Source organism: Micromys minutus (genome assembly GCF_963924665.1).
Source record: "Micromys minutus genome assembly, chromosome: 10".
Lineage (NCBI taxonomy): Eukaryota > Metazoa > Chordata > Mammalia > Rodentia > Muridae > Micromys > Micromys minutus.
The window spans coordinates 12,982,869-13,265,825 of record NC_137979.1 but is presented as its reverse complement, the minus strand read 5'-3'; the positions used below and the strand labels follow the sequence as shown (position 1 = coordinate 13,265,825).

The 282,957-nt window shown below is 47.0% G+C and overlaps 11 protein-coding genes and 1 pseudogene across 22 annotated transcripts; 6 read left to right on the top strand and 6 right to left on the bottom strand.

Moving 5' to 3' along the window:
• Positions 1 to 23,777: 23,777 nt before the first annotated feature.
• Positions 23,778 to 44,960, bottom strand: MAP2K3 (mitogen-activated protein kinase kinase 3). Of its 2 annotated transcripts, XM_080923340.1 has the most exons (14): positions 44,848 to 44,960; positions 44,511 to 44,707; positions 43,909 to 44,190; positions 34,434 to 34,500; positions 34,043 to 34,091; positions 33,202 to 33,315; positions 32,860 to 32,979; positions 31,635 to 31,751; positions 30,839 to 30,890; positions 29,832 to 29,959; positions 29,413 to 29,490; positions 26,407 to 26,546; positions 25,288 to 25,333; positions 23,778 to 24,760 (listed from the first exon to the last, which is right to left on the bottom strand). In XM_080923340.1, the coding sequence occupies exons 3-14, from the start codon at positions 44,171 to 44,173 to the stop codon at positions 24,677 to 24,679; spliced, it is 1,260 nt and encodes a 419-aa protein (XP_080779466.1). In that variant the 5' UTR covers positions 44,174 to 44,190; positions 44,511 to 44,707; positions 44,848 to 44,960; the 3' UTR covers positions 23,778 to 24,676. The 2 variants fall into 2 exon arrangements, with proteins under 2 accessions (XP_080779466.1, XP_080779465.1); XM_080923339.1 differs by lacking the exons at positions 44,511 to 44,707; positions 44,848 to 44,960 and having other exon boundaries at positions 23,778 to 23,968; positions 24,649 to 24,760; positions 43,909 to 44,159.
• A 16,680-nt stretch (positions 44,961 to 61,640) lies between these two features.
• On the top strand, positions 61,641 to 70,976 carry NATD1 (N-acetyltransferase domain containing 1). Its single transcript, XM_080923341.1, has 3 exons — positions 61,641 to 61,774; positions 67,349 to 67,467; positions 67,894 to 70,976. Exons 1-3 carry the CDS (start codon positions 61,678 to 61,680, stop codon positions 68,008 to 68,010), a joined length of 333 nt encoding a protein of 110 aa, XP_080779467.1. The 5' UTR covers positions 61,641 to 61,677; the 3' UTR covers positions 68,011 to 70,976.
• A 14,025-nt stretch (positions 70,977 to 85,001) lies between these two features.
• On the top strand, positions 85,002 to 97,558 carry TMEM11 (transmembrane protein 11). 2 transcript variants are annotated; one of them, XM_080922314.1, is made up of 3 exons: positions 85,594 to 85,742; positions 88,328 to 88,606; positions 96,662 to 97,558. In XM_080922314.1, exons 2-3 carry the CDS (start codon positions 88,593 to 88,595, stop codon positions 97,176 to 97,178), a joined length of 531 nt encoding a protein of 176 aa, XP_080778440.1. In that variant the 5' UTR covers positions 85,594 to 85,742; positions 88,328 to 88,592; the 3' UTR covers positions 97,179 to 97,558. The 2 variants fall into 2 exon arrangements, with proteins under 2 accessions (XP_080778439.1, XP_080778440.1); XM_080922313.1 differs by lacking the exon at positions 88,328 to 88,606 and having other exon boundaries at positions 85,002 to 85,742.
• Positions 97,559 to 100,382: 2,824 nt separating this feature from the next.
• DHRS7B (dehydrogenase/reductase 7B) lies at positions 100,383 to 141,554 on the bottom strand. Of its 6 annotated transcripts, none has more exons than XM_080923391.1 (7): positions 141,465 to 141,554; positions 117,691 to 117,869; positions 113,506 to 113,612; positions 108,747 to 108,963; positions 108,216 to 108,308; positions 105,069 to 105,221; positions 100,383 to 103,385 (listed from the first exon to the last, which is right to left on the bottom strand). In XM_080923391.1, the coding sequence occupies exons 2-7, from the start codon at positions 117,860 to 117,862 to the stop codon at positions 103,180 to 103,182; spliced, it is 948 nt and encodes a 315-aa protein (XP_080779517.1). In that variant the 5' UTR covers positions 117,863 to 117,869; positions 141,465 to 141,554; the 3' UTR covers positions 100,383 to 103,179. The 6 variants fall into 6 exon arrangements, with proteins under 6 accessions (XP_080779517.1, XP_080779512.1, XP_080779515.1 ...); XM_080923386.1 differs by lacking the exon at positions 141,465 to 141,554 and adding an exon at positions 136,520 to 136,619; XM_080923389.1 differs by lacking the exon at positions 141,465 to 141,554 and adding an exon at positions 135,794 to 136,113.
• LOC308426235 (armadillo repeat-containing X-linked protein 5-like) lies at positions 125,369 to 126,741 on the top strand (annotated as a pseudogene). The gene has a single exon. The product of its transcript is annotated as an armadillo repeat-containing X-linked protein 5-like (transcript).
• An 8,069-nt stretch (positions 141,555 to 149,623) lies between the features above and the next one.
• Positions 149,624 to 166,813, top strand: SHMT1 (serine hydroxymethyltransferase 1). The gene is made up of 12 exons (XM_080922626.1): positions 149,624 to 149,851; positions 153,416 to 153,512; positions 154,806 to 154,951; positions 157,253 to 157,368; positions 157,689 to 157,849; positions 159,352 to 159,433; positions 160,104 to 160,316; positions 162,475 to 162,591; positions 164,136 to 164,258; positions 165,786 to 165,902; positions 166,113 to 166,223; positions 166,460 to 166,813. Exons 2-12 carry the CDS (start codon positions 153,435 to 153,437, stop codon positions 166,630 to 166,632), a joined length of 1,437 nt encoding a protein of 478 aa, XP_080778752.1. The 5' UTR covers positions 149,624 to 149,851; positions 153,416 to 153,434; the 3' UTR covers positions 166,633 to 166,813.
• A 127-nt stretch (positions 166,814 to 166,940) lies between these two features.
• SMCR8 (SMCR8-C9orf72 complex subunit) lies at positions 166,941 to 178,700 on the bottom strand. Its single transcript, XM_080923612.1, has 3 exons — positions 178,581 to 178,700; positions 175,924 to 178,264; positions 166,941 to 171,763 (listed from the first exon to the last, which is right to left on the bottom strand). Exons 2-3 carry the CDS (start codon positions 178,257 to 178,259, stop codon positions 171,310 to 171,312), a joined length of 2,790 nt encoding a protein of 929 aa, XP_080779738.1. The 5' UTR covers positions 178,260 to 178,264; positions 178,581 to 178,700; the 3' UTR covers positions 166,941 to 171,309.
• A 339-nt stretch (positions 178,701 to 179,039) lies between these two features.
• TOP3A (DNA topoisomerase III alpha) lies at positions 179,040 to 211,352 on the top strand. The gene is made up of 19 exons (XM_080922215.1): positions 179,040 to 179,352; positions 191,022 to 191,081; positions 191,882 to 191,955; positions 192,650 to 192,725; positions 194,898 to 195,006; positions 195,839 to 195,982; positions 196,102 to 196,272; positions 196,505 to 196,605; positions 197,455 to 197,529; positions 199,115 to 199,197; positions 199,932 to 200,139; positions 201,110 to 201,295; positions 201,421 to 201,550; positions 203,020 to 203,133; positions 203,235 to 203,400; positions 205,114 to 205,257; positions 206,844 to 206,966; positions 208,355 to 209,043; positions 210,006 to 211,352. The coding sequence occupies exons 1-19, from the start codon at positions 179,173 to 179,175 to the stop codon at positions 210,182 to 210,184; spliced, it is 3,012 nt and encodes a 1,003-aa protein (XP_080778341.1). The 5' UTR covers positions 179,040 to 179,172; the 3' UTR covers positions 210,185 to 211,352.
• Positions 211,353 to 218,040: 6,688 nt separating this feature from the next.
• On the bottom strand, positions 218,041 to 222,834 carry MIEF2 (mitochondrial elongation factor 2). Of its 3 annotated transcripts, XR_013975162.1 has the most exons (5): positions 222,628 to 222,767; positions 220,863 to 221,015; positions 220,513 to 220,669; positions 218,778 to 219,980; positions 218,041 to 218,420 (listed from the first exon to the last, which is right to left on the bottom strand). XR_013975162.1 is itself a non-coding variant. In XM_080922998.1 (4 exons), exons 2-4 carry the CDS (start codon positions 221,007 to 221,009, stop codon positions 218,926 to 218,928), a joined length of 1,359 nt encoding a protein of 452 aa, XP_080779124.1. In that variant the 5' UTR covers positions 221,010 to 221,015; positions 222,695 to 222,834; the 3' UTR covers positions 218,041 to 218,925. The 3 variants fall into 3 exon arrangements, 2 of the variants coding, with proteins under 2 accessions (XP_080779124.1, XP_080779123.1); XM_080922998.1 differs by having other exon boundaries at positions 218,041 to 219,980; positions 222,695 to 222,834; XM_080922997.1 differs by having other exon boundaries at positions 218,041 to 219,980.
• A 1,139-nt stretch (positions 222,835 to 223,973) lies between these two features.
• On the top strand, positions 223,974 to 237,035 carry FLII (FLII actin remodeling protein). Of its 2 annotated transcripts, none has more exons than XM_080924342.1 (30): positions 223,974 to 224,096; positions 225,604 to 225,714; positions 225,981 to 226,052; positions 227,884 to 227,964; positions 228,072 to 228,157; positions 228,249 to 228,410; positions 228,598 to 228,701; positions 229,138 to 229,313; positions 229,391 to 229,548; positions 229,877 to 229,961; positions 230,238 to 230,385; positions 230,535 to 230,668; positions 230,771 to 230,983; positions 231,122 to 231,301; positions 231,898 to 231,980; positions 232,103 to 232,177; positions 232,367 to 232,450; positions 232,539 to 232,710; positions 233,924 to 234,028; positions 234,109 to 234,300; positions 234,602 to 234,790; positions 234,874 to 235,013; positions 235,086 to 235,326; positions 235,427 to 235,581; positions 235,653 to 235,713; positions 235,793 to 235,921; positions 235,992 to 236,098; positions 236,221 to 236,326; positions 236,525 to 236,590; positions 236,740 to 237,035. In XM_080924342.1, the coding sequence occupies exons 1-30, from the start codon at positions 224,034 to 224,036 to the stop codon at positions 236,872 to 236,874; spliced, it is 3,813 nt and encodes a 1,270-aa protein (XP_080780468.1). In that variant the 5' UTR covers positions 223,974 to 224,033; the 3' UTR covers positions 236,875 to 237,035. The 2 variants fall into 2 exon arrangements, with proteins under 2 accessions (XP_080780468.1, XP_080780467.1); XM_080924341.1 differs by having other exon boundaries at positions 230,532 to 230,668.
• Positions 237,036 to 237,145: 110 nt separating this feature from the next.
• LLGL1 (LLGL scribble cell polarity complex component 1) lies at positions 237,146 to 251,217 on the bottom strand. Its single transcript, XM_080924355.1, has 22 exons — positions 251,083 to 251,217; positions 248,082 to 248,179; positions 246,255 to 246,336; positions 246,026 to 246,156; positions 245,011 to 245,166; positions 244,767 to 244,929; positions 244,549 to 244,684; positions 244,314 to 244,368; positions 244,005 to 244,159; positions 243,708 to 243,931; positions 243,473 to 243,540; positions 242,381 to 242,534; positions 242,191 to 242,295; positions 241,410 to 241,702; positions 240,988 to 241,135; positions 240,665 to 240,818; positions 239,622 to 239,917; positions 238,927 to 239,191; positions 238,689 to 238,803; positions 238,449 to 238,561; positions 238,125 to 238,245; positions 237,146 to 238,034 (listed from the first exon to the last, which is right to left on the bottom strand). The coding sequence occupies exons 1-22, from the start codon at positions 251,161 to 251,163 to the stop codon at positions 237,953 to 237,955; spliced, it is 3,195 nt and encodes a 1,064-aa protein (XP_080780481.1). The 5' UTR covers positions 251,164 to 251,217; the 3' UTR covers positions 237,146 to 237,952.
• A 6,762-nt stretch (positions 251,218 to 257,979) lies between these two features.
• ALKBH5 (alkB homolog 5, RNA demethylase) lies at positions 257,980 to 279,176 on the bottom strand. Its single transcript, XM_080924327.1, has 4 exons — positions 277,700 to 279,176; positions 269,226 to 269,306; positions 262,132 to 262,287; positions 257,980 to 261,823 (listed from the first exon to the last, which is right to left on the bottom strand). Exons 1-4 carry the CDS (start codon positions 278,470 to 278,472, stop codon positions 261,646 to 261,648), a joined length of 1,188 nt encoding a protein of 395 aa, XP_080780453.1. The 5' UTR covers positions 278,473 to 279,176; the 3' UTR covers positions 257,980 to 261,645.
• Positions 279,177 to 282,957: the final 3,781 nt, after the last annotated feature.

Genomic DNA, 282,957 nt, shown 5'->3' with positions numbered 1-282,957 from the left:
AGCCTACATGCCCACACATTTGGTGTGGGAATCTGAGGTCTCATCTCACTTGGGAATGGCTCACACTTGGGAGTCAAGGCCAGCTGGCCCGGGACAGCTGCAAAAAGCCAAACATAGCTGAGTTCTAATCCAAAACCACCTCAGACACACAATCGTACCTACTCTGTGGCATGGCTGTTAGGAACAGAGCTGACAGACCACACTAGGGCTCACTGAGAGACAGCTCCAGTTGCCCATAGCCACTGGCATTTATAAAGGCATGATGAATTTGTTTCCCATCTACACTATACATTGTAAACTTTCTATCTGATCAAACAAACCTTCCACTGACTTCAGACACCTTGGATGGATAACCCGTGTCTGATTGTTTCTTCCATCAAACCTTTCAGGTGCAGAAACCATGGCTCCATTTTTCTCTGTGAAGCCAATAGAATGAGCAGAAGGCCTGACATGTCAGAAGAGCGCAGAGTGGGAGTATGAATGGATGAATGAATGACAGTGTTTACCATGCATAAACAGCAATGTGGCTGTTGTCTTAGTTAGGGCTTTACTGATGTGAAGAGACACCATGACCAAGGCAACTCTTATAGGACAACATTTAATTGGGATTGTCTTACAGGCTCAGAGGTTCAGACAATTATCATCAAGGTGAGAGCAACCAGGCAGATGTGTTTAAATTAGGGCAAAGCCATCTGGAATATGAAGAGAAGTATACACACCCTACCAGCACTTTAAGTTACACCATCAAAAACACTATTAAGGGGCTAGAGAGATGGCCCAGAAGTTAAGAATGCTTGCTGCTCCTCTGGAGTTCTGTTTCCAGCACCCACGGCTACCTATAACTACTGTTATAAGGGATCCTACCTGTGGCTTCCATAGGCATTTGCATACTTGTGGTGCACATCCATACATTCAGGCACACACATGCATGTACACACACATAGCATATGCACACACACACATAATCTTCCTAAAAACATAATGGAAAACATATTGGACATTGGACATACTGTTGTAAAGATGCTCAGGCCAGAAGCCCTTCTTAATGGCTCCTAGAGCTCGGCACTAGCGGCTGATGCTCAAAGTATCACCTTTTCTGTATCATAGACTACGAGGAGGGTACCTTCCACCTTGCCTGTCCAGCTGCTCAGTGAGGCAGCTGTATTCCTACCCTAAAGGTGGAAGCGGGTGGGTGAGCCAGAGGAGAAGGGACCAGATCCTCAGTTCTAGATCCCCATCCAGCTGCAGGGGACTATGCAGGGACAGAGCACTTTTCTCCAATGTGAGTTGTACGTTACTTTGTTAATGCGGCCTGTCCGGGTGTTGCTTACATAGAGCCTCAGGGGGTGTGGCTCAGTGGCCTTCTGTGGCAAGGCTCTGGGTGCCACCCCAGCACTGCAAAAGACAACACAAACAAACAAAGCCAAGAGTGAGCTGAGCTGAGAAACACTGTCCTTGGGACTCTCCCAGTAACAGCCTCGGCCTGGCTATGGTGGAACTGGCCAGGACAGTGACCAAGCATGGCCGAGGCCTACCCCACAGCCATGTGGTCACCTAGAAGGCAACTCAGTTAGTCCTGAGTTCCTAGCCCTGGTGGCAGAGAGGACCGAGTGAACTTGTGCCTAGAGCTCTTAGCCGCATTCAGCAAGTCTTGTAAGGAAGACATTTAAAAGGAATCAAGAGACCAAGTAAAGTCAGAAATCCAGGACAAAGATGGGGGTGGGAACAGGGAACATCCCTGCAGCTTCTAGCTTTCTCCCAGGGAGACAGAGTTCAGCAGTTCCAGCACTTGGAACCTTAAACCCTGCAAACCCTGCCAGTGGGTGACAGTATCTCAGGCTAAAAGTTGGATTGAGGGCGTGGCCTCCTACCTGCTTCTCCACACAGACTGCCTTTGGCATTACTGAGCAGGCATCGAGATCGAGGCAGGGTGTCGGGAGCGTGTGTGTGTGTGTGTGTGTGTGTGTGTGTGTGTGTGTGTGTGTGTGTAGGAGATTTATTTACTGCAACTAGCAACCTGAGAGGAGAGGCCTCGGGAAGTGTAGCTCCCATGCCCAGGCTTATGATGACTTGAAACTTAAAACAGGACTAAATTAGACCATCACCCTTCTAAGAAACAAGAAACCAGCTGGGGAAAGTAGAAAATTTTTCTCTCCATAGGGCAAGACAAAAATCAAAATGGAGAGAAAGAAACTCTCCTTGAACCCACAAGGAGGCAGCAGACCTCTGGGAGATTCATGGAGTGGGCAAATTGTGCCTAGAGAGGGTGTTCTAAATGGCTCAGGATTTGGAAAATCTACACAGGTTCTACCGGAAGTGATCCTGGTGCCTCTCTGGTCCTAACCCACTGTATTACTGAGCTACCTAGGAAGGATAGGGACCTGTTTTGTTAGCCCAGAAGGCTGTGGGTAGACGGGAGTCTTGTGGATTGACCACCAGTGCAAGTCACCCTGAGAGCCCACAGGCTAGGCTGTTGCTAAGGCTGGCCGGAACAGGTTTTGAGAGTGAAGGCTAGGTCCTTTGTCAGCAAAACAAGTGATTTTGAGGGAATAAGAAAAGGAAAAGCCTGCATTAGCTGTTTGTCTATCTCTCCTGCACCTCCCAGCCTTCCTGCTGTTGAGACATGGTCATGTGACTTTATTCATAGTGAACACTCCAGGTTAGGACAGTTGAGGGGCCAGACACTGCCTCCATTAATGTCTCCCTTGTTGGTGGTCACGGTAGAAACCCTCTGAGTCACAGGAGGGAAGGGAGGGTCAGCATGTGGAAACAGCCTCAGTCCGTTACAACTGGGTAACACTGGAAAACTAAACTTACTTTGGTCCGGTAATCATCAAAACTTTATTACAAAGCCTCTCTGCACCTGCACAAGTGGGCGCTAGAGCACACGCGCACGCATGCACACACACACACACACACACACACACACACACACACACAAAGAATCAAGGCCCCTCTAACTGTGTCATTTTATAACTGACTTAAAAACTGTTTAAGATGTAGCTTAGTTGGTTTTTGTTTGTTTGTTTTGGCAGTGTTAGAATTAAACTCAAGAACTCTTGCACTCGAGGTGAGTGCTCTCAATGGATCCCTAGCAAGAAGACTCTCTAGGGGGTTGAAGCCAACACTTGTAGCTGAGGGACCATCACCACAGACAGATACAGAGCACTTTCTTCAACCTAGAGACACCTTCTGCCTATTTGCAAGTGATCCCTACCCCACTTGGCGAGTGTCCTGTCTGGTTTGCCTTTTTCAAAGTGCCACGTGTGAGCGATTTCATAATGGGACCACAGTTCTCTGGGAAGAGCTTCATCCCAACTGCTAGGAGACAAGTCCAGAGACCCCTCCTTTTCAGTGCTGAGTGCTATTCCACAACATAGCATACCACAGTGTGCTCAGCACTCACTCGGCAGCTGCTGGTACTTGGGCGATTTCTTGTTTGTTTGTGTATATAGAGCTGCAGTGAACACTTAGCCACAGGTCCATTTGGTCCCATGCTTTTATTTCTATTGGGTTAGGGGCTGAGGCGAGGTTTTCTGGTTGTATAATATGTGCATATCTGCCTTGCCAAGAGACCGTCAGAATGCTTGTCAAATCGGCTACACCACGCTGCCCTCCAGCCTGCAATATCTCAGAGCATTGTCTGCTCTTTTTCATGAGACCAGACTCCAACCCCTGTTCCCTGCTCTCACAGACTGGTCTCTGGAGAACAATTCAGGCACTTTGATGCTTGGAGCTGTCCCCTGCTGCTTAACATTTGGGTCACTTTCATTTTGCTCCTGATTACAGGCATGACCGTGAAAGACGTCTTGTATACGAATTTTAGTGCACATCTCTGGTTGTTTCCTAAACCCGGGATTGCTTGGTGAAAGAAAGACTTGTTTATGAGCCTTTGTAAGTGGGCCAGCACACACTGGAGTGGAGAGAGGGGAGGTTTCCATCCATCTGATCTGTAGGACATGCATTTTCCTTTGCTTTCTTTTTGATACATTTTTATCCACGAGCACATTAAGCCGAGTTACCAACCAGTGTGTCACCCTGCGCACGGTGGCTTCTGTCCCTGGTGTTATGCTTCTCCACCCAGAGGCCATGACAACAGTCAGGATTTTCAAAGGTGTCAGTCTTTGTCATTATCACTTTACATCGTTATATTTAACTATAAAATACACGAGACAGCACAAGGCTGTGGCGTGTGCACAAGCTTAACAGATAATAACAAGAAGGAAGGGAGGGAGGGAAGAAAGAAGGAAGGGAGGAAGGAAAGAAAGAAGGAAGGGAGGGAGGGAAGAAAGAAGGAAGGGGGGAGAGAAGAAAGAAGGAAAAGGAAAAGCGCTCACAAAGTCTTCATGGAGCAAAGGAGCCACAGAGGACACAGTGGCTGCGGAATGTAGAAGAAAGTAGAAATGACCCACCCGACGTTTAAAGGGGAAACTTTTAAGGGTGGGGTGAGAAGGAAGTTGAGGGTGGATGCAGGGCTTCAACAGGACACAGTTTCTTTAGGCAAGAGGTGGACCTCTGGGGTTCATCTTGGAGTTAGGTTTTGGAAATCCATGCTGTGTTTGGCATGTAAAGGCTGAGTAAGGATAAAATTGACCTGACAGTCAGCCCTCGTCTTAACTGTTGCGAGCATGTGGCTCTGTGATAGTCACAATCCAGTGTGGCCATCCCTGCCTTCATCTCTAGAGCTCTCTCCTCATCCTAAAACTCTGGACTTATTCAACCCACCTCCCAAAAGCTCCTCCAGCCCAAGCCCCACCCTTCTCCCTTCCGTCTCCACAAGTCTGATTCCTCTGCAGGTCTCTATGAGTAGAACTTGACCGTGTTTGTTTTTATGGTTGGCGTGGGTCAGAATTTCCATTCTTTCAAAGATAAAGTAACATCTCATTGACTGTATGAGTCACATTTTATCTTTTTATTGGCCAATTAATTCCACTAGAATTTTAGAAATTTTTTAAAGAAATTAGCTTCTTGATTTCCTATATGACTCTTTAATACCAGGAAGGTATACGGTGGGTGTTAGGCAGTAGGGGTCAGCAGTCTACTTTGAACCTATCTATTTCCAAGTGTCGTGAGAACTTCACCTCATTGCACAAGTTTTTGTTCTTGTTTTTTTTTTTTTTAATTTATTTATCTTATAAAATACTATTATAGCTCACAAATTTGTTACATCATAATATATGATTTGTTTTTGTTTTAAACCTATTTTGGGTAGGGCAGGATAGGGATACTAAAATAACATAACATGTATATTATTCTCAAATATTAATTGAGCAACTGCTCCTTGCATGGCATATCCCTAGGACTTCGGTGCAGCTCTACAGAGGAGAATAAGGACCCTCCTTACTCTGCCATGTACTGGTGCCAAGGTTGGAGAGACAGGGCAAATTATGTGCCAAAGGAGGGAGTTACCACTCCAGCTTTCTGGGGGTGTTTTTAGAGGCAGATCTTCTGGAGGTCTTCTTGGTTCTGAAACCTAATGAGGATAAAACCTGGGCAAAGTGAGTGGGAGCATGGAATGGGAGCACCGAACTGGAGCACTAAATGGGAGCACTAAAATCAGAAGCATGCATTACCATGATTTAGATGGTATTTATCCCCACCCATTCACATAGCCTTCATCTGTTAGAGGCGTGGTCCTCAGTATGGTTATGTTGGGAGAGGTGGTACCTTAACAAAATAGGCTATTGATCATTGAGGGAACTGAAGGAAACCATGTAGTTCTCATGATACCTGCATGGATTTGTGAGAAGATGAGTATAAAGGGTCAGATTGACCCTTCCCACTCTGGCTTCTAGCCATCTGCCATATGGCAGCTAAGGAGCTCTCACCAGGCTCTAGCAGATCTTGATGCCATACTCTTGAACCTCTAAAGCCGTTAGCTAAATAACTTCCTATATGCATCACCCACATGTTGTATTGTAGCAGTGGAAAATAGACACATTTGCTCTGTTTGTTTCCTCATGTACCAGTCAAAAAGGGTTCATGTGCAGGTAACATACTCTCTCAACAACAGTACTATGATCATAAAGACATTTAATTGCCTCACATCAAGAAAAGTTTAGCCAGCCCTCAGGAGACAGTTCAAGGCCATCCTGACCCACACATGGAGCTAGCCAAAGCTGTATAGGGAGACCTTGTGTAGTGGGTAGTTTTATGTCAACATAATGCAAGCTAAAGTCATCTGAAAGGAAGGAACCTCAATTAAGAAAATGCCTCCATAAGGACAGGCTGAAGGCAAGCTGGTAGGACATTTTCTCAGTTAGTGATAGATGTGAGAAGACGCAGCCCATTGTGGTTGGGGTCCTCCTGTGCTGGTGCTCCTGGGTTGTTAATGTTATCTTTTATTCATCTGAAGTGATTGTGTAGTCTACAAGGTTTACTGTCGCCATATGCTAACTAAGGCCTACTTCTGGAAGCTTCTAGCCTCCATACAATGTTATCTATGCCAGAATGTTTTCAGCCTCTGAGACTTCCTGAATAAGCTCACCCTTTCCAGTTTACTGATTTCTGTCTGGCTGGTCAACTCAGCTATTCTGGACCAAACTCCTCTCCAAGCTGACTGATTCAATCTGGCTTCTCTCGGCTTCTCCTCTATGCTATGCTTGGCCTCAGACTAACTTCGGCAATCTGTTCTAATCTTCTAGCTTGCTCTCAATCTCGGGCTTGTTCTGTCTTCTCCTGTGTCTAGCTTGTTGTCTCTCAGCACCCTGTCTCTGTACAACTGTGCCAGTAAAACCGCCTCTTCTCTCTGTGTGCGCTCTCTCTTAAGGAGCTTCCCTTTCCTCTCTCTTTTCTCATGAGAGTTGGGCATATCCTATTCTGTCAAATCTTTCTCTGACTCATCCCTTTGTCTGTACCTTCATTGCTTTGGATCAAAGTTATGTACTAAGGGCATGTCTGTATTACAGCCAGAGGGATTGAAGGTGTGTGCTAAAGCTAAGCCACACCACACTAGGAACAGATTTTTCCAGTAAACAATACAATCTCAGGGTTCACAGTATGCTCAACCTACAGCCCTGGGTTCTATAAGAAAGCCATGAAGTACTGTCCAATAAGCAGCACCCCTCCATGGCCTCTTCATCAGCTCCTGCCTCCAGGCTCCTGTTTTGACTTTCTCTGATGATGGGCAGTGATATGGAAGAATGCTGAGTAAACCTTTTCCTCCCAAGTTGCTTTGATCATAGTGTTTCATCACAGCAATAGTAACCCTGAGGCACCCTGTCTCAAAAGAAGGAAGGAAGGAAGGGAAATACTGATCTAGAACTTTCCATAGAAAGGTGATAGCCAGTAAGACAATGACACCACCAAGTCAGGTAAAGGCCAATCACAGATCAGGAAAACCAGCCCAATCAGACTCACTTCCAACCCCATTCCGTACCAGAAAACCCAGGGTATGGGGGTGCGGGGCAGCGTCTTCTGTAAAGAGGTCAAGTGAGAGGCAGGGAGGCTAGAATTCAGGCAAAGTGCCAAGTGCACAGGCTGTATTCAAAGATCCTCATGGGAACTTCGAGCACCTTGATCTGTGATCCAGTCAGAGGACCCGGATTAAGTGGGTATCCTGCCTAGTGTTTATTGTCAACTCAACGATTTCTTTTCTAGACTTGATTTCAAAACAATGTAACTACAATGCATAGCTTTAGCTCTAAATAATTTTATTTTTTCTTTTAATTTTATAATTTACAGTTACATCCTTATCATAGCCTCCCCTCCCTCCACTCCTCCCAGTACTTCCACCACTACCTCCCCTCTCCCCCCAGATCCACTGTTCCTCTGCTTCCCTTCAGAAAAGTGCAGGCCTCCATAATACATATTTATAAAGTGTAAACACTGAAAAATGGGTCTGTGTGCTCCAGTTTTGCCAGAAGAAAAAAAAAAAAAAAAAAAAAAAAAAAAAAAAAAAAAAAAAAAAAAAACAACCCTTCCAAGGAACATCAGTGCTCCTTAGCCTGACATCTCTGCTGTCATACACCTAACATTAAAAAGAAGCTGAGATGCCCAACAAGATGGATCACTGAGTGAAGGAGCTTTCTGCCTAGCCTGATGACGAGGGTCCAATCCACAGTACCCAAGTGGAAGGAGAAAGCCGAGCACATAAGCAGTCCTCTGACCTCCTCACATGTGCATACTGTTCCTCCATAACTGACTAATTTAATTAATTAATGCAATAATAAAAAGAAACAGGAAAAACCATCTAGAGTTTTCCATCACATCCCCATATTTTATTTGTGTGCTCTGGACTCAAGAGGACAGTTTTCTGACTCCTGTTCCAGTGTCTCCAAGATCCCTGAGGTTAAATTTAAAACCCAGTGGTACTGAATGTGTATCCAAAGTTGACCTAATGGCGTGGAAATTGTGATCTGTGGAGTAGCTTTCTGTCCTGCTAAGGCCCAGACCATGTCTTCTAAGCATAATGTCTACCAAGGCTCTGGCTTCCACAGAGCTATGGCTGAGTCTAGCCTGAATAGGAAGGATTCTAGATAAACCTGAGACATTTTTCCAAACCAGATAGCAGGCACCTCTAAAAGAACACCAGAGTCAAAGCCAAGGGCTCAGGAATGATTAGAAAGATGGGACAATTCAAACCTTAGTAACAGAAATTATTGCAAATAAATAAAACACAGTGTGTTTGCATTCATGAGTTCGGTTATTTCTTAACCTTTTTGGGGCCATTGGGAGAGCAGTTTTATTTAAAGAACTGTTGGATGAGCCAGGGAAGCGTGAATTCTGCCTTTCCTTGATCAACCACACCATCAGGTAGCCAAGGACTGCAAATCTGATTGAGGAATGGCTGTTCTCTATAGAACTATTTCAACAATGAAGGCAAAGGGAATGATAGGGTCAGAACCAACACTATGCATCTATTCATTTATTTTTAGATTTATCTGCAAACTACTAATGAGTTAATGAGGCCAAATTCTGAGCATCAGAACCCAAAGAGTTCTAGAGAAAAAAAAGTCCAAAGTTTCTCACACACAAAAGGCTGTAACCTCTGAACAAGGCCACAGTATGCCCTTGACACCCCTGTACCCACTTACAACAGAGCCCTGGTAAAAGCAGACAATGAAGGTACACCACTTGGGACTTAGCTAAAACACTTGCACCCTGGGACCTAGAGCTCTGGTCATCACCACATATGTCCCCTAGAACTCCCATGAGCTCTGGCCACTGTACAGCCTAAAGACACACCTTGTTGCTCCAGACCCTCAGCACTACTGCTGCTGCTGGAAGCTGCTATCCCCAGTAACACTCACCATGGCAGATGCTGTGAACACATCCCTCATGTTACACACCCCTGCCACGACCACTGATCCACAACAATGGAGCTCATTCCTGGAGGACCTCCAGACATGTCCACATGCTCCAGACCTTAAAATCACAGATACCCCCTACTAAAGGCTCCGCCTACAGTGGAGCTTGTAGGAGACACAACTACAGACTCTACGGACTCAGAAAAAGTCTCTGGCAGGTCTAGATCCAATGGAGGTTAATGTCTAGAATTTACAAGTCCTCCAAAAAGCAAATAATCCCCAACTACCAAACCAATAAATGAGAAAAACTGTCCATTGACAGTGCTCAAAAGAGTAAATGCAACTGTTAATGAGCCTGCAATAAATGTTGTTCAGGGTGTGGGGAAAGAAGTCCTAGTGCACTGCTTATGGGAGTGTAAACTGGTAGGTGCTACCACTGTGGAAATCATTGTAGATACGCTATATCTACGTGCCTGAGCTATGGCATGCCTGGGTGTACACTAGAAGAAATCTAAGTCAGCATAGCACAGACACTACTCCTGAGACACAGCCTGGATGCTTACCAGTTCATGAGTGGATAAAGAAAATGTAGTGCACAGAAATGTGGGAGGTCTTTAGTGGCAAAGAGCCTTTGTCGTTCATAGGACAATAGATGGCCCTGAAAGTCATTATGTAACATGAAATAAGTCAGATGCAGAAAAACAAATACTGTGTGGTTTTGTCATATATGGGAGTCATGAGCCACGAGGGCAGAATGAGGAGAGAACCGGTCAGAGAGAGGAGGAGAGATGGAGCAGAAAGGTCTCAGTTCTGCAAGGCACCCTTTGCCTTCTGGTGTTGTCACCCCACTAATGGCTCTCTGTACTGGCAGTACAGGGCCTGAGGATATGTCCCCACTGACAGAGTGAGCCTGCCACTTCAAGTCCCATGATGGGTGCTTGCTCCACTAAATCCTAAGATCACATAGCCCTGTCAGTCCGCATCCCTTGTCTGGTCACACTGTCACCTCAAAAGACACTTGCGATCTAAGCTAATGAGATGCTCAGAGCTAAAGAACTCACAGAAACTCTGAACTTCAGTCTGGCAGGGCGACGCACACCTTTAATCCCAGCACTCAAGAGGCAGAGGCAGGTGGATTTCTATGAGGCCAGCCTGGTCTACAGAGTGAGTTCCAGGACAGCCAGGACCACACAGAGGAAAAAAAAGCAATAAACAAACAAATGAATTAACTTTATGCACTGCTCCAAGCCAAAGTCAAGTGCCACATCTAACATCAACCTGTGAGCCGCCCACAGGAATGAGCCACTCTGTAAAACCAGACAAGGTGACTGACATACGAGGTGCACAGAGAGCCACCGAGGGACAGCAAATGAACAGAGTAATTCCCAGGAACAGAGAAAATAAAACCTAAGAAACTCCTAAAGCAGAGTTGAAAATAATGTCCTAGAAAATGTGGAGGAATTCAGAAGAGTGCAGAGATCCGTACAGAGATGTGCAGATAGGGGACTCAAGAAAGTAAAGAAAGCAACTGATGATTGGGGGAAAAAAACAAACAAACTAAAAAGAGAACAACAAAAACCCCAAGAGCAGGACAGTATTGTAAAATCCAAACAAAAAATTGGAACTGAAGAATTCAGTGACATCTGAGTTCAAATCCCAGCAACCACATGGTGGCTCACAACCATCTGTAATAGGATTTGATACCTTTTTCTGGTGTGTCTGAAGACAGCTACAGTGTACTTATACATTCATACATAAAATAAATAAATCTCTTTTAAAAAATTCAATGGAGAATCTCAATAATTGAGTAAACCAAGCAGGGGGGAAAACATTACTTAACTTGAAGAGAGGTCGTTTGAAATAACTCAGATTCCACACACACCAAAAACAAAAAAAAAAAGTAAAAAAAAATGGAGAAAGCCTAAACTTGCAGAGCACCACTAAATAAATAAATATTCACTTTATGGGTATTACAGAAGAAGAAAGCATGGAGAAACTATTCCAAGAACGAAAAGCTAAAAGTTTCCCCAGCCTTTCAGAAAGTTATAAACATCCAGAGCTCAAAGGATTTCAAATAAAACTGTCCCAAAGCCCTCCTCTCCATAGTACAGTATAGCCCAAATGTCAAAACTATAAGAAAATTCAAAGCAAAATGAGGTGCTACCTGCCTGTAACCATGGCACCCAAGAGGCAGAGCCAGTGAGTTGCTGCAAGTCTAAGGCCAGGCTGGTTCAGACTTAGCCACAATGCCTTAGTTTCCTTTTCATCGCTGTGCTGAACATCAGGAGCAAACGCAGCCTGGGGAAGGAAGGGTCCACCCAGGTTACACTTTCACAGCACATTCAGGGAACTCAGAGCAGAAACCCGGAGGCAGGAGCTGATGCAGAGGCCACAGAAGGGTCCTTGTTCCTCATGGTTTCTCAGCCTGTTTTCTTATACACTCAGGACCACCAGCTCTGGGACAGCACTACCAGCAGGGGCCTGGGCCCTCCCACATCAATCGTGAATCAAGAAAATGTACCACAGGCTTGTACACATGCCAGGCCGGTTTCACTTATTACACCAACAGCATATTTCCCAGTAGAAACTGTACTGACTGAGAGGGAATTGGATGACATGTTCAAAATTATGAAAGAAAAGACTGTCTACAGAATATCCTATATCCTGCACAGATGCTCTTCAGAAGTGACAAGAGAGAAAGATTTTCTTAGACAAGTAAAGATGAAAGAGTTCATTACCATTACACTGGTTCTCTCTCTCTCTCTCTCTCTCTCTCTCTCTCTCTCTCTCTCTCTCTCTCTCATTCTCTCTCTCTCCCCCCCCTCTCTCCCTCCCTCCCTCCCTCCCTTTCTCTCTCTCTCTCTCTCTCTCTCTCTCTCTCTCTCTCTCTCTCTTGTTCTCAGACACACACACAAACACACACACATACATGGGTGCACACACACATATGCACACATGTGTGCTCAAACCCACTAAAAGAAGTTCTGGAGTCAAAGGACAATAATATGTAAGACAGTCCACACAAAATAATAAAACTCATTGGCACAATAGATTCCCATGAAGAAGAAAAACAAGTAGACTTGACCATTAGAAGAACAACAGAACACACAAAAGATGAGAAACTGGGGACCATTGAAATGGCTCAGTGAGCAAAGGCTCCTACCAGAAGAAGAAAGGCACTTGTCAGTCAGCCTGAGAACCTGAGTTTGATACCCAGGACCAGTATGGTGAAGATACTCAATTCCTTTCCTCCATGTGTGCACAGTGGCATGCATATGCACACACACACACACACAATATATAAATATAAACAACAACAACAAAAGAGAAGGAGCCTGTTGTCATCCAGTCTAGTCCCTACATATGACTTGCTTTTAGAAATCTTTGTTTTAGACTTTGAGTTTTGTGACAGAGGAAGACCATTTGATATGATTGGAGGCTGGAGACTTCAAGGGCCTTGCACACCCAAGCAATTGAGCTTCTGCTCCAGTCTGAAGAGGACACTTCTGGTCAAGCCTATCAGGATTCTGTGAGTTTCCTGTGCCTGGATGTGTGTATCTTTCCCCAAACTGTGGAATATTTTTAGATATAATCTCTTTAAACAGGTTTTCTATTTCTCGTCTAACACTCAAAACATGGCAGGAGTAGATTCATACTTACTAACAACCCTGAATATATAAGTAGCTTAAATCTCCCAAAAATACAGAGTGGCACTGGTCCAAAATACTTTCGAAGCAAAGACAAGGAGAGTCACTAAGAGTAAATAGTGGAGGAAGGGCAGAGAGAGAGAAACTGAATGAATTTAAAATTTTAAAAATTCCAAAGAGACCCAACTATGTACTACAAGACATTCATTCTACTAGTAGACACATAAGCTGAATGTGAAGTGTTGGGAAGGATATTCTATGAAAAGAGAAAACACAAGAGCAGCTGTGCTTATACTACATAAGTTAAATCTCAAGTCAAAGACTGAAAAAGGCCTGGAGAGATGGCCCAGCAGTTTACAACACTTGTTGCAATTGCGGAGGACCCAGAACCCACATGGTGTCTTCCAAACTTTTGCAACTCTACTTTCAGGGGATCTGACCTCCTGTTCTTACCTCCTCAGGCACCAAATGTGCATTTGGTGCATATACATATGTGTAGGCAAAAAAAAATCATACACCAAAATAAATAAGTGAATAAAAAAAAAAGATTTTTAAAACCTTAAGAGACAAGGAAGATCTGGTGGTTTGAATGAGAATGGTTTCCATAGGCTTGTATGTTAGAATAATTGATCACCAGTTGGTAGAACTGTTTGGGAAGGATTAGGAGGTGTGGGCTTGTTGGAGGAGGTATGACTTTGAGACTTTGAGGTTTGAAAAGACCACACTTTTTTCAGTTAGCTCTCTCTGCCTCATGCTTATGTCTCAAGATACAAGCTCTCAGTTACTGCTCCAGTGCCATGCCTGCCTGTCTGCCTGCCTGTCTGCCTGCCTGTCTGCCTGCCTGTCTGCATGCCTGTCTGCATGCCTGTCTGCCTGCCTGTCTTCCTGCCTGTCTGCCTGCCTGTCTGCCTGCCTGTCTGCCTGCCTGTCTGCATGCCTGTCTGCATGCCTGTCTGCCTGCCTGTCTGCCTGCCTGTCTGCCTGCCTGTCTGCCTGCCTGTCTGCCTGCCTGTCTGCCTACCTGCTACCATGTTGAACATGGACTCACCCTCTGAAAATGTAAGCCCCAAGTAAACTCATCTTTTTGCCTTGGTTATAGTGTCTTATCACACCAATAGAAAAGTAACTAATGCAATGGATAAGCTCAACAGGAAAAAAATGAATTACAAGCATGTTTCCATCAAGCCGCAGCAACAACACATAAGGTGAATAGCACAGTAAAGGCAACAGTGGATGCCAATATGGTTAAGAGCTGGAGGCTTTTATACCTCACTTTCATCAGATTTAAACCATACTGTAGACCAAGTGACCCCCAGAACACAGTTGGCAGAGTGGGCCATCTAACTCACATTTTTTTTTATTAACACATGAACTATTCTCCAAAACAGACAGTGTAAGCTTTGAGCCACGAAACAAAATAAGATTGCTTAGCAAGTAAAAGCACTTCACATAGAAGCTTGATAACCTGTGTTTAGAAAAGACACCTGTGCACTGTGGGACATTCGCACATACAGTCTCTCACACACAGTAATGTACGTGTAATACAGTAATGGAGGTACATACCTTTAATACCGGCTCTTGGAAGGCAGGAGCAGGTGGATCTCTGTGAATGTGACAAACAAATCTTAGTTTGTGCTAGACAGTGAATTCCAGGCCAGCCAAGGCTATATAGCGATTGTGTCTAAAAAATAAAGAATAATAAAATTTAATATTAAAGAGAGAGAACAATTTGGAACACTGAGGCAGGAGGACTGCCATGAATTTAAGACCAGCTTCATCTACAGAGTAAACACCAAGGCCAGTTTAAGCTGTAGAAGGGGACCCTGTCTCAAGGAAAAAGAAAAAAAAATTTAACCCAAATTTAGTTTAAAAAAAGAAAAAGAGCGAGATATCAATAGAGACTAAAATAAATACAAAAAAAAATCAATAGTGAGTTTTTTTAAAGGATGAATAAAATTGAATAATCATTAGCCAGGCTCACAAGAGCAGAAGGAGGAAGAAATAATCATGTCAATAAAATCAGAGATGAAAAATGAGTCAACAAATACCACAGGAATACAAAAAAAACTGATTCTTAAAGACCACCGAAAGCAGCTTTAAACTTATGGGTTTCAAAACCTAAACAAAGAGCTCACCTTTCAAACAGACACAAACAACCAAAAGCTAAGGTCAGAATACAATACAAAGCCGTAAAAAGCAAAACAGCACAGTGCTGGCCTTGGGGTGGGGTGGGGGGTGGGGGGGGGAGAGAATGCACAGACCAACGGAAAGAGTATAAAACCCAGAATTCCATCCGTGAATTTACAGTCAGCTGGTTTTCAGCAAAGAAACCACGGACACACAGTGGCCAAAGGACAGTCTCTGCCATCCACAGACGTCAGCTCAGAGCAGGCCGTGAGTCCAAACCAAGTGAGAACTGGAGCAGAAGAAGCCAGAAGGAAGCCAGATGAAACCAGAGCAGGAACACTCGAGACACTGGCAAAGGCAGTGTTTTGGAGAAAGCCTTAAATGCACAGTCAACAACAGCAAAAATAGACAGATGGGACTGTGTCATACTACGAAGCTGTGAATGGCAAAGGAAACCATCCGCAGAGTGAAGAAAGAGCCTACAGACTGACAGAAAACATCTTCAAACTATTCATCTGGAAAAGAATTAAATTAATAGCTTAAAAAAAAAAAAAAACCTACCTTAATCTGTTTGTTTGGGTTTTGTTTTTTTGGTTTTTTTTTTTTTTTTTTTTTTTTTTTTTTTTTTGAGAATAGACATTTTTCAAATGAAGATAAACAAGTAAGTCGTCAACAGCTTTAAAAAAAAAGGAAGAAGAAGAAAAGAAAAAGAAAGAAAGAAAGGAAGAAAAAGAGAAATTCTCAGCCTGGCTGACCACCAGGAAAATGTAAATTAACTGAAGTTACAGTTAAACAGGTCTTCTTACTAAAGAGATGAAAAGTGACAATACATGTTGTCAAGGATTCCCGCAGGAAACAGTAAGTGCAGCCACTGTGGAAAACAGGCTGGAGACTTTCCAAAACCCGGAAGGACAACTACCATATGGCCCAGAAGCCCACAGCTGACTACAGGACAAAGGAGATAGCTCATACTATAAGGCAAAAAGTACCAGCACGCCCATCTCTATCACAGTCTCATCCACAATGGTCAGGGGATGAAATCTACTGAGATGTCCATTGATAGGTGCATGGTTTAAAAGGTGTGGTCTTAGGTGGGGGGCTGGAGAGATAGATGGCTCAGTGGTTAAGAGCACTGGTTGCTCATCCAGAGGTCCTGAGTTCAATTCCCAGCAACCTTGTGGTGGCTCACAACCATCTGTAATGGGATTTGATGCCCTCTTCAGGTGTGTCTAAAGACAGCGGCAGCATACTCAAATAAATAAATCTTTAATAAATAAATCAAACTTAAATAAATAAGTAAATAATGTGCTCCGTGAGACATCCCACCCCAGTTAAACAGGTCTTACAGTGGAATATCAACTACTGAAGAGATGAAATTCTGTCTAATGCAGCCAACAACACGGATAGAGCTGGGTATTATTAGTTTACTAAAATAACCCAGACACAGAATGACAAACTGCACAGCCTCCTTCCTTTGCATAAGGAAGCTAAGAGAGTTGACCACATAGTAGAGAATAAAATACAAATCCCTGGAGGCTCTGCAAGATGAAATGGGGGGAATGGAATGAATAATGAACATCAAAACACTGTTGGAAGGACTGTCAGACGCTCTGACACAAGCACTACTGGAGGAGAACTTGGAAGCTCTCACGCACAGAAATCCCAGGTGGGGAGACAGAGATGCTCCCATTGCACACGGCATGCGTGCATCCAGTTAGAAACCACACACACTGATGTGTGCACAATGTGTCAAGTACTGGCATGTTTCATGAAACGGCTATTAATGATTTGCACAATCGCTTTGGGTTGGCTTTGTGTTGGATGGTGGTGGCAAACTCCTTTAATCCTAGTACTTGGGAGGCAGAGACAGGCAGATCAATTCAAGGCCAGCTATGGATGAGTTCCAGGACAGCCAGGGTTACATGGAGAAAGACTGTGTCCAAAACGTTAATTTGTTACATTTTATATGTTACTATTAGATTTTATTATTGTATGTTATAAAGTACAACCCATGTGTGGTTAAGCATCTTACTTGGTTTTGCTTTTTAAAAGCAGTCTCATATATCCCAGGCTGGTCTCAACTGCCTAGACAGCTGAGGATGACCTTGAACTCCTGATCTTCCTACATCTGTCTCCCCAGCATTGCAACTGCAGGCATTTGACACCACACCTGGCTCTGAATCTGGTCACTCTGTAGACCCTGCTAACAATTTCCAGCAAACATAGGGTGTGGGTACCTAATAACCTGGTTTCTTCAACCGAAAAATTCTAAGGGAGAACACTTGGAAACATGTCTGGAAAAATGACGAACAGATGTGCCAGCCAGCTGCACTGTGAGCCACATTAGGGGCCCTGTTTCACTTCTTTTACTAATTTTGACATTTATGAGACAATTAGAAATTTGAACAGAAACTAGGTATTTGCCAATAGTGAGAGATTGTTGTTACATGTGTGAATACTAACTAATGCTATTGTCATCTTAAAAACCCTAATCTTCCAGAAATACGCCGGAATATTTGAAAATTAAATCACCCATGTCTGAGCTGAGTCGCATGGATGTCCAGATGATTTGAGGGGAAGTGGGAAAAGGCAAAAGTGAACCAGGACAGGGTGTGACAGAGTCAGAGCTGCTGACACTAGAAGGAAGGTTTACACTCTCCCTCTCTACTGTTGGCTATATTGGACTCTTTCATAACAAAAATTTGTATGTAAACATCTGTGTGTAAATGATTACAGATAAAGTTTTTCTTTCCATGTGACTCAGTTCCTTTTGACACCCACTTGTTCCACAGGGCACAAACTTCTGTGACCCTACAAGAAGGCTGCAGAATTGGCTCAACCAGGCCCTGAAGCCATGTGCTATCACTCACTGTGGCCCTTACAGGCAGACGTGATTCTGCTCATGCGCACTTTTCCTGGAACCCATCCATTGTTGGATCATACGAACTCCGAAATGTCAACAGGCTGCCTGTGCAGGACGTCCGCGCTAGGAAACCTGGTGGCTGTGGACATCCACTACAGGTGTGATGGTGGGATGAGAAGCTACCTAAGGCAATAGTAAGTGAACAGAATGCTTCAGACTTCTGTGCCTCCTTGGCCAGTAAGGGAGGCGATGCATGTTTACTGGGCCTCCTCAGTTCTCGGAAGGCTACTGGGGAACTAAAAACATGGCTTGGTTGATTAAGGATCAATTAAGGGGAAAATGCCTGGTTTTTCACATGGGTGTTAAGGATCCAAACTCCCACGACTGGGTTTTAAAGTGAAGGTCTCTTCCTTGGAAGAGTTCCAGGAAGGAACTGGTCATACCTTGTGCCTTCCTCCTCCAGTACCTTGACTGGGACATGAGACACCAGATACCTCCCAGAATGTCCCCTGGGAGACACTTCCTACATGGCCACCCACAGTGTCCTCAGTGTGTTTCTTTAAACAAAGATACTCTCTCTGTGGGAAAAAAAATCTTCCTGCTTCAAAGTAACATTCGCCCTGGGTGTATAGCCAGCAGATAGTTACAAATAGAAAGACTATACTTCCTAGCCTCCCTTCACCAGGCGTCAAAATGATAACCAAGGGGTTGTGAGCCTTATGGTATATCCCACTTCAAAGGAAGGGGATACTGATTCCTACCTCCCCCATCCTGTCACATCCTTAATCACCTGGGGTGTGTGGACTCCGGAATCCAACGCTCAAGGAAAGGCAAAACAGCCCAACAGAAGGGAGCCAGGCAATGGCCCTGTACAACTCCCACTTTGCGACAAACCACTGATTCCTCCCACTCTTGAGACAGAATAAGAGCTTTTTCTATAAACCACCTCTCATATGAGGTTTGCCTTGTCTTCCAGTAAGCAGCCAAGCCTACACACCCAGTTTTCTGGCTCTACTGACCCACCTTGGTACCCAGGCCTAAAGGTTATCTTCGGCTGGGTTCTCCAGGAACAGAGCCTGAGGCAATCCTTCAGGTACAAAGGACCTTCACTGAGGCCCTTATCCCAGTGAGAATCGATGGAGTCAGGGCAGTTGGAGTGAGGGACACCTCCATTCTGCTGAAGCAGGACCCTAGAGGACCTTGGGACTCATCCCCTTGTAAACCAAGGGTCCAGACCTTCCATTTTCTATTCCTCTAAAGCTTGTCTGAGATTCAGGGTTTGGGATTAAGTATGGAATCCCAGAAACAAGGTCTCAACAGAGTGCTATACCCAAGGAACCCAGAAGGTACATCTCACAGTTGAGTCCTTTGTGATTCCTTGGCCCCAAAGATAAACATTTCACTGGAAACTCAGCCAGTTCCCACTTATCTTCATCACCCGCCGCCATGGGTGGGAGAACACCGTGACACCCAAGGTTCCGCTGCCAGGAAGCCCATGTTGGCAGTGTGTCCCAACACGGAATCACAGAACTACAGGGACCCCCCCCAAGTCAGCTAGCATGGAGGAGCTGGGTGTGAAGGAAGAGGAGGAACAGAGCTACAGAATGGGGTGCGCCGTGAGGCTGGTGTGTTGGCCATGGCCCCCGTGGTTACTCTACCAGTCGCACCTGGTCCCCCAGTACACTAGCACACAAAGAGGGATCAGATGCAGCGAATCCTGGAATTGGAAGAAATGCAGTATCTGGTCAGGGAGTGAGAAGCTAGCAAAGGGCTGTCTTTCCTGCCATGTGTCACCTGGCTGAGACAGGGACACGGCACAAAGCAATCTTGTCACCTGTCTCCTGCTCCAGACACTTCTTTGGAAATCAAGTCTACTCTGTGTAGCCCACCAGGACCAGTGCCACCTGTCGCTCCCGTGTCCTCATTGCCAGCAAGTGTCCTCCCACCTGGGAGCGTTTAAATTCAATTCAAATAATTCAATTAATCAAACGGAATGACTGGATTGTAACTGAGCTTCGTTAGTTATAATGGTCACATTAATTAATTGAATGCAACCAGATGTTGCTCCCTGGGGAGCGACAAGATTGGTGAAAGGCGGTCACATCTGAGATGCTAGCTGAGCTGCTGAGAGCTAGCTTGAAGCCCCACTTGGCTCTCTCTCCAGGGCTGCAATGCTGCCTGCTGCACAGTAGGTGCTCACACAACAGTGAGCATGTGTCATGCCCTGCAGAGAACACAGACAGTCCCCCTCCCTGCTGTAGAGATCTCATTTCCCGTAGGCACCATGAACTGTAGAGCACGGAACAAGGAAGGTTTGAGAAGTGAATGCACAGAGCAGCCAGGGATGGCAGCCACTCCCACCTCCCCAAGTCAAGTCCCCCAAAATGTTGGTATTCAAAAGAAACAGAGCAGTCTGTGCCCCCCACTGTACTCCAGAGAGCAACTGTGGCTAACTAAACCTGGCTTGGTAGGTAGCCCAGTTGCAATGGTGCAGAGCTTGGACATCTGGTTTCTGGATTCTGCCTGGTTCTGTTCTCTCAAGTGGCCAGAACCCTTGGGAGTCTCTGTGAGCTTCTGGAGAGCCCTACTGCCTGCTGCCCAGGGAGTGAAGCTATAGAGCATTCTACTGAATGTGCAAATGCACACCCTCCCGTGTGCTTCCAGGAGCTAGGGAAGCGATGGCTTCACACGCCAGAGTGTGCACATGGCCCTCATGCTGTGGGCTTCGGGGAAACAGAACAGGACCCTCAGGAAAGCTTGTCTTCACGGAGTGACCTCCCTGGCAAGAGTAGGGGGCAAATGCTGGGGTCTGCATGGTATGAGCGGCAAGGGAGAGTCTTAGGCATCCACTCTTACCTTCCTGCTGGGAGATGGGGCAACTTGGATCCTGCTGCCTAGGTAAAGCCCTACCCACAAAACAAAATGGGAAAACTGCTTGAGAAAGAAGAGAGGGGGCTGTTGGCAGGCCATGTGGCTCTCACGGCTGGCAAGGGGTGGTGGTAGCCAGCAGCCACATAACTAGGTGAGAAAGAGGCTTCTCCTGGCCCAGCCCTCAGCACAGAATTGGATGGTCCTGGGTTGCAGGGAGACCCCACAGAACATCAGATGGTTCCACGTAAGGGCTGCCCAGACTTCATAGTTCTGTAGGGATCTTCATCTAGGTCTTGTGTCCCCTATCCTGCCTTCCAGCCCTCGCGAATGCACTGAACCAGGCTCAGAGCAATTAGACCCTCTTGCTTCAGTCCCAGAGGCAGAGAAGGGACAAGAATGTTGTCAGATAAGCACTAAGGGGATGAGGCTAATTCTCTGGGGAGGTGGTTTCTGAGCAGACCATCTCAGGAGAAAGTACTGGCGAAGGAGAAGATGGCGCAGAAATAAAAAGCTAAGAGGCTAGGGTGGTAGTGGGGCCAGCTACAATGGGCACTGTAGGACACCCGGAAGGTAATATAGCTATTTTCCTTATTGGTGTAACAAAATGCCCGACAGGATGATTTAAAGGAGGGGAGTTTAACCTTTGGTCAGTTTGAAGGTACAGCCCATCATAGCAGGAAAGGCGTGGTGGCCAGAGCTTGAGGCAGCCCAGAGGTCGGTCTGTCTCCTGGGTGAGTCTGGAAGTCAATAGTCAATAGTGACCATTCTAGGGAAGGTTTTTTATTGTATTCACCTGGCTATTTTACTTGTGTGTTTAATACATATGAGAACGCTGTGGCTGTCTTCAGACACATCAGAAGAGAGCATTGGACCCCATTACAGATGGTTGTGAGCCACCACGTGGTTACTGGGAATTGAACTCAGGACTCTGGAAGAGCAGTCGGTGCTTTTACCGCTGAGCCATCTCTCCAGCTATAGGGAAGTTTTGAGGCAGGAGCTGCAGCACAGTTCTGAGGGAGATGACAATGCTGACGTTGAACCAGAGCCGCTCCCTGACCTCCAGTAAGTGCCACACGTCCTTCAGAAGCCATTCTAGGACAGGTCTATCCATCTGTGGTGTTTGTGCTGTTTGAGGGCTCTGAAGCAGAAAGGCCTCTGAGTCCATCAGTCCAGAGACATTAACCCCAGGCCTAGAGATACTCACTGGTCCCAGCCAGCTGCCTGATGGGAAACAGAGACAATGGGTCTCTTTAGGCCCTCATAGGTTCCTAGTCTCCGGACCCTGGCTTAAAAAGTGTTAATAGGGACAAGAGGGGCCTGCCACTAAGCAAGGAGCCTAGTGTGGGACCTTCACTGTAGCCATGGGACCATGCTTTGAAATGTCAATGTGATCTGCACACTGGATGGGGTAAGGTCTCCAAATAGTAAGAGGACCAAAACCACTATTTGTCGTACTATAGAAAGGAATATGCTAACTGTGAGATGCTAGCCAAATTTCAGCAAAGTGAATTGTTAAGTCCTCTGGAGCCCCTCGTGGTGGAGAATTGCAAATTGTTACTTACTTTACTTTACAGTTGGTCAGCCACTGGGCACTCTGTAAAGCATGCTGCACTCTAGAAGTGGAATGGTTAGCCAGCGCTAGAGCCAGCTCCCTCAGCCCTGTGTGGAGCAGCAGGGTAACCAGCAGAGCCAAGAGGCTTGAAGGCCCGGACTAGGCCGAGGTTCTGCCGCCTCCTGGCGGCCAGGGAAAGGCGATCTGGCCGCGCCCTAAAGACAGCGGCAAGGAAGAACCTGCGCATGCGCGAGCAGAAATGCCCTCCCACTTTAGCCTGTGGGCGCTCACGCCCGGGTTCTCTCTATCTATCGGCAGTCATACAACAAAAGTTAACCAAGTCCCTTTGGGGATTGGCAGTTTCCTCTCACAGGAATACAGTGGCAGGGCTCATGTGTTCTGATGACGCTGAGCCTGGTGGGCCATTCTTTTAAGTCATGGCTGTCCTGAGACCGGCCCAACTAACACACACACACCTCTGGGGTGAGAAACAACCTATGTCTAAAGGCAAGAGGCTCTGTGAAGCTATGAAAAGCCAAACCTGGGAAACTCCTGCACAGAGGTGAAGAAACAGTGGTGATGGAGGCCCCGTGGAGTTCTGTACTCTTCCAGGCCCTGCTCTCAAACTGTGTGGGTGGACTCTCCCCATGGTTCACCTATGCCCGAAGTCACACTCCAGTCTTCTGACTTGGGCATGAGCACACGAATCCTTCCTAGCCCGGTGGAACCCTCCAGAGGACTGTGGCTGGGAGCCTGTGTTTGTCAAGCTACAAGAAGCAGCCACTAGATCCCGATGACCTCAGTGTATGGACACAGGTTCTTTAGGATGCTGTGTTTTCCTGAATTCACTAGTGCCTAAGATGACACGAATTCCTTACAAGAGGACACAAATTCCTTACAAGAGGACAGGCCTGTGGAAGTCTCCTAGGCCACCTCTCAGGAGGCACCGGGCCACACTGACCCAGCAAGGGCTTTGTATCAAGCAGGGCCCTCAGAGTCTCCTTGCATTCACCACAACCTGCTCTGGGCTTCAGCTGGCTTCGGGTAAGTGTGGGATGCTCTCCAGATACATTCTCTCATGTGTAAGCTGAAATAACATAGCGCAAACAATGTGGAACCCGCTGCCTCCCACCCAGTCATCTCTACCTCTGGAATCATCACTTGGGAAGACAGTGAATCAGGTTGCCTCTACAAAGGGCTAGCCTGGGTGGGATGGAATGAAGCACCTAGGCACAGCACCTTTGGAGCACCAATGTTCTCCTATGAACCATGGCTAAGTATGAGGCCCTGGTGGGCTGGCAACCTCTGGGCCCTAGCATGGTCCTGGCATGGTCCCAAAGTAAGGATTCCGCCTAGGGCTCCACAACTCCCCAAGAAAGAGCAGGCTTGCCACAGTTGGTCTCACACATTTTTTTGGGGGGAGGGGGGTTGTTTTTTTAATTAAAACAGCAATAGGTTCCTACCCAGGAAAAGGCTGGAATAGGCAGGCTTTATTTCACAAAAATATATTTTCTTCTTTTTTTAAAAACACCACCAAAGTAAACCTATTAGCTTTCATGAGCTGGTCACACCTGGAGAATTGGTATACCTCCCTTGTGGCCTTGGCAAAGAGCTTGAGCCATCCTGCAGACTCCAGTCCAAGCACTGGGCAGCTGTGAGCCTGGTACCCAGGGTTAAGTGATCAGCTCCACACCATGCAAGAAAACCCAGCAAGACCCTCAAAGCAAAAGGCAACAAAGATAATAGTTTAAAAAGAAAGGCAGATACCACCAGAAGTGGTAACCAGGGGCTATCTGAGGGCAGGGTGCCCCTCAGAGACCATTGGCCAGGGCTGAGTGAAAGCCTTGGGCAGCTCAGCACATCTCTCAGAAAAGTCTTAGGGGAGTCACATGGCTCGTCCCCATAGTGTGTCCTCAGCACCTGAGACAGGATAGAGATGTCCCTGATCCAGACCACAGTGTACAAAGTCCATTCATTCAGCTGTGATTTAAAATATATATACAACCTGGATGGCATCCAGGACAGTACCCAGGCTATGGCCTGTCCATAGAGGTACCAGCTGCCTGCTCTTCAAGAAGCAACAGCATTTGCTGGGGTACACAGGCCCCTCCAAATTCATCCCTTGGGTACAGGCCTGAGACCCTGGGAGCAGCAACAGCAGAGGCACTGTGGGGCACACATGTCCTGGCTGGAAGCCCCTGAGGTCTGATTCTTTGGCACTTGGGACAGCTAGTTGCAGAGACAGGAACAACAACCCCCTAATTCCTCGAATGCCCGCGACCAGAATGGCAGTAGCTTATGGCTGCAGGTAGGTGCCTCCCCAGCACAGGCGTAGGATACCAGCAGGCCAGTTGGGTCCGGGCCGTCCCTAGGAATCCTCTCCCAGGATCTCCTTCACAAAGGCAGCAATGGCCGTCTTCTTGGTTTTGTGCAAGTTGAAGAACGGGTGTTCCTGGTAGGAGAGACAGGCACAATTTCTGGGGTGAAGGGGTGCAAGAGAGTATACAGGGGAGGGTCCCTCTTTTCAAGCCTGATCTGCCCAACATGCTCCTCCTAACTGGCCAACTCCTGCTGGTCCTTCTAGGACCGCTGCCCCTAGAAGCCCTCCATCAAAGCTTGTGCCTCTGCCTCACCCTCCCACCACACAAACATCCCTTTCCTCAAGGGTACCAGACCTCTGCTCTTCCTTCACCAGCAAAGAGCTCATATCCACCCTTCCAGGCTCAGTTCAAATGGCACCTCCTCTAGGAGGCCTTCCCTGATGCCACAATGACTCCTGTGCCCCACTGTCACAGCCCCACGCACCTTTCCACAAGCCCTGGGGCACACTTGTAAGCAAAGGTAGAACTACACAAGTGCATGCAGGGCACAGGCAGAAGACCTACCCCTCTACCCTGGGATGCAACCCTCTTCCAGACAGCCCCACCCAGCCACTACACAGCACAGGGGATAGGACAGGTACCTCCCGTGCACACTCACCATCAGCTCCAGGTAGCTCATGCGCTCTGCAGGGTTCTTCCTTAGGCTAGGAAAGAAGGCAGTGAAGCCAGGCTCACACAGAGAAAACGAATCTAGACAGGCTGGGCTCGCCCCCATTAAGCAGAATACTCCTGGGGCTCAGAAAAGGAGTGAACTGTCTGGGGTCTCACAAAGTGGCTTGGGGTCCATGGGTACTAACTATAGTCTTGCAGTAACTTTCCCTGCCTCTTGGAGTCCAGCTGTCCCTATAGTGATCCAGGCAATGCCCATGGTACCAACCCTGACATGTTCTGCCTAAACCACACACTGGATTATCCTTTATCAGAAGGGAGGACTCCAGTCAATGGTTCTGAAGCATGAATTCCAATCAAAGAGAGTCAAACTAATCAATGGCTTTGTTATTGGCTTCATGGGCCTGCAATTTTTCTTGTTTTTACTGAGAGTCTTTGACTTGTTCTCTGAGCATCTCTAGACTAAAACATACAAACATCGGTTTGCTCCCACTAGTTTCTTCTTAAAAATATTTTTTCTTAATCTCTTTTGTAATCCACGGGGCCTCCATCACCACTGTTTCTCCTTCCATGCGGTTATTTAATTATGGTTAGAGAGCTTGGTCTGTAGAACTGCTTCTCTTATTCTTTTGTAACTTCAAGCATCTTTTTTCTCTTGTTTTGTGAGCCAGGGTTTCTCTGTGTAGCCCTGGCGGTCCTCAAACTCACAGAGATCCTCCTTCCTCTGCCTCCCAAGTGCTGGGATTAAAGATGTGCACCACCCCTGCCTGGCTCGAAAACATGACTTTTATAAAGCTTCCATGAACATTCTGTAATTCAGTAAAAACTTCTAGACACCAAAAAAAAGCAACTTCATTATGCATTTTAATCTTCCATAATATATAGTGTTTCTTTCTTTCTTTCTTTCTTCCTCTCTCTCTCTCTCCCCCCCACACACAATCCCTCCTCCACTCTTTGGATCTACCTGATTCATCCATTTTTGCAAAAAGCTACTCCTGGGACCCAGGTTTTACTTATGCTGCAGCTAACTTTACCTCCTTCCTTCTGATACCAGGTGGCTCAAGGCTTAACTTCATGCAGGAGGAGGGGACACAGCCCAGATACTCACCACTGGCTAGTGAAGTCCACAAACTCAGGGGAGAACTGGTCCGCTGGGAGCTGTGGGGATGGCTCCTCCACCACCTGCTTCAGCTGCTGGAACGGTGTCCCCCAAGACTCATAAGGGAATCGCAGAATGGCCATCTCAATCTGAAATAGGGACAGCAGAGTAAACAGGCTCATTTGGTACCCAGAAGCATGAAGTGGAAGGGACCTTCCATCCTTCCCCAGCACCCCAGGCCAGGCCAGTGATGCTGACACTGACTGCCCTTATCCTGAGCAGCAGGCCAACTACTGGAGCCCCTCTGACTGGACTGGTAGAACAAGCTCAGACAAAGGCTGGCCCTGGGCTGGGTTTCACCATCACTGTTATTTCAAACACTCTGAAACTGGATGATTTGATCTAAGAACTTGGGTTCCAGATACTATGTCAAACATGAGGAGTGGCAGTCACATACACCTTTCCCATGAGGCAGCAGTCAGTAAAGTACCTCACTGAGTCAAGTCCTAAGCCCCTGCTGGCCCCAGCTACTCCCTCTTCAGTACCTCCTGGACTTCAGTATCCAGGGCCACCTGTCCAGCTGTTGTTTTCACTAGGCCAACAGGGGGTGGCTGACTCCTGCATGGATTCCTCCTGACTGAGGCAGGCTGTGACCACAATAAGGAATGGAGAAGACACCTCTGTAGCAAATGCAACTGGCCCCACATAGGGTGCTAGTAACTACGCTGAGAAAGGGCTTTGCTGTCAGTCTCCATGCCTTTCTAGGCAACATGGGAACAGCACAGCTAAGACAGTGTGTGTCACGTGTGTGTCCACAGGACAGGATTTCACTCAGCATTTCCAGAATCTACTGTGAGACCTTCCTGCAGACTACAAGAGAAAGGGCAGTAGTACCCATATACTTCATCAAAAAGCACCAAAGCCTGGACCTCACACATCTTGCCTATTTATTATTTGTTTGTTTGTTTTTCAAGACAGGGTTTCTCTATGTAGCTCTGGCTGTCCTGGAACTCACTCTGTAGACAAGGCTGGCTATTAACTCAGATCCACCTGCCTCTGCTTCTTGAGTTCTGGGATTAAAAGTGTACCTTACCACTGCCCAGGCAGACAATCTTTTCTGAAAAAGAGTTTAGAAAATGATAAACAGAAACTACCTCAGCATAAAGACGTATAAGACAGTTTACCTATCACAGGCCCACCCCTGGGAGCCAGCCCCTATAATGGCTGAGTGTTGGGAACAGCAGTGAGGATGGTTAATACCACTCGGGTCCTTCTTGGCTCAGAACCTTCCTAAGTGTGACCTGTGTCTGTGCCAGGTCACTCCCTTGTATTCCAAGACAGGAAATGTATGTGCCCAGAGTTCCCAAGGCCAGAGCCCATCAAGAGGGATGCACTGATCTGTGCCATTGCTCCCTGGGATGGCAGCATCTGAAGTGGAAATGGTAGGCCAAGGATAAACATGAGCAGTGGACCTAGATTCCAGAAGACAGTCCAAGCCTTGCTCCTGTTTCTGGGGCCTGAAAACCCTCCTGTAAAACCCTGGCCCCAGCCTTTAAGATAAAGCCTCTTTTAAAATAACAAAATGTCATACCCGACAGTCATGAGATCAATCATGGGAACTTGAACAGTCTCAAAACAACTGGACAGGAGGAACCAAGAAAGTGGGTAGCATATCTTGGTAACTGTGACTGCTGATGGTCAGACTGTCCCTTTCTGTTTAACAGTTTTGCAACTGAAGATAGACTATTCTTCCTACATCATTTTCTCACATGTGTGCAGGGCAGAAGCTTTCCAGTCTTCAAAGAATTCAGCTTCATTGTAACACTGTACTGGCTAGCTCTCTGACAACTCTACTTGAACAAGAGTCATTTGGGAAAAGGGAACCTCAATTAAAAACAGACTGGACTGTAGGCAAGCCTGTACCCTTTTTTTTTTTTTTTTTTTTTTTTTTTTTTTAGTCTGATTGATTGGTGTAGGATACCCCAGCTCACCATAGACATTCAACTCAACCTCTGGGCTGGTGGTCTTGGGTAATGTAACAAAGCAGGCTGAGCAAGCCCTTGGCTTCTGCTTTAGTTCCTGCCTTGGGGTTCCTGCCCAGACTTCCCTTAGTAAAGGTGGGTAACTTGAAAGTTGTAAGCCAAAATAAACCCTTTTCTCCCCACATCCCTTCTGGTTATTGTGTTTTATCATTTCAATAGGTGAATTAGAGCTCTCTGCCAGGCAGTTCTAGAAGGCAAAGGTCCATCCCCACACCTGGACTTAGATTTGTCTGACCCAACTGAATCCTAATGGTCTGGGCCCTGCTCCTCCCTCCAAACCAAGGGTCCTTTCAGCCTCCACAAGCCATGATCCAGAGCCTCATCCTACTGAACCTGGAGAAATACAAAAGGAACCTACAGCAATAGGTCCTGCTTGGGGGATGGGAATAGGGGTGGGGGGAGTAGGAGGAACCAGGTACTTTTTTTTTTTTTAAATGTTGGGAAGGATATTGAGACAGGGTCTCATGTAGGCCTCAAATTCACTATGAAGCTGAGGATACCCTTGAACACCTAGAATCACATTACAAAAGGATGTTACCATAGGAATCACATCACAGGAGGGTGTCACCATGGCCAGCTAAGAGTTTACCTTTCTGATTTACAAATTACTTGTAGGTGGGGGAGCACACTCATAGAAGCAAGGAGAGAGGGGATGGGATAGGGGGTTTATGAAGGGGAAACCAGAAATGGGAATAACACTTGAAATGTAAATAAAATGTATCCAACTTAAAAAAAAAAAAAAAAAAACAAGAAATTACTTGTTTGGCAAGAACTAAACTTAGCATTAACTGCATTCCTGATCTACACCAGTGGCTCTAGGAAAAAAGCTGACATCACAGAATACAGAGATCATCATGATATCCCAGATATCCTCTTACTCAGATAGGAATGTTTGGTGGAGCCCACGGACCCCATGCAGATACACTCCCACCCCAACGGACCAGCAAGTGCTGAGCCCAGCCCCAGACAGTACCATGGTGATGCCGAGGCTCCAGACATCAGACTTGACATTGTAGCCCTTCTGATTCAGCTCAGGGTTGATCCTCTCAGGCTGCAAGAGAGACCAGAAGGCTTGAACACCCAACAGGGCTTCCTCAATTAGACCTTTTCTCTTCTACTCCAAAACAACGTGCCATTAGGTCCCCCTGCCCTCGTGATATAAGCCAGCAAGAGCCAGAGCCAACCCCTGCCTTCCCACCAGACCATCAGCCTTAAGGATCCTTGCCTTCCTAACAATAGAGAACACAAGTTTATCCAAACAGGGACCGTGGAGTCTAGGTGAGTGGTGGCAGGGTCCCTAAGACTGGAGGTACAGCTTAGGAAAAATCCAGCCCACTGCACAAAGGCAAAATCTTGTCCAGCCCACCACCTTGTGGAGACGCCCCAACTCACGGCCATGTAAGGCTTGCAGCCAGCATCCATTGTCTTGGCCACAGAGTCCACCAGGTAGCCACTGATGCCAAAGTCGCACATCTTCACATGCCCCTCCTTGTTGATGAGGACATTGGATGGCTTCACATCTACAAGTAGAGCAGACCTTTCTCAGCCCGTGCCAAATCGGATGCTGCCTTCTCCAGTGCCCTGTGGGCCGGCAGCCGGCTACCCAACACTCCAAGGATTAGATAAGGATACAGAGGCAGAGGTACAGTGGTATCTGTAGCCACAGGCCCCATCACTCAGCTGGATGACAAATCAAAATGTACTTTGGCTTATCTCAACCAAAGAGAAACATCAGGGCTCTGGAGAATCTACCTAGAGGCTATCTAAGCATGTCACCTGCTAGGGACACAGATCCAGCAAGCAGAAGGGAGTAGGTAAACAATAGGGTGGAGTGAAGGTGTGTGGATGGATCTGCGCATGCACATGAAGAGCCACACCCCCTGCCTCACAGGGGGCAGGAACCTCCAAGCAAAGGGCCACGTGGATGTGTAAAAGACAAAGATGCCCAGAAAAAAGACAGGAAGGTCCCATGCCAAAGGGCCAACAAAGACAACCTAGGGATAGAATGGGGTGGGCGCTGGGCATCAAAGTCCACTTAGCCTCCTTCGTTTTCCTGGTACCGTGCAACCAAGTTAATGGGAGGCTGGTACTTAATAAGTGCAAACCTGAATGGGAAAATCCAGACTAGTGGTCACAGGAGCAAAAGAATCCCAGAAGAGCTCAGGATGGTTATGTGTGGGGTAAGGGATCCCTAGGGTGACATGCCACAACCCAAGTGTTTCACAGCACATGATATTACATAAGAATGAGAAGTGGGCCATGGAGCCCAGATAAAGTTTAGTTCCTCCTGTTCAGGGCACAGCAGACCCAAAGGCATACATGCAGAAAGTAACCCATGCCCCACCAGGTCTATCAGTCTGTCCCTCCCTGAGCCTCAGTGGCTGATGGAGGTCACTGACCTCTGTGGATCACAGACAGCTTGCTGTGCAGGTGCTCCAGGGCCCGCACAATCTGAATGGGGTGGGAGAGGCAAGTATTATTCCAGGTAACAGCAATGATAACCAACCAAGCAATAGAAACCCATCTCCTCTAAACACATCCCAACTCCCGCCACCCAGCTCCTGCCCACACCCCACATCTGCCCATCATCCTGGCTGTCCTAGGACAAACATATCAGCTTCCTGTCTTCCTCCTACCACACAAATCCTAAGCAGTGCCTCCTAAGAGCTAGCACCAACACCTCCAGAACCCAAAGTTTCTCTCACTCCCCCAGGAGCCACCTCTAGAGATTAGATAAAAAGAAAGAAAAAAAAAAAAAAAGAGCCTAAGACATGGGATGGTTTAACCGAATCCAGATGCAAACAGGATTAAAGAGCATCCTTGATTCTACTGCCTGCCCTCTTTCCCTTGGCTGTAGCAATGCTCAAACAAGAGTTTTGAGCTGCCCTCCTCTAGAAACAGTAGACTCAGAAAGCAAACATCTCCCCAGAGCAGCGTGGACTTCCAATAGCTGTTGTGGGGCGTCTGAGTACAAGGCAGTGGGAAGTACTGAGCTCCTTTCTTCAAAGTGAGTGGGTGCGTAAGAGCCGAACTCATGGCGTGGAACCAGCCTGAGAAGCCTCATCCCTGGAGCCTCTTCTGCAAGGTACTGCTCTCAGGCTTCAGAAGTACTGAGCCTTAGTGGAGACAGCTGCTCTGCCAAGATTCAGTCACACAGCAGGTTCTGCGCATACTGGGGAGAAGGAGGTCACTCACAGACACGGCGATCTCCCCCAGAATGTCTTCCGGAATTTTCATGTTCTTCTCCAGCACCTTCCGGTAGAACTTATCCAGGGAAGTGTCCATGAGTTCCATGCAGATCCACACATCTCCCTATGAGGACAACCAGTGCTTAGCTGGTCCACCGATGCTGCCCAGCCCTGGACAGTCTACAGGTTCCCAGTGGCTTCCCCGGCCCCAATATTAACAGCCTAGCCTTGAGCACCAGGTCCAGCCTCCACCTACGAGGAAACATGATGAACCTTCTCACCCCTCACTACCACCATCTGTCTTTCAGATCAGCCTTTCTGGCACTTCACCCTGCAGTTCATGCCCCCATCCCAAGACTCCATCTGTGCCCTAGTGCAACCGTGTTCCCACGGAAGCAGGAGTCTAGAGGGACCTGAGACTATTAAGTCAGGACATAAAAAGACAAGAGCCAAATTTCTTCACTGGCAAATGACCTCTCTTCTCCCCAGCAAACATGCATAGCCTTGGGGTGACCTCCAGAAGAGGTGGCTCGGCCCAGGACTTCCTGAGCTCAACCTTGGCTGACACCTGCACTAGGTCAGCCCAACACACGAGATGCATAGAGTGGGGTCTGAGCCACCACTGGACTTGAGAGGGACCGAAGGAAAGCCAGGGCAGGGAAGCATCACGGACCGCTCAGGAGCTCCAAGATGGCAGGCCACCATGGGAAGTCCCTGTTCCATCGGACTCTGGTGCTCAGCTCACGCTATTACTAATACTATATGCTTCCAGCTGGCTCAAATGGCAGCTCTGTGCTCCTTACACTTTGCTTCACCCTCCATTCCTCTACCCTAACAGACATCTAGAATCTAGCCCAGATCCTCACCCTCCACAGTGCTTCTCCCCTGGGGGCTTGTCCTCTATGGGGCTAGCAGAAAGCAAACGGACACGAATACAAATATCAGCTGCTGGGGCTAGCAGAAATACAAATATCAGACATGAATACAAATATCAGCTGCCACAGAGCTCCAGGACCTACAACCTGAAGAGACCTGTTCAGATACCTGCTTCATCTTCAGACAAGGAATCTGAGGAAGAGTTGGCCAGGAACGGGAAAGCCTCCCTCTCAAGATCCCCGCTGAGCTGCCTCAGGTGGCAGGGTACTCCCTATACCCAAAGTCCCAGGAACTCCACACAACGGGAGTGGAATGGCAGTTGTGATTGACAAGAAGTGGGCAGAGACAGAGCCTACCTCTCTGAAGAGGGCACCGTAGAAGGTGACCGTGTAGAAGCAGTCAACAGTGCGCATGTTGATGTCTAGGTCCATAAGCAGACGCTTCTGCTCCTGTGAATTCACAGTGGCCCGGATGCGCTGTGGGAGAGGCGAACGTCAGGGCCAGGTTCACGCTGCTTCCCCTTACCCAGTCCATGAGGGCCGGGAGCCTTGGGGAATCCATGGCCTGGCCTTGTCTGAGAAGTTCTACCTCAAAGCTGGTGGTGACGGCTAGGGCCAGAGCCACGGGGAGACAGCCCCCCTGAAGCTCAGCCAATGCCTCCTCTAGTGCTACTCCAGGTAGGGTGAAGGCCTGCTTACCTTGACAGCCATGATGGTACCACTCTGAGCATGCCGCACCTTCTCCACCACCCCATAGGCTCCACGGCCCAGCTCTGAGATGGTCACCAAGTCATCAGCCTCCACTTCAAAGTTCTTAAGAGGCAAAAGAGAGAGGTCATTGGTGATCATCAAGCCAGAGATTGACCCTTGTCCCTCACCCAGAAAAAAGCAGAGGACCCACTAGCTAGTAGCTCGAGGCTACTATACACCATGCTGTGTGACCCTGTGGAAAGAACTTAGCTAATCTGAGCCTGCCACCGATCTCTATAAAATAGGTATAAAACCAAAACCTCGGAGATCAGCAAAGGGAGCTATTAGTCAATCATCTACTGAACCTTTGTGGGAGTTCCCTCTCTGAGAGAGACATGGGATTATGCAACTGGACTAACAGAGCACCAGGCAGTGACAGGGGTTGGGGAGGGAGGATCTTCTAAGAAGCGGCTCCCAGCAAACTCTGCCCTGGTGTACGTCCCCACATCAGGCTTCCCAATGGTAGGTGGTCTTCCAAGGTACTCAGGGATATGTCCAACATGGGGTCTAGGGAGCCCAGAAGCCTGCATGTCCCACATGTTTCCAGGTGATACAGAATCCATGTGGGATTCACAGCCCACACTCTGAGCTCCCCACATGCTTATAAAGCCGGTGGAATGTACTTCTTCCAGACAGGAGGTCTAAGGGCAGGTAGCCCAGGGCCACAACCACCAGCAAGATAAAAGATAAGCTCCTACCCAGAGCCCAGCTCTGTCCACCACCCAGAGCCACCTCTCAATGGCCCTATGGGGTAAAGTAGGGAGCCTCTCAGTGTCTAGTCACCACCTACTCTGTCTCCGATGGTAATGAAGGTCCGGGAGTCCAGGTTCCGGGGGGGTCTGTGGAGAAATCAGATTCATAAGCTTCTCTGAGAGAAGGAACAAGAGGGAGCATGAGGGTGAAATATGCTGGCCGTGATTACTGAGCATCCACTAGGGAAAAGTGTAACGGCGCTGCTGTCAGGCAGCCCGGACAGAGACCCCAAGACGAGGATTGGGAAGGCCTGGAGCAAACAGCCAATGCTCCTGCGTCCCCACTGGAGCTACCCGGGACAGGATGAGAAGAGACTGCTCTCTTGCCCACCTCTGACCCCCATATGCCTGCTTCCTATTCATACTCCTAGCCTCCACCAGGAGGCCTCTCCAAGTCTCAACAGAGTGAGAAACTTAAGGCAGACTCACGTGGGGTTGGACACAGGTGGCTTGGACACACAGGATATCCGCAAGTCCCTTTTCCTTTTGGGTTTTCCTGAAGTGGAGAAAAGACGGGGATCTGGTCAATGTTTAATTCTGGACTTGGCAAAGCTAGGGACAGAGGTCACTCAGTCCCCTGGTCATCACTACCTCTCTCTCTCTCTCTCACACACACACACACACACACACAAGCCTGAGAGTCGGTGTGATCAGTACCCAGAGGAGTCTCAGGGCTTTGAGGTATAGGCAGTGCATGGTCCCACTCAGGCTGAGGACCAGGTTCAGTCCTTCTCCTCCCACAATAGCAAAGCCAAGCCCTGCCCTCCCTCCTGGGAGCTGCCCTGCAGCTGGGAGGCACCAGACAGCTGTGCCTATAGGACACACACACACACACACACACACACACACACACACACAAACACACTCAAATGTTCAGCTATGCATGAGTTTTCAGGCCTCTTACTGCCAGGAATGGAATGTCGTCTGCCCAGTACCAGTGTTCCCAACCACACAAAAGTTTGTGTCCTATGTCTCTTGTTATGGGTTGAGTTGTGTCTTTCAAAACATATATGCTGAAGTCTTGACCCAGGTACCCAAGAATGTGACCTTATTTAGAGAAATGGGTTTTTTCAATTAATTAAATAAAAATGATATTATTGGGGATGGCCTTAATCCAGTGACTGGACCGGTGAGTGTTTGCTTGTGTGCATGTGCACACACATGTGCATGTGGGAGACTAATCCCAAGTAAGTGCTCTCCCAGCACCCCTGGTATCCTTATAATAGAGGAAACAAACGGGTACAGAAAAGGAAGATAAATGAGCCACGGGAGATGCCACCTCTTAGCCAAAGAGAGGTTTGAAAGCAAGCACAGGCAGAGCCTTCCTGTGTGCCCTGTCGGAACTGCCTACCCTCCTCTCTGATTCCTGCTGCCCATCTGGAGCCATGGGACTTTATGACAATAACCTTGTGTCCTTCCACAAGGGTCGAGCTTTGTGGGGGAGCGCCTGAGACTGAGTTCTATTCTCTGCTCACTGTATCTCCACACACTGAGCCTTTGGTCCATTTTTGGGTCCTTTTGGCCCATTGGTCAAACCAGGGCATAGACACCCACTGGGGCAATGAGAACGTGGCCTGGTGCACAACTGGCATTCCTAGGATTCCCACCTCCTACTTCTAGGGCCTCGTGGCTCAGCACCCACCACTGGCAGTAAGCACAGACTCTTTAAACTCGGCTTCTCCAAGAAGCAGGAGCTCTGACCCCCACAATGGGAGAAAACTTCAGGGAGAAGCCGGATGAGAGAGGCTGATGTGATGAGTCTCCTGAGTGTCACACAGAGTAGGAAAGTAGTGACCAAATGCCTGCCCTTCCCAGAGGCTTCCACCGCATCCTGCAAACTGCCACCTGCTTACTTTGGCCACCCACCCTACAGTGAAAAACTGCCTACCATACCTACTAACCTGCCCTGGAGACCTCTGCACCTGAAGCTACATCTAACCCAGTTTCTGGCAGATCCAGCCTTAGCTATGCACAATGCAGAGCTTGGGGCGTGACTCGGGCAGTAAGGCCTGTGTGTTCAGGCCAGCCCAGAGTGACTCTAAAAGTACTGGCCAGAAGACCAAGGTAGGCAGCTGGGCTCACTGCAGACCTCTTTTGTGGGGAGTTCTCCCTGTGCTGGAGGGACAGGTTCTTAGTCTCCAAGTCTTTGTCTGGCTGCGGAAACTCTGCATGTACATAGACTGGCATGTGTGCAAGCTATTTCTCTGCACTTTGGTCTGCACTATCTAGTTTTCATTCCTGATATGAGGCTCCAGGCAACCAAAATATAAAATATTCTGTAATAAAATATACAACTCTGCTAAGAACATCTGGAGTACGGCCTGACCATAGCCCTGACAAACCTGCCTAAACCCGGGCTCATACTGCTATCCACCCACATCACCTCCACTTTCTGCTCTCCTGTGTCTCTTGAAATGGATTGGGAGATGTTTTAAGATATTGCTCTTTGTCAGGCCTCAATTGCCCCATTTGTCAAGGTCATGCCCATACCTGCCTACTAGATATGCAGTGAGGTTCTCTTATTGTCCCAGGCTAGGCAGCACACAGCCAAGCACCCTAACAGGACTACCAGCCTACGTTAGGGGTGACAGCTAAGACAGCTGTTAGAGGGAATGGACAGCCCAGAAAGAGGCCTCAGCCACCCACCTCTGCTGCCACTATCCAATGCCAGTGTCAGGGCTGGGCCCAGATGGTCAGGCAGCCTGGGGCTATCCAGGTGTGGCCCAAGGTGGTGACTGTCACCACAACAAACAGAGGCTCTTGGCCACCATGAGCAAACCACAAGCCTGCCAGGATCGCGGGGTCCTTTGTGCAAGCCAGCCTAGTACTAGGCATCAAAATAGCTCACTCCAACCTCACAGCAGCTTCTCAGGCAAAAAGCTGAAGCTGAGAGGATTCAACCACTATTCTGAGGTCCCAGTACTGATAATAAAGTACCCACAGATAGGGTAAAATTCTGGCCCCCTCTCCTGCCCTTGCGTCACTGTCCCCTCACATCTCCCTGGATGTGACGCCTTGTTCCCCATCGTATTTGCTTTGCACATGCCATTCTCTCTGCTCTTCAACCCCATCCAAGCTGGTACCTGACACTGTACTTGATGCTACAACTTCGTTCCCTTGTGGTCTCTGAGTCCTCCCGCTTCTTACAGTTACTTTCCCAGACAGGCCACTCTGGAGCAAGTGATGGGGCTCAACCCTCACGTAGCCCCTTCTTTGTTCTGCTCAGACACATGATTACACCTCTCTGGGCACCAGGGCCTCCGTGTGGTGTGCAGAAGAATGACAGACCTCCCAGGACCTGGCAGTGCCCAAAAGAGGATCAGGGGGAGTAACTGAGGCCACCACCCACGTTATACCTCCTTCGCAGTAGCTCCATGGGGGAAAAGTTTTGTACAAGTCAGTCAAAGAGGAGAGATGGCTTGACAATGGCATTGTGGGCATCTGGTGTGGTGTGGATATGACCCTGAACAGTCTCGCTTGCTCTAACATCCAACTATCAGCAGGGACAGCCTGACAGCAGCCCACGGGGAGCCATGCACCACAAGACAGTAAGTCCCAGCCCATGGTTTGCAATGACTAAAATGACTTCCGTGCCTTGTTTACAATCCCCACCCCTACCACCAGAGCTTCATATGGCTCCTGGGCCTGGGCAACCAAATTGAAAGCTAATACTGTCACTTAAGTGTCAGAAGCAGAGATGTTCCTTCTTCCCCCTCAGCTGGTCATCTACATGCAGCAGTCTCTCAGAGAACATGCGAGGCCATCCACAACCGAGAGAGATAAACTGAGGACCAAAAAGTAGGGTAAGCTTTTGGGGGAGCAGCCTCCCTGGGGTAGATAAAATGTGCCAGCTTCAAGTGCCTAGAAGTCAGGTGAGCACTTGATATGGGATGGGGAAGCCATGGAATGACTAAGCCAGGACCTCTGGGCATGGCAGCAGAGCCAAGCACAGATGAGAAGGAGAAGAGGCTGTAGCTGCCGAGGGCAGAGACCCAACCAATTCCAGGACCCAGTATTGGCCTCACAGGTCAACATGAGCAAGAGTTCTTCTCTGGTCAGACCTCACTAAGACTTCCCTGAGGGTTGTCAAAATGCTCATTTCCCTTCAGCTAAAAATGGTTCTTCTGACAGCCCACCCATCCCCATTCCCGTGGTAATTCACTGCCCTATCAATGTCAGGCCAAAGCACTGACCCTTGGGTCCCTAACACCACTACCTACATTTTTTTTACTATGCCCAAACCCTGCTGCTAATATCCAGGAGCCTTTTCAGCCCTGTACCCAAGGAGCCTGACCTGTCACTGATCACTTGCTGACTCAAGACAAACTCCTGAACTTGGTAACATCTGCAGTGATGCAGATGACCAAAGCCAAGGCTGTTCACATAGCCACACAGGTGGATACCACACAGGTTGGGGCAGCCAGAAGAACACTCACCCACATAGACTCTAAACTGTCTTAAACCAGCACCTCATCAACCAGCATACCGAACGTCCCCCTTCCACTGAGGTCCCAGCCATCTGACTCCAGCTTCTTTCCTCTTCTCATCTCAGGGATACCCTGCAGTCCACAGTGTGGAAAACCCTGGGCCTCTGTAGGACAGGGGGCTAAACACACTTGGGGCACACCAAAGTTCAATTTTATTTATCTGTATATTTTAAGGCAGTGCCATATAAGACCTCATTGTATGCTATATAGCTGAAAATGACATTGAATTTTTCACTTTGAGACAGTACCATGATGGGCTCTTCCTGCTAAGAGCTGAGATTAAAGGTATATACCACCACAGCTAGCTGCAACATTGAACTTCTGCTCCTCTTGCCTCCAGCTGATTGCCAGTAAGCACAACTTTAAAAACTGGAGATATAACTCAATTGGCAGAGTGCTTGCTTACCTAGCGTGCACTGAATCTCCAGAGACCTTGAGTTTGATCCTCAATACCACGTAAAACTGGGAGGAAGGGCACGTTTGTAGTTAAAAGATAGGAAAAGAGAGAGAAAGGGGGAGAAGAAGGAGGAGAAAGAGGAGGAGGGGAAGAAAGATGAAGAGCAGTGCTGGGGAGAAAATGGGGAGCAAAGGGGGAGGGAAGTTGGAGGGAAGGGAAAGCGGGGAAGGGGATCACAGAGCAGGCTCCACCATGGGCCCATGTATGCAAGGAGTATCCAGTTGAGCTGTTCAGTGTCAGTAGCTGAGGATGCTGCTGGAGAGCATCCCGAGAAGCCAGGGCAGCCCTGGATCCAGCTCAGCCAAGGTACTACCATAGCCCAGCAGGCAGGGAAAAGGATAGGGAGGGCTAGGGCGCTGCTGACTCTCCCATAAGCTGGTTGTCTATGTGCCCCAGTAAGACAGGGGGAGCTGCCATTGTTTCTGCAATGGGGGAAGAAAAATCTACAGGGGCTGCTGGGCACACAGACCTGACAGATATGGGGCAACATGGAAAAACAACCAAGGGGAGGTGTGAGAGAATTCACACCTGAGACCTGCTGCCCACTTTACTCACTCACTCCTCAGGCTAGCACCAGGTCTGACATGGATAAACATGTACCACCAGAGATACTAGCCCAGGAGATCCTACCCTGGGACCGGCTTTACACCTCCCAAGCATCCCTCACCTATGCCTTCAATATCAACAAAGCTGAGTGACAGGGACAGATCTGCAGAAAAGATCAACCACCTCAGTTCTGTGCTTCTCTTCTTGATCCCCTCAGAGAGTTCAGGCAGCAATGGTAACTTAAAGCTTAGGAAACAGAGAGCTGAGAGCTCAGAATTCTGAACCTGTGGGTCGAAACCCCTTTGGGGTGAAACAATCCTTTTACAGGGTTGCCTAAGACCATTGGAAAACACAGGTATTTATATTACAATTTATAACAGTAGCAAAACAGCAGTTATTTAATAACAGTGAAAATTGTATGGGGGGGGGGGTTACCACAACATAAGGAACTATATTAAAGGGTTGTAGCATTACGAAGGTTGTTCTAGAGGCTGGCAAACTCTGGCTTTCAGACCAAAGAAACCTTGTGTCACAAATCCTATGAGTACATCATCAGAGGACATTTATTCACCTTCCAATGAGAAACAGTCACAATCCCAACAATTAAATAATGACAGATGCCATTTGTTTGGGGAACACTATCTCCCATCTTTACTACCACCCTGCAGGGAAAGAGGTGCTTCCTCCACTGCCTAGAAGATGACTGAGAGTCAAAGAGGATATGCCATTCCCCCAGATGAGGAAGAGTCAGGATGGGGTCGTAGGCCCATTATAACATAGCTACAATGCCCAGAACCTGACACCTAGCCACTGGATAGACCCATCTGCATCCATACAGGCAAGACTCCCACACTCATCTTGCTGGGAAGGGTGGCACACTTCGCTTCTTCTCTAAAAGATGCCCCATACACACGGGACTGAAACCTATACAAGGTATCAAGAATGTACTGGATACCATTTGTTAAATGTTACATTGCAAAATGGGCAGAGTAGGGATCTGACCCCCAGGCAGTTCATGCTGGCTGACCCTGCAAGGCTCCTGACTTTCACCAGGTCTTGTTCCCTGGGCCAGGGGCAGTCAGCAACAGCTGCCATCTACTCTTATGTGGTGAGCAGGAGGAAGCAAGAGTCGTTTACCTAACAGAGGAAGTTCCGGGACAGTAAGATCTGCCCAGAATCCCAGCTCAACTGAAGGTCCAGAGCAGACCACCTTTGGCATCCAACCCAGGACCAAGGGCAGCCTACAGGTAGAGGTACGTAACCCCCTGCCTGGCATTGCCCCTTTAAGCTATAGGCAGTGACTGGCATGCCTGTGGTGAGTCAGCATCCAGCGCCTGCTGACTCACCCACCGGAAGCCTGGCTGCCTCTCCCCACACAGGCTGACTGGGAACTTTACTGCCTTCAGGCCCTGAGCCACAGGCTGGCTGATAGAGAGTTTCCTGTGCGTCACACCAGGACTGGGGGAAGTCCCCAAGGTGCCACCCTCTAATCTTTCCAACTCCCAGGACAAGAGGAAAGCTATAACCATAGCAGACAGGACCAGGACAAGACATTCAGTGCTCCTTAGCTTCACTGGGCTGCCAGAGACACCAGCCACCAATGAGCTCCAATGATGACACCTCCAACAGAGTGCCAAAGGCCATCCCTGACACTGTGCGCAAGGACAAATGTGACATGCAAACCCAGACCACCCTGACTACATGTGCCCCTGTACCAGCTGCCCTTGGCCTCAGATGGCAGCCAGTGACCCACTAATGAGCAAGGAGACAGGAGAAGTCAACAAAGTTGTGGGACCTACATGCCTTATACATGTGAGTAGAACTTCCTAAGCTTGGGCACAAAGAACAGGCAGGCTGCCAACCGTCCAGTGGGAAGTTCACAGATAAAGTTGCAGTCCCCACCAAAGGTCAGGTGCTACCACTCCCTACTCTGTCCAAAGTCCTCTGCAAACAACCTAGCAAGATGGCTCAGCAGGTAAGCCATCTTACTATTGAGCTTGATGCCCTAAGATCCATGTCGAGACCCACATGGTGGAAGGCCGATCCACATGGCTGAACTGAGAGAGCTGACCCCACACGTGTGCTATGTTGCAATTCATACATGTATATTTTTTTTTAAATGTAAGTCTTCTGCAAAGGTGGAAAAAGAGTTCCTTGACAGGACCCATATTGGTGTGGACTCGCCAAGGTCTCCTCCAGTTTGCATCTGTCACAGGGTCACACTGGTGCAAGCATCCACCACAAAGACTGCGTGCATAATAGGTGGTCCCCTGCTTCAGTGGGCCTCGTGGTCCAGTGAACACGGGGGTGATGGCCAGGGTACCAGTGTCTTACAGCTCCCTAAGCACCTCCCATGGAAACAGGATGGGAGGAGCACTGGGGAGCTCATCATAGAGCTGTGTACTGCCAGCACAGCAGCCTCTGTAAATGGTCAGTGTTCCTGAGCCTCTGTTTATGGGCAAATGGGGTGGTGAATAATAAAGCAGCGTATAGCATGCGGCAAAAAGGAAAAAAAAAAAAAAAAACCTCTTAGAGTTTCAGTGAATGGATATTGTCAGTCCCCCACTACAGCTATCTCCAGACCCCTAAAGGGCTACAGGGATCCTGGGCCTTGGAAAGATCCTCCACCCAAACCATCCAATATCCTAACCTACAATCTGTAAATTCACACTGGCCCTCTCAAAAGAGGGGCCCGGAGCGTCCAGTGACAGGCTGCCAAGCACGTGAGAGTCCACGGTCCCCCTATACGGTGCTTTGCAATGTGAATGTCACTCACAGTCTCTCCCCCTGTGATCTACAACTGCAACTTTTATTTTGATGAGGCATCTCTTGCCTGGAAGAGCTGAAATGCCTCCAAAACAAACACTGCTTCCAAACCCTTCCTGAGTGGAGCAGCATCTAATTTCCTGGTTCTCAAGTTCCATGAGGTCTGCACTGCATGTTCCTCCCCAGCCACCTCCCCCAATAAGTGCCTCCCTAGTTACTCACAGAAGTTGGGCAATGGTCAGGGATCTGGTCTCCCACTTATGTAAGATGCAATCACCCCGCCCACTAGGCTCCTGCACAGCCATGGAAGCCAGCTGCAGGGGACCCAAAAGGCCCCCCACCTGCTCAGGACAGCCTGCCCAGGACCAGGACTCCTGAGGTTGAAGTTCCCTAGGTCAGAAGGAAAGAAGGCCACCACTGCACAAGCACCCTCTTAAGTGCCATTCCTGTCCCCTCTGCTCTGCAGCTGCAATCCAAATCTAGGCCCAGACCCCACAGGGCTCAGCCTTCCCAGCAACTATTTTCCCCTGGGTACCTACTATGTGCTGGGTGCTATGCGGGGTTCTTGATCATCTCAGACATGCTAGCTCCAAACCACTCTATATTCAATCTCACATCGCACCCCTAATATCCGTTTCTTTAGTAAGGCGACTAGCCAGGTGAGGCAGTTCAGAATGCAGAGGGTAAACCCTTTCACATCTATTGGTCCAGCTGCGAAGTCTTTTCTGCAGTCCAACCTACTGAGTCTCTGACATGTCAAAACACCCTTCTCTCTTCCTGGAAAAAAAAAGCATTCTGATCTCCAAATCTTGTCCCCCTCACTTCCCATGACAAATGCTGCTGCTGCAGCAGCCCACGCAGCACCACTGCCACCTCACAGAAATTTCCAGGAAAGACAGTTAGTTACTTGGAGCAGACAAGTCCAAGCCTTGTACTATCAGCCCCTGGCCTGCTGGTAGCCCAAGAACCAAACAACAGGTCTAAGAGCAGCAGACCAAGAAACACTAGATGCAAAAGAGGTCAGTTCCTAAACCTCAGTGAGAAGATTGCAACTGAGTCAACAAGTAGCAGGTAGCATGGGCTGAGCTGCGAGGTGGAGATGCCAGGAAGTTCTACAGGTACAGCCTTAGGAAGGAGAGCAAGCGAGCAGTGTGCAGGCCAGCAAGGCATGGGGCAAAGGAGGACTCACAAGGATAGAAGGAGTTGGAAGAGAGGAGGAGTTCTGAATTCAAGAGTAGACAGGTTTCTGGCATTGGGAACACAGCCCTGGGGCCCAGAAGAGAGTAAATTCCAGCCTGGACTAAATCCAAGAGCTTGGCCTGAGGGGGCTAGTGCAGCCCAAAGACCCTCTAGCAGGGATCCCTGAAATCCCGGTTGAGTCCAGGATGAAGCCCAGAAGCCTAAACGAGGAGCTCACAGTGAGGCTCCAGACTTGGGAGTAAAGTAAGGAGAACAAGGTCCTGCCTGGGTGAAGTCCCACGGCCTAAGATCCGGATTCCAATGAGGTCCCGTGAGGTCCCGGGCTTGGGCTGGACCCAGTCCTGGGCTGGAGTGCGATGCCTGCGCCCAGCCCGGAAAGGAGCCCAGGGTCACCGGCGGGCTCAAATTAAATGTGGCTCGGGCCGCGCGGTAGGGCGGGAGAGCCTACCTTTGGTCTGAGGCAAGCTGGCCGGCGGGCTCGCGGCGGGCGACTCCATGCTTCGGACCGTCGCGGCGGAGAGCACTAATCTAGAGGACAGCAGACTACACCGGGGCCGGGCGCGCTCATGGCTGCTGGTGGCTGGCAGGGGCGGCAGGCGATGGGCGACAGGCGACACAGACGCGACGGTTCCAAGCGTCCTAGGCGGGCGGCGCCACAGCCACACTGGGCAGCGCCGGACGCCTGCCGACGGCGCCACGCAGGCCCCGCCCATTGTACTGATTGGCCCGCCTGAAAAGGCCCCAGCCTATCAGACGCCGCCCGAACTGTCACGCACAAACCCCACCCTCCAAGAGCCGGAATCCAACCCCACTTTCACAGTCTAGCTCGGCTCCGCCCTCTTGCCATCAAGATGACAGCCCTACCCACTCGCGGGATTGTGCTGGCGTGGTCCTGTGTGCCCCAGCATGTCTCCCTCCCCACCATGGCGCAGCGTGTGCGGGCCGTAATCTGGAAAATCCCAAAATCTCTAGGATGGCTGGGCCGATGTGCTCGGTGGGGTTTAAAGTGCTCCCTGAGTGAGACTGGACTCCTAAATGGCTGAGCCGTACCGAAGGTGAGCGTCCATGTGCTCCCCTGAAGAGAGCAGCGACCACCGGCTTGCCTGCTAGGACAGCAGGAAAAGAGCGATCCCACGGCGGGCGCGTGACAGGTGAGTGTTCACCGACTGTGGGAAAGACTTTACTGCGCCTTGCTGAGCGAACACGCGTTTAAATCCAGCCTCTGAGAGCACTTGGCACGCCAGCACCTAGGGAGCGGGGAATTCAGTGGCTAACCTTTGCCTAGTGACAAAGTAACTGTTTTGGTTGTAACATTATAGCAGCTCTATGTCCGGGGCCCAAAAGTAGTCTCAGATTAAACAAAGTGTCATTCCAAACATTGAAATACCTTTGGCCAGCCTTGACTGGGATTCCATCTCGGCCGTCGGTCGCTGAGCCTCTGTCCTCACACTAACCAGGAATCTCTGGGATCGGTTGGAAAGCCAGGTCTAGTGAGGGCAAGAAGCACAAGGTCAAGGAGTCAGTCGGAGCTCGAGTAAGTCTGAGCTCTCTGGCCAACACTCAGGCCCCGAATGCCTTGCTTGACTATTTGGTTTCTACCGAAGTCCTCCTCCCGTGCCACCTGCCCCTCCCCATTAAGAATCCTGAATGTCTCATTCCCTGCTGTATCCCAAGGCTTAGCCCTGAGCCATGCACATAGTAGGTGCCTAAAAACTATTCAAGGAATGAACAGAGGAATTAGGAAAGGCATGCCACAGACATGGGTAAAGTGACTCTAGTCCCGTGCCAGCCTCCCAGGCACCAGGGTGACTCAGACAAGGCCCTCAAACAGGAGGAGTTTAATGTGTTAGTCAGAGAACTTGACAAACAGCCCAGGGATCGCAGACTCCATGTGGGGTGCTATAAATAGATGCAAGAGTCCTAAGAAGAGGCCCTACCTCACCTGGGTGGGGTCAGGGAAGGTGACCTTCATGGACTAGTATCCAGGAAGAGAGGTAAGAGACCATCCTTGGAAGAAACAGAAAGGCCAGCCCAGGGAGTGGAGATCTGCTCAGGAAGCCAGGCTAAGCTGCACCTACGAGCCAGTCAGCTGCTAGAATGAGGGGCATGATGGGAATCCACCAACCTTTTACTCTCTGGTCACCTCTGGCAACAGCATCTGTTAACCTCCTGCCTTAAGTGGCACAGTTAGGCTGGAGGAGTACATGACCATCTAGAAACTGGCCAGATCATTAAGACTCAGATCCCAGCAGGCTGCCTCTTATCCTGACTCCCAGGAGAGCAGACCCCTTTATGGAAGACTGGAGTTTGAGATAGGAAGGGTTCAGCCTGTGTTAGCATGTGACTATGATTTGAAGAAAGGGGTGGTCCACACCTGGGGTGGGAGGAGCAACTCATTCATTGAGCACAAACATCTTGAGGGCAGTCAGGGAAAGCCTCCCTAAAGCTGCCACAGAAGCAAAGACTTGGAGAAGCAAGAGAAAGAATAAGCATTTCCAAGACAGAAGCAAAAGCCCCAAGCCAGTGTGTCACCACTGGTATAGTCAGAGGCTCTCTTAGATGCAGCCCTTTCCTTGCAGATGCCATTAGTCTTCTCCCCATGCACCCCAAGCACACATGAATTCCCATGAGATGCACAGTGCTTTGCATTCAGCATGGCTGCACAGGGGCAGGCCAGGTCACGAAGAGCTCTGATTGTGTGTGCAGTGCCATCTGCAGAGCCTCCAAGGCTTGCTGACCCAATGCGGGCACCTTCTAGTGACTAACCCTAGTGTGGCTGTGCTCTGTGGCACAGCTCAGGAGAAACTGATACCCTCTGTGCTTTGCCTGCTATCCAGCTTCCTCAGCTCTGGGGCGAGTGCCACAGTACTGCAGGGAGAGCTTTCTGAAAGGGGCTGGCCAAGCTCAGACCTTTCATGGTTCCCTAGGTAGGAATGTCCAACCCTCTGGCCCTGTTGACATATCAGACACTTCAAAACCAAGCTTTTCTTCTTGATCCTGTCTTTTCAAAGGCTGTTCCCTCAGCCTGGAATGTCCTTTCCTGCCTTCTTCTGATGACTTCCTACCCTCTTTCCTCTGCCATGTGAAAAAACACAGGGGATACTTACCTCTTAGATATATATTTTTTTCACTTGCTGCATTTAAATTAAATGGCCACCATTTTGAAATATTGCATGATAATTCATACATGTAACATGATGCTACCTGTACAATAAATAGCAAGTACCATTTTCACAACCTTACCTACTGTGTGCCAGTCCTGTATGTGGACTCCTTATGAGGCAAGCTGTAGGGAGCAGCACCACACTTGGCTGCTGGCCTCCATGGTGCATAGTAGGAACTCACTGAACACTTGGGAAACACACCATTAATCCCAGCAGTTGGGAGGCAGAGACTGGCAGATATCTGAGAGTTCAAGGCCCCCTGGAGAGAGAGAGAGAGAGAGAGAGAGAGAGAGAGAGAGAGAGAGAGAGAGAGGAGAAAGCAGAGGATGGAGACCTGAACTGCACATACACAAGACCAGTGAAGTAACAGGGCTGTTGTTCAAACTCCAGTCTGGCAGATCATCATTCCTTCACCTGCCTTTTTCAGCTCTTTACCTTTGGATCTGGACTACCCAGGTCCTTACAGGGTTGTATAGAGCTCTCTGGCCACAGCAGGCAAGAGTTCCGGGCTGAGAGGTGTCCAACACTGTCCTTTCTGTATGGCACACAGAACAAAAGCATTTATGGTCCCCTGTCACCTGCAAGGCCTTACAAGTTCATACCTTGGTGAAGCTGACATAGTTAGAAATTCTTCTTCCAGATGAAGAAACCAAGACCCAAGCATCTTCCTTGGGTCTCATGGCAGGGAGGGAGCAGACCAGATTCTAACCCAAATGACTGAGGATGGCTTAACATAGCAGGTAGGGCCTTCTACCAGAGCGCTTATCCTGCTGTCTGGAAGTACACGGGTGTTCTTATTGCCACGATTTGCTGAGAAGCAGTGCATAGAGACCAGCAACTTGCTCATGGTCACACAGCCAAGAAAAGAGGCAGACATGCATTACCTCTGCCACAACTATACCTCAGGGGCAGTTCCAGGTCCATCTGCACAGGGCTGTCCTCCAACTTAAGCCAGGAAGCAAGAAAGTCTTTGAGCTAATCATTTGTCTCTGCCACATGTGCATGTATGCTTCGTGCGTGTATGCGTGCATGCATACGTGCATGTTGGGAGATAGGATTCCAAAATGTAGACCAGGCTACCCTTGAACTCTTGATACTCATGCCTTAGCTGAACTAGTGCTTAAACAGGGCTTTCCCCACATCCTACCCCCCCCATCCCCGTCCACAAACATCAGTGCTTCTGCTCCCTCTAAGCACTCCCAAGTTTCCTGACTCCTTCCACAACTTAGCCACTGCTGGGAAGTTGTGGCACCTGACAAAGGGGGAGGCCAGAACACCTAGCAGACCTTCCTTCTCATAGAGCCACTGGGACCATCACCAGGACTACCACTGGTTTGTTTTCTGTTTTGTTGTTGTTTCCGGTGATAGCTGCCTTGTTGCCTTCACGGCTTAGCTTGCCACCTGCTCAGCTGTCACTGCCGCTGGTGTTCCAACGCCTCTCATCGCCCCTCTTCTCCAGCTCTCTCTGCTGCAATCATCACACGCTACGGTCTCCGTTTATTTCTTTAGGTATCACCAGTGCAGCCCACACAACTGAAAGTCAGAGCTGAAAGGACACCTGAGAGAAAATTTTATTGGGCCCTATTGTAACAGCGGGACCCGTAGGTAGCACTGAAAACCGTCTAGAGAGCCTGAGCAGCCTGTCAGTAGTTGAGCCAATCAGAGCCATTTGTTTGGACAAATCATAATCTTTCCCCTTAGCAGCAGCCTCGGCAGTCTCTCAGCAAAATCACTGGGGAAATTGCGCCCCTTCTGGGCAGAGTTAAAATAGTTGCAGAATCAAGTGGCGCTCAGCAAGACTTAGGCTACTAAGAGTATGTACAGGGGTCAAGTTGTACTTCGGCAGAATGCTTGCCTGTCGTGCAGAAAGCCCCAGATTCAATCACAGGCACCCGGTATAGTGCCACATGCCTGTAGTCCCAGCATTTTGGAAGTGGAGGCAAGGGAGATCAGGAATTCAAGGTTATCTTTCTCTGCCTAGGAAGTTCGAGGCTTTCCTGAGCTAGAAACCTTGTCTCAAAAAGAGGGGGGGGGGGGGCAGTTAGTACAAGCTGTCCCAAACATCCCTGTCTGAAGCTACACCGTCGGGAGCCAAGGCGGTCAGCCTGCTTTTTCCATAACTTGTTCTGCGTGTCTGAGGAGATTTTAGGATAGCTGTAGCTAACATAGGGTAGTCTGGTTGGCTGTTTGTCCTTTCATTCAGAGCAGCAAGGGAGGGTTCAACTGCTGCTACTTAGAGAGCCTCATTGCCCACCCCTGTTATTTTGCTCATTTACAGAAGGGAACATCAGAAAGAAAAAAAAGAAAAGAGAAAAAAAAAAAAAAAAAAACACTTACAATATTGTCTCAGGCAGAGTGACTATTGCTGTGGTTGAATGCCATGACCAAAGCCAAGTTAGGGATGAAAGCCCTTATTTTGCTTACACTTCCACATTACTGCTCATCACTGAAGAACATCAGGGCAGGAACCTGAAGACAGGAGTTGATGCAGAAGGCATGGATGAGTGCAGCTTACTGGCAGCCTGTTCATATAGAACCCAGGACTACCAGGCTGGGTATGGCACCACCCACAGTGGGCTGGCCCTTCTCCATCAATTACTAAAAAAGAAAAAAACAAAACAAAAAGCCCTATGGGCATAACTGCCTGCAGCCTGATTCTCTGGGAGTGTTTCCTGATGTTCTCTCTCAGATGACTCTGGCTTGTGTCAAGTTGACATAAAAGCTAGTTGTGGCAAACCTGGCCTTGAGTGTATTAACATTAAGAAGCAATTTTAATGTCTTAATGGTGCTTACAGTTGCCTGGTGTCCAGGAGGACTAGGGGGGTCTGTCCACTGGTCTAACTTGCAGGGAGTCAGACATATGGACCCCTTTGTAACAGTGAAAAGTAAAGGGCTGAGTCTTTACTCTTCATGGTGGGAAGCCACTGGATGCTGTCTAAAATGGAAACGGATGGAAGGAGAACAGAAACCGTGTACACGCAGGAAGGGAAGGAAAAGGGGAGTTCAGAGTTCAAGGGTAGGAACTTGATCAGCTTGGCTCCTGCCTCATCTCCCATGATTGAAGCGGACTCTGTAGCGGGGGTGGGGAGGTGGGGGGGGGGACAGGCTGGGGAGCCGGTGGCTGTGTTGCTGTTTTAGTGCCATCTGGCATCTATCACCATGTGTTTGCCATGCTCTAATAAAAATAAACGTTCTTGGGGGGTGGGGGGGAGGATGGAAAAGGCCACTGTGCACAAGACATGGGGCAAATGTAGAGGAAGAAAGGAGTGGAAGAAAGAGAGGCCAAGGAGTAAACAAACAAACAAACAAACAAAAACCTAGAATCTAGGGTCACTCTTAAACCCCACCCATTAACTACAGACTCACAAAAGAGCCACAGGCTTCTCAGCCGAGCTGTATGGGTAAAGATGCCATCACTACTTTGGCCTGTGTACTTGGAGCCATAGTGACCACCTGTACCCACCTAGTGATGCTTCCAGCCAGGTAGTCATTCCAACAATAGCACTGCCTCCATTCCAGTACCAAGATAGGCTAGGAGACACCCTATGCCTGGCACTCCAGGGCAGCAGCCCGCTGAAAGGAACCTGGGCCAGGCAGGCAGAAGGAGCTGGCCTAAGGGTTCCCAGTTACACCCCCTCCCACTTTGACTGAGAGCACGGCCTTGGGCCTGAATTACAAGGAGTAAACCTTTATGGCAGGCCTTGGAGGTCTGTGACCTCCCACAAGGATATCAGGCCAGAGAGCAAGCTAGCTACATCCCTCAGGCCAAGTCACAGATCTGTTCTTGGGAGTGAGTGCCTCCCCACCCAGGCAAATGGTAAAGCAGAAGTGTTATCAAATGCTGGGGTTTCTCTGAAGATCTTTCATCGCCTGTGCACAGAGGAAGCCTTAACACCTCCATCTTTTGCCACTGCACCAGCCCTGGGCCTCTCTTGCCTGGAACCCAGGTCTCGGGCAACACCCTGGGCATCCACATTGTATATCCAATGTGAAGTTACCCTTCCTTAAGTTGGGGAAGAAGAGTATTTGCACGCTTGGCTTCCAGCTGTATATGGGTCTGAGAGAACTTGTCTAGACGGGGGACTGGTGGGAGACCCTGAACAAGTAAATTTCCTCTCCTGGGACCCAGGACTTGGATGGGTTAAGACATTTGCCAGTTGAGTACATTTGTCAGGCCTTGGGTACCCTGAAAGCCGTGCCCACTTAGCCCTGAGATTTACACTGTCCTGAGTCTGAGTTTATTTGTTGTGCTTAGAGCTATTCTGAGCCTGAGTTTCTTAGTTGTACTGAGGGATTTGAGAGCTCAGAACTGGCAGGTCTTACGAACAAATGATGTTCCTACCCTGCAGGGCAGAGCCATACCTCAAGGGAGGGGCTGGCACCAGTGCAGCAGAAGGGTCACTGTGATAACAGGGAGGGGTCCCACAGAGGCTGGGAGGTAGCCGGGCTAGCCAGCTGGTCTCTCCTCCACTGAAGCCAGAGGAGAATTTACAATGGACTGTGGCAGGCAGGGCTGCCTAGTAGAAACAGAAAAGAGCTGCAGCTCAGGCATGACAGTTGTATGTGTGCACGCATATGAGGAGGCCAGAGGTCAGCACTGGGTATCTTCTTTAATACTGTTCTACCTTTTTTTATTTAGCCCCAGCTAGCTATAGCCCCAGTCCTGGTAATTCCTAGATATTGGTGGTACATTCCTATAGTCCCAGCAGATGCAGTTGAATCTCTGAGTTTGAAGCCAGCCTGGACTACAGAGTGAGTTCCAGGGAAATCCTGTATCTAAAAAAAAAAAAAAAAAAAAAAAACAAACAAAAAAAAAAAAAAGGAGAAGAACAACAAAAAGAACAAACATTTTTTTTCTATCAAATATTTCTGTAAAAGTATGTAATAGGGACTAGAGAGATAGCTCAGTGGTTAAGAGCACTGTCTGCTCTTCTAAAGGTCCTGAGTTCAAAACCCAGAAACCACATGGTGGCTCACAATCATCTGTAACAAGATCTGATGCCCTCTTCTGGTGTGTCTTAAAACAGCTACAATGTATTTATATATAATAAATAAATATATTTTTTTAAAAAAGGGGTGGTGGTGGTGGAGAGATAGCTCAGCAGTTAAGAGAAGAGACTGCTCTTCCAGAGGTTCTGAGTTCAGTTCCCAGAGACCACATGTTGGCTCACAACCATCTGTACTGGGATATGATGCTCTCTTCTGGTGTGTCTGAAGACATCTATAGTGTAATCATACACATAAGATAAATAAGTCTTTAAAAATAAAAAAAATAAAATAAAAAGTATAGAACAGGGCTGGAGAGGTTGCTCAGCGGTTAAGAGCGCTGACTGCTCTTCCAGAGGTTCTTAGTTCAAATCCCAGCAACTACATGATGGCTCACAACCATCTGTAATGGGATCCAACGCCCTCTCTTCTGGTGTGTCTGAGGACAGCTACAGTGTACAGTGTACCTACATAAATAAATAAATCTTTTTTAAAAAGTATAAAACAATAAAGGACTTAATAAAATGTGAAAAAGAAGTATATAATATTTTTAGGATACTTTAAATATTTAGGACTTAAATATCAAAAATTGACTAATATAATTAATATTAATAGCATTTTAACATAAATAGATGAAATATGAATTCTTTAAGTCTGCCTGCCCTATATGGCTTAAATCCTGCCCCTTTCATGTAGCCTTCCTGGATCAGCAGCCCAAGATCTTCAGTGGCAGGATGGATCCAAAAGGGACTCGACACCATGTAGTGACTCAAGACCCCACACTCAAGTGGCACCTGTATGGAGGCAGGATATGGGATCAAGCAAATGGTTCCTGATTCTAGTGTTCTCTCTCCTTCATTGGGCAGGGCAGACTGTAGCTAGGGTTTGACACAAACCAAGTTCTAAACTAGTGCTGCCCCAATAGCTTCAGTCTCAGGCAGGTTCCAGCAGGTGTGTCTGTTGGTTAAGAAATAATGATGAGAAGGGAGAATTTCTTATGCTCTTTCCTGATACAAAATAGCCTACATTTGATAAGAACAACAACAACAAAACAAAAACAAACAATCCGTAGAAGCCAAGCATGGTTGTGCACACTTTTAACCCAGCATTCAAGAGACAGAAACAGGAGACCTCTATGAGTTTGAGTTTGTGGCCAGCCTGGTCTACATAAAGAGACCCTGTCTCAAAGTAAACAAACAAAAACAGCTAGTATAAAAGGGTGGGTTTATTCTGTCCCCCAAGGTCCAAACTTCCACTGGGCTTGACCCTTAGGCCCCATCAGCTTAGTGTCCAGCAACTAGGCAGAAAGAACCCCAGGGCCGAGCCATTAATATTCTAATGGATGGCTTTCTGTGGTGCTGTGATGCCTTTAGCCAGCATCTGGGTGGCTCTGGTAACTTGCAGTGTTAGTGACTGCCCCTGTGCAGACAATCCCTCCTCTCCAATGTAAGTGCATCTAAAGAAGACAGTGGAAGGGACTGCTTGGGGGAAATCTCCTTTGCATCTGAATAAAGACAGTTGGGGCCAAACTACCCCCTGCACAAGCGTCTAGCAGAGCATCCTGATTCTCTCAGGAAATTTGGCTAGACAAGGGTGTCCTTCCTGTCCTCCGGGAGCAAAGGACAGCATGTGGCACTCCAAGGGATGATGAGAGCAAAAAATGAAGGTCCGGATGAACCGGAAGAGGGAGGGAAAGAGGACTCTGGGGACTGTTGTGATGATTAGCAAAGATGAATCCACAGCACACCTGGGGTCTCTGAACTTGTTCACTTTACATGAAAGGTCCTATCTGACCCATCTCTGGGTCTTTAATCCTCAGATTAAACAGAAGAATCACACAAGGACAAGAACTTCCCTGATATGTGACCATTCTGGAAGAGAATACCTGTGTGGAGCCTACTAGGTGTTCAGCAGCTGTGTTTGTCTACAGTAGGTCCCCATGCAGCTAGGCTGGAGTGGTGGGCAATGAGACTGTTACCGCCAGTACAAGTTCCTGCAGCAGCTCTTGGTCCCATACCTCTCCTCTAGAGGAATTTTTATAGTCACAATTTTGAGCCTCCGTGGTCTCCTGCAGTCAATAGGAATCAGAAATGAGACAAGACAGGGTTCCGATGAGAAGACCTGTCCACAGGCACCCAGCAAAGGCAGGCTGTGAGTGTGGGCTAGGAGTTGGAGAAGACTGTGGCTGTGTGTCTCAGGCAGGGTAGGGAGGGTGAGGTCAAAATCCCAGAACCTCCCTTCCCTTCCATGAACAACTCTAGCAATCAGCCTGGGCCAGATGACAGACAGGTTTTGATAAATAAATATCAGAAACCACCATGGCCCTAGGCTCTACTAGAGGCTGTTGGCCTCCTCAAAAAGATCTAGACTGAGGGATCTGAGTGACAGGTTTTGGGGTACCAAGAAAAACTGGTGATCAAATGCAATTGGCAGTTCTAAGCTGAGGGCTCATGTCCCTAGCCACGGTGTCATAATGGGGCAATGAACTAATTATGGCAATATTGACAGTGATTCTAGCACCCACTACTAAGTGCTAATGACCTTGTTTAATGTTCAAAGCAAGCTGAGAAAAAGATCTTTGCAAAACTTTTCAGATGCAGGACTTGTAACACAATATGTAAAAAAAAAAAAAAAAAAAAAAAAACTCTTAAGACCAGATAACAAGAAAGCATCCAGCCAATGAAAATGCATGAAGGATTTGAACAGAGAAGATGCTTGTGAGAACAGTCTCATTGCTGCTTGAGGTGCCAGCAAGCATCTCCCACCCCTCCTTCAGCTACATAAGTACAGAGAGTCCATGCCAAAGCTTGTTTTTCAGCTCCTGTTAACAGCAAACACCTGCAGTGACCAGACCTCAGGCAAGGCTGGCAGCCCCACAGGACCACAGGTCTCTTCTTGTCAGACCCCCAGATGTCTCCTCATCTGAGCACCACCCTGCGGGCCCAGGCTCTTCTATGTTCTTTTGAAGCTGTTCTCACCAGAGAACGCATGGGACAGGCCAGCAGCTGCTTGGTGTCCATGCTTGTACACAGTTTGAGGTGTCATATTTCGGACTCAGCCTCATGGTGGTCACATTCCAGTTGTCACCAAGGAGGCTGCCTTGCAAAGTCTTCAGATGCTTTCGGGCCGTGACTTTCATCTCACAGCCCCAGACTCTCGTAGGTGAGCAGAGAACACACGGGAAGCTGAGCTTGAGAAGTGCTGTCTCAATGCTGTTTCTAGTACCTTCTCCCGAGAGGATTCTTGGGAAAGAGAGGGAGAAAAAAAAACAGCAACAGTAACTCAGAGATTTGAGAGATTGGCGATGACCTAGAACCCACAGCTGAAACAAAGATATTCTAGTTATAATTTTCCAATGTATTTGAATTTTATTTGTTTATTTGTATATTGCAATGCTGGAGATTTGAACTTATGACCTCATGTATGTGATGTAAGTTTTCTATAAGTGAGCTAACTATATAGAGAGACCCTGTCTCAAAATTTAAAAAAAAAAAAGGAACAAATATAGATTGGTACTAACTTGAATTTTTGGGTATAAAATTCTAGAAGAATTCATAAGGGATGGGTTTTTTAAATGTTCCATTTCATGTGACTAGGGAGAGCTCAGCAGACAAAATGGGAGCAGGTTTTCCTCAGTTCTGAACCTGCAATAAATAAGCCTTTATAAGCACAAATTCCAGATCTGTATTTCCAGCCAACTACGGGCCAGAGACATTCAGGGACTGACTAGATATAGTTCAGTAGTAGAGCCCTGGTTAGTGTTCATAAGGCCCTGGGTTCCAATCCCAAAACACACATACCCAGCACACACACACACACACACACACACACACCACATAAATCACAAAGATACCACATCTGTGCTGAGCATGTACAGAGTTTTTTCATTGATATTATTTCCTGAAAAGACAAAGTAGCAGCTATTTCTGTAGCAGTCACGCTATGCCAGGTATGATGAGTCATCTTGAGTCTACAGAAGGATGTGACAGGTTTCATGCAACATGTGGCCTATCATAGTTAGCTTTGACTGTCAGTTTGACAAAGCCTAAAGTCATCTGCAAGGCACTGCCTCAGTCAGACTGGCTTTGTGGGCACGCTGTCTGCAAGGGAGCACTGTGCCAGTGCCTCAGAGATTAGAAATGACAAGATTTCGAGGGTGCTGTAGAGATGGCTCAGCAGTTAAGAGCACTTGCTGTTCTTCCAGACGATTCGGGTTTGATTCCCAGCACCACACGGTGGTTCACACCCATCCTAACTCTGTTATTGGGAGTACTAGAGGTGACAGGACCTAAGAGAATGGGGTCAATAAATGAGACAGACTGCAGTCTCGTGCAATAACTTTATTCAGAGCATCAGACAATGTATACTCTGAGGGCTAACAGAAGTCACAGGAGTGAAGAACAGTCACGAGGGCAAGTTGCATGTGGTGGACACAAAAGGGCAACCCAAGAATGATGCTGTTTTTGAGGAAACTGAGGTCATGAGACTCTTGTCTTGATTCCTTAGAGTTTTCTCACAGGCACTCAGAAATCTCTTCACACTGCTCTGTTATTAGATGGTGTTCCAACGGGGACCCAAAGCTTTCTTCTGCCTTCCACAAATATCAGGCATAAACATGGTATACAGACATATGTGCAGGCAAAACATTCATACACAAAAAATAATAATAAATCTTTTTTAAAATATCTGACTTTGCAACTCTGTTGGCAGTTTTCTGCCAGCCTAACACAAGACCTGAGACAATAAACACAGAGAAGAGGTTTGGTTTGGGCCACATCCTTGGAGACTCTCCTTTGGGGCCGGGGACAGTATATTGTGATGATACAAGTCACTGGCCTCGTAGCCACAAAGTAAAAGAAGGCAAGAGGGGTCCAGGGCTTCACAACCCTCTTCAAGAGTACACCCCGGTGACTTACCCTCTTTTAATCGGCCCTACCTCTTAAAGGTTCACCAACGCCAGTAATGCCAAACTATTGACTGACTTTCAACATGTGGGGTTTGAAGGGAATACCTTTGATCTAAACTATAACAATGACCTCATTAAAATGGTATTGCAAATATTTTGGACTGGGAATGGTGGTATGGAGACCTGTAACTCCCAGAACTCAGGAGAATGAGGCAGGAATTTGAAGCCAACCAGACAGAGTAAAAAACCCTGTTTCAAAAAAAAAAAAAAAAAAAAAAAAAGCTACAATAAGAAATAAAACAAACAAACAAAAATATTTTAAAGAATGAATCTGGTTTCCTGGATAGTAAAAAAAAAATATTTATATATATATATTGTTAAGTAGGAAAAAGGAAGTGTTCATGCCTATGGTCTGAACATGCAGGGGCTGAGATAGGGTTGCAAGTTTAAAGCTGGCCTGGGTTTTATAGATGACAGTTTTTGAAAAAAATTACTGTATTTGTGACAAGTCTCTGTGCGAATTCTTGTGGGCACCTCTCCTGATGGAACTCCAGCTCCCTTATAGGAGTGAGTGAGGGAACCCACATCAAGCCAAGTGACCTGTACAAGGTGAGTGGTGTCTCCAGCTTGTTTGGTTTCCAAGGTCAGGTCTGTCTGTCTCCCTGGGGTTGTGTTCTCTGGTACTATTATCAAACTTGATGGGGGAGGACTCAAACCTGTGTCCGAAGTCAGATCTGGCCACTCACCCTCAATAACACAACTAAAAGAGCCAGATTAAAAGTAGAAATCAGGGGCTGCAGAGGTGGCTCAGAGGTTAAGAGCACCAACTGCTCTTCCAGAGGTCCTGAGTTCAATTCCCAGCAACCACATGGTGGCTCACAACCATATGTAATGAGATCCAATGCCCTCTTCTGGTGTGCCTAAAGACAGCCACAGTGTACTCATATACATAAAATAAATAAATCTTTAAAAAAATAAAGGAGAAACTAGAAAAGAACCTTTTCAGGGGCTCTGCCAGAGTCATACAGATACAGCTGAGCATGCTTGCAGCTAATCATTGGACTGAACACGGGGACCCCAAAGAAGGTGCTAAAGAAAGGACTGAAGGAGCTGAAAGGGGTTGCAACCTCATGGGAAGAACAACATTATCAACCAACCAAACACCAACACTGAGCACACATTGAGAGACCCACGGCTCCAGTTGCATATGTAGCAGAAGACAGCAGTGTCTGGCATCAATGTGACAAGAGGACTTTGGTCCAGTGAGGGGACTGTTTTCCCAATGTAGGGGAATGCCAAGGCACTGAGGTTTAGAGGGTGATTAGGAGTGAATGCACCTTCGTGGAAACAAGGGGAGGGGAAAATGAGGTGGGGGAAGGGAATAACATTTCAAATGTAAATACAGAGTATCTAATTTTAAAAAAGATGTATTCAGTGTGGCACAGTGAGTCCCAGCAAGCCTTCAAGCCTTGAAGTCTTAGTGAGCTCAAAGTTTAAATTGAGGACCAAGGATAAGCACATCCAAGCAGTGCCAGACAAGGTGTGGTCCTGCTTTCTGCTCTCTATGGGCCCATCACTGTCTGAGCTTCAGACTTATCCTGCAGTGTCTGACAGCTTGTTTCAACCTTCTGTCAGATGAAGAGACACAATGTCTTTAGAATAGCTTCATTTCTTCCCAGGATGGTTACAGTAGCACAGCAAAGAGTCCAAGTGTCCACAATGTTCAGATAACTCCACGGAGACCTCCTAGTCATGGGGACTTGGGGGCAGAGCTTAGGACCTGGAACAACAATCATGTTGTCACCGTCATTGGGACCAGTGCAGGGTCCCTAATCCCTGTTTACTTCTGGCCCACTCTTGTATAGTTGGCCCAGGAATACTTAACATCACTTCCCAGATCTTTAGCAGTGAAGAGACTGGGTGCTGTGCGGCCCAGTGAACCAGTCAACTGCAAGGGGGAGGGGGTCAGAATGGGGAGAGAGGGAGCAAAAGGCCACAAGCTGTAAGGTTCCTGACACTATGGCAAAGGTTAAAAACACAGGGATCAAAAACTGGTCAGGTGGGTGGAGGAGGGGTTGAAAGAAGCATCAGATGGGCAGTGTTTTAGATGGAGGACTGGTGGTAGTTCAGCAGCTTGTGGAATGCTTGCTCAAAAGCACTCTCTCTGTATATATGATCCTTTACTATTTTATATACCTATGTGCTTGAAACTATACATAAATCCCGCAGAGGGCTCTCCAACACTCCCCTGAACCCTGAACTTCCTCACCCTGTGTGAGAGGCCTTTGCCTGGCTTACCCTGTGGCAGTCAGTGCTCTTTAACTTAATCCAGCTTTAGCTCTTCTCTCCCCTCTTCCTCTCCCAACCAACTCACTCACCCTGTCCTTTAGTTCTTTCGAGGGTCGTCCTTAAAAAGACTCCATCTCAGCTGAAGCTGACATGGCCACCCTGTCTGAAGCCAGATTGTCTCCGGGAACACATGGCCCCAGAGGCAGCTGGATCTGGGAGCATTAACTCCATCCGACTTCTCCATCCTTTACGTGCATTCCTGTGGAGCAATGCCACAGACACAGGGAGCATCATCTGCTTTGCTCATTTGTGTCCCCACAACAGTGCCTGCTCCACAGGAGATGCTCTCGGTACAAAGTCAGTGGATTCAGGAGCATCCAAATAAGTCACATCCACTCACTGGCCCATCCTCTGGTCCTTGTGAGACTTAAGCAGGCACATCCATGGGGAAGCTTCCAGCACAGAGTCACTCAGTGACTCCAGCAAATGTTTCCATTGCTCACACTGTTCTTTTGTTTTCCAGAAGGGACTTTATGTATGTGGTTTGGGTGGTCAGGGTTTCTTATAGCTCAAGCTGAGGATGTGGCTGAGAAATGTCTTGAGCCCCTACCTTCACCTCTGAAGTCCTAGGAATACAGACCAGCAAGATCCCTGGCTTCCAGACAGGATTTCTGTAGGGCTTACAGACCCAAGCAAGGAAGGAGACAGACATAAGCAGAGAAGAAAAGAGTCAAAGAAAAGACTCTGGATTGTGCTTGGCCAGTGGTTCTCAACCTTCCTAAGGCTTCGACCCTTAATAAAGCTCCTCATGTTCAGGTGACCCCCCCACACACACATAAAATTTTCATTGCTACTTCATAACAGTAATTACATTACTGTTATTACTCGTAATGCAAATATCCATTTTCCAGTGGTCTTAGGCAACCATTGTGAAAGGGTGATTGGAGAGTAACCCATAGGTTGAGAACTGCAGTGCTGGGCCCTATAGAGGCTTACCAGTCCAGACCCTACCCTGGTCCAGACTGGCTGGTCAGATGCCATGTCTGTAGGCACAAATGCACAGGAACTTCCCCAGGAAGTGCAGCTTGGGCAGTCATGCAAAAGCCCAGTAGCCGGCAGACGAGTGACCTGTTCAGACACTGTCCAGGAACATATTTTAACCATCTCCACTTACATTCTTTGGAAATGAAGTCACCTGAGACTCACAGGTTTTATCTTCCCAGTTCACGGTTGCCTCCAGCCCTGACTCAGCCAAGCTCACAGCCCTCTCTGATTGGTGGGTCCCTTTCAGTCACTTTGCATATAATGACCCGCCTCCACCTCCTTCTGTTTACAAATGCAGCGACAGCAACACACACACACCTGTTAGGAAAAGGAAATTATTTGCTCAGAAAAGGTTCTCTCAACAGTATGTCTGACCCCCTCACCAAGCAATAAAAATAATTGGGAGAAGTCAAATAAAAAATGTGTGGGCAAAAAAAAAAAAAAAAACAACCAGAGGAAAGTGTTCATTAAATAGATATGTAAATGACCAGGCAGCCTGGGAAAAGGTTCAAGAGCCAGTCACTGCCTCTAATGACAAAATGCCCACTGCAGCTTTCAGAACTATCTGTAGCAATGCAAGGTTGTATACTTGGAAAAGGATCTTGCAGTTTTTTCACAAAACTAAACATACACCGGCTATAAAACAGTAGTATATTCCTGGTAGCTGCCCTAGGGAAATGCTTGGCCAGAGGACATTTACAGCATGCTACTCATAGTAGCTCCGACCCAAGACAACACAACAACCCATTAACACGTGATGGAAAACTAGTACATGCTCACTGGAAAAACCTCTGACACAGTGATAAACATGATAGCAACAGCAACATGGCTGATGACAGGTGGAAGAAGGAACTAGATACTTCTGTCTATGTAGTTCTATTTGATAGGATGTTCTTAGGAAAAGTCGTTTAGTCAATAGTGCTAAAAGTCAGGGAGCGTAGCTGTCAAAAGGAAGAGATCAATTGGAAGGAAGCCCACAGAGATCTCCATTTAGTTGTAAAATGCTTCCTGGTTGGTCTGTCCCGGGCTCCCCTCCTCCCCCCGCCCTCACCCCCACACAAAACACACATTTTGTACAGGTTTGAACTTACAGCCTTCAAGCATTCCATAAGGTACACTCAAACTTTCTGTAGGTCTGTGTGCTGGTCTCATAGATATGGAGATCAAATTTTGCACCTTAATTAACAATGTGATTCTCTGAACATTAACGGTGGGCAGGTTTTCCAAATACTACGCTTCTAAGGGAAACCTGGTTCCTGGGTAGCTAGCTCTCTAGGGACCTCACATTTCTGCCTTTCTTTAGGAGGGTTGGCTTTTCACTCAGTCCCAAATATGCCTGGGGGTAATTTCTCAATATTAGCTATAGCTGCCCCGAGTGGATGGGCTGCATAGTACCAGCCCGCACGGTTCCAGCGTGAGTAGATATTCCTGTGAACGCCTTGCATCAGTAAAAGGGGTCTGACGTTTATCTATGCCTCAGGCTTGTAGTGAGGCCAATGCCTAATATTCGACGGCTGTCGCGGAGAAGATCAGAACTGCCCCACAAGTCACTGCGTGTTTTTCAGATGGATCCGTTGTGGGTCCTAATGATCATTCTGGGCATTCGGGAAGACAATCAGCGTCTTTGATGGGCCAGCATGTCATTGTTGAGGCCGCGAGCGAAACCCGCAGCGCGGTCTCTTTAAGAGACGCCAGGAATGTATCCAAACAGACGGAGCGCGCAGTGCACGTGACTTACAGCTGATTTCCGGCCCCGCCCCCTTCTCCGGCCCGCGCCGCCGAAGAGTCAGTTCCCTGCGGCCCGCGGTCTCCAGTCTCGGTGCGCGCGATGGCGCACGCTACCCCGCCGAGCGCGCTGGAGCAGGGCGGCCCCATCCGCGTGGAGCACGACCGCCAACGCCGCCAGTTCTCCGTGCGCCTCAACGGTACCGCGCTGTCTTTGTTTGCGCGCGCGCGGGCGGGACGGGGCGGGACCTGCGGGCGGACGGATCCCGGGGCGGGAGGGCTCCCGAACCCCGACTGGCACCGCCGGAGTGCGCCCGCCCCGGCAGCCCGCACCTGCTAGCGCAGCGGGCCTCCGGCATTGCGGACAGAGAGCTGACACCCTGGATCCCAGAGAGCAGGTCCCTGGTGGCCTGCCACCCCCCAACCCCCCGGGTGTTCAGTTGCTTCCTGCTGCCCTGGAGGAGCCTGCGCGGGCCTGGGGCATAACCCAGGGAATGTGTGGCCTGGAGGAGGAGGCGGGTAGGTGGTTCTGAGACTTTGGCCAACTTGTCTAGTCGATGTGTGCCTCGTTCTCCCGAAATCTGCATCGGGGATAGCTATAGTGCACACCGCTTTGGATGAGATGCAGTGGCAGTAAAGGTTCAGAATGACACATTTGGTGCACAGCAAGTGCTGATAAACAGGTAAATAGCTACTTTTCAAACCAGATAGAGAGGTCAAGGCCTCGTCTTCTGTAGCGTTTGTACTAGCAGACCAACACTCCTTTCATTGATCCTAAGGACTGGAAAAAGACTGTGGGATATGGGACCTTGAGCTCTCTGTAGCCCACTCCTCCCAGCTGGGCCCTCTGGGGACATCAGAGACCTGCCTTAGCCACTGCGCTTATTTTGATTGCAGGAATGCACTTGTTTGATGTTGGCTAGTAGGTTGTTTGTAAGCAGCCGATCCAGACTTCTTGAATCAACCTTTTGTGACCTGCACTTGGTGACAAGCAGAGGAGGCCTCCTCTCCCATTTGTGCCACCTAACCGCCGTGAGGGCAGCTGTTACTTCCTGTGTTGTGACATACCACCCCACTTCCAGATGAGTAAACTGAGGCTGAGACTGCAGGAAGTATGACCTGCCCAGCCTTAACAAGCGCGTTGTCATACATATGGTAGCTCAGCTGACATCTACATTTGGCCCGGATCACTTGAGAGGCCTTATCTGAGGTCTTTTTTTTTTTTTTTTTTTTTTTTTTTTTTCAGATCCTCTTTTCTGAAGTTTTCTTAGTCCCAAGGAGGCTCTGTTTCTCCAGGTGACTGTGGAGGCACATCAGATCCACAAAGAGAAAGGCAGACCCCTTGGGCTACTTCTTTCTTTCTCTTCCAAATGGGTCCAGTCAAAAGGACAGTACCCTGAGAGCTAGCTGTGAACAGACCATATTCTTTTTTTTTTTTTTAAAGATTTATTCATTTTCTATACATAAGTACACATTATTCAGACACATCAGAAAAGGGCATCAGATCTCATTGCAGATGGTTGTGAGCCACTATGTGGTTGCCAGGACTTGAACTCAGGACCTCTGGAAGAGCAGTCAGTGCTCCTAACCTCTGAGCCATCTCTCCAGCCCAACAGACCATATTCTTAAACTTACCGGTCTGCAACCTGCTGCCCTGTTGATAGGGAGACAGAGTGTCTAGAGGTAGGCAACCTCTCCTTGGCTCATCCTGCACAACCTGGGCCAATAATTTACTGACTACCTGCTATTTACCAGCAGTCTTCTGAGTGCCCAGGACTTGTGGGGCTGGCAGTCTAAAGAGGGAGATGGGTCTCCGATGAATTACGTAATCTCATAAAACAAAGGCCTTGGGAGACGTGAAGCTGGGCAGAAGGAAGGGTGTACTGGGGCAGAGCTGCTGTTTGGCATCAGGTTCCAAGCAGGTGGTATTTAAGTAAAGACCTGAGAGAGACGAGAAACAGCTATCGCTGGGAAGAAAGGCACCGAGTGAAAGAAACAGTTGAGAGCAAAGGCCCTGTGGTACCCATTGTGTTTCCGAGCGGCCAGGAGTGGTGCAGGCATAAAAGAGTGTGACAGGTAGGGTGTGCTAAGAGATCAAGGGGGCAAGTAATGGAGGACCTGGAAATGTGGCTTTGACCCTCAACATTGTGGGCTCCTGAAAATGCCTTAGAAAGAGGACAGGTGCCATGGTTCAGGAGCCCCAAGACTGGGCTGATGTGGAACATACTGTGGGGCGTGACAGTGAGGAACTTCGTACTACACAAGTCCAAGCAGTGTGAGCGGTGGTAGGAAGAAATGTCTAAGTACTGAACAGGTGTGACAGGGATGTATTTAAAGATTTGTTTTTCTTTTATTTGTGTGTGTGTGTATACATGTACAGACAACATGCATTCCAGTGCCTGTACAGGTCAGATGGGAGCATCAGATGGGGCAGCTGGATGGAGTCAGAAGCAGGTGTGAGCTGTCAGAAATGAGTGCTAGGAACTGAAGTGGGGTCCTCTTAACTGCAGAGCTAGATCTCCAGGCTCTGGGACTGCTACTTATTGCAAGAAGGCTCACTCCAATCCCTCCCAGGCTTCTCTGTACCCCCAAGTAGCAAGACAGAACTGGAACTGAGCCCAGCTGGTTCCTCCAGTTCCTGGATGTCTAGCACTGTCCCCCAATATGCTTGTGTAGGTCTGGGGTACTCAGAGTCTAACCTAGATTGCCACTAATCCAGGGGCAGTGACTACTCACTGGTATAGCACAGGTGTTGCGGGGATGGGGGTTCGTTATAGCTGGCAGTGCCACATGTGCATTCTGTCCTGTGGTAGACAGGGGAAGAAGCATCTGAGGGAAAACAGAAGGTGGTGTCCAACTGGAAAGCCCTGGGTATAGATGTGGCAAGTGACAAGATCAGCCAGGGGCTAATCAGACTCTTAGTGGCTGCAGTTGGGTTGTGGCTGGAACCTGCTGGCTTTATCTGAAAGCAAGCCCATGGGCCTCTGTAGGCCTAAGCAAATACCCGCTGTGGGACTTGGCTGGTCTCTGGGGATCCCACCAAAGTCACAGGGGCTGTCCGAGGCCTTGGGGGTGCCCAATGCCATTGGTTCACCTCCAGTCTCAGCAGGCATCTGGTAGGAAGAAGCAGGTTTTTGAGAGAGATTTCCTTGGGTGTCTACCCTGGATGGGGTTATGGGGACAGGTGGTTGACTGGTCCTGACAATTAGACACCAAAGGCCTGGGCAGAGAATCACTGTGCAATCCCAGGGTTGCCTATGAGCTAAGTGGGCTCCGTGGGATTGAGAGCAAGAAGAGACTGAAGACATTAGCAAGTTTGCAAGAGCTCAGCACCCCACCCCACAGCCTTAGGATTTCCATCACCTGGTTCCCTGCACTGCCTGATTTACTAGAGCCAGCAACTCTGATTTCCTTGCTGTTCTGGGCTTCTGAGGATTCTGTTTCTTCTGCTCTTACCACTGGGACTCCTCACACCAAAGTGTCCTGGTCCCTCCTTCAGGTCTCTTGCACAAGAACCAGATGTTCTCTTTATAGTGACATCTCTCACCCCTGCTCCATGCCCCTTCTCTGCTCTCTGTGCCATCACCTGAGACTCCCGTCACTGTGTCTCCCTGACTAAAATGCTAAGGAGTGCTGCATCAGTTCTGTTGAATAGAACCAGACCTGTGTCCCATGTCTTGCAGCTACAGGGGGTGGCTGTGGAGGCTACAGCTGGGCCTTGGCCAGGAAATGAGCACAGCCCCAGAATAAATCAGTCTAAGGAGGGAGTTTCAGCACAGGGGAAGGCCATGACCTTTGTAGATCTGGCTGAGATGACATTCTAGGTCTGGATTTGGGAAGAAGAGGGCATAGTAGTTCTATGAAACAAAGCACTCTGGCTAACTGTGCTGAGGCATGGCCATAATTGCAGCACTCTGGGGTCTAGACCAGCTTGGGATACATAGTGAGACCCTGTCTCAGAAGAAGAAAAGGAGCCAAGACACATAGCTTGGAGAATGGCAGGTCTGGGTTGCATGACTTGGGGCTACCTATGGAAATGACATGAGTCATAGTCTGCCTCCTGGAATTTTCAGGAGACTTACACTGAGGGCAGAACCCTCAAAGGTTCCTGTAATGTGTGTGGAACGTGATTCTCCACTGAGCCTGTCATTCCCCTGTGACAATACCTGGTATGGGCAGGGGACCCATGCAGCATTTAGGAGCTGATTCTTTGGCAGGTGAATGAAGTTAAAATTTGTGAAGTGTACCTTGCTTTTGAGAAAGTAGATTATCTAGCCCAGCAATGGTGGCAGACACCTTTGATCCTAGCACTCCAGAGGCAGAGACAAGCAGATCTCTGTGAGTTCAAGGTTAGCCTGGTCTGTGGAATGAGTTCCAGGACAGGCAGGGCTACACAGAGAAACCCTGTCTGGAGAAAAAAAATAAAAAGAAAGAAAAAGAAAGAAAGTGGAGCATTCAGGCCCAGCTCTAGTAAGTTCTAGGCCAGCCTTGGCTCCCTGAGACCCTGTCTATTAAAGATAGGCAGCCAGACAGCTATGTTTTATCCTACTGCTATGGAACCCCGTGATCCCATCTGGCTTCGGGGCCTCTCCTGCCAAGCCTGCACTTGTTCTCCCTCTGCTCTTCCCTTAACTGTGCCCTTTCCAGCCAGAGTGCTTTGTCCTGGAGCCCTCTGGCAACCGCTGCCATACAGTTCTCCCTCCCCCTGCCGGCTTGAACATTTCTTTCCTACCCGGGCAGTCCCTTCAGATAAAAAATGTTAGGTTTGCCATTGGCTTCTTTTTCTCATAGGGCACACCCCAACTACCAGCAAGTCCTCCAAAGGGGGACCCCCTTAGAACAGTTCACCTCCTCTTCCCACTGGGACTAAGGCAGCTGGACTCTTCTGCAGTAGAATGCTGATGCCGCAGGAGGATTCTAATCCTCTGCTGAGGACATAGGTCATGATGGCTGAGAAGACACAACACTTACCATGTCCCTTCCCCCTCCCTTGGTCCACTCTAGCTAGCCACTGAGAACCAAGTACAGGTGAAGGGGATTCGTTTCCCATCCACTGATATGTCCAGACTACTCTCTTTTCCTGTTTCTCTTAGCCATGAGGGCAGATCTGTGTCCCTTGCTGTGTGCCCAGCACCTCAAAAGTGTTTGCGACTCAATAAATATTGGATGGGTGGGTGGACAGACAGAGAACTACAAATTGTGATTGGAGCAACTTCCCCAGTCACATTTGCCAACAGGATTTTTGGTAGACTGGTGAATTCTCATCCGGACAAGGCTGGGAGGTTGTCTACCCATTTGTTCCTGCTTCCTGTGCCTAGTGGACTCTTGGTTTGGCTTGGGTCTTGGTTAGGGGATTGTCAGGTCTTACGCTCTAACTGATATCACCTCCTGTTTCCACTTTCTCCACTGAAGTCATGGATTTGTTGGGCTCTGTCGTGTCCTGTGTTGGACCTTAGAAAGGGGGTTTAGCTGAGGGGAATGACAGTAGCAAAGACTTGTGGGTAGTTGTGAGTTGTTAGCTCCAGCCTGCTGCAGAGAGTACCCCATTAAACACTACACACGGCCCTCTGTGGAATGCCATCATCTCCCTACTCTGGGCATATGAAAACCGAGGCACAGCTGAGGCACTGGCTAGTAAGCTTTCAGCTCTTACAGCACACTGGCAGTCTGGTTCCAGATATTCTTCACTGCATCCTCCACACCAGGGAGTAATGAAGCACTGAGGACTCCTGGAGTCCACATTTTAGCTGTTTCTCTCTCTCTCTCTGCTCCAGGATGTCATGACCGGGCTGTCCTGCTCTATGAGTATGTGGGCAAACGGATCGTGGACCTGCAACACACAGAGGTCCCAGATGCTTACCGTGGGCGTGGCATTGCCAAGCACCTGGCCAAGGTAGGATGGGCAGCAGACCAGGATGCAGCTATTACCCTCCCCTTACAGACAGGATAGACTGGTGGCTAACTCTTACTTGCTTCTAGACCACAGCATAGCTTCATAGGCCCATCTGGCCAAGAGTTTGAGTTTGCAGGTGACAGTGTGAGCTTTGGATGCTGTTTATGGTGCTCCCAGCCTCTCTGTGGGCCACTGTTCTGAGCATAGGGGCCCCACAGCCTGACTCTGCCTTGGGACCAGTTACCAGAGAGGGAGCTCAAGAGGAGCTCAAGATGCTGGCCTAGGCAAAGTGGGAAGGTTAGCCATATAGAGAACCTGGAGCAGTAACAGAGAGAGCTGGTGACTACCAGTCTTGTTGGGCTACAGTGGGCCACAGTCCCCAAGCAAGCTACTCCTCTAACTGCTGTTCTTCCTCTGCTGACCCAGGCCGCCCTGGACTTTGTGGTGGAGGAAGACCTGAAGGCCCACCTCACCTGCTGGTACATCCAGAAATATGTCAAGGAGAACCCTCTGCCACAGTACCTGGAGCGCCTACAGCCATGACCCTGGCCACTGTGTGCAGGAGTGCACCCTGTGGGCCTTCCGTGTGGGCCTCAGCCAGCTCATGTGCTCTCAGGAACCTGTTCCATGGGGACAGGCTCAGAGTTATTTTTGCAAGGACACTTGTCTGCAGCCTTCATCCAGGATTCTGGGGACCAGCTGCTGGCTGTGGATGTGTGAAAATCCAGAGTGGGATGAAGGCCAGGCCAAGCAGCCAAGACCCCCTTCCCACAGAGATCCTCTGGCTCTGCTGAGGTCCTTCTACCAGTTGCACATCCCCTCTGGCTCGGCTACTGGGTCCCTGCTCTGACCAGCAAGAGGGTGACATATAAGAGTCCCTGCTCCCTGCCACCACCTCCTTGTGTCCTTTCTGCAAATGACGAGGGTGTTCCTGGAGCCAAGAAGAACAACAGGAACCCTGTGCGCCAGCTTCCCAAGGTGGAGGTGCCAAGCCTTAGCCACTGCCAGCGCTAACCCTTTCTCTGTCTCAGACTTCCATGCCCTGGCATAGGCAGTGGGGACCGCAGCAGAAGGCAGCCGATACTGGTGTGCAAGAAGGCAGTGGATACAGCTCTGGCCCAGGCCCATCTGTGAGCGTGCACACCAACACGTAAGCACAAGAGACAGGACAGGTGACAGGGGATGTCCTCCTCTTCTTGGTACCCACCCTGTTTGGCTTCTCATGTGGGTTCTGCAAGAAAACAAGGTCCCTGTCAGAGGGTCTGCCTTCCCACGTATTCAGCTGCAGGGGTCAACTCAGCGGCTTAGTGGTGGTCTACTGAGCAGTACCCTCAGCCCTCTCTGGCCTTCAGCTGTACTTGCTAGGGCCTTTCTTGTGGTCACTTTTGAGATGGATGAGATGGTGGTACACAAAATCCATTTGGTATCTTTTCTTGTACTCCTGACTTCTGGCCATCTCCCCACTGCAGCTTAGGCTACTCCAGACATCTGTGCATGGTCACCTTCCCACTCTGCAGGAGTACTCAAGTCTGTACCAGGAAGCCATGCATCCTGGCTGGGAGGTCTTAAGCTTAGAACCTTTGGGCCTCACCTCTGCAGTCATGGGCACGGACCCTTTCGGTCTCCACCCCTAGCATCTCCCTACCTCCTGCACCTCTGGCTCTTACCCCGTTCTTGATGCTCCTTTCCGACCTATCCCGGTGTTCCAGGATAGCCAAGCATTCTCCTCACTACTGCCTCCCTCCTCTGCCACCCCGTTCTGTCTGACAGGGACTCTTTGGGGTCCAGAGAAACCTCTGGGCCTCTAGGAAGACATTGCCGACTGCTCTGACAGTTGTGGCAGTGTGTCCACAATACAGTACTTGAATGAGGGCCCTGAGTCATGTGGACCCAAGAAGAGTGGCTGGGCTTCCTCCGTGGGCTTGTCTCAAGTTCCTGCAGGGTGGCCTGAGCATTCCTCACTGCCTTGGCAGCCTTAAAGTCCCGCTGACCATGCCCCGGAGGCTTCATGGCCTTGCAGTGTAGCAATAACTATATCTCTGCCTCTTCCTCCTGGCCAATACTGCCCAGCTGGGCCACTCTGGTGCTATCCCATCTGCCTCCCCCTGCCCCCAACACCTGTTCCATGTCCTGAATCACTCCAGGAGCCTGTGTTTAGTCACTGGCCATCCTAGACTTCATGTTCCTTCAGTAGGTCTGTACTGTGCTTGGATCTCACCTTGGGGTTTCTTTTCCTTGCCCAGTCTACACAGGCAGTAACTCATGTGCCTTTCCTACTCTGAACCTGCCACCAGTAGTATCTGGGCCAAGGCTGGTCTTGGGACCTGCATCCCTCATTTTTCTGACCTTTGAACACATTGCATGATCCCGTTGGCCACTGACAAAAGACTAAGGCACAGTGAGGTCAGAGGGCCCCAGAGTGAAGAAGTAGGGCAAGATAAGTTGTGTAGGAAGGGGTCCTCCCTGGTGCCAGCCTAATTCTCGATCCTCAGTGTTACCTGCATGGCGGGACAGCACTTCAGGGGAGTCTAGGCTCCAAAGGCAGCCATGACCTGAGGTCTCCCAGCACAACGGTGCCAATTAGCATCAGGATCCCAGCCCATGTCTGGAGAACTTTTCCATCTGTGACCCCAAGCCACATTACCCCTAGAGGCCACACTCCTTGTTGCTGGGCAACAGCTTTAGGGATTCCTAGAGGTCATGGTGCCACACTAGCCTCTGACACGCACACGAGCTGCTCTTTGCCCTGAAGTTGGTCATTTGGGCGTTCCTGACAGAACTATTGGTAAATGCAGGAGCAGTGCAAGTGATCCAAAACAGGAGCACAGGGAATCTGCTCACGCAGCTCCTCCTACACGGCCCCGTCAGGGCCTGAGTAGCTGGTGTACTAAGTGTGAAGCACAGCAGTTTCAGGCTCTTGCGGTCTCACCCCCTCTGTAATTTCATGCAAATTCCAAGAGATACCACTTATTGGGCCTGTCCTGCAGTTGAAGGTACAGGGTCAGATTAAGGGGATCACCAGCCTGCAACCCACACAGCTAGACAGCCCAGGATCTAAAACCAGTCCCTGACCCCTAGATAGTTCCCAGCTTGTGTATTGTGGTCAGATCTGTACTTTGGGAAACAAATGACCTCAGTAATACATAGATGAAATTTCTAGGAATTCCCTTATTCCTTTGAAGGGCTGAGATGGGGCTCTGTCTCGAGTTTCAAGGTACATGGCCAGCGTCTAGAAGTCTGACTTCTGAACAGGAACACTCCCCTGGAGCACCTGGCCACTTAACCTATTGTTCCTCAGATCAGGACTTGGGCTGGTTCGAGTCCTCCCACACGTCCTTTTACTAGTCTCAGGGTCCTGTTTCCAGCTCATTGCCCTAAGTTTTATACACAAACGAGATCCTGTGAGGCTGTGGCTTGAACTTTTAACTGCAACCTCGGGGATCACATTTAGGGGTTTCAGCTGTGTCCTATGGCTTCAAGATATTAAAGATGCTTTTCTGGTTGTCAAAGGTGCTCTCTGGTTTTCTCTTGGTTGACGGTGGTGGTCTGTCTTCAGTGTTGCCGTCAGTCACTATACCCTAATCTAGCTGGGAGACACTGGCCAGAGCCACAGAGCTGGCCATTGGGTTTTTCAGGCTTTGCCTTCAAAGCAAGTGATCACTGTGGTATTTATTAGTCTACTGTGATGTCACAGAAGAACCAGGATGTAAGGTTCTGTAAAGAACAGATTGGTGCCTTTTGATGCATCGTCCATGGCAGACAGCAGAAGAGCAAGGGAGAGTGTCCAGACACCCTGTACGGTAACAGCGCAGTAATGGATAGCCCTAAGGGCTGAGCTAACACTCATGACCTACAAACCTCCTAAGGCCCCACCTTTTGCCTGCACTGCACTGGGGGCTGAGCTTCAGTGCATGACCTTTCTGGTACATGTTGCACTTCATGTGAAGTTTTAGGGCTCCATTTTTCCCAGCATTGGGATCATCCCTGGGTTCCAGCTTGGTAGGGACGGGTCAGCAATCTGGTGTTTACAACTTAGGGCTTTCTAGGAAGTCAGTCCCAGTACCATCCATGTCAGCTGCACAGAAAAATGAAGTCCACTCAAGTATATCAAAGTCCCTCAGGTTACATGAGACTGGAGGGACAGAGTTAACACCATAATCATGTGGCCTCTGAGGGTTCTCCCTGATGAACAAGTTCCAGGAGTATGATACTCTTGTTGACACACACACACACCAAAAAACACACTGAAAATGTACTGGGTAAGGTGGGTTACAGGCCGCAGACCCCTGTGGTGTACAGAGAGCCAGCAGCCCACACAGTCATATTAAGCAGAGGCACATCCTGAGCAGTGGTGCCAGTCTGCAGATGGGTCAAGGCCTGTCGGATAGAGTGCTTTCTCAGCATGCATGAGGTTCTTGGTCCCATCTGCAGCAACCAACCTCATAGAAAACCAGAGAATGGGCCTCAAAGACAGACCCTTAGAGAAGGATCAGTTCATCCACTGTCACTGCTGAGATCCCAGCATCACCAAAGCCCAAACTTTCATGTGGGGAACAATTCATCTTAAGGATCCAGGGAGCACACTTGAACCAGGAAGTATGGCATTAGGTGGAGACCTGATTTGGTAAACTTTTGGATTAGGGAAGGGATGGGATCCACAAGGCCTGACCAAGAGTTTGGGAGATTTGAAGACCCAGCCTCCTGCAGGAGAAACGTGATCATGCCATCCAGTCATGCTGTGGGACAGAGAGGACATTGCAGCCTCTCCAGTGGCTGAAATCAAGGAAATGTGTTATTGTGTGGATCTAGACTGTCCTCAAGATCTATGTATTAAAGGCTGGGTCCATAGTCAGTGGTGCTATTGGGTAGTAAGGGAGGCTCTTCAGGGTAGACCCCTCAGGAGTTAGGTACCTGGGGTATAGTCTCAGAGAAGATCTGCATCTGGTCCTTTCCTATCAGCTTCCTGACACCATGGAGATGAGCAGCCTCCTCTGATTCACCATAATATGTAATGTACATCCTTACCAAAGCTCAAGGCAATGGAGCCTGGTGAAAAAAAGGGAGGAGGGGAGGCTGGAGAGATGGCTCAGCGGTTAAGAGCATTGACTGCTCTTCCAGAGGTCCTGAGTTCAAATCCCAGCAACCACATGGTGGCTCACAACCATCTGTAATGCAATCTGATGCTCTCTTGTAGTGTATCTAAAGACAGCGACAGTACTCATACATAAAATAAATCTTACGGGGGAAAAAAAGATGGTGGCACATGTCTTTAGTCACTTGGAAGGCAAAGGCAGGTGGATCTCTGAGTTTTAGGCTAGCCTGATCTGCATATCGAATTGCAGAACAGCCAGGGCTACAGAGAGAAACCCTGTCTTGAAAGAAAAAAGAGATGGGTCTGCTCTGGCCTCCACCTCCTGAGTGGTGAAGCTACAGGAGTGTATTACAATGTCCAGATGGCTTTTGTTTGGTAGTTTTGGGGCTAGGGTCTCCTCATGTACCCCAGACTGGCCTCAAATCTGAGATCCTCTTTGAGAATCAGTTTTGACGTTTTATCTGCCAGGTGTGGAAAAAAGCATGTACAAACTCAGAAAACCAGGCCATCACATGTAATCAGTTGTCTTGTGGCTATGACCAAAGTATCTCACAGAAACAAGGAGGGAAGACTTATTTTGACTCACAGAGTCAGAGGCTCTGCCCCCCATAGTAAGGAAGCCAGGACAGCTCCTGGCAGCCTGGGTGTCCTGGGATGATCATAGCAGTGTTTTGCCATTGAGACTTTTCATACCAACACAGTGAGGGGCTGAATCCTCATGGATCCTATGCCCTTCTTTCTAATTCAGAAATTTACCAAGTCTTACCAACCTGATCCCCGACCAACTCCATATTTACTTTTGTTCCCCAGTAGTGGGAGACTGTCTTCCGTCTTCTGGGCTTTGTTTTCTTTTTGTTTCACTTGGTTTTATGACATGATCTTACAAATTTTGGCTTCCAAATTGGCCATCCTTCCTCAGCCTCCCAAATACTTTGAGGGCATCACAGATTACTTGTCCTTCACTTACTAAGACATTATAGTGTCTAGATCAGTGCCCGGTATATAAATAGCGCACAAAATATCTGTTAGGTGGAGTCTTGGATACATGGCTGGGCAGATGGACAAATGGATGGATGCACAGGTGGGTGGATGGACAGGTGCAAAATAAGCTTGGGTGGGTAAACAAATGGGTAAATGGATGGGTGAGGGAATGAACAGGTAGGTAAATGGGCAAAGGGATGGATGGATGGATGGATGGATGGATGGATGGATGGATGGATGGACAGGTGGGTTTATGGATAAACAAGCAGATGAGTGAGCAGGTCATACAAGTTACAGAGTGTAAACAAGAATAAAGGGTAGGGAGAGTTTGGCCTACCAGCTTACACAGACATAATGCATGTAAAATTTTTAAAAAAATAAAATATTTTTTAAAAGAGTCACTTCCCAGGTGCTGTGGATCAAATAGACTCCACACATTGAGACAGAGACAGAAATATGGGAAACAGGAAGTAAAGTGGTGAGACTTACTACAATCAGATTAGGAAAGGCGTGGTCACAAGCAGAACTTACTGGAAAGAAAACTTCCCAAAATTCCCGAAGATATTTTGTTGCTAAGGACTCCAGGAAGTCAGTGGCTGCAAAGCAAGTCTGGGGTCCCCCCCAAACCTGTTTGGGCAAAACTCCAAAAAACCTGTGCTTTTATGGCAGATTTGATCCCAGGGTAAGTGGAGTGTGGGAGATTCAGGTCCCTCTGGGAAGGGGCCTTTGAAAAGCATGCGCTTGGGATTCTGTCACGGCTGAGGCCTCGGTCATTGCGTGCCCTACCCCTCACTTTTGTGATATGAATGTAATGGTGCACATTCCACCCGTGCTCCACATTTCATTTGGATTGGAGGATTTCACTAGAGAACACAATGTGGGAAGAACGAACTGAGAAGCTCCAGAAAAGGAACAGAGCAGGGAGAGAGAACAGGATGTGCAAAGGCCCGGAGACAGAACACACAGCGTGACCTGAAGAACAGAACAGTAGGGCAGCCAACTAGGGAATGGAGGGGCAGCGTAAGTAAGGGTGCACTGGCTTTCTTGAATTTCAACCCTAGAGCAAGAGCAGTATGTCAAGAATTTCTGAGCAAAGGAAACATGATTCGCTTGAGGTTTTAGGAAGTTCTTCTTGGGACTGGGATGCAGGATTCACAGGGATCAGGACCTGAGTTTAGGTCCTCAGTGTTAGGTTTGGAGCTAGGGGCGACTCGACTCAAGTCATAGCCACTTGCAGCAATCTCTTTCTTAGAGTTGCTCTAAAAGAAATATCAACCCCCTACTAAAGCCCATCTGTGGCCCTTTAACATGCTCCTTAGGTGCCCAGATGCCAGGAGAATGGTAGATGCCAGTCTCATATCTTCAAGGAAGTTTACAGGCTCAGGCTGCTTACTTCAGTAGTTCCCCACCACCCAGGGCAACAGGACTTCTCTCTCATCCTTCCTCCAAGATTTAGATTCCTGACCCTTCCCTTGCCCTAAGCATCAGGCACAGCCTGACTACAGACCTATGCTGTGACCTAGGATGGGCCAGGCAGTGGGATTAAAGGTGTGTACCACACTGCCACCCAGCCTTTTGAGATTGTTTGTTTGTTTGTTGAGACAGGCTCTCTATAGAGAACCACTGCATTCTGGAACTGGTGTGTAGAATAGGCTGGCCTTAAATACAGTGGTCCACTTTCCTTTGCCTGAGTGCTGGGATTAAAGGCATGTGCTCACCAAACCCAGCCCTCAATTATTTCTTGAGTACATCAGTCTTGTTCTTTTTAAATACTTCTGATCCAGGTTCATCTTGCCCACCTGGGAGAATGATGCTTTTCCTGATAATATAACAGGGAATTAAATGACAGACCAGGAGTTAATGATTGCTGTGACCCTGTGCTGCCCCCTAGAGCTGCCTTTTGGATGTGTGTTCTTTGATATGGGATGAACCTAAAAGCGGTTGTCTCCTTTTGTATGGGAATTGGAGCCTAATTGGAGGCCAATCTTGAGGAACAAACATTAGCAGAAATGTTTTCTCGACAACCCTAAACTTCAGTTATGATACAAGATTTCATTCCTGCAGTTCTAACAAGCCTGGTCAGTAGACTTATCTTCCAGTCATATTGGAAGGCAGAGTTCCTATAGCTCCATTATCTGATGTGTATTTTTATATTTCCTGAGCAAGTTCAGTAAATCTTTTGCAGCATCAGTTTTACCACTTCAGGGTCCTTCTACATCAGAATCTCTTTTACTGAATCTCTGGCCCTGCTTTACTGAAACAGCTTATCTTAGCTCTCTGTACATTAAAAGCCACCTGGGGCCTGTCAGCAATGTTGGGATATTTCAAGACTACTGATTCTTAGGCGACTGTTGCTTACAAGTCAGGGTATTTATTTATTTATTTATTTATTGTTTTCATGCTCTGGCCGAGGATTGCCTCAGGCACCAAAGGTAGAGCTCCACATCTTGTTCTTGACTGAAATGATACAGTAGATTGTTTGCTGGGGAAAACAAACCTTGCTTGGGATTAAAAACTGATGAAACTATCCCAAGTAGCATTCTCTGGATCTAAAACACATCAACATGGGCATCTCCCTAATTTTTTTAAATGTTTTTACATGTATTTATTTATTTTATTTATATAAGTACACTGTAGCTGTTTTCAGACAGACCAGAAGAGGACATCGATCCCATTGCAGATGGTTGTGAGCCACTATGTGGTTGCTGGGAATTGAACTCAGGACCTCTGGAAGAGCAGTCAGTGCTCTTAACTGCTGAGCCATCTCTCCAGCCCCATGCTCTTGGTCGTAAGGAGTTTTTATCAGGTGGTTGTTAGCCACCTGATGTGTATGCTGGGAATAGAACTCAGGTCCTCAGGAAGAGAAGTATAAGCAATGGTCATCACCCAGTGCACCACACCCTTACTCCCTGCTCTCCCTTGGTAGGTGGTTCTTCCTGCTGCTCCTGCCTCTCTGCTTTCTGAAAGAACTTTGTGTTGCTTTTCTCGTCTGCTCTCCTAAGCATACACTCACTGTTACTTTAATTGCCCTTCCTGAAGCTAAGAGCCTCTAGGGAAGTTCTGCTGGCCTCAAGTCTTTCTCCTTGTGAGACAATGATATCTCCCTTTTTTTTTTTTTTTTAATTCTGAAAACTTACTTTCATCACATTCAGGGCCAAAATGAATAACTGTAAACCTGGGGAGCTCTGGTTTCATTAGGGCCTAGAAGCCCAGCTACTTTGTGTGTCTGGCATTATACTGTGCACTGGATCTGCAGATGGTGTCTGATCCAGACTGGGAAGGTCTCAGCACCACCTGAAAGAAAAGTAAGCCATCCTAGCTTAGGGACACTCAGATGGCAGGTAAATGGCTATATTAAAGAGGCCATTGAAGAGTCATGTCTAGTCCAGGGAAAACCAAGCCAGGTCAGCATTGCCTGGTCCAATTAAGGAAGAGGTGTGTGTATCATTGGTTGGTTTCTTCTTTCTCCTCTCTCCCACACCCTCTCTCTTTCTTTTCTTTGGTTTCTCCAGAGGAGATTAGGCCAGGGTGACCTCAGACTCACATCCACCTGCCTCTGCCTATTAAGTTCTGGGACTAAAGGTTTGGGCCAGCACACCTAGCTTCCCTTTTCTGTTTACATAGACTAGCAAACAGGAATTCCAATCTAGTTTCACTACATATTTAAAAAGAAAATAGTTTTACAGTGAGACCCTATCTAAAAAAGAAAAAAAAAAAAAAAAAAAAAAAAAAAGAAAAGGAAAGGAAAGGATTTAACAATTGAAGGAATGGAACAACATAGCTCAGTAGTTCCCAGCACTGACTGTTCCTGTAGAGGTTGAGTTCTCAGCCCACATGTTGGCTGGCAACTGTTTGAAACTCCATTTCCAGGTTATCTGTGTGAAACTGAAACAGGAGCCACATAGTTATACATTGTTATTAAGTCTCCATACTTCACAAGAATAAATTTCTATTTCTTAAGCCAATGTAGCCCACAAATCTTGTTTTTCAACCTATGCTGAACTTGTAACACCATAAAGTGCCCACTATACGATTGTTCTTTTGCCTTACGAAAATGTATCATCCCAGATACCTTGATGACTCTGACTCCCCTTGACATGATACATTCTTGCACTTATTTTATAGTTTCCTTTCTAACAGCCAATTATCCCAACAGCTGTTTTCTATCACACTCATCTACCCCACAGGCAGCCTTGAACCCTGAGTCCCCCGGCACTAACAGCTAATTATCTTGGCAGCTGTTTTCTGTCATCCATAATCCTTCCCCATAAAAGGATAAAAGGGACCCCAAAAGCCTGTGAGGGGTTGTTCTCTGAAACCCCACCTTAGGGTGAGGCAGCCCTCTGGTCAGTCTCTTGTCCACCTCTAATTAAAGATCGCTTAATCAGTCAGTCCTGGAAATGTTTCTCAGGACTGACTAACACCAGTTGCTATCTTTTGGTCTCTGAGTACACTAGATGCTTGTGGTGCACCGACAGACAGGCAAAGCACCCAGACACAAAGTAATACAATAAAATGTAATTGAAATCTTTGGTTTACAGTGACATCTATGGAGGCATGCCCCCTCTGTTGCCTGTGATAACTCCTAATGTCATGCTTTGCTCTTTTTTCCACTGAACTGGAACACCTCAAGGAGACAGAAACAAAAACCTTTACACTTGGTCTGTCTTTTTAACCGGGTACACTCAGGTTACGTATAGTTTCATATGTGTTCATGGTCATTGTTTTATGTGACCATGGAATTTCAAAGATAGTCATAACTATAACAATCTCTGGCATCTACATTTTTACATTTAAGAAATCTTTTGTGTGTGTGTGTGTATGTGTGTATGTGTGTATGTGTACGTATGTATGTTTGGACTATGTTAGTTTATAAGGTGTTAATTTTTCTTGGATATAGTGTAGATGTAATTTTGTGTTTAAAAGCTTAATAAATCATCCAGGTGGTAGTGGCCTATGTCTTTAATCCTAGTTCTCTCAAAAAATATCTAAGCCATATAGATTTAAATGAAAAATTGAATTTATTTTATGTGCACGAGTGTTTTGCATGCATGTATATGTGTACCATGTGTGTACCTGGAGAGGCAGTCCCTGGTCAGTCCTTGGGTGCATGCCAATAAAATCAAGCTTGCTTCAAATTTGGCTCAAAATTATGGTAGTGATCTTGTCCTCACCCTGAGGGATTAACACAACCATTAGTCAAGAAAATAGACCACAGGCTAGTCTAGTGGAGACATTTTCTCATCTGAACTTCCTCTTCTCAAATGATTCTACCTTGAGTCTAGTTGACAAAGAATTAACCAGGACATCTCCAGTGTTCATCTAAAACGCTGAAAGACGAGTTTTCTGGACCTGGAGCCCCAAGTTTAGAGTTACCTAGGCCAGCAGGTACCTGGAGGTCCCTGTGGCTGAGTACGGCCCAAGCCCTTGTTTAAAATGAATCTGGGGCCAGAGAGATGGCTTAATGGGAACAGTGCTTGGTGCCAAGTCTAATGACTCCAGCTGATCCCTGGAAGCCACGTGATGGATGGAGAGCACTGACCCCCGAAAGCTTTCTTCCGACCTGCCTACGTGTGCACCCAAGCACAAACTAATAAATGAAGGTAAAAACGAAACTTTAAAGAAAGAAATGGGTCTGGAGTTCCAAGAAAATGATCACACACTACCAAGTACTCCAGCGAGGCCGGAAGTTTTACCTCTGAGGAAGAGGGCGAAGCTGCACTAAGGTCCAGAAAGCATACCCAGAGCCGCCAGCTGGGGTTTTGTTGTTGCTTTCTTTCATTTTGAAACAGGATCTCTCTGTGTAGTCCTGGCTGTCCTGGAACTCACTATGTCGACCAGGCTGGCCTCAAGCTCACAGAGATGCTCCTGCCTCTGCCTCCCAAGTGCTGCAATTAAAGGCATGCACCACTACACACAGCCCTTAGCCTGCTTTCTTATACACTTAAGACCATTTACTCAGGAGTGGCACTGAGGGGTCTGGACCCTCTCACATCAATCATTAACTGAGAAAATGCTCTCCCAACAAGACTTGCCTACAAGCAGTATGATGGGAGCATTTTCCCAGTTGAAGTTGCCAGTTATAGTCATAGGTGTGGGGAGGGAGATTCCATCATGGCTTCTGTGGGCTTCAGAGTTGTGTCCCCTTAGGTGCTTAGGGATTGGATAATTGCAGTTTCCTTGGGCAGTTGGAAGTTTCCCAACACCTGGGTAATTAGTTCCTTGTGATTTAATTCCTTAATTAGCCCCTAAAGCGTAAACTATTCTGAATGCAGTTATATACCCCCCTTCTTCTTTTTAGCTTTTTTCCCTTAATGTATACGGGTATTTTGCATGTCTGTGCACTACTCACATGCCTGATGGAAGGCACTGGGTCCCCTGAAACTGAGCGGCCAGGTGGATGCTGGGACTGGAACCTGAGGTCCTCTGGAAGAGCAGCCAGTGTTTTAAACTGCTGGGCCTCTGTAGCAAACAAGAAGGTAAGTATGCATAGTTAATATAACAAAAGCTTCATTTACTTATTTATTTGCTGAATCAGGGTTTCTTTACATAACAGAGCCCTGGCTATCCTGGACTCACTTTGTAGAGCAAGTTGGCCTTGAACTCACAGAGATCTTCCTGCTTCTGCCTCCCAAGTGCTGGGATTAAAGGCATGCACCACAATGCCAGGCCAAAAGTTATATTTTATTATGCTGAGGTTTATTATCACACAAGGTTCACTTAGAGTCTAAGTTTTGGGCTATGGTCCTAAGGCTATCTCCCCAAGGTTGTTCCTATCTTAGCTGTGTGTGTGACATATCTTAGCTGAAGATCCAGTCCAGTCTTTTAATAGTAGTCTCTGATTCCAGGATTCCAGGAGAGACTTTCCAGCTGCAGTGCAAATCAAGGTGGCATTTCTCCAACGTCTCCAGCAGTCCTGGAGAGGGCACAAGCGATACGGTGCTCCTAGTCTCTGCCGGTCCTGCATGGCATGGCCTTGGTAGGGACAATGTGACACGGTTTCTGCCCCTGCAACAGAGCCAGCAGGTGTGGGCCTCCAGGAGTATCCCCGGCTGCTGTGTGTGTAAGGCTTGTTTGTATAAAATGTACATATTTTACATTCCTCCTTCAATGAAGGTCTTCCGGATTAAAGTTAATGACTCCATGATAATCAGAGACATCACAAAGGTGTGGCTATGTCTCAGCAAAATGGTAAACATTGGGACTTTCAGGACAGCCCGTGAGGCTGTGGAAAAGAACTCTAAAAACAAATATATTTGGGTTCACAAATATATAATTTCTCAAAAAATAAGGATGCAATATGAATTGTATAAAGGGCTTCTTGAATCTAAAGGAACAAAAGCAGCTGCACTATGAGCCAACTTATCAGAAAGTTACTAAGGAAGGAAAGAAAGATACTTAGGCAATGGTGGTTGTAGGAGATCCCACCTAGTTAAGCTTTTTTGTTTATGCTTACAAAGGCAGGCAGATTCCCAGTGTGGTAGAAATGGTGGTTCCAGGGTGGAGTCCCACCTAGCTGGTTTAGCATTTGTGCTTAACAGAGGCAGGGAGATCTCTGAATTGTTTCTGCCACATTAAAAGAAAATGTGTGCTTGCTATCTCCTAAGAATTTAGGGGCTGGGGTCACAGGATGCAGATTCATAGGAAGATCAAAAGAAAACCTGGAATAAATGACTGGATTGGTTATGTAAAATGAGAGACTGGGCTTATCTGCAGGAGATGAGCTACCCAGAGAATTTTTTTAGGGTAGCAAGAGAACTGCTTGGAGAACTGTATCTAGATATATAGATGTATATCTAGGACATAAGGAGCTGACTGGAGAGTCCCAGAGGAAGCGGACACACACAGAGCAATCGGGAAAGCTGTCTCGAGCACAGCATCGGCTGCCAGCCTGGACCCATGCTTTGACTTTGAGCTGTTAGTTTCACTGCTCCCACACACCCCTTCTCTCAGAGCCCCTCTCTGAGCCAAGGTGGTCCTTGACTAGTCTCTGCTTATATATTGTCAAGTAGGTGTCATGGGATGCTCTGCTTATGCATTCACATGTCTGGTTATCTTGAGTAAGTGATGTCACTGGGTTCCTGTTATCAGGCACACGCAGCCTTGGTGCCGTGGAGTTCCTGACTAAGCTGTTTCTAGAAGGCCTTTCTTACTGTCTACCATACAATGTCTTCACCCTACCTTTAAGCTTTTAAAGGCCGGGTTTCTGCAAATCCTAACTTCTTTTTAAAAATATCTACAATTGTAAGCTGACTGAAGTGGGCCCTGGGCATTGAACTCAGCTCCTCAAGAAGAGCAGCATGTGCCCTTAACCAGGGAACCATCTCTCCAGCCTTTTTTTATTTTTGTAGCTGAACAGTGGTGACTCAGAACTCTGGAAGTGGAGGCAATCAGATCTCTTTGAATTTGAGGTCAGCCTAGTCTACATATTGAGTTCCAGGAAAACAAGCAAAGCAAAAACAAAAACAAAAACAAACAAACAAAAACCCCAACCCCCTCCAAAAAACCAAAGTCCACATTTTTTTTTTTTTTTTTTTTTTTTTTGGTATTGGTGTTTTGCTAACATGTACCTCTGTGCACCACATTTATGCCTAGTATCCTGGGGGTGCTGAAAACTGAGTGCAAACTGAACCTGGTTTCCAAGGGCAACAAGTGCTTTTCCCACAGAGCCATCTGTAACCCTGAACAGGAATTAGCCATCCTGTCCTCAAACCCCCAGGCATCCTCTGCTGTGTCGGAGTCATAGGGAACTCAGAAGCTCTAGTTTGTATTTCAAATGTTTCTGGGCTTTATCTTTACCCAAACGGGGTTTAAACCAATGGCCTACATTGTCCCTCTCCCAGGATTCAGGCACAAAAATGGAAAGTCATTCCCTGCTATGAGCATCTCTGAGAATTTTGTTACGTTTTGACTTTTCAAGAATTTACAATGTTTCTCTGTGTAGACCTGACTGTTCCGGAAGTTACTCGGTAGATTAGGCTGGCCTTGAACTCAGAGATTCACCAGCCTCTGCCTCCCAAGTGCTGGGATTAAAGGTGTGAGCCACCACAGATCTCTGAGACTGTTTTTATCATGGTTGCTTTCCTAAGAAACTCCTAAAACAAACAAACAATAATAATTTATATAATTAAATCCTGAATTAGTAAGCCACTAAATTCAGTAAAGGACATATTTGTATGAATAGTAACACTTTTTTGTTTTAAATCACCCTTGACTTAAAAGTCCAAATGGGTGGGATTTTTTTCCCTTTGGAACTAATGCCCAAGGAATATCTTGTTAGCTGAGGCATTATCTGCATACCCTCTGGGGTGGCACTGCCTACTGTAATTAGACAGGGAAGAGTTAGCACTTACAGTATAAGGCAGAAGTAGACAAATCATAGTGTTAGCAGAGTAGGGAGCATAGTCAGCCAGAAATAGTCTGGCTGGGTCAGCACATGAAGCCAACAGGTGTTGGACCACGACAGAAACAGAGTCAGCATTTGCAATGCACCACAGTTACCTTTCCCATTTAGAAAGACAGAAGGAAAAATGGCTGCAGCATAGGAAAGACTTGCAGTGCAGGACCAGGAACAGTCACCTGTGCATTATTATTTACATCAATGTGGCTACCTTATATCTGCCCATATTGTCAGCAGTAAACTCTATCCCAACACTGGCCCATTTCCAGTCAGGGCTATAACGGTGAGTTTTAATTGTCAACATGATGTATCTACTGTCATCTGAAAGTGAAGTCTTTTTGTTTTTGCAGACAGGATTTCTCTTTGTAGGCCTGGCTGCCCTGGAACTCATTTTGTAAACCAGGCTGACATCAAACTCACAGAGATCTGCCTGATTCTGCCTCCCACGTGCTGGGATTAATGACATATGTCATGGCAGGGCTGGGGAATCTCTAGTTTGTTCTATGGATATGTGGTGGGTAATGTCTTAGTTAGGGTTACTATTGCAATGATGAGACATTATGATCAGAAGTGGGGGGAAGAAAAGGTTTATTGGCTTACACACACATTAATACACTATTCTATGCTCTTTACTGTGCATGTCCTGTGACAGTGCTCTCACGTTCCTGCTGCTATGACTCCCCTGCCATGATGGGCTGTCAGTTAACTTTTCTATTGTGGTGAAGAGACACCATGAACAACTGAACTCAAGAAAGAAAGCATTTGATTAGAAGTTTGCTCACAGTTTCAGAGGGTGACTTCATGACCATTATGGTGGGGAGCATGGCAGCAGGCAGGAAGGTGTAGAAGCAGTCACAGAGAGCTTATACCAGGCAGAAAGAACAGGGCCTGGCATGGGCATTTGAAACCTCAAACCCATAACCAGTGACAATAACCTTCAACAATAAAGCAACACCTCCTTAATTCTTCCTGAACAGTACAATTGGGAATCAAACATTCGAATTTATGAGCCTATAGGGACCATTATTAAAACCACTGCAGACTGTAACCTGAAATTTGAGCCAAATAAATCCTCTTCTCCCTTAAGAGGCTTTTGTATTTTTATCACAGCAACAAAAAACAAAACTAAGGCAGGGACATAAATCCCCAATGGGATCCATCATGTCTCAGACTTGGCATTGAAACACTAGATCCTCGAAGGCCTCCCCAGTAAAGGTGGACCCTCCTGGCCAGCTGCCTCCCAGTTTAAATGTGGGTTTGGCAGTCCCTGGTCTGTGCACATTATTTTTGCTCATATTACAGTAGGGCTGAGAAGAGGGTCCAGACATCCCCTAGGCAGTGACTATAGGGCACTATAGTGGCAGAAACACAGAGAAGTGAAGGATGATGGGAAAGAGAGCATGCCCCTGCACTATTATCAGGGTCCTGAGAGCTTTCCCACAAATGTTCCTGGAAAAGTGAAAGACTGTAAATTATGAAGGGGGAAATGGGAGAGAAAACAGATTTTGACCTCCGGGATGAGTCACAGGGGCCACCTGCTTAAGTTCCTAGATTCTTCGGTATCAGGACAAAGAACTGTATCAGAGATGCATAGTTAACAATAGAGGCGATTTATTTTTAAAAAATTTACAAAGATACTCAGGTTGGGAATGGGCTGGTGATCTGGAAAAATGCATAAACTGAAGTCCTTAGCCATCATCTGCCTTCTCTAACCCAGGCAGAGAAGGGGTTCCAGGCACTATCAACTGGCATTTATTTATTTACTTACTTTTTAATCTGGGTGGGGTTTTTTGTTTGTTTGGTTTGGTTTTTGGGTTTTGTTTGTTTTGTGCACTACATGTGTGCTGTGGTTGTAAGGCCAGAAGAGGGCGTCAGACATTACTGCAACGCAGACTGTTGTTAGCTGCCATGTGTCAGAAATTGATCCAGAGTCCCCTGGGAGAGCAGTCAGTGCACCGAACTGCAGCCCCTCATACCTTATTCTTGACGTCTCTCTACACATCTTTATTCTAGTGCCACACTTGAATTGCTGTTCGTTTGGCAATTGGAGGCGGGGCTGCATATTCAATTGGAAAACCAGGAACTTTATAGAAACCGGACAAGCTTAAAACCTGACTGGGAGGAAAAGGCGCTTTAGGTCAAGCACATCTACAGACCCTGAAAGTCTCTGTATTTGTCAGCCTGGCACGTTCCGGTCAGGAGAAGGAGGCAACTGACACTGAGGAAGCAGAGGTAACCTTTCCACTGGAGGCGCACGAGTTCGGTTCTGAAGATGGGAAGAGAGAAATGGAGGTTAGGCTGCTCAAATCATTGTAAAGTGTGAGAACTGGGGGACGCAGGCCCCCAGCGGCCGAAGCCACAGTGAAGGGCAACAGGGCCGAGGCCAAGGGTTGGGCCTCTCAGGCCGTGAGGGCGGGATCGTCGCGCGAAGCGCTCTGGGAGTGGTAGGCGCCTTCTTTCCGCTCTCCTTCAGCCACTCACTCTGGGCGCCCAAGGACGTCCAGGCGGTGGGCGCAGCGACTCGCACTTTGCGACTCAGAGACTCTTTCCTCAGGCGGAGCCCACCCCTCGCCCTCTTGCGCGCGGCAACTTACAGCAGGCTTCCGGCGTGAGGCATTGTGGGCAATAGAGTCCGCTCGCAACCTCCCAACGCGTACGCGCGGCTCACCGGACTACATTTCCCTTCGGCCCGCGCGCGCCCCAAGCCGCGTCGGCTCCAGCCCCCGACGAACCGAGAGTCTCCAAGATGGCCGCGTGGGGAAGGAGGCGTCTGGGTCCGGGCGGCGGCGGCTCCCGAGAGAGGTAAGCTGAGCTCGCGGCCGCGGGTGGAGGTCGACCGCAGAGCCGGAGAAGCTTCTGTGCCACGCGCGACTCCAGATCGTATGCCCACCACGCGCGGGGCCCAGTCCGCGGGGGCCTAGGTGTGGGAGGAGCGGGGCGGCGCGACGGCCAGGAACTAGGGGAGCGCGACTAGGAGGGGCGGCGACCCGCAACCGGGCGGGCCGTGAGCCTGGGTGAGTGGCTGCGAGGGCCGCCACGCTGTCCTACCGAGCGGTGTATGGGCTCTGGGCCGCTGGCTCGCCCACGTGGCCCTCTCGGCCTGGGCGCCTGGTGTGGCGTGGAGGGGCTCCTGGGAGAGGAGGGATGGGATTCGCGGGGCGGTGTGCTATATAGGGGCGTTTGCTGAGAGCGGCCGCGTGCCGGGCGCACCTCCAAGAGCCTGAGCCTGGCCGCCGCCTGAGCGAGCAATCGTCGCCACTTTTTGAGGGTTCTCTTCAAGCACTTCTACCCTAAGTCCTTTATAGTGACCTTTTCTACTGGATGCGTTTGGGGGCGCTAGGGGTTTGTTTCTTCTAGTGATTTCCGGATGACAAGAGTAGTTGACGTGTTTCATGTTGAACTTGTAGCTTTTTCCTTCTGGGAATTATTTTTAGCTAATAGGTTACTAGAAACTGTTCAACCACAAGAAGTTTGGGGAGGTGGGGAGTATATCCGTGGCGCTACTGGATTAACCTGCACAGTCAAGTCCTCCACATTTTACTGTGGATGTCGGGGAAAAAAGGAAAGTTTGGCTTTTTCCTCCTTTTCCAAAGAGCACTGTCAACCATAAAAGTTGTGTCTCAACTAATCTGCATTGTTCCTTTTTGAGTGGTGCATCCCATGTTTCTTGCTATTGCTTACAGAAAGCGTTTCCATCCCACACGAGTCTTCTTCCTGCTTGGCAGCAGTGATAGGTTTTACTCCAGTTCATTTATGCTAAATAATCTATTCTGCATTTAGAGTGGCATGGAAAAACAGTGGCAAGGAGTGGTTTTTCTAACTCCCACTTATTTTTTAGACAGATAAGAACAGCCAGAGAGGTTATCTTGTTTTTCATGTCCTTAAATCCCTCAGAATGCCTCCGGGATTTTAATTTCAGCCCATTAGTAACTGGGAAGAACTGTTCTAGAAGACCCAGAATCAGACAAAGATATATTTTTGTTTGCTTGTTTTTAGAGCCATGTGGGTAGAGTCATTAGAGTCACTGTGTAGCTCTGGCTCTTCAGAAATCCACACTGTAGACCAGGTTGGCCTTGACTTCACAGAAATCAGCCTGCCTCTGCTTCCTAAGCACTGGGAATAAAGGTGTGGGCCTCACACCCTATCGAACTTTTGTTTTTGGACCCAGACTGAAAGGGCCCAACATACATGCCTCAAGGATGGGAAAGGAGCCTTGCTAAGAAAATAGAGAAAATTTTTTTCCTTTGTGTTGAAACAAATATTTAAAAAGTTTGTCGTCCAGGCTTTGTTGGTTACACTTCAGTAATTTTTAAAAGGAATTTAAATTAAATGCAGGCAGAATTCACTATAAAGCTAGATAGTAGTTGACTCTTCAGTGCAAGTGATGTTTGCTTCTCACCTGACATCTTGACTAATTAAGGTTATCTTCCTGGGTCCTGTAGGTGTTCAGGTTGTGACCTTTGGCCATGAACTGAAGGCTCTACCCTAGCATGTAGACTGCTGTATGTCTGCCAGGAATGGGTATCTGATTTTATGATTTGAGAGTTGCCATCTGCCCTCCTTCTAGTGGCTGGAGGTTACCCCTCTGTTGGCCTTTGTGGGAAGGATTCATCCTCAGGATCCCATCTCCTTAAGGCCCTCCCACTCTAAGAGTGCATGGAAACATAACTCCTCCTGGCTAGCAAACTGACTTCTGGGCACACCTCCATTGCTGCTCACTTGGTGGCCTGACTGGGTGGAGCAGGCCAGAATAATTGTATGCTCAGCACCATAGATTATGAAGACTGAGTGTATTATTGGCTCTTGGCTAAGTGACTTTGTTCCATGTCACATTTGGACTGACTCAAATTTCAGCTTCATGTTAAGAGCACTAACAGAGTTGCTCACACCTTGCTGCCTGCTCTATGCTGAAACCAAAGGGGATGCTGTGTGGTTTGTGGCAAGGGCTGGAATGGCCAGGGCTTTTAACAGACATCGTATTTGCCAGTGGCTGCATACTCGGGAGCATATGTTGTATTTAAGGCCCTGCTTTGTGCTGGTTGTCAGCTTAGTGTGCAGTGAGTGGTTCTTGCTTTGCCTGTTAAGTCCAGAAACACAGGCTAGTTAGTACTAGAGCCAAGTGACAATTTTTGTAGCAGTTCAGTAGCTGCTAGCCATATGTGGCAATTAAATTGAAGTTAAAATTAAATACAGTGAAAAGTGTAGCTCTCAGATAGTAGACCATGTGTGTGGTGTCCAGTACTTATTATGGCTAATGACTAAGTGTAGGGAGTTTTCCATCAGTGAAGTAGATAGGAACAGTACTGGTGTAGATTGAAATTGGAGGGGGAAAGGAGCAAACAGAGCTGCTTGTGTGTTGATTCTTCTCTCCACTCCATTAAATCTAGGGAAACAACAGTATTTGTAATGAAGAACATCAAACTCTGAGCTGTAACCCGAATTCTTGTCCAAATTGAGCATACTGACAGCGAGCACAGCAAACAGATTGCCGTTTGTCCTGCTGGCCTCTTTGAGGCACACTTACCCATCTAGGAAAGCAGAGCAGGTATCTGTATTCTACCACCTGAGTGCCAGCCTGGACCAGCTCTCAGACAGCCCTGCCTATCCTTTCTTGGGCCACTTGGTGCTGCTCTCAGAGCCCCTGAGATCTCCATGATTGTTGGAATGTGAGTATGGCCCTGTACTCTGAGTTCCGTTTTTTAGATCTGTATCTGTATCTGATTATGATACACAGGGTGGCTTGGGGGTATTCAAGTTTCCTTCCCCTGTTCTGGGCATTTGTTAGGCAGCAAGTTATCATGGGGTTGGTTGCCTTCACCTCCTTCCCTGCCACCTTTTCTTGAAAGACCATGTCATTTGTGCATATAGTGGGGGGGACAAGGTCCCAGTGGCCATTATAGGATTAGTACTTATTGCAGCCATTGTTTACATTCCTGGGGTGATAGACCCCCTTTCCGCTCTGATCCTTTTAGAGCTGGGAAGTCTAGGGATTTTAGACATTTCTTCTGGTCTAGATGAGATGAGCAGGCCTGGGGCATATACCAAAGTCTTGATCTGTAGCTATTGGGATGGGGATGGGGGTTTCTGCCTGTTGGCTAGTGAGAGATGACTGCACTCACAGCTGAGCCACATACTCTGCTCACAGACCTGAATGTGTAAGTTTGTCTCTACCATGGTCTAGCCTTTGGGGTATATTTCTATTTACTGGGTTTTACTCAAGCTGCCTGAGTTCCACTTGCTTTGATAACTACTTCACTGTCAGTTCTACAAGCTCATTCCAGTGGATCCCACCTCTGAGAAAGGCTAGGTTGACAATGTCCGTGGAGGAGCAACAAATATGCCAAGGCCTTTCCCCAGCTTGGGTTGGCCTTGGCTTGCTTCTTCAGTGAGTGAAGAGCTGTTTGGGGTGGGAAGTGTGATCCCTGAGGCAGAGTGTACGAGGATCATTCTTACTGCCTGTTTGGGTCCTTGTGCTGATAGCAACTCTAATGGGCCCAGAGGAACCATTGCATTCTCACCACAGTTCTTCAGATGAAGGCTGGTTATTGGGGATGCCACTAGTTGTCTCTGTCTGTCAGTGCTTGAAATGGTACTGTGCCAGAGGGCTGAGGTTTTTACTTTATCAATTAGCTTACATTTAAACAGCTATAGATGTTTTACTCCTGTCCTCTTTTGCACTCAGCCAGGTCCTCAGACTGCTGCAGTGCTTTGGGAGGCCAAGAAAAGTGGCTTGGGACAGCAAAGTGTTTTTGTTTTTCAAGGCAGGGTTATTCTGTGTAGCCCTGCTGTCCTAGAACTCAGTCTGTAGACTAGGCCAGCCTCAAACTCAGAGGTCTACCTGCCTCTGCCTCCCAAGTGCTGAGATTAAAGATGCATGCAAGATTTGTTTTAATGTTGTTTGAGTGTGCACGTTGAGTATGGGCAGTTGTGGGTGTCATGGTGCTGGAGTTGCAAGTGATTGTGAGCCACCTAATGTGGGTGTTCTCTGGAAGGGCACTGTTATTGTGCCACAATAGTTTTTCTCCTCCTGTTCCTTATTACATATATTTTTGTTCCAGAACCTGTTGCATTCAGGCAGAGCTAGATGGGGATACCTTGATGGAAATATCCTTGGTTTGTTGTTTGTTTTTTAAAAGGCCCAAGCTCCAATTGCTAGCCTAGACAGATGTGAGTTTTCATTTGAACCCTGCCTGGGAATCTGGGGCCTAGGAAGTGGACCATAGATTGATTGAATTCTGGATCTAGAGACGACCCCCCCACACTCACACACACTTTCTCCTCCCCCTACCCCTGCCTTAGCAGTGGGGTGCCCCATGGGTGATCTGTGCTCTGAAGGTTATAGATTATTGAATAAATACTTGGGTTTTGTTTGTTTTTGAGATAGGGTTTCATATAACCCAGGCTTGCATTGGACTTTTCTGTAGCAGAGAATGAGCTAGGCTTCTGACCCATTGTTGATCAAAACCAGGGCCTTAGACAAATGTTAGATTATGGGCTGTCCTAAAATCAGAGCTCCTAGTAATAGGAAGAGTAAGCCCATAGGCAGGTCCCAGTGGTCAGAAGAACAAACCCAAATCCTCACCAAAGGAGACACAGATTGCAGGTAACTTCCTTTGTTTCATTTAACCCTCTGACAGAAAAGACAGCACATTTTATTTACTTTCCCTGTCTTAAGACAGTAAGGTAGCCAGGGAAAGAGAATACCTGACATCCTGCTCTGGCTTCTACATGCACATGCTTCTTTGCTTCATTTTGCTGTAATTAACTTTTCTTTAAACTTTATTTGTGTGCAGTCATACCACAGTGTGCAAGTGGAGGTTAGAAGACTATTTACACAGGAAGTCTTATCAAAAAATGTTGGGGGGCTGGAGAGATGGCTCAGCGGTTAAGAGCACTGGCTGTTTTTCCAGAGGTACTGAGTTCAAATCTCAGCAACCACATGGTGGCTCACAACCATCTGTAATGAGACCTGAGTTTGTGTGGCAGTAGTGTCAGAGTTGGGTGGAGCTAGTCAGGATGATGAAGAGCGTGCATCTCTACGTGTTGGGTGTGTCGCTTTTCTTGCTTGTGGTTTTCTATCACTACGTGACAGTAAACAACCCCAAGAAGCAGGAATAAAGGTGGCGCTTTCTCCGCCCCAGGGTTCCAGGACATAGTCTGAGGCAAGATGGAGGGTGAGGGGCCTTCACACTTCACTTCATCTCTCCTACCCATCAAAGCATACAAAGCAACTACACCTGGATTTTTCCAAACAACTTGTATTTCCTCAAAGTCTTCCTTCAAAGAACAAGAAGCTGCCACTGAGTAGGACCCAGAATAGGGGCTGCTTTCTTTTCTACTCTCTTCCCCAATACAAAAATATATACATGAACATTGAAATGAAATGGACACCCAACACGAGAACAAATACTCCATGAGTATGTGTAGTGCCTAGAATAGCTGAGTAGAATAAAACAAAGTGTTGGGTACAAGGGGGTTTAGTGTATAAGATTTGGATTTAAACCTTCTAGAGGTTAGTGCTATAATGGTGTAGTTGTATTTAACAAGGTGCTAAATTTTGTTGTGTGTATTTTATCACAGAGAATAATAAAATTTGTGTTTCAGTCAAGCAGCCATGGCTCACATCTTGAGTCCCAGGACTCAGCAGGCAGATCTCTGTGAGTTCAAGGCAGGGATACCCTGTTTGAAAACAAACAAAACCAAAAACCTTGTACTTAATGAGTAGAAAGCAAGCCTTGCCTTTCCCACATAGCAGAGACTACCTTGCATCTTGGCTCGTGAAGCCTCATTTCCTTACTTTTCATAGTTGACAAATGGAAACAGGCCTAACAAACAGCTTTTTAGCTCTGTGCCTAAGTGAAGCATGAAAGGCGCTTGCTTCATGCTTGGTTATGCCCATTACAGGATGCTGTGCCTTATCTCTTTCCTCACTTATTGGGCAGATTTTGCTCTCATCATATAGTTCAGCTCTAAACAGACTTGGCTCTTGAACAGATATTTTTAGACTTTGGGAAGACTGACATTTAAGGCTTTGCCTTGGGTGGGGGTAAAGCAGGAACTACAGAGCTCTATATACAGCCTGCAGACATTCTTAGGGTACCTGTAACCCAGAGTTTCACTTATTCACAGAGAGTTGCAGCTTTGCTACAATGCCAGCATTTCCAAGTGGCTCCTGTTTCCCTCCCTTACACAAAACTGATTGATCTAGGCATGGCCCATGCATGACCTGAGATAGTGATGTAAGGTTGCTACCTGTCCCACTGATGGGTTAGGATGGAGTGACCCCTCACCCAGTGTTAGGACAGTGTTCTTAATTAAGTACCAGAGATTGTGCCAAGTATAGGGTCAAAGGTCATTTAGTGGAAAGTGGCTGGGGAGATGGCTCAGTGAATAAGGCACTCACTCTGCTTGTTGTGGGTGGGGGGTAAATAAAAGCTGGTGTGCCAGACTGTTGGAACCCTAGTGCTGGGGGAGGGAAGGGACAAACGGGTGTTTGAAACTCTCATTGCCCTGCCAGTCTAGCCATTTGGCAAACTCCAGGGACAGTGAGAGACCTTGTTTAAAAATAAAGTGGAGCCAGGTCATTGCAGCATAAGCCCTTAGCCCCAGAACTTGAGGCAGAGGCAGGCAGATCTCTGAGTTCAAGGTTCGAGAACTTCCTGGTGGTCTACAAACTGAATTCTAGGACAGCCAGGGCTACCCAGAAAAAAACATGGTAGAGCGTTTAGGTGGTGGAGAGAAAAACAACACTGACCTCTGGCCTCCAAGTGCACATACCTACCTGAGCACTTCTACATGCATACAACTCACACAGAACAAGAGTTGTATTATAAACAGGGCTCTCTACTTTGCCTTTTTCCCCTTGACTCAATTTCTCTTGACATTTTGTTGTTAGCGTCCCTTAACCCCTGATGCTCAGCTGTCATTTCACATTGAAGTGTCATTGCAGGGGGTACAGTATTATATCTCTAAACTGAAAAGCTTCAAATTTTGAAACTTTGAGTGCTCGTTTGATGTCACAAGTGGAAAATCCCACACTATTGGCATAACAGGCAGTCACAATGCAGGTGCACTGAAAATACCATATGAAATATCTTAGGGTCACTTGTGTCTTAGGATTACTATGACTATGATCAAATACCATGACTAAAGCAAGTGGGGGGGAGGATTTATATTGGGCTTACACTTCCTCATCCATAGACTATCAGTGAAGGAAGTCAGGACAGGAACTCAAGCAGGGACGGAACCTAGAAGCAGGAGCTAACACAGACAGGCCATAGAGGAGTGCTGTTTACTTAAGGCTTGCCCCTCATGGCTTGCTCAGCCCACTTCTCTTCTTTTTTTCGTAATATTTTTATTGATTTTTTGGGAATTTCACATCATGATACTTAAGCAACCTTACTTCCTAGTCCTCTCAGGTTTGCCCCACACACATATCCTTGGGACTTAACCTGCCCCGCCCTCCCCAAAGAGTTAAGAAAAACAAGTTCAATATGTGTTGCCCATATAGATGATTAGCTTTTTTTTCTTTAAGATTTATTTATTTGATATATGTGAGTACTATAGCTGTCCTTGGACACACCAGAAGAGGGCATCAGATCTTGTCACAGATGGTTGTGAGTCACCATGTGGTTGCTGGGATTTGAACTCAGGACCTCTGGAAGAACAGTCCGTTCTCTTAATCACTGAGCCACCTCTCCAGCCCAAATGACTAGCCTCTTAAAACGGAATCATTCACTACCCAGACCCCCACCAGAAGCCATTTTAAGAGTTCTCTTAAATGTCTTTCTGTATAGACTGTCACTTTTGGGGGGGGGTTAGGAAGGGCATTGGGGTTGTTACTGAAACCGTCTATGTCCTTTCTCAACTGAGTCTACGGTAATCAATACCATGGCAAAAGTCGCATCCAGTTAGTCGAGTCAGTCATCAGGAGCATGGACCACAGGCACCTACATCAGCCCACTTTCTTATAGGACATAGGTGCACCAGCCCAAGGGATGGAACCACCCACAAGTTCCCTTCCACCCACATCAATCACTAAGAAAATGTTCTGTCCCTGGATATTATGGAGGCATATTCCCAATTGAGATTCTCTCCTTTTCAGTTGACTCTAGCTTGTGTTGAGTTGACATAAAACTAGACTGCACAGCTTTTACAAGGCAAGGACAAAACTGAATTCCTCTTCCCATTTAGGGCATGTCTCCATAACATCTTATGTCTGTTGACTATTCTCCAATCTGAACACATCCAAAGTCCAGAACACTGTTCTGACAAGGGATACTCAGCCAGTGGCAACAGCAATAGTAATTGTTTTTGTTCTGTTTACAGATCTAATGGTTAAATCACCTAGAATTTAAGGCCCAGGGCTTTCCAGTTTAGGGCCAGCTCCTGCCCATCACTTGTCCTACTTCCATTTTCACTGGTGTGGAAACCAAGCTTTTTGTTCATTACCTGGCCTTTTGGCTGGGATTTGAGTCAAACATAATAGCCAGCCACTCGAACTGGAGTGGCTGAGAGATGGCTGGACTTGGCTCTTTCCTGGGGAGTTCAGCACCAGTTACTGAGGTAGATGAGACCCTTCAAAACTCACATATGCCATGGCATGCAGGACTCACTCCTACTAGGGCTTAACAAACGGCTGGTGCTTGTCTAATCCCATGTCCTTCAAATAAGGGACTGTGCTTCGTGAATGTTTGGTTTGAGTGTTTCCATCTCTTTCTGGAAATACACTTCTCTAAAGATTCTACCGTCCCAAAGGAGACTCAGGGACTACTTTCCTTAACTAGCTGTCCCATAGCAATACTGTATAGGTGCTGTCTACCTGTGAACTTGAAAGACTGCCTGTGTAGTACTCCTGCTTCCTCTGTTGCTTGCTTTGATTTTCATGCTGTATAGTTAGGCCAAGTCCATAATGGGTAGGAAAGGGTTTTGAGCTGGTCTACAGAACCAACTCAGGAATACAAGGATTGGGTAGGCATGCCTGTGTTTATAGCTGCTGTAACACAGCTCTGATGTTCACAAAACTGCCTGTAGTGAGGACCTGAGAGTCAAGACCCACTGACTCAGAGCTCTCCCCTGGCTGTGTCTGTTTCATGTCACTCCACTTTATGGAGTTCTGGCCTCCCATTTCTAAACATGTCTAGAACCATGAACATGCTCACTCATTTGTCTTGACAAATAGCAAGAGAAAGGCTCTCTCAGGCTGGCCTGGGTAGATTGGGTGCTAGTTATGCAGAAGGCGCTGGGGACTGGCCAGGAAGAAATCAGAAGTGTCATCTGCCTAGTGATACATTTTCTTAAAGATGGAGCTGTCTGTTGTATGTGCTGAATATGCTTTACTGAGACAAACTTTCTCCTGTGTTCAGGATGGCCACAGCCTAAAGGGCAGAGGCGGCCATGGCACTAAAGCTTACTGGCATTTCCAGCTTCAACCCACCTTTTGCCTTGAGTTCCACAGTGGGGGAAGAATAGTCTGTGCACAGGGAGGTGCCCTGTTCCCATTTTGAAAGTTGGCAGGACTTGGGATGGTTTGGAAGTAGCTCTGCTTGGAATCTGTTTTATGGGTGGGTATGTAAATTGGTGCTTTGGCTTTTATTAGCTGATGAGCATGAGACCACAAAGGGAATTTCTTGGCCATGAGTGCACCCACTTGAAAACAGAATCCATTGCCTGTCCTGTACCAGCAAGGGACATTGTTGTTTTTGAGACAGGGTCTCCTCGTGCAGCTCAGGCCAGCCGGGAACTCTGCCCTGGTGCAGACTCCAGAGTGCTGGTATTGCCACTGTGTGCCACCTAGGCTAGTCTCAACTCTGACCATGAGCCGGAAAGACCTCAAGTTTATTTATTGGCTAAAGTGTATGACAATAATTGTGTCCTGTTGTGAAGAAGCAGCTGCAGTGGCCTGCTCTCACCTTCCTCCCCTTGAACTTTACTCTAAATGGAGAAAGTCCACAGATGTTCATGGGAACAGACTGCTTTCCAGTTGGGATTGCCAGCTTCCTGGGGGCTCTCAGGTGGCTTGCAAAATGGCATGACAATGGACAGGCTGCTTTGAACATGTCCCATGCTGTGGCTTTATTTATTTTTATTTGTGTGTGTGTGTGTGTGTGTGTGTGTGTGTGTGTGTGTGTGTGTGGTGTTAGGGGTAAGTCCAAGGGCCCTGTGCAGACTAGACAAGCTTTGTCTCTGAGCCACCTCCCCCATGCTGAGGCTTCTGGTCCCACCCCAAGGAATAGCCTTCTCCCTCGAGCACACCTGACTTGGGGCTTATGATTTAATTAAGCCATACCTGAACCCAGCTTAATTGCAGTCACTATTTTAGGGTAAAGTATTTGTATTGCCTGAGTCCAAGCCATTGCCTTTTTACTAAGGGAGTTGCTGGTCTGGGTATGGGGGTTCCCCCTACCATGTACTTGGAATACAGTCTTTTTTCTCACTTATGTTGACCAGACAGGTCTTAAACTCACAGAGATCTGCCTGCCTCTGCCTACAGAGTATTGAGAACAAAGGTGTGGACCACCACACCTGCCTACCTTTGTGACCTTTTTGTTTCACTATTTCTTTCAGGGGAAAAAAATGCTGTCTTGTAGGTTGGGCTATGAAGCAAAGAAACCTATAAGTAGGATGTTCTTGAGGCTTGAGGCAAACACTTGCCCAACTCTACACACCCAAATAGGTTAGACTGTTCAACCTAACCTCCTTGTCTTTTCCCTCCACTAAAGGGTTAGCCTGTCAGCTACAGACTGCTACATTGTGCATGAAATCTACAGTGGGGAGAATGCCCAGGACCAGTTTGAGTATGAGCTGGAGCAGGCGCTGGAAGCCCAGTACAAGTACATTGTGATAGAGCCCACCCGAATTGGAGATGAGACAGCACGCTGGATCACTGTAGGCAATTGCCTGCACAAGACGGCTGTGTTGGCAGGTACTGCCTGCCTCTTCACCCCATTGGCACTGCCCCTGGATTACTCCCACTACATCTCCCTGCCTGCTGGTGTGCTGAGCCTGGCCTGCTGTACCCTCTATGGGATCTCCTGGCAGTTTGACCCTTGCTGCAAGTACCAGGTGGAGTATGATGCCTATAAACTGTCCCGCCTGCCTCTGCACACGCTCACCTCCTCCACACCAGTGGTGCTGGTTCGGAAGGACGACCTGCACAGAAAGAGACTGCACAACACAATAGCCCTGGCTGCCCTGGTGTACTGTGTAAAGAAGGTTTATGAGCTCTATGCTGTATGACTGCAGGAGAGTGGGACGAGAAGCAGAACCACAGGGCCCACAGGACTCAGATCCCTACAGCAACACTGGGTTTTCTCTGTGAAGCAACAGCACCTGGGAAAGTATTTGGTTTAATACTTGTTATTTTTTTAAGCAAAAATAACAGATCATGGGAGTGCCAGGGGTTTATTCAGCTCATTACACTAAGATATCTACTTCCATAACCCAGGAGTGGCTCCTGGGCTGTGGAAGTGTGACTGAGCAATGGAATATGGATAGGAGCCAATGCTACTTTCTGAGGGGTATGAACCTGCTGTGGGGGTGTCTTAAGTATGTTGTTTAACTATACCATTCAGAAGCCAACCGGAAGCTATTGACCATTAAAATTATGAGAATTTCAACTTCTGTTCTCTTTTTCTGCCTGTACCTGCAGCTGCTGCTGTGTGTGGGATGGACAAGTGCTGCAGACACACCCTGCTGTGCCTCCGTGCAGCAGACTGGCTCAAGTTAACATCATGCCAGAAAGAAATGAACACCATAATAGAACTAGCTACCCTGGCTTCTGGCCTGCTAATCTAGCCCAGTCATGGTACCCCTCGGCCATTTTGTTTGTTACCACTGGTGATGTACTGTTTAAGGATATAGTAGGATAAGGTGGCCTTGGTTTCTCTTTGGCTCACCTGGGAGCACTACACCCAGAAGCCCTTCTCCAAAGACTGACTTAGAGAGAGCACAGAAATCTCTGTTGTTACTATGTAGCCCTCAGTTCAACCCAGTGCCCCAGGCTGTGGGAGGGACTCCTGCCCAGGACAGTGAGTCTTACATACAAGGTTTCTTTTTGAGACTGTCTTGCTGTACTGGAACTTGCTATGTAGACCAGGCACAGGCCTGGACCTCAGAGATCCACTGTCTGCCTCCTGAGTGTTGGAGTTAAAGGCATGTGTGCCACCATGACCAGCTTTGTGGGGTTTTTTTCCCCCTGAGGCTCGCAGTAAGTGGAAAATGACTCCCTGCATGAAGGCTGGGGCATGGCACTTCTGTGGTCTCTAGTAGATAGATAGCTAAGCCAGCTTCTCCATAGAAAGTTGTAATCAGGAAGGGGTCCTAACCTGGATGTAAGGGAAGAAAGGTTTAGAGAATTACAGGAGTGACTGATTGAGCTATTTATAATAGGAGAGGTCCAGAGTTTGGGGCCATTTTTTAAAAGCCCACAAAAAAGTATAAGAAATGGTGGTTTAATCCTAAGTACTGTAGAAATACTAATGGTTCCAGGGACGGTGAAGAGATAACTGCCTTAGCCACGAAGTGTCTGAAGGGCGAGTTGGTACCTGGTTGTCAGTGAGAACCCTTGAGTGGCAGAAGTCTGGCTTTGAGCCTGATGGGCAAGCACAGCATGGGAGGGATTTTTGTAACAAGCAGTTACCTTGTCTGGCTGTGTTCTTTCAGGACATCAGATTGCATGTATGTGGGGACGAGGGGGAAGTGACTATGGGCTGGGAACCTCATTTCAGCTGAGCAGATGCTCTTGCCCAAAATAGAAACCAGGTACAAACAGCTCCTTCCTATTTCCCAAGCTGCACTGAACAAAGTGACTCTTGTTAAGTGGACTAACCCAGATTTTGAACGCCATCTTGGTGATCTGGCCCCTGGCCAGAAGAGCAGGAGCTGGGCCTGGGCCTGGGCTGGGCTGGGCTGTGAGGGGCGGGGCAGCCTATGAACCTCAAATTCTGGAGGTAGCCACAATGCTTTCACAGTAGCTTTCTCTGCTGAGAAGAAAGAAAAAGTCACATGGCCTGAACCAGCTGTTGGAAACCCACCTGACAGTTCTTTGTGACCCATCAGGGCGTGGGTTACAGAAAGAATCTAATAAAGCAATCTAGTCTCAACTGCCTACCTGCTATCACTTTCAGGAGCAAAGTAAAGGGGCAGTTAACAGTAAAGGGACAGGAAGATCCTGGGGAACTCCTTCCATTTGTGCCTCACCCCAGTCACACACCTGGTCCAGTGGCTGTGTCCTTGTTACAAGGCAAGACCTAAGCCTGTGGGGCATGAGCCTGCCCTGCAGGATGGGCTGCTACAAGGTCAGGCATCATCAGTGGTCAGACACACAGGTTCCAAGATTAAGATGGAGACTGAACTTTTATCATCAAGGTACTTGAAGAAATTAAGGATGAAAGGGGCAGGGGAATACAGAGAACAAAGTCAGCAGTGCTGCCTCAGTGCAACATCAGGTGGCAGCTGAACAAAGTAAACGAGCAGGGGTTGAAGGCAGGCCAGGGCTGAGCCTTCCAAACATACAGCTCTGGGTAGGAAGAGGGCTCAGATTGGCTGGGAGGAGCTGTGCATTAACAGAGCCTTGCTGATGGCTCTTACCCTCATACTTGGGCTTAGGACATCATCTGACATGAGAGGCAAAGGCTAGAGTGTCTCTGAGTACTCGGGTCACATGAATCCTTGGTGCCCTCTCTTGTGGAGTGAGGGCTTAGTAGCTCTAAGTTGCCTACCAGTGTCTCCCAAACCAGCCTCAACAGTTTGATGTTCTATCCTGTGCTGTTGCTATGACTTACTTCATTTAATGGAGAGGAAAGAATGGTAGATGGATGGACATGACCCTTCTCAAAGTGCCAGCCAACAAGCGTCAGAAGGGGAGAGTATGCTTGCTGCTGTTCACTAGGTACATGCTGGGTGCTTTGTAGCTTTGTGCCACTGGGGAAGAGGCGGCAGTCCTAGTACAGTTGTTGCTGGTGCTGATTCTCCCCTGGCACTGTGATTTACTGTGAACACTAAGGAGTCCTTCCTCCTTCCTGGCAGGAGGATGGATGGTATCTGTGGAAGGTAAGAGGCCACCATGATCTGTATCCACATTTCACCCACAGGTCTTGAACCATCTAGGACAAGGTGTGAGCCATGGTAAATAAGTCACCCAGTCTGGTCACACACTCATCTTTCCCTGGGGAACTTGAAAGTCTGCAACACGGCTGTTAGGCTATCTGCAGCTTCTTTAACCACCTAGCAGGGTCAAGAGAATAAAAACACAAGTCACTGGAGAGATGGCTCAATAATTAAGAGTCCTGGCTGCTCTTGCAGAAGATCCAGGTTCAATTCTCAGCACCTACATGGCAGTTTAAAACTGTCCATAACATCAGTCCTAGAAAATCTGATGCCCTCTCCTGGCCTCCACAGGCATCAGACATTGCACATGGTGCACAGTAGACATGCACCAGACAAAACCCATACATACAAAGCCGACAGCTTAAAATAAACAGTAAACACAAATGAGAAAAGGGAAAAGCATCCTTATTTGCAAATGATGCTTCTATATGACTTCACCAGAAAAATAGGACTGACAAGCATTCTCAGCAAAGGGACAGGATAAAGACCTTGAAAACACTAGAAGATGGGAAGACTTCCAATCTAATGGGCTGCAAGAATTAATATGAAATAGCTGTCTTGAGCTGGGTAATGTGGCTCAGTTTGTGACTGCCTAATATTTATGAGGCCTTAGGTCTGATCTTTACCACTTTAGCACATGCATGGTCCCAGCACTTGAGAGGCAGGGGCAGAAGGATTAGGACTTAGAAACCATACCTGACTACTGAGATTCAGTCTGGGAGGGAAAAAAGGAACCTGGCTACCATCAGATAATCAGATTTAGTGTAATTGCATCAAAATTCAAAAGCCATTAACTAGAAAGCAAATTTCAGAAGTGTAAAAGACCCCATATAACCAAAGTACTTGAATGAACAAAATAAATAAACGTGGGAGGCCATCACCTTGCATAGTTTGAAGTTATACTACAGTCATAATAGCAAAATAAGCAGACATAGAAACATCGCTAAGATACCAAAATGTACAAATGGTGCTGTGAAGCCTGGGCATCCACATGGTCAAGAAAGAATGAACTAGATCTTGTATCTCACCCTGCACAGAAATAAATCAATTTCAAATAGACCAGGGACCTTCATGTAGGATGTGAAACTCAAACCTGTTAAGAAAAAGAAAATATTTCCAGATATAGGCTAGGCACAAGTAAGGATTTTATAAACAGGACCCCTACAGCTCAGGTGACAAGGCCAGCAAGTCATAAATTTTAGTTTTGCCTCACGAAACTAAAAGGCAAGGGGAGCTTAACTAAGTGGAGAGAACCTAGAGAATTAGAGAAACTTTGTCATTTACAGCTGAGAGCGTTAATATCTAGAATACACAAAGAACTTATAAAAAGCAAGCAACCAAGTGAGGTAATGACATGAACCCTAAAAGATGAGATAAATATAAATGGCCAAAACCATGAGAACTCCCGACTCACTAACCATCAAGCAAGGAGAGTTGGCTCTCACTTCAGTTAACAGTCATTAAGAAAACAGCAAATGCTGGCCTAGATGTGGACAAAGGGAACTCTTGCACACTGCTGGTAAGAATCTAAACCAGTAAGGCCTGTACAGAAATCAGTATAGAAGTTTCTCAAAACACCAGAAAGATCTGCCATGTACTGTGCCACCCAAAGGATGTGAGTCAGACCATCTGATGTTCATCAGTATGCGCTGCAGCACGACTCACAGTAGCTAAGCTATTGCAACCAGCCTGAGCGTCCAACATCAGATAGGAAATGAGAGATAAGAAAGCTGCACAATTACTGGACTTCAGCTACATTTTCAAAAAAATCAAATCCAACTGTAGACAATACCTTGAATTAAGCCAGTCTCAGAAGACAGCATATGTTTTTCACATTTGTGGCTCCTAAATTTCATATAGTCACAAAACTGATGTACATTAAAATAGAAGTGAAGGGGATGGAAGGAAATAATTGTAAAGGCAACTCAGCAGGCCCAGGGCTAAGTGAAGATAGTAAGGGAGTTTTACTCTTGGGAAGATCTCCAATGGACCTCTGATTTCAGCTTTCTGTTTCTGTAATAGAAACAGTTTCTTTCTACACTTGGAAAATGAAGTTGACCTGCGCATCATACTTTCTTTGTAAATCAGAGGTGGCCAGACGGTGGTGGCGTCTGAACTGCACACACAGGTGGAGGCAGAGCTGCACAGGCAGATCTCTGAGTTTGAGGCTAGCCTGGTCTACAGAGTGAGTTCCAGGACAGCCAGAGCTACACAGAGAAACCCTGTCTTGAAAAACAAAAAGTCAAAGGTAAACACAAGGGCTTTTCCTAGCTCTGTGTGACCTCTATGAGGAAGTCTTCCAACTGGAGTCAAGGCACTGCCCGAGAAGTGCCAACTACAGCCAGTGTCTGCAGTCCGGAGCCTTTTTCCACATCACACCAGAGCCAAGCAGCTCTCCTTGTTGACTGCTCTCTAGCAGATTCACCTTTAGCTTGGAATGATACCCGGTGCCCTTACAAGGTCACTGAAAGTTAGCAGGACCAGGGGAGAAAACTAGTGCTAAATCTGGCTTACATAAGATACACCAACTCACCCGTCACACACTCGCCCACTTTTTATAGTAAGAGGAGGACCTGGGACCATCTTAAGACTACCAGCCTTCTACCTCAGGCCTCTTCCATAAGAATTCGGTCAGTGGTCTCCAATAAGCCAAACTAAGAGCAGATTTAGGAAGGTGGGGTGAATGGGGATGGGATGGTACACACCTTTGATCCAAGCCCTGCGGTTGAGGGCAGAGGCTAGTAGCTTCTTGAGTCTGAGGTCTACAGAGTGAGTTCCAGGACACTGGAACTACTACTGGGGCTACACAGAGAAACCCTGACTTGAAAAAAACAAAAAGCTAGATTTGGGTCGGGTGCTATTATGCCTCGTCCCCAAACCTCCAGAGCCACTTCTGAAATCAGGTATGTCCAAGGCTCAGAAGACATGTGGTTCTTCTACTGTGAACTCTGACCCACCGTTCAGTCATTTATTTTACATCTTTTAGAGTCCCCGCACAACTCCATTATTTCACTCCTTAAGGGCTAATCCACCAGGTCTCAGCTGTGGACCTCTTGCACTGCAGTCCCAGCCCAGGAAGGTGTGGCACTCAGTCTGATCAGGCTGGCCTAAGCTAGCAACTCTACCAATATCAGGAGTTCTTGGATTTCCGCTCTTTTCTGGCCCTAGAGGCCATGATTCTGAAGAAAAGCTCAGGAGCCAGATTTCTGACGTAGACAGCCATGGTCGGCAGAAAGTCAGTCAAGAGAACATCTTTTTTCTTCTTCACCACAGCAACAAGGACATCCTGGGCCACCTCTGCAGCGCTTCGGCCCTGGGCTGTGTTCTTGTCTAGAGCTACAGCAAACAAAAGAAAAAGAACCTAAGAATAAATGAGGAGGCCTGAGGCCAACCAACTTCTCAGAGTCCACAGTTCCTCCAGGAAGGAGATGATTAGCACGTTGAGAAAATGAGAAATGTTTATGGTTCAGAGCAGGGAAATGACAAACTGGGTTTATCAGTCAGTGTGTGGAGCCACAGAGAGTGTTTGGTAGTCTGTGGCAGATGCCAAAATCCAGCAAGGTGGGTCTCAAAGTGGACTCTATCCCCCATCTAAGGAAGACTGGGGGCTGGAGAGATGACTCAGCAGTTAAGAGCAGTTGAGAACTCAAGAGTTCCTGAGTTCAATCCCAGCACGTGGGGTTTATAACCATCTGTAATGGAATCTGATTCCCTTTCTGGAATGTATGAAGACAGAGCACTTGTATACATAAAAATACATAAATCTAAAAAACTCAGAAAGTTGTTGGGCTTGGTGGCAGATGTTTACCCACTGAACCATCGGAATCAGCCTGAAAATCTTCTTGACTTTGGTTGTTCTACATCTGGGCAATAGCCAGAGACTGGGGGATGGTCTATCACCTTTGTCCTGGATGGGTCACAAGGCTCTCAGTGGGAGATGGTAAGTAAAGACCACTTGACCCCATGTGCACCCCTGTGCACCGAGTCAGGAGTAAGCAGCTGTCCCAGTTCCCAGTGGCATGGAGAGCTGGATGAGGCACAGATGGACGGTTAGGAGGGTGTAGGGTAACAGCATTAATGTTCCTTCCTTGCTGGTGATTCATTATCTTGCTAACAGAGCAGAACCAGTTGGCAGACATCACCTAGAACCCAAGCTCCCTCGCTGGTATCTGTCCTCACTGTTCACCACAGAAGAATGAGAAGCTAAGAACTGTTGGAGCTGAATTTTCTAAGATGGACAGGTTTGTAGCTGTCTGGCTCCTACCACTGTGGCTTTCTACAGAAAGGCTTGCTGTGGCAAAGGCGCTGATTCAGGCCTGGTCGGATGGATGCAAGACCCCACAGCAGCTGCGTAGCAGAGCTGTACAGACCCACGGAGACCAAACATATCCTAAGGCAGGGCCTTGTTAGTCTGTTGGGACAGATGGATAGCAGACTTGCTCCAAGCTCAGGAAGGTAAGGCTTACTCTAACAGTTCCAGCACTCATGGACCAGCTGACCTAACTGGTCTTTGTGTGTTCCTATATGTGTAAGCAGGGGTCAGGCTGCTCTGCTGTGTGCGGAGCCTATAGGTTAGCTCAGCACTGCCTCTGGCTGAGTAGGCTGGAGACTAACACTGCTGCATCTGACCCATCCTCACCTGAACACTACCCCTCAAACCAGCCACTTTCTAACACCCTACATATGAGCCAATTATGCCCCCCTCTTCCACTGACTCCACCTACTTTTTCCATAAGCCCCGAGTTTGATTACTTAGTTCTAATTATGATAATATTCCTTGGGCCTTGGGATCTGCAGATGAGGAACAGATGGGAAGTTTGGTGACATTTCAACTAAAGGGTTTACTGTTCCAATTCTCTACCTCCTGGGGTGTGGGGGTTGTTCTGAAAGTTGAAGTTGTGATAAGGCTAAGGTGGAAATGCCAAGTATACAGCAGTCCCCATCTGCAACTAACACTCAGGCCCAGGGATCACTTAGGCCATGCTGTAGCTTTTAGTGATGGAGAGAGGTCAGACCTACCTCCGTATCTGGAGCCATCGGCAGTGACAGCATTTACAGAGAGGTTGGTATGGATGTAGCCAGGGCTTATCACAGTCACCTTGATGTCATTCTCTTCCATCTCTGCACGCAGACAGTCAAAGAATGCCTGGGTTGCATGCTTGGAGGCTGAATCTGTAGTTGTGGACAGAGACAGAAAGTGGGCTGGTGTGAGTTTATTGTTTAAGATTACAACAACATTCATGTCCTGATTTTGACAAGTGTGCTGTGTCCTTGTTCTTAGAAGACCCTAAGATAGTAAGAATAAGTGCCACCATGCCTTCAGCTTCCTCAGATGGCTCAGAAAAGTGGTATGTATGGTGTGTGTGTGTGTGTGTGTGTGTGTGTGTGTGTGTGCACATGCATATGTATACTCGAGTGTGTATGATTCAGCTGTGTCAAGTAGGTCTATCTGCTTGTCATAGGAGAGGCTCTCCAATGACAGAACTGGATCCCACAGGAGCCTGTGCAAGTTGTCCCGGACTTTGTCACTACTGAACATGGATGGCCCCAGGGAGCCTTCCTCATGCAGGGCAGTGTAGACTCAAGCCTGGCTCAAGCACTTGCGACTGCTTACACATGAAGGAACCTAAGCTGGAGACAGAGGCCCTTCTGCCCTCTAGTAGCAGCTCCCTAGTCTGGTGCCAGGTTCTCAAAAAGACCCATGTGTGAAGTTCTTAGGGAACAAACCAGCATCTCCACAGAAAACCCTCTAGTTTGGAGTCCTAAATGTTTTGGTCCTTGTCAAAAGGGGCTTCCACCATACTGGGAAGGCAAAGCAAAGCAAGGAGTGAGTGTCACAGCAGGCAGTGTGAGGAGAGGTGCTGGATGACTGTGGAGACAACTGATGTCTGTGACTCAAGACAGCCTAAGGATTGAGGAGAACAGCTGTTCTTGGTCTTAAAACAGAAGTCCATATTACAGCGGTGTCATTCCAGAACTCCCAGGCCATGGGCTTTCCGCTACGCTGTGCAGACCAAGCCCTCAGAGCTGCCAGCTGTGGCTGACCCTGTTCAGGGCACACACAGTGCTGCTCCCCAGTGTGCATGCTCTGCTGTGAACTCAGGAGATAAGGCCATTTCACCTGCTCCATTGCGAAGAAGGCTGTTCATCACTGGGCGAACCCCACTTCCCTAGGAAGCTGGCCAGACTCACCTAGTTAACCACACTGCCACGCACACCTGCTGCAGTCAGCGGACAATTAGAGAACAAGCTAGTGGGATTCAGTCAAAGTACAACATGGGAGTACAGTAACTCATCACATGCTGTGTGACCTCTATGGAAACTTACCCCTTATTAACCCTGGCCTTAGCTGCTGAACCGTTCCTGATTACAGCATTTTGATTTTTGTTTTCTTGGGTTTTTTCTGCAGAATCCTATGAGCAGCCTTAGGTAACTGTTCCAGGCTATCAGGATTAAACATAATTGAGACAACAGAGAGATACCCACAGAAACATAAGGCTCCACTCCTTTTAAAGTATACAGCACATCTCATTACATCTTTGAACGGGTACTGGGAGGCACGTATGATGTCACAATGGGGAGTAAGAAAGCTTAAGGTCTGAAGTTTAATGAGGTTAAGGACACACACACACCTAGAGCCAAAAGGCAGAACCACGGTCCAGGCCTGGGAGGAAAAATATGCTTTTTGTTTAATGGCCAGTTGCCCTTTTCAGCCCTCCTCCACTGGGCTAGCCAGAATGAACTGGTCCTTGGACATGGATGGGCAAAGGCTGTCACCAAGTCAGTGTTTCCAAGAATGACATTAAAAAGAATTGTGATATTACCTTTCAAATGTGTTTTTTTTTTTAAAAAAAACGTCTCACCCCCCCCAAACTAGAAGCTACATTGTATCTGTTTGTTTGCATGTGAAACAGGAGGGTGGCAAATGAAATGACAGTGATAGCCTGAACCAGAAGCCACCTGAGTGTTTTTAATGTTTTGGTGTTATATGTTGTTTCTACTTCTTGAGGCTTATCTTAATATCCCTGTGAAAACAGAGATATAAATATCCAGGAATATTCTAGCATAGATCATTACTACAGGTCAAAGTGTGGGGTGGGAATAGAGAGATGTCCCTAGTGTCTGACAGTGGCTAAGCTGATTATGTCATAGCCATTTACTAAACTGTACCTAACTTAAAAGGACCTATATGCTCATCTAGTGGACTGACCAAGTCAGAACACCATGTGAGGTATGATCCTATTTTGGGTTTTGATTTTATGTAGGAAAAAATTGGAGCCATATGCCCCAGAGAGCTGAGGGAGTTCATTCAGTCCAGGGCTGCTGCCGGTCCTTCCTCATACCAGCCTTCCAGGCTGAGCTGTCTCCATCTGTAAGTAAGGATGAGCAGACAGAGACAGGGAGGACACCTGCCCAAGGTAACCTAAGAAAAAAGGAGTAAGTTGGGATTTGAACTAAGGTGTGACAGCTCAAACTATTCTGATCATCATTGTCATGGCAGCCTAACCCTGGGGAGGCAGCAGCAGGCTGATCTCTGAGTTCAAGAGCAGCCTGGTCTACACAGTGAGTTCCAGGACAGGCAGAGGTGTGTACAGTCTAAGTCTCAAAAAACAAAACAAATCAGAACAAAATAAAAAATTACTAAAAAATGTTCTAATGAGGTTAAGTTGCTTCATCTCTCTGTAGGGCATGTCTGCTGTGTATGAATCTAGCTAATAAACACATCACATTGGGTTTTTTGTGGGTGTGTTTTTCAACACTGGGTTTCTCTGTGTAGCCCTGCTGTTCTGGGGCTCACTCTGTAGATCAGGCTGGCCTTGAATTAACAGAGGTCTGTCTGCCCCTGCCTCCCAAGCACTGGGATTAAACGGTGCACCACCACTGCCCTGAGGACACATCATTGTTATAATCAGAAGCACATACAATAAAACGCTCTTTGAAAGGAGGGTAAGGGCTGGAGAGATGGCTCAGTGGTTAGGGGCACTGACTGTTCTTCCAGAGGCCCTGAGTTCAATTCCCCGCAACCACATGGTGGCTCACAAACATATGTAATGGGATCTGACGCCCTCTTCTGGTGTGTCTGAAGACAGCTACAGTGTACCCACATACATTAAATAAATATTTTTTTAGAAAAAGGAAGGAAGGAAGGAAGGAAAGAGTACTTACAAGCTGATCGAAAAGGGATGCTGATCTTGCCCTGGATGCTGCTGATGGCGACAATGTGGCCTCGCTTCCTTTCTACCATGGAGGGCAGGAGCGCTGAGGGGACAAGGGCAGAAGTTAGCTTCTCTAGGACACTATGCCTGGTGCTGCTGGAGGGGACCTAGTTTTCCATGAAGAACCGTAGGGGTATGGGGTGGTGTGTGAGGAAGAACAGAACATAAAGAGTCCCCTGGTCCTACTGGGGGCTTAGCCTCTGATCTGTAGTCTGTACATCACAATACTGCCCTCCGGGAGGTGCAGGTACCATGGAACATAAATGCAAAGCTGCACCAATGAGACCAATGCTGATGAGGGCCCAAAACAGATACAATACAAATACAAACCCAGAAAAGGCCAAACACCCCAAATCTAATGACCACACCTGCTGCAGATGGGGCTCAATGGACAGGAACAGTGTCTCACTACAAAGCAGTAAGCAAGATAAACAGGCTTTCTAATGACTAATGTTCGCATCTCTTACCACAAGATGCCTACCTTTTGTTAGAGCAATAGGGCCAAAATAGTTTATTTCCATCACCTTCCGGTCCACGTCCATTATGGTGTCACTAATGGTACCACGGTAGCTGACCCCAGCATTATTGATGAGAATGTCCACATGGCCAAAGCACTGTAGGATCTCAGCTGCTGCTGAAGCAATAGCACCAGGATCTGTGAGGTCGAAGGTCACCACACAGGGTTGGTGTGTCTGTCCCTGGTTAAATACAAAACACAAAATGCACCTTATGAATGACAGCCACATTCTTACTTTCCAGAGTTCTGGGACTGTCCCACTTGGCACAAACGCTATGGCACTCCTCATCTGAGGCAGAATATGAAGTCCCCGGCAGTGCTGCTCACATCTGGTCTGGGCAGCTTTTCTCCTAAACTGAAGGTGACTGCTATAAACCACCACAGCCTGGCAGGCACATGAGAAAGGCAGTCCATATTTTGGGTACAGATTGTGGGACCCAGGGCAGGGAAGGAGGACCTTAGTGTCCAAATATCGCTGACCTGTTTTCTGTTCAGCCTGAGGTGTAGCATGGAGGCAGGTAGCTCTGTTTCAATCACTGCTGATGAAACAGTTACCAGGAGACTGCTTTAGAGTATCAAAGTTATAAGGAAGTCTCCATCCGGCAGTGGTGACGCATGCCTTTAATTCCAGCACTTGGAGGCAGAGGCAGAGGATCTCTGTGAGTTGGGGCCAGCCTGGTCTACCAAATAAACAAATAAATCTCTGAAAAGAATCCCCAGAAAGCTGAAATGTTAGGTTTAACACATAAAGACATTAAAACAACTATCTGCAATATCTATTGAAAGAAAGAAAGACACAGACAAAGATAGGAAATGGATGGGTTTTTAAATGAATGAGTATTTCAATAAAGGGGAAACTTATAAAAAGAAACTGTAGAGCTAAAAAGTACAGTAAATGAAGTGACAATAGAGTTTAAGAGCAGGTGAGGAGGGAGGGGCTGGAGAGATGGCTCAGTGGTTAAGAGCACTGGCTGCTCTTACAGAGGACCTGTGTTCAATTCCCAGCACCCATACAGCAGCTCACAACTGTCTGCAACTCCAGTTCTAGAAAATCTGACACCCTCACACGGAAAACAAACAGGCAAAACACCAATGCACACGAAATAATAAAAAAAATAATTTTTTTTAAAAAGCAGGTGAGGAAAGAGGAAGATTCTTCAACTCATACAAATCTAAAGAAAAGCATATGCAAGGCAGAACCTGAGAAGTCAAGCAAACGAATGTAAGAAATGTAGAGCTCCGAGAAAAATTTAAATGTGTAATAGCCAACCAAAGACGAGTCAACGCATCTAAGTCCCACACAACTAGATCAGTGGTTCTCAACCTGGTGTGTGTGTGTGTGTGTGTGTGTGTGTGTGTCAAAGGACACTTTCACAAAAGTCACCTAAGACCATCAGAAAACACAGGTATTTATATGATTCATAACAGTAGTAAAATTACAGTTATAAAGTAGCAATGAAAATAATTTGTTGGTTGGGGGTCACCACAACATGAGAAATTATTAAAAGGTTACAGTATTAGGAAGTTTGAGAACCACTGAACTAGATAAACTAGTGACCCACACTGTGATAATTTATTATCAAACCATCAAAAAACGGGGGGAGTCTTAGGAACAGCAAGAAGAACAACTCCTCACATAAGTGTCCTCGGTAAGAGTAGCAGCCCATGGTTCATCAGAAACCTTGAATGCTAAAAAAAGCAGGTTGATATATTCAAGTTATTTTTCTCAAAGAATTATTTATTTTATGTATGTGAATACACTGTTGCTGTCTTCAGACACACCAGAAGAGGCATCAGATCCCATTACAGATGGTTGTGAGCCACCATGTGGTTGCTGAGAATTGAACTCAAGACCTCTGGAAGAGCAGTCAGTACTTTTAACCATTGAACCATCTCTCTAGCCCCAAAAATTATTTTTAAAAAAGAAAAAAAAAAAAACTAAATCAGCATGTAGTATAACAAATGTGAAGGAGAGATTAAGACATTCCCAGATAACAGCTGAAGGAGCCCAGTTGGTCCCTTAGGGCTGAAGTGACATGAAGTCAGACAGTAACCCAAACGCATAAGAAAGGGCCAAAGTGAGGCTGAGTTGACAGAGTGCTTGCCCAGTACGCTTGAAGCTCTGGGGTCAATCGCCAACATGTAAACTAGCTGTACTGGTACCTGCTCCATGAGACCTGACTACAAAATAAAGCAAGCAGGAGGAAGGAAGGAAGGAAGGAAGGAAGGGAGGGAGGGAGGGAGGAAGGGAGGGAGGGAGGAAGGAAGGAAGGAAAGAAGGGAGGAAGGAAGGAAGGAAAGAAGGTTGGTCTCTAGCAAGTAATGCATGAGGAATTATAATATCTAGTATTACTGTAATTTTGGTGTATAACTATCTTTCACTTTATACATAATTAAAAATCATTAATCTCTCAGTCAGCAAACTACACTGGGATATAATATGTGGCATGAGTGTTAGAAAGCAGGGAGGACGCACAGAACTAGAGTGCTCTGTGCTATGGGACTGGCAGGCAAATACGTAAGTTAGTTAGAACTTTCATGTTAAATGCTATCCCCATAACCACATAGGAAAGGGGCAGGCAAGGAAAAGAAAAAGGAATCAAAATATTTTATCACTAGAAAAGAAAATCAACTATTCGCAGGCGATTAGTGAAGAAATGAGGGATTAAAATGAAAAGCTAGGAAGCACACAGACAATGAAATAGCACATGGCTAAAGGTCCCTCCTGGTCCCTAATCAGAAGGTACAGACTGACAAAAGAGATTTATAAAAACACGATCCAACTATATGTTACGTATGAAAGGCTTCTGAGATCCAAAGACTTAAAGACACTTCATGCAAATAACAACCCAAAGGGAACTGAAATAGTTACACCACCACTGGACAAAGCAGACCTTAGATGTTAAAGAAACAGTGCAAGGATGTTATAATAAAAGTTTGTTATAAGGAAATATAAAATTAACATTATGTAATTAAAACCTTCTGCCTTTAATCCCAGCATTTAGGAAGCAGAAACAGGTAGATCTCTAAGTACCAGACAGCCAGGGCTACACAGAAAAACCCTGTCTCAAAAGAACCCAAACATTAAAAAAACAAATAAAACAGAAAAGAAAAAAGGACATTACAGAGTGAACCTGGACCTTTCTCTAACACTGGATATTAAAGTGACCTCACACAGGGCTGAGGTTACAGCTGACTGGTTAAGGACCCAAGTGCTGTTTCTGGCACAAATGGCTCACAGCTGACTGTGACTCTAGTACAGGGGACCTGGTGCCCTCCTCTAGCCTCCAAGGGTGCCACATACAGTGCACATACAGAACACACACTGACAGACAAAGACCCAACAAAAACAAACTGTACACAAAAAAATAATTTCAGAAACAAACGCAAGATTTAAAATATCATAATTCATAGGAGAGATCCCTAGGGGGTCCTCATGCTATTGGATTTGGCATGGTTTTTAGGAGAAAGCAGCACAAATTAGACTCGAATTATTTTTTCAAAAGTCATGAAGTTAGAAGGGGGTGGAAGTTGGGGCATCTGGGAAGAGATGAAGGTGAGTGGGCGGTGAAAATGACTGAATACACTGTACATTCATTACACGTATGAAATTCTCAATGAATGAAACTTACTATGTTTAAGATAATTAGTATTATAAATATTGTAAGACAATTACAACTTTTTAAACCATCATGACTTCCCCATCCAACACCCTACTAGATGAATATAGCAGGGCTTTCCTTTCTAGTTGTTAGCCTGGTCAGTAGTGGCTGGTGGCAATGTGGGGGTATAAAATGAGCTTGGAGCCACTGCTTGCCAGTACAATGTGATCACTTAGATGGATGGATGGATGGATGGATGGATGGATGGATGGATGATGGATGAATGGATGATGGATGAATGATTGATGGATGGATGATGGATGAATGATGGATGGATGGATGGATGGATGATGGATGGATGATGGATGGATGATTTATGATGGATAGATAATGTATAGATGATGGATGGATGGATGATGGATGGATGGATAATGGATAGATGATAGATGAATGATGGATGGATGATGGATGAATGATTGATGGATGGATGATGAATGGATGGATAGATGATAGATGAATGATGGATGAATGGATGATGGATAGATGATGGATGGATGATTGATGATGGATAGATAATGTATAGATGATGGATGATGGATGAAGGATGGATGGATGGATGATGGATGGATGGATGGATGGATGGATGGATGGATAATGGATAGATGATGGATGATGGATGGATGGATGGATAATGCATAGATGATGGATGATGGATGGATGGATGGATGGATGGATGGATAATGAATAGATGAATGATGGATGGATGATGGATGATTGATGATGGATAGATAATGTATAGATGATGGATGAAGGATGGATGGATGGATGGATGGATAATGGATAGATGATGGATGATGGATGGATGGATGGATAATGGATAGATGATGGATGATGGATGGATGGATGGATAATGGATAGATGATGGATGATGGATGCATGGATGGATGGATGGATGGATGGATAATGAATAGATGAATGATGGATGGATGATGGATGATTGATTGATGATGGACAGATGATGGATGGATGATGGATGGATGCTGTGTAGCTCAGCAGTCCTGGAGTAGGCTACTATGGGCCACAGTAGTTCTTCCTCCCTTACAGAATTGTTATAGGCTCACCTGAGAAGAAGAACCAGCAAGTTCACGGGTGAGCTCCTCAAGGGCCTTCGCATCTCGTCCACAGAGGACCAGTTTAGCCCCTGCAGCGTGGAAGACTCTGGCACATTCTAAGAGGAAAGAAAAGAACTGATAGTTGAAACAATCTAGGGCCAGTTTTCCTCCAGACAGTTCAGTTCAAAGCCATCCAACCCTCACATCTTGACATGTACATGTGGAGCAGTGTTGAGCTGGGAGGTAGAATGAGCTCGGTGCAGGCCTTGTGACACACACATATAACAGAGAAAGGCAGGAAGGTGGACAGGTTTGTATACAATGCTGAGACTTGCAATGGTATTCTTAAATAACCCTGAGCAGCCCTGTGGGCATCAACTCTCCTGTAGTTGAAGACGCCCAGCAAGCCTAAGCAGTTTGAGAGCAGCAAGTGAGAAACCTGCCCTGATAAGCAATCCACTTCCACAGGTGGTGCCAGCTCTCCTGTTGCTGTGGTCCCTGGGGCTGTGTTCCAGCTCCACCAGTGCTGCTCCACAGACCACTGATGCAACTGGCAGATATACATGCACAGTTCTTTGGAAAATCAGAGGCTGGGGGCCCTTCAGGATGCCTGGCCACAAAGGGTAGGAGCTAGAGGCAGGAGACGGTATATAAAGCACTTGAGAGGCCATGGAAGGTGATACTGGGCCGAAGGTCTTGCTGGCTGAGAAGTTCAGGCAGCAAAATTAAGTAGGGGAAACCAGGGAGTACCTCTTGCTCCTTATGTTCTGTGCCCAAACATATCATAGCTAACTCCTGGTGCCCCAACAGAGGGTAGCTGAGTGCTCCAGAGAATGGACTTGAGCTAGGTCTGTGGGCAGCTCTGGACTTCCTGTGCTTATGGGGTCTGTGGTAGTCACCGAAGTTACAGTTTCTCTCTTTCCCCTTCTTACTACAAGTACATAAAGCAGAGGGAATTGGGGCTGAATACCTAAAAGGAGGTAATTACTTCATAGGTAAAGCTCTATGAAACATTTTTAATACCTGTCTTTGATACTTTAATCTTTTTCTGATTTTTTTTTTTGTCGTTTTTGTTTGTTTGTTTTTAAACATGATCTCATGTGTCCTAGTATCCTAGTCTGGCTTTCAGACTCACCATGACGGTCCTTCTGCCACTGTCATCCAAGTGTTAGGATACAGACATGCATTACCTTGCCTGGCTAATACTTTAACATTTCCAAATTGCTCTTCAAAAGGATTCTACAAACTAACAAGCTGGAGTGAGTATAAAAGAGAACAAAAACAGGCCACTGAATGTATCTTCTGGGGACGCATGGGCCCCAGACTAGCCACAGGTCTCAGAACCAATCTTAGAGGCTCAGGTGGTATAGTGGCTTCTGAGGCCCCCAAGGCTCATAGATGGGACAGGCCTGCCTTGCAGAGCAGTTCAACCTCTGAAAGCATCACCAAAGGGTTGGCAAGAAATGTGGCTGTCATTTGCTTACCTGAGAAAGGGAAGGGTCAAAGGGCTATGCAATGTACCCTGTTGAATAACTTTTCTCTCACACAAGAGTCAGACAGAAGAGAGAAGAAATACAGTGACCTTCATGACCAAGGAGCTCTTGGGACAGAGAGGTACCTCTGTGCCCTGTGGCTGTTCCTTCAGCCTCCTGCACAGCATTCCCTAGCACATCGGGCCAGCACTTCTCACATGAGCTTTGGAAGGAGGTGCTAGGCAGACTGCACTATGCTTTCAGGGCCACTGTCATTTCTGAAGGAAGTTCAGCACTGCCATTCACTGGCTCATCCAAAAGGACAGAAACGCTTCTACCCATTCCTGGGAGATCTCCAAAGCAAGCAGCAAAGGTACTCAGCACACCTGAGGCTAGACCTGTTCAGCTGGCTTCCTACATCACTCTACAGGTCAAAAGCTTGGGCCCTGAAGGTTTCCTCACTCTGTTTTGTCCTGTCCTGACCAAAAGTGAGGAGTCATACTGGTGTATAGACAGCTTCTAGAAAATGATCTACATTCTATACGAGCTTCGTTTCCTAGAGATGCCTAAAAGGGAGGAAATTTTTTATTTAGATTTATTTATTTCATGTATGAGTACACTGTAGCTGTTTTCAGACACACCAGAAGAGGGCATCAGATCTCATTACAGATGATTGTGAGCCACCATGTGGTTGCTGAGAATTGAACTCAGGACCTCTGGAAGAGCAGCCAGTGCTCTTAACCACTGAGCCATCGATCCAACCCCCAAGGGAGGAAATTTTCAACAGGGATAAGAAGTGAAACAGGGTGAGCAGGTTCTACTCTCACTTCTTGAAAAAGCTGGTCTAGGGAGGCAGGGGGGCTGAGGGAAGAGGCCGGCCGCTACCTGGAGCAGCACACAGTCCCCAGCACTGCTGGCATACCTGGGCTACAAATCATGCTTCAGGATGGCAGAAGCTGGCATCCAGAACATTCTGGACATTTAGTCAGTGTTCTACAAGGACAAGGTCATCCAGCTTAAATGCATAAAACAGAAGACAGACTTTGAGATCCGTAACCCTGACATGGCAGGAAGGACCACGTGGATACTAGCAAATGCTAGTGGTCACCTGTATTAACCTGGCAGCATCATAGTGGGTGTCTATCTCTGGGGTGGCCACCTAAGGCTCTGTCCCACCTCCTGGATGGACTCCTGCTGCTAAGGCCTTAAGTGGGGCAGACTGTAAGCACACCCAGTGGAGCTCAGAAAAGCACATCGTACATTGTGCTCAGATGGGGCTTCCTCAACCACATTTTCTGTTTACTTCAGAGAGGCCTGATATTGGGCGAGCAAGTACAGCTAATAAAGACAATGTCCTGTGCACCCTCATGTCCCACACCCGCTATGTGCCATCCCAATGTAGCTAGCTGTCATTTTTTTAAGGACTTTAAGATGCATTCTCAAGCTAGGCAAGGTATGGTGACCAAGGCCTGTAATCTCAGCACCAGGACAGCAAAGGCCAGATGACTGTCACAAGTTCAAGCCAACCTGCTCTGCTCTATATAGCAGGTTCTTACCCAGCCAGGGCTTCACAGTAAGACCCTGTCTCAAAAAATATTAAAAATAAATAATAAACAAACTGTCCTGTTGCAGAGATCTGAGCAGCCTATTGACAGTAGCTGGGTAAGGTCAGAGGCTTGGCAGAGCTGGGCTTTAAAAAGTCCAAAGCACCAACTCTGAGGGTCTCTGTGAGCGTCACCCTCAGAGACCTGGCCTATCAGCACAGTGTTAGGGGACAAGGGAGCCCAAGAACTCTGCAGCGACCTTGGGACACTACAGGCCTGACTGTTCCTTCATGCTCCTGTCACATCCACCAGCTGCAGCAAATCCTGGATCTAGTCAGTGCCTCGGCTCTCAGCTGTGAGGGCACAGTGAGAGCGCTGGGAACTGTCCCTCCTTACCACAGCTGTTAGGAACACACTGCTGAGGTAGCACTACTCAGCAACTACTGAGGCAAGAGTTGCAGCCCAGGGCTCAAGCTTCCTCTCTGGAATGATCCTGGAGCCACAGGGAGCCGCTATGCTGTGCAGGGCAAAGACTGAAGACGGAGGGCAGGATGCTCGACATGGGACATGGCGGGTCTGAGGTAAGCCTCCGCCTGGGCTGTGGGAGTCAGTGACAGAGCTCCTGCAAAGGAAAGGTCTCGGACTGCAGTGAGCACACTTTCCCTGAGCCTCGGAGGTATCCCTGAAGGGCAATGGCACTGGCTGGAAGGCCTGGGTGAGGGAAGCAGGGCCCTCGTGGATCTGACCTCTGATCATGAAAGCCCCCAAACCAGTGTACCAACTAAACCCAAGGAAAAATCAAAACACCTTTTCACCTGCTTCTCCATACATGAAAATCCTTCTTTCAACAAGCAGCTTGTGGGCTGGAGCGCTGGCTCAGTGGTTAAGAGCACTGATTGCTCTTCCAGAGGTCCTGAGTTCAAATCCCAGCAACCACATGGTGGCTCACAACCATCTGTAATAGGTTCCAATGCCCTCTTCTGGTGTCTGAAGACAGCAACTATACTTACATACATAAAATAAATAAATCTTAAAAAAAAAAAAAAAAAAAAAAAAAGCCCACAAAAGAGCCAAGCAGCTGAGCTGAGGAAAACCACTGCTTTCCAGCAGCCTCTTCACTTGCTTTCATCACCCACACAGACTTTTTCATTGCTCACATCACAGACCCCATGACTTACCTTTGCCCAGCCCCGACGTGGCACCTGTAACTACCACCACAGCGTTCCTCAGATAAGCCTTTGAGCGGGTCCATTGTAGCAGTCGGAAGAGGCTGAAAATCCCCAGGCAGCCAAACAGCAGGGGTAGGATGGTCGTCTGGGTGACCAAGTCCATGACTCTCTCCTTCAGCATACCCTTCCTAGAAGAACCAAACCAGTCACTAGGGACAACATAGGAGAACTGGGGATTAGCCAACGCTCCCTCTCTAAGTTAGCAGATTCCACGCTTGCTTTTCCATACAATGAATTAGGGCCGGGATCTCAACCCAGGTAAGTTGAAGACTTGCGGAAATTTTCTTCTCACTACAATTCCAGATCCTTATACAGAGCAACTCTCAGGTCAGAACAACCCTTTCTTGTCTAAATGGCCCAGGAGCTGATCACTTCCCAGACAAAAGGAAGGGGGGTGGGTAGGGCCCCTACTCAGGGAAGAATATCATTTATAAGGTATGCATTTTTTCATCCAAGTGCTTATTAGCTTCTGGTTCAGAGTGTGGTCAAGTCACAGACCAGGAAGGCAAGAGTGACAGTATATAAAGGAGTCAGATTTCAGCACTTAGGAGGTAGAGGCAGTGGGACCTCTGAAAGACTGAGGTCAGCCTGGTCTAATAGTGAGATCCTGTCTCAAAAACAAAAGACCCAACCCAACAACAGTATGGGGTGGGGGACTGACTTTGCTTACATTTTTCAGATATCAATTGGTAGGAAAAGGGGACAGAGTCTTCCCAGGGCTATCGGACAATAGTAGGAAGCAGGATAGAAACAGGGAAGGCTCCCTAGACAGGAAGTGCAGAGTACAGATGTGCTACCTACTCACGTAACATGTACATGAGTCATTGCCACTTACCTGCCAATGAGAGACCTAGGGCCTGAACGTGCGCTGATGAGCTGGAAAAACCGGCATAAGGGAATGGCAGAGCCGAGGGGCTCACGGCTAAGGCTGTCTGCTTGTGTTTTCACACACTAGGAGATCAGTAAACTCTAGACCCACGATGAGAGCGCCTGGGCAACCCCTTAAGTGTTCCTCAGGCCAGGCTGCCAGAGTAACCACCTGCTCTCTTTCTCTTCCACCCAAAGGTGTTGTGGCAATGGCTTCAAGAATACTAACTTAGTCGCCCATGAATATTACTCCTTTCAATTACTTTGGTCAAAGTTCATTACTGTAAGTCAGAGATGGAATCTGTTCCCAAGACTACCTTATTGTCTAAAGCAGTTTTAAAACTCAAATCATCGGTAAGAACAGGCAGTTGTAATGTCGTCAGAAACTATGCGCAGAAATTAGACATCGAAATCTGAAAATCACAAGGCAGGTCCCAAGAACTCTCCAGGGCATAGGGAGAAATTGGTCCAGGTCTGTAAAAAGGAAATCATGCAATACTGAACCACACTATGAGCAATCTGGGCCAAAGGGCAGACAGGGTTCCAAATGCAAGACTAAGATTTATCTGAAGAAATTTGAAAACTCCTATCTATTTTCCAAAAGTCTGAGCAGGGCCAGTTACAATGACACACAGTTGTAACGCTAGCACTCAGGGCAAAAGCAGAAGGAATGGCCAGTAAATACCAGACCAGACAGTCAGAGAACAGAAAGTGGGGAGGGAGGGGGGACACCAAGACCACCAGCCCATTCTTCAGCCCCAGCTCTGGTTAACCATTAGCAACTAGAGAGCCCACCTGCTCTGCACCATCTGAAGTGAGAGAAACCACCTGCTCTTCGCTCCCAGCTCCTAGCCACCTTTGCCGCTTGGTCCACAGAGACTTTGGCCTGAACCCCAAGTCCTCTACTAGCAGTGTGTGGCCTCACACCCAGTCTCCTCCCAGCTTTGTTTATAAAATGCAGCAGGTCCATGTAGCCAACCAGCACAGCCCTTACTGTTGCTGTTGCTCTCTTTCCCTAGGACACTGTTATCTTTCTCTCTGTAGCCTAGCGTCCTGGCTTCCTGCCCTCCAGACTCCAGTCAAAAGGTGCTCTGTTATTCGGCCTAATATCTTTAACCCTCTATTTAGTCTCCCTTTCACAAAACGCCTACAGCTCAGCTCTGCCTCTTTTCTTTCTACCATTCCTTCTGTGTATCCCCCTGCCTCCACATGGCAGCCTGTTACCGATCACAAACCTCCCTGTGACAATAACCAGTACACTAGTACACATAACACTGCTGGTGTCCCTTTACTCTCTAAAGCATTCAATACTTAAGGAAGGAATGACTCTTGTATTGGCAACTGGCACTCCATTTTTATGGTGGGTTTACTGTGGACCACCACAGGCCAACCTGCAGTGGAAGTCTGGGGATAAAGCCCGGTGCCCTCACGAGTATAAAAGAAAAGCATCACCTCACCCTACAACAGTCTGTCCTGAACACTGCAAACACCCCCATTAAAGTAAAATGGCAAGCTGAAATAAAAACTGCACATAAAGAGTAGAGACTGCCTGAGAAAAAGTATATTGCATGCAACAAAGCCAGAAGGGCAAAGCCATCTGTGGGGACTTGAATGAAAACAGCCCCCATAGGCTCACATCTTTGAATAGTTGGTCACCACTATTTGAAAGGATTAGGAAATTCAGCCACTGAGGGTGGACTCTGAGGTCTCAAAAAGCCCAGAGTCTCTCTCTTCCTGCTCCTGCAGATGCAGAAGTAGAACTCTGAGCGGCTTCTCCAGCCTGCAAGCCGCTATGCCTCCCACCATGATGTTACAGGATCAAGCCTCCGAACTGTAAGCAAACCCCGATTAAGTGCTTTCTTTCACACGAGTTGGTGTGGTGGGGTCTCTTCACAGCAATGGAGGAGAACAACTAAGAAGGAAGGAGTGGACTATTTCTGGGACAGGCCTGACCATGCTGCTCCTTGGTGGAATGTGGCGCCTGAGTTAAGGAAGCAGTTGAATACTTTTGTTAGGTGGGCACAAGAGCCTTGCAAGTAGCGGAAGCATGGAAGACAATGGTCCTGAGAGCAATGTAGGCTTCAGAGGAGGAGACTATTGTTAAGAGGCCTACAGATCTGTCCTTGTGACACTTTGGCAAATGACATAACAGCTCCACCCCTTGTCCAAAAAACTCTGGCTGAAGTAGAACTAAAGAGTTTTGGATTAATGGCATTGGCGGAGGAGATTCAAGACAGTCTGGTATTGGCTGTGTCGCGTGATTATCCGTGGTCACTCTTAGGCAAATCTACAGTGAAAAGGAGCAAGCTGAGCAAGGAAAAGTAAAAAGTGTGCACTTTGAGGAGAAAAGGAGCAGCAGGAAGTGTAATGGAGCAAAGTAAAGATGAAGAGCTTAAAGAAAAGCCTGACGCTAAGGTGGTGAAGTGACCTCAGGACAAGATCCCACCCAGCTAAGCTCCTAACTGAGGAAAAGGAATTACAGCCATTTTTTTATGTATGTGAGTACTCTGCCACTGTCTGCAGACACACCAGAAGAGAGCATCAGATCCCATTACAGATGGTTGTGAGCCACCATGTGGCTGCTGGGAACTGAACTCAGGACCTGTGGAAGACCAGTCGGTACTCTTAGCCACTGAGCCATCTCTCTAGGCCTGAAGCTTTGTCTTAAACACTGTTTAGACTGTGATAGACTATGAAAACTTCTCAAGTTGGACTAAATGTATTTTGCATTATGGTATATGGCTACAGGCTACAGGAAGTAGAACATGATGGTTTGAAATGCCTGTCACAGGCTCACAAATCGAATACTTGGTTACCACAGAGTGGTACTATTTGAATGGATTAGGAGGCGTGGCCCTGTTGGAGGAAGTTTATCACTGGGGGTGACTCTGAGATTTCAAAAAGCCCATTCCAGGCCCAGAGTCTTTCTCTTGCTGCTGCCTGATCTGGATGTAGGAGTCTGAGCTACTTCCTTAGCCACAAGTCTGCCTGCACACCACCATACTGCTCCCCCTGCCATGGAAACAATGAACTAAACCTCTAACACTGTAAGCAAGCCCCAGTTAAATACTTTCTTCTATAAGACTTGCTGTGGTCGCGGTGTCTCTTCACAGCAATAAAACACTGACTAAAACATTATCTGAGGTCCTTGACATGAGACACGGAGCTACAGAATTTGCAGTTTGTCCTGCTAGATTTCCATCCTGCTTTGACCTAGGGTTTCCTCACTGTGCTCCATTCCTCTCTTTTGGATTGGTAACATATTTTCTGTGACATTGTAGGTTGGGTATATGTAATTTGTCTTTTGATTTTAGGAGTTATGATTAAGATATTGCTTTGAGTCTCAGAAGAGACTGGCTATCCTAGAACTAGCACTGCAGACCAGGCTGGCCTTGAACTTAAAGACTCACTTCCTTCACCCCAAGCTCTAGAATTAAAGGCATGCAGCACTGCCATCACCACCAAGCTTTTTTGTTGTTGTTTATGTGCCCTAGGCATGAAACAGCTTTGGCCACCAAGCCAGGCATCGAGCTAGGATGAACAAAGGACTGCCCTCTGCTCTGCCCCTGATTGATATAAGAACAACACCAAGGTGTCTTTTTGCCCATTGCCAGGGGTTGAAACTCTTAACTTTTAAACAGTATTGAGACAGTGAAAGACTATGAGGACCTTTGCAGTTGCACTAAATGCATTTTATATTAAGATACAGCTCCAAACCTATGGGGCCAGGGAGCAGAATGTTACAGGTTCAATGAGAATGGCCTGTATTGGTTCATTCATTTGAACGCTTGGTCCCCAGCTGGTATAACTGTTGGGGAAGGATTGGGAGGAGTGGACTTATTGGAGGAGATATGTCACTGGAGGTGGGCTTTGAGGTTTCAAAGCTGAAACTATTCCCAGTTAGCAATCTCTGCTTTTTGTGTGTGGATCAGATGTAAGCTCTCAGCAACTACTCCTGCCTGCCTTCCTGCTGCCAAGCTCCCACCACTATCATGGTGTCATGGACTCACCCTCTGAAACTGTGGGCCCCCAATAAACTCTTGTATAAGTTGTTCATGGTGTCTTAGCAATAGAAAAGTAACTAAGACACCACACTAATATATCCAGCAAACTTCAACTATCATAAATGAAGGCGTAAAAACTTTCCATGACAAAAGCTAATGAGACTGAAGACCACCAAGCCAGTTGTACAGACAATATTGAATGAGAAAGACAAGAATATTCAAGAGGCTACAGAGAAGAAATCAACAAGGCTAAGACAGTTGTTAAACAGAACTAAGAAAACATCAAAAACAAGCAAACAACAAAATGACAGGATGCAAAGATACACCTTTCAAGAACAACTGAATGTTAACTGTCAATTCTCTTATAAAGATGCAGACCAGCATATTGGATTAGAAAAACAAAATCTGGTGCTGGAGAGATGGCTCAATGGTTAAGAGTATTGACTGTTCTTCCAGGGGTCCTAAGTTCAATTCCCAGCAACCACATGGTGGCTCACAACCATCTGTAATAAGATCTGATGCCCTCTTCTGTTGTGTCTGAAGAGAGCAACATTGTAGTCACATACATTATTTACATGAATCTTAAAAAAAAAAAAAATAGAATAAGAAAACAAAACCCTTCCTCTTGTTGCCCCTAAGAAACATACTGCATCATCAAGAACAGACAGTATCCTAGAGTGGAAGATAGAACTCTAGTTTTTTCTTATTGCTATAATAAGCACCATGCCCATATGAAACTTGGGGAAAGAAAGGATTTTTCAGTTTACATTTACAGACAATAGTCTAAGGGAAGTCAGAGCAGGAACCTGGAGTAGATACCAGGCAGGAAGGGTGCTTACTGGATCCCTCTGAGTCTCTCTTGGGTACATGTTCAGCTAGCTTTCTTATGCAGCCCAGACCTGCCTGGTGACACCCACAGTGATGGTGCCTCCTCCACATCAATTGGCAGTCATGACAATTCCCTACAGTCATGCCCACAGGCCGTTCTGACCAAAGCAATTCTTCAGTTGTGATGCTCCCTCCTAGATGACAGGGGATGTCAAGTTGACACCTGAAGCCATAACTCGAACAGATAGGAAAGATCTTCCAAAGAAATGCAACCAAAACCACGCAGATGCCACTATTCTAATATCTGATAAAGAGACTACAAATCATATCCTGTCAGGAGAGGTAAAAACAGCCACTTCACACTGCTCAAGGGAGCAATATATTAAGAGAAAATCAGAGTTCTAAATATATAAACCGACTGATTAATCCCAACACAATAACAGTTGGTGACTTGAAAACCTCCACTCTCATCATTAGACAGATTAACCTGACAAAACATAAACAGTGGAACTATATAATTAAGTGGCACCATAAATCAAATGAACCCAACAGACATCTACAGGACATTTTACCCAATACACAATTTTTCTAAGTAGTTCATAGACATGTCTCTAAAATATATCACTTATCTGAACACAAAGCAGTTCACAACAAATACCAGAAAACTGAAATAATTTCTTCCATTCTACCTGACTACACTGGGATAATCAAGCATGAGAGACGCTCAGCAGTTAAGAGCATTTACTGCTCTTGCAGAAGACCAGACTCAGTTCTCATAATAACTCTATTTCCAGGGGATCTTATATTCTCTTCTGACTCCCACAGGCTCCTGAATGCATGTGGAACACACAAAATAAATATTTTTAAAAAGACTATAAATCAGGAGCAAGAGAAATTACAGAAAGCATACAAACTTGTGGAGATTAAACAAAGCAGTATTCTTGGGAGGCAGAGGCAGGCAGAACTCAGTGAGTTTCAGGCTTGCCTGGGCTTCACAGAGTTCCAAGCCAGCAGGGCTACACAGGGAAACCACACCTACAAAAATAAACCAAAATGGAAAAAAACAAAAACAAAAAACTACTCTTGAAAGATGAGTCAATGAAGAAAGTAAGAAGGAAATCAGAAAAGTCTCAGAATTGAACAAAAATCAGGACATAGCCTCTTCTGGTCTTTACAAGCACCTGCACACACACAGTAAGCATGTACACACTCACACACACATGCACACGCACATACTTACACACTGTGATTGTTTACATTCACTTGGCCCAGGGAGTAGCACTACTGGGTGTGGCCTTGTTGGAGGAAGTGTGTCACTGTGGGGCTGGGCTTGGAGACACTCCTCCTAGCTGCCTGAGGATGTTCCTGGCTTCCTTCAGATGAAGGACCGGAGAGAGGAGTGGGTACTGAAAAGTGATCCTAATTTATTAATCATGGCCCTTCATCTTGTCCTACGTCCCAAGCACCCGGCAAGCCCCAACATGCAGTCACCACCATTGCTGGTGCTCCCTGTGCCTGGCTGCTGACTGAGTTTGCCTGTCTCCTTTATGGCAAGTCACCATAACACAAATAAGAGAGCAGCCTTGGACTCAAACTGAACAGGTCTGCCAGACCTGCTGCAGGGCTTGTCGCCAATAGAAGCAAAGAAAGGAGAAAATTCCTTAGCATGAGCACAGGTCCAACCTCAGTGACAGATTTGATGGCCTTGGAGTGGCTGAAGACCACCACCCTCCACAGGCCTGCGCCCAAGCACAACTATCCTTTATCTTGAGTGAGCTTCCTCAGCATGCTGTCTATATGACTGGCAGACATAGTAGTTGGAAAGGGAGCTGAATGACTACTGGACTTTATACGAAAACACCTACTTGGGGCAGACTTTTGGATGAGGCCGAGAGAGGGGCATAGTTAGCTTTGCTTTATCTTGAACCATGATTGGCTCTAAATCTAAAAGGAAAGCTAGAGAAGAGTCGGGGCTTCCTCAAAATCTAGAACCAATAGCCCTGCCAATGCTAAAGGAAAAGCCAAGAGTGAGACCAATACAGTGGTTAAGGCAGGAGAAAAGAAAAATGGGGGAACCAGGCTGAGGCCAGGGGTGATGCAGTGAACCGGACACAGCCAGCGGTTTCCACTGAGCCCAAGTCTGTGACCTGGACAGTAAGAGAGAGAGAGAGAGAGAGAGAGAGAGAGAGAGAGACTAATATTAGAGTCATGGCTCAAGCTAAGACAGAACTCCTGGCAGAGCCTGGTTTAGTGCCTCACACCAAGTCAGATGCTTTGCCTACATCTGTGGTCATTACTGTAACCAAGACTGAAGTCATGGCTGACACTGGAATTGAGGCATCTGTCAAGGGCTCTGCCAAGGCTAATGCTAAGCGAAGTATTAAGCACAAATCTGAGATAAAGAAAGAGGCCTGCGTCAGATCCAGGGCTGGGGACAAAGCTAGTATTGTTATCAACACCACTGATGAGGATGAAGACTATGTGTGCTCCTGGTTCTGGCCTAAAGAAGAAACTCCTCCTCAAGTTTATCAGCCCCCACCAAAGGCTGAGGAAGAACCCGAACCCCCAGATACATTTGACTTTACTTTAAGAAAGAAAGCGGCGGCATGGTTATGGGGCAGGTTTATTGTGCTAGTCTCAATTGAGGAACCCCAGCCATCTTTACCTCCAGAAGGGAACTGGACTCTGGTTTCGACCTTAATTGAAACTCCTCTGGGTATTCGACATCTGACCAAGATTCCACCTTGTGGTAGACCTTACTTCCAGACTTTAGCTGATTTAAAAAACCAAATCTGGGAAAAAGAAAAGTATGGACCCAATCCAAAGACCTGCCACTGTAGATGGCATACCTTTAGGTTAGAGCCAGTTGAATTGAGTTTGATAAACGTGCTGCCCAGCTTAAGTTAACTAGGGAGATAGCTACAGTGATAATGGGCGGATATCAGTCCTGCTTACCATTCACTCAAGATATAGTTCATGACCTTGGTATTACTGTTAGAACATTTTGTCAGTAATCCAAATGCTAAAAAAAATACCCTAGAAATTTAAATATGAATGCCTGATGCCCTTGAAGAAGTGAAAGAGACTGAAGCACGTGTAAAAAAAAGTTTGTAGGGACATCCTCTCTTGTCCTTTGAACTGCTCTGTGCAAGTGCAAGAACTAAAACTGTTAGTGAACTTGAGTGTGAAATTGATTACCATCGTGGTTATCTATTATGTCAGGGAGGCAAGAGAGTTTGACCACAAACTCCAAGACTTAACAGACCACAGCGACCCTGATATGAGAAATAAAGTTATCTGATTAATACTCAAACTCTAAATAACTGTATATTCTCACAAAGCCTTGAACATTTTTGTCTTTCCAGCATAAGTCAAATGCTTATTGTAACTATAAATTTGATACTTATGCTCTCTGTGTTGAGGGAGGCCACTTTATGGATGCTAGTCATCCTGAGAGACTGAATATTTGCTGGTTTTTATTGTGCTATATAAATTAAGGTATTTTTGGTATTTCTGTAATGCAACCCAGTACTGAACTGATTCGTTCTAAATAAGCTATATTTCTGTGCATTATATTGATATAAGTGTATTTTCATATTCCATTTATGTGTTTTTAATAAAGTTGCATGCTAAACAATAATAAAAAAAAAGAAAATGTAGAACTCTCAGCTCCTCCTACACCATGCCTGCCCAGATGCTGCCATGCTCCCACCTTGTTAATGATGACTGACCCTCTGAACCTGTAAGCTAGCCCCAATTAAATGTTGTCATTTATAAGAGTTGCCTTGAGGGGTTGGAGAGATGGCTCAGTGGTTAAGAACACCGACTGCTCTTCCAAAGGTCCTGAGTTCAAATCCCAGCAACCACATGGTGGCTCACAACCATCTGTAATGGGATCCGATGCCCTCTTCTGGTGTGTCTGAAGACAGCTACAGTGTACTTATATACATAAAATAAGTAAATAAAATATTTAAAAAAAAAAAAAGAGTTGCCTTGAGCATGGTGTCTGTTCACAGTGGTAAAACCCTAACTAATACACACACACACACACACACACACACACACATACACACACACACACACACTCACCTTCTGAAACTGTGGGCCCACAATAAACTCTTGTATAAGTTGTTCATGGTGTCTTAGCAATAGAAAAGTAACTAAGACACCACACTAATATATCCAGCAAACTTCAACTATCATAAATGAAGGCGTAACAACTTTCCATGACAAAAGCTAAAGTATTCAGCACAGACTTCAACAGAGCTTCAAAGGACTAACATCAACACTTCTCAAATCATCCCACAAAACAGAAAAGGAAGAAACCCTTTAACAAAGCCTGTATTATCACATGACCAAACAAAACTATAGACCAATTTTTCTGATACGTGAACACAAAAAATTAGTAAAATCCTGCAAATAAACTTTAGTAAGGTAAAGGTACCCACTCTCCCCTGTCCTATCCAGTAGAGGGTTTGAAGCCTTACCTAGGGTGATAAGAAAGAACTAAAAGGGACACAAACAGCAGAGGAGAAGGCCAAAGTGTCCCTGTTTATAGGCGGCAAGATTCTACACGAGAGCCCCCGACAACTCTGAGAGCCAATAGCACTTTCAACAAAGCTTCAGGTCACAAAACCAACAAAAGTTAGTGATTTTCCAATATATTGTTGGTAAACATACCGACAGGAAAATAATCCCATTTACACAGGACACACACACACACAGAGACAGACAGACAGATAGACAGACAGACACCAAGACTGACCGACCTTGGAGGCATTGGGAGAACAGCCAGAGGAGCTGGAGAAGTGACTCACTGGGCGAGTACTACTCTTGTAGAGGATCCAGGGTAAGTTCCCAAAACCCAGATGGTGGTCCACAATCACCTGTAACTCTTCCTCCAGAGGATTTAAAGCCCCCTTCTGACCTCCATGGGCACCAACGTGCATGTGTATGCATGAAGGCAAACATTTATATACATAAAATACAAACAACTAAATCTAAAAAGAAAAAAGTAAAAAAAAAAAAAAAAAGACTCTAAAGAATCCTGTTTTTGTAAGTACCTTTTTTACTTATTTATTTATTTTAAATACTTGGTTAGGCATGGTAGTGCACATTTATTTTTTTAAAAGATCTATTTATTTATTACATATAAGTACACTATAGCTGTCTTCAGACACACCAGAAGAGGGCATCAGATTCCATTACAGATGGTTGTGAGCCACCATGTGGTTGCTGGGATTTGAACTTAGGACCTTTGGAAGAGCGGTCAGTGCTCTTAACCACTGAGCCATCTCTCCAGCCCTGAATCTTGGTTTTTAAATTAAAAAGAAGAAGAAGGAGAAGATGAAGAAGAGAAGAAGGAGGAGGAGGAAGAGCTGGAGGAGAATGAGAAGGAGGAGGAGGAGGAGGAAGAAGAAGAAGAAGAAGAAAGAACAGGTGGAGCTATCCCAGCACCCGATTTCAAGTTCCACCACAAAGCTGTAGTAATATAAACAGCATGGTACGGCCACAGAGACAAATTCACAAATTAATGGAATAAAATAGAGGGCCTATGTGTAAGTCTATGCAACTACTGCCACCTGAATTTTAACAAAGCTAAAAGAAAGCATCTTCAACAGCTGGTGCCAGGAAAACAATATGTCTCCATTTAGACAAATGAACTCGGTCTTTGTCTCTTACATTGCACAAAACTCAATTCCAAATGACCAAAGACCTCAGGTTGAAGTTGAGTACACACTTACAGATACAGGTATATAAGGATTCTCTGACTAGGAGTCTAGGCACACAGGCAATAAGAGCAACAATCAGCACATGAGACCTAGTAAAATTAAAAACCCTCTGGCTTACAAGGGAAATTGTTACCTGTGTGACACACAGTTACAAGGTGGGAGACAATCTTTGCCAACGATCCATCTGAACTAACCATGACCCCAGGACCTGCTGTTACAGACAGCTGTGAGCAGTTAATGAAGGTGCCTTAGCCCTCTCTCCAGCCCTACCTCATCCACAAAGAATAATCTTTTTTAAAAGGAATAAAGACACACTTACTCTTTTCTAGTTCATGTCCAAGGCTACCAAGACAATCTCTTGTCTCTATGCCAGTGTCAGAGTGCCTAAAACTCAGGGGCCAGAGAACATCTTCAGGCCAGCAGGTCCTTGCTGGAACAAGACACGGGGTGCTGTATTTGAGGCTGAGGGCACCACATCTGTAGGAATGTAGACTGGTATCAGTAAAGGAGATGGGAAGCAAAGCTAGAGGACACTTCACGTCAGTCCTAGGAAGAGCAAGCACACTGAAACATCTCTGCTCTCCGGTAAGCACACATCTCCAGCAACCCTGCAAACAGGGTCTGAGAGGGCATTCAGTGCCAGCCCCTGCAATGCAGCTACTGGGAGGCAGCCATCAAGGAGCACAGTGATCACAAGGCAGGGCCGTGAGGCATAGGACCATAATTATGTTTGCCTTTAACCCAAGGCAGACGGCGACTCTACACACTCTGACATTTCCCTCCAAACTTCAACATTCCCTCTAAGGAAGGGGAGGCTCATGAGCATTGGATGGTAAAGAGAGTATACAGGAGAACACACTCTCCAAGGCGTCCATGAAGCTGTATAAAGACAATTGCTGGGCGTGGAGACTCTGACAACCACACTATGGAAAGAAAGATGTTCAGCTGCTTGCTTAGAGTTCCAGGGCTGTCGCTGAAGAAACAGTCATCTTTGTCATGAAAGGCCCACTGGGTGTGGGCTCGTCAAGAACCAGACTTGGAAACATAGGACCCAGAGCCACTGTTGCTTTGTGACCTGGCTGTGAGTGACCCTCTGAAAGAGTGACACAGATGCAACAAAACAGACACGTGCCACTTTAATTAGGTCCGGGATCCAGAGAGGAACCAGAACCCAGCACAAACATCAGATTCAGAAGTGGAGACAAAATAAAGCAACTTTGGTTGTCCATCCCAGACAGAGCTGCTGCAATAGACAGTCACTCGCTACTCATCCAGGACTACTGTGTGCTGCCTGGGCAGACACTGGGTCAGAACTAAACAAGTAACTGTCCTCAGAGAAATGACAAAAGAGTGGGACAGATGGATAGAGATAAATAACAGGCATTATTTATACACATAACACACCAAGCAGCTAAGAACAAAAGTAAAGCCAACAGCAACAGGAAGTGGTATTTGTTTAAAAACCCTAAAGAAGTGTTTATAATTCCATAGTTCTGAGACAGATGAGACTGCAAAGGCTGCCTGTTAGAACTTCAGTCATGTGGAGGCTGAAATGCTGCCAGTCCAGAGCCCAGATTATCTTGGGCCACTTACCCCACGTCTCCTATGTGACCAGCACTTTTGTGAACATGAGATGCATGCGTGGGAATGTATGAACGCCAGCTTCCACCGACTGTGAACGCTTCCAAAAGCATCTGTGGCTTGGAGTTAAGATTCCCCCACTTTTATGGAACACAAGAACCAGATATCTCCCCCAATGTACTTGCAAAGCAGCTGAAATTATGGTTTCCTTTAATGATACTGTAAAACCTCATGAAGCTATTACCACATATTTAGATTATATTTGGCTCCAGAATAAACCCCTCTTATTCCCACTATGTTTCCTACATTACAACTGAAAGATAAAAATTGGATTTGATACTTTTTCTAGTTATGTTCTGTCCATTCAAAACATCAGGCTCTTCATATTTCTTTTCCTTTTTCAATTAAGAACCAAAGGCCAGGGCCATCCTGAGAATTAACAAGACTATGGACGAGGACAGGAAGAAAGCCTGAGGCAGGAAGGAAAGACCAAGGAAATACAGGGTGTGGGGGGGGGAAGAGTCTTGCCAGCCAAGAACTAAGAAATCCAGCACAATTAACATTCCCTATGAAGATGACAACATTCCTTCCCATACAGATTCTGAAAATGTTAAAATAACAATGAGCTACCCACTAAATATGGCTTTACTCCTCTACTGCATATTTTCTGGGAATCTTACAATCAAGACTATAACTTTTATTTATTCAAACTCCTCATGCAGCCTTGGTAGTCTAGGGTATTACCTATTTAATGCACCTCAGGGCCCTTTTTGAGGATGTAACTTCAAAACCGAGTGCCACACAACCCCACTTCCAGATTAAGTACATCAATGTTAGACAGCCAATCTTCAGAACTTTTTTTTTTTTAGATTTATTTATTTTATTCATATGAATACATTGAGTGTCTTCAGACACACCAGAAGAGGGCATCAAATCCCATTACAGATGGTTGTGAGACACCATGTGGTTGCTGGGAGTTGAACTCAGGACCTCTGGAAGAGCAGTCAGTGCTCTTGACCACTGAGCCATCCCTCCAGCCCCAATCTTCAGAACTTTCATCTTGTAACTGAAACACTACACACACTAGATTGAAATTCCCCATCGATAAACTATTTCTGATGTTGGAATTAGAAGGTACTTCTATGAATGGAATCATAAAACAGGTGTCCTTTGGTGGCTGGCTTAGTTCACTCAGTATAACACGGTTCATTCGTAGGCAAGGTCTCACTGTGTATCCCTGACTGGCCTGAACTCACTATGCAGATAGACCAGGCTAGCCTCAAACTCAGATCTGCCTGCCTCTACTACTCATGTGTGTCACTATGCCCAACAGGTTTTCCTTTTTAAATTATCACTTTGTACTGTATACCACACTTTCTTTCTTTCAATTTTGGTTTTTGGAGACAGGGTTTCTTTGTGTAGCCCCCTTGTCCTAGATCTTGCTCTGTAGACCAGGCTGACTTCAAAGTCACAGAGATCCACCTGCTTCTGAGTGCTGGCATGCACTAACACACTTTCCTTCTTTCTCCTTTTTTTAGTTTTGACAATCCCATGCATATAAGCAATATACTGTGTTTGTATTTGCCCTACTGCCACTGCCACCAACATTTTGTAGTTACCTTCCTTTTCTTTTCCTTCATTATCAGAGAGTGAGTGTGTGCACATGTGGGGTTAGGAGTTAAGCAAGCAGTGGTACATTTCCCACTCTGCTTCATAAACCTACTTGCTTATTTCTCTCTCAGGGCCCTTTCATGCTAATAAACTATTTGACAAACTGTAGAGTGTGTATTAAGGGAAAACTGTATTAGCTAAGAATTGACAGTTCCTCAAGAAGTAATGTTTCCATCACTGGGCAAAATAACTGAGCAACTACATTGAAAGCATCTACATCTGGTTTATGGTTTCAGAGGTTCCAGTCCACAGCAGGCTGGTATCCACATTTCTGGGCCTCAGATAAGGCAGGACCTCAGAGTGGAAGGACACAGTAGAATAGGGCTCTTCACCTTAGTGTCCTGAAAGGTGAGCCAGACAGAAGAAGCCAGGGCAAGGCGTAGCCCCAATACAGGCCCATCACATACCCCATTGCCCATACTGTACTATATCCCAATAATCTATTCAAATTGCAGACCCATCAATAATTAGTTTGTGATTGGTCTCTGGATTAGCCTTCACAGACATGCCCAAAAGTGTGCTTGCTTATACATCTTTGACAACCAAGATTAAACATTACAGTATCTTACACTAAAAGATTAAAAAAAAAAAAATGTATATTTAACCTTCTCAGTCCTTAGTCTCAGCCAAGAAGTATTTTCCCAAGAAAGCCTTCCCTGGATCCCTCCACTTCATGCCCCTACAACTGATCCCATTATACATTTCCCTAGAACTTTTCACTGTTCTATATAGCACATAGCACAATCATAATTAATACTTAATCTTTGTGATCTATTTACTATCTCCTAACAACTTAAGAACTCTTATCAATTTGATCCTTTTTGGTATCTCTGAACACCAAGCACACTGCTGGTTCACAGTAAAGAGGCAATAAATACCTGGTAAACAAAGTGAAATGAGGGTTCAGTCAAGGAGCACTTGCCTAGAATACACAAGTTCCTGGAAGGAAATGGAGGGGGAAGGGAAATGAAAACAGCAGCAGTCAGGCAGTGGCGGTGCTCACCTTCAATCCCAGCACTCAGGAGGCAGAGGCAGGCAGATCTCTTGAGTTTGAAGCCATCCTGGTCTACACAGTGAGTTCCAGGATAACCATAGCTACACAGGGAAACCCTGCTTCAAAAATAACAAGAAAGGAAAGAAGGAAGGACGGAAGGAAAAAAGAAAGAAAGGAATAAAGGGTAGCAACAGTATTCCAAATTAAGTCAGGACATCCTGGACAGAGTCTCAGCTCAATCTCAACTCAAAGCCCTTCATGTAGTTGTCTTAGGCTGGCCCCTTTTGTGGTAAAATGGCTAACAGCAACAGTAACAGCAACAACAACAGCAACAACTGGGACTGTCCTTACCACTGCACTGCAGTCAACATCACTCCTGTCAACCCTTAAATCATTACACCCAAGATGACTAGAGCTTAGGTTATGGTCCTTTACTGGGTACATCACGCCACAAACTTCCTTTCACAAACCCTTCCGTAACTATAGCTTTGAAACACATCTTTACAATATCTCTAGGTACAGCCATTTAGGCCAATGATAGACCACATACATGATGATGGCCTATAAGATTACATAGTCTTCTGTGCAAATCCACAGCCAGATGTTTATGTGATGACAGCATTGTACCCGATTGCTAAGCTGCACGTGGCTGCATGCTGTATTTGCTAAAGACTCTGAAAGAGACCAGCTTATAAAGGAGAGAATGATCATGTACTCAATAAGAACCGCTCTGAGGGAGCTGGAGAGACGGCTCAGTGAGTAGAAGCACTTGCCAGCTAAACATGACTACAATCCTTGAGATCCATGACGTGGAAGAGCACAGTAAACTTCACAAAGTGAAGCACATCAAGAATCCATGCCCTCAGGCAGGAGAGTCCCAAGCCTGGGGTTTAAGACCTCCCTTGCACTGTGCGCCCTTAACCAAAGACACCCAGATAAGACAAGCTCACGAGAAAAGGAAAATTCCCAGTCTGAAAGCTTAAGAGTCAACAAGGCAGGTGTGTCCTGACAGCTAAATGAATAAACAGCAAATAATTGTTGACAGAGAGAAGACTGTTCAGTGGTGGAGCTACCTGCAAGGTGGACAGAAACTATCTCCCATCCTGAGACAGGCATGTCAGTGATGCGGCTGCCTCTAAATCATTCCTGTCTCCTCTAAGTAATCCCTCACCCAGACTCCTGTAGGTCACCTTAATAAACTCACTAGTTTACCAAGCTAAACTTGGATGGACTTTGGTCTGTTTTTGCTATCTTGAGTGAGCAGACATTTTGTATGTTCAAGTAACTCTACCTGGGTCTGGCCTCCAGCTCCTGGTCTGTGACCTCCTTGCCTGGGGAGTAATTGCAACTACAGGCATCCCCGAGTGCCTGGCACTGGGGTGTGAATCTGGGCCTCCATACCAAGCCGGTGCACAGCACTTGTAACTATCTCTCCGTATAGTTTCACGTACAATGACCAACTCAAAGGCATTCTCTTTTTTTGTCCCTGAATGAGCATGGCTTTTGCACAGAGGGATGTGCCTAAAACCCCGCCTCCCTCATTAGTTTGCTGCAGCTTAGCTTCCAGGACTCTTCTGAAACGTGGAGATACTACTGACTTTACTCTGTTGTGATGAGGAAAGTGGATATCTACAGTAGACAGATAGTGGTGGCTACTCCAGTTAGTTTCCCTTCCTGCACTTCTCAAACAAGCAGATATGAATGGCTAATTCAAACTGTATCACTAAAGGATCCCCTTGCCACCTGCTACTTCTCTAAGGCTTTTCACTACCCTTCCAGGGTTACAGGATTGAAAAGCCTTTACAGGCAATTCCACCAAAAGTAGTTAAGTATGTGTACCTTTGAGGCACAAAGATACCAACCTGAAATCCCTAGGTTATGAACTTTTAGGAAGGCTTGTTGCTCAAAGGGCCTGTTATAGTATGTGAATATTCATTATGAAGACTGGGGCCAAAGGCTTCCAGGCTGTTGTACATGGGAAGCTAGCTCTAAGGACAAAGGATCAATGACGTTTGTGGAGATCCACAGTGGAGGCTCTGTTCATTACTATATTGGCATTGCCTGAACCGTATGTTGTTCAGACAGGATGTGGACACTGAAGTAAATAAAGATCATGCTGCCCCAGGATCCAAGTGTTAAGATCAGCCCTAAGAAGCCTTTGCCTAACTATGTGAGCATCCTGGATCCTAAAGATGAGATCCTGCCCACCACCCCACCTCAGAACAAAAAACGTGGAAAGCCAGAGCCATCTGACAAGTCCCAGACAGTGCCTACAGGGTCTTAGCAGCTGTGTCTGGAGGCTAGCTGTTGCCCTGTAAAGACATTTAATAAAATATCACACAAAGAGGAAAAAAATAACAAAATTAAATACCCACCTGAGAGAAACTGCAAGGTCATGTTTGTGTGGAAAGGAGTATGTATTAACTCTCAATCACTATACTAAAAGCTAATAAACTGAAGAGAAAGTTATGTGTACCATGTGCTGAGTACCTGCTACGTGTAACCACTAGCTAAGCCCTCGCAAGCAAAATCTTATTTACACGTCACTACTGCCATTTCCTAAGGTTTTAACTGAAGAAACGGTTGCTGAATATTTAAGATAGCCACTAAGTTGCACTCGCTAACTGACACGAGTTGGAAAAGTATCTAATCTAAGAAAGCTGTTTTCAGGGATGTTCTGGAGTCAGGATCTTGCTCGCCCTTTAGAAAATCCAGATCTTCTAGCCATCCCTGGGCAAGGGTGCCGCGGGCCCCGGCGCTCCAGCCCTGGGGTCACGCCGCAGTAGCTGTGCACACGAGACCTAGCGTGCTCTGGGAGCAGGTGCCCCTAGCAGAACCCGACATGCACACACTCAGACCAGGCCACCTCTGTGATGAGCGTGCAGGGACAACATTCCGATCCCGGCGCCTGAACCCAGCTTCCTTCACTGAGGGGCGCCGCGGGAAACCGGAAGCCATCAGGGTCCACGGCCTCCCCAGAGCGTGCCCGGCTTCAGTCAGTCACTCAAATCAGATGTACCGCGCGCCTCAGCTTTAGACAGGAGAGACACTGTCCTCCTCATTCCCCCTCACCAAGAGGTTGCTACGTCCCTAGCCTTTACCTAGAGGACGGAGAAACCATGGTCAATGAACTTCATACTCCTGCCTCGGAATTGACGTAATGAGACTAAGCTCTGTCCAATCACAACACTTGGGGAGCACATGCGCTTTGGAGATGCGGCCAACGCCTGTAGGGTTTAGCCTTTGCGGTCTAAGTGACGTCAGCCTGTTTAAGTCCTTTACCTTAAATCTTCCGGAGGGAAATTCTAAATAGTGGTTTGGGTCCCATCGTTTTTTAGGAAAACTTAATTTGCTCTGCAAAGCTGACTGTGATGGCTTATTGCTGTTATCTCAGTACTTGGGAGACGAAGGGACGCAGCTCAGGAATATAAGGTCTTCTTCGGGCTGGGCTGTATGACACTGCCTCACAACGCAAAAATAAATCCTACAGCTGCCAAGATTATTATAACAGCAATGTGATGTTGTTACAAACATGGGAAGAGGAGGGTCTGTTTTTTTATTTTTAAGAAGGTTAGAAACAGACCTACATATAAGTAGTCACTTTTCCTTTCAACAAGTAGCCACGTTTAACTCAACTAGGAAAGTACTATTCTACTATTATTAGGTTATATTATAATATAACACTATTAGAATATTAGTGCTTTAATAGTGCTAAATCTAGGAATTTTCTTTTTTTTTTTCTTTTTCTTCTTTCTTTCGTTCTTTTTCCATCCTCTCTTTGTTCTTTCTGAGCCCTGTGTTTTCTTTGTGTAGCTTTGGCTGTCTTGGAACTTGCTCTTTTAGCCAGGTTAACCTTGAACTCATTGAGATCCACCAGCATCTGTCTCTCAAGTGCTGTGAGTTCAAGACTAGCCTAGTTTACATAACGAGTTTCAAGATGGCCAGGGCTACAAAGAGAGAACTTCTCTAAAATAATAATTATAACAACAATAGCAGCAGCAGCAACAACAACCACACAATTAAGAGAGTGAAAAATGCAATAAAATTTGTAATATATAAAGCTGGAAATAAATTTTATTTCAAAAGATACAAAGTTTACAAAAAATTATTCTTTTAGTTTTTCAAGACAGGGTTTCTCTGTGTAGCCCCAGCTGTCCTAGAATTCACGCTATAGACCAGATTGGCCTCAGGGATGCCTGCCTTTATTTCCTGAGTGTTGGGATTAAAGACATGTGCCAATATTGCCCAGCAAATTTATTTTATGTTCATTGTTGTATATTTATTATAGATGGGATAAGATTATACACAGACATTTTTAATATTTACTTTTATTTATTTCATGTATATGAGTACACTGTTGCTGTCTTCAGACACACCAGAAGGGGAGATTAGATCCCATTACAGATGGTTGTGAGCCACCATGTGGTTTCTGGGAATTGAACTCAGGACCTCTGGAAGAGCAGTTAGTGCCTTTAACCACTGAGCCATCTCTCCAGCCTCATAAAGATATTTCCATGCAAGTTTATAATGTACTTTGGACATGCTCCCCTCTATTCTCTATAGCCTCCCTTTTCTCATCTCCAGATTACAATGCAATTAACTCTGTGCATATCATTTCACAGTCATCTTCCCTAATCAACTGTGTTTTATTAAAATCCTTAGGAGTATTCACAAAATCTGGAAATCTGGTGGAATGCGTATTTTGTTGTTGCTTGTTGTCTTACTTTCATCGTGAGAGGATCTTCCTAAGTTGTCCTACCTGGACTCAATGGACTCAAGCCATCCTCCTGCCTCAGCCTCCTGAGTACCTGGGAATATTGCATAGATGGATAGATAGATAGATAGATAGATAGATAGATAGATAGATAGATAGATGGATAGATGGATGATAGATGCTGGAGGTATAGGCCACTTAGAAAGGCAACAAACACAAGCTGCAAGTGAAGGTCTGTTCTCTCTAGCAAAGAACCAGGAAAGCAGAAGCTTAGAAAGAAAGACAACTTCCAGACAATAACAGTCCAGCTCTTTCCAAAACCAGAGAAAAAAGCCTCCAGCCCTACTCCATGTTTGCTGGGTAGAAAGAAAGCCTGGGGAACCACTAGCACCATCATTCCCTCTTCGCCTAGCAGAGTCTCAGGGAAGGACATTGCTGAGCTGTGACTTCCAGTCCCAGTGGGCAGTCATGATGCTCTTGTCCAGAAGGGTCAGTGGACCAACAGGGGAATCTGGGCTTCCACTCCCACTTAAGTGTAAGGAGCCACCCCTCCCTTCTCCATGTGATGTAAGCTGAAGCCAAGCAGAGAGTCAGGACTTCCATCACTTCTTACTGACAAGACCACTTTCCCAGGCTGGAGAGATGGTTCAGCAGTTAAGAGCACTGGCTGTTCTTCTAGAGGTTCTAAGTTCAATTCCCAGCAACCACCATGTAATGGGGTCTGATGCCCACATCTTCTGACACATGAGTGTACATGCAGATAGAGCACTCATATACATAAAACAGATAAAAAATTTTTAAAAATACAAGAAAGAGGCCATCAGGGAGCAATAACTAGATACTCTTTCCCCTCCCAGTCAAGACAGTGCCAATGGAGACTTATCAGAAGTCTGGACTTCCATTTGTACCAAATAGTAACAAAGAGTTCCTCTAGGTGTCAGTGAAGGACAAGTGGAACGTATAGACTTCCACATCCATCTGCCTGGCACAAAGGCATAGGATTCCCCTGCCAGAGTACTGTCCAAGGAAGCCAGCTTAAACAGAAAACAGAAATAGGATCCAGAATCTATGGTATTTACAAGTCCAGGTTTCTGTCAGAAAGCTCTAGCTTTGGGCTAGGGAATATAGCACAAAGGTAGGGTACTTGTAAGAATGCGCAATGCCCTCCGTTTTAGTGCAGGCATGAGAAGGAAAACTAAAAGACATACATTTTTATTAAGAAACTGAACTTTTTTTCTGTTAAAATCATTATTTGTATGGCTGTCTAACCGACATGGATATCTATGTACCAATTGTGTGCCAGGTGCCCAGGTCTCCAGAAGAGGGCATCGGACGTACTGAGACAGGAGTTACAAATGAGTGATCACTGGGAATGTAAACTGGGTTCTCTGAAGAGCAGCCAGGGCTACCTACTGAGCCATTCATCCAGACCCCTCCCCACCTCCAAGAGACAACTTTTAGATGTAGCTAAGACAGTGAAAAGAGGGAACTTTAGGGCACTCAGCGCTTAAAGGAAAATACTTTCAAGCCTAATGAGCTTAGAGGTTATGCGAATCAAAAGATTTAATCCAAGCCATGAAAAATAACTAAAAACAAAAACAAAAACAAAAAAGTGTGTCAGTCAAGCCTGAAGTTGCTTTCTTTGTCCTGAAACTAAAGGTGTGTGTGTGTGTGTGTGTGTGTGTGTGTGTGTGTGTGTGTGTGTGTGTGTTAGAACAGATGTCTCAGCTTCACAGGTTTTGTCCCTTTGGACCTCTACCAGCTGTTACTAATCAACCCAGAGAGAAGAACTGAGGATAAAATATAGTAAGTTGCATAGACCATTTCTGTTGTTGTTGCTGTTTCAAGACAGAGTTTCTCTTAGCTGTCTTAGAACTTACTCTGTAGACTAATACAGAGATCCGCCTGCCTCCGCTCCCACCCCAGTACTGTTATCAAATGCTGCCTAGCTACATAGACCATTTCTGATTGACCTAAAATAGCAATATCTTCCTTCCCAGATGGCCCTGATTCACATATCTAACCTGGTACTCAACTATCCCCTTTTTTGTCTATGCTGTAAAGGGGGCTCAAATCCCTGGGTGGGAAGTTCTAAGTTAATTATTCAGTGGAATTACCCATAGTGATTCTGGCCAATCTCAAAAACTTCTTGCCACAGACTTTTCCTGATACTGCTAACCCATCTTCCTTCACTCCTTTTAAAACATTTTATTTTTAACTGCATGTGTGTTTGTGTCTCTGTGTGAGGCTGTGTACAGCACCCTCAGAGATCGGAAAAGGTCACTGGATTCCCAGGAGCTGGAGTTAGAGTTGCCACATGTGAGTGCTGGAAACTGCTCTCGGGTGTTCAGCAAGAGCAGTATGTGTGCCCGATGGTGGTGGTGCATGCCTTTAATCCCACCACTCAGGGGATTGATTACGAGACCTCTATTTGATTGGTAGGCAATGGGCTTTTTAAAATATTGCCTCTTCTTTTGAAAGGCATTTCCTCTCCGGGTATGTAACAAGTGTTTCTGTGATAAAAGTCTGTTAGGGTGGCTGGAGAGATGACACTTGCTGCTCTTGCAGAGGACCTCGTTCAGTTCTCAGCGCCATATGGTGACTCATAACCATCCATACTCTGTTGCCCTCTTCTGACCTATACCAGGAATGCATATATGGTGTGCAGAAATAACAGGAAGCAATATACTCATACACAGAAAATAAGATAAATATCTATAAAGAAAAAGAAGGCGCCAGGGCTATAAAGGGGACTGCGGAGACTTTAGCCCAAATTCAGTACCAAATAGACTACCCTGCAGGAGTGGGTCTCCAAAACAGAGAGCCTTATGCTTACTGCCTGATAAGGAAAAATCTACTAGTATATTAGTATATATGTTGTGTGCTGATACATATAAAAAAGCACAAGGAAATGTCCAAAAAATGTCCTCTGGGTAGTCAGGAGAGCTGGCTCTGAAGTCATGAGAGCCCTGCCTGTCACCTTTTGTGAGTAACACAGTGGAACTGGCCCTGAGGTTTCAAGAGCAGGGAAGCTGGTTCAGCCCCTTACCACTTGGAAGAGTGGGCCTCGGGTCTTGATTGGGCAGCACAGTGGAGCTGACTGAGCTGGCTCCAGGACAGGAGAGTGGAATAGCTAACCTTGTCTCCTGCAAGTAGCAGCATTGGTTTGGCTTGGTCAGAGCAGTGCATGAGAGCTCATCCTGGTGATGCTCTTAAGTAAAAGCCTGCGGGCCAACCAGCTCAGCTGCCGCCCAGGTTCAGATCCACGAATCTGAGTTGACCTATCCCAATATCTAATCATCTGTGAATGGTTGGTACTGGGGACAGCTTACCATGACAGGAACTGTCCACAGCAGGCAGGAATGAAGACATCTCAGAAGTCCCCCGCAGCTCCTTGTAAAAACCTATGGCATCTGAGACCCTGAGAAGCAGGAGACACATCCCTCCAGGGGACCTGCCATCAGAAGTAAGAGATTGACCACAGTAGGCCATGACGAAGACATCTCAGTAGCCCGAAGCAGCTCTTTGTAAAAAAAAAAAAAAAAAAAAAAAAAAAAAAAAAAAAAAAGAAAAAAAAAAAACAGCTGTTCCCAATTCTCCTAACCTTAACCCTGGACAACATCTGTATAGATCTCATTTGTGTGTGACTGCGTTTCAGTTGGCCTTGGTGTGCATAATTCTTCTATTAAATCTGACTTTCCTATTTCTTTCTCCTTCTGCTCTGGTGAATTCTGTGAAGCTAGATGTTCCTTGATGTAATGATTCTTAAACAAATAAAAATGGAGGCACGGGCACAGCACAGTCCTAGTCCAGGTGCCTGCTGTGTGCTCTCATCTTGGAAACAATGTAATAACTGCACAATGGTAGTTCCAGATTAATGCTTGACTTACAAAGAAAGTTTGAAGAAATTATTGGAAAATGGAAACAGAGCCAACACTGGGACCCCTAGAAAGGAAAAAAAAACTATTGAAGTTATGAAAAGTTTTGCACAACATTTGAGACTGTTTTCTGGATACACAAGTATAGAATGCATAAAATTATATATTAGTAAAATTAAGTCAAAACACTGGGACTTAGGAGAGTCATTGTGTGCACTGTGCAGAAGCAGAAAGCTAGCGGAACTACTGAGTTAACGGTTAACTTGACTCTTTCCAGCCACTGCCTGGCAGCTTTGCCCATGTCATTTATCATTAGAGCTTCACAGGAAAATGCAAGTAGCTGATCTCGGAGCTCTGAGCTCTGAAGTGCAATAAGTTAGAAGTTAAAGTTTAACTCCCTCACCATCTCACTTGTGCAGGACCTCTTCTGCACAATAAGCTAAGATAATGTATCTCTTTCTGAGTTCATTGACAGGTGGTCCTTCAACAACAGCTGTCCTTGGGAACAACAAAGAAATGAGACTCAGGAGGCAATGGCCAGGGGAACATTTGCTTGGTCCAGGATCAGCAAGCTAGGAAGTTTTATGGATATTCTATCAGTTAGGGTTCTCCAAAAGAACAAAGCTCAATATTTTATATATAGATATAAAACAAGGCTATATACATAAATTTAGAGAGAACTGATAGAATACACACACACATATGGATGGTGTATGTGTGTATGTGTGTGTGCATTTTATTAAATTAGCTTATAGGATATATAGTCCAGGTAGTCCTACAAAGTTTTTTTAGAAAAGCCAAAATCTGCTAGTTCAGTCCATGGGGCTGGCTGTCTAGGCAGTCTCAGTCTGGTTTTGGAGTCCTTGGAGGACTCCCAGAGAGCTGCTGGTTTTCAGTCTACATTGAAGTCCTAAAGAAGTTGGACTTAGCACGAGCCCCAACAACAGCACAGCTGAACTTAGAAGCAAGAGTAGGTGCCAGAAGGCAGAAAAGCAAAGCTTCCTTCTTCCATGTTCTTTTAACTGGGTTGCCTTCAGAAGGTGTGGCCTTGATTTAGGGTGGGTCTTCCTGCTTCAAAAATCCCTCACAAGGGTGCTTGGCAGTTTGGATGCCACTTAATTTTAGATGTAGTCAAGTAGACAAAGAAGATTAATGATCACATTCTTTAATGAGGTCCCAGGAGATGTAACAGCTTTAGGGGCAGAATGAGAAAGACTGGTTCTGCCCTGCTCTATGCTCCTATTCAGTATGAAGCAAGGGTGTATAGGATGATCCTCTAAGCTACCATCTTAGGGAGCTCATCTGGGCCTGCTCAAAACTCGCCAATCATAAAGGAGGGGGTGGAAAAGTCATGGAAACCTCACCTGAATATCCAGCTACCCTCCCAACAAGTTGCATGCAGATTCCCCTGGAGCCAGGGAGGAGGGGCTAAAGTATATAGGTATATAAGAACCAAGAGGGGAGAGCTCCATCTATGAGGCCATGAGTTAATCATCATCTATGCAAGGTACAGACCTTTCCATATGACATCTTTAAGGACACCAACTCTCTTGTCTGCAATCGCTGACCAACTGCTCTGTAAGCACATATCGTTAATCCCACTTGGGAGGCAGAGGCAGGCAGAGGCAGACAGATCTCTATGAATTTCAAGGCTACCCTGGTCTACAGAGTGAGTTTCAGGACAGCCAAAGCTACACAGTGAAACCCTATCTCTTAAAAAAAAAAGTTTCTTTTAATGATCCTTAAACTTAGATTCTATTCTGTTCCACTCTACTTATGCTCAGGCACAAGAGATGGAAGGTAAATCCAGCCTGACTTAGTTCTGTGTGTACAGGGTGAACTTTTAGGGGAAATACCCTACTCACCATTCTATGCCTACCCATTTGATTAAAAGCAGTTACATTCTAAGAGGCATTACTCTCTGGGTTGTCACCATCATCAGAACAGCAGTGAATGCTCAAAACATGGGGCCTTTTAACTGTTGCCATTTCTACATAGAAGGGGGAAGTGGAGAGTCCCTGGACTTTAGCCTTTGTCAACAGTGGCAATCAAAGCCAACAGTTTTGTTAATAATTAAGCATTGAGCCCCAAAAGTGGTGTGCATTAAGTAATCCTTCACATGATTATAAAGGCAGAAAGAAATCTAACCTCCCTATATAGCCAAACTGTCATGACCCAGCACATGCATTATACCCGAGGGAAGCAATTAGTCCTGAAGTCAAGAGCTTTGACAGCACTATCTATCACATACTGGGTCCTTACTCTTCCCAGTAATTGGTGTGATCATCTGTATTGAGACAAAGCTAAAGATAATAAACAAAGTGCCATGCTCTAGCAGTGGGTTTCTATCTACTTGGAGCCTGAGACTAGGCTTACTTCTTTTCTTTTATTTATTTATTCTTTTGAGAAAAGATCTTCCAGCCTTAGTCACTATGTAGATCAGGCTGATCTTGAACTCATAATTATCTACCTGCTTCTGCCTCCTAATGCCTACTTTCCCCTGGCACCTCACTTAATGGCCAACTTAGTAACTCAAGTCAGTAAGCTGCCGAAACAAAACAAGTTTACTAGAACCTTCTATATGGCCAGAGATGACCTTAAGTCTGATCCTTTTGCCTCTACCTCCCAAGTATTGGGACAGGATTGCACCACTGTGGCCAATTTCTGCATTGTTGGGGATAGAACACAGGGCTTCTTGCAAACTTGCACTTTCTCGGCTGAGCTATATTCCCCAACCCCACAGTGTCTCTCTTTATTAAACCTTTGTTTTAATAAGGCCAGAGAGATGGCTCATCAGATAAAGGCACTTACCACTAAGCCTGACACCCTGAGTTCAATTCCCACAGTTGTCTTCCGACCTCCATACATGCCTCATGCCACACCCCTCCCATACATAAACTAATGTAGAGTTAAAAACCTTCGTATCCTTTGGGTCTTGACTCTCAGCACTTTAGGTGTTGCAGTCACAACAATCTATCCTATATTTTTCCCTTTATTCAAAAGGAAAGCAAACTTCTGAGCAAGGAGGTAGGGTTTTTGTTATTGTTTTGTTTTGTTTTGCTATTGTGAGGTTTTTTCCTCCTTTATTTTTGTGTATGGTTAGTGCACAGGTGTGCAGTGCCTGAGGAAACCAGAGAGGGTGTCCGACCCCCAGGATTAAAGTTACACACACGGTTGTGATCCACCCCGAGGTGCTGAGAGTTGATCCCAGGATCCCTCAAAAAAGAACGTCCAGTGCTTCTAACTGCTGGGCCATCCTTCCAGCCCTGGGTTTTGTTTTGCTGTTTGTTATTTTGAGTCTAGGTCTCACTATGCAGCAGGGACTAGCCTCAAACTCCTTCCTCATCCTGCCCCAGCCTCCCAATGTTTGGGATTATAGACACACGTCACAACACAAATGTGGTTGGTTGCTTCGTTTGTTTGTTTGTTTACTTATTTATTGAGACAGGTTATCTGTACAGCCCTGGCTGTCCCGAAACTCACTCTGTAGACCAGATTGGCCTCAAAGTCAGAGATCTTTCAGCTTCAACCACCCAAACATTGACTTCTACCACTGTCACTGTCCGGCTCAGACTGACTTTCAATTTACCATCCTCTGCTCCTGCCTCTTGAGGACTGGGATTATAGACATGCCCCACCAACCCTAGCTACATTTCAAGTCTGTAGAAAAGAGACTTATATGTCATCAAACTGACAGAAAGACTACCCAGCTAGCTTTATGTGTATGTCCAAGAACAGGGAGAATAGTAGTACATTTTCCCATAGGTGAGTCCCCAGTGACAGGCAAGAGAGACAAGCTCTCATTTCCACTGGATAATTACACCTCTTCAGTTTCTTTGTGTGCTGACAAGCTTCCAACCTGATGGTGTCCACTCTGGGGAACGGTAGGGCAGAATGAATTATTTCTAAGCAAAAGAGGCAGTTGGCAAAATCCTTCGTCAAAAATTAATTAATTAATTTTATGTACATGAGCACACTGTCAGTCTCTTCACACACACCAGAAGAGGGCATCAGATCTCATTACAGATGATTGTGAGCCACCATGTGGGTGCTGGGAATTGAACTCAGAACCTCTGGAAGAGCAGTTGGTGCTCTTAACTGCTGAGCCGTCTCGCCGTCTCTCCAGTCCCCGGCAAACTCTTTTGATTCCAAGTATGTGTGAGTAGCAAAAGTAACAGTGCCTTGTGAGGCCTCCTATGGGTCTCTTCTACTCTTACTGTTTTTCTACAGTCTTTTCTAAATTAGTTTTTTTTTTTTTTTTTTTTTTTTTTTTTTGAAACAGGGTCTCATTATGTAGCTCGGGCTAGTCTGAAACTGCTATGTAGACCAGGCTGGCACCTGCGACCTACAATGATCCCTTTGTCTCTACCTACCCCCTGCATGCTGGAATTATAGGGCTGGTCACTATGTCTGGCCTTTTGGAGTGTCACACTGTAACAGGGCCCCAGGTTTAGTAGGTCTCAGTAGACCTCAGATCATAGTCAGGGTTGTTCCTGTGTGGTGGTGGGGAGGGGAAGGACCACTCATCAACCCCCCCCCCCCATCACTACCTCACCCATTCCTGCCATCTAAGAGGAATGCACACAGGCCAGGGCAGGGGGAAACAGTTCCCCCAGATGAGTATTCCTCTGCCTCTGTGCCTGCTCTAAGCAGCCCCGGGGAAGGAGAAAACTTCCTCAGCTGTGAGATTATGTTTGAAATGTTTCCCAGGCTCACAGGACAGCAGCTGGCAGAACTCTCAAGCAATTCCTTTATGTGGATGATGCCTGCTATTCTGCCCTATGGGTTAATTAATCTGGACAACAGCAATACTACCGAGCCTCTGAGGCTACTTGGTGGACGTGCACCAATGGTGTGATCAAATACGCCTCTTCTGATGCTTTCCAAACTAAGTAGATAGGTTGACTAGGACCTAGAGGTATTAAATGTTTCAGTTTCCAAATTAAAACAACATTTCCAAAAATGATCCTACAAAATTAGAGAAGCATAGATTTCTCATAAAGTTAAAAAGAATGAAGTACTGCTTTGAGAGAAACCTATTGTTTCTATGCTAATAGGTTAGGAATAACTAGAGAAAATCTTGCTTTTGCTGGGGAAATAGTTGGTACCGGTCAGTCTGTTCTCCTGGTCCTCTGGCTATTCCGCTATCAGCACTGGCTGGGTCTTTCATTCACATTCTGATTGGATTAACTGTGAAGTCCTGCTTCTTAAATAGGATGAGTGTACGATTTGACTCATTCCCAATGACTAGTGGGGAATGTAACAGGGCCCAGACCTTAGCAGGCTCCCAGATCTTAGCACAACTGACTCCGTGTTTGAAGTGCCATTCGGGTTGCAAAATTCAGCAGGTGGACACAGCACCATCTGCCAGAACCAAAACAAAGGCCTAATCTATCAAAGTCCATACAGTTCTGGGAAAGTTGCAAAATGCACTAACCTTGTTTTTTTTTAGCTTCTATAGTTCTGCATCTGGCAAATCATTCTTGTTAACTGAAGTATATCAACCCAGAAAGTGGTTTTTGTGCTTAAAAGATCCATCCTGAGAAAAGTTGAGGGCTACAATGGGTATCCTGAACCCAGCATAGTTGCAAGCCAGATTTAAAAAAAAAAAAAAAAATCTTTCATTGGCTTCCATGTCTGAGCATCTTTCCCTATTAAATATCCCACAGCAACACTAGCAATATTTTACACATTTTGGAATTTGCATCACGAGGGAGTATGAAATGCTAAGAATAAAAAGGCTAGACATTCAACTTCTCTTCCCAGTGGTAATGAGCCAGAGAGGTGACTATTAGTTATCATTCTTGGAAGAACAGAGGAGTGAATCTCAGGTCTTGCATTTTTGGGTTTTGTTTTGTTCTTAAAGATTTATAGCCAGGGCTGGAGGTGCAAGTCTTTAGTCCCAGCATTTGGGAGGCAGAGGCAGTTGGATCTCTCTCAGTTGGAGACAGCCTGGACTACAGAGTGAGTTTCAGAACAGCCAGAGCCACACAAGGAAATCCTGCCTCAAAAACCGAAACAAATGTATTTGTTTTTATTTTATGTGCATTGTGTTGGTGCAGGATATTTGGAGCAAAGTTAGTTTGTAGAAAGAAGTACCAATGTTCAAAAGTGATATCTAATTGAATAACAGACAAAGGGATGAATCAGAGAAACATTTGACAGACTAGGATATACCCAACTCTTACAAGAACAGCAAGAAAAGAGAGGGTACTTGAGAGAGAACAACACAGAGAGAGAGAGAAGGAAAAGGAGGAGGCAGTTTTACTGGGACAGTTATAGAGAGGCTGCAGAGAGAACAAGTTAGGCACAGGTGAAGTCAGAACAAGCCAGGGAATGAGAAGGAACCAAAGGACTAGAACATATTCTCAAAGTTACACTTTACCTGTATGAAGGTGCAAAGTCCCCTGGAATAGGAGCCACAGACAGTTGTGAGCTGCCATGTGGTTGCTGGAAATTGGACCTCTGGAAGAACAGTCAGTGCTCTTAACTGCTAAGCCATCTCTCCAGCCCTGTGAGGTTTTGTTTTTATTTTTATTATTTAGATCTTTTTTTTAAATAGGGGCTGGAAAGATGGCTCAGTGGATAAGAGCACTTGTTGCAAAGGGCCAGCAAACGCTCTTAACCACTAAGCCGTCTCTCCAGCTCCATGGCAATATGGTTTGTTTCATTAGTTTTTAAGCAGATTGAATGCAAACCCTTGTACAGGCTAAGCAGGCCTGAGCCAGATCCAGCCTTGTTTTAATTTTGAGACAGTCAGCTAGCCTGAATCTTAGTATTTAGTCAAACTGCCCTCTGTATCAAGATTCCTTTGCCAAAGCCTGTAGACTTCTGGTCATGCCACCATGACTAACCTCAGCTGGGTTTTTGTTTGTCTTGTTTGAGATAGGCATTACTGTGAACAGACACCATGGCCCTAGCTATCTTTTTTTTTTTTTTTTTTTTTTTTTAAAGAATTATTTATTTTATGTATGAGTACACTGTAACCCCATTGCAGATGGTTATGAGCCACCATGTGGTTGCTGGGATTTGAACTCAGGACCTCTGGAAGCAGGTCCATCTCTCCAGCCCCTAGCTATCTTTCCTTTTAAAAAAGATCTATTTATGCCAGGCATGGTGGCACATACTTTCAATCCTAAAACTCTAGAGACAGATCCCCTGGATACTTGAGAGTTGCTGGGAATTGAACCCGAGCCAGGATCGATCCCCCATCTTACCCAGGTCTTGCCAATCACGAAAACACTCCTACAATCAGCACTAAAGCCCAAAAGTCCCAGGTCCCAAGGTGAGGGACCGCCCAGTCCGCTCCTCCCTCCCACCCCGTCCAGCTACAACGCCTCAACTCCCTTTTTTTTCGGCAGGCTTCTCTGCTCCGAGCTCTGGCGAATCACGCCTAGGCGGCTGTGGGCGGGCTGTACCGGGATGCGCCCAGTGATTGGGCCGCTGTCGGGGTGGGGCGGGGCCAGCTGCGCAGCGGAGAACCTAGTGGAGCTCCGGCCTCAGCGCGCCAAGTTTGGGTTTCCCCCGGACGTGGCGTGTCACGTGGTGGGGAGGCTGGTTTCCCTGAGCACGTGCTGGGCTGTTGGGACAGCCCGCTGCCGGGATCCGCCTGGTGGTGTTGCTCCGCTCGCTTTCCGCGAACTCTCCAGGAACTCGGCGGGCCACCTTCCTCTGCCTCCCCAGTGCTGGGATTAAAGGCGTCCGCCATCGCGACGGGTTTTAGTCCCTTTCGTAAAGGCCAGCGGACCAGGCGTTTAAGGCCAGCTCCCGCTACCAAGTGAACTGGAGGCCACCCTGCACCGAGGGTTAAGACCTCACAAAATCCACGCTCCTAACACTAGGTATGTAATTTCCAATATTTGCGGTTGTTTGAGGTGAGAGTGTCATGTCGCATATGTTATCCTCGAACTTTGCTGAGTAGGCGAGGGTTCTGATTGTCCTGCCTCCACCTCATCAGAGAAAGCTACCGATCTTGGTTTATGTGGTGCTGGGGATGGAACCCCTTGGTTTAGATATGTTAATGAAGCACTATCTAAAGGGCTGGTTGGGTTGTAGCCTTCTTTCTTAGCCCAGTACCTCTATTTCAAGGTGTGGAAGTTAGGTGATCTTTGCTTGGCTGAAGCAGGTATAAATGTGTTTCATTGAGCCAGGCAGTTGCTGGACCAGAAACACCAGTTTAGGCTCCCTACAGAATATATTTTAAATTTCTTCCTTGAGGGAATGTTGAATGGAGGTGAATAATTGTGCTACCCAGGGTTCTGGGAAATACCAAAAGTAAATAAGAGTTCAGATTCTGCCAGTTACATGACCTTAGTTAAACAAAGCAGCTCCATGGCCTCAGAGATCCTCTTCTGTAAAAGAGAGCACAAAAATGTATGTGTGAGACAAGGAAGCCCACCATGCCTGGTCCCCATTACAATTTAATACTTGAACATGAACTTTGGCAAACCTATAGACAGTAATAAAAAAATGCTATTCGTTTTCCCAAAGTTAGCTAAAAAAAAAAAAAAAAAAAAAAAAAAAAAAGGCAAGTGGACAGCCAGAGCTCTTCGAGAGACTCTGTCTTGAAAAACAAAATAAATAAAAGTATATAGTCTTAAGATCTTATTCTAAAAATGCCCTAAGTAGGTCAGGAGTGGTGGCACATGTAGGCCTATCTCTATGGGTTCAAGGCCAGTCTGGTCTACATAGAAAAACCCTTTCTAAAAACATAAAAATAATGCCCTAGGCTGGACGTTGCGGTGTATACCTTTAATCTCACCCAACACTCAAAGAGGTAGAAGTCGAAAGATCTGAGTTCAGTGCCAGCATGGCCTTCAGTACATAGTGAATTCCAGGACAGTTATATATGGAGACCTTGATTAACAACAACAAAAGACTTAAGTGCCCGAGGCTAGGGCTGGGCATGCAGTTTGGTTGGTCGAAAGCTTGTGCCTGGCATGCAGGGAGCTGGGTTCAGTCCAGCATCACATAGAACTACATGTGCTGAGGCATGTCTATAAGCTGAGCACGCCAGGAGTGGGTGGGTCAGAAGTTTCAGGCTCTTCTCTGCTATTTAGTGAGTTCTGTGACAGCCTGGGCTATGTGAAGCCTTGTTTTGTTTTGTTTTTTTGTTTTGTTTTGTTTTGTTTTTTTTAGCTTTACTTATTATGTATATAGCATTCTGCCTGCATGTATGTCTTCAGGCCAGAAGAAGGCACCAGATCTCATGACACATGGTTGTGAGCCACCATGTGGTTGCTGAGAATTCAGCTCAGGACCTCTGGAAGAGCAGCCAGTGCTCTTAACCTCTGAACCATCTCTCCAGCCCAAACCATGTCTTTAAAAATATTTCGCCCCCTAGGATACACTAAAGATTTTTGAGCTCCTTGAAGGATTCTGAACTAGCAAGATGGCTTCTCGAGTTAGAAAACTGACAGACAAGCCTAATGGCCTGAGTTTACCCCTAGTGCCTACTTCAGGAGAGAACTGAATCCTGAGGGCTGGCCTTTACTTCCTCCTGTGTGCCTACACATGTACACAGTAAACAAGTGTGCTGGTGACAGGTTTGGTTTTTTTTTTGGGGGGGGGTTCATTATTTTAGTAAGTTATTTCAGGAAGAACATTTATTAGTTCAGTAATGCACTACTGTGATCCAACATGGTGGCAAAAGCGGGGCGGGAGCCAGACAACCCCACGATTTGCAGGCTGAGGCTGGTCAGTCTTTGAGTTCAAGGCCAGCTTGGTCTGTGGAGCAGGATAGCCAGAACTGTTACACAAAGGAACCGGGTCTCCAAAAACAAGACAAGCAAGCAAACAAAGCCAAATCCCACAAGGTGGGAAACTCCAGAGAGAGGAGTGGGAGCCACCGGACTGAGCACCTGAATGACACTGGGCAAGAGAGGATTCCAGGTGTGGACCTTCGTTCTTTGATGGTTAGGAGATGTTTTCTTCACATTAATTAGGTCCTCCCTAACCTCTAGCAGTTAATGTTTACTGAAAAGGCTGCCCTTTGGGATTTCAGGAGCAGAGGTCCAAGCCTGACTGGTGTGTGGACTCTGGTTCCCAAGGGCCCAGACAGGCTCTGATTGCCTGGGTTCTTGAGTCAAGAAGCTCAAGGGGTGGCCAGAGAGGCCCAAGGCGCTTTGCATGTTATCTGAAGTCTTTTTTTTTTTTTTTTTTTTTCTTTAAGGTTGTATTAAAGACAGGTTTATTGGGAAGCTGCTCTTGGGTGAGTTCACTGGCCCCAAATATTGAGGCCAGGGGAGTCCCCATGGGGCCAGGGGAGAATAGAGTGAAAGCAAGAGGAGAAGGAAAGGGCATCTGAAGCCATTTAAACACCCTCCCAGGATGCTGCTGCTGGGCCTGAGTGTTTGGCTCTCTGCCTGATGGATTCATGCTTGTGTTAACATAACAACTATTGTAGAAGCCCTAACCAGAGAGTCTCTGTTTGAAGATGATAACACTTCCTTTGTCTACCTCTTCTAGAGAGAGGAGGAGCCTAACTGTTTGGGAATATTTGCATTGTTTGCCCCTGGGTTCTGTCTGTCAGCACACAGTATGTCCGCTTGGAGAGTGGTTGCTTTCTGCTGGGTGTCTTTGTGACCTCCTGTCCTGGTTGTCCCGAGATCCGGAATTAAAGGCTTGTGCCACCGTGCCCGGACTGAGTGCAGCATTTTTATTTTGTACTTGTTTATTTAATGCGTACGGCAGTTTTGCACAACACAACTGGTGTCCAATAGTCAGAGGAGTTTCTTACAGCAAAACTTCATGTGTGATTCCATGGAGTCTGAGAGAATTGTGTCCAGATGGGGTAGAGATCGCAGGGCTTAGTTGGATAATGTGTGCTGCGTATGGTGGAGTGTGCCCATGGCCCAGCACTTAGGGGACGGAGGAAAAAGGAGCAGGAGTAAAGGTCCTCTCTAGCAACTGCCAACCTGGACCGTGAGAGAAAAATATGCCTGTAAAATGGGGCTATGGGACTGCTATGGGGCATTTTGGAAGGAGGACCCCAATTGCCCATTTTCTCTGTTAATTTATGTGTCTACCCAGAAGAATCTGAGACGTTAGTGAATGTGGAATGTGAGCTTCACCATGACACTGATTTAAGTAAACCGATCATTTAGATATAAAACTTCTTCCAGTGTAGCTGTGCTGAGGAAACTGGAAGATTCGAAGAGGCTGTTGTTTAATTGGGAGTTCTGCGCTCTGTGTAGAACTACCGAGAAGCTCTTGGGAGGAGGAGGCTTTCTGGTAGATAGCTTTGGGATGATGGTGGGGGGTGGGGGGGGTCAGGTCTGAAGTTCTGTAAGGAGCCCCAAGTGACTGAGGGATTTATGTTTACAAAACAAGTGTGTCAGCTGAGACTCAGGACAAACTTGCTGGACTTGATGTTAGGATCCATGTGTACTTTACCCTTGTCTTAGGAAGCTCTGAACCAGTGCAATGGCAGACAGGGATACCTCCCTGTGGGCTTCTCATGAGAAGATGCTGACACAGCCCCTCAAGGACAGCGATGCCGAGGTGAGACCCGTGGTTGGTACCTTCCAGTGTTTTTACATTGGAAGTTCTGTTTTGATCACTGTGGGGTTTTGTTCTGTTTCATTTTGTTTATTGTTTCTGTGTTTTCGGGTAGGACCCAGGGCCTCATATCTGGGAGGCAGATGATCTACTACTGTTCTGCACTCCTGGTCTAGAAATTGCTCATTGCAATCCTGAGTTAACTTGACAGCCTATGTTCAGACAGCCTTGTGGAGTGGCGGGTCAGAGCTGGGGTGTGGCATGGTAGTAGGTAGAGCATTTGCCTAGCATGAGTAGACTCCCGGTTACATCTCCAGCACCACCAAAGGGAAGCTGTGGCCGACAGCCCTTTGGGGATAAATGTAAGTATTTCTGAGTTCAGAACACAGTGCTAAGTGCACAGGGAAAATAGGAAGGTTGGCCTTTTTACATTGCACAAGAACAGAACAGACCGGCTTATATGCCTAGAAGCAACCTGATTTTACAAAAGTTTTGTTGATATATTACTCATTCGCACAGTTCTGTGGCAGTTTTAGCATATAATGTTCCTCAATTTGTGCTGTGGTTATGTTCTAATAAACCCATATAAATTGAAAATGGGCCAAACTGCACTGAATCACCTCAACTACCACATATCCTAGTCTGAGCGGCTCACTGGACACTGACTGTGGGCCCTGCCAGCACCAGGAGAGAAGGTCAGACTCAATAGCTGGGCAAAGAGACCAATTCAAATCTTGAAGTGAAAGCAAGGCATGATCTTAGTTCACTGTGTTTTGCTATCTGAGGATGAGCATGGACCTCTCTGATCGTCCTGCCTTCGGTCCTAGGTGCTGAGATTATAGACTTGTACTAGCAGGTCCTGTTTGTTTTGTATATGTGAGTACACTGTAGCTGTCTTCAGACACACCAGAAGATGGCTTCTGATCCCATTACAGATGGTTGTGAGCTGTCATATGGCTGCTAGGAGTTAAACTTAGGACCTCTGGAAGAGCAATCAGAGTTCCTAACTGCTTCTCTCCTGCCTGTTTATTTTGTTTTAAACTTTTATATTTTTGTTGTTGCTGGGGTTTTTTTGTTTTGTTTTGTTTTCCTTCTTAAATTCTGTATTGCCAAAGGTGACTTTGAGACTTCTGATCTTCCCGCTTCCAAAATAATGAGTGCAAAGATTGCAGGCATGTGCCGCCCTGCCCAATTTATTCAGTGCTGAGGATGAAACTCAGGGCATTGTGAATATTAGATAAGCTTACTCTAGCCTCTGAGCTTACCTCCAACTCCTGTCTGCTTTCTTCTGATAAGGTTTACAGCCTCATTAAAAAGGAGAGCAACCGGCAGAGGGTCGGATTGGAGCTGATTGCCTCAGAGAATTTTGCCAGCAGAGCTGTGTTGGAGGCCCTAGGATCTTGCTTAAATAACAAATACTCTGAGGGGTATCCAGGCCAAAGGTGAGTGGGCGTTCTTAGTCCTGCTCTAACCCTTTTGTTTGTACATGTTGAAACATGGTCTTGCTATGTGGTTCAGGCTCATCTTGAACTCTTAACTGGAATCCTCTTGCCTCCGCCTTTCCAAGTGTGACAGTTGTAAGCTAGTGCCTGGTTTTCTTTCTTCCTCCTCTTCTTTTTCTCCTTTTTTTTTTTTTTTAAAGATCTATTTATTTATTATATATGGGTACACTGTAGCTGTCTTCAGACACCAGAAGAGGGCATCAGATCTCATTACAGATGGTTATGAACTACCATGTGGTTGCTGGGAGTTGAACTCAGGACCTCTGGGAGAGCAGGTGTTTTTTTGAGTCTTACTATGTGTCTGTACAACTTGGTGTGTGGCTGCAAACTGGTGTTGTTTCTCCTGCCTCTGTTTTTGAGGTGGTAGCTTGCAAGCACATCACTATGCCTGCTTTTTTTTTTTTTTTTTTGTAGTTTTTTGGTGGTACTTGTTGGAAATTGAATTTAGGGCCTCATGCCCCCTAGGTAAGTAAGTGCTCTGCCACCGACTTAGATACTTACCGCCTTGAAACTGGTTTGTTGAGACAGAATCTGAGAATCTCATTGTATAATACAGACTGGCCTTGTGCTTCTAAGTTCAAGTGGTCCTCCTGCCTTACCATCCCCAGTGCTGCAGAATACAGGTCTATGTCACTGCACCCAATTTTTATCTATCTACCTACCGATCTGTCTGTCTGTCTATCAGTCAATAAATCAATGAGACCATCTTCAGGCTATCTATATATCTGTCTACCCACCTATTTATCTGTTTATTACAGTCATCATCATCAAATTGCTGAGTTCATAGGAGACTGACAGGAACATTTTATAAAACTTTGAACTCAAAAATACTTAATCGTAAGACTGCCAAGCTGGACATTGTGGAATGTAGTAAAAAATATTTAAAAATTTCTGGCACAGGGTTTCTTCTCTGCCATAGACCATTTATGTTCCAGGACAAAAGACATGTACAGCCTTCATATTTTTAAATATGTCTTAGGCAGCACAATAGCTGAGCAACTGCCTATCCTCCATGTTGTTAGAATCTGCCTTCCCATCGATAACTCCAAACCATCGTTTAGTATTTATTCACCAATCAGAATTAACTTGGGGCAGGTTCCCAGGGGTTACTTTGGACTCCAGGTCTTGGGGACTGTACTTAGTATTACATTAGACAGTAAAAGAGAAAACCTTAACAGTAGCAAGCTTGGCAGGAATAGCTGTATTATTGTAAATATTTTTACAGTATTAAGATTTAAGATTTTTCCTTTTTCGACAAAAGGGGAACTGTTGCAGGCTATATGATCACACTGAACCCCGAGATTGTGTTGTTTACTAAAAAACCTTTTGTGTGGCTCAGCCCTAGCCGACACCTTTAGTCCAAGAGCTTTCTGCTTATTATAAACAGGATTAGATAAAGTCAGCCACAGGTCAAGAGGCAGAGCAAGCAGCTTGTTGACTGGGAGTGAACATAGGAAAAAAACAGTAAAAGGAAGTCAGGACAGATTGAGAGACCCACAGGAAGTAGAAGGGAGGCACACTGAGTTTGAGAGGTTTTTGAGCCATCATGGAGAAGAAGAGCTTCTTGTTGGGGCCTTGGCTGAGGAAGGAGGTTGGTCAGCTAGGGTTTTTTTTTTTTTTTTCCCCCTTATATCTGACTTTCCTATTTTTTTCTCCTTTTGCTGAGCTGGGTGCTTTCTCTGCCTCTCTCAGCCAACAGGCTTTCATCCTAGCATCTGGCTCCTGAGTCTTAATTGGTAAAATCAAGCAACTGAGTTTTGTTAAAAGCAACAACCAGGCTATTTAGCTATCCATTTGTTTATTTAATACAGCCACCATCGGGCTAGCTATCCATTTATTTATAATAATTGTCATCAGGCAAAGAAAATACAGAATTTGACAGAGTTTTATATACGTATGCATCTGTTCCAATGGAAACAGGAGGGGAAAAAAGATTACAGTGCATTCTGTCCTGAGATACTCTTGTTTCTTTCTCTCCCGTTCTCTTTTTCTTTAGACAGAATCTGCCTGTATAGTTCCAGCTGCCCTGGAGCTCCTCCTGCTTCTGCCATCTAAGTGCTGGGGTTAAAGGTTTGCACCACCAGCCCTGGCCCTACCACTGACATTTTACTGCAACCTCACAGCAACCTTACAGCAGGACCCACTTTCCCTCAGCATTCTCTGCCTACCCTGATTATCTTTGGCCTCTGCTAGGACAGAGATTGGGCCTCAGGTGGATGTGGACCATGCTTCTCTTCACAGGTATTATGGCGGGACTGAGTTCATCGATGAGCTGGAGACGCTGTGTCAGAAACGTGCATTACAGGTCTACCATCTGGATCCCCAGTGCTGGGGGGTCAATGTCCAGCCTTATTCAGGTGATTGCTGTTTCCACACAGACCCTGGGTAGCTCCTTAGGCCTGGTTCTGGGATGTTACCGTCACCAAGTCCTACAGAGGCTTCTCTTAAATAACAAAGAAGCCAAGGGAATCTTTATCTGTCTCCATTGTGCTTGGATTTACTTAGCTCTGTGCTGTCCTCCCAAGTAGCACTCTGCCCTAGAACTCACTCTGAGTGGGACTGGGACATGGCTACTTTGTAAAGCTCAGGAAAATCATGAGTAGTAACCAAGTAACCAAGCTCCTGGATGCCACTTTGTGTCTCATGGGTAGAAATGCTCCTGCCTTCTCTGTTTTAGGCTCCCCTGCAAACTTTGCTGTGTATACTGCCCTGGTAGAGCCCCATGGGCGAATCATGGGCTTGGACCTGCCAGATGGTGGTCATCTAACTCATGGCTTCATGACAGACAAGAAGAAAATCTCTGCCACCTCTATCTTCTTTGAATCTATGCCTTATAAGGTAGGGGTGTGTGTGTGTGTGTGTGTGTGTGTGTCTGTCTGTCTGTCTGTCTGTCTGGGGGCTCTTCTGTATTAACAGATGAACTAAACAATGAATATTAAGGGTTTGGAGGTATAGCTCAGCACTGCGTGCATGAGGCATTCACCTACCTGTAATCCCAGGCCTTAGAAGGTGAATACAGTGGGTTTGAATGTTCAAGGCCACTTGGTGGGACAGAAAGCCCTGTCTAAAGGAAGAGAAGAAAGATTTGAGACCTTCCCTGACATGATGACATGCTTGCTGTCCTAACACTTAGAGGCTAAGGCAGGAGATTCATTAATTTTGAGGCCAAGGTCAGTGAGACTTTAAAGACTCAAGTGCTTATATGCGCCATTGTAATAGGACCAACAGTGGGAGCTGGAGCTGTCTAGGAGCTCCTGCTATGGACCTAGGTTCAGTCCTCAGCACTCCTTAGGCTTAGGACTGTCATCTGTGACTCCAATTCCAGGGGATCCCAATCCTGACCTACCAGTACCAGGCATGCATACAGTGCACACACACATATGCAGGGAAAACACTCAGACACATACAATACATAAATCCTAAAAACAAGAGAGACTGGCGATACATGATTGGACAGTAGTGAGTGGGCGGGAACAAAGTTTTGGGAAAGCGGAAGAGGAGAAGAGAGGGAGATTCAGGAGGAGACAACATGGAAGCAGACGTAGATGTTTCTCTTGGTGCATCTCTACATGTTGTTGTGAATATTTTATAAGAGATGGAATTATTCAGGATCATTTGACTTATCTAGGTGGACAAATTATATTATGCCATTTGGATCAGAGTATTTTGGTGTGTTCTTTGATGTGGCTACTTGAGTTTATAGAGGGTAAGTGGCGAGACGCACAAAGCCCTCCATAAAGTTGAGGTGTGTGTGAGTGAAGGCTTGGCAAGTGACTGAAAACAACACGCTGGGGTGGTTGTGGACCACCTGGTACAGAAGCAGCCGGGGCAGGTGGATGGACCATGCCTGGGTCAAAAGAAGCCAGAGTGAGTACTTTAGAGGTGGCGTGGAGCCGCTAAGATAAAGATACCCTTTAGTGTCATGTGGCTCTGTGGGAGTTGGCACTAGCACAGGATAAAAGGTTCCCACCATTTAATATTTACTGCAACAGTGGCCCAGGCTGACTTTGAACTCATGGCAATCCTCCTGCCTCAGCCAGCTTACTTTAGATTATAGGCTTGTGCAAACAGGCTTGGCTGTGTCTTTCTCATTTTCTTAGGCTTTTTGTTCTGTAACATGGGGCAGTACCCAGGGCTAAGGGTTCCCTTTATCTTGAGGCCCCTCTGAGGGCTCCCGAGTCTGTATGATAATTGGCCCTTTATATCCTTGGACAGGCTGAATGCAGTGCCCTGTCTCAGGTCCCCATCTGAGTTGTAGCAGATCAAAGGTCTCAGGTGGCTGGACAGGCGACACTGTTTGGCCAAAAGAAGCAGCTACACTTGTGTCTTGATCCCGACAGGTGTACCCAGACACTGGTTACATCAACTATGACCAGCTGGAGGACAATGCCAGCCTCTTCCACCCGAAGCTGATCATTGCAGGTGAGAGGCAGGTGGGAAGCAGCCTGGGTCCTGGGCAAGGAGGGCCTCTGCCTCCTACAGAAAAGGATATAAAGACCTCTGATCCTTTATCTCACTGTGGAGGGCTCAGGACATTAGCTTGAGACATATTCTGTACGTTCAAGACTTGAGTTGTAAGGAGCTATTCTTCAAGGCAGACCTGCCATCTTCATCAAGTCAGCTGTGCCTGCTTGCCTGGGTGTGTCTTGTTTGGGAATTGGGTCTGTGGTCAGTTGACATTTATCCTCCTAAAAGAAGGCCCTTTTCTTCACCTGATTCTCAGGCCACTTCTCCCAGTCCTCTGCCCTGAGTGCGTCCATGGAGTCTGTAGGCTGGGGATGACCAGGGGGAGGGAGCTTTCTAAATAGTGCTATGGAGAGGCCATCATGCTGTGAGGACTTTCCAGTGCAGCTGCATTTGCATCACCTACACTTCAGTCACAAGCCTCTCAACCTGTAAGTCAGCCCAGTGAGCTCATTGGTTTCCTGGGGTGAACTTTACTTTAGTTAGGACCATTGCGGGGGAAGGCTGACACTGTTCACATCCCTCTCAGGAAGGAAATTTAACAACAGCTATCAATAGCGTTTAGTGGGTCAGTGGGTCACCTTAGACTCGGACATCTTTGGCACTACCATGTCATCTCCCGTCTCAGGGACCAGCTGTTACTCCCGGAACCTGGACTATGAACGTCTGCGGAAGATTGCAGATGATAATGGGGCATATCTCATGGCAGACATGGCACATATCAGTGGGCTCGTGGCAGCCGGCGTGGTGCCCTCCCCCTTTGAACACTGCCATGTCGTGACCACTACAACCCACAAGACCCTGCGAGGCTGCCGCGCTGGTATGATATTCTACAGAAAGGGTAAGTTTTCCCGTGCTGGGACGGGTAGTGTGGGCTCACATTTCCTACGTGGAAAAAACTGGAAAAACATTGGACTGTGACTTCTGGGAAAAATCAGGGTTCTGGCTCTGAAGGAAGCTCCAAGCCCTCAGCTCCGGACACAGTGTCTGTGACAGGAAGGACCTTGAGGAAGATCAGGGAGCCAAAAGGCTTCAGAATGTAGCAATAGTTTGATGAACTTGTTATGTTATAGTATATTTGTCAAAGAGAATGGTTTGTTAAAAGTTTTTATTATTGGTGGGAGTACTTGTATGTCTCAGTTTATGTAGATCAGAGAATTGGTTTTCACCTTCTACCGCAGGGCCCAGGGATTGAGCTATAAGATATTGATGTAGGAGGTGTGGTATAGTGGTACACATCTGTAAATTAAACCCAGCACATGGAAGGCAGAGGCAGGAGTCAGCAGCAAATTAAGGGGCAGCCTGATCTACATAGTAAGTTCTAGGCTAGCCAGGGCTACCTAGACTTTTTCATGCATAAAACATATATATATATATATATATATATATATATATATATATATATATATATATAAAACCTCTGCATGAGTTTTATCACTTTAGTGAGCTATATCTCTTTCCAATACCTTACACCTAGCTCTGCAGATAGTTCCCTTATGCTGGAGTTGCCTGTTGGTGATAGTAGCCCATAGCCTTGAAGAAACAGAAACTAGCCCACCAGTGTGCCTTAGCATAGGATCTTACTCCTTTCCCCCCTCCCTACCCTAGCGAGGACAATTCCCAGTCAGGAGCCTTCTCACTCTCCTGGGTTTTGTGCCTCTGAGGACTTTTGTGCAGTTGGCTTGTCATTGTTTGCTTGTTTTGTTTTTGGAACAGGATCTCATTCTGTAGCTCAAACAATTCTTCTGTGTTGCCTTCTCAAGTGATCAGATTATAGATGAAAGCCACAAGCTATGTCCCTGGGTTCGTATTTCTAGTCAGTTATTTTGCCTGCCCAGGAGACCTTTGGTGTATCTGCTGTGTGGTGGCATTTGTTGACCCTCAGCCAACCAGATCTGACCTGTTGTCATGTCATCTTAGGTCACCTTGGTTCCGACCTCTAGAGCAGAGTGTCTCTGGCACGCATGCCTCCACACTGTCCTTTTGGGGATTCAGTGTTTACACAAAGCACTTCCATAGCCGTCTCTTGGCCTCCAAGAAATTCTGGTGTTGGTGGTGCCTCCATTGACTGGGCATTATCTGTATCCTTACGGTTAACTTCTCTCCTGAGCAGTCTTCTGGGCATTATTGCCCTCACACTGACCTTTTGGCCTTTTTTAGTTTTTGAGGATGAAGTGGAGGATTTGACCTTCTCAGGAATATTTCTCCTTTCAGTTTTGAGATCTCATAATAATAGCCATGTGTTATTAAGAAAATATGTCATCAAAAGAAACTGTTGGGCCACTGAAATAGCTCAGTGGCTAGAGACACTTTCCACACACACCCAGTGACTGGGTTCCACCCCCACGCTCTAGAATGGAAGCAGAGAACCAACTCTACAAAGTTTCCCTCTGACTTTTGCCATGGTACATGTGTGTCCACATATATATCTTCCCACAGACAATAATAGATTTGTGGGGATTTTTTGTTTTTGAGGGTGTTTTTCTTATGTAGCCCTGGATGTCTTGGAAGTTGCTCTGTATAGTAGGTTGTCCCTGAACTCATGGGGGTCTACCTGCCTCTGCTTCCCATGTGCTGGGATTAAAGTTGTGCACTACCATGTTCTTGCTAGATTTCTGTTTTATGGTTTTGGTTTTAATTAAGGAAAAGGGAGGCCAAGCATACTTTTAATCCTAGCATTTGCGAGGCATAGGCAGGCAGATCTTTATGGTCGAGGCCAGCCTGGTCTACATAGCGAGTTCCTTGTTGGCCAGAGATACAAAGCAAGGCTGTCTTTTAATATTGGGGGTTGGGGAAATGTACAACTGAAACCTGCAATCCAGCCGACCAGCGAGCCAGTCAGTCTGTCTGTCAGCCAGACATAGGGGCCCTTTGGACTTGCTGTAAAACAGCTTTCTTCAGAACCTGTCAAGGCTGAGGTGTGACTGACTGCCCATATCAACTTGGCTGTGAGTCATAAGAAACTTGTCAGTCTGTTAACATTCTACTTTCTTTACTAGGAGTGCGCAGTGTGGATCCCAAGACTGGCAAGGAGACTTACTATGAACTGGAGTCCCTCATCAACTCGGCCGTGTTCCCAGGCCTACAGGGCGGTCCTCACAACCATGCCATTGCTGGTAACGTCTGCAGGTCTATTGTAGAGCCTTTTGGTTGCACCCTAGCCATCACAGCCCCTGGAAGTCCCTAAGTCCCGTCTTGCCTGTCCTTCAAAAGATGTTCCTGGACCTCACGCTCGAGAATGGACTTAGGTGACAGTGTCTGCAGCATAGGAAAAAGGGAGGTGGTAAAGGGCTCAAGGTGAGGACAGGAGGGAAGTGTCTGATCCACTCAGATGGAACCTTAGGCAAACCATGCAGTAGGGAAGATACCTGAAAGAAGAGTATGGCCTGCTGTGAAGAAAAATAGGCCCAACCCTACAGGACGAGCTGCTTCTCTTCTGTGGTGGCTCCCATATCATGACCCTTGCATCTTGAACCCTGGCTACAGTGGTAACTTATTGGTTCCAAAGGAGCTCTATGGGCTCCCTGGTAATTCTATTTGACCTGTAACAGTCTTGAGCCATCTTGCTGTCATGTGGCAGTGACTGCCACTCAGGACAAGGTGAGGTTCCTTAGACAAGACATCAGTGCGTATACTGAGATTGGAAAAAGCAGCCAGTGCTATTAACTGCAGAGCCATCTCCTTTTCTAGAGGGCCTGGTTCATTTCCCAGCATCCAAAGAGTGTTCACAACCACCTGTAACTCCCATTTCAGGGAATCCAATACCCTTTTCTGCATTACTTACAGGCACCAGGCATGTAAGTGATGCATAGACGTCTATGAAAACCAATCACGCACACATTAAAGTGGAGAGAGGACTCCAGCACATGCCTTCAACCCCACATTAGTGAGTCTGAAACCAGTTTAACTCAGCGCAGCACATTAGTGTAGAGAGGATGCCTGCAGTAGGGCTGATTTTCAGATTTATCTACTGTGCTTGTATGCTTAGCTTTCATAGTTCTTGCTGTCCAAGTTCTATGCTGGGCTTGCTGGTGGGTGCCCAGGCACCAATGTGTTTCCACAAGTGAACAAGAGGCTCCACACCAATGCTTGAGTACATGGGATTTCATAGTACTCTCATTCTTGTGCCTTGTAGTCAAACAGCCTCCAGGAGTCATTTCAGGGGTGTCAGTGTACCTAAGTAGTGAAGAGAGAGCAGGCCACATCCCTCCTGTGGAGTACAGCTCAGGATGCTGTGAATGTAATTACAGAACACACTATTTTGTTCATACAATCATTTTCATAGATTAAGCATAAGAAAGGTCTAAAATCTATTCTTTGGTAACCAGAATACCCCTGGGCTTCCATCCTTAGACATGATTACCTCCAAAGCAGTTCTTAGGGAGTGACTTCAGTCAGGTCTGCAAGGGTGGCAGGGTAATTATGGAGTTAGAGCAAGGACTATGGGGGTGTAGCATAATCCATGATCCTGGGTTCTATCCTTAGTACTGTTAAAACAAACAAACAAACAAACAAACAAAAAAACCGAAATAATTGGGCATGCAGGTACGTGGGGTGTGTGTGAGTGTGTGTGTGTGTGTGTGTGTAGTTTAAAGACTCTAAGCTCCTTGAAAACCTGCTCCTCCTCATGACCTGTTTTTAAATCTGTCCCTTTAATTAGGTGTTGCTGTGGCCCTGAAGCAAGCCATGACTACAGAATTCAAAATCTACCAGCTCCAGGTGTTGGCCAACTGCAGGGCTCTGTCTGATGCACTCACACAGCTAGGCTACAAAATAGTCACAGGTATAGTAAATGCTCATAGCGCTGGGCTGCACTTCTCTGTTGGGTGGATATTCTGAAGTCTTGCCTCTTGGTTTATCTGGTCAGTGTTTTCCACCACCACTGCAATGACTCTGCCCACTGCAAATAGCATATCCTCAGCTGTAGGATATGTACCTTAGTAGCTGCCATTTGACACCCAACATGGATACCGCATATTCTGGGAACAGCTGGGGTTCACATGAGAGATGTCAGGTTACAGATGTCGCTGATTTATAGGCAGAGGCAGCAGTCCTCCATTTTGAGCATCCCTCTTATCATCCATGAGGCCAAGGCACTCCCTGGTTCTTGCCAAGTATTAGGTATAAAATCTGAGTCTCACACCTTGTGACATACCAGTCTTTCATACGGGCCAGAGATTCCAGAATGTTAGCTGATAGAAGCCAGTCAGCATGGACATGGCTGTGCAGAACTAGGCTGCAGACTTTGAAATCACTCTTGTAGCACAGCATGGGGCTGAAATTAGAGGTGGTCTTCCAAGGCCATAACCTGCTTTAATGAAAGTTCAAAGTGGAAGGAACTAGAGGCCCAAAAACTTGTTTATGACTTGAGGCTATGTCAGAGCATTCTATAGTCATCTGTTAGCTAGCTGTGATAAGTACCCAGAGATTCTTGGCTTACGCAGAGTGGCTTACCTTGGAGCATCTGTTCTTTCCTGTTCACAGTTGATAAACCCAATTAAGTCCCTTTGCTTTGGGGCAGTGTATCATGGTAGGAGCTTGTGGTAAAGCACAGCTGTTTAACTCAACATTCAGGGTATAAAAAGAGGAAAAGGGGGCCAAGACCTCACAGTCTTCTAGTGACTTAAAGACCTAATTCTGTTATTGGTTGGGGGGGGATTATTTTGAACTAGGGTTTTATTATATAGCCCAGGCTGCCCTCCAATTTCTGAATACTGGGCATGATCCAGACATGTACCACCATGACTTGGAACAAAAGGCACAGAACCTTCTGAACACATTGGTCATTATAATCTGCATTGATTAATTGAATCCCTACTCACTACTCTGGTGCCAGCCACTTAAAAGGAGCGCTTTTTGTTGTTTTGTTGTTTGAGGCAAAGTCTCATTATGTAGTCTTGACTGGCCTATAACTCCCAGCTGGCCTCAAATAAGCGATCCACTTGCCTTTGCCTCCCAAGTGCCGGATTGATTAAAGCATGTGATACCACGTCTGTCCCAGAAGAAGCCTCTTAAATTGGCTTCAGAAGGGCTTGGGAATGTGGCTCAGTGGTTGAACATATACCTAGAGTCATGTTAACAGAATATGAAGAACAGAGTGCTTTTAAGCCTGTGTGGGCCTCTGTCATGTCATGGTGGAAGCAGTTCTAGAAGCTGCTGGATGCTTGCTTAAAGAAGCAGCTTCACAAGGCTATGCATAAGCCCTCTGTTGTTTATAAAAGCGCCTGTCCTCTTCCAACTTAGATCTGGAACATGTCTGCTGATCTCTTGTGGTCAACCTCCATACTCCATTCTGTCCAACTGTTTCCAGGTGGCTCTGATAATCACTTGATCCTACTGGATCTGCGTTCTAAGGGTACTGACGGTGGAAGGGCTGAGAAGGTACTAGAAGCCTGTTCTATTGCCTGCAACAAGAATACCTGCCCAGGTGAGACTCCTTTTCCCTTCCACAGTCATCCTGCCTGCATTTCTTTCAGACCATGGTAGGGGAAGAGCAGAAAAGAAATGGGTCAGTTGCTTCCTTAGAAGCTAAAGCTGGGATCTATAGATCAGGATCTTTGCCCAACTGTCCTTTTAAAATACTGTGTGCATACAGTGGTGTATTAGGCACAGCTCAGAGCTTTTGTTTGTCGTGAAGGTGACAAGAGTGCATTACGGCCCAGTGGACTGCGACTGGGAACTCCAGCATTGACATCCCGAGGACTTTTGGAAGAAGACTTCAAAAAAGTAGCACACTTTATCCACAGAGGTGAGGATGAGATGTTGGAAGTGCACATATCTTGCTTTTATGTATGTTTCTGATGTGTTTTAGTACCATTGGTTAGAGCTGGTCAGGACAACAAAACCACTCTTGTACGAGGTTTATAAATAACGTCACTGCCAAGGGACACATCCCAAAATCATCTGAGGGGGACCATTGACACCTATGAGTTACGGCAGGATATACAGTGAAGGAAGTCACATATGACATTATCTTTTGCACAGGGATAGAGCTGACTCTTCAGATTCAGAGCCACATGGCCACGAAGGCCACACTGAAAGAATTCAAGGAGAAGCTAGTAGGGGATGAGAAGTTCCAAAGTGCTGTGACAACTCTCCGGGAAGACGTGGAGAACTTTGCTTCCAGCTTCTCATTACCTGGCCTTCCCGACTTCTGACAGAGTTAGCACAGCCTGTCTGTGTCTGCCAAGAGGGTAGGATTGTTTCAGTACCTTCTTGAGGCTGTGAAGTGGATCACTGAGCTGCACCATGCTTTGGTGGGTGCTTCTGTTTACCCGGTTTCAAATATTTTGGGACAGGTCATTAAGGGACTTGAAATTTGAAACATTCTGTAGCCATTTGACCTCCTCACTCATGCATATGAGGCAAAGCTATTAAAGGTTCCAGAATTGTCCTTTCTGCTTATTCAGTGGGTCCTGTGGCAGGTAAGCAAATGTTTTCGTTTCTGTTGCCCAGACACCAGAGTTTTCTGCTCTAAGTTTGAGATTATAAACTAGGTAAGTGTATAAGCAAGAAGTTAGTGTTAGGGCTGGAAAGATGGCTCTGCACTTCTGGCTGCCCTTGCGTAGGACCCTGGCTTGATTCTCAGCCACATGGTGAATCACAACCATCTGTAACTCCAGTCTCAGAGAATCGGCACCCTCTTCTGGGTTCTGAAGACACCAGGCACACATGAAGTACAGACATACATGCAGGCAAAATGGTGATCCACAGAAAATTTTGTTTTAAAGGAAAAAAATTACTGTTAGCAACTTGAAATGTAATAGAAGAGCTAGGGGTGTCACGAGATAACACACATACTTCATATGTGTGTCGTGCTGGGTTCATTCCTCGGACACAAACACGCACACAGAAATCTTGTACAACTGACTGACTGCATCGGTGTATGAGTCCCTTCCCAGTTTAATCAACAGCGGCCAAAGGCTTTATATTCTACCTGCCTGAGATAGAAGCAGCTCCTTCCTAAAATTAGGATCCCAAATGTTACCTTCTGAAAGAGTCTTTATTTTTCACATCACTGAATTGCAAACCATCAGAAACTTTTTAATATGGACAATCAAATTTTTACCCACAGAATGTCTACAAGAATTATATCTTTAAAAAATACAACCAGTTTTTATATTTTAAAAATATCTGAACTCAAATAAATTAATATCTTAAAAAGTACACTCCTCATACTAGTTATTTGGCATTTACTCTAAGCTTTTGTGCATGATGCCTGTGGAACATGGTCACATCTGCAGTGCTCTGGTTCCAGTACTGTGACTGCAGCAGGTTTGGGACACATTTACAGACAGTGGGAACATGCAATAATAAAATAGCTTCTTAGAAACAAGTTCCTTACAGACTGTGTTGTTTACTGTAACTGTTGTGTGCTCTGTCCAGCATAAGATAGTTTGGCCAAGGCTCCCTAGGAGCTGGTCTATTGTTGGTACTGTCGCCACAAGAGAAGGCCGTGGTGTCAGTTTGCATGTGCTGTGGTGGGATGCTCTTTCCCACTGCCACATCTCTATTCCTTCTTCCTTCCTTCCCAAAGTTTTAACAGAGCCAGATCTTAGTGGGCTCAGACAAGCAGGGAAGCTTTGCTTTCTGAGCAAAAGAAACCTAATTCCCTCTCCTTTTTGCAACCTACGAGTGAGTATGCCTCCCTTTAAGATTCCAGTTTGGTCACAGTATTAGAGTGAAGCCAGAAAACTGGCTTATTTATTTCAAAGTACAAGCCAAGGCACTTTCTTAGGAGCTTTCTAGAGAAATAGAAATTAGCGTGGATGGCCTCACTGCCATGAGGATTTGGCTCCTCCAAAGGCCTTGCAAACACCACCCAACCATTTCAGAGATGAACCATGGTGGTGGCACAGGACACTGGTCCAATATGCAACATTCAGGCTGGGAGAATGACATGAACTTAACATAGCAGACGAGTGGCCAAGATGCATACAAGATATTCTAGAAGCTATGCCTCTAGGACCACAGCTCAAATGCTGGCTTTGATACTTGGCAAAGAAGTGAGGTCTCCTGGCCTTCCTAGGATTATGAAATAGGAACTAATTTAGATGAGGTTGAAATCCTTTGTATTTTAAACACTACCTGATCTTAAAAAAGGAGTTAAAGGCCAGATCAGGACAGACAGCTCACAACCACAGTCCAGCTCCAAGTTTAAGAGCAACTTTTACTGTAGTAGCAATAGCTTGGCAGTCAAGTTGAAACAAACTTAACCAGTTCTAGTGCCAGGGCTCAAAGCGATTGGAATAAAGCAGTGGGAAGCTCCGTTATCTGGGAGGTGCCTTTGATAGTGTATTTTACTAAATCAGCCAGACGAGGATGTAGCTCAGTTGGTACAGTGTCTGCCTAGCATGTATGAAGCCCTGGATTTAATCTGTAAAACTCAAGATAGGCATGTAATCTCAGTATGTGGAGGCAGGAGGATCAGTTCAAAGCCATCCTTAGCTACCTAGTTCAAAGTTGGCTTGGGCTTTTTGGGTATCATAGCCTTGGCTGGCCTGAAGTTCATCATGCAGATCAGGGTGGCCTCAAGGTTGTAGAGATCCACCTGCCTCTTAAGTGCTGGGATTAAAGGTGTGTGCCACCATGCCCCAACTGAAAACTTGAAGGAGTTAAGTCCTGCTGAATAGGTCTCTACAACATCAAGGTATACATATGTACTACTTCTAGAAAATTCCAGTCCTCTAAAGCAAAAGAACGGGGCATTAACTAACTGCCTCTATCCAAACTCAGCCCCCAAAGATTGATACCCTGTGAGAGGAAGCATGGTTTCAGCATTAATTAATTCTTTTAAAACGAACACAACAAAGTTTTAAAAATCTAGATCCTGGTTCTGGTGGCAAACACCTGTAATTTCAGCAGTTCGGATGTCAAGAGTTCAGGGTTATGCTGGGCTGCACACTGAATTTAACCCAGCTTGGGTTATATGAGATCCTGTTTCAAAAGAGATCGCAAATGGAGTTCACATTCTTGTTAGTCTTAGTGAGGAGCCATTCAAGAGAGGCACCTGTTCTATGGCTGCCACACAAAGTGCCCACTCGCCATCAGTCTTGGCTTTGTCTTCTGAGCCACTCTGTGGCTGGATGCTACGGAGATACTTGCATGTTTACCCCACTTCAGAACACTGAAATGTGTGTGCTTTCAGTATCCAGAGGCCAAGCATGGCTGCTGACTTTCTCAGTTCAGGGACACGGTATTCACCTCAGAGTCCCCATGTTAGGCAGCAGTACCAGCAACTGACCACCTCCCAGCCTGGCTCTTGAACTCTAGCACATTCCTCCTTGGAGGCCTGAGGAAACTACTTAGCCAACCAGGCAACCGTGGAACCTACAACACGTAAGCAGTAGCAGATGAGGGGGGTCATGAGGAGAAACAACAGCTGCCAAGGTGTCTGTAATACATGTAACAGACACAAACTGGTGTAGGCAGTGCCATCTTTCTGGTTCCTTCACAGGCTCAGAAGCAAAATCACATACCCTCTAAAATGAAAAAAGGGGCCATGACCTGAAGCCACTGACCAGACTGTTATCAAAGACCTAGGCAAGGAATGTGGCACAAGAGTGACACCACAAGCCATCTTTGGTTACTTGGCTTCTATAGGTTCCTTCCGAGACCTCAAGTAATGTGACCTGCTGACAGACCCGAGGGCAGGGACACAGCATCTAACTGTTGGGCTGCTGATCCGGGTCCAATTTACCATAGCTTTTGGGAGCAAATTTAAAAGCAACGGTAACAACCAGAGCTTCTATTTAGGGAGAGAAGATTTTTTTTTTTTTAAGGTCTCACATTATCAAATGGGAGAAGCATTCCATGCACACAAGAGCAGCTGCAACAGGAATCCCAGAGATGGCCACCAGGGGATCAGGTGGGGACTAAAAGGTGCCTTCCTCTCAGGTTCAGAGTTTCTTGAAGGGGAAATGAACAACATGGGAATGATTGTGAGACGTGTACACTACCTCCCAGATGTCTATAAAGATAGGTCACCCAGGAGCTAGCTAGCACAGGGCATCCTTGCTCCTGTGTTTCGGTCAGCACACAGCCAGCCAGCCAGAACTTAGTTGTCATCACGCTCTCAGGAGGTTCAGTGTCTGCGTAGCTCCTGCCATGCATAGTGGTGATGGCCGTATGGTCTGCTTCATCTACAGCTCCCAAGGTACTTCTCAAACTGGCTGTAGCCACTTGGCATCTGCTTCACATCCACTGTCACAGTGACCCCCAGGACTCGATGAGCACTTCCTTAGAGACAAGGGTAGGATGGGCCGCTTGTGGTCCGAAGCCCTCAGGGCCCAGATGCGTCTCTCCAGCTGACCAGAGCACTGCTCCTTCGTGTCCTTGTCCAGGAGGCTCCCCTCAGTTATGGGGCTCCAGGAAGCCAAGTAACGGGCCTTGGTAGAGGTAGATGGAGGCAATGGCTGTCCTGCTTCCTAACACATCATCACAGTTCCCGGGCTGATTGTGCCATTCAGATGTCATTTGGGCTTTGACTACTTAGCCTCATCTTTTCCAGTCCCAGAGCCTGGAGCTTTCTCTTCCTGCTCAGACTGCTGATCCTTGGAAAATTAAGGACACCCCTTATTTCTAAGCTATTTCCCTAACGAACTAAAAGCAGCTGCTACTGTTCTCCCAGCTACCTCTGGAGGGCTGGGTGCTATCTCTGCTCTGCCCACTTCACACACTGCCCGGGGCTATGTTGGAACTATGACTGCCACCTGTTCCCGTCCTGCTGACACCAGAAGGCTCAACACTCCAGCTCAGGCAACCACTTAGTCACACCAACCCTTCTCCCTCCCCATACCCTGAGTCACAGGTCTTGGTCATAGTGGCTGGAACCCTTATATTTTATACAAAAAGCTGGGGACATAGTCAAACCTGAGCAGTGGGTGGGTGGTCCCAGGTGACTCCTGCATATAGTGCAATTTCAGCAGCTCAGCCAGGTACTGCACCACTCGGATATCTTCGTTCACCAGCCCCAGGTTCAGCTTTAGGAAGCTGGTTTGTCTGCTGGCCACTGCTTCCTGTGTCTCCTCACTGTGGGCAGGCAGATGCAAGTGGTGGCAAAAGGTGTAGAGGAACGCCTTGGAACAGAGCTGCGTGAGCATGCTCTGGACATGAAGGTAGTATGTGCTGCCCCGCTTGATCTGAGTGCGATGGTCAGCAAGGCGGGGCACCAGTGTACCCCGGTACAGGGGGCAGCGTAGGGTCTTGCTGTCCAGGTCCAGGATGCTTGTGTAGCGGCTGTAACGGCTCAGGGTATGGAGAGTACCCACATTGGCAGGAGAGGCCACTCTGAAAAACATAGGCCAAAGTTAGAAAAATAGGAGCAGCTGATTAGGAGGTGAGGCTCACTTATCCCCAAACTAACTCACATTCAACTGTCTCTATAGGAAGACCAAGTGCTAAGGTCCTCAAGGCCCTGACCATCTCTGAAGCATCTATTACTCACCTAAATGGATGCTCCACAAAGTAAGCCAAGCCTCCAGTGGTGCTCTAGAACTATCTGCCTGCCTGTACTTCCTGGAATTTCTCACACCAAACTAAAGCATGCTTGATTTCCCCCATCTCTAGGATATAGCTCAGTTAATCTTTTACCCTTCCTCAGCCTCATCTCCTCTCATTGTTCCATTCCTCCTCTTTCTCATTGTTCCATTCTTCCTGGGGTAACCAGAAGGACAAAATAAGTCACCTAAGGGTGGGGCCTGGCCTGCAGTGGGATATATCTATCACTGTTATCTCTCTGAGCCCACACCAGCCAGTACAGTGACTGCTAACAGATTCTCTGTTTAGAGGCCTTGGGCTGCATCTCCCTTGGGATATGTCCCTACTGCCCAGCAGTGTGTGTTCCAAGGGGTGAGGTGGAACAGGCCAAGTGCTCAGCCTAGCCTCCTGAGGCTGTTCCTAAAAACCTCAAGTTTCTGAGTCTTAACTCAAAAGAGCATCAGATCCTCTTCTTTCCCTAGCCTCACTCTGTAATGCTTCCTCCCTGTCAGCTGGCTGTTTGCCCACCGTGTGGCTGACCTTCATATCTAATTCAGAAAGCATAGTGCTCTGAGACTCCTCCTCTTAAATTCCCACCTTTGAATTTGTAATAAACTTCTAAAACCAAAACACTCCCTATAAAAACCACAGCCTCACTGAAGGGTAGGGCTAGAGAAGTTAGAACATTTGCCTGTCACACACAGGCCCTGATTTTCATTCCAGCAACACAAGAAAACAAAAAAGCTCTCCTTTAGAGCAGTCTTCCCACCTGGACATAGGTGGCACACACCTTAGTCCCAGCATTCGGGAGGCAGAGGCAGGCGGATCTTTGTAAGTTTGAGATAGCCTGGTCTATAGAGTGAGTTCCAGGACAGCCAGAACTATACATGGCATGCCCCCTTCAAAAAAGCAGTCTTCCCACAAAAGAAGGCATTACTTTCAGGTCTAGCAAATAGAACTGACAAGATTTTACATATTTTAGGGCTGATATAAGAAACGATGCTATACAACAACCCACTGAATCCATATATTTTTCCTTTTTGTTACATTTAATGATTAATTAAGCATCCACTACCTAACCAAGCATTGAGCTGGGAGCTGAGACTGATGAAGAATGTCCTAGAGTGTTGTCTTGTCATGGGCACATTGGATCTGAGTGGGACCTGGGGACTATGAAGGGCCTGAAGACTATGGCAAGACCCACACAGGCCCTATGCCCTGACCCAGTGGCAGCGGGTAAACAGCACACCCCGTGAACAAGGGAGAATTGGGGCCTCATGAACTTGCCTTTAATCCCAGCACTAGGAAGGCAGAGGCAGGCAGAGCTTTAAGATCAGGGTCAGCCTGGTTTACAAATCTAATGTGAAGACATCCAGAGAGCCACAGAGAGAAACCCAGGCTGAGGGAGGGCACTTCTGAGTTGATATGACAATTCTGTGAGTTACTTGGTGTGTTATGAATTTGCTTCATCTGCCCTTTATCATTTCATGGTATGTTTAGTCTGACCACTTTCCTTTCTATTTTTATTTCTTACTCCTGGACCTGAGGACCAAAGCTGTGGCCACCGTACAAAGATGGCACGTCCTCTCTACTGCCCTGCTGCATCCTGGGAGCAAGTCTGTAGCCTTGGCTGACCCTGGCTGCAGCTAACCCAAAGGGCTTGGCAGCACTCAGGAGTGTCCTCTTCAGGACTACCCTCTTAACACTCCTAGTGCCTCAATGGCCTTCCTTTACCACCCATCGCACCCCAACTAGGGGCTTTGCAGACTCCACACCAACTTTTCCATCACATTTGTTGGCCTTTACTCCCACTGGGGGATCCCAGGCAAACCCTGAACTTAGCAAGTGCAGCTCCTCTCCCCACTAGGCTCAGCTTTAGTTCCTACCTGTCTGATCCTCCATCTCTGTTGTGATGTCCAGTTTAGGCCATTTCATGAAATTCAGCATTAGCACACCTTTCCTCCCAGTGGTTGCAAAATGCTGGCTCCTTCCAAGTTCTTCTGTTTCTATTTCCTACAAAATTCTTCCTCATTCAGGAAGCCAAATACACAACCAAGTCCCAGACTTTGTGCTCCATTGCAATGAACAAGGTCTATTCTTCCAAACCCAGACTGCTGCCATCCAAACCAAGGAGGCCACAAGGATGAGGAATCTGAGGTCACCCAGTTAGGACTCTGCCTAAGCCTCTGTTACACACTTTCTCTCCTTCTAGAATTGGGTCCTGCTTACCCATCATTCCTGATCTTCTCACTACTGCTCATCAAGCCACACATTTCTCCCTGGCATTTCATTGAAAATGATGGCAGACTTACGATTAGCTGTTCCAACCTGTTTCCAGACAGAAGACCTGTATAGGTGGAAAGAACCAAGAGCCAGTGAAGCTGGTGGTTCAAGGTGAGATTCTTTAAAACCTTTATTTGAGCAGTTCCAGGTGAAGTCAAGACTTGAGGATCTAGATGAATCCAGCTCACAGAAACAGGCCTACTGTTGCTCACAGCTTTGTGGACAAGAGAGCCACTACACAAAAGCACCTCTCAGTCATTTTTTTAAGCCTCTGCCTTGCTAATACAGCTTAGACTGGCCGCAACACAGCTAATCAATTCTAAGGTCAGGTACTGTTCTAAAATAACACATGCCCAATCTGGGCCTTCTAGAGCTCCGTAAGGTGAGCACAGGGAGTCCCCTGCACAGGAGAGATACCCAACAAATCTATCACAGTGAGGGTGGCAGCACTGGTGACCTCGACCCCTGCAGTTTCCTCAGCAACCACCACACCTCTGATGGTTTTCACCTCATGCTGTTCTAGTGTCATGGTTTCAACTCACTTTCCTAAGGCTTCCCTGGATTAGGAATAACCTACCCATTTCCATGCCACTTTTGGCTCCTCACTGACCCCCTAGTAAGTCATCCTTTGGGGCATAAGCACTGCATAGGCACTGACACTTGTGCCCAACATCTGCACCCCCTCAGTAGGATACACACATGGTATCTCATATGCTAGCAGGCACTTAATCACTTGAGATTCTGTGCAGTGGCTCAAGTGTCATTTGGAGGGTATCTCCCTGAAATCTGTGGCCCTGTCTGCCTCCTTCCTTTTTAGAGGGTGCACACTTGTACAGACCAGGAATCCCCTATCACATAACATACTTCCAGCTGCCTGCAGTAAAGGAAATAGCCTCAGAGAGATTAAGCTGGTGACACAGTGACAGGATGGAGGACAGAGTCAACATGGCTGAATTACCTTGTAATTCAGGCACTGGACAGTGATCATGCAGTAACCACTGCAAATGATCTACTGAGTAAGTCAACTTTATTTTCCTTCTTTCTTGGAACACAGGAATAACATGCCTGAATATCTAAGTAAATGAGTCCTGGCAGGGTAGCACCATAACTCTGAAGGAATTTCAAATGGGGAAAGGACAAGCTCTTGTGACTCCTCATTATTCAGAGCAAATAGAACAGCATAGTACAATTTATTGGAGTTCTGTATCTTCCACAGTGACAGCCACAATCCTTTACACCGCTGTGACCTGGAGTCTGAACATAAAGATCTTCAGGTCCAGTCATTCTCTGACTTCACTGGATCAAGATTACAGTTCTTACCCCAGACAAATGCAATCCAAATCTGACTAGGAATTTATGGTTTAAAAAACTCTCCCAGAAGATACAGATATAAGAAGTGTGTCTGCTTAGCATGTGCAGGACCTGGGATCACTAACACCACACACATACACAGGAAATTAATTCTCCCAAACAGTTCTGACATGGAAGAGGGGAGGGGCCAGGATTAGCAATCACTTAGCAATGGTAGAGAAGGCAACAGGATCAAGAGTGATCTGCCAAAAGTAAGAACAGTGAGTAGGGTTAGCTACTGTCTAGGAAGCAAGGTTTCCTTTTTAGGGTCTACAGATCCTAAACCTGCTTCATTTCATAATGTTTAGGGCTCTTCCCCACCACCTGGAGCCAGTTACCTTTGTAGGCCAATAAGCTTCCACTTCTGAAAATCCATAATATGCAAAGGGGAGGAAATCCAGTGCTTCACCGGCTTGGCACAGCAGCCATAGTTGGGAACAAAGATGGACAGTGCAGTTACGAGCTTCCTGACTATGGTTTCATCTTCTCCCAGGACCACAAGTGTCCTCCCACTGAGCAGGGAGTAGATGGCTGGGTGGGCAAAAGGGTACTGGCGGATGAATTTTAAGGCATTCTGGCCAGCTCTCTTTTTGTGCCTCTCAGAGGATAAGCCAGCAGGGGGAGCAGAGGGGATTCTGTCTGAGCTGGTAGAAGCCACACTGCCCACGGTATCCGAGTAGTTATCCAGGCTCATCTTACTAACATCTCGGCTAGCCAGAAGGCAGCTTGGATCCAGCTCATAAGCTGGGAACATTTCACAACTGTTGTCTCGGGGAGAAGGGTCAGGGTTTTCCATCCCAAAGTCCACGTGGAGCCCCTGGTCCTTCTGTATGTAGCACTGTGGGGGGATGTTCACCACACCATCCTCATCAGAAAGAGTGTAAGCTGGGGTGGGGTGAGGCACCAACTGATCTTCACCCTCCTTTCCAATACAGCAGCTGGAGTCTATCTGGGATGGGATATTTTCCAAGTTGCCCTCCTGAGTCTCATCCAGTTCTGGTGAACCGGCATTTGCCTGGAAATGGATGGCCCCCTCATTATCTGCATAGGCTTCTTCTTCATTAATGGCACTTGGGTAGCTGGCCTTGAAGTCATCAGGAATGAGGGCCTCAGAAGGGCAGGTGCTTAAGACTTCAATGCTGTCTTCACTGATTGTCCTGTGGCTGACTGCTTTGCTACGGACTACATGGGGGCTCAATGGCACGGTGAGACTGGCCTGGCTGTCAGATTTCGACAACACAGAAGCTGATTTCTCGGTGCCCAAAACCTCAATGCTTTCCCCACTACTGATGCTCCCTTTCATATCCATATCCAGATAGTCCAGGTTTTCTTGGGGGTCAAAACTGCCTGACTCTGTTGCCTCCACTTCCTTGTACTCTTCATCTCCAAGTTCCTGCTCCATCTTGATCAGTACAGACTCCACACTGGACTTGTAGGAGCCAACACTAATTAACACTTTAGGAATGGGACATTCTTCTACAGGTTTGGGAGGCAGCCTGCCCAGACTGGGCTGAGAGGGCACATTCTCCATCCTGTCATCAACCTCTACAAAATCTTCAAAGAGGAAATTTGTTATGGGCTGTTGTTTTCGAAGTGCCCTGTCAATCTGACTGGTCAGGAGGTAGCACAGGTCTCCTCTGAACATGTGCTCAATGTGGCTAAGCTGGGCCAGGGTCTGAGTGAAATACTCAGTGTCACAGAGTTCTTCCAAGGTCTTCAACTTCTTGTCAAAACACTTGGTGGACTTTGCCTTGATGAGTTTGGGGGTGTAAGCCGGCCTGCAGGTATAAAGGTCTGCATTAGCTGATTCCTCAGGATTAGAGGTAGTGGATACCTGGTCAGCCTGATCCTGGTTATGTTCTGTATCACTAGGATGCAAATCAGGCATCTTCATCTTCTGACGAGGGTATGAGCGAATCTGCCTCAGCAAATCTTGATGTTCAATGATGGACTTCTCCACGTTGGCCAGTTCATTGGCTTTCTCAATAGCCTGAGAAGAATAAAAACCCTTGTCATTGGCTTTCTTCTGGATCTCGGTTTCTGTGTGGAGCACTGTCCTCGTGTAATCCAAGTCTTTCAACTTTTTTTCAAGTTCCCCAGCGAACGCCTTCCTGTTACCCATCTTTAAGCACTCAGATGCTTTGGAAAATTCGGCTGAGAGCTCTTGAAATTGTTGCATGATTTTATGCTGGTCTGCAGAGATATAAGCCATACAAAAGGGCCTCACAAAGCCCCTGGCCTCCAGGTCATACAAAGTAAGGTGGTGCACATATGCAAAGGCTCCTTCTTTCGAGTCTCCCAGGACTACTTTAGAGTCTTCCACAAAGTTCAGCTTGGGGTAGGCAGAACCAGGAGGATGGCCTACGAATGAAGCCTGGTAATCCACTGACATGATCCTCAAGGAGAAGTAATTGAGATCAAAAGTGCCAAAAACTTTGGTGTCATTGGGGATGGTCAGCAAGGGCTGGGGTCCCACCTGCTCGGAGAACTCGGAAATAAGGATGAAGTCCCTGGAGAACTTGGCCCCAGACAGTTTAGACCAGGGGTTAGCCCCCTGGCTGGCATAAGGAAAGAGAGGAACTGAGTACTCTTCAGGCAAAGCCGGCTCATTATAAGGTTCTTCCTCGTATTCGTCTTCCTTGGTGAAGGCCACCACATCAGGGGCGCTGATCATATTTCCTGAAATATGGAGAGCACATTGAGAGGAAAGGGGAAATAATGCAGGGTTAGTCGGTGGGGGAAGTCAGGCCTCTGGATGAGAAAGCGCAGTTCTTGAGGCCTTCTCTGCACTTCCGGGGATCCTAAACTGTCTTCTCACACAACCAAAAACTCGAATTCCCGCATACTTTAGAGGTTTGGGACCTGTGATGCCCTAGGAAACCTCATGAACTCAAACGCTGCAGGTCCAGATGTCGGAGGCTGGCCATTCTCCAGCGTTTGCCCCGGCCGGCGCAAGGTTTCTAAACCGAGGTCACCAGTACTCCCCGGAACCTACCGTCGACATCAACAGCCCCAGCTGCGATCAGGTCATTAATCCTCGCCACGGGCTACCGTAGAGTCACTCAAATGGGCCTCCCCACGACCTAAGGGCAAAAAGTGTCGTGGCTCCTAGTACGATACTGTCCCAGGGAAGCTACCGCGGCACCGCCATCTTGGTATCACATGACTCCCAAGCATCAACGTCGCGTGACCCGGAAACGCCCACACAGACTTCTAAGTAAGTGGCACCTTTTAAGAGGCCCTGACAATCAGTCCTTCCAGAGGACAAGTCCCGTTAACTAATCACTGTCGTAAAGAAAGGGAAAGTAGAATACAGTGGTGTAGAAGGAAGGAGAAACGGTGTTGGATGAGCGTGCCCGGGACATGAGGCATTCTGGGAGTTGTAGTTCAAGGTTGCTTGCGGCGCAGTAGGCGGAAGTTGTCTGTGAGCGCGAGTTTAAGCGGGACTCGGAGGTGTGGGTTTCTAAACGAGGCGTCAGTTGCTTGGAAAAAGTGCATTATTAAAGTGGCTCTCGGAGGGCTTTTCCTCTGGGTTCTCCAACATGCCCGGGAACCCGTGGAGTTGCTGCTGGCGCAGGACCTAGGGAATGATCTTCCCAGTCACCCTCTTAGCGTTTCAGTGGCAGCGACGGCCTGGAGGCCGTGCCCTGTCCCGCGCTGCCATGGAAGTGGCCTTCCGAGGAGTGCGAAAAGTTCTCTGCGTGGCGGAGAAAAACGATGCTGCCAAGGGAATCGCCGACTTGCTGTCCAACGGTCGCATGAGGCGGGTAAGAAGCATTTAGGAACCTTGAGGAACGCCCACAATGGTGTGGGTACAGGGAGCCCTGGCTAAAGCGACTCCGCCTATTTTGCGGGAGGGCCCCTCCTGGCGGTCCTCACACCTCAGGCTCTCCCTAGCCTCTTGTAAATCTTTTCACGCATTTGATAGATCTTTACTCACCGTATCTGTCTGGTCGCCTCAAATACCAGTAGAGGATCGGTCTCTCTTCTTTGGGTCTGGAGCGATTGTGAGGAGACTTGTGTTTTAAAAATTCTTCCTTGGTGAGTCTCAAGTTCAGTTGAAGTGGAAACCCTAGGGGTAACTCTTAGGTTCTGGAACTAGAGAAGTCAATTACTACTCCTATAGGCTGACTCTAAGGTAAAGGGGTGGGGGGGATTGTTTCCTGACAAAGGGAAGATGAGAAATAAACTGCTACTTTATCACTCTGCTGGAGGGCCTTCCTATGAGCCGTGAATAGTTGGATCCCCAGACCTTTGCTTCTAGTTTTGAAAGACTGGGAAGGAGGAGCCAAGGTTAGTTTCTAACTTCACCTCTTTTTAAAATTTATTACACTGGAGCTGTCTTAAGACACACCAGAAGAGGGCATCAGATCCCATGACAGATGGTTGTGAGCCACCATGTGGTTGCTGGGATTTGAACTCAGGACCTCTGGAAGATCAGTCAGTGCTCTTAGCCACTGAACCATCTCTCCAGCCCCTAACTTCACCTCTTTAAAATGTCTTTGAGTAGTAATTTTTTCTTTTCTATTTTGGAGACAGGGTCTCAGTATGTAGCTATAGGCTCTGACTGCCCTGGAACTTGCTAAGTAGACCAGACTGGCCTTGAACAAAGGAGATCTCTTTGTCTCTGCCTTCTAAGTACCGGAGTTACAAGCTGACATCCAGCCTAACTACTGCTTATATGTCCTTTTTTTTTTTTTTTTTTTTTTAATATCTATGGGTGTTTTTGCCTACTTGTATGCTTATGTATTGCCCGAGTGCCCACTGAGGCAAGAAGTGGGTAGGTATCAGATCACCTAGAACTGGAGGTACAAATGGTTGTGAGCCACCATGTGGGATATGGGACTCGAACCTAAGTTCTCTGAAAGAGCAGCAAGTGCTCTTAACCATTGAGTCATCTCTCCAGTCCCTTAAATGTCTTTTTTAAGGAGAACCACTTTCCTGTCTCTGCCACATAAACACAAACTAGGCCAGGGATTCTCTTTCTCTCGATAGTTGGTTGGTTGGTTTTTGGAGACAGAGTTTCTCTGTGGTGTAGCCTTGTCTGTCCTGGAACTCACTCTGTAGACCAAGCCAGAGATTCTTACTACTGTCCCATCGTGGCACTTAGAAGGCCAAAGCTGGAATAAAAAGAGATCATTGCTGTTTTATCATTACCGATCAGTACATAGGAATTGCATCTTTAAAGCAGTATTTTATTCAGAGAGCTGGCAATCCTAGAAGACAGTCTTCCATCTTGTCTGCAGCTGACAAGTTATATAGAGACAGTGCAGGTGAGGTAGAGAAAGAAAGTCAATCAGTTTGGAGTTTAGTCTCGCCCCCTGGTCAGCCATATTTTATTCTGTAAGGATAAGTAAGAATTAAGTTTGTAGGAAGAAATAGAAGACGAGAAATTAGATGACCTCAAACAGCTAGAGGAATTGATATTTAGTGCCAGAGAAGTGGTGTTTGTAGTTCTAACTATGACATGACCATGGCATGGGACCTCAGCACTCAATGACCAGGGTCCAAGTGAATACACATTACTTGCTTTAGGCTGGGATTTTTGTAGCTAAAGATAGGGAATGGGGAGAGAGAGATTTGTTTGAGGCAGAATGAGATGTTAGCTGTTTTCCTTAGATAAGCTGTTTGGTCAGACTGCCAGGTCTGTTGTCTCTGCCACTAGGGCCAGCTGCCTTCTGCAATCCTCAAATAGCTACTTCTTGGAACTTTGAACTCAGTTCCAGAACCTTGGCTTTTGGGGAGATTCCTGTTTCAATTTGGAGGAAATGTCTTACAAGCTTAAATGTGGTAAAGAATGGCTCCTATGACCATTATATATTATCTAGTTCCAGAGGGTAACTTTGTCTCTTTAAAGGAGCAAGCACCGTTGTTATCTCTGTCATGCCCACCACAATTAACCTGCTCTGTTGTTGTTACTAGGGAGTTGGGTTTTTTAATTAGAGTCTCATTCATGTAGTTGAGGCTAACCATAAAGTTACTAGGTAGTGGGGGCTGGCCATAAACTTTTTTTTTTCTTTCTTTAAACTGGAATAATCAATTTATCTTATTTTTATTTTCGTGTATGAAGAGAGAGAGGGTGTGTGTGTGTGTGTGTGTGTGTGTGTGTGTGTGTGTGTGTGTAAGCACTTATCACATGTTTGCTTGTGCCCTTGAAGGCCAGAAAAGGGTACTGGGGCCTCTGCAGTTATAGGCAGGGATGGGCCACTTCATGTGGGTGCTTGACTCTTAAGCACTGCACCATCTCTGTATCTCTAACCATATTTTACCAAATTTAAGCTTGTTGTGTGATATTTTTTCAAACTGAAACATGAATTCTGACACCGGCCCTAAAGAAACAAAAGCCAAGGTCTTGAAACTGAGCTCAGTGTTGCTCAATGTTCCAGGAAGTAGTGGCTATTTAGGAATTGCAGAAGGCAGATGGCCTAACTCCAGACACCCAGGCCTTGAAATCTTGATCTTCCTGCTCCCACCTTCCAGTATGATTATTGAAGTTTGACAAGATGGACAGCTCTAAGCCCCTTTCTAGCCTAGGCTTGCCTGTTCTAAACATTTCCTATAAATAAAAGGCCTGGCCTTTTGTGCCAGATTTATTTAATTTAATGAAGCCTTTTAAAAATCTATCTACATTGTAGCACCTGTTAGTACTTTGTTCTTTTTTTGCGGATGAGCATTTTATTGGTTTGATGTATCACACCATGTTTATCAATTGGCGTTCATTTGAGTTGCTTCTACCTTTTGTTTATTGTAATTAGGACTGGCTGCAAACTGATTTGCAAGTGTCTGTTTGAGTAGCTGTTACAATTATGGGAGTCCTGTGAGTGGAATTGCTGGGATATGTGGCAGCTACATTTAACTTTTCAGGACTCCCCAAAGTTTTCCTGCGTGCTTTAGTAACATTTGCTTTTCAGGTTGTTACTTTAACATCATCCTAGCATGTGTGAGAAGCTACTCTGTTTTTTAATTTACATTTTCATAAAGGCTTATTGACCAATGATACTTACTTTTCACTTAGTTGTTGGCCATTTGGTTATGTTTATTTTGGAGAAATTTGACTATGCAACAAACTCCAAGCCTTGCACAGGCTAAACAACTGTTCTAACACTGAGCGGTATCCAGGCTCAATTTTAAAGTCATTGTCAAATCTTGTGTCCAGAAAGTGCACGTATTTTTTCCTGAGTCTTACAGTGTTCATTTTTATTCATTCGTGTGTTGTGTCTGCACCGTATGGATGCACAGATGCCACAGAATGTGTCAAGAGGTCCGAGGTACACTTGTGAGAGCTCTCTCCTTTACCGTGTGGTTTTCAGGAATCGAACCAAGATTTTCGAGCTTGGCAGCAATCACTCTTACCCTCAGAACCATCTTGCTGGCCTAAAGTCTTAGTTGTCTTTCATCCACTTAAAAACCATATTTATTTCTACATTAGGTGTATTGGGATGTTTTGCCTGCATGCATGCCTGTGTGAGGGTTGAATCCCCTGTGGAACTGGAGCCACAGACAGTTGTAAACTGCCGTACGGGTGCTGGGAATCAGTCTGTGTTCTCTGAAGGAGCAGACAGTACTCTTAACAACTGTTCTCCAGCCGCCTGGCCCACATTTATTTTTTTATTTGTTGTTTATGTAATGTGAGTGCTCTGTATGTACACCTGCATGCCAGAAGAGGGCAGCAGATCCCTTTATAGATGATCATGAACCATCATGTGGTTGCTGGGAATTGAACTCAGGACCTGAGCCATTTCACAGTTGATCCACTTTTTAAATTTTATTTCCATATGATGTTGTCTGTCCCACCTCATTATTTTGGTATATGGAGATCTATTAGCCCTGCATCATTTGTTGAAGTCTGTCTGTTGAATGAACTTGGCACCTTTAAAGATCAGTTACAAAGAAAAAAACCTGTCATCCCAGCATACAGAAAACTGATCAGGAAAACAAATTTGAGGGCAACTTGGGCTATGTAGTGAGACCTTACTACAAAATGAGAGGCTAGAGAGATGGCTCACTGGTAAAGAGTACTGGCTGCTCCTTCCTGCAGAAGACCTGAATTATGTTCACAGCACCTATGTCAGATGGCTCATAACCACCTGTAACTCCAGCTCCAGGGTTTCTGGTTCCCTCTTCTAGCCTCTTTGGGTACCTGTACATATGTGGTATAATATACACACACTGGTTTTTTAAATTTAACCTAGGGAAAAACAACAATCACAAAATAAATGGGCCAGTGAGGCTGTCAATAAAGTATTTGCTGTACAAGTATGGGAACTGGAGTTCCATCACCAGCACTCATGCAGAAAGCTGGGTTTGATGATGTGCACATCTTGGTGATGTGCACCTGTAACCCTCACACTGGGAAGGCTTAGACAGGAGGATCTCTAGGACTTGCTAGCCATCCAGTCTGGCTGAATTGACAAGCTCCAGATTCAGTGAGAAACCCTGTCTCAAACAAATGAGGTAGAGAGCCAGAAGGAAGGCTCCTAAGGTCTTTCTTCCCTCTCTGCCCTTTACACAAAATGTGGAAGGTTTCAGCCAACAAAGCAGACTACCATTCAGCTATACTCTTAGTGCTCATGATCACTAAAGGTCTGTTTGTTTTTAATTAAATCTGATGGCTTTAGTTATTGTTGTTTTATAGTGAGTTTTGAAATTTAGAAGAGTGAGTCTTCAGCTTTTTTTTTCAGGACTGTTTTGGTCTTATGGAACCACTGCAGTTCCATGTGAGTTTTAGGATCATCCTTTTTATTTTGCACAAAAGGCTGTTAAGTTTTCATAAAGAGGCCAGTGAAATACCTATATTAATAAAAATTTTTAATTTTTCATTGGAATTTGTTTCTGTGGTAGAGATGTAAAAATGTCAACTTAATGTAGTCTAGACTCACCTGGGAAGAAAGTCTCCATAAGAAATATCTGTAGGAGTTTATCTTGGTTATGTTAATAGATTAGAAATTTCCCTAGACAGGGATCCTGGTGTTTGTAACAGTGAAGAAGACAGGCTGTACACAAGCAGGCTGTACGTGGGCATGCATTAGTCCATTCCTCTCTGCTTTCAACTGGGTGTAATATGACCACCTCTCTCCCAGAGTTCTGCTGCTGTGATTTCCCTGCCAAGACGGATGGTATCCTGGAACTGTGAGCCAAATGAGCCCTTCTCCCTTAAGTTGTTCTTGTTACAGCAGCAGGAAGGGAAACTGAAACCCAGTCTCTCACTCTGTAGCTCAGGCTGGGCTGATAACTTGCCGTGATCCCCCTGCTTCACCTTTCAGAACTGCTGAGATTAAAGGCGTGCCTCACCACCAACCAGCCTAATGCTTTCTCTTCCTCCTCCTCCTCCTCCTCCTCCTCCTCTTTTAAATTAAGGAGAGCGGAGGAATATTTAAATTGAACAAAATCTGAAATCCTGAATCTGGGCAGCATTTTCATTATCAGGAAGAAAATCACTAGTAAGAATGGTTGTCCAAAAAAAAAAAAAAAAAAACTCATGTGGTTCTAAACTAATTTCTAGGGAGTATGACTCCTTAGACAATTGAAAAAGATGCCAGTTATTTTAACCTTTGGTTATATTTTCCAGTTGGGTTAACATGACACATCCTAGAATTACGAGTGTGAGTGTGTGTGTGTGTGTGTGTGTGTGTGTGTGTGTGTGTGTGTGTCTTAATTGGTTGATTGCTCAGCTTAGATTGGCCCATGGACATGTCTGTGGGAGATTGTCTTGTTTATTGGTGTAGGAGGGCTGAGTCTCTAGTGGGTGGCACCATTGTCTGGAGAGATGGTCCTGGACTACATAAGAAACCTAGTTAAGCATGAGGCAGCACACAGTGTGCCTCCCTGGTTTCTGTTTTGAGTTCCTGCTCTGACGTCCACAGTTGTGGACTGTAATCACTATTTCCTTCCCTGAGTCGCTTTTGGTAAGAATGCTTTACCACAGCAACAGATAGGAGACTAGAGCAGGTATTTTAGGTGTTGGCCAAAACAGACTATTTTTAAGTCAGGGGTGGTGGCCTGTGACTTTAATCCCAGTACAAAGGAGGCAGTGAGTTCGAGGCCAACCTGGTCTACAGAGTGAGTTTCAGGACAAAGCGACATAAAGAAACCCTGTCTTAAAGAAAAAAGAAAGTATATTTAATATTGTCATTATTTCTAAGTCTCATCCTCTATATACTGTATATAATTCAGGCCTTTCCTGACTTAAGGTTTTGTAGCTTTGTCTTCATCTTTCTCATTCATAATATGTAGCTAACTTAACATAGGGCAAAATCTTATACATAAATTCTTTGTGACTAAAAATGGGTTTTTAAGTTTTAGTTCTTTTTTAAAACCCTTGGTGGGATTTTTAATTTTTTATTATTTTATGTCCATTGGTGTTCTGCCTGCATGCGTGTCTGTGTTGAGGATGTCAGATCTTCTAGAACTGGAGTTACAGACAATTGTGAACTGACGTGTGGGTGCCGGGGATTAAACTGGGGTCCTTGGAAGAGCAGCTACTGCTCTTAACCTTTGAGCCATCTCTCCAGCCCAAATGTTGTTCTAATATATTTGATTTTTCTATTTTCTGCCTCCCTTCTTTAACTTCACGAGATATATAACATTAGCAAATAAATGGGCCATCTTATTAAAGAATAATTACGTTTAAACTACATGCATGCATTTTGTTAAACTATGAGGTTTGTAAGTACCCAGGCAAAGCTCATAGAAAACACAAGCCAGCCTGCAGTGGTATTCAAGTTACTTCTCAGTCTGTTACCCGCTTGCAGTGTGCTCAGTAAACAGGTTTTCCTTGTAGAGGAGGAGAAAATGAAAGCACATGTCGGCTAAACGTCTCTGTGTTCTCTGGCAGTCAGAGAATGACCTGTAATGGTGCTTTTGCTTTTGAATGAGCTGTAAGTAGCAGGTAGAGGCAACGGGTAGATAGCACGACCTCACTGAATCCAGTGTGTGCCATCAGCACTCATCAGAGGAACCCTGTAAAAGCTGCCATGCTGGAGTGACAAGGCAGAGGCCTGTGTTCTCTCCATGGATAAACTTCGTGATCCAGTTTTACTTGAAGCATATTTATATCATAGCATTAAAAAAACAGTGACTTTTAGGGCCTGGAAGGATGGCTCAGTGGTTAAGAGTACTGGCTGCTCTTCCAGAGGACTTGGATTCAATTGTCAGTGTCCACATAGTGGCTTACAACCAGCTGTCACTTCAGTTCCAGCAGATCTAATGCCCTCCTTTGGCTTCACATTGCACACATGTGGTATGCAATACACATGGTATACATACATCTAATGTATACCCATATACATTAAAAACAAAACCAAAAACGTGGTGGTTTGAATGAGCGTGTCAGCCATAGGCTCAGATGTTTGCACACTTGGTCCCAGTTGGTGGTGCAGTTTGGGTAGGTGTAGGAGGTGTGGCCTTGCAAGAAATAAGTCACTGGGGGCTGGTTGGGGATCTTGTTTGCTTGCTTCCTTTTTTGTATTTGAGGGATTGGTTTTTGTTTGTTTGGGGGGTTGTTTGTTTGTTTTTGGCAGGATCACTCTGTTGTCCTGGAGTTTGCTATGTCTAGTCTCTGCCTCCTGAGTGTTGGTGTTTGCTTTTCAAGATAATGTGCTCTTGGCTTGTTTCCCCAGCCGTCAGGCCTGCTGCTGCCATGCTCCCTTTACCATTATGAGCCTAACTCTCTGGAACCATAAACCAAAGTTCCTTTTGTAAGTTGTGGTCATGATGTTCTATCACAGCGATGGAAAGGTACCTTTAAAGTTTGTAAGCTTCCCTTAGGGGATATTAATTCCATAGGAAGACCAACAGAATCAACTAACCTGGACTCTTGGGCTCTCAGACGCTGAACCAGCAACCAAATACACAGGCTGGACCTAGGCCTCCCCACACATATGTATCAGATGTGCAGCTTGGTCTTCATGTGGGTCCTAAACAGCTGGAGCAGGACCTATCCCAAAAGCTGTTGCCAGCAATGGGCGGAAGATAAAGTTAATAAGTAAGAAAAAATGTGTGTATATATGTAAATATATATATTTAATTAGTTAATACAAAACTTTGTAAGGTCATGGACGTGGGGCAGCCAGCACTACCGGCCAAGGAGGATCAAGCTGACAGAGGTGTCGGCCTTTATCTGTGTTAGCTTTCAGATACCCTTTCAGACCTTGAAAGTTGGTACCCTTATCAGAATGTACCAGCTTTGGGGAACAGGCAATCTTAAGGAACTCTAAGTGTTCTCATTCCTACAAAGAGCTTTTTGTAGGATAAGGAAAAACTACAGTAGTTTTTTTTTAAGCCATTTCAGTCTAAATCTAGGCCAGAACTGAGAGCAGAGAAGTACTAGGCCTTTCTTTCTCTGAAGGTCTGGATTAATCTGACACAGTTAGGGGTACCTTTTCCTGTCCAAGACAAAAAGGGGTACACTGAAAAGTTTTCCATGTCTCCTTTGTCTTTTCCACTACACCGTCTGCAGATCCTCCTGTGTTCTCACCTCCTTTCTTGAGCAGCCACGAGGACAGGAGAAAGGCCACACTCAGCAGTGATGCCTGAGTTCTTGTATCCCGTTCTATCTCATTAGCAGCCATGTGGAAGGGAAGCTTATCACACTGGCCACCTGCAGGTCGTGACTCTACTTAACTTAATGCCCTGTGACTTTGATGAATTCTTCCTTAATTTTTCCAAATTAACTTTATCAAGAAGCAACCAGAAGGCAGGGAAAGCCACTAATTTGGCTCAATTTATTGGAGGTACAGGGGAAACTCTTAAGCATTAGAACCCAGGTGATACTTTAAGTGAAACAATGTTCCAAAGCCAAGATCCAGTCATGGAAGTCTGGAATTACCCCCTGGTCTGATAAAGGAAATGCATTGGCCTGATCAAATGTCATTAGGGACATCTAAAAAACATATATGAGCATAGTCACATTTTTTAGGGAAAAAAAGGCACCTGAGTTAGGTGAGCATAGCTGTAGTGGAGAAAATACATGTGGGACAGGAAAAGGTGGTCTGAGAGACATAGTAGTATGGAGGGGGAATTGTAAGCTGTTCTTGAATCTGAAGTTGTGGCAATCCTCCTGCCACAGCTTTCTAAATGCTGTGAGTATGTACCATAGTCAGCTCACAGTAATGATATTTGTGTTGAATGTGTATCTTGCAATTTTGATAGAACTGTCTATTATTTTTTTTGTTATTTCTTTAGAACTTTTCACATATAAAAGATGGTGTGAACCAGGTGTGATGGTACATGCCTTTAATCTCAGAATTCAGAAGCAAACAAATTTCTGTGAGTTTAATGATAGCTAATGTTTCCTGGTGAAACTCCATCTCAAAAAAGATCATGGTAAGCTAGGCATAGTGGCACAGGTCTTTAATCCCAGCACTCAGGAGGCAGAGGAAAGGGGATCTTTGTGAGTTCTGGGCCAGCCAGGGCCACACAATGAAACCTTGTCTCAACAAACCAAAAAAAAAAAAAACAACAACAACAAAACCAAAACTAAACTAATGTTGTCTGTAAATAAAGATTCTGTCTCTTTCTCAATCTTGTCCTCTGTTGCTTTCCCTTGCCAGTGTTCTAGCTGGAACTCGGAGTATAGTGATGAGGAGCAGGGCCAAGCATGGACGCACTAATGTTACTGAGCTCTTATTTGCTGGTTTTTTTCGAGACAGGGTTTCCCTGTACAGTCTTGGCTGTCTTGGAACTCACTCTGTAGACCAGACTGGCCTCAGCCTCAGAGAGCCCAAGTGCTCGGGCCCAAGGCTAACTGTCACTGCTGTTAGAGAGGGAGCTTTCATCCTTTCACTATGGCGTGGGCTAACTTTACTGATGTTGAGGATGTGCCTTCCTAGTCCTAGGTGAACTGGGGAAGGCATTGAATTTTACCACAGTGCTTTTTCTGCACCAATTGAGAGAAGCCCAGTGAAGCTGTTCTGTTCATTTTGCTTTTCTTAGTGTGTGTGTGTGTATGTATATATATATATATATATATATATATATATGGAATGAGGAAAGGAGGAATGCATGTCACATCCGGTGTGTGGAGTCAGTGTTCCCGTCCACGTCCACGTTTGGTCCAGGTATCAACTCTAGATTGTGAGGCTTCCATGGCAAGTACTTTTACCTAAGCCATCTGCTGCCACTCTCCCCGGGTTAGACTGTTGGAGCTGCTGAGTTTCATAATCACTGGCAGCAGAGGATTGAAGAGTAAAAGGCAGGACTTGGAAAGACAGCTACAAAGAAGCCAGAATTCTGAACTCTGGGGTTGTTTTGTAGCGATGGAGGAGAAAGTGTGTGTGTGTGGGGGGGGTGCAAAATGTAAAAGATGGGGCTGAAGAGATGACTCAGCTGTTGAGAGCACTGGCTGCTCTTGTAGAGGACCCAGGTTTGGTGTCCAGCACCCGAATGGCAGCTCCACCTGTAATTCCAATTCCGTGAGATTAGATGCCCTCCTTGGCTTCCATGAACACTGCATACTTGTGGTACACAGATACACATACAGGCAAAACACTTAAATACATAAAACAAAACCCATAAAGAAAATTTAAATAAATTGACCATAATTTTGTAAATAAAAATTTTTTGAAATATTTGCAAATACTATAACTAAATATAGGTTTGAAATCTCAAATCTTGGTGAGCACAAAGACAAGAACAAACGTAGTCAGGAGTTGGTGAGTGTGGAGAAGTATTGCCTGAAGCAGACAAGAAGCACAAGAGTCATTTTTAAAGTGAAGGATGGGGATCTTCCTTAGGGTACCCTCATAAGGGTCAGCCCTAAGTGAGTGTGTTTAGAAATGGGCTGAATCTTACAGAGGTGGAAGCCAGAAGGCATCAGATCCCATTGGTATGGAGTTACAGACTTTTGTGAGCCTCTGTGTAGGTGCTGGGAATTGAACCCATGTCCTTCAGAAGAGTAGCCAGTACTCTTAACTAACCACTGAGCTGTCTCTCCTGACTAATTCATCTTTTTTTTTTTTTTTTAAGTATAACTTTCGCTTTATTTTCCCAAGGCATTTTTCCTCCCATCCTTATGAAACCACTCTGTAGACCAGGCTGGCCTCGACTCAGAGATCCTCCTGCCTCTCCCGCCCATGTACCACCACACACAACTGACTTAGTTTTCTATGCTGTGTTACTGGAGATTGAACCTACGGCTTTGTGCTTTCTAGGCAAACAGTCATCTGTTGAGCTACAGCCTGATCTGTTTAATCTTGTTTAGGAAACTCTATTTTTGTTTGTTTGTTTGTTTGAAGTTGGTCTCTGTGGCCTAGGCAAGCTTCAAAGCCTACATTACTTTTAGTGTCTTGAATGCTAGAGTGTCAACGTTGCATCTGGCTTGTTGCTTTTTTAATATTCCCTTCTCCCTTTCTCTGGGTATTGCTCAGTCTTCATGTTGGGGAGTCATTTGTTTTTAAATATGATTTGAATTTTTTACATATTTTCTTGTGCTTTGCAGAAAGAAGGCCTTTCTAAATTCAACAAGATTTATGAATTTGACTATCATCTATATGGCCAGGTAAGTGCTAAAGTGTTTCTGTCATAGAGCTGACATATCAGACAGGCGTGGTGGCTAGCTATGATAATCCAAGCATTTGGGAAGCTGAGGCAGGAGGGTTTTCTTTAACTTGAAACCTAGCCAGGTATCTTAGTGAGGGTTACTATTGATGTGATGAAACACCATGACTAAAGCAACTTGGGGAGGAAAGTGTTTATTTTGATTAGCTCCGTATCTCAGTTTATCCTCAAAGGAAGTCAGGGCCGTCACTCAAGGAGAGCAGGAACCTAGAGACCTGAGTTGATACAAAGACCATAGAGGAATACAACTTACTGCTTCCTTAGTGGCCTGCTTTCTTTTAAAATCCGAGACCACCAGCCATTGGTTGGGACTACCCATAATGGGCTGCGACCTCCCCCATTAATCACTAATTCAGAAAACGACCTAGAGCTATATCCTCTGAACCTTGACCCCACCTAGGGTTTTGGGTTTTTTTGTTTTGTTTTAATAAAAAATGGTAGTGTGGCTGGGTGTTGGTGGCTAGTGGTATGCCACTTTAATCCCAGCACTTGGGATGCAGAGGCAGGCAGATCTCTGTGAGTTCAAGGCCATAGAGTGACAAACCTTAAATAAATACGGAGGGGAGAAGGGGGAGGGAGGGAGGGAAGAGAGAGTATGAGTAGTAGTCATATCAACATGGTTTTGGTTTTGTGGAGTTACAGTTAGTTCTGTCTTCTGCATCAGCTGTGTCTGCTCTTAGCTCTGTTCACTGCTCTTTTTTCAACTGCAGAAAGACTAACTTTGGTTTTGTTGTCATTCAGAACGTTACTATGATAATGACTTCAGTCTCTGGACATTTGCTGGCCCATGACTTCCAGATGCAGTTTCGGAAATGGTCAGTATGATTAGTAAGGAAATAAATTGTGACAAATATTACAGGGATGTTGAAGCATGTTGTTCTTACCATGCCATTTATAATAATTTGTAAGTACTAATTTGTAATAATAGAATTACCTAAGGTTATAGGGCCTGCTGTAAGTTTTTATCCTACCTTTAGAATAACAATCACTTTGAGGTGTTTCCTTAAATATACTCTTTTCAGTGCAATCTGGATTGTATTTATTCTATTGCAGATGTGCCTAAATGGATTCCAGAGTTTCTTCTCTGCATCTCCTATTGATCTGCTTAGGAGAGTGGACAGTGCGCTATGTGGAAAGTCATAGCTCTTAATCCTCTGGCCAGTTTTCCTCCTTTTCTTTCTCTTTTGAGACATGGTCTTTCTGACTCATCTGTCCATGTTGCTATCTGGCACGTGGTACCATCCTCAGCTTTTTTTGCTGCTGGGTTTTTGTTGTTGGTTTGGTTTGGTTTTGAGTCATGGTCTGTTAACTCTGCGCAGACTGGCTTTTAATTCCTGGTCTAGTGACTCTTCTGCTTCAGCCTTCTGAGCAGCATCTGTTCCCAGCTTTTCTAGGCCATTTCCTGTGGGAGGGCCACTTGTGAGCCTGCTGTAGTCATGCATACGTTGTTAGTGCACAGGGCTCTTTGTCTGCGCTCATAAAGGCTTTGTGTTCTTGTTTCTCTTCTAGGCAGAGCTGCAATCCTCTTGTCCTCTTTGAAGCAGAAATTGAAAAGTATTGCCCAGAAAATTTTATAGACATCAAGGTAAGGTCTTTGGATGATATGGGACCCCGAGATTGAAACAACCAGAAATCACTGGACTGAGTGACTTTTATCTTTTAATACATTGGAAATTCCACCAACCTCAGTATATATAATTAATTGATTATTTGTTTATTTGTTTGAGACAGAGTCTCACTGTGTAAACTTGCCTAGTCTGGAATACACTAACTAGGTAGAGCAGACTAACCTTGAACTTTTTCACTTGCTGCTGCTGGATTAAAGGTATACACCACCATGCCCAAATAGTATCATGCCTTTAAAGTGTTCCACCTATTACATAAATGAAGTGTTCTGTTTTAAAGATAGGATTTTGCCCTGTAACCCAGGATGACCTCACCTTGTACCAGATATGCTTTTTGAACTTTCAAGTGCTAAGACACCAAGTTCCAGTCTAAATTAAGTACCCAAAGAAGTAAATGAAGCCTTTAAAAGTAAAACTTAAGGAATAAATATTACTAAATTGTTCATTCTAGCTCCCGTCTCACCCTTAGGTAAACTACAGGAGCTTCAAAGTAAGGTGGAGCAGTATGGACTCATATCCATGGTCAAGGCCAATGAGGACTACTTAGCAAATTCTTGTCTTAGAAAACGTTGCAAGGGAAAGGGAAAGCCAGCAGATCTCTCAGTTTGAGACCAGCCAGGTCTACATCGAAAGTTGTAGGCAGATCAGGACTACACAGTGAGACCTTGTCTCAACAAAGAAAACCGTCAGGATAGCAAAGGCCTGGTGACCTGTGTTCACTGCCAGGAACCAGCGTAGATGTGGAAAGAGGGTTTGAGCTGGCTCAGTGCTAAAAAGTTTTCTGTTCTTCCAAAGGACCCAAGTTCAGTTCCTAGCACTCAGATGGGCAGCTCTCAAGTTCCTGTAACTTCACCTTTGGGGCTCCAGCATCCTCTTCTAGCCTCTGAAGGCACCCACACACCTGTGGTATATACTCACATGGAAACACACACATATACACAAATGAAAAATACATTGGGAAAAAAATGAAACACTGGGTTAAGAACACATTCTCCTCTTTGAGTGAACTTCTCTTCAGTTCTTAGCACACACATCAGAGAGCCCACAACCTCCTATAACTCTAGCTCTAGGGAATCCTATACTTCTGGCCCCTTCAAGTAGCTACATTCAAATGCACATGCCCCACACATATATACGCATATGTGCACGTATACACATAATTTAAAATTTTTAAGTATTTTTTAAGGTAGAAGGACAAAATTGAGTTTGTGAAGTCCTGTGGCATCCACATGCCCTCCCACACACAATAATAATTATTATAAAAAATAAAAGTGGAAGGGTAAATGACCAGTTCAGGCACTTAGTTCTGCTGAGTGGGAAAGCTTATTAGACTAAAACTCAGGGAGCAAGCCTGGGGATGAGCTAGGTTTGTAGAGTGTGTTCCTAGTATGCATGAGGCCCTGGGTTGATCTTCAGCCTCTGTAAACCAGGTGTGGTAGCACACACCTGTAGTCTCAGCACTGAGGCTGAGATGGAGCAGAGATGAAGACTGTCAGCTAGGTAGTGAGTACAGGGCCAGCCTGAGCTTCATGAGGCCCTTCCTAGGGAAGGGAACAGGAGGAATTTACTAAGTGACTCGAACATGATCAGAACCACTGATGCTGGAAGGGTTTTAGAGCTGAGTTCTGCATTTCTCCATGTTGACAAAGTTGTGTGAACCCTCCAATCTTCTATGCACACACAGTTCTGGAGGATTATACCAGACACTGCACCATGAACAGTTTTCTGCTTCCCCCGACCCCCAAAAATTTGAATGCTTTAAGACAGCTATGGTCCTCAGTCAGATTTGCTGATGGACTCTTGTTGTTTTGTTCTTGGTTTTGAGTTTTTTGGTTGTGTTTCAGTTTTGAAGCAGGTTTTACTCTGTAGCCCAAGCTGGCCTGAAACAGCAATCTACCTCAACCTCCCAAATGCTGGGATTGCAGACCTGGGCTGTGTTGCCTAACTAGGGGTCACAAGAGGGTGTCGGATCCCCTAGAACTGGAGTTACAGATGCTTGTGAGCTGCCACGTGGTCCTCAGGAAGAGCAGCCACTGAGCTTTCTCCAGCCTCTTAAGTCGGATCCCTTCGTGTAAAGGAACCGAGTAATTTCCCTTCATTCTGTGCTCACTGTGCTTCCCCTGTAACTGCAGAGGACTCTGGAACGAGAGACACGGCATTGTCAGGCATTGGTGATCTGGACGGACTGTGACAGAGAAGGTGAAAACATCGGGTTTGAGATCATCCATGTATGCAAGGCTGGTGAGTCTGTTACTGAGCTTTTCTGCTTGTTGGGGTGGGGACCCGTCTTAGGGTTTTATTGCTGTGAAGAGACAGCATGAAAAACATTTAATTGGGACTGGCTTACAGTTTAACAGGTTTAGTCCATTATTGTCATGAACGTGGCGGTATGCAAGCAGACATGGTGCTGGATAAGAAGCTGAGAGTTCTATACTTTGATCCTCAGGCAGCAGAAGGGAAGACTGCCACACTAAGCCTAGCTTGAGCATAGGAGATCTCAAAGCCCTTCTCTTCAGTGACACACTTCCTCCTACAAGGCCACACCTCCTTATAGGTCACACATTTTCTATGGACCAAGCATTCAAATACATGAGCCTACGGGGGCCATTCCTATTTCAGCAACCACAGCGTCATTAAGTGGACTAAGGTCAAGTTTCTCCATATACAGTTCTCCTGAACCATTCACAGAACCACACATAGACGTACATATACACATAATTAAAAACAGTAATAATCATTTTTATTTGTTTGTTTTTGAGACAGAGTTCTCTTCGTATCCTTGGCTATCCTAGAACTCACTCTGTAGACCAGGCTAGCTTGAAACTTAAAGATCCACCTGCCAGACAAGGCGGCCCAGTTAGGAGAACAGATCCTACAGTTATTTCTGACAAGGCTTAGATTAAAGGTCATAATACCCTTCCTGTTTGCTATTTGTATTCCATTAGTTTTAACTAACAGGTGAAAGGCAAACCAGCTTCTTGTACTGGTTTGTCTGGATGTTGTGGTGGTTTGCTTTTGTGCCAAGATGCAGTTATGATTAAGTTTAGCATCTGTGTTTCTGTCTCTTCTGCAGTAAAGCCCAATCTACAGGTGCTGAGAGCCCGCTTCTCTGAGATCACACCACACGCTGTCAGGGCAGCCTGTGAAAGCCTGACTAAGCCTGACCAGAGAGTGAGTGATGCAGTGGACGTGAGGCAGGAGCTGGATCTGAGGATCGGTGAGGAGCCACGTGGGGCTGCTGGGCACCTAAGGCACCTTGGTGTTAAGTTATGGAGTCAACATAACTTTATGGTTTATTGGTTCTCTTCCCTGCCTTCCTCCACCCTCCTTTTCCAGGAGCTGCCTTCACAAGGTTCCAGACCCTGCGGCTCCAGAGGATTTTCCCTGAGGTGCTGGCAGAGCAGCTCATCAGCTATGGCAGCTGCCAGTTCCCAACTCTGGGCTTTGTGGTGGAAAGGTTCAAGGCCATACAGGCTTTTGTGCCGGAAGTCTTCCACAAAATTAAAGGTAAAGCCCAAGGTTTCTGCTCTAGAATCTGCATGGCCCAGAAGGACAAGAGGACTGCAGAGCTTAAGTAAAGGCATGGCTATCGTTCCGCCTTGCTGCCTTTCACCTATGCAGGGTACTGGAAGGGCCCTTATGTGCCCAGGCCCCAGACAATAACCCTTTGGTTTTTCACTGTAATACTCCATTTTTCATCTGCCATGGCTTCCCTGAAATAACCTCTGTTTGTTTATAGTAACTCATGACCACAAAGATGGGACCGTAGAGTTCAACTGGAAAAGATACCGACTCTTTAACCACACAGCTTGTCTTGTCCTTTATCAGTTGTGTATGGAGGTAAGGAGTTTTTTGAGAGTAGTGGTCTAGGAAGCATTTTTCACACTCCCTAGCAACTCTTTCCTGTTGGCAGAGGTCATCCTGCCCTATTTCCTGTTGAACTGTGCTTGCTTGTTGGCTTAGAATGTACACTCCTAGGACCTGCAAAGTGGCTCAGTGCCTACTGCCAAGTCTGAAAACCTGAATAAAATCTCTGGGAAACAGATGGTGGAAGAAAAAAAATTGTGTATGTGTGTCTGTCTGTCTGTCTGTCTGTGTGTCTTACAGGTTAGGTTTTGTTTTGTTTGTGTTTTGGTCAGAGCAGTTATCCACAGCACTTAATCTAGCCTGGCCACTGGTAGGTGAAGTCTTTATTCAAAGGTGGTCCTGGGGTATCTGAGATTGCTCCCCACTACTCCCAGCCTGAGGCCTGAGCACTCACTTACCACAGGAGCTGACAGGTCTTCATCCTAAGGGAGAGACTGCATGACTTGATTTGTGAAGCAGTAGTAGACCCTGATCTAATAGCAAAGAAAGCTGGGCATAATGGTGCATGCACTTGGAGGTAGACGTGGGAGCATCACCTCAATTCCTGGTAAATTTGAGTCTACCATAGGCTACATAGAACCAAGTCTTTAAACAAACAAAACAAGTTTTTTAAGTAGAGCTTTTAGATAAATCAGAAATTTTAGAAGTGGGTAGCTGGGATTCCTCTCTGAAATACATACTTTTACCAGTGACGGCATCCACACTGTAATCCACACACAGAATTCATGACATTGAATGGGATGTTTCCCTGGGCCAGATAGCAAGGGGACTTAAGGTAGTATACTCTTAGCTAATGTGAGGTTTGTGTTCTTTCCTTTGTAGGATCCCATGGCAACGGTGGTAGAGGTCAGGTCTAAGCCAAAGAGCAAGTGGAGGCCTCAAGCTTTGGACACTGTGGTATGTTCCAGATAGATTGTTCCAGGCACTGAGGAACAGTTGCTTCCTATTGTTGGGGCTACAGTTCTTCATGGGCTATGGCCCAGTGGAAGGGATATTGCCCATCTTGAGGCTACACATTGGTGATGCACTTGGGAGGCAAGGCGGATTTCTATGAGTCAAGGCCAGCCTGGTCTACAGATTGAGAACCAAGGCTATATAGAGAAATTATGTATTGAGAAAAAAATTTTAAAGCCATGAAGAGAAGCACCAGGGAGGTCTGAGTTTGCTCAGCCTCTTTTTTTTTTTTTTTTTTTAATGACTTATTTATTTAATATATATGAGTACATTGTTTGTTTTCAGACACACCAGAAGAGGGCATCAGATTCCATTACAGATGGTTGTGGAACTACCATGTGGTTGCTGGGAATTGAACTTAGGACCTCTGGAAGAGCAGCCAGTACCCCTTAACTGCTGAGCCACCTCTCCAGCTCCCTAGCTCAGCCTCTAAATACAGGATTATATCAGGTTCTGAAAACAAAAGAGGAACATGGGTGTTCAATAACACCATAATTGCATAATCAGAGAATCTTGATGTCTTCTTAGTCCTTTTCTAAGTTTTTATTTTTGAGGGGTACATTTTTTGAGACAGGGTTTCTATGTAGTCCTGGCTGTCCTGAAACTTACTACTGTAGACCAGCCTAGCCTCAACTCAGAGATTTACCTTCCTCTGCTTCCTAAGTGTGGGGTTCAAATCATGTACCACCATGTTCAGCCTTTGCAGGTTGTGTAGACAAGAACAGCCTCGAAGGGTGTTTCCAGTGTCTAGGGGAAACGTTTGAGAGTTGAGTCATGTTCTCTAAGGGTGGTTCTCAGATTTTAGCATCATTCTCTTGTCAAACTACTTGTTACAGTTAAGTTGGTAGGACAGGTCTGTGATCCTAGTTATCAAGAAGCTAATACCAGAATTTGAGGCTAGCTTGGCTGTATATAAAGCTCTTGTCTAGAAAAAATAGACTATCTCAGCTTGGTACTGTGAACCAGCTAACTTCTTGGACAAGTACCAGCTGCACATTATCTTGAAGAACCACTCACTGGCTTCCTTAGGAAGCTAGAGCGATTGGTACTGGTGATTGTAACATTTGGAATGTAGAGGCAGGAGAATCATGAATTTAAGGACAGCCTGGACTGTATAATGCTGTGTCTCTAACCAGGAGAAAATTTTTATATATGTTTCTGTAGTTTTGAGACAGGATTTTGCTATGCACCCCTGGTTGGTCTGGAACTCACATGGATGAGGCTAACCTAGATTCTAGAGATCTTCACTAGATCACAAAGATCTTCTTGTCTCTGCCTTTCAATCACCTTTGTGATCTTATTTGTTTTCTTGTTTTGGTTGGTTTTGGTTTGTTTATTTTGATTAAAAGTATATTTTAAACAACAGCCCCATTAGTTGAGATCCACTTAGCAGACCTTCCCCTGCTCTGTCCCCCTTGACATGATGGTATAGCTGAGGTGACAGGACCAGAGCTGCCTGGAAGTAAATTAGGTGCTTGTGTTGTGCTCTGACTCACGAGAAGTTTCATCCTTCTGTCTCTGTTGACAGGAGCTAGAGAAACTGGCGTCTCGAAAATTGAGAATAAATGCCAAAGAAACCATGAGGATTGCGGAAAAGCTCTATACACAAGGGTAAATATAAGAGCGCACAGAGCAATCTGAAATCACTCCTTCCCCTGCCCTCCACACTAGGAACTTAATCCAGGGCTTTGCACACAGTAGGTATGCACACTACAGGAGGCCAGAGGTGTTGGATTCCTTGGAATTGGAATTACAGACAATTGTGAGCTTCCTTGTTGGTGCTGGGAATCAAACCCAGGTCCTCTAGAAAGAACAGCCAGTGCTCTGAGCCAACTTTCTGACACTGGGGTGACACTATTCTTTATCTGCTTTAAGAAAAGTTATAGAGGGGCTGGAGAGATGTCTCAGAGGTTAAAAGCATGTGCTACTCTTGCAGAGGACCTAGATTCAGTTCTTAGCACCCAATAGTGCCTCATAACCATCCCTAACTCCAGTTCCAGGGGTTCCAATGCTGACTTCTGAAAGCACAGTCATTCTGGTGGTACACAGATGTTCTGTCAGATTGCTGCTATAAGGAGCCAATGGTGTGCCCTGAGCCAAAAGGAACTTGCTGAATCTTGGCCCTTTATCTTACAACATGCTCTTGCTTTCTTGTCTAGGTTCCCAGAATATCCTAGCAGGAAATCCTGGTGCTTTTCACCCCTTGAGGACCCTATCTCCAACTACCCTGTCTCAGCTTAAGTGCTTTCCAGTTACATTGGAGTGTCAGTTGGACAACTACAACTTTCAGTGGTTACAAAACAATGAAAACGCCTAACAATGTCCTTTTGGTACCTTTCTCTTAGGTACATCAGCTACCCCCGGACAGAAACAAACATCTTCCCCAAAGACTTAGACCTGGTTACGTTGGTGGAACAGCAGACCCTGGATCCACAATGGGGGGCTTTTGCTCAGAACATTCTTGAACGAGGTGGCCCCACTCCACGAAATGGGAGCAAATCTGATCAAGCTCACCCTCCCATTCACCCCACCAAATACACCAGCAGCTTGCAGGTTGGTTCCTCTGAGTGTGATCCCTGCTGGAGCACAGGGCAGATGCAGGATAAGCAGTGAACCCTGACCTGGCTCGGTCGGCTCTGGTGTTTGGGAACGGTGATACCAAATGTCTTTTATTTCAAGAGGGCAGTGGAGGAAGCCTTCAGCTAATCTGTTTTTATTTTTAAATTTTTGCCAACCTTTGTGCTAAGACAAAATTTTATTGTGTAGATGAGGCTGGCCTCAAACTCAGAGATCTGCCTGTGTCTGCTAGGATTAAAACTGTATGCCACCAGGCCTGACCTTAGTTATTTTTATTATATTTTATTCATTGTGGACATGCGTGTGCAGAGGTCAGAGTACAAGGATGTAACTGGAGGTCTACACAGAAAGCTCTGTACTTATGCTATGTCTTTTCTGTTTATAAATGCCAACATTTGGGCTGGTGTAATAAAGTGGGTAAAAGAATCCATAAAAGGGAGACTGCTAGATATGTAGATGAATGGCTCATGAACTTTTTAACAGGATGAGCCTCACTAAGTCCTTGTTTTCCTGACTGATGGACTATTACCCCCAACAAATCACTGCTCGTGCACGTATGAAGGTAGCCTAAAGCTTTCGTCCAATGTCATCCGTCAGTATTTAGAAAGTATCTTGCTAATTTCTTGTACTTCTACCTCACTCTCCCCGGTCAGAGTTGTGAATGTTGCATTGTGATACTCCCTTAATCCTGACACCCAGGAAGCAGAGGCAGGCAAATTTTTGAGTTTGAGTAGAGCGCCATAATGAGACACTTTTTTTTTTTAAGGCAACAAGAGTAGCTTCCCAAGGACTCTTACACTCACATTGTTGCAGAGTTTGAGGAGCCATAGTTCCTATTCTGTGCAGACTTGTGGCTCACAGTGGCGTAAATCAAGTTGAAACTCCATTGGTACTGTGCTCCTTGAAACATACTGTTGTGAAAGGAGTGTCACCTCCTTTTCTTCAGGGAGATGATCGGCGACTGTACGAGTTCATCGTTCGCCATTTCCTGGCTTGCTGCTCTCAGGATGCTCAAGGGCAAGAGACTACTGTGGAGATTGACATTGCCCAGGAGCGCTTCGTAGCCCACGGCCTCATAATCCTGGCCCGGAACTATCTAGATGTCTATCCGTATGAACACTGGAGTGACAAGGTGATAAGGGGGTGTCCCACTAGGGATGGGGCAGCACTTGTGCTCCAGCCTGTGACTCCTGATGGAGTAGGGCTGAACTGAGTGTGAGGACAAATGATCTGAACTCCACACGTGCTCCCCTGTAGCTCCTCCCTGTCTATGAGCAAGGCTTCCGCTTTCAGCCCAGCACTGTGGAAATGGTGGATGGGGAGACTAGCCCACCCCAACTGCTTACCGAAGCTGACCTCATTGCCCTCATGGAGAAACATGGTATCGGTAAGTATCTTCTGTGGGGATCTCATATCTCTGGGGCGTGTTGTAGGCCAGGCATAACCTCCTGGCAGGGAAGGCATTATATCCCTATTGCTATTCTGTCCTTTCAGGGAAGGGCCCGAGTGTATTTCAGTGGCAGAGCACTTGCCATTCATACATGAAGCCCTTTAATTCCATTCCAAATCCCGACTCACAAATGAAAGAAAAAATATGGTAGTCAGACTGCAAAGGTTAAGACCTCACCTAAGGTCACAAAATACGTACACTATTAATATCCAGTCCAGATAACTCCATGGCTTACATGCTTCTTACATTTGCTTCTACAGTGCTAGAGGTAGAACTTGTGCAAACTAGGCAAGCACTCTTAACACTTAGCCTAGGGGACCTGAAGAACTCAGCACTGTTCCATGTGTGTAATGATACAGGTGCTTATTAAACTCAAGACTCAGTTGAAGGGCACCTTATGGGCTTTGGATTGGTTGTTCATTTTGATTAAGACCAAATAAGAGCTGAGGCAGGAAGGTTAAAAGTTTTAGGGCCAGACTGGCTGCTGAGGAAGTCCTTGTCTCAATATAAAATTTAAAAGGCCTGGGAACCTAGCTAATATGGTGACACAGGCATATAATCCCAGCACTTAGGAGGGCATGAAGGCAAGAAGACCAAGAGTTCAAGGTTATCCTTGATATATAGCAAGACCCTGCCTCAAAAATAATAAAAAGTTCTGTTCCAGGCCAGGAGAGATGGCTTAGCAGTTAAGAGAGCTTCCTCCTCTTGCAAAGGACTTGAGTTTCTTGCTCCCATGTTAGATGGCTCATGGCTACCTGTATGTAACTTCAGTTCCTAGAGATCTGATGCCCCTTCACGGGCACCTAGACTCATGCACATACCCATGCTCAGAATTAAACATCAGCCAGGAGAGGGTAGCCTTCATTCTGATTTTCAGTTTGTATCTCCCTAGCACTGCAGCTGCACTTAAAAGCTCCCTGGGCCACAGCTCTTGAATAGAGGTGGACGAAGCAAAATTGAAGACCTTTAGATGTTACAGGGTCTCCAGTGGGCCACTCAGTATAGTCTGACATGGGAAATAAGTATTTAAATGGGGAGTTGTAAGGCTGGAATTGACAGTTGTGAGCCTCAGATGTTAGGGAGGAAAGTCAAGGTGGCCTCTGAGACTGCTAGCATAAGTCAGATGTGAATTAGAGATCTCTGCATAAACTGCCCAGGCATAAGAGGTGCTGCCATCTGTATCACCTCAGAATAATGGGGATATGAGATGAAGTTGGTGGCAAACATCTGCAATTCTAGCAGTTGGAAGGTAGAGGAAGATTCAGAGTTTAAGGACAACGTTGGCTACAGAGCATGGTCAAGGCCAACTAGGGCTGTACTAGATGCAGTTGGTGATGATAGGGATGTGGTGGTGGTGGTGGTGGTGGTGGTGGTGGTGGTGGTGGTGATAAGGAAATGGTTTCTAGGTACTGATGCAACTCATGCAGAACACATCGAGACCATCAAAGCCCGGATGTATGTGGGACTCACTTCAGACAAGCGGTTTCTCCCTGGGCACCTGGGCATGGGACTTGTGGAAGGTAATGCATTAGGGAGTTGCAGTGAACAGTGGGGAGGCCAAAGTATCCCAAGTTCCCGACTGTGTCATTTAGAACCTCACAGCACTGCTCTTTCCTTGCAGGTTATGATTCCATGGGTTATGAGATGTCCAAGCCTGACCTCCGTGCTGAGCTCGAAGCTGATCTCAGGCTGATCTGTGAGGGCAAGAAGGATAAGTTTCAGGTTCTAAGGCAGCAGGTGCAGAAATACAAGCAGGTTTTCATTGAAGCAGTGGCGAAGGCAAAGAAGTGAGTGCCAGACCCTGTTCCCTGTGCTGGTGTCTTGTAGCTCCCAGACATGCTACAGCACCCTCAGAACTGAGAGCCCCTGGGGAGACATGCTACAGCACCCTCAGAACTGAGAGCCCCTGGGGAGACATGCCACAGCACCCTCAGAACTGAGAACCCCTGGGGAGGATGATATAGCACCACCCCTCAGAACTGAGAACCCCTGGGGAGGATGATATAGCACCCTCAGAACTGAGAGCCCTTGGGAGGGATGCCACAGCACCCTCAGAACTGAGAGCCCCTGGGGAGGGGGCTAGCTCCACAGGCATTGTCCCTTGGATTTCCCCCTCTGGGTTTCTGGGTTCCGTTTATTCCTTTCTAGACAAACTGACTCTAATGGATCTGATCTTGAAAAGTGCCGCTCTCTCCTTTTTACTCTGCCTTGGAAAGCAGCAATCCTTTACATCAGTTATCCAAGTTCTAGTGTGGAATCCATTTATTCTCTGGAGCATTTGGGGGTAGCAGGTAGCAGATTATGTGTTTTGTTAGAAATAATACATTTTCAAGCCAAAGATGATGTGGTTCCTGCGTATCATCCTAGCACTTAGGTGTCAAAGGCAGGAAGATTGCTGTGTGTTCAAAGATATCCTGGGTTACAAAATAAGACCCGGTCTCAATGGAAAAAGGAAAAAAATGGAAAATGTGTTTCCTAACCCTGATGCTATGACTCATTAGCACAGAAACATATTTAGATTGACTTCCTAGCACACTTGAACTCTCTGTTGTGATATCCTGGCTGATAGAAAGCACTTGCTAAACCTCAGGCTAGGATTCTCCATAAGGCTAGCAGACAGTATGTTAGCTACTCGAGGGTGGCACTGAAGATTAAATTGGTCACCAGTAGTGGCTCATGATTGAAGACATAATACAAACTGTGTCCTAAGCTTTTAAATAGCTGAGTACCTGGAGACACCTGGAAAGCACAGCCGTGCAATCTGCTCGTGCGCCTTGTTCTTTGCATTTCTCCCGTCTGGATATTCTGAGTTATATGACCCACACAGTGACTCAGACCCTGGGAGGCCCCCTTTGTAGTCAGAAGCACAGGCCACATCCTGAGATTTGCAGCTAGTGTGTGAAAGGGGAACATTCTTGGTCACTGAGCTCTCAGTCTTTGGGGTCTCGCTCACTCCAGGTAGTGGCGGATTGGAATTAGGACACCCAGCTGGTGTTCACTGGGCAGCTTCTTGGTGTGTAGGGTCAGTATTCTGTATGGCTATTTATATGGATGGCAGGAAATGCCAATTGGGTTTTTTTGTTTGTTTTTGTTTCTGTGCTATGAGAGTGTACATATGGGTGTGTGTGTGATGGGGAGTGTCCCAACGATTCAACTTGGGCTGTCAAGCTTGCACATTTACCCACTGAACCTTTGGGCCAACCCCAGTTTGGGTTTTTTAATCCTTGAGACTACCCTGTAGCAGAATTGTATAGACAGACATTGCTAAATGTGTACTATTTGTGTGAGCCTAGGGCTGCTGTCATACTTGGAGCCTGGAGCCAGGAACCAGAAGCCAGGGGCAGTGGAGTAGAGAGCTCTGTCTCCTTTCTGCTCTCTGCTCATACACTGGCCTATGGCTCCCTAACCAACTGGTTCCAGTCTCCTGTGTATTGTGGATACCTAAGAGTGCTATAAAGGCCTTTTAAATGAAACTGGTTTGTGTATTTGCTTTTCTTCAGGTTGGATGAGGCCTTATCTCAGTACTTAGGAGAAAGGACAGAGGTGGCCCAGCAAGAAGAGATCTACCCAGCCATGCCAGAGCCTGTTCGGAAGTGCCCACAGTGTAACAAAGATATGGTCCTCAAGACCAAGAAGAGTGGTGGGTTAGTGCTGGCTCCCCGCCTGGTGCTCACCCAGTTTATATTGGGGTGGTCTCTAGTTCTCAAAGGCCATCTCAGACCATGCCCATTACTATTTAGAAGCAGGCCTGCTCTCCACAGACACTGGGCAAGATGATAGAACTAGGAGGGTAGTAAGGTGGCACCTGGGTGCTGAGTGCTATGGGAATATATATTCCATTAAAAGTAAGAACGCTCTTCTAATGGACCCAAGTTTGGTTCCCAGCACCTACAAGTATCTCACACCCATCCATAACTCTAGTTCCAAGGAATCCAATGTCTCTGACTTCCAAGGGCATCAGACACATAAGACATTTTTCCCTCCCTAAGGGTCATATCTACTTCACAAAGCTACATTAAAATGGCATTGTTTTTTAAACAGTTTTTTGTGTGTGAGCCCACTTGTCTATATGTGTGCCACAAGCACATAGATGCCTGCAGGATCCAGAAGAGGGTTTTGATGTCCTAGAACTGGAGCTACAGCTGATTGTGAACTGTCCAGTTTGAGTGCTGGGAAGCAAACTCGGGTCCTCTGCAAGAATGAGTAGTGTCCCTAACCATGGACAGAGCCATCTCTCTAGCCCCAGGGATTTTTGTTGTTGTCTATTTTCGTTTTTTTTATTTGAAGTGTAGGAGTAGAACCCAGGGCCTCATATACTTGGCAGCTTTCTTCTACCTACTCCCAACCCAGAATGGGTTTCTGTTTTGTTTGCTTTGTCTTTGATCCAGGGTCTTGCTTATGTAGCCTAAGCTAATCTTGAGCTCTAAGTCTTCCTGCCTAAGCTTCCCAAGTACCTGGGATATACATTCCCACACTGGGCTGAGAGTGGCAATTTTTAAAGGGGCAAGAGGAAACACAGTACTTTGTATGGACAGGGCACTTGATACATAGCTTCATCTTAGTCAGTGGTATTTTGTTTGTTTTGTTTTTGAAACAGGGTCTCATCGCTCTGTAGCTCAAGGTAACCTGAAACTCAGTATGTAGCCTAGGCTGCTCTCGCATTTGTTGACTCTTCCTCAGCCCCCCATATGTTGGAGAAGCACCACACTGGTGGTGGTGGTGGCCTAAGTAGAGTCAGCAGTAGTTACATTTTTTTTCCCCTTGAAATAGGGTCTCTCTGCGTAACTTTTGCCGTCCTAGAACTTGCTCTACAGACCAGGCTGGCCTTGAACTCAGAGATTCACCTGCCTCTGTCTTCCAAGTGTTAAGTAAGATCAAAGGCATGTGCCACAACACACATCTATAGATGGAATTTTTAGAGACATGAGAAGCATGCAAGAAGGGCTTTTGATTATTCTGTGTCAGCATGTCCAATTAGGTGTGTTACGAGTGTAAGCCAAGAAGTACTTGCTTTGAGTGGCCTTTAATCCCAGCATTCTGGAGGTAGGGGCAGATATATCTCTATGGTCAGGGTGACTTAGTCTGTATAGCAAGTTCCAGGACAGCCAGGGCTTCAGTGAGACCCTGACTTAGAGAACCAAGAAAATGAAAGAAGGTTCTTCCTGGCAGATGGATGTAATCAGTGTGCCTTCTAAATTCCTGGATTTGACCTGTCCTCTTTGCTCTTCAGGTTCTACCTTAGCTGCACAGGGTTCCCAGAATGTCGGTCAGCTGTGTGGTTTCCTGACTCGGTGCTGGAGGCCAGCAGGGACAACAGTGTGTGTTCCGTTTGTCAGCCACCCCCTGTGTACAGGTAAGCTGGATGACTCTGGGGGCATGCAGAACTCTTTCCTGTCCTCATTGAAATTCAGAGTGTCTCAGCAGTTCTCAACCTGTGGGTCATGACTCCTTTGGCAAACTTCTATCTCCAAGTATTTACATTATAATAGCAAAATTACAGATAGGAAATAGCAATGAAGATAATTTTATGGTTGGAACTGTATTAAAGGGTTGCAGTGTTAGGAAGGTTGAGGATCACTGCTCTAGGGAATGCTGTTCTCAGCCTCTGCAGAAGCCACAGAGACCTGGCTGCCTCTGCCTCCTGAGTGCTGGGACAAAACGGTCCATCATGCCTAACTTGGCACATGCACATTCCTTCTTTCTTTCTTTTTTTAAGATTTTGTTTACTTATTTTATGTAAATATACTGTCACTGTCTTCAGACACACCAGAAGAGGGTATCAAATCTCATTACAGATGGTTATGAGCCACCATGTGGTTTCTGGGAATTGAACTCAGGACCTTGGTAAGAGCAATCAGTGCTCTTAACCACTGAGCCATCTCTTCAGCCCTGCACATGCATTTCTTACTAACATATTTTTTAAATGACTTATGAAACAAAACGCTTACTTTCCAAACCAGATACATGCATCACCACTGAAGAAAGTAATTGTCTTAGTCAGGGTTTCTATTCCTGCACAAAACATTATGACCAAAAAGCAAGCTGGGGAGAAAAGGGTTTGTTCAGCTTACACTTCCACATTGCTGTTCATCACCAAAGGAAGTCAAGACTGGAACCCAAGCAGGTCAGGAAGCAGGAGCTGATGCAGAGGCCATGGAGGGATGTTACTTACTGGCTTGCTTCCCCTGGCTTGCTCAGCCTGCTTTCTTATAGAACCCAGGTCTACCAGCCCAGGGATGGCACCGCCCACAATGGGCTGGGCCCTCCCCCTTGATCACTAGTTGAGAAAATGCCTTACAGCTGGATCTCATGAAGGCATTTCCTCAACTGAGGCTCCTTTCTCTGTGATGACTCAGCTTGTGTCAAGTTGACACAAGACCAGCCAGGACAGGGATGCTGCTTTCATTTGGGCAAGATGGGATATAAACACAACCATCTCTGTCCTGTGCTCCTCTGAACCACCACATGTTCCATCGTTTCTTGAAAACTCCATGGAGCACATGTGGAAGCATGGGGGTAGACCAGAAGAATTCTTACCCCAGAGCTCCAGAGTCCTGAGGGGGCCAGGGATGTAGAGCAGTAGAACTTTCCAGAGGTGCCTGCATTTGAGTCTGAGCGTTCATCTGTATGCTCCTGCTCTGTGTTCTGAATGGGCTTCCTGGGGATTGCGAGGAGGCTGTGGGTGCCACCACTGGGCACCAGGGCAAAGAATAACATCTTGTCTCATCTTGGCCTCACTAGGTTGAAGTTGAAGTTTAAGCGTGGTAGCCTTCCCCCAACTATGCCCCTGGAGTTTGTCGGCTGCATAGGTGGATGTGATGAGACTTTGAAGGAAATCTTCAGCCTGAGATTTTCACAAGCTCCACCAAGAGCGTGCCAGCCCTCTGGCCACCTGCAGGCCAGCCAGGCCCTCAATAGGATGGACAGCAGTCAGCAAAGCCGGTCTCAACCTGTGTTTAACAGACATTCTGGACCTTCAAAGGCAGTGGTCCAGACCTTAACACCACCCACTGCTGCTGCTGAAAGCAACTCTGTGACCTGCAACTGTGGCCGGGAGGCCGTGCTGCTCACTGTCCGCAAGCAGGGCCCCAACCAGGGCCGGCACTTCTATAAGTGCAGTGGTGGTGACTGCAACTTCTTCCTGTGGGCTGACAGCAGCCTTCCCACTGGAGGAGGGCCCCCCACTTCTGCATCAAGACCCGCAGGCAACTCTGGGGGGTTCCCATCAGGCTTTGGTGGCCACATGGATGGGTTTGGCAGCCTTAGTGGTGACAGCGATGGAGGTACAACCTGCCTATGTGGGCAGCCTGCTGTCACAAGGACTGTACAGAAGGATGGACCCAACAAAGGACGCCAGTTCCACACCTGTGCCAAGCCACGAGAGCAGCAGTGTGGCTTCTTTCAGTGGGTAGATGAGAACGTGGACCCAGGTAAGGCAGCAGGGCAGCAGGTCCCTACAGGGTTTTCACGGTGGCTACCAGTGCAGAGACCAGAGGAGGAGGGAAGGCAGATCAGTGTAGTGGGGGATCAGCAGGGCATTGCTTTGCCTGTGTTTCCTCATCGTTTAGTATGGTGTGACCCATGGGGTCTTGGATTCACATTCAAGAGTAGTTGCTGTGCCCAGCACTGTGACAAACACACTTTTTACATCAGGTACTGTTCATCTGCGTCACATCAGTTTTACAAATGAGATGAGGCTCAGGCTAGTGAAGGGCTTTACTATATCACAATAACTATCACAATAACAGGGCCCAAAGTAGCAATAACCGTCTTCTCCTCTGCAGATTGTCACCCTTGCTAAGTCCTTGATACAGCCTCATTTTATCTAATGGCACACTGACTGTGAAGATATATAGGTATGCCCAAAGCTACATAACTTGGCCATAGTGTCTCAGGAATGAATGTTATAAGGACTGGCCCCCCAGACATTGGATCACATGTTTTGGCCAGTGCAGTGCACAGCAGTAAACAACCTTATCTAGCCCAAAGCTAAGCAGATCTTTTCCATCTCAGTGGGCTGAACCTATCAGCTTCAGTCTCCTCAGCCACCACTGATTCCATAGGACTCCTGTGTCATGAAGGAGCCAGATAAGTTTCAGACTATGATTTTTATTTTGTATTTGTTTACTTATTTATTTGTGTCTGAGGTGCACATTTTGAGGCAGGTTATGTATATAGCCCAGGCTGGCCTCAAACTTGCAAACCTTCTGCCTCAGCCTCCTGAGTAGCAGAATAGCAGGCATGTGCCCCCATTGCTGACTTCATGGGATTCTTGTATTTGTGTCTCCAGATGCAAGAAATACTGGAAGGTTTGGTGACAGGCACGGGACTTGGGGTCTTTGCTACTTGATCCTATCAGTTGTGAGCACATCTTTCCTGTCTTCTTCTACAGGGAGTTTTGCAGCCCCAGCATGGCCAGGAGGCAGAGGAAAAGCCCAGAGACCAGAGGCTGCAAGCAAAAGACAAAGAGCTGGTTCCTCAGATGCAGGGTCTACAGTAAAGAAGCCTCGGAAGTGTAGCCTTTGCCACCAGCCTGGGCACACTCGGCCCTTCTGTCCTCAGAACAGATGATGGCAGGTGGAGGAAGTTGCCTAACCAGAAATGAACTAAGTAGGACCAGGTGGCCATCCACTGTTCTGGAAACCTAGGGAAGTACTGGGCTTTAGAGTTGGCCTTTCTTTATTAGGAGTACCAAGACCAGACATATCTGGAAAATCTGGCTGGCTCTGCTGGAAGCTGCTGCTTTGTCTGTGGCTGCCGCACTGGTGGAAACTGAGATGGGCAGTCAGCATGAAAGCAGAACTGACCTCAGTGACCTTCCAATCTCCGACATGGCCACTGCCTGTCAAGTGAGAAGCAGGGAGTGCTTCCCACCCCGCCAGCACAGGCTCTGGGCATCCCCGTGGGCCATCTGACAGCTGTTTGAGAAGTGGCTGGCCTGTTCCCACAGAAGCTTCCACTCCTGCTCCATCTAGGACACTCAAATCTCATGTGCCTTAATTTAAAAAAAAAAAAAAAATCCACTCCTGTTTTCAGTCTGGGGATGTCAGCAGGAGCCAGAGAAGGCCAAAGGGCCTCTTCTTGGGACTCTCCCCACCCATCTCTGCAGTCTTGCCAGGTTCTTCCCTGCTGTGGCTTTTCCCTTGAAGCTGACAGATCCAGGGCACTGACCTTTGCAGAGGAGGCTGTGTTCTTTGTTTGCACTCGAAAACTTCTAGACGAGTCATGCTAACTTTGTCCTACACTTGAGAAGTGAAATGTGAATTGTTCCTTGAGTTACAGGTTTGTTCATGAAGCAACTGGGGTTGTTTCAGTCCAAGCAATAGCCTTGATTAGACCGGAGCTCTCAGCCCGGCTGGCAGCAGGGTTTCACCAGTGAATAGTCCTACCATTGCTCTGTGGGCACCGTTTGCAGCCCGCACTTAGCATCTGACCTTGGTCCACCACTCACAGTGGGCTTACCTGTTTGATTACTTCAGTAGAAACCTCATATACGTGCTGTGCCTAGCATCTTTCCCTTAGCAAAATGTTCACAAGATTTGTTGAGATTGATCATTACTCCATTTTGTCTTGTTTTGAAATAGGGTTTTTTTGTTTTTCCCTGGCTGTCCTGGAACTTACTTTATAGACAGGGCTGACCTCAAGCTCAGAGATCCACCTGCCTCTGCCTCCCAAGGGCTGGGAATAAAGGTGTGCGCTGCCATGACAGGCTTCCATTTATTTGTTTGTCTGTTTGGAAATTTTGTCCAAGGTCTTTATTGCTGCTTAGTCTTTGCTTTGTTTTATTTTTCAAAACAGTATTTCTCTGTGTAGCCCTAGCTGCTCTGCACTCTTGTAGCAGACCAGGCTGGCCTCAAACTCAGAGATCCACCTGCCTGAGTGCTGGAATTAAAGGCATAAACCACCACTCCTGACACTCCTTGGATTTTTAAGAAGCTCTCTCTTTTTTTGATTAAAAAAAAAAAAAAAGTTGGTGAAAGTGAGAATGACAGAGTTTTACATTCCTGGCAAAGCTGACAAGGATAATAACTGACCTGGGACAGGGAACTGTCATACTCTAAGCACAAAACAGGAGACATGACCAAGAATGTTGTATGTTGATCTTACAATTGCAAGTTATGGATTCCCTTAAAAAAACTGTTCCCTTAAAAAAACCTGAAGGAAATAGCAAGTGATTAGTTTTCCTGGAGGACCAGAGGAAGTGGGAAAAGACAGAGAAATCGGGTAGGGAGTGAGTGATTGGGGAGGAAAGGCTGTCTGGGGCTGAGGGCTGAGTCCAGTGATGGCAGACTGGACCTAGAGCAGTTTGTGTTTGGGAAGGGTCTGTGAGGGGAAGGGGACATATACCCAGACAGTGTTGTCTCTTCTGTTAGCTGCCTTGTCAAAAGAACAGGTGTTGAGAGGGGTGACAGTTGTTCCCTGGGTTCACTGTGTGAAATCCTTGAATGAATGTGGGGGAGAGAATGTGTGTGGGTGAGGAAGAAGGGCAGTGGGAGGGAACAAGACAGTGGAAGAAGAGAGAGGGAGGATGGGAGTAGAGTTACCAGATGGAGGGGTGCTGGTGGCAGAGACTCTGGAGGTTGAGTGGAAGCTTACGTGGCTATCAAGGATGTCATCTGAGGCTGAGTTCAGGGACATACCTATTAGGGCCTCATGCTAAGGCCATGAAGTACTGGATAGGAGTACTTTTCATTATGCATGTCTGAATGTATGCTACGTGTGTGCAGGTACCCACCAAGGCCAAAAGGGGGCACCGAGTCTATTGAGCTGGAGTTACAGGTGGTTGTAAGCCGTCCAGTGTGGGTGCTAGGACCAAACTCTAGTCCTCTAAAAGGGCAGTGTGGTGATTTGAATATGATTAGCCTAAGGAATGGCACTATTAGGAGGTGTGGCCTTTTTGGAGGAAGTGTGTCACTATGGGGGTGGGCAATGAAACCCTCCTAACCAAATGGGATGCCAGTCTTGTCTGTCTTTGGAACAAGATGTAGAACTCTCAGCTCTTCCAGCCCCATGTCTGCCTGGATGCTGACATGTTTCCTGCCATGATAATGGACTGAACCTCTGAACCTATAAGCCAGCCCCAATTAAATGTCCTTTGTAAGAGTTGCCTAGGTCATGGTGTCTGTTCACAGCTATGAAACCCTAAGACAGAAATTGGTACCAAGAGCGGGGTATTGTTATGGTGGGTCTGACTATGCTTTTGTTTGGAAAAATGTGGATTTTGGGATTTTGGATTTGGGAAGCCATGGAATGCTTTAAATAGGGCTTAGTGGGCCAACCTAGTAAGAACATGGAAGACTGAAGTGCTGAGGGTGATTTGAATTATGTAGGCCTACTGGCCCAAGAGGTTTCAATGGAGAAGAATGTTAGTATATGGCCTAGAGATTTTTGGCTGGTTTTTGCCATTGTCCGAAGAGTTTGCCTAGGGCTAAGGAAGTTTCAAAACAGCCTGGTATAAGTTCTGTTGTGTTGTTACTAAAGTTCACTCTTCCGAAGAGTGTTTTGTTTTTATTTTCTTTTTAGATTTGTTTGTTTGTTTATTTATTTATTTTATGTATATAAATGTACAATGTTGCTCTGATCCCATTAGAGATGGTTGTGAGCCACCACGTGGTTGTGAAGAATTGAACTCAGGACCTCTGGAAGAGGAGTCAGTGCTCTTAACCACTGAGCCATCTCTCCAGCCCCTGAAGAGTGTTCTAATGAATAGCAAGCTTAAAAAGAAAAAATACAAAATGTATGGTTCAAAGAGTAAAAGGGCACCAGGGAGGGCAGTGGAGCTAAATCCTGTGTTCAAGGAAATAAACAGATTAAGGGAGAAGCAACTTTGGGGCAAGATCCACCCAGCTAAATTTAGGTCCAAGCATGGTAATACAAGCCTTTAATCCCAGGAGATAAAGCCAAGCAGATGTCTGAGTTCGAGATCAATCTACAGAACAAGTTCCAGGACAGCCAAGCAGGGCAGTGAGGGAGTTGGAAAACAGAAAGCTAGTGATAGAGTAAGAGGGCCATGCTCCATCACCAGCCAGCAGCAGAACTAGGCAGCTTCAGCCGTGTGGCTCTGGCTCTAGGGTCAAGAATAGACAATTGATGCTGGTCAGCTGGAGCTAAGAAATCAGTGGTGATTAAGAAGAGACCAGTATCACTGAGGTGCAATCTGGGAAGTGTTTTCTGGGCACAAAGAGTCTGTGTTCCAGAGATAGCCAAGGTTGTAGCCTGTGCTGCAGCTGTGCTTGGTAACGTGTAAGAGTCACCCAGGTGGTACTGGTTTTTGAAGGCATGAAGGGGTCATGAAGTGCAGCTGAGACGTGGCACTGTGAGGCCGGAGAAGGCTGTTGTTGAAGGTATAGCCTCAGTTTCAGTTGGTGGCCCAGGATTGAAGAGGTCATGCAGAGAATTTCAAGTTTGGCTCCAGAAGAGAACACCCTCATAAAATCCCAGCTTTTCCCTCCTATCACAGATTAATTTACAGACATTGAATATAATCCAAGAGACTGGGCAGGAGGCACTTAGTGGGTTTGCACGTCATCCCTGCCTCAACTGAGCCTTCAGCCGTGGTTCTATCTGGCCTTGAGCTCATGCTACAGTCTGATGCAGACTTCCAAGCCTGTGAGAGATTTAGGGCATATGTGTCCTTTGGGGACAGGGTGTCCAAAAGGCAGATACTGAGGAGTTGGAGAGATATAGTCCTCTAGTCTCTGCGTGGGGTGGGAAGGGAGATGCCTCCTTCTGGTCTCTGCATGGGTCTTCAATGCCATGTATGGCCTGTGACATTTGCCCATCTGTCTGTCTGTCTCCCTCACCTCTGAGAGAATTTTGTACCCGCAGGGCACTGATGCGAATGATGGGGACTGCTGTATCACTGTGGTGTGTGGTGCTGCTGTGACATGCGTTCACTGGTTCCTGGATGGCATTTCAGCCATTTTGGACATACATATAGCAATGAAATGTTAACCCTTTTAGCTAACTTTAAATGTTCATAGTGTCTGCACCATTTTAGTCTTAACTATTCCACACCCTTGTTCGTCCACCCCCACCCCCATCTTACAGCTGTGCTTGTATTTATGACATAATATGATCTTGAAGCCCTGTCCTACCTCAGCCTCCCAGGTGCTCCAGTGTCGGACATGCACCACTATACCTCGCTCTGCTGACTGTGTGGTTTGAGGTGCCGCTACAGTTACCTTGAGGCAGGATGGGAGGAGTATCATCTGGCTTGTGGGCCCTGCTAATGGAGTTGAACTTCTTCAGACAGCACTGATAAAAAAACCAAAATTGCCTGTGGAGACAAGGTGTATGCCCCAAAGACACTCGGGGCAGTGTCTTAATTAAGCAGGCTTGCCTTAATTTAGGGCCAGGGTCATGTAGCCCATTGAGTCCCTAAGACAGTCTGTTCCCTTAAGCCTGAATAGCACCCACATAAAGCCTTCATTAAAGATCCCAGCTTCTCTTTTCCCTCCTATCACAGGTTAATTTACAGACATTGAGTAGAATCCAAGAGACAGGGCAGGGAGCACTTCGTAAATTTGCCTGCCACTCTTCTGCAGGGTTCATGCTAATCCTTCTGTTTATTGACTGTGCTGCTAAGGTGAGCATCTAAGCAACACATCAGGCAGCATCAGAAGCAGGGAAGGACATTTCTTAGCAGTTTAGAGATGTACCTTGAGAGCCATTCTAATCCTGTACCTATACTCCCACACTCATCCTACCCCGTGTGCACCCACACTCATCCTGTGTGGTGTGCACACAAGTCTCACCCTTCTTGTCTCTCTTCTTCCTTTACCTTTCTACTTTGAAATAAATTCAACTTTGATTCATGTTTGGCTTTCCCTGAAAGTAGTTTGTCAAAGCCACTGTCCTAGTTTGCTTTCTGCTGTTGTGATGTACACTGTGACCAAAAGCAACTTGGGGAGGAAAGATTATTTCATTTTACAGCTTGTAGTCTGTCTTGTAAGGAAGTCAGCAGGAAGCGAGGCAGGGACCATGGGAGAACTGCTTACTGGCTTCGCCCCATGTATTACTCAGTTTTGTTTTCTTGTACAACCAAGAAACACCTGCCCAGGGTTGGCACTGCCCACAGCAGACTGAACCCTTTCACATCAGTTGTTAACCAAGAAAATGTATCACAGTCCCACCCATAAGCCAGTCTGATGGGGACATTTTCTTAATTGAGATTCCTTCATCCCTGGTGACCCTACCTGTGCCATTTTCCTTGGGTGGAAATCTTGGGAAACAACTCTTATGACAGCTGCCATATGTGTCCCTATCATAGACAGTCTGATAGGCAAATCATGTCAGGCCTGCCAGTCCTTTGTTCATTTTCAGACAGAAGCCTGCCCTCCACTGCTGAGCTGTTGCTGGTAATTTTGCTGATGAGGGAAGCCAGGGCAGGCTCTGCCCCTGAGCTGTGCCTGGGCCCCTTTGTGCTAATACAACTATTTTCTTCTGAACATGACAGATTCATCAGCCACCATGGACCAAAGTCTATGCAGATAATACTCCTGGTTGTTCTGTGACTAAGAACTGCTGGACCAGGCTGCGCCAAGGAAATAGCTAGACAAGTCTGGCCTCAGCTTAGTTCCTGACTCCCCTATTCCATACCTATGGAGACTCAGCTGCCTCATTTGTGACGGGATGATATTTTTTAGACAATATGCTGGCTGGTTTTATGTCAGCCTGACATAAGTTAGAGTCATCTGAAAAGAGGAAACTTATTCAAGAAAATGTTTCCATCAGATTGTCCTGTAAGCAAGCCTGTTGTACTGACTCATGACTAATGTGGGAGCCAGCTATGGGAAGGCTCTTTCCTGACTTCTGGAAGAAGGAAGAACAAGCAATTGGGAACATGACAGTGGCACTTATGTCCTCTGCACCAGCTCCTGCCTCCAGGTTCCTTCCCTGCTAGAGTTTTTGCCTTGGCTTCCCCCATTTGGCTGTGACTCTATATGTGAACTAAATAAACCCTTTCCTCCCCAGGTTGCCTTTGGTCATTAGAAAGCAAATCAAGACACCTGCTTCCTACAAGCCTGTCCCTCAGTCATTAATGAGGCCATACAGCGCTACCTCAAATGCCAGCCTCCACACTGGGAAATGGCACTCTGCCTGAAACCCAAATGTGGAGCATTCCTTCTAAAATCCATGAAAATTAAAATTTGAGATGAAAATTTCAGCCATCCACCCACGAAGGTCCAGCCTGTGAACCGAAAAGAAGTCATTAAGGGGCTGGAGAGATGGTTCAGCAGTTAAGAGCACTGACTGCTCTTCCAGAGGTCCCAAGTTCAATCCCCAGCAACCACATGGTGGCTCACAACCATCTGTAATGGGATCTGATGCCCTCTTCTGGTGTGTCTGAAGACAGCTACAGTGTAATTTAAAAAGAGTTTGTTAGGCAATGTAGAGGATCTATGGGTCACCATAGTTGCTGATGTTGCCTTGGGTTATGTACTGGGCTTTTTCTGCTGCGACTGGCTGACTCAAGAAAAACTGTTTTAAAAGACATCTACCTGATTACAAAGGAAAATTATATTAAAAGTGCAAATGTTGGGCTGGAGAGATGGCTCAGCTGTTAAAAGCACTGACTGTTCTTCCAGAGGTCCCGAGTTCAATTCCCAGCAACCACATGGTGGCTCACAACCATCTGTAATGGGATCGGATGTCCCTTTCTGGTGTGTCTGAGGACAGCAACAGTGTACTCACATACATGAAATAAATCTTTTAAAAAGTGCAAATGTTGCCAGGTGTGGTGGGGCATAGCAACACCATGAGTTCGAGGCCATCCTGGTCTATAAATCGAGCCCAGGACAGCCAGAGCTGTTGCACAGTGAAACCCTGTCCAGACAGACAGATAGATGTGCAAATCACAGGCCAACCATACCCGAGACTGAAGGTCCATGTAGAGACTAGAGGACTGTATCTCCCCACCTCCTAACTATCTGTCTCTTGGACACCCTGTCCTCAAAGGACACATATGTCCTAAATTTCTCACAGGCTTGGAAGTCTGCATCAGACTGTAGCATGAGATGAAGGCCAGATAAAACCACGGCTAAAGGCTCAGTTGAGGCAGGGATGGTCTGAACCAAAAGATTGGGCAGTGTCCCTCAGTTGGCGCTTAAGCTGAGGCAGCTGCATTTCAGATGGATCCTCGGTTGTTACAAGGGTACATACATGAAGGCCTCTCAGACCTAACAGCTGTCTTCCCGTAGTGTAGATGGCAGGTCTCAGCTGATTATAGCTGGTAGGTAGGGGATGAGGGTACAGCCACTGAGCCACCTCTTCAGCTTGGAAACATTTTTTTTTTTTTTTTAATCTCCAAGATGACTCTCATGTCTTCACATCCACCCACACGACTTGTGAAGCTCCACCAAACCACCTACAGCCAAGACCATCTTCTGCCAGCAAGAATCACACACACATACAACTGTTTCTCCTTTTATTCACAGCAAGGCATGACTTTGTATCAGTGTGTTTAAGGTCCCCTGGCAGGGGAGATAGTCTCCCTTCCCCAGCCATGCACCTTGGGGTGCAATGTGAGGACACAGACATCTATCATGAACAGTTTGGCACGATGCAGAGGCCCAGGTCTGCACCCAGGCCTTTGGGAAGGGGCATGTCCTCTACCCTGTACTCTAGGAGCAGCCACTATGGGATGGCCTTGCATAGGCAGCACAGAGCTCAGCTCCCCAGTGAGGAAGGGCTTCTCCCAGAGGTAATTTGTGGCCTATAGAGAAAAACCAAGCAGGAGAGAACAAGACCTTCCTTCCCCGGGGTATAAGGCAGGCAGCAAGGGAGTCAACTTCAGCTTCAAGGCCTGAGGACACAATCGGAAAAGCAAATGCACCATCAGGGAATCGTCATCCTTCAACAGCTAAAGAGCTGTCCTCCAGGGCACCTGCTGACTCCCTCTGAGTGCCTCCAGGATACCTGGGGCCGCCACCCACCCAAGAACATTATCCTTTCTTGACAAATACTGGAACCGGCCTTTGCCCAGGTGAAACCTAGGAAATCAAAAGCCCCATCTCATTCTTTGTAAGTTCACCGCTGGTGATGGTGAGCCTGAGCCTTAAGTTAACCCCAGAGGGCTAAGGAGCATCAGTGTGGTTGGCACTGAACGTGGTCGGCCAGGGTAGGCCAGCCACATTCAGATGTCAGCCACCCAGACACTCACCCAGCCACTTGCCCACTTGTGGGCTTAGGTAATGTCGTTCCTCCTCCACTCTGGCTAAAATAAAGCAAACCACACTGCATCGTCCTGGGAGGGAGGTGGCTGCTGCTCTCCAGCATCAGAAAACAAGTGGATCACCGTCCTCCTTCACCTAGAACAGGCTCTCGGGAACCTGGAGACCTCTGTACAGCGCGTAGCCAATGTCATCGATCTCCTCTTCCCGGAAGCTAGCCAAGAGGTTCACGCTGGGGTTAAAGTGACAGGGCAGGCTAGCCTGCTCCAAGCTGCCCACCAAAAACTCCAGCGCTTGCAGAAAACGTTCCCCCAAGGCCTCCTCAGTCCAGGCCAGGTCCTCTTCACCCAGATGCAGAACCACCTGAGTCAGGTGGTTCCAGCCCAGCCGCACCAGAGCGGGATGGCCACGACACACACCACACAGCAGCAGCAACAACCTCCGCCGAGAACCAGCATCCTGGTCATCCAGGGCCCGCAAACGGGCGGTCTCTACTGGATAGAGATCCTGCAGCCAGAGATTGCTGGCCAGCCCCTCCAGGGGCCAAGCCAGCAGAAGGCGGCCATCAGTGCTGGCCCCAGGAACCACCAAGAGCACAGCCAACGTGAACTCCAGGCACTCGTGATGCACTTTTAGCAGCAGCTCCTCGGAAGCCACATTGGGCCAGATCAGACACCCAAGCAGGCTGCCAATGGCTGGCCAGTTGACAGAGGCTGACAGGGCCTTCCGTAGCAGCTCCAGCAAGACACGGGAGGAAAGGTAGCCCCCCACTAGGAAGCGGTCCCAAGGACTGCACCCACGGGGATGGAACTCAATCTGGGTCCTTCGTACAGCCCAGCATCGAGGCTCCCTGGCCACCGTGTCCACGCCAGGTACCAGGCTCCATAGCCCTGGCTCCAACTCCAGAGGCGCTAGCAGGCGCACGTGCTCAGCAGCCCCTGCCTGTAGCCCGTCGTAGAGAGGCCCGCCCGGCACAAGTGCACCAAAGGGCAGCTCTGGGAACTTGCTCCTCAAGTAAGCCTGCAGCTCCAAGCCAATGTCTCCAGCCAGCTGTTTCACCAAAGTCACGTGGGCTTCTGGGACAATCACATGGTTGCGCTCAAACGCCAGCAGCTTCTCCTGGAACGTCAGGCACAAGGGTGCTACAGAGCTGAGCTTAGGTGTCGTCTGAGAATGAGTGGGTGTGGGCCCCACTGCAGAGGGAAGCATCCGGAAGAACACATCAGAAGGCCCCACAAGCTAAGAAAACTCTACCTGCTCACTAGCTGCGTGATGGCACTGGGCTCCACGCTCACCTATAACAGCCACCGAGAAAGCCCCTGACATCAGGTCATAGCACAGTGAGGGCACAGTGACAAAGTTACTGGCCCAGAGTCCCAACACTTTGGCTTCTACAACTATAACAACTTCACGGAGAATGGGTAAGACAGATCCTGCCCCTCTCCAGGCCTCAGTTTCCCCATCTGCAGCTCTCTGCCGTCATATGGTGCAACCTTGCTATAGCAGAGAGCAGACAGGCAAAAACAAGGATCCCGGGGCTGTGGCATAACTCAGCGGTAGAGTTTTTTCTGGGTTTTATCCAGAAAAAACACAAACCTATAATACCTATTAAACATCTCAGGAGACTACAACCCAAAGAGGAGCAGAGATATGTGAAGACTTCAGCTTGTGCAATGGGCACGTACAGGGGACGCCCCACACTAGAGGGAAGCAGTGCAGGCTCACCTGGGGCGGAGGGGGAGGGGGGCACAGGAGATATGGGCTGGCTGAAGGCAGCAGGAGGGGGTTGGGGCTTTGGGTGTGATGTCAGCAGGCTCAGTTCCTTCCAGCTGTCCCCCTTGGTGTCATCCTCATCCGGGGGGCTAGTGGCCCTGTCGATGAGCTATAGGCAAAGTGACACAGATCAGAGCATCTGGGGTCATGGTAAAGCTGTAGTGGGGGAAGCAAACCAGGAAGCTAGGGTGAAAAAGTAGGGACCCTGTGTACCAGTCCAACCTCAAAAAGTCCCACCATCCCCCAGCTCCCCTGTCCTGGCCTCCCGTGGAGGTTTCAGGCAGGCCTTACCCTGGCCTTACCCGCTTTACGGCCAGGGTTGCAATGCCCAGCACTGCAGCCCCGCCCACACCTAGCACCAAACGAGCATTGGCCAAGAGGAAGTCCACCACACTGCCCAGGCCCTCGCCGACATGATGCTTCCTCTGCTTCTGTGAGAACTCTGCCATGGTCACCTGCAAGAGAGGCAGTTCATAGGGCCAGCATGCGTAGGTGCTTAGCAATAGTCAAGAGGGCGGTCTCTGAGGACCCGTGAGAAAGGGACTGCTCAAAGAGTTTCTTGGAGGGAAGCAGGGGACCCAGCAGGCCCCCTCCCTGAAACCTGCAAGCTTCCAAGCCCTGGAAAAGGGCTCATATAAAGACTCCAGGCCTTTCTCCTGACTTCACCCCAAAACCTTGGGAATCTGGGCTCATCATCACCACCTTTGCCCTACGAAGACATGAGTTGCCAAGCCACAAACTGAGTGCTAAGGTCTGGGACTCACAGCACAGTCTAGACTCTTCCACCCACACAGCCTGAGTATATTCCCCACGCCTCCTGGCCAGGTTCTCACACTCCTCATCAGGACCCACTGTGTGAAAGCCTGTCACACTGTGTGAAAGCCTGTCAGGGGGAACCCAAAGCCCTAGAAGACTTGCAACATGGTTTCCAAGAAGCCTGCCCAGGTGGGGCCTGTCAGAGCTTTGATAGACCCGCAGCAAATTCAGGAATCTAATTACTGGCCCCCCAGATCCTGACAAGAAAACTACCTGGGGTAGGGCAACCCCAGCAGAGGCCTGGCTGAAGGCCCCACGGTCCAGTGGTGAGCACGGTAGCCCTAAATAAACACTGAGTCAGGACAGGCTGGCCAGGGAGAGGGGAGGAAGGTGATGGAAGGACCTGTATGATGACCTGGAGAGTTAAGACTGGGGAGTAGGCGACTGGCCGGGTCAAGACACAGAAATCTCCAGGCCCGGTCCATTAAGCCAGAAAGGTCATTGCCTGCTGGGACACCAAGGACTTCAGCCCTTCCTTCAGGGCCATGGCTGCCTTGGGACTTAGTTGCCAAGTGACAAGATGCCCGGGAGTAGCTGAAGCCTAAAGTGCTGTGTGACTCAGCCAAGACACCTGTTCATGCTCCCCAGACTAAAAATAAGGCCCTGTCCTAAGGCCTGACAAGGTCAAAGGCCAGCCAGGGGGCCTACTACGAGCTCAAACCAAAAAAAAAAAAAAAAAAAAAAGCTTCTGCTTCCTTATTGCCTCCCTCAGGCCAGTAAGTCACTTTGCAAACTGAAGGGGCTTACACTCCATCACCTGCGTAAAGTGAGACTCAGTCCTACACCTGGAGTGATCTTGTATTCAACATCCAATAAAGGGGACTAAACATAACCAACTCAGGCCCTGTGTGGTGCTGCAGGCCTTTACTATCAGCACACAGGAGGCAGAGGCAGTCGAATCTCCTCGAGTTCAAGACAAGCCTGGTCGACACACTGAGTTCGAGGACAGCCAGAGCTATACAATAGAACCACTACTCAAAACAAAACAAAAAACAACCTGACTCTACAGCCTGGATGTCATTCATCTGTTCCTTCTTTTGGGCTAAAGTTGACTGCCCTGGATCAGGGCTGGGCAGAAACGGGTAACCACATACAAAAGGCTCTTAGATTCTGTTCAAGAGCTTAGTCCCTGAGGCCCTGGAAATCATGTGTTATACCCAAGTCGAGAGGGCACTGCTGGGATTCGAACTCGGATCTTCAGTTCCCATGTCCTCCCTCCCACCGCACTGGGACCACAGGCCACGCCCCCACCTGCACTGGGATGCAAGCCACGCCCAGCGTTGGGAGACCCCGGCCGCCCCGTGCGCTGTAGCCGTACCTGCGTCCGAGCATCAGCTCATGGACCCAAGGACGCGGCGAATAGGACCCTGGAGGCCCAGAATCCGCCTAGGAATGGAACGTCCAAACCCCGGGAACCGAACGCCGAGGTGCGGGGCGGCAAGTGACCCGAAAGGCACGCTGGACGAGCAGGCCTGCGCTCCAATCCAAGCTCACAACTCCTGCGCACACGTGCTCAAAACTGAGCAGCTCAGCCAATGGTCGCCAGGCACGCCCCTGGACGGTCGGGGGCGGAAACCACAGGCTCACTCCGGATTTAAAGGCGCAAGGCTACGTTGTTAGCGCAAGGTGGGGGAGGTGGTGAGTGTGACAACCATTCAGGGCCTCGCCTAGTTTATTTACTTTGGGAGTGTTTTGTTTTTTGTTTTGTTTTGTTAAGAAAGGGCCTCACACTAAAGCCACGACTGACCACGAATTCTCTCAGCGGTCGTGCCTTAGCCTCTCATCTGACCTTGTGTGTACTTGTAATGGGAGCCTCAGCGTGGAGAAAGCAGTCTGAGCTCACGGTCCCTTGGTAGCCAGGCAGGCAAAACTGCACCTAGCCCAAAGGCGCACATCTTCCTGTCTTTCAAGTTCGCCCCTGCAAGAGTGCCTGGTGGTCTCATTCCCTTTTGGCCTGCCTGGCGAGCAATGGGGAAAGAGCTCTGCCACCTGTTGTGCGAACTCTACCCGTCTCTTCCCTCCTCAAACACTGGGTGCCAGCCCCTGTACATCCATAGAACAGCTGTGTCTGTTTATGGGGAACCTACCAATGTGCTGGCCAGGGCAAGATGGCCACTAACAGCTTGGCCAAAGAGATGCACTGGTCTTCTAGAGCTTGAGACAAGCCAATGAAGAACAGTGGCTGGAGTCCGTGCATCCTGCTCTCTAAGCTGCCACATGCTGAGTACTCATTTGCTCCTGACAACTTTGGGAAGCATGTTACACATGAGCCAAGTTGAGTCCAGAAGCTAAAGGTCTAGAAAAACCCGGAAGTCTCACCACCACCACGGGTCCCTCCCACAGAGACAGCCTGTGTCCCAGACGTAGGGACCACAATCTCTCCGAGGTCACGGCCAGCACCAGGGGCTACAGCAGCCCAAGCAACAGTGTCTGGCCCCCACCCTCCACGCTGCGCCTGGAGACTGGAAGCGGTGATGGTTTCCAGCGGGACCCCTGCAGGCCTCCCCAGTCCCACAGCTCTGGGAGTCGCCCAGCAGCACTTCCCGCAGAGGCCGGGAGGAGGCGCGCGCGGGCTAAAGGGGCGGGGCCGGCGCTGACCCAGCCCGCGGCTCCCGGCCGCCCCGCGCCCGCCCAGCCCGTCTGAAAGCTGCGCCACCATGGAGGCCACCGGGGTGCTGCCGTTCGTGCGCGGCGTGGACCTCAGCGGCAACGACTTCAAGGTTAGCTGGGGAGGTGAGGGAGGCAGAGGGGAAGGGTGACCCCCTTGGCTGTGTCTCCCGGCCGCTCCCTCTGCGCTTCCGGGACCGGCGGGCGGGCCTCCGCGCGTCTTCCCGGGCCTGCCCCGCCCGCGGCGGAAGACCTGGGCCGGGGCTCCCAGATGTGGGGCCGCGCGGAATTTGAGCCCACAGGCCGCGAACCTGACCCCATTGCCACCGAGGGAATACGCCCTAGCCAGCCACCGCCCCCACACTGCGGTCCCGAGAGGTCACTTCTCCCTTCGCAAACCTGGGGTTCTTTCCAGCCCTAGGGGCTTAGGAACAGCCCGTTTGGAGGAGTGTGGTGGGAAGAGATGTGTTCGTAAGGATTGTGACAGGTGCAGGAGGTCCTAGGCGGCTTGTCGGCGCAACTGCTAGACGGATGGGCTAGGGGGACAAGCAACCAGAAGCCCTGGTTGACTGTAAAGAGTCAGGCTATGGGCGTGGTAGCGCACGCCTTTAATTCCAGCCCTCGGGAGGCAAAGGCAGGTGGATCTTTGATTTCGAGGTCGGCCTGGTCTTCAAAGCAACTTCCAGGACACCCATATCTACATAGAGAAACCCTGTCTTGACTTGGAAAAAAAATGTTCCAGCTAGTCTCAGACCTTAGGAGAGGAAAGCTGGACCCGAAGGATGCCTAGAGGCCTGGGCTTTCTCCACTGCCTGGTGTCAGTCCCTTTAGATGTCAGACTGGGGGACACAGGAGAAGGAGGTGGGCTCCTCCGGTGTTCACCTGCATATGGGCACACGTTTGACCCAGAACACAGTCGCCAACACTTTACCCGTCCACACTCCCACTAACCTCACTGTGGTCTCTCTTCTTTCTCAACTGAGAGCATCTGAGTCACTTTGGGGGATGTGACTGGAGGAAGGAAACAGTACCAAAAGGCAACTGAGCTTCATGCTCAGTCAGAACTGCGAGGTGTAGCCGGGAGGTGGTGGCGCATGTCTTTAATCCCAGCACTGGGTAGGCAGAGACAGGCAGATCTCTGTGAGTTTGAGGCCAGCCTGGTCTTCAGAGTGAGTTCCAGGACAGCCAAGGCTACACACAGAGAAAGCCTGTCTTGAAAGACAAACAAAGAAAATGGTCAAGGATGCTGAAGTGGACATTTCATGTGAGGAAGGAGTGAATGAATGAATGAGATTGTTCAAGGAACAGTGAGGAGCTGGGCTCGTAGCAATCTGGGGAGTGTCAGGGGCAAGCTCATCCCAGACAGCCAAACTGCCTGGAACCCCAGGCAAAGCAATGTGAGTGCCTCTAAGCACAGGGCACTGAGAAACCTTTGAAACACACTAGGTTTGGCCTCCCTTAGACTCCAGTTGGAGACACAGGTTTGGGCCAGAACTTTTGTCTTTCTAGGGCTTTCATTTAGTGCCATTTTGTGAGTAAGAAATAGAAATACAAAGTACTTCTCTGGGGACCACAGAAGGTGACCTCCTAGAGCGTACTCTCCTTACTGCCCCCCATCAGGGTGGCTACTTCCCTGAGAATGTTAAGGCTATGACCAGCCTGAGATGGCTAAAGCTGAACCGCACCGGCCTCTGCTACCTGCCTGAGGAACTAGCGGCTCTGCAGAAGCTGGTAAGGGGCATGGGCGGCATGGAGGGTCCCTATCGTAGGCCAGGTGGGCATACCCTGCAAAAAATGGGAGTCCCATTGAGAGAAAACAGAAATAGCTGTGGGCAGAGCTGATGGAGGGGGAGTGGGCACCTCATCTGGGAGGTATGAAAGGAAGGAGAGGGGCCGGATGGGGTGGCCTTCCCAGATGATGCAGAGTTACGGGAACAGCAAGCAGGGGTTAGACATCTTAGGTCCCCACCTGAGCCTCTGGTTCTTGTCCTGTCCAGGAGCACCTGTCTGTGAGCCACAACAATCTGACCACGCTGCACGGGGAACTGTCCAGCCTGCCTTCACTTCGGGTGGGTCATCGTCTCTGCTGTCCGCACCTCTGCCTGTGCTGCTGCAAGAGGGCACCATTGCTCCTCACGTGCAGGAGCTCATATGAATGGGAGAGCTTTCTGAGAGAAAATCGAGGACATTCCAAAGCCCACTAACTCTTTGAACACAGCAGTGTAAAGAGAACATGGTGCTAGGCCATGTTAATGCATCATGTGTGCTTCTTAACCTACCTCATAGGTATAGACCCTCTAGCCACACAAAAGTCACCCCCAGACAGCAGTGTAGCTTGTGTGACTAGGCATGGAAGGTGGCCTGAAAAATCAGGGCCTGGCCAGCCTTACAGGCTTCAGTCAGGATTATCCTTTGCAGGGCCAGAACCCCAAGATGTTCAGGGACCAGGATCTGGACTTGGGCTCCCTGACTCTAGAACAGAGCTTTGCCACTTAACTGGCTTAGTTACTTTTCTTTTGCTGCTGTGACAAAGCACAGGACCAAGACAACTTAAAGAATATATTTCATTTGTGAGCTCACAGTTCCAAGGGTTAGAGTCATGACCATCATAGTGGAGGGAGGGGGGACATGGCAGCAGGCAGGCAGGCATGGCACTAAAGCAATATCTGAGAGCTCCTGTGTTGAGACAACCATGAGACAGAAAGAACTAGCCAAGAGTGGTGTGGGCTTTTGAAACCTCAAAGCTTGCCCTCAGTGATACGCCTTCTCTAATAAGGCCACACCTCCTAACCCTTCCCAAACAGTTCCACCAATCACACTGGTTAAGTAGCTCTGGCAAGTTCCTCCTTTTCCTCCAGCAGGTAGGTTGCACTTAAGAAAATAGATTGCTGAGCAGTATAGGTAGTGGTGCACACCTTTAATCCTAGCACTTAGGAGACAGAGGCAGGCAGATCTCTGAGTTCAAGCCAGCCTGGTCTACAGAGTTGAGTTCCAGTACAACCAGGACTTCTCAGAGAAGCCCTGTGTGGAAGAATCCACAGCCAAACCACAACAATAGCAGGCATGGCTCTTGCTGCATTAGACATGCAGACAAAGAGCATTCACTGTTCCCCTAATCCCAGCCTTCTGCTCAAACTTCTACATGTCTAAGGGAGGTTTCAGGGGTATATAGAGACCATGAAGTGACTTATCTAGTACTGCATAGCTAGAGAATTAGCTGGTTTGCCCTAGCTTGTCAAGGTCATGGCTAGCCTGCAGTGACGGCATCAAACTGTACATAGGACCCAGACATAAATGTAAGCATTCACACATACACATAAAAGGGAAAAGTACATTTTGCTGAGCCAGTGGCATAGAGACCATAATCCCAGCTATGAGAGGCTAAAGTAGACAAACAAAAAGTTCAGGGCCCTTCTGAGCTACCAAAGGAATTCAAGGCCCAGCTGGACAACTACAATTAGTTAACTTTAATCCAGAATAAAAAGTGGAGTTGAAGGTAGTGGTGTATGTCTTTAATCCCAGCACTGGATAGGCAGAGGTGGATGGGTCCCTGAAGTTTGAGGCCAACCTGGTTAAGTTTTACTATCTACATGATGAGACCCTATCTTGGTAAAAAACAGTTGAGTTTGGAAACAGTCCAGTGACAACATGCATGCTTGTCACACACAAAGCTTTGGGCTTTGATCCCAGTACCACAACTCTGAGGGCCCCATGTTGGCCTTGGAGGCACACTGGCACTCACTGGGAGGCTGGGAAGAGCCTACCAGATGGAGTGTGTGAGCAATGGTCAGAGGAGGGAGAATATTCAGTCCTGGCCTCCAGTTTCTGAAGAAACACCTAGCCTGTGCTTCTCTCTAAAGGCAGGAAATGAGGATCATAAATTCTTTCCTTACATCCTAGGCCATTGTAGCTCGGGCCAACAGCCTGAAGAATTCTGGAGTCCCCGATGATATCTTCAAGCTGGATGACCTCTCCGTTCTGGTCAGTGGTTTACCTGCCCATCTGGACCCTGTGATGTTCAATCACAGTGGGTATGGCAGAGGCCATTGGGGGAGGGGGGCTGATTTGACCTTCTTCCTTCTCACTAGGACTTGAGCCATAACCAGTTGACAGAATGCCCTCGGGAGCTGGAGAATGCCAAGAATATGCTGGTGCTCAACCTCAGTCATAACAGGTGCTGGGGAGATCAAAGGCATGGCAGGTGGGTGGTGCAGAGCCAGGTGGGATGGAAGACTGATTTTCAGCCTTTTCCTCCTGCGCTACAGCATCGACTCCATCCCCAACCAGCTGTTCATCAACCTTACGGACTTGCTGTACCTGGACCTCAGTGAGAACCGCCTAGAGAGTCTTCCCCCTCAAATGCGACGCCTCGTGCACCTTCAGACACTGGTGCTGAATGGAAACCCACTGCTACATGCACAGCTCCGGTAGGTGCCTTGCTTTTCCTTGCTTCCTAGGAGTCCTGACCTTTCTTATCCCAGGCCTCATGCCTCAGCACTGACCTGTGCTTGCTAAACGTCATGCCCCACTCTTTGGTCATGCTCTCCTGTCCACTCCATCCCTAGCTACACCCTTGAGTGGACTTACCCTAGGTGACAACTCTTTTCACCACAGGCAGCTCCCAGCCATGATGGCCCTACAGACCCTGCATCTGAGGAATACTCAACGCACCCAGAGCAACCTCCCCACCAGCCTGGAGGGTCTGAGCAACCTTTCAGGTCTGGACTGTCTGGGGAACCCCTACGTTTTCACCCCTTTGAGCTTACCAACCTCCTTGGGAATTAAGGGGCTGAGTCCCACTTTTTCAATTATGTCTCACAGATATGTTAGGTAGGGCCTTGATATGTGACACTGGCTCCCTGGCCTGGCCTGGTACTCACTGTGTAGGCAGGTTGGCCTTGAACTCATAGCAGTCCCATCTCAGCATCTCAAGTGATGAGATTACAGTTCTGCACACAGTGGTCAATTTCCATTGGGTTTCTGTCACTAGGTCACCTGCTATGAAGTGTCCCTCAAACGTAGAAACTGCAGGTCATGGAAGTTACTTGACTAAGGCCACACATCCTGGTGGTAGAATAGTTGGAATTCACACTTAGGCTTGTTCCTGGTGGCTGCTGTATGGTTCCTAACTGCTGTGCCCCTCCAATGTCCCAGATGTGGACCTGTCGTGCAATGACTTGACGAGGGTGCCGGAGTGCCTGTACACCCTCCCCAACCTGCACCGCCTCAATCTCAGCAGCAACCAGATTTCGGAGCTGTCCCTGTGCATTGACCAGTGGGTGCACCTGGAGACCTTGAATCTGTCCCGAAACCAGCTCACCTCCCTGCCTGTGAGCCTGTGCCCGGGACATGGGTGGGCTGGGCAGGAGTGCTAGGTTCTGTTCTGACTGAAGTCCCGCTTCTCCAGTCAGCCATCTGCAAGCTCACCAAGCTGAAGAAGCTGTACCTGAACTCCAACAAGCTGGACTTTGATGGGCTACCTTCTGGCATCGGCAAGCTCACAAGCCTGGAGGAATTCATGGCTGCTAACAACAACCTAGAACTGATTCCAGAGAGTCTCTGCAGGTGCTGGACAGGCTGGGTCAGGGTGGGAGCTGGAGCTTGGTGATCCACCTGCATCCTGGTAATGACTGATTTGCCTTTATGGATGAGGCCCCAACCCATCCCATACCCAGCTTGGGGTTCCCAGAGTATCTTTTAGGAAGCTAATGTTATTGTCTAGGTCAGTAGGGCTTCAGCACCATATTTGTGTGGGTCCCCTCCTCTTCTGAAAACCCCTGGCCCTCATGTGAATGGATCCCTTGCTCTAAGACAAAGAATTGGGAAGGCACCTCTCACCTGGCCCAAACTGTCACACCATGTTCCCTAAGGCTCTGTCTGACTATCTTTACAGGTGCCCAAAGCTGAAGAAACTTGTCCTGAACAAGAACCGCCTGGTGACCCTTCCTGAGGCCATCCACTTTCTGACAGAGATTGAGGTCAGGCAGGCTGAGCCCGTGTTGGAGTGGAGACAGGGTATCAGGAAAGATGGCGCAGAGGGTGTGCCTGTATCTCGGAGACCCAGCAGTAGCCTTCCAGGGGCAGTGCTACTGGGAAGAGCACCCTCTTCTCAGCATACCTTAGTGTCACTGAACCCCACAGGCAGCTGCAGTGGCCAGGGTCAGAATTTAGTTCCTGGTCCCAGCTTTCGACTGAAACTAGAGGCAGTTTGGAGTTGAGTGTCCAGACCAGCAGCACCTCTGCTCACCTAACAGGTCCTGGATGTTCGAGAAAACCCCAGTTTGGTCATGCCGCCCAAGCCTGCCGACCGCACTGCTGAATGGTACAACATCGACTTCTCACTACAGAACCAGCTGAGGCTGGCGGGCGCCTCCCCGGCCACAGTGGCCGCTGCTGCAGCTGGTGAGTGGAATGTGCTCTGGCCCGAGAGCAAGGACACTTTTCTGGAAATGCTTACCTTTCTGCACACTGGATATAAGGGTGGGGTTGGCCTCTGGCTGACTGTCCATTAGCCAGCCTAGTGGCTCAGATGCTTGACCTCCCATCAGTAGGGAGCGGGTCCAAGGACCCCTTGGCTCGAAAGATGCGGCTACGAAGGCGCAAGGACTCAGCACAGGATGTCCAGGCCAAGCAAGTGCTAAAGGGCATGTCAGACGTTGCCCAAGAGAAAAACAAAAACCAAGAGGTAACTCAGGTTAGGGCTGGGCTGGGTAAGCCTGGGCTCTCGGGAAAGAAGAGGCCAGTCTCAGTGTCTCAGGAGAGTTAAGTCCTGCTCCTGTGTCCCCAGGAAAACATAGATGCCCGGACGCCTGGGGGGAAGGTACGGCGCTGGGACCAGGGCCTGGAGAAGCCACGCCTTGACTACTCGGAATTCTTTACGGAGGATGTGGGCCAGCTGCCTGGTTTGACTATCTGGCAAATTGAGAACTTTGTGCCTGTGCTAGTGGAGGAAGCCTTCCATGGCAAGTTCTATGAGGCTGACTGCTACATTGTGCTCAAGGTGGGCCTGGCTCCTAGTATTCTGTGTGGTGTGACGAAGTGAGGCCGAGGGTGGGGGTGGAGGGGTGGTCATGCTGTGGCCTGGAAAGCCAGGAACAGCCCTAGAAGGCCCTCGTGACTGATTAATTGGTCTCTTCAGACCTTCCTGGATGACAGCGGCTCTCTGAACTGGGAGATCTATTACTGGATCGGCGGGGAGGCCACACTTGACAAGAAAGCCTGTTCTGCCATCCACGCTGTCAACCTGCGGAACTACCTGGGTGCTGAGTGCCGTACTATTCGAGAGGAGATGGGCGACGAGAGTGAGGAGTTCCTGCAGGTGCAGCCAGCAGACACAGACCGAAGGGAACTCAGGCCATATGTACAGAGGTGGGGCAGGGAGATGAGGCCAAAGGTAGTAATGAGAGACCTCAGACAGCAAGGTGAGGTCTGGGGGAAGCCTAAGGTGGTCAGAGCCTGAAACTATCGCTGAGCAGGAGGGAGTGGCCAATTGCTTTGGAAGCTGATAGACAGGTTAAGGAATGTAGCTGAGAGATAGGGCTGCTGGGGTAGATTACAGGCTCAGGGTTAAGAGCAGAACCAAACCTAAAAATAAACAAAGCCAGTTGGCAAACTGATTTACCCCCTGCTACTAGCTGGGTTCCCTTTAGAGATAACAGCATGCAGCTGGAAAGCTTACTCTAACACCACCCCCCTGCCCCCTACACCAGGTTTGCAAGCTTCAATAAACACTGCTCAGACTGTCCTCTGTTTGGGACAGTTTTGTGCAACCCTGTGCTCAAGTATATATCTCATCCTGTTTAGAATAACTGTAGGTTTGTACACACACTTCAGCTGTGTAAACTCTACCAAGCCTGACAGGTATTTGGTGGAGGCAGGGAACAACTCAATGATGAACCATCCTCACACACATAGGTGTTTGACAATGACATCTCCTACATTGAAGGCGGAACAGCCAGTGGCTTCTATACTGTGGAAGATACACACTATGTTACCAGGTAAGCATGCAGCGATGGGTGGTATTGGCCTGGACTGCTGGAATTGGGTGGAAGCAAGGGTGTTAATTAAGATCAGGTGGACCTGGATGCCCACAATGACTCATTCTTGCTCTGCTCCCCAGGATGTATCGTGTATATGGGAAAAAGAACATCAAATTGGAACCTGTACCCCTCAAGGGGTCCTCGCTAGATCCAAGGTGAGCACCTGGTACCACAGAAAGCAAGAGTGCTTGACCTCAGTTGCCTCCCCACCTATGAAGAAGCAATCGTGTTAACATCTCAGAGCTTGGCAGAAAAGCCTGAGGTCTGTTCCAAAGGGGGACCAGAGCCCCATCTTTTGGATCAGAGACAGGGAATTACATTACAGCTCTTCCTGTCCTATCCAGGTTTGTGTTTCTCCTGGACCAAGGACTGGACATCTACGTGTGGCGAGGGGCCCAGGCCACACTGAGCAGCACCACTAAGGCCAGGTAGGTGGATCTTATAGAATGTTCTGGGCAAAGGAAGGCATCCCCTAAGAACAGCATGACCTTGCTGAGGGCTTGTGTCTGCCCTTAGGCTCTTTGCAGAGAAAATGAATAAAAATGAGCGGAAAGGGAAGGCAGAAATCACACTCTTGGTGCAGGGCCAAGAGCCCCCAGGGTTCTGGGATGTGCTAGGTGGGGAGCCCTCTGAGATCAAGAAACACGTGCCTGATGACTTCTGGCCGCCTCAGCCCAAGTTATACAAGGTAAGTTATGTGCCAGGTACAGAAAAGCCTGAGGTCAGTACGTTGGTTTTGCTGTGGGCTTTGGGAGAAGAGGAGGGCATCTATTATCTGGATGAGAAGCTCAGGTCTAGAAGGCAGCTTTGAGGATGGATGCTCTTCTGGAAGTTAGACCACACGTCCCAGAACTGAACATTTGCCTTAGTTTCATGAGTGGCAGAAGACTAAGGTTCTTATGAGCAGGAAAGAGGTGAGAAATCAGAAACAACAGTCAGGATCTAGATCAAGCAAGGAAAACTTGTATTTCAATGCCCATCCAGCTGGGTATGGTGGTACACACCTTTAATCTCACCAGAGGCAGGCAAATCTCTATGAGTTTGAGGCCAGCCTGGTCTACATAGCAAGTTCCAGGCCAGCCAGAGATACACAGTGAAACCCTATCTCGGAAACTAGCCCTTCCAGAGCTACAGAGATAGCCTAGTGGTTAAAGGCACTTGTTCTTCCAAAGGACCAAGGATCAAGCATCAGGACCTATATGGTGGCTCTAATTCTAGGGGATATAACAGCTGCCTTCTTCCCTCTCTCCATAGGCACCAAGGATACATGTGATACACATACACACGGGCAAAATATGCATACTTAAAAATAGCAGAGGCTGGAGAGACGGCTCAGTGGTTAAGAGCACTGTTTGTTCTTCCAGAGGTCCTGAGTTTGATTCCCAGAAAGCACATGGTGGCTCATAACCACCTAAACTGGGATCTGATGCCCTCTTCTGGCATGTAGACATACTTGACATACTTGCAGATAGAGCACTCTGTATGCATAAAATAAAATAAATAAAAATCTTTTTAGAAATAGCAATTAAAAGCTGGGCAGTGGTGGTGCCCACCTTTAACCCCAGCACTTGAGAGGCAGAGGTAGGTGGATCGGAGTTTGATGTCAGCCTGGTCTACAGAGTTCCAGGACAGCCAGGGTTACACAGAGAAACCTGCCTAAAAAAAAAAAAAAAAAGGTATTTTAAAATTGTCCTTCCACTGGCTTGGAGTGGGACTCTGTAGGAGAATACTGTCCTGGTGTGGACAAAACCCTGGTACTGTTCCCTGCACTAGGGAAAAAACAAACACTAAACCCTTCCATTGGTTTAAAATGCCATTCCGTTTGAAGGGAAAACAGCAAGGTGGGGAGCCCGGCCCCAGATGTGGTGGGGTCTGCCATTCTCATCAATTCTTCCTGCCAGGTGGGCCTGGGGCTGGGCTACTTAGAGCTTCCGCAGATCAACTACAAACTCTCAGTGGAACACAAAAAACGGCCCAAGGTGGAGCTGATGCCAGGAATGAGGCTGGTAAGATGGAGGAGGTTGGGCATGGGTCCTGTATAGTTCTGTGTTGGCCCAGTGCTGACCTCCTGTCATTTGTCCTACAGCTGCAGAGCCTGCTGGACACGAGATGTGTGTACATCCTGGACTGCTGGTCTGATGTATTCATCTGGCTGGGCCGCAAGTCCCCACGCCTAGTACGTGCCGCTGCACTCAAGCTGGGCCAGGAGCTGTGTGGGATGCTACACCGGCCACGACACACAGTGGTCAGCCGCAGCCTGGAGGGTACCGAGGCGCAGGTATGCCCCCACACTCTTGCTTCCCACCGCTCATCATGCCCTAACCCCTCGCCGCTGGCCAGCTGGCCTACTGTACTGCAGAGGTGGCCCAAGTCGAGTTATCTTTGCAGAACCACCCATTCTGTAGCCTGCCCCAACTGTTTGCTAAACTACACCGCCCCAAGCCGTAGCTCTAGCTCCTGTTTAGACAACATCCCTTGAGTGCTAACCAGCTTTTTCAAGCCTTGCTTGATTCCTCCAGCCTCTATCCTTAATTGTGCTGTACCTCTCTCCAGTTAAAGCATTATACTGTTCTACACAGGTGTTCAAGGCCAAGTTCAAAAATTGGGACGATGTGTTGACGGTGGACTACACTCGAAATGCAGAGGCTGTGCTGCAGGGCCCGGGGCTCTCTGGGAAGGTGAAGCGTGACACTGAGAAGAAAGACCAGATGAAGGCTGACCTCACTGCACTCTTCCTACCTCGGCAACCCCCAATGCCACTGGCTGAGGTGCGGGAGGCCTGTGTGAGGGGGAGGTGTGTGAGGGGGAGGGGCTCTGCACTGCATGGTGCTCAGATCTACTTGGGTAACAGGCAGAGCAGCTGATGGAAGAGTGGAATGAGGACCTGGATGGCATGGAGGGCTTCGTGCTGGAGGGCCGGAAGTTCACTCGCCTGCCAGAGGAGGAGTTTGGCCACTTCTACACACAGGACTGCTATGTCTTCCTCTGCAGGTGACAGAACAAAACCTCAGCCTCTTGTTCCTCTCACTGTGCAACCCTTGCTCACCACTGTTTGAATCACAGGTACTGGGTACCTGTGGAGTACGAGGAGGAAGAGAAGACGGAAGACAAAGAGGGGAAGGCCTCGGCAGAGGGCAGAGAAGGGGAGGAAGCAGCAGCTGAGGCAGAGGAGAAGCAGCCGGAGGAGGATTTTCAGTGCATTGTCTACTTCTGGCAGGGCCGGGAGGCCTCCAACATGGGCTGGCTTACCTTCACATTCAGTCTTCAGAAGAAGTTTGAGAGCCTCTTTCCTGGCAAGCTAGAGGTGTGCACTCACACAGGCCCTGAACCGTGCCCCATAGCCTTGGGTTGACCCTTGAAGGGGAGGCAGGTCTAGGGAACAATCCAGCACTTCTCATCTCCAGGTAGTACGGATGACGCAGCAGCAGGAGAACCCCAAGTTCCTATCCCACTTCAAGAGGAAGTTCATCATCCACCGGGGCAAGAGGAAGGTGGCCCAGGGTACTCTTCAGCCAACCCTCTATCAGATCCGCACCAACGGCAGTGCGCTCTGCACCCGGTGCGTATCTGGCTTGGGGAGGGGGCAGGATTCCATGATGGGGGTAACACTGCTGATCCTCCTTTTCCCAGGTGCATCCAGATCAACACCGACTCCAGCCTTCTCAACTCTGAGTTCTGCTTCATCCTCAAGGTGAGGCTGTGGGCAGGACAGCAGAGCAGGGTGGTGGTGGGCAAGAGTCGAGCTGACCCAAACGCCTGTGCATACCTAGGTCCCCTTTGAAAGCGAGGACAACCAAGGCATTGTATATGCCTGGGTGGGCCGGGCTTCAGACCCTGACGAAGCCAAGCTGGCAGAAGACATCCTGAACACCATGTTTGATGCCTCCTACAGCAAACAGGTGACAGAGGTGGGGACAGGCAGGAAGGTGAGAGTAGATGAGGGCCCTGGCTGACCAGCCCTTCTCACAGGTCATCAACGAAGGCGAGGAGCCAGAGAACTTCTTCTGGGTAGGCATTGGTGCACAGAAACCCTATGATGACGACGCAGAGTACATGAAGCACACAAGGCTCTTCAGGTGAGTGCTCCTTACCCTCCAGTAGCTGCTGTGTAGGCACTGGGACACACAAGGCCTATGACGATGACACAGCACTGGGGGCTCTTCTAACCTTGCCCTTTGCCTTGACTGTTGCCCATCAGGTGCTCCAACGAGAAGGGTTACTTCGCAGTGACTGAGAAATGCTCTGACTTTTGCCAGGATGACCTGGCAGACGATGACATCATGCTGCTAGACAATGGCCAAGAAGTGAGACACTCCCCACCTCGGCTCCGGCCTGCTGGGTTATGAGAAGTGGCAGATGGGAACACTGGGGCTGGGGGAAGCCTTCCCTCCAGCCACATGCCACTCGAGCATCATATAAAGACCCTGGGCTCAATTTTTAGCACCATAAACATCAAAAAGGCCAAGAAACCCATGTGACAATTGTATCCTCTGTCCCCTCAGGTCTACATGTGGGTTGGGACCCAGACAAGCCAAGTGGAGATCAAACTAAGTCTGAAGGCTTGCCAGGTAAGGGAGAGTGCGGAAGCCAGCCTGATGGGCTTCAGGAGCCACCTGTCCCTCCATCATCCTGGACAGACATCTGGGAAGGGGCACTGTGGTCAGTCAGTCCAGCAGGCCTTTAGAGGACTGCCCAGGCCCACTGTTTTCCTTACCAGGTATACATCCAGCACACACGCTCTAAAGAAAATGAGCGGCCACGCCGCCTGCGCCTGGTCCGCAAAGGTAATGAACAGCGTGCCTTCACCCGCTGCTTTCACGCGTGGAGCTCGTTCCGTCAAGCTCCTGCCTAGGCGGTACCTGTGATCCAGACTCCAGTGAGGAAGAGGAGGCCTCCTAGAACCTGCTTCAGCTACCCACATCCAGCAAGCAGCACACAGTCCAAAGCTCCACCAGTGTCCACATGTGTACCCATGTAGTTCAAAAGATATTAAATGCTTTTATTTTCAATATTAAAAAAATCAGTACTTTTAATATTAAAACAACTAGTTTTTTAAAAAAGACAGAAAAGCTGAAGCTGACATCTACAGGGAAGCCCATCCTCACTGCCACACACACACATACACATACACACACACACACACACACACACACACACCTGACTGACTTCAGTCATGATGCCCAACAGTTTCCAGTCACATGAGCATACACACAGGCCAGGAGCAAGTACCAAAACTGCTTTAGAAATGACTGGCCAGCGCAGTCCAGGCGTTAGAAAAATATTCTGCTTAAGGAGAAAAAGTACAGTACGGAGTGCAAGAGAGAGGATCCTCGCACACCCCCTCCAGCCGACCTTAAAGCTGGGGCTGTGTTCAGGGCCCAGCATCAGTAAGACTAAGGTGAGCAAACCCAGGTCATTCCAGCCTGAAGGGCAAGCAGGCCCTTCCAGTGACGGCCTGAGATGGGCTTACTGGGGATCTAGGAGGGGACCAAGTAGAAGAGGGTATGGTTAGTTATCTATGCCCAATGTAGGCTGCAGAGGCACTAGCTACTAAGGTCCAGTGAGCGCCAGTCTCCAGCTAGGCTGGGTCCATAGCAATATGGCAGGGGCACGTAAGGGCCATGTGCTGGCTCAACAGGCAGGACCGATCAGCCTCTGTGACTCTCCTGTGAAATGGGCTCTGTGAGCAGGATGAGCATCAACTCCTACACCCACAGGGTCAGAGGTGGCCTTCTAAATGCACAGGACTTCAATGCTGACAGGCCAGGCCCTTTCTAGCACTGAACTGTGGTGATCATGACTGTGGGTCCCCTATGCCTAACAGCCAAAAGGAAGGCAGCTAGGCCTCCAGGAGTTGTAGAAGCCTGCCAGGGTTCCAGCTGGAGGGATGGCAGCTGCTGTGTGATAAGGCCAGGCTGCCCCACAGCACCTCATTTAATCCGAAGGGTGTGGGCCCGACGAGCATCATCTGCTCCCAGGTTCCGCAGGTTCTTCTCAGAGTCCTCAGGAGAGCTGGGGAGGGGCAGTAATCAGAAGGGCTAGGGTAAGAAGACCCCTAGTTGCCCTGGGAATGGAGGCTTAGGAGAGAGAAGCTGGCCTCACCCCAGGAAATCCTTCACATATTCCACAGTGACATCCCCTGTCGTGTCCAGCGTAGTATCCCCACTGGTAGCTGAGTCAATGGACACAGGCGAGAGAGTGGCCTCGGGTGGGTCTGTGGTATCTGTTGGAAAAAGAACTCCTCAGTATCTACTGTGCATCTAGAAACCAGGTGCTAACAACAGGCCACGGGACACACAAGAGCACACAGACATTCTCGCCTATTCTGGCCGCTTCCAGCCCTGGCTCAGTGGAAACGAGCTTATGTAACCCCTCTCCACCAGGTACTCTCAAGCCAATGGCTGCCCCAACCCTGTGCCCTCTTACCAGCTCGCTTGCTGTGGGCAGAGCTAGGGCTTCCTTCACAGCTCTCTGGGGCCAGAACGATGTTTCTGGTCCCATTAGCCTGGCTCAGCTTGGGCGACTCTGGAAGCCTATGGCTGCAGAAATAGACGAGAGTGTGACGGGGCTATTGCAGGTGCTGCATCCCATCCCCACACCAGAAGCCAGCATTAACACCGGGGAGTGCAGGACCCAAGGCGGCTAAGGGACCCACTCCTCACCAACCTGGGCTGGGTGGCATTTTGGGGCCAGCTGATATCCAGAGAACAGAGTGGTTCCGTGATATTTCGAGCACTCAGGGAGAAGCGCTCAAATTCCGATGGAGAAATCAAGTAAAAGCCTGTGAGCGGAAGAAAAGGGAGCACTGAAGACTAACACAGCCCACCCCTTGGCCAGCACCTTCTTGGTGCATAAGTAGAGCTTCCTGCATACCCACATTCATTCCCAACCTGTCCAGCCTCACCCTGTCCATGGCGTGTGAAGACACAGGAAGCGATGCCGCTGATGTCCTCCTTCCGGATACAGGAGTAGTGCACCTGAGGCCTCAGACCAGGCACCGAGAAGACGTGGACATCACCCAGGTTGGTGAGGCAGGCAAGGCAGGTCTCAGCATAGTCCTCAGATATCACACTGGCAAATGTAGCCAGGGCTACCTTCCGCACACGACAGCCTTCATGGGCTGTCAGCTTGAATTTGGTCTTAGCACTCACCTTGGGTAGTGTGAACACCTGTTGACAGACAGACATCGAGTTAGGCTTGGCTTAGTCCTAATCACAAAGCTGCAGACACCCAACTGGACCTGCAGGCCTCAACCCGAATCTTTAGATCACAATGCTGTTCACTCAAACCAGCCTCCCAGTGCCTACAGACCCAGCCCAGGTGCTCCTTATTTCCACCTTTAGCCAGATCAACCAGACAGATTTGTATGTTCTATACCTGGTACTCTTTAAGTACCAAGGTTCAAGGGCTTCCCACAGGCTCCTGGAGACGGCTGTGAGGTAGAAGGCCTTAGGGAAAGCTAAGGCAGGACTAGAATGCACTCAGGGGCTTCCACTGGCTGACGGCTCTTTGATGGAGTAGGAGGTATTTAGGTCTCAGCAGGTAGGGGAAATGGGCAAAGCAGGGGTTTTTTAAAAGGTCCAAGCTGGGGCAGCTCACCTTGAATTGTTCCTCAGAAGCAATGAGCACAGCATGCCCACCTTGCATGTCAGGTGCCTGTGCCAGGTCCCGGGAAGCCTCATAGGGCTCAGGCAGTGGACGGCCACGACCATCCAACACAGCAATGGCCACCACAGGTGCCCGATGCATTAGCTGTACCTCCTTGCCCAGCACAGCCTCCACTGCCTGCTCAGGCCGCTTTTCACCACCTGCTGTGGCTGCTGGAACCTCCAAGGCATAGGCAAATACTGAGCCCGAGTTGGTGCCTGCCCACATGGTGGGCCCATGGTGGGTAGCTGTGGGGAACAGGTAAAGTAAGGAGGGCCTCTGGCTGCAAAGACCAGCGCTTCCTCCTATCTCACACCTGCAGTGTAGCCCAAACCCACTGGTCTGAGACACAGGCCCAGACCCAGGCAGGAGTCATCTTGACGACATCTTCAAGGCGGGAATCAGGACCACAAACTAGTACCTGATACCACCAACTCAACAAGCTACACCCTCAACTCATTCCAGCCAACACAGTGCCCTCCTGCAATATGCAAAGTATGACAGCACCCGCCTTTCATCCCAACACTCAGGAAGCAGAGGCAGGTCTCTGTGAGTCGAAGCCAACATGATTTACTAAGTTCCAGGCAGCCAGGACTATGGTGAGACCTTATCACTATTTCCTGTTTCAAACTCCTTATTAAACAATGTAAAAACCAAAGAGACACCAATATAAGACACAGAGAGGACTTGGCTACTACAGAGTTGATTCCAAGTCCTTGAATGATGGCAGCACCAGCTCTGCCTGATCTGTCCCCCACCTCTGCCACCTATCTACCACAGGGCCTCAGCCATCCTGGCCCTCACTGTCTACCTCATCATGGCTCCCTTGCTTCAACTCTACAAACCCCAAAATATGTCTCCAATGGGAAGCTATACAGGTGGCTGTCAAGGCGCCCCAAAGTATAGCTCAGCATATAGGAGCTGCTCATAACACCACCTCCCCCACCGATAGAGTCATCTAGCCTCTCCAACCCTCGTCCCTACCCTGGCCTCACCGTCTCGAAGGAATGTGTCAGCAAAGTAGAGGCAGCGAACGACACCAGAGAGGGAGTCATCGGCAGACCGGGGCTCGATGCGGCGCTGCACAGGCGTCATCTCCACGTCGTGTGGGCAGGTCTGTTCTGCCAGGTGTGCATTGGCCTCCTGCAACTGCAAGGCCAGAGAGTCTTAGGATGTGCTCTTCGAAGATACTTTCTGCTCAGTATCAGTCAGGCATGGCACTCCACACACCTGCTCCTCAGTTCACTACACAGGACACATGTCCACTAAACAGACCCGAGGGCTCTGGGCCACGGCATGGCAGCTACTCCCAGCTTACCTTGCTACTGGCAGTAGTCGCCCGTTTTTTGCCCGAGACACGGCTCTTGCGGATACGCCGGAATGACTGTCGAAGTGACTTCTTGAGGGACTTCACCCGTGATAGTGGCCCCTCCATGGCCAAAGAATCATTGGGGTGAAGGGTACACCTGGGGATGGCAGAGCCAGATGTGCTATGAAACCACACAGCACTCCTGCTGTCCTGAAGCCAGATATCAGAGCCCAGGTCAGGGAGCCTGAGTAACTTGTTGTTCGGGCTTGTGGCCACAGCAGCAAGAGCTGACCAGTTTTCTCACAGGATGAGGGAGGTTATAAGGGCTTTCCCAATCAGCCTGCTTTTGCCACAACCTCTGAAAGGAAAGAGAATCCCAGACTATCTTCTTAGGGCTCTGGCTGACCACCTGCCTGCCTCATGCCACACACCTGGCCAGCACAGGGCTCTTGCGCTGGTAGTCAAAAAGGCCAAAGCCATGACTGGTTCCGAAAGCCACAAGGCTCCACTCAGCATGGAGTGTGACGGCAGTGACGGCAGCAGGTGGCAGGCACTGTATTAGCATTCGAGGCTGAAATCCGGCAGGCCAAGGCAATAGCCCCGTGTGCGGGCTCAGCCGCTCATGGCCCTTCCACGTGAAGCCCTCACGATCCTGAAGAAGATCCACACTGGCCACACTGACAGTATGCTCTGCCGGCACATCACTGAGCTCCAGCACCAGAACCTGGACCACACAACAGGAAGAGAGGACTTAGCAGAAGAGAGGCATTCTAGACCTATCCAGTCATTGCCAGAGTGGCCCCATAATTCACCTTCCCAGCAAATACCCTTCGAATACCTACTATGTACCAAAAGCCTTCATTGAACATCAAGAAGCTGTGGTGACCTCATAATATGCTGGCCCCTGCCCTCATGGACCCGTGTGACTGACTCTTTCCTTCATACATAGTGCTAAAGGTACTCTGTGACCGAGACCCGTTAGGCCCTGTTGTAGAGCCATCTTCACACACATACTCCTGCCTCCAGCCTCTAGCCTCTGTGGTTCCCCTACTCTCACTCAACCCATGCCCCACCCCTGCCAACCTTACCCGGTTCTCCGTTCCCACTCTGACCTACTGCCCACGATGGTTTCCCTCTACCTCCCCACACCCTTCAGGGCCATCTCCTTCAGAGAGCCTCCCCAGGAGCCACATCTGGGGACACCATCCACACCTGGCCTGCAGTGCCTGCCACCACCATCTGGGCTGTGTACTTGCAGAGCGCAACCTTCTGGATTCCTAGTCGGGGATCATCGCTGTAGGGATCAAAGCAGCCCACCTGAAGGGACAAGATGGAATGGTGACCCAGTGCAGAACTGACCAGCTCCAAGGCTAGCCCTGAGGGACAGGGGGAGGAGAGGTACCTTGCGGAAGGGTGGCCAGTCATCTTCCACAGCCTGGGCCAGGCTGTCAGCATGTTCACAGTCCGTCTGGAAGAGGCCAGCTGTGCTCAGTTTGTAGAGTGGCCTTAGCGCCACACCAGAGGCATCCCAGAACCGCACAGTGCCATCCTCATGGCTGTAAGGAGGGTGAGTGTCAGAGCCTACCGTGGGAGATCCACACCCTCAGCTATTCTCCCACTGGCCACTATAGGTGTCTACTGCATATGCTGCATGTCCACAGCAGTAAAAACCAACTATGCAGGATAATAGGTTCTCAGGCTACACTTGTTCTTATGCCCTGCCCGAGAGCCTTCTGAACAGGTTGGAAGGAAAAGGAATGACCACTTGGACAACTAGGAGATGGCAGAGGGGAGCAATGGGTACCCAGAAATCATAGCACATGCCACAAACCCCAGCAAGGGCAAGAAGCCCAAGGGGGCCTCCTTGCAGGTAAAGCAGTGGAAAATCTGGGTGGCAAACAAGGAGAAAGTGGGGAGAGGAGGAGAGGAAGAAGAGTAGACAAAAAAAAGTAGGGTATAACCTTGGGACAAGCTGCAGAGCCTCACTGCAGTCCCAAGACAGTGAGCTGCCCCAGCAGTTGGAAAGGAACTAGAGAATGAGGTGGTTCAGGCTCGCCAGCATCCCTGAGGCCATAACAAGCTTCCAACAGGAAAGGGCAAGCTGCCTGGCGAGGCCTGAGGGTCCCAAGACAGGCAGGAGGGAGGGCAGGGCAGTTAGTAAGGCCTGAGTCACCAGTATCCAGACCTAGCCTGGCGTTTCCAGCACCTGACTGGTAGAGTCAGCATAGGCCAACCCAGATTTTCCAGTCCCTGGCAGGCAGGCCAGGTGGGTGGAGCCTGGGCTAGGCTGGAACTCAGTCCCAGACCAAGAGGAAGTGCAGGGTAGGGCTTTGAGCCAGAATCAAGCAGAGGCTTCCTAACAGGAACAACCCGGATTGGATTTGTTAGGACTAAGTCTGAGTCACTGAGCACTTCAGCACCCAAAGAATCTGGGACATTCAAGAAACAAATAAGGCCTCATAGGTGCCCGGCCTCGTCTGCCAGCCACACCTACCCGGTCAGCAGCAGCCCACGCTGCGACGGTTCCTGGGCCAAGTTCCGGCCCCCAGTAATGGGCCAACTCTAAGAAAGACAACAAAGATGGGAGCTCAAAGTTAGGCTGAAGGTCTTCCTCTCATTCTGACATATGCCTCCCACATTCCCATCACTACTCTGGGCTAAACATTGTCCTCCACCACAACAGCCCCCACCTCACTACCCCTCCCGGGTCACAAGACACCCACACTCACCAAGGCACTGGAGGCAGGCTGTGGGCTCTGCCGCTCGCCAGCACTCACAATGCGGGCCCACAGCTTGCTGGGGACATTGGCAACATGGGCAGAGCAGGTGATAGCTGACGAATGCAGTGGGGCCAGGTAAGGGGCAGGCACAGCTGGCCAGCCTGGGGTCTGCAGGTCCAGCACCACCAGCTCCTCCTCCAGAAGCACGGCTAGGGCCTGGGGGTTGTCAAAATCTGTGGAATTGGGCAAGTGAGCTCAGCTTAAGGCCACACTGGGCCCACTGGGGTGAGGGGGCAAAATACACACCGTCCTCTGGCCGTGTGCTGTGCACCGTGAAGAAGTCAATGACACGGGAAGTGAAGTCTAGGGTCACCAGTGTCTCTGCTCGCAATACACTCACACAGTGGCGGTCACCATAGCTGGCTCGAGGCATACCACCACTGAAGATGATAAAGTGCTCTCTGCAAGGAGAGGAGTGCCACATGAACCAAGAACTCCTGAAGACCCGGGCACACGCTGGACAACCCAGTAAGGGCTTCACCCCTATATACCCAGAGCCTAATCCTCTAGTCCCCATCCAGACAAGCCCCCTCCCACACTGCCCCCTCTACCTACCCTGACTCACAGCTCCGCCACAGAATCTTGTTGATGGCCTTGCAGGGGAAGGGGCCTGGGGGTGGGGAGAGTGTCAGACCTCCCATTCCTCATCCATGTGCCTCTCCCCAAGGTATGGCCCAGACCCAGCAATACCCCCCGAGTCTCCTTCTGTAGATTTGGCTGTGTGGTACCCTCCATCAAGACCAGCTGGCCCTCCAGTCCCCACCGTTCCTCAAGCCTCCCCAGTGCTCACCATAGGGTGTGGTTACCACAGTGGGCTGCAGCGTTGGGGGGCTGCCAGTGTCTGTGGACCAGATGGCATAGCTGCCATCACTGTGTGAGCTGACGATGCTGCTGCCACCACGCCCCCAACACAGGCTCTCCAGTTGCTATGGATGAGGGATAGGATGGCATGAGCCAGCAGGTGTGTACAAGGGCCTGGAGGGGAATGTGCAGGCCTCACTTGCTTACCTGGTTACCCAGAAAAACGTGGTCCACAGACTGTGTGGCCTGGCTCCAGATGACCAGTAAGCCCCTACTATAGCCTATGAGGATCTTGCTGGGGTCTTGCAGATGTCCCTGGAGTGACTCCACAGGGCCCAAGGCCTTTCCACACCGGTAGTCATCTGGCACACTGCAGAGAGTGCCCCAGACAGTCAGGAGAACTTCCCAGAGACGGGAGGGTTCTCCTGCCTGCTGCTCACCTGCTGCTCACCTGCGCAGAACCTCATCTGGGCTGAGAGTCTGCCCCTCCAGCAGAGCCAGGGTGGCTACGTCCAGGAAGAATATGCTACCGCTCTCAGTTCCCAGGGCCACTGTATTGCCAGTTGTCAGCAGGACCACAGTGACACGGGTTAGACCGGCAGGGAAACTGCAGGAAAGAGGGGAAGAGAGTAAGGTGAGCCCATCTACCTGCTGGGGAAGACAGAATGGGCTGGACCCTTCTGTGATTTGTACTATCTACCTCTCTGCATCCCCAGGGCTGCTCACAGCAAGGCTGACATCCTGGGAAGGCTATGTGCAGTATAATTAGCCTACTCAATTATTCTCCAGCAAAGAAAGAGACGAAAATAAGTTCTCCAGGTCTCAAAAGACTCACAGCTCACTTACTATCCCGCTTCTCTCAGGCAGAATCAGAGCACTGCCCCAGCCAGGATCCCCAACACCAGCCTTCCAGACACCTCAGACTTCAGGGGCTCAAACAGTGACCAAAACAGGCCAGGAACTAACCTGTGGGCAAAGACTATCCCATTCCAGCTGTCTCCAGCATCTCTGGTGTGCACAACCAGGCATCCTACTAGCACTTCACCAAGTCCACAGTGGGGAATTCTCCTAACTATCCTATCCCCTACTCAAGAAGGTCAAACATGGGAACACACACCTGTAACCCTACACTTGGGAGACTGAGGCTGGAGAATCACTAGCCTGAGACATTCCTGGCATAGAACTGTCCCAAATCCCTAGAGAGTACAGTGCCAGCCGAAAGGTCTAAGGGGTTGGATATATAACATATTCTAGTCACTGGGACCCCCGAAACTAAAGGCTCCCACAGTGAGAAGCAGACTCAGCTAGCCACACCTCTAACCCTAACTTCAAAGGATACCACTTCAAACAGGGTTCTATCCAAGCAGGGCTCCTGAACCATAGCACAACTGTGTCTGCCATGTCTCAGCAGGGCAAGCTCATGGGCTCTCTTTAATACCTCTACCCCGTGGCTGGTCCTCCAGTACCTGGCATTGTCAAAACTGGGCCGGCTGGGTGGGTGAAAGCTGAGCCCTTCCTCCAGGTGGGCACAGCCATTGTGATGAATGATCTCCCACAGATGCAAGCTGCTGTCATCTAACAGGGTCAGGAGGCGGCCCTAGTGGGAAGGAGCAGAGACCAGAATGGGGATAGCATGGAGGGGAGAACATGGGGATAGAGACCACCTGATGCTGGTGAGGGAGGGCAGACATTTACCTGACCAGACAGGAAATGCATCTGGGTGACGGTGGCTGCATCCCGATGTAGGCCTGTAAATTCCACTCCAGGTGCACCATAGCTAAGGTAACTCGTCAAGAACAAAATACATGTAGCCAAGCCAGGACAGTCAGACTGGCCTTTCCCAACACCTGCCCAGCCAGGAGTCCAGCAGTCTCCTGATGACCCTCTACTTCCTCAAGCAATTCTGCTCCTGTACCCAAGGTGCCCACAGAATCCACACAGCCCCAAACCCCAATAGGGCATTGCTATATGTACAGCACCATCTGTACAGCAGGCTAATGACTGATACCCAGGAAGCAGGTGCCAATGGAATAAGAATAAAAGCCTGCTCAGTACTGTGGCTCCAGCATGGTACACACAAGGCCTCAGATGCACGGCATAGACCAAGCGCCCTGCAGTAGACGTTAAACAGGCCTCAGCAGAACAGAGCAGCACCAAATCAAACCACTCTAACTACGGGCAAGAACCCCAGGCTCCCTCCAGAGTAGGTCAGCAAACAGCTCATCTTCCAGATGAGCACACAGACTCGAAGACGCAAGACCTGCCTGAACAAGTGCCTTGAGACCCAGCAACTCGAGGACTGACCGTGGCCAGCGAAGCCGAGGAGCCCAAGAGAGCTAAGAGATTGGGTCAGTGATGTTGTCCCAGTGACAAGAAAGGAACAGTTGCCTGGATATTGAGCTGGGACTCCCTGAAGAGGCTGGCAAGGATGACAGAGAGAGAGCAGGGGCAGTTGGCAGGAAGCAGGGTCTCCCAGGAGATGGGACTGCCCTGCAGGGGGAGGGGAGGCTTTAGAGACTAAGGGTGGTATTTTCCAGCCTCAGTTTCCCAATCTCAGTGGCTCATGGCTATGGGAATTTAAAGGGAAGGAGAAGAGGATCTAGGCTTTGGCCTCCTCCTCTGTACTAAGCACCAGGAGCCAATTCCCACAAAGGCATCTCTAAGCACCTGGCAGTGAAGACCATGGGCGACTCTGATATGAACACTCTCCGATGTGGACACCTCCAACATGAAACAAGGTCAGAGCAAGTGGAATGGCAGCACCGCACCCACGGGCTTGGAGTGGCAAGCAGTGCTCATCCTGGTAACTGTCCCACCACACACTCAATGGCCCACAACAGAGGGAAGGATATCCCCATCTCGCCACATTTCCTAACACAGGATATTCCTTCATAAATCATGGGCCACATTCCCACCCCAACATACTGCTCCAGCTTTGGGGGGGGCACCTTTACGAAGCTGCTTCTAGCCAGCCTCTGCACCCCAGTTTTTTTGAAGGCAGGTTAGGGTGTGATTTTCAGTGTAAGGAGACATTCGGTAGCCTGTTGCCCAACCCCCACACTGGACTACAGGAAAATGCCTGTATTGTACAGCTCACTCAGTCCATTGTACCCCATTGGGGTCCAGATGGGGGCAGTGTTGCATTTACCATGCTGAGCCTGGCACTGCCCTCGCCCCCTGGGTCTTCGTATTTGTGTATTTGTGGGTGTGTGTGTGTATACTGCCCCAGTCACAGTTGCCAAGATGATAGGATCACCTAAGAACTGGCAGGCTGAAAGACGGCAAGGGACAGCTGTCGCCACTGCAAACTGACCTCCCCTCCAATCACCCATCTCCCAACAAAAAGAACCTCTCCTTTGTGAAAGGAGCCATCACAGGCACACAAGGCACAGCAGCCTCTTCAGGGGCCCGGGCAAGCATTGCTGTCTCCATGAAGCGCCTGCCATTCTAGGATCCCAGCAGGAAGTGAGTGGTACCTAAGAGATTCTTAAGACACCTGAGTACCTCAGGGGCAAAGGATACATCTTGACAGCCCCAGACCTGGTGCCGATGGCCATGATGCGAAGCTCGGGGTCGAAGGCCAAGGCACTGGGCTGATTGGGGAAGCCATGCTCCACAGTCTATGAGGGAAGAAAGGGCTCTATAAGCAACACACCCTGGGACCTCTGCTTCCACCTGGCCCACATGGAGAGCCAGAAAACAGGAATCCCAGCTTCATCAGCGGCGGGGATAGCATCTGGGACCTGAATATGGTCAGTACCCATGCTGATGCTCCCTACCTGCTTCTCTGCTCTTTGTGAAGCCAGGTCCTTCCCTAAACACTAAGCTCCAATACCTGCTCCTTCCTTTGGTGTGACTGCGCCTCCTCCCACTAGGCCACCCATCCAGCAGTTCCCACCATGCAAGTGTGGTCGGGGCTTGAATGCCTTCTAGAGATGTCAAATATGGACTGGTAGCAAGTGGCTATAATGGCATTTGGAAGGCTAATGAAGGAGGATCCCGAGATAGAAGACAGCATGGGCCACATAATGTAATGTTGTCTCATCAATAAACACATAAATAAAAGAGGCCATCTATGTGGAGCTGGCCATCGGGATGGGAGAGGTGGGGTGGCAGGGCCTACCTATGCAGTCTTGGGCTGATCACGGTACTCCATCCGGCCTGCTAACACTCAGTGGTGACAGTGAGCCATCCAAGAGATCAGGGCCACCAACCAACCATGCCAGTTGGCCGGGGAATTCCCTTTCCCACAGAACTGCCGTGCCCTCGTCTAGACCTGACTTCCTCTAGTTAGCCCCAGGCTTGCAGTTCAGTGTCCAAGAGACATTAAAACATGACAGGGGCTGGAGAAACGGCTCAGTGGATACGAGCACCGACTGCTCTTCCAGAGGTCCTGAGTTCAATTCCCAGCAACCACATCTTAATGGAATCCAACGCTCTCTTCTGGTGTGTCTGAAGACAGTAACAATGTACTCATATACATAAATAAATCTTTAAAAAAAAGCATGAGAGCAGGGCAAGTTCCCACAGTCCGTACTGGGAACCACCAGTCTGTTTCATAAAAGAGAGGCAAGATCCCTTACCTAGTGCCTCTTTGCACCCCCCACTCCAGTCAATTCATGAGCTCTACTGCCTTAGTTCTAAGACACACAAAAGTAACCCTTCCCACACCCTACTCCAGTGCTCAGTCACCTGTGGAAGGCAGCCAGTCATCCCTTCCTTCTCTACTTGGGGCCCTCCAGGAGGGCCTGCTGATGCACAGCCAAAGCCAAGTATTCACCATGTTGTCTCTCTCTGGGCATTCCAGTTCACCTGACTCCCACCACAAAGCCCTGTGCTCTTCTGCTAGGCAGCTCTTGCTAAGGCTTTGGCATCTTCTGCATTCCTTCTGTCCCCTCCCCCACCACTCTATGCTTTACCTGGCATTCCCAAAAGACCAGTTCTGAAAGGCCTCCCTAACTGGTCCCACCTACGTCATCATCCAAGTCCATATTCCCACACCCTCGTCACACCATATTTTATCCACAGCAATAGCCAACCCTGTGAACTATATATTTTACTCCTCTGTTTTTGCTTTCCATCCTCATCCTTTCCCAGTGAATAAACCGCCCCTTCAATGAACAACTGTCCACTGTGCTCTGGCACCAAGAAGGCAGGGACCCAAATTACACTAGTAAGAGAGAGATGCACATCCTATAGCTAATTTATAATTTGTGGTCTGAGCTGGATTCAAACCCAAGACCAAGTGTTCACCCTTGACCACAAGCCCAAACTCAAGAATCTGGAGTTTATTCCCTAGAGATCTCCTAACACCCCCTTTGGCAATCAAACCCTTTCCCCAAGATTGCCTATCTCCTATCATTACTGCCCACTCAAACTGGACCTCACCCTCCTTAACTACTACCACAGCCAGGGGGAGCTATGCTTCAGAGCCTCATCATCACAACCCTGCAGGTCCCTACTATACACCTCATTCACTAAGACCCATTCTCTTCTTGCTTCATGGGGCGCACCCTCACGGTGAGCAAAAAAGAGGCTCCCAACTGAGGAGCCTTTCCTCACAGTTCTTCGGCAGGTTCTCAGTCACGGTGTCTGTAAAGCCTGGTACCCCCATTGCTGTCTGAGATCTCAACAAGAAAAATTGGGTCATGGCAGGGCCTTTCCCTGAAACGTGCCTCCTCAGAATAGTCCAGGGTCCCTAAGTTCTGCCCAGCACAGTAGCAGCTGCTTCAGAACTCCTACTCCGTTGCTATCACACGGCAAGGCAAGAAAGATAAGAGGCCCTCTCCCTACTGAACCTCAATTTTTTTTTTCACGTGTGTAATGCACACAGGCTCTGGGATAATCCGAGCCCCAACAGTACAGATAAAAGTTAGCCTCGCAGGGCTCTATACTGGTCAGTGCAGACGAGGTGGGGGGCTGAGGTCTTTCCCGGGGTCTCTTCTGTATCAGTCCCTCCAACTTTAGTAAGGTCAGGCTGTCTGGCTGGCTGGACGGGTTGCAAGGGGATCCAGAATCCACAAGGAATAAACTGGCCTCATTTCATGTCAGGGGAAACTGAGGCACTAAGGTTTAAAATGCAGTTGGGCATACAGACCAGCACATCCCCTGAACTAGGGACCCCAAGGTAGGGCAGAGCCTGGGGATTAAAGTGGAGGCGCTGGGATTTCCCAGCCCCACCCCCCACTTTTCCCTCTCTCGCCCGCCTAAGAGTTAAAGAAAAACAAAACCTGGCCCTGGGTGTCCCTCGGCCGAGCCGGACTACACACCAAAAATGAAAGAAAAGAGGCCAAGAGTGAAAAGCAGATAGGTCGGAGGATCCCAATGAGCCCAAGAGACACCCGGGAGAGGTATCAGGGGTTCAGAGATCGGGGTAGAGAAACAAGAGGAGCCCGAAAGCGCACGGCACGGCGCGGGGCACAGCCCGAGACCCCGACCAGGCACACCCGAGCTGCGCGGCGCTCGCAGGGCAGAGGCGGCCCGATGTGGCCCGCCCGAGCCGCCTGCGCCCCCGCCGCCGCACCTTGTGGAAGGCGAAGAGCTCCTGCTTGAGCTTCTCGCGCTGCGGGTCGGCGCCCTGCCGCCGGAACCGAAACTTCATCATCTTGCGCCCGCCTCCGCCGCCGCCGCGGGATGTGCCCGGCCCCGCCGGTCCTGAGGCGCGGGGCGGGGCCTGCACTGAGGCGCGGGACGCCACGGACGCCCGCCCGACCCACGACGTGAGCGTGCCCGCCGTGCCGTGCCGCCCCTTGCTCGCCAGACAATGGGCGAGGACGGGGCCCCCGGGCTCGCCGGGCTCGCCAGGGGGCCCCAGTTACGCATGCGCAATGATGCGGGGCCTGCTGGGACTTGTAGTCCGAAGGTGCGTCCCAACCGTGGGAAGCTAGGCTGTAGGTTGGTGAAGGTTGTTTTCCACTCACGACTGAACTACTTGAACATTCTCATAATGTCAGGGCAATTCTCTAGTCCTTCAGGCCTCACTTCCCCCATCTTGACCGTTGTTATCAAGTTTGTGTGGCCAGTTTTCACGGATCACTACTTTGCCTATTCCCCCGTGTGTCTCCCACACCATGCTTTTTGTTTCAACTATTAATGAAGAACCACCGTCTAGGAGCCGGGGATGATTGTGCACAACTTTAATTCTAGCAATCAGGAGGCAAGCAGAGGCAGGCAGATCTCTCTAAGTTCCAGGGCAGCCAAAGGCTACATAGTAAAACTGTGTCTCAAAAAAAAAAAAAAAAAAAAAAAGCAAGAGAGAAGAATTCTCAATTCCTTGGGAGTTATTCATGACCCAACACAAAAGGTTCGGTTTGCACCGGCTCAGAAGATCCTTGAGAGGGACATGAGGCAAAGAAAGGGGGCGGAGGGCGCAGGAGGTGGCAGTAATATAAGGCTGAACAAGAGCTGGATACTGGTTTCTCCCCCTGCTCCCCCCATCCCTACAAGAAACTCCCGAGAACAAAGCTGAGCCCCGCCCCCACTTTCTTCCTGTCCCACCCACCTCCCGAGACTTTTCTCTTCTGGACAATGGCTTCCAGGCTGAACCTTTTCCTGCTAGCTGAGGGGCTCAGTGTTGGGAGAGATCCCAGGAGTTTAACCCGGCCAAGCCTCGGTCCTTGTCAAGAGAGGAGGCGTTGACCCCTAACCCTCAGGCAGCTGCTCAGCAGTTACAAGGACCTTGCTCCCTCCAAACTGCCCACCAGCTTTGCTCAGCCCACTATTCACAGCTCTTTCCCATGCTGTAGCAAAAGTGATTGGCTGGACAGCAAAGGGTCCTCCTGATCTCTATGGGCTTAATGATTTTAAGAGCTCCCTGAGAGGGGCACAGATACCACAGAGTTTTAAAGTGGTATCACCCCAGATTCACAGAGGAAGAAACAGGAGCCACCAACAAAGACCAAGATCATACCCCATACCAGTCATCATCAGAAGCAACTCAGGGGCCGAGGCTGCAGTCCTTGTCTAACCCCATGTTAGATTTCCAGGTTGCGTTTGTTGAGGGCATGCACGCTCCACAGCAGCTCCGGCTTTCTCTACCCTCACAGCTGTAGTAACATTTTATCAGGTTGCCCAGGTAACCAACCCACAGAAAGTTACACTGCAGTCACAAAAACAAAACAAACAGACAAATCAAAAACAAAAAAACAAAAACAAGACAACAAAACAGCAACAAATAACTTCTGTTGTTTGATGACTAATAAGAGTTACTTTTAAGACTGGAGAGATGGCTCCGAAGTTAGGAACACAGGCTGCTCTTCTAGATCCTGAGTTCAATTCCAAGCAACCATATGATTGCTCAGAACCATCTATAATGCGATCTGATGCCCTCTTCCGGTATGCAAGTGAACATGCAGATAGAGCACTCATACATGAAATAAACAAATCGTTAAAAATAAAAAAATAAAAAAATAACGGTGGCTGGAGAGAAGGCTTGTCAGGTAAAGGCACTGGCTGCTCTTCCAGAGGTCCTGAGTTCAATTTCCAGCATCCACATGGTGGCTCACAACCATCTGTAATGGGATCTGATGTCCTCTTCCGGTGTATCTGAAGACAGTGACAGTGTGGTCATATACATAAAAATAAATAGACAAACTTTTTTTAAAGACTTATTTATTTTATCTGAGTACACTGTAGCTGTCAGACACAATAAACAGCTCTTAAAAAAATGATGGGGCTGATGCTCTCTACTGGTGTGTCTGAAGACAGCTACAGTGCACTTATATATAATAAATAAATCTTAAAAAAAAAAAAAGGATGGGCTGGAGAGATGGTCCAGAGGTAAAGCTGCTCTTCCAGAGGTCCCAAGTTCAACTCCCAGCATCCTCAAGGTGGCTCACAACCATCTGTAATGGGGTCCGATGCCCTTTTCTAGCGTGCAGGTACAGATAGAGTGCTCATCATATACATATAAAAATAATTTTGTAAAGAAATGTAAAAAAGAGTGACTTTTATATTTTATATTCATATATTTATTGACAGACCTGGAATTTACTACATAAATCAGACTGACCCGAAACTTACAGAACAGCCTGAGAGCGATGGGATTAAAGATGGTGTCATCACACCCAGCACACTACACCTGACCTATGGTTTTGGTTTTGTTTTTGTTTTCTGAGGCAGGTGCTGTTATATAACCCATGTTGCTCTTGAATTACTGGTCTTCTTTCTTCAGTTTCCTTACCTGCTGCTGTAACAGGTGTTTATGGAATGAAAGGAAGAGGAGGAGGAGAAGGAAGAGGAGGAGGATGAAGAAGAAATAAAGAGGAATGGAAACTGCCCTAAGTATGATAGAGGGAGGAAGGGCAAATTCGGCTGCCAGGTCTACTTTGATATTTAAATAGATACCTCAGCCTTTTGTCTTGGGTTTAAAAACCTAATATTTACCTCCATGCCAAGCTTAAACTAACTTTGTTTGTTTCTTTCTTTCCATTTAGTTAGTTAGTTAGTTTTTTGGAGGCAAATTTTCTTTGTGTGGCTCTGAATGGCCCAGAACTAACTCTGTAGACCAGGCTGGCCTCAAATTCAAATATCCTCTGGCCTCTGCCTCCTTGAATATTGGGATTAAAAGCGTACACCGGGCAAAAATAGTTTTAAAAACTTGGCTAGCCTACCAAGGACCAATATATAAAATAAACCCCCACTGTGTAAAGCTTTTATGCAAAAAATTCGATATTTTTAAGATTTATACTTAGTGTGTGTGTGAAAGAGAGAGACAGACAGACAAAGAGCCTTCAGCTGCCTCCCCACTGCAGGACTGTAAGAGTGCACCACCACCAAGTCTCACTGTATACAAAGTGAGGGATCAAATTCATAACTCAGGGCCATCTAAGTGAGCTCTCTACCAACTGAGCCACTTCCCTATCTTAATCGGGGTTCCTATTGCTGTGATGAAAGACCATGACCAAAAACAGTTAGGAAAGGGTTTATCACACTCACAGTTCCACAGAACAGTTCATCACAAAATCAGTGAGGGCAGGCGCTCAGGCAGGGCAGGAACCTGAAGTCAGGAGCTGATGTGGGGACCACAGGGAAGCTGCTTATTGGCTTGCTCCTCCTCATGGCTTGCTCAGCCTGTTTTCTTATAGAACCCAGGACCAGGGATGGCATCACCCACAATGGACTGGGCCCTTCACTAATAAGAAAATGCCCTAAAGCTGGATCTTAAAAGGACATTTTTTTTCCTTAGTTGAGATTTCGTCGTTTCAGAGAACTTTTGTGTTAAGTTGACATAAAACTAGCCAGCACAATTCAAATTTTTTAAACAATTTTATTTATGAGTACACTATAGCTGAAGACACTTCAGACACACCAGAAGAGAGCATCGGATCCCATTACAGATGGTTGTGAGCCACCATGTGGTTGCTGGGAATTGAACTCAGGACCTCTGCTCCTAACCACTGAGCCATCTCTCCAGCCCAAAGTGGCATATTCTATCCAGGGGCTGGTGACTAGGAAAGAAAGACTGGGGGGAGGGGGCAGGGTCACACTTCTGATTCCAGTTTACAGACAAGAAAACAGGCTCTCGGAACCTGCAAAAGAGGATGTTAACTGGAGTTCAGGCTAGACTGGAATACATCCTGACACTCTTGAATTTCACCCTCCCCAATAAAGAAAAGGTCAAAGGTAGATAATATATACCTTCCATCATCCCTCTCCTGAGGTAGGATTCAGCTTGACACAGGCCTGATCCTGGATAATGACATGGGCTCTTGTTTTTTAAAGACATTTATTATTACTAGTACATGCAAATGTGCATGCACACATGTGTGTGGGAGTTATATGCAGACAACTCTGTGGAGTCAGCTTTCTCATACCTTTAATTGGGTTCTGGAGATCAAACTCAGATCAGGCTTGGCAGCAAGTGTCCTTACCTTCTCAGCTGTCTGTTTGCCTGGCCCTGAGATAGCTACATTTGTCTGTGGCTTTGAAGCTGCAGGGACTGGGTATTTGGATACTGTCACAGGTCTGTTGGAAGTGGGGCTATACGCTTCATTCCTGTGATTCCAGGTTCTAATGTACTGCCTCTGCCATCTTGTCTCATTTCTTCGTTGTAGAGTGGGGTTAATATTCTCTGATTTGCTAACACTTTAACACTTAGTCTGTGCAGGCAACTGTCCCTTTAAGGCTATACTCATTGTATGTGTGTGTTGCTATACACTCATTTTGTGTGTGTGTATGTGTGTTGCTGTTCATTTTTTGTGTGTGGTTGTTCTTTTGAGGTAGGGTTTCTCTGTGTTGTCCTGGCTGTCCTGGAATTTGTTTTGTAGACTAAGCTGGCCTTGAATTCAGAGATCTGCCTCTGCCTCCTGAGTGCTGGGATTAAAGGTATGTGCCACCAGTGTCAGCTTAAGGCTATGGTCATTTGACAGAGGAAGACACTGAAGCTAGAGGATGTTTGCTCACCACAGTTGTAGAATTAGGATTTGACTCTAAGCATGGTGTTAGAAGTTGTGGCAAGAATTGAATGGGGGGCTAGAAAGATAGCTCAGTGGTTGAGAGCACTGACTACTTTTCCAGAGGTCCCAAGTTCAATTCCCAGCAACCACATGGTGGCTTATACCATCTGTAATGCAACCTGATGCCCTCTTCTGTTGTGTCTGAAGATAGCTACAGTGTATTCATAAATAAAATACATCTTAAAAACAACTGAATGGTATAATAAATTAAGTAGGGAATCTCACTCACAGTGAGAAAGAGGAGAGAATAGAAGAAATGTGATAGGCTTCCAGCTTGGAGGGGAAACATGGGAATTTAGTAGTGTACCCTGGGGCGTCAGTACTAAGAGGCACTCCTAGTAACCGAGGAGCACCCAGGCTCTGCAAGAGAAGCTCTCCAGAGTAGGGTGAGATCCATGTTGGAGGCAATCTGTTCACAGCTCATGAATTACCTGATGGTTTCTGCTTGCCCTCAGCTTGTACGCCTTTAAACAAGTATAGCCACAAAAACCCTGGCTGTGTAGAACAGAAGCAGTGGGCAACCTCAGGCAGATGATGTGACCTCTGGGTATTTAGTGCCACCCAAGTCCAGGACTGGCTGCTCTGCATGACATCAGGAAATAACATCGAGACTCTGCTGCCACATTGAGGGCACAAGAAGAACTGCAGCAATGAATGTCTGGTACTTAGCTGGTGGATCTCAAATGCTGTTAAAGAGTCCAAGTCTCCAGTACCTACAATACATCTGGGACAGCCTTTACAGGTACTTTACATTTCCTAGTTGTTTGCCAGTGCAGTGACTTTCCTACCAATTCTGATTGTCTTCACAAGAGCTCACCAGATCCTAAATCAGACCACATTCCTTCTGCCAAAAGCCAACAAACACCCCCTGCAGTATCTCACACTAGCTGCAAAATTCAACTGACAAATCATGTTTTGGAAGATGTAGTTCAGTTGGTAGAGTGCTCACCCAACACATCAAGTCCTTGGTTTAATTCCTGGCACCAAAATAATTTGGTGTGTATATACATCAGATGCATTCTCACAAACTTCCTGTGTCAGTTAACAATGGAAAGAGAAACTCAGGGACTAAAACAGGACTCAGTTTAACTGTTTTCCTAGCATGCTTCCTGTTCTGAGCTTGGTCCCCAACACTGAGGAAGAAATAATTATATAAAATTGAAATTATATTAAAAACAAAGATACTGATATTCAAAAGTAAGGATTTTTTTCCCACTGCATTTACTGTTCTTTCTATCCAGAACCCATGATCCCCTCCTCAGCTTCAGTTTTCCAAGTGCTGGGATTACGGGTGTAAATAACCCCTTTTAGTGTTACTAGGATCTGTTTTGTCTGTGTGGTGCTGGGACTGAACACGTTAGGTAAGCTATCTATCCAATCCTATGTGATTCTCAGCAGACAAACAACTCAAGAGCCAGATTCAAAACAGAAACAAGAGTCTTAATGGTCTCCAGCAACCCCACGGGACAGTTTAGTCTGTTAATCCTAGCTCCCTGGGGTGTCATTCTCTCTTCTGGGTCCTCAGGAACCTGCATGCATGTGCATGAGTCCATACCAGCCCAAACACCACTTTAAAACAAACAAACAAAAAAACTCAAACAGTAAAATTAATTTAAATATGTATTTTATTTAACTCAGTATGTCCAAAATAGTATTTCAACATGTAATCAATATAAAGTTATCAATTATATATTTTACATTCTTTTTAATACTAACTTCAAATTCTGGTGTATAAAGCATATCTCAATTGAAACTAGCCATATTTCAAGTGCTCAAAAGCCAGAGTCCAGTGGTTCCAGATTGGACAGCGTAGGTTTAAACTTCAGAAAGCAATGAGCTGCTGGGGTCATAGGTAACATTTACAAGGCCTAGAAAGCACAAGGCCCTAGACCTAGTCCCCAGCACTAAAGAAAAAAGAGAAAAAAAAAAAAAAAAAAAAAAAAAAAAAAAAAAAAATACAAGCAAGCAGTGGAGTAAGTATCATCCAGATTAAAATTTAAAATCGTGCTGAGGCTGAGAAATTTCAATCAAATTAATACAATTTCTTTGAAGAATCAATAGGTCACACATTTAGTAACAGTTTCTGAAGAAAGGAGCAGCACTGTAGCTGCACAGCGGCTCCCAAGGCTCTCAGGTTCTAGTTTCTGGAAGGCATATACTTTATAGAGTAGGTGGGGGTTAGGGTGTGGATCAGTGGTAGAATCCTTGCTGAATACTGGAGAGGCACTGGGTTCCATCCCTAGCACGGCCTCCCCGCACCCCAAAAGAAAGTGGAGTTATGTAGCTGTGGGTTATATGGATGTTCCTATATCCAATAACAAATGCCCAATTAGGACAGGGTCAGAAAAGGTAGGATGCAGTGGAAGATTGCTATTTCAAGGTTAGCCTGGGCTAATGTGTGATCCCTTCTACACACACAGGGGCACCACGGGGGTGGGGGGGTTGTGGGTCGAGGAGGGGTGTGTAGAGAGGCACTGAGAAAGACATAGCATACAAGAGGCCATGTGACTATGAACCTAGAGTACTTGCAACTAGAGTGGTTAGAGCCATATCGAGCCACAGGAGGCAGGAATAGGCTTTCCACCAAAGCCTGAGAGGGAGTATGAAACAGTCGAAACTTTTGCTGTTTTGAGACAGACAGGTCTCACATTGTAGCCCTGGCTGTCCTCAAACCTGCAACACTCCTGCTGGCGTTATAGACAAGCACCATGCCGCTGCTTTGAGACAAGATCTTGCTTTTAGCCCAGGCTGGTCTTGAACTTTTGATCTTTCTGCCTTAGCCTGTGTTGGGATTATAGACATGCGCCACCACACCCAGCTAATTTCTTTTGCTTAGGCTCTCTCAAGTTTGTTTTGGCAACCATAGAAAACTAAGAGAAACTGATAAAATGCATCTCCCTGTAGATGATGAATCCCACTCTCCAACAAAAAGCCAATTTAAATGTTCTGTGGGCAACAACTAACTACAGAGATTTACAAGCACACTGTACATGTTATTTACACTTACAGTTAATGGGCTCTACTGCCTTCTTGTCTATACATCACAGAACACCTTTACATGCATGTAAGCATGTCATATACAGGTCTCTCCCCCATTCTGAGCCTGGTCTACAGAACACTTATTTTTCTGCACACTCTAGACTCATTTCTTTCTCCACACAGGGATAAAGTAATGGAATGAGCTCCTAGGTGGGTAGGGCTAGTACCAGTTGCTGTTGCAACAACTGCTGTAAAACATGAGGACTCAATCAGGGGCTGATTCAACAAAGCTCTTGGCCCAGTACCATGGCTGGAACAAGGAGGATTCAGGAAGTCAGGTGTGAGAACCTTGCTTAAGGCTGTTAGAATTGGGGCACTACCCTAGGGAAAGGCACCCATGCACAGAGTGGGATCAGCGATTCTGCAGCATCACAGCTGGATGACATTTGGTGCTTTTCTCTCAGTTCCAGCGTCACCCCAGTCCACTGCACAGTTCATACAGAGGCCCTAGCCCTTCTAGACCTACCACTGCTTTTCAAACCGTGTGGGACAGTCATTCTGTGGGCAATGAAATGGCTTGACCAAATGGATTCACAGTGGCAATTTGAAAAAAAATGGCTCAGATCACTGGAGCAGAGCTGGGGAGAAGCAGTTGGCAACACCCTGGGACCCACATTAGGGATCCCAGTGGACTGAAGCCAATTAAGCCCCAGTCTCATCCTATCCTATCTGCTTTATCTACCAATGTTCTACCAGGGAGCTCAGGAGCCTGGCTGCTGAGTACAAGAATGGCCATGTCCTCTACCCAAGCTCCCCTCTCCTGCTCCAGCTCCATCTGTGGTGTCTGTACTGGCCTGCAGCTTCTCTACCAAGGGGAGACTACCTTCTAGAATTCAATGAGGTGTGTCTCTGGCCACCATGGTTTATTGAAGGCCATCCTCCTTGAAGAGGAGAGAGCAGAGGGCAGTGGGCAAGGGCGTCCACCTTTAGCCATCAATCAAGGGGTGTCAGTGACCAGTCCTCAGAGGACTGGTAGGCAATAAATTAGATTTCTCCAAATCCAGTTGGAAGGTCAAGAAAATAAATTAAGGGAAAAACCAAGGTTAGGCTTTCTCTCACCACAGCATCAGACAATTGTTTCAAAATATATTAGATTTGGTTTTTATTGTAGAGCACACACATATTAGGGCAAAGTGCTGCACACACAACTACATATCATTTTTGGGAAAAGAGCAGTAAAAAAACAAAACAAAACAAAAAACCCCAAACCACAGAAGACCTGTAACTGCTTTAGTTATGCAGTCTCAACTTGAGGGCTCCACATTGGCAAAGATTTGACCCCAAAGAGAGACTTCCTGATGGTTGGCCGCTCTCATATCTCTGCAGCCACTGAGGCCCGAGGGCCAGACCTCTGGGCACTTCCAGAATGGTGGTGGCATGGCCACTCAGAAGCCTGTTTTCGGCAGGCCCAGTCCTGGTCTGGCTGCCAAAGTCATTGCAAATGAACCTGGATCAGCAAAACCCCACAGCCCCCCAGGATCTAAGCAGGCACAAACTACCAAAGACTTTACCTTTCTATTTTTCTTCTATTATTTTTAGAAGTTTCTTTCCCAGCACCCAGGCCCATGAGGCAGAGAAAGTACCAACCCAATATGTAGGTCTGACTTCTGGCCTTAGGTATATGCTACAGGTGGACAGAGCAGGCACACCTTCCTAAAGAGATGATATGGGAAAAGAGGCCCAAGACAGTCAACTGAGGAGAAAGAGACTAATGGGAGGGGAAACACCTCAGAACAAAAGAAACAAAGCCCTACCACACACCCCAAGTTCCCATAACCCGAATGCTAGACTGGAAGCAAATCAGTTCCTCTAGCTAGAAACAATTCCTACAAATGGCCCACTGCAGCAAGTCTAACTGTTTCATACAATCACACACATCTGCCTAATAGGAGCAACCCAGCAAACAGGCATGCTCTTGGCAAAAGAGGTCAGGACCATTGTGTTAGTCCCTTGACCACCCAGGATTGGTAGGTAGAGCAAGCCAGAGGGCATGCAGGAAACCTGGGGACTCAGAAATGAGATGGCAGAGGATGGCACTGTTTAAGCCCCATACACAGCCAACCTCAACAGTGGGGAATAGGGTATTTGCATGAGCTTCCAGAGCTTGGACAGCAGGTGAGATGTAGGGGCAGCAGACCCAATGCAGGGCCTGTATGACTCCAAGAGACCTCATCCAAGCATGAGCATCAGTGAAAGAAAAGGGCTGGCAAAAGAATAGACTTTGCTTAAAACACTACAAAGATTTACATTTAAAGCCCAAATTAGAATTTCGTAACCAAAACACTTTGTGTGTTTCAATAAACTTAGCGTGACACAGTTCCACTCACTTGAAGACAGCTGTCCCCAATGTCTCTACTGGCTACTCTGGTGTGAGCGATCCCCTACAGACGCTAACAGCCTTTTCCATCAAGAAGGAAAGCCAAGAACATAAGAACCCAGGTCTTTCACCAATTCTGTTCTTTAGCCTTAATGGGCAACAAAGCAAGGAAAACATATATAGGACCAAAATAACAAAGAAAAAACACTCAAACAGAACAGAAGATGGGGTAGCTACATCAAGATTAGCCAGAGTTCCAGGAGGGCACAGGGCCTCAATGTCTCCTCATCTTCACCTTGCGGGTAGGGCTGCTGGCTGCCTCTGGGCAATCTTCCGAGGACTCATAGGACTTGCGCCAATAGTTCTCAGAGCTAAAACTCCCCCTCCGCCGGTGTGAGGGCAGAAGCACAGACCGCCGGTTTTCTTCTTTGTCCATTTCCAGGATCCGAGGCCTACAAACAAGAGGGACAAGCTGTTACTTGAAAGCCAGAGGGTTCTAGTCTTACCACCACTGAAGGAAACTCAGAATCCCCTATCCTTGAATTGGGCTGCTTAACTCGGTAGTAGATCTCAAACAAGATGCACTAACAGCAGTGAGGCCTGCCTACTAAGTGACAGGGGCTTAATTCTGAGTGGTGCCCAGTGCTGTGTCAGGTGTGCTGGGTTTTCCTTATCCCAGCTTCATGGTCTTGCTACACACCTCTACTTCTCCACTCTCCTACTCAACTGGATTGCTGGCTTCTGTTGAGAGCTTAAGTACCTGTGGGCAGCATCAGGGTCTGCCTTGCGGTGGGATCTTTTGGGTTTTAGCGCAGGGTCTCTGGTGTTTCCTGACAGGCGATCTGAAGCATAGCTGGGTGGCAATGTGGAGCTGCTCAGGGATTTTGTTTCCAATCGAGGTGCATCTAATCTTGTCCTGCAAAGGAAACACACATGGGGTCTCAAAGGGGCATCTTGTAAAGGCATAAACCCTATCAGAACAGATCCATCTCCAGTGAAGACCAGCTTGGCCTCCAGGCCAGCAGACTATATTCTGTGCTTTGGTTTCCTCGTGGTTCAACTAGAGTCTACTTACTTTAACGTCTTTCCCACTCTCAGGCCCAGAAGTGAAGATTAGGAGTAACTTCTATCTGGACACTTCCAACAATTAAGATCTGCTATGCATGATATATAAATAGATCCCAGAACATTCTCAGCCTAGAAGGCAGCATTTCACAAACCAGTTACACTTGAGAGTTTTTCTAGGAGCATCTATCCAACCTGCTAGTGAATTGTGGGCACACTCCAATAGATGCCCTCTTCCCTTCCAACAGTACAATCACAGGGAGAGTTTTGCCCCAGGACTAAAGAAGAGATAGAGGAAAGCAGAATGACCTTAGTTTCTCACAGACTAGACATAGGGCCATGAAGACCAAGTGGCAGGGCCAAAGAAGAGACAGAAAGGCCAACACCCTGCCACATCCACCTACCAGTGGTCCTCTGGGGAACGCTAAACAAGTAGAGACAAAAAGCTTTTTCTCTCTTTTTTTAAGTTTTTAAATTATGTATGTGTGCCTGTTATGGGGGCATATGCAAATATCCATGGAGGCCAGAGAAGTTGGATCCCCTGGAGGTGAAGCTACAGGTAGTTGTAAACCATCTGATATGGATGCCAGAAGTTGAACTCAGGTTCTCTGGTAGAACAGTGCACTTATCTCTCTAGCTGCTCCCCCTACCCAAGGGCTTTTTAAAGTCTGATGGAGGAAGGTTTTAGTACATCTCTTTAATTAAGCACCCAGGAGGCAGAAGCAGAGGCAAACAGATCTCTGAGTTGGAGGCCAGCTACACAATGGGACTTTGTAAATAAATAAATAAATAAATAAATAAATAAATAAATAAATAAATAAATAAGAAACACAAACATGTCCAGAGACAGAAAATATAAATTATGCTTAAGGTGGCAGAAGTGAGCATCTGCCAAAGACATCTGAGCTAGGGGCACATACTATAACTCTGAGGCAGAGTGCTTGTTTACCAAGTACAAACCCCTGGGTTCAGTACAGGAGGAGGAGCCTGGAAATAAGCAGATTTGAGTCCTTATGAGAGGAGAGAAGGCTAACATGAAGACTGCCATTCCCAGAACTGCAATTCTATCTTGAAGACAAATCAGGCAAGATATAGATGAGATTGGAACAAAGAGAGGATGGTCAAGGCTACAGTCAACATCGACTGGCGAGTTGGCTCAAACAGTTAAAGTATTTGCCAGACAAACTGAGCCCATATAAACGCCAGGTAGTGTCTCATCTGTAACTACAGCCTTGGAAGTGATCTCTCTGGAGCAAGTGCTCATTAGCAAGATACCATACTGAGAAGATCAAACAATGAAAACGGTAGGGGCCCAAGAGAAGGCCCAGGATTTACAAAACTGGCTTCCAAATGACTCTGGTTTGGCTCCTAGCACCCATATGGCAGATCAGAATTGTCTGTAACAATTCTGTCCAGTGGTTCTCAACCTGTGGACTGTGCAAGCCCTTTAACAAACCTCTACCTTAGAAAATTATCTACATTATAATTCACAACAATAACAAAATTAGTTATGAAACAGCAACAAAAATGTTATGGTTGGGGTCATCACAATGCTTCAGCAGTAGGAAGGTTGAGAAACACTGCTCTAGTTCAGGGCATCTGATGCCCTCTCTGACCTGTGGCTGTCAGGTCTAGGCAAAACATCCATATGTATAAAAATAAAAACAAATTTAAAAATGAGTAAGTGTGGTAGTTTGAATATGCTAGGTCCTTGGGGCTGGAAAGATGGCTCAGTGGTTAAAAGCATTGACTGCTCTTCCAGAGGTCTTGAATTCAAATCCCAACAACCACATGGTGGCTCACAACCATCTGTAATGGCATCCGATGCCCTCTTCTGGTGTCTGAAGACAGCTACAGTGTACTCATATATAATAAATAAATCTCTTTTAAAAAGGAAGAAGAATATGCTTGGTCCAAGGAGTAGCACTGTTACCAGGTGTGGCCTTGTTGGAGAAAGTGTGTCATTTTGGGGGGTAGGCTGAGGACGACCCCCGCCCCCACTCCCACCTTTAGCCTTCTCCAGGGCAGCCTTCAGATTAATATGTAGCAACAACTCCTGCCTTGACTGTAATGGACTGAACCTCTGAACCTATAAACCAGCCCCTTGGTCATGGTGTCTCTTCACAGCAATGAAAACTCTATTTATTTTTATAATTTTATTCTTATTACCTATATTAGTATTTACCTGATGGTAAGTGTGATTATAAGCTCAAATAAATTTAGAAGAGGGCAGGAGATCCCCTAGAACTGGTTGTGAACCACCATGTGGCTGCTGGGACAGAACTCAGTTCCTCTTTTTATTTTTAGCAGGTATGATGGCATGCACCTTTAATCCCAGAACTCTGGAGGTAGAGGTGAAGAGGGTGTCTGCAAGTTAAAGGCTAGCCTAGTTAGGGATATGTAGAAATGTGTGTGTGTGTGTGTGTGTGTGTGTAAGTTAGCTGCCCAGTTTGGATATCAAATCTGAACTTTGTTCCTTTGAAGGGCAGCAAGTGCTCTTAAGCACTGAGCTCATTTCTTTTATCACTATGTACCCTTGGTTGTCCTAGAAATCACTACGTAGACCAGGCTGGCCTTGAACTCAGAGATCTACCTGCCTCTGCCTCCCGTATGTTGGAATTAAAGGTGCGTGCCACTACACACTGCCTAAGCTTGTTCCTTTTTTTAATAAAGATTTTTTTAAAAAGATTATTTTATGAGTGCTTTATCTGCACGTAGATCTGTACACCTGCATGCCAGAAGAGAGCATCAGATCTCATTACAGATGGTTATGAGCCAACATGTGGTTGTTGGGAATTGAACTCAGGACCTCTAGAAGAGCATCAAGTGCTCTTAACCATTGAGCCATTTCTCTTGCCCCTGGTTTTTTGTTTTTGTTTTTTAATATTTATTCATATATGGGTGCTCTATGTGCATATACACCTGCCTGTCAGAAGAGGGCAGAAGATCACATTATAAATGGCCATGAGCCACCATGTGGTTACTGGGATTTGAACTCAGGACCTCTGGAAGATCAGTCAGTGCTCTTAACTACTGAGCCATCTCTCCAGCTCCCCGAGCTTTAACTATAAATAACAGGGCAGACTCAATGTCCAGACTCTACTCACTAGAACTTTGCCTCACTAAAGACCCAGATACTCCAAGGACACCTCTGATGTCTGAATAAGTACTTAGATGCACAAGTTAGGATGTTTTCCTTTTCGACTGTCTCAGTTCATTCATTTTCAAGACAAATTCCAAAAGCTATTCTGAAACTACTCTTTGGCAGTCCAAATTATTCTTCACTAATCAACTAGTATCTCATTTGGCATGAGTGGCAAACTAGGTACCAGATATACCCTCAATTACTTCTGAATATGAATTTGGAAATTTACAATTGCCACATATATGGGCTGAGAAAGCCTAAAGAAGGGCCACAGGTATGCAAGGTGTCCTGCATGTCAAAATGACAATACATACAATTTAAGAGTGGCAACATGAATAAAATATGAACATGTTAAGAAGGTGTTTCCAACAAATACCATCCGACCATAAATCTAGGTCATAAATTCACTGACTGCACTGTGGCTGTGGATACTTTATGGTAGAGTAAAATAAAGGAAAGAACCTCAAGAGACTAGGCTGGATACTTAGAATTTCATTCTGCTGGCAAAAAAGACATTTATGTCAATCCTTGGATTACCCTGGGTTCATAGTATATATCTTTGGTATGTGGTATAAATAGCACTTTGTTTCTGTGGTCTTTTTCAAAAAAATGTAAGCCTAGTTCAAGTATAAGAAAAATCAGGTACATCCCATTGCAATATTCTATAAAATACCCAGTCAATTAATTTTGAGAAACTGTTATAACCAAGAGGAATAAGGTGACATGAAAAAAATTAAGTAACCTAAGTGTGATGATTAATCTCATCTTATTGAAATATAGAATCACCTGGAAGATGAGCCTTTGGGTACAGAGACTTAAAGAAAACTGTCTTGATTAGGTTGAGTTGGGAAAACTTGCCCACTACTAGTGGCACCATTCCCTGGGCTGAGATACTAGACCATACCAAAAAAAAAAAAAAAAAAAAAAAAAAAAAAAAAAAAAAAAAAAAAAAAAAGACAAAACTGAGCTGAACACAAGCATTTATTGTCCCCTGTATGTAACGAGACCGGCTACCTAAAGCTTCTTCTACCACTAGGTCTCGCCCATCATGAAGGTCTATACACTAAAACCATAAGACAAAATAAAATCTTTTAAAGTTACCTTTGTTAGAAAATTGTATTACATAAACAGAAAAGCTAAGACACTAGGTAAATTTAAAACTATGGAGATACATGCATTTCAAAGCCCCAGTAATATTTACAAAGTGCTTTATTTTGTAAATACATTTCCAGCCACAACTGATTTTTCTCTTGTTGTTTGTTTTTAGATAAAGGGTCTTGCTACAATGCCAAGCTGGTTTGCAGTTCTTAAGCTCAAGTGACTTTTGCCTCAGACTTCCAAGAAGCTGAGACTACATGCACTTGCCACCATGTCTAGCTACTGATATAGCTCTCTGTATTGGGAATTAAACTCAGGCCCTAACTACCAGGTAAACATTCTACCACTGAACTATATCCCAAGCCCAGCCATTCCTTCTTAGTTTTTAGTTTGAGACAGGGTCTCACAAACTTGCCTCATCTAGCTAGCTCAGGGATCGGTAGCCTAGGAAGATCCTAAACTTATAATCTTGACTTCAGCAATCACTGTAACAAATATACTATACTAGTATATTTACTGTTACTAGTATATATACTACTGAAGATAACAAGAGGAAATGAAATACAGGGTATATAGCAACTCTAATAGTCTCACAATGCCTTACAAAACAAATTATCAAACACCAGTGTATAAAACTAATTGTTTTTTGTTTTTTAAAGAACTATTTATTTTATGTGTGAATACACTGTGGCTGTCTTCAGACACACCAGAAGAGGGCATCAGATCCCGTTACAGATGGTTGTGAACCACTATGTAGATTGCTGGGGAATTGAACCCAGGACTTCTGGAAGAGCAGTTAGTGCTCTTAACCACTGAGCCATCTCCAGCCCAGTTAACTGTTTTTTTAGTTCTACCTGTGTCATTGATTTTTCCATTCTTAGTGGTAGGTAAGTGCATAATATAATTAAATATTGAAAGTACAAAATCCAATGTGAAGCTTCACAGCTTCTGTTCCAAATACCTATTCTAACTATATAGAAGTTCACTGAACTTCAACCACATAGGTGATTGTAATCCAACCGTCGTCTTCTGGAAGAAGTGCTACTAGTCAATGAGCCAACTCACCAGCCTTTTTGAGACAAGGTCACTCTAGATAGTTCTGGCTGTCCTGAAGCTCACTTTGTAAGCCAGGCTAGCCTTGAACTCAAAGAGATTTACCTGTCTCTGCACTACAATACTTGACTTACCTGCAACATTTTCTGTAACAAAAATTTTAAATGTATTTAATATTTAAAAAGAATTTGCTTACGTTTTAAGAGGGAAAGGGGCAAACAATATACATCTCACCAAGCATATCTGAGCCTGTACACTTGGACTTGCTTCACTCAACTTTTTCTTTTTTTAAAAAAGATGGAACTTCTTTATTATGGTAGTCTTAATCCCAGAACTTCAGAAATAGAGGCTGGCAAATCTCCAAGACCAGCCTGGTCTACATAGTAAATTCCAGGCTAGTCAAGGCAACATTGTAAGAATCATTAAAAACAAACAAACAAAAACAAGACAGAAAGGAAAGATGCACAAACCTCATGCACCCCAGGCAAGCCTTGAACTCTTCTACCTCCACTTCCTACGTATTAACACCAATGTCTCACTCTGCTTGATTAACTTTCCTTTTTTCCCCCCTTCTCTTTTCTTTCTTATTCTTTTTTTTAAAGATTTATTTATTTTATGTATATGAACATACTGTAGCTGTCTTCAGACACACCAGAAGAGGGCATCAGATCCCATTACAGGTGATTGTGAGCTACCATGTGGTTGCTGGGGTTTGAACTCAGGTCCTCTGGAAGAGCAGTGAGTGCACTTAACCGCTGAGCCATCTCTCCAGCCCTTCTTTCTTATTCTATGACAGGCCTGACCCAATCCTTTCACCTTAGCCTCCTAGATGCTAGATTACAGGTATTATTGAGCTGCCATATCCAGCTAAGCCCGGGCAGGTTATTAATGTTAATCAGAATGTCCCCAAGGCCCCCTCACCAGAGGAATACAGCTATACAAGCCAGCTAAACACTGCATCCTAATCTCCCACTCGTCACCTCTCCTTATTCCTTCCTCCTTATATTAGTGAAAGTCTAGGCATTTTTTAAGTAGGCTACTACGATACAGTCTAAAAATAACCACTGAAAAGCACATGTAACAAGTCAGAAGGAGAGCTGGGGGATGGGGTAAAGGGTGGGGGTGGAGTCAGTCTAGAAAAGTACTCCCCAAATCTTGTTTCAAGACTGTGCCCAAAGGGACCAGGGATAACTCAGAAGTTAGAGCATGCATGCACTGCTCTTGCAGAGGATCTAAGTTTGTTTCTTAGCACCCATGTCTCTAGCTCCTAGGCATCTGACTCCCTCTTCTAGACTCCAGACATTTACACACATGTGCGCATACCCACACACAAATACACACAAACACATATAACTAAAAGTAAAATAAATCCTTAAAAGGAAAAAAAAGTTTGTCAATATCAGAAGCACTTCTTTGCTCAACACTGAATTTCCTAAACAGTCTAAGGATGCAAAATAATTAGATAGTGAGATGCCAGACAAGAAGGTACTTACTTCCTGAGAATGATGACCGCTCGGCGTTCCTTGATGTCCTGAGGCCGTATGCAGTGAGTGATTTCATCAGCAGCATACCCACTAGAAAGAGAGAACAAGTTACCAATAAGAGAGTAGAAAGACAACCCAAGTTCATGGGGGGATAGAAATAGAATCAAGTTTATGGCTGCCTTCTACCCACTACTAGAAGTTCAAGAATCTACACAGAAGAGAAATATCCCATATTTAAACTCTTTAGTGTTTGCCTAGAAACGATTCATGGAAAAACCTCACACAGAAGATTCACTGGTAACTGTAAGTAACAGTCTGAACCAGGACTCTCCTATCATAGACCAGAATTGCTTTTGTTTGCAGCTCTTAAGGATAGGGTGTAATTCAAGCACTTGCCTGGCATGTGTGAGACCCTGGGTTCAATCCCCAGCACAAAATCATAAACAAACTCTAGAAGCAAATGGAACGAAGATGGAAGTCCTTGGTAAAAGGACAGAAGCCTGCCCTGACCCAAATGTGGTTAGATAACTATCTTCTCCTCAACTGAAATCCTGACTTGAAGTTCTGGGAATAATTCTGATTACTGAGTCCCTCCCATGTTCTCAATGAGCACCCACAAAAGAAAAGCTACTTCCACTATAAGCTACTCCACTGAACTGCAAAGATCAACACAGCCAGATACCAGGCCTGATGGAAGAGATTGCCTTCTAGCTTTCTCATTTAGGATTCCTAGCTGCCCCTAAACCAAATCCTTTTTCTCATAGGGCTACTGATCATCTCCTTCTCAAGTACCGCTGAACAGATAACATTCTTAACTACCTGAAACAAAATATCTCAGAAATAACTCCTTAAATGACAGGCTGTCCCAAGAGAAATGCTGGATTCAAAGGCCAGTAAGAAATATAAGCCCAAACCGTTTCATCCTCAACACATAGAGCAGTGGTTCTCAACCTTCTTAAGGCTCTGAACCTTTAATACAGTTATGATGTGTTGACCTACAACCATAATATTTTTGCTACTTCATAATTATGCTACTGTTATGAACCAAGATGTAAATATCTGTTTTCCAATGGTCTTAGGTGATTGGACAAGCCTCTTTATGAATGCCTTACCCACCAGTGAGACAGAATATGTATCGGGGTTACAGACCATGATTCCGTAGGGGCCCTCCTCGCCAAAGACAGCCTAGAGAGGAGGGCAATGAAGAGGACAAAGAAAATCAAGGAGATGAGACCCAAGGTCAGCAGCCATCTCAACGTCTGTATCGCCGCAACTTCAACTACCGATGCAGGTGCCCAGAGAACCCTAAACCACAAGATGGCAAAGAGACAAAAGCAACCAATTCACCAGCTGAAATCTCCCAAGACTGAGCAGGGCGGGGCTGAGTAAATACCGGCTTACCATCTCTACCATCATCTGGGTTGGTCATCCAACAAGAAGAAATGAATATGAAATTCCAGCAATAAGAAATGAACAAAGATTGGAGCTGAAGACCTTAAGTGCTTGCATTTTGCCCATTGACCAGATACACTAGAACTATCTGCATTATCTATGCAGCATGGGGTTTTTGTTATCTTTACCTAAAGATGTCTCTTTTTGGTAATGACAAATGTTTTTTAAGGAAAAAAAAGGTCTGGTTTTTCTTAATACACCTTTAAGGGTTTTTTAATTGTTTCATATCTGGTCAAGTTGAGATTTTTAAGAACTTCATTTTTAATTTGTAATAAAGTTTACAACTTGAGTTTTTTCAAGAAAGTCAATAAACTGCAAGCACCTGTTAATAAAGGTCTTAAATAAAAAAATAAATAAATGCCTTACCCGTTTCTACATCAGGGTTCTTTAGTGGTTTTGGGGTGTGTGTGTATGTGTGTTGTAAGACACACTACGGACAAATATCCATAAGCCAAATCAAGTTGGAAAATACCGATTAGAGTTTCAAAATGGACTGGTATGTGAAAGGATATTACTGTTTGTAAAATAAATATTACTATATATAATTACTATAGCAAAAGAATCACTGACTGTAACAGAGCACTGCCCAAAGAATCCCACTCTTCACTGCTATTAATAACTGTGAGTCCACAATAAGAAGCACTGCTTTTTAGTCTGCCCGTTTGAGACAGTGTCTTTCTACAAAGCCCTGGCTGTAACTCACTATGAAGACCAGATTGTCCTTAAACTCAGAGTTCCACCTGCCTTTGCCTCCCCAAGTGCTGGGTTTAACTATACCACCATGCTCTACCTAGCTACAACTTTTGTGACATTAGTTAAGTCACATGATGAACAGAAAATCTTAGTTTCTTCAATGCTTTTAAGGAGAACAGTAGATTCTCCAGTGTTCATCTTATTATGCTTTATATAATTTAGGCACTCATTTTTTGTCATTAAGGACTCAATATGTTAAAAGGCAGACAGATACCACTTCCCTTCAAGGCAGAATTAAAAGGCAGACTATTTACACAACTGAAACCACTGGGAAGGGAGCAGTTGGAAGCCTATTTGAGGGTTGAGAATGATGCTGGATAACTCAAAAGTACGCCAGACCCTCCTACCTAAGATTCTAAGCATCTGGCAATGCTAAAGGGCCTAGATCACTTAGCAAGCCAGAGCCTGAGTTCAGCTCTTTCAGGGTAAACACAATCTCAAATCCTTTACAGGTAAGCATGACCAACGACCCTGACTTCTTATCTCCAACAAGAAACCACTTCTCTTAATGTATCACTGGAACAAATCCAATTTGTTAAACAATGTCAAAGCTTGACTGCTTCCATGTTCCCTGCTCAATCCTCCAAGGGGCTATAAAGCAAATAAGCCATGCCAGGTTCCTGCCCTAAGCCCAGGACTCACAACTAGTTAGTACGCACAGAGGAAACGCTGCACAGAACCACAGAAGTGACCTTGACATACCAACCCTGAATTTAAGACTATCAACACCAGTATTCTAGAACCTCCTGGTATCTGTGATAGTCCAATTTTTCCTCTGTAGGAGAGAGAATCCAAAAGGTTTTAACATAAAGTTCTCTTAGCTGAACTTAAGTAGAAATGCCTAGCTGAAATTACAAGAGTGTTTTGTTTCTGCTAGAAATCGTACTTGCTACAGGAGACAGTGAAAATCTCATTCTGCCAGCTTGAAATGTAATATGCCCTGGATTCAGTTCTACCCCTGTGATGTGATGGAAATTTCTATGGCCTCCTATTGCTGTTTTCACAGGGAGAATAGAGAAAGAAATACCTTATGCTGTCCAGCTGGCTTGCTCTCTGTCTAGGCTGAGCCCTCATAGCCAGCAATAACCATCAAGTACCAGGACCTAGCTCTGTCTGTCACTCACTACTATAAACCTTAGAATAACTCATACCTTCTCCTGGTAAAATTTCCCTAAGCCTCCTGTCCCAACTTATTTTCTTCATGCTACCCAACCACACCATTCTGACTTTACTATATTTGGACTATGGAATATTCTGTTTTCCTTGAAAGACAACACTCTTCCAAGATCTTACTCAATTCAGCACTGTAGACAAAGAAATTAAATATGTGCTAATATCCTATACCTAAAGTCTTTTTAAGACCAACAGAGATTACAACAACTCTGGAAACCCATTTGTAAGGAAATGTGCAAAACTATTCATGTTTCATCTTAGGACAGTCTTGGAGATATAGTTGCTAAAGCTCATTTCCAAGACGGCCACCATTCCCGAACTGCTCCATATCCTGCCTAGGCCAAGACATACCAAAAAATAAAAATTAAAAAATTTTAAAAATGATGAACTCGTAAAATAGCCTAATGCCAGCCTCCCTTTGATGGGTTATTTTCTCTAGGCAGTCCCTTTGAGACTACAACACCACTGACAAGCTTGCAGGGGGAAGAAGCTAAGGGCTAGGGGTAGGGCAGGAGCCACTGGTAAAAACAGGACTGTTAACCCAAGCCTCCAGGAAAAGAAGTCTTAGGGCTTTGTGGCAATGATATATCCCAATTCCACACATACCAAAGTACTGACAACAGTTCATCTCTTGAGACATCTTTAGCAAAACTTCAAGAACTCAACAGTAAGCAGTTTAACAAAGACGCAGTCGTTTCTGACAACTTGAAAGCATCACTGGCTTCCTTTTTTGAAAAAGAGAAAAATAGGACCATAAAGTAATTTATTCATGGCCAGCTTGCACATGCCTCCCAGCACTCACACTAGGAAGGCAGGGACAAATGGATCTGTGAGTTCTCTGGTATACATAGTGAATAGTGAATTTTAGGCCATCCAGGGCTACATAGTAAAACCCTGTCTTCAAAATATTAATAATAATAATTTGCTCATGTACAAACAGCTAAAATAGTGAAGATGAAACTTCTACTAAGTGTGCTATAATCTTTTAATTTTTGGTAGCTAACTGTGTTAAGTAACAAGCAAAACCAGAAAAGTCCATCAGTGTTTCTTGGTAACAAGGTTTAATTTGTCACACGGCCTTGCTGGCCTCAAAGAATATGGAAATAGGTACTGCTCATATGACAGTAAGGGTTATATCACAAGAGAGCTGCACACTAACAGCTCAGGCTAAAATGGCCAGCCAGGCAGTCTTGAGATTTTCATGGTCTGTTTATTATTCTTTGCTTGCTCCGAGCTTCCTGCTGAAGACCATGGCTCCCAGCTAGCTGCTTCTCCTTAACTACTTTCTGCCTGTAAGGCCTGGCAACACAAAGGAAAGCCAATTTCAATAACCATCAGCCCTTCTTAGGGGTTTACAGCTCTGACTTCATCCCATGGAAACAAGAGGCAAGTAAGATAGCTCAGAGGATAAAGGTTCTTTCTGCCAAGATGACTAACTACACCTTAATTTAATACGAAGACCCACATGAACAGAACCAAGTCCCGTAAGTTGTCCCGGATGCATAACAAACAACATATGCACACATACAAATAAATGTTCATTTAAAAAAAAAAATCCAAACAAGAGATGCAGCCCGGGACTTTTCTGTCCTACTTTCCCAACACTTTTAAACCACAAGGCTAAATTTTGCTTTCAACCAGCCAAACAAAATCAGCTATTAGCCCCAAACCGACAGGGATGCCTGATTCCCCAACACTATTAACCAGAAGACAGAAAAGTTCAAAGATCAAGCTCACCAGCACACAATGGATGGCTGGGTTGAAGCAGTCATTTCTAGACTTGTGGCCTAGTCCCAGGTGTTTGGGATGACTACAAAGCAGTGATTAAAGGAAACATCCGTAAGTAGTTAAGTCTTGAGGTATTTTTGGTTTTTGAGACAGAGGTTCTCTGTATAGCCCTAGCTGTCCTCAACTTTCATGGGGATTTGACTACCTCTGCCTCCCAAGTTCTGGCATTAAAAGTGCACACCAGCTTGAGGTGATTTACTAAAATAATTGAAATGTTTTTTTTTAAAATCCTTTAAGAATTACTTTATGGGCTGGAGAGATGGCTAAGTGGTTAAGAACACCAACTGCTCTTCCAGAGGTCCTGAGTTCAAATTCCCAGGAACCAAATGGTGGCTCACAACTACCTGGTATGTCAGAAGACAGCAACAGTGTACATATATATATATATATGTCTTCATGAATCAAAATACATGCTGACCACTAACAAATATAAAACAATTTTGTCATTTGTCAAATTAAGACACGATTGCCACCAACTGAAGAAAACAATTTCTAGAATCCATTTGCATCTGTAAAACAACCACAGCTTTTCAACTACCCAACATACAAGATTACCACTCTCACCTCTGGTAAGTGAACCTATTGGGGAAACAAGGAAAAAGCCAACCTCTTAACAGGATTCCATACAGGATTTGATGAGGGGCATTACTAATGTGCAGGTGTTCATCTTAACTGGGAACCAAGAAAACAAATCTTAACAGAGCAGGTGCTAGATTTAAATTATCGGGTGTGTTCAGAACCCTAGAACAATAGTTCTCAATTTGTGACGAAGATGCCCTGCAACCCTCACCTACTAGGCTACCCGTCAATGTTGGAAGCCAATTTCTGGTTATCATAAAAAATGTTATTAAGTGTCTAGTAGATGATGGCCAAGGATTTTTTTTTTTTAACAGTTCAAGGACAGCCCACTCGGAAAAGAATTTACAAGCAGCTCCAAATATCAACATTGAGAAACTACTGTTAGCACCAGGATAACCCCTACTAAAAATCTCTGACACAGAATACCATCTGTCTCACAACATTTATTTACTAATGACTATGCTCTACTGCTGCAATACCTCAACTTGTGATTCTACCACTGTGGCTAATTTCTAGCCATTCTTTATGTTCCAGCTTCCTTCCTCTCAAGAACTTCTAATATCTTACAATAAGCAAGATGCTCCTTCAGCATGTTTCTTTGTCTTTCTGGATTCTGATGATCCACCTGGTTTAAAGCCTACTGAGAATGAGCTATGTGAAGACTGGAGCCATGTTTCAAGATCAACCAATTCCTTAGCACCTTTTCCACCCAGAGCAGGGGCTCACTGTAAGTACTTGTATAGACATTTGAATGCCTATTCTGTGTCATGCTGTTAGACACCAAATCACCACATTTAACAAATAGACTTCAAAAGTTGGCATAGTCTCTACTATTATACAGGTAAGAAAACCGTTTTCGAGAACACACCTACAGTATCCCAAAAGTTAGCCATAATGGCTCATTCTTGAACACTGGAAGCAGAGATAGTAATAGTGCTGAGTTGGAGAGGCCAGCTTAAGCTACAGGGTATAAGACTGTCTCAAAATAAATAAATAAACAAATAAATACCAAAAGCAAGTGAGAGCTGGATTCAAAGCCCAGGGCAGCACTTTTCAGAACGTGGCTGGGCCTCCCACACTAACTCTGGAACCAAGTTTGAATCCAGGAAGGGTTGGAAGGGACTGGGAAAGCTTCAGAATTTTACTATTGCTAAGAGAAGACAAGTTTCCTGATGATGCAATCTTGTTAATCACTAACAGACCTTCATATCAAGAATGTGAGTTCTGCTTTTAAATCTAGTGTGACTGTGTTGGGGGAGTCTTAAAACGCCTTAAGAACTCCCCACTAAGCAGCCAGTCACTGCCAAACTTCTAGATAACCTAAAAGGTCTATGACTGTGAGGAAAAATAACCTAATAAATGACCAAATAGCCTTTAAATCCTTTCAGCACCCAGGAACTTCAATAAGGCAGATCCCAAAATTCTTCCTTACACAGCAAACACCCTGGAAATACTTTCTTTTGGGAGGATGGGTGATCTTTTTGAACAATGTCAAACTTACAGTAATCTTCCTGCTTCAGCCTCACAAGTGTTAAGCATATACACAGGCATGCACTACCAGCTGAAAATCCCTTCTAAAAACGTTTTGTTAAGACAACTATCTGGAAACACCATGCATCTGAGACACTCAGAACAGTTGTAGTCTAGGCCTCACATTGAGGATTAGTGAAGTAGATTAACCAGGCTTACCTTTTTTAGGGCTAAAAGGAGACAGCTTCGAAATAAAATTTCACTTCATATAAACAACCAACAGTGTTCCAGCACATGATTTACTCTGCTGGGCAGGGCACTGAGCTAATTCTTAGCAGGATCTGGGGCCCCAACTGGCCAAGAGCCTAAGATGTGGTCACTGAATCACAAGGCCAAACACCAGGTCAACAGACCAGCTGTATTTTGTTTTACTGGATCCCAGTAACTGCTATGGTATTTCTACAAAGTGCCTACAGAGGCCTGAAACTAAGGGAGAATTTTAAGAGTGTGCTGAACTTATTTCTGGCAAAACCACTACAACTGTTCAATCCCAAGGAAGTCATTCTTCCTGAGAATGGAAAAATCTGTATCAAAAATCCTAAAAAAAACTCAAGGGCTCTGCCTTCATTTTCTTTTCAGGAATCCATTACACTTTGTTAAACAGAAAACAGAACAGAGAAAACTTTTAGATAGACAAACAACAAAACAGGAAAAACTTTATAGATAATAAGCACAGGCTTTAAAAAAAATGATATGGACATTAAGTCCAAAACCGAAAGTGATTTACTTTAAACCAAAAGGAAAACACGAAGCCTTGAGTTCAATCTCTAAGCACCACAAAAAAACTGGCCAGTATACAACTGTAATCCCAGCACCTGGGAAGCCAAGACAGGAGAATCAGACATTCAAGATCATCCTTGTGTAGAAAGTTTGAAGGCTAGCCTGGGCTGAGACCCACCCACCCCCTTCAAAAACAATAAAAAGCAAGACGAGAACAACACTCATTGAAAGGGAACTGCTATGCTAGCCTTCAGAAAGATGCTTTCAGATGAAGTCTCAGATAAACCATTATGCCTGCAGGCACAGAATTCCACAGCGGTCTGATCCCACTAGGAGTTTTAAGACACAAGCTTCCTATGGTCTGCACGCAAGAAGATGAGTCAGAACCATAAAAAGAACCGGCTCCCACCAGCTGCAGCTTCTGCGACCCGGATGGATACTTTTAGGCGGCAGGGTGCAGGGCCAGTCCCTCCTCCCAGGTGTGTTACCTGAGCACAGTCACGCTCCCCCTGCGCACCGGCAGAGAAAGCACAGGTTCCGACACCCGGATGGGCTTGAACTGGAACTTGCAACCGAAGCAAAGTGCCGAGTCGCTAAAGAAAGACACGGACACGATCGGGCGCTCGAAGATGTGGATGGGGTCTACGTGAGATACGATGCAGCCGCCAGGCTGGTAGTCGTTGATGACTGCGCTGTTGACGAAGCCCTCGGGGATGACGCGGTGCTCCACCAGCTTCTGGATCACCAGCTGATGCACCCATTCCGGGATCTCATCGACGTCGCCCGGAGGGTAGAGGCGCTCCTGGCCAGGCCCGCGCTTCTGCAGCTGGGCACCGTACGTGTAGCCCTCGCCGAAGAAGTACTTGTTGCGCAGGGGGGCCCGATCCACGGTGTGCTCGTTGTACAGGCCCTTCTCGGCGCGGGACACCACCTCGTCGATGCGGGCCTCGATCTTGGAGCACTCATCCTGGCTGAAGAGACGTATCTGCCGGATGCCGCTCTTCACCTTGCGCGCCTCCTCCTCCTTCTGCAACTGATGCTCCTCGTAGTCGCTGCGTTCGGTGTCTGAGTCCTCCTGGTACTTCCGTTTGGTGGTCCCGGACACCGGGTAAGGCTCGGCGGCGGCCGCTGCAGCCGCGGCGGCGGCCACAGCAGCAGCTGCAGCGGCGGCGGCCTCCCGGCTGCCTGCCTTGTAGTTGTCCCGGGACGTCATGGACTTGAGCTTCTCACGTAGGTCCGTGTAGCCGCTGGCGGCCGCCATGGCCCCCACCAACAAAACTCTAGGGTCCTCCGGGGCGGCCCGGCATGGCTCTCAAGGGACGCGCCAGGGGCCCGAAAGGGAAGCGAGGGTCCTCAGTGCCGGGCCCCCATGCGTGGCTTAAGGAACCAGAGGGTGGCGTAGAGGGGCCAGGAAGGGGTCGAACCTCAGCAGCGGTCGGTCATGCAGCACAAGCGACAGCGGGGCTTCCTCCTCCTCCACCTTCTCTACGTCCTGAGGAAAAAAGGCGCCAGCAGCGCCTCATGCCGCGGAGGGCTTCGACGAAGACTCCGCCAGACTCTGGGTCGGACCTTCAGACGCCTGGCCCGGCCCGCACTTTAAAGCTCTCCTCACGACGTCACCGCCAGCCCGCCCGACCTCCGACAGCGCCGCTCCTTAGCGGGCTTCTCCACGCGCATGCGCAATGCTGCCGGCCACGAGACTCCACGTACTCTGGGCATGCGCGTGCGTGCTGCCCAGTCGGCAAAGGGGCCGGCGCAGGCGCACACAAGGCCCGCTCGTCGGCCGCCGCCCCTCCCCCACCCGCCGAAAGCTTCGAGGGAACAGCCCTCAAAACAACAATTTGCCTTCACGCCGCGCCGCCTCCGCGACCGAAGGACTCCACCCGCTGGAGCGTGCTCGCGGTGTCAACTGTACAGCGCTGCCGCGTCACGGCATCGTGCGGATGCCCGCAGACGCCTCAGCTTCCAGCGCACAATCCTCGGGAATCACCACAACCCAGACCGCCCCGTGACCGCCCCCTTTGGAGCTTCCACTTTCTTAATTGGACTGCCGGCCACGCGTTGGGCAAACACAGACTGGAATTTCCAGAGTCGGTTGGTAAATCATGCCTGTCAATCAACTAGTCTCCTTGGCTACTGCGTCCATCACTTAATTAGCTTCGGGCAGAAGCTCGAGGACCCCTGAAGGGTGAATGGGTGGCTAAGTAAGTGCCTGAATGGAGTTCTCGGCGGAGGAAAGCCCTTCAGGACTCCCGTGAAGCTTCGGAAACAGTAGGAAAGTTAAAATTGCGGGCTGGAGAGCGTCAGACCCAAATTGTGGAGCAAACCAGGACGACAACAGAAGCTGGAGGCGCGCAGTCGGGGAACCCACGCCCCATTCGCGCCGCCATCGCTTCCAGGAGCGGACGTTCCACAAGTCACGTCCCGGGACTGCCCACCGGGCGCGCAGCCGCGGCCGCGTATCACGTCCCTGCTGGGGCTGGGCGTTGTTATAGGGGGCGACTAAAAGGTTCTCTTGTCTCAGGGTGCAGATTTACCACGGATTGGTCCAAATTGGATATTTAATTCAGACAGTTAAAAAAAGAAATTGAACAGTGGAATGGGAAGTGCGCCTTCAGCCTCAGCACTCTGGAGACTGGTTGAAGGATAGCTCACAAATTGGAGGCCAGCCTAAGCTACATAGCGAGCCTCTGTCTCAAAACAACCAGAACAAACCCAAGTTAAAAAAAAAATCCTGAAGCAGAGGACAAAGCCTGAACAAAGATGTAGCCATGCTAAAGCTTACCCCCCCCACCGAACCCCCTGGGGACACTTTAGCAAATAGGAAATTTCTGCTCTGAACCTCCCCAGGATGAAATCCACCTTGCTTTGTTCCCAGTTTCATTTCCAATCTTTGGTACTCTGTCAGATTTTCACGTATCCCTGGCCCTCCTGGCCTTAGCCCATGCTGTCTGTCCATCTACCATATCTTTCAGCTCAGCTCTTTCAGTCATCCCAGAGTCTGGTGTGTGTAAAACCAGGGACCCGTCCTCACCTCGAAAGGTGGTTGTGAAGCTGAAAGGAAGCAGTAGAAAGCTTGCTGATACAGGGTCCAGACCTCGGTTTTCTAATCTGAAAACTGAGGGTGGCAGCAGTCTCTGTTGGAAAGTGGGGACTGTGTGGTAACTTGGCAAAGTTTGTGGAATGGGAAGCCAGGACATTATGGAATCCAGGCCACCCTCTCTCCCAAGCAGCAGGCATATGAAAGGGAAATGGGACAGGCACACTGGGGATGCCGGGGCAGCCCCTTGGACCCAGGTGATAAGAGGGTGGAAGGAAAGCTGCACTTAGACTGGAAGGCAAGGCCAGCTGACCTGGACTTGAATGGAAACCTGACTGATGTGTACTGTGTGAGCATCTGGTCGGTCTCTTACCTGAGCATAGGCAGTTAGTTTGCCTAGGAGGACTGATGTTTTTTAGGAGCCCAGTTCGCTAAGCCTTTCATAGCTGCATGGTGGGAACTCTTTACCACTGTACCCAGAAGCACCTAGTAACTACCCTAAGAACCCCAGCTCTGCTTACCTAAGCAAAAATGTGACCCTCCTTGGGTATGGTGCATACCTTTAAATCAAGCACTAAGTAGTGTGCATTGTATAAATATATGTCTGTCTATGACTGTATCTCAGGAGTCCAGGGCCAGCCAGGGCTACATAGACTGCCTCAGAAAAAGAAGAAAAAGTGACTCTTCTATAGGTGGACTCTCCAATCCCAGTGTATCTTCTCCTTGGCTGTGCTTTTTAGGCAGGCCCAGATCCTGTGTGGAAAAGCCAGGCTGCCTGGGTTGGACTTCACAAAACTACATGCAGATGTCCAATACTGTGCGCACTCCAGCAGCAACTTCACAATTATCCCAGCCTCCCTGGGCTGTTTTAAGGATTAAATGAGTTAGTGCTTATTTACCCAGGGCATGGCACATAGTAAAAACTGTTGGGGTTTTTGTTTTGTTTTGTTTTCCAAGACAGGCTTCTCTGTATAGCCTTGGCTGTCTGGAGCCCAATCTGTAGATCAGACTAGCCTTGAGTTCACAGAGATCCACCTGCCTCTGCCTCCCCATTTGTTTTTTACATTTTACTTGTTTGTCTTTTTAAATTCACTTTACACCCCAGTTACAGCTCCCTCTGTCCTCTCTTCCCAATCCCACCTTTACAAATCCCTCCCTCCATTGCCCCTTCACTTCTTTTCAGAGAAGGGGAGCCCCCACCTTAGGTACCACCCACCCTGGGACATCTAGTCTCAGCAGGACTGTGCACATCCTCTCCCACTAAGGCCCAACCGTGCAGTCCAGGTAGGGGAAGGGATCCAATAGCAGGAAACAGAGACCCAGATACCTCCCACTCCAGTTGTTAGGGGACCCACATGATGACCAAGCTGCACAAATATGTAGGGGGTCTAGGTTCAGCTCCTGAATGCTCCCTGATTTGTGGCCCAGGCTCTGTGAGCCCCAAGTCTCCCTGGACTCCACCTGATGTTTGGCTGTTGGTCTCCGAACCTGCCTTCATCTGCTGCTGGATGAAGCCTCTCAAGAGACAAGTTATGCTAAGTTCCTGTCTGCAAGCATAGCAGAGTATCATTAATAGTGTTGGGGTTGGCTCTCTCCCATGGGATAAGTCTTCAGTTGGGGCTGTCATTGGCAGTTCCCTCAGTCTCTGCTCCATCTTTATCCCTGTACATCTTGTAGGCAAGACACATTTTAGGTTGAAGGTTTTGTGGGTGGGTTGATGTCCACTTCCCTCCTCTGGAAGTCCTGTCTGGCTACAGGAGTTGGTCACTTCAGCCTCTGGTAGGAATCTCAGCTAGAGTCACCTCATAGACTCCCCTTATCTTCTCCAGTCCCAAGCCTCCAGCTAGTTACCAGACATCAGGTGTTATTACTGGAGTGCTGCCCACCATATTTTGAGGCAGGGTCTTCCGCTGGCCTGGAACTTGCTGAGTAGGCTAGGCTGGAATGGGAATCCTGTCTCTGCTTCCCCAGTTGCACAATTACAGTTGTCCACTTATTTAAAACAAAACAAAACAAACAAACAAAAAAACTGGATTCTCTTGGGGGCTGAACTCAGGTTTACCAATTGAAACTTATTAATGAACACTTAGACTGCACTTGTCCAAGCAAAGACTCAGAGCGAGCAAGTAACCACACAACTAATGAGCAAACAAATGGAACTCGAATACAGTCCTCTCAGGCCTTCCCTAAGAGGCTGCTGAGCCTGAGCAGGAGAGAGCTAGAGGTGTAACCTGAAATTAGGGCAAACCCAGTCTCTTGTTCCACAGGGGGAGGGAGGCAACAAAGAGAGGTCATTTTGGTTATTTCGTTGTCCTGAATTATGATGTGCTCTACTGTGCTTGCCTCAGCACCAAGCCTTCATGGGTTAATTTCTTCCATATTGCCCAGATATCCCTCCTCTGTTGTCCCATATTAGGTTAGAACTTCTCTGTCCTAAACCTTGACATGTCAACCTGTGCCCAGTCCCAGAACTCGGGTAAGGGTATTAAGGGAATGAAGAAAAGACAGACAAACAGACACATACAATAAGGGTCAGGTCAGGTGGGATTACCAGGGATTATTTTTGTACTGTGAGCAGGTAAGACAGTCTGATCATAAGCCTTTTGTATTTTTAGGATGTGCTGACATAATTAATTGGACCATATCCTTGCTATCATTCTTGTAGGTCCAAACACTCAGGAGATGAATCCCAATTCCCAACTGTAT

Bases quoted from the DNA above. Each gene is read 5' to 3' on its own strand.
- SMCR8 (XM_080923612.1), bottom strand. From the start codon at position 178,259: ATGATCAGCGCCCCTGATGTGGTGGCCTTCACCAAGGAAGACGAATAC. The intron at 171,764-175,923 runs GTAACTGGCTCC...TATGTTTTTCAG, and splicing joins AAGCTTATTGGCCTACAAAG to AGTGGCCTCTCCTGCCAATG.
- SHMT1 (XM_080922626.1), top strand. From the start codon at position 153,435: ATGGCAGACAGGGATACCTCCCTGTGGGCTTCTCATGAGAAGATGCTG. The intron at 160,317-162,474 runs GTAAGTTTTCCC...TTTCTTTACTAG, and splicing joins TATGATATTCTACAGAAAGG to GAGTGCGCAGTGTGGATCCC. The intron at 164,259-165,785 runs GTATAGTAAATG...AACTGTTTCCAG, and splicing joins AGGCTACAAAATAGTCACAG to GTGGCTCTGATAATCACTTG.
- ALKBH5 (XM_080924327.1), bottom strand. From the start codon at position 278,472: ATGGCGGCCGCCAGCGGCTACACGGACCTACGTGAGAAGCTCAAGTCC. The intron at 269,307-277,699 runs GTAACACACCTG...CTCTCTTTCTAG, and splicing joins GGGAGCGTGACTGTGCTCAG to TGGGTATGCTGCTGATGAAA. The intron at 261,824-262,131 runs GTACTTAAGCTC...TCTTGTTTGTAG, and splicing joins GACCCTGATGCTGCCCACAG to GCCTCGGATCCTGGAAATGG.
- DHRS7B (XM_080923386.1), bottom strand. From the start codon at position 136,539: ATGGTTTCTCCGTCCTCTAG. The intron at 113,613-117,690 runs GTAAGTCATGGG...CTTTCCTCTTAG, and splicing joins CACGTCGGGGCTGGGCAAAG to AATGTGCCAGAGTCTTCCAC. The intron at 108,309-108,746 runs GTAGGCATCTTG...TTGTCCCCTCAG, and splicing joins CCCTATTGCTCTAACAAAAG to CGCTCCTGCCCTCCATGGTA.
- MIEF2 (XM_080922997.1), bottom strand. From the start codon at position 222,708: ATGCTCGGACGCAGGTACGGCTACAGCGCACGGGGCGGCCGGGGTCTC. The intron at 221,016-222,627 runs GTGGGGGCGTGG...CCTCTCTTGCAG, and splicing joins TGGCTTGCATCCCAGTGCAG to GTGACCATGGCAGAGTTCTC. The intron at 220,670-220,862 runs GTAAGGCCAGGG...CTTTGCCTATAG, and splicing joins CAACCCTGGCCGTAAAGCGG to CTCATCGACAGGGCCACTAG.
- NATD1 (XM_080923341.1), top strand. From the start codon at position 61,678: ATGGCGCACGCTACCCCGCCGAGCGCGCTGGAGCAGGGCGGCCCCATC. The intron at 61,775-67,348 runs GTACCGCGCTGT...TCTCTGCTCCAG, and splicing joins GTTCTCCGTGCGCCTCAACG to GATGTCATGACCGGGCTGTC. The intron at 67,468-67,893 runs GTAGGATGGGCA...CTGCTGACCCAG, and splicing joins TTGCCAAGCACCTGGCCAAG to GCCGCCCTGGACTTTGTGGT.
- LLGL1 (XM_080924355.1), bottom strand. From the start codon at position 251,163: ATGATGAAGTTTCGGTTCCGGCGGCAGGGCGCCGACCCGCAGCGCGAG. The intron at 244,685-244,766 runs GTAAGCAAGTGA...CCTCATCCATAG, and splicing joins ACGTTTTTCTGGGTAACCAG to CAACTGGAGAGCCTGTGTTG. The intron at 239,918-240,664 runs GTGAGGCCAGGG...TGTTCCCCACAG, and splicing joins TGACACATTCCTTCGAGACG to CTACCCACCATGGGCCCACC.
- MAP2K3 (XM_080923340.1), bottom strand. From the start codon at position 44,173: ATGGGCGGGGCCTGCGTGGCGCCGTCGGCAGGCGTCCGGCGCTGCCCA. The intron at 33,316-34,042 runs GTAGGTGGTGAC...TTGCCTCTTAAG, and splicing joins TCATTACCATCGGAGACAGA to AACTTTGAAGTGGAGGCTGA. The intron at 25,334-26,406 runs GTGAGTATCTGG...CTTCTTTCCTAG, and splicing joins GTGGACTTCACTAGCCAGTG to CCTAAGGAAGAACCCTGCAG.
- FLII (XM_080924341.1), top strand. From the start codon at position 224,034: ATGGAGGCCACCGGGGTGCTGCCGTTCGTGCGCGGCGTGGACCTCAGC. The intron at 235,327-235,426 runs GTGTGCACTCAC...TCTCATCTCCAG, and splicing joins TCTTTCCTGGCAAGCTAGAG to GTAGTACGGATGACGCAGCA. The intron at 235,582-235,652 runs GTGCGTATCTGG...TCCTTTTCCCAG, and splicing joins GGCAGTGCGCTCTGCACCCG to GTGCATCCAGATCAACACCG.
- TOP3A (XM_080922215.1), top strand. From the start codon at position 179,173: ATGATCTTCCCAGTCACCCTCTTAGCGTTTCAGTGGCAGCGACGGCCT. The intron at 191,956-192,649 runs GTCAGTATGATT...TTTCTCTTCTAG, and splicing joins CAGATGCAGTTTCGGAAATG to GCAGAGCTGCAATCCTCTTG. The intron at 192,726-194,897 runs GTAAGGTCTTTG...CTGTAACTGCAG, and splicing joins AAAATTTTATAGACATCAAG to AGGACTCTGGAACGAGAGAC.
- TMEM11 (XM_080922313.1), top strand. From the start codon at position 85,687: ATGGCCGCGTGGGGAAGGAGGCGTCTGGGTCCGGGCGGCGGCGGCTCC. The intron at 85,743-96,661 runs GTAAGCTGAGCT...CCTCCACTAAAG, and splicing joins GGCGGCGGCTCCCGAGAGAG to GGTTAGCCTGTCAGCTACAG.